Source organism: Podarcis vaucheri, assembly GCF_965113315.1.
Source record: "Podarcis vaucheri genome assembly, chromosome: 3".
NCBI classification, from domain to species: Eukaryota; Metazoa; Chordata; class Lepidosauria; order Squamata; family Lacertidae; genus Podarcis; species Podarcis vaucheri.
In genome coordinates, this window is record NC_138761.1 from 73,053,567 (window position 1) to 73,278,857 (window position 225,291).

Here is a 225,291-nt window from a genome sequence, read left to right on the forward strand (position 1 = left end):
AAATGCTTTGTCGATTTTTGTGTTCCTCTCTCACAATATGAAAACCCCAGTTTTCTTTCAAAATCAACATTGATTTTGTTTTTATTCTCACTTTTTAAAAACGCATTAGCCTCACTGACAAATGCAAACAATATTCCATGTTATTATAAGAGGACACACATTTGTTCTCTGTACACAAAAGTGATGGGAGTCCCTGGGAGCATTCTGCAAAGGGATAAGAGTGAGCACAGATGGCTGTAACACACTGCATGGTGTGGACATAGCGATACAATCTTACGCATGTTCATTTGGAAATAATCCCAGTTGTTTCCACTGAAGCATACTGTGCAGCAGCGTTCCCTAGCCTGGTGCCCTCCCAATGTTTTAGACTACAGTACTAGACTCATCACCCCCAGCCAGTACAGCCATACTGATGGGAGCTGTAACTGGAAACTTCTAGAAGGTAGCAAGTCAGGGAAGGCTGAGCTTTAAGACTGCAGCCTATGTCTCTTTCTGTGGTTGTGGGGTCAACTAACTGCTGTGTCATTGCAATGTTCCAAACCAGGATTTTTATGAATTACATGCAACATATTCTTGCCTCTGCAACCTCAAAACAAGCGTCTAGAAGTGACCCATAGTAAGTTCTGGATAATAACTCTGCCACAAGCACCAGGGTGTGTCCATGGAGCTAGAGCTCGATTTCTGTATAACCACGGACTCCCAGAGGAACTTTACTCTGCATCAGCTCTGAATCCATATGGAATGGCAAAGAACACTGGAAACACATATCCAGCGTGAGGAAGTGGCCATTAAAACAGGTGATGCAGTTCAATGTATTGGGGTAAAACTTCAATAAATCCTAAATCCACATTTACACTGATGGGCTCTGAGCTTGCAGTGACTGGGCAAGAAAGGGATCTTGGGGTGGTGATAGCTCAATGAAAATCCTGTGTGCGGCAGCTGCAACAGAAGTGAATGACACGTTAAGGATCATTAGAAAGGGATTGAAAATAAAACTACCAGTATTGTAAAACCTTTACACGGTACAACTGCACTTGGAACATTGCAAACAGTTCTGGTCACTGCATTTTTAAAAATGATCTAGATCTGGAAAAGGTTCAGAAAAAGGCATCTGACATTATCAGTGGGCTGGAGCAACTCTACTGCAAGTCATAATGTTTAGAACATTTCTGTTTAGCAAAAAAACATTAAGAAGAGGAAATGTGATAAAGGTTTTTTCAACTTAGGTGTGGGGTGGAGAAGGTAGGACCAAAGTTTTTTCCTCTGTCTCAAAAAACTATATTCGTTCGATAATGTTGAATAAATAGTGGGATATTCAGGAAAAACACAATGCCTACAACAGAATGTGAAGGTAGCCACTAGGTTAAAGCGAGCAATGGCTACTAGTCAATAGTATTCATTATTTATCATCACAATTATTATTATTCATTAGATTTGTGCACCTCCTACACCAAAGCCTCTAGGCAACTTACAATATACAAGTAAGTACTACAGTTTAAAATGCACATTTCCCGTGCACTATTATGCAAAGATCTTAAAACAAAAATAAAAGCTCCAATAAACCATAATAAAGCTGTCAACACGAGACAGGTTACCTCTAAACCTAAAAAAGAATGACCCTATTAAAACTAATAGAACTACAGGAAAATACTTTAAAAGCCTAGGGAAAAGAAAGGTATTTGCATGGTGCTGATAGGATTTCACAAAAGCCACTAGGGAGAGCATTCCATAAGTAGGGGGCCACCACTGAAAAGTCTCACCCCCATTTTGCTACTCTCCACTCTTTCCATGAATGGGGCACTCTGATGAGGACCTCCATAGATAAACTTAAGGACCAAATAATCACATACAGGAAAAGGTATTCCTTCAGGTACTGGGGTCCTAAGGCATAATGATGGTTATATGCTGTGTTTATCCATTGATTCATTTCTTTACGGCATTTATACCCCACTTTTCACAATATGTCTCAATGCAGCTTACACACAAAAAACAACCATGCAACATACAAAACTTAAGACATCAGAAAATAGAGCACTTGAACAACATGTACAGAATTATAGAATTGTAGAGTTGGAAGGCTGTGTTCATTTGTTGCCTTTTTTTAGTGAATACAAGTTCATGGGTGCAGCACTAAAACACCACACACACAAAAACCTTGATGCAATCATCTGTGTAGTCATCAAGCCTGCCTTAAAAACACACACACCCTTCTCAGCTGTTTAATCAAAATACACTGATAATTTAGAGAGGGGTAGACACTAATGAACTGAAAATAGGGAGCTGAAAACTGTGGCCAACATCACATAAGTAGTGTTTTGCATAAAATTCAGAAGAAGAAAGTAATAATGGATGCTTCCTAATGCAGTGTTTCCACTTTGAAAAGAAGCAGTGGAGGCTGGCCTGTTAAGGTGAATGGGGTGCTGCCCCACCCACCTCAATCTGCCCTCAGCCAGGCCCTACCTGCTTGCCTTCCTACTTACAACCGGTCAAAGGGGTAACGCTGCCAGTCAGTGAGGTAATTTCGAACTCCAAATTATGGGGATAAATTCAGGTGAGAGGGAATCTGGAAGTTTCCCTACCTTCTTTCTGAGGGTAGTGTGGACCGAGAAAGTTCCTTTCATTCTTGATGTGTGAACTGAAGCAGGCTGGTGGTTGTTTTGTATGGTAAGCTTAAAGGAAAACAGAACATGTAAATAGGACACTGGTATTTTTGTAAACTCACCTGGGTTTTGCTGCATCAGGTAATTTGGGTTGTGCAAGGATCATTTATTTTACAAGCCAGTGAGAGCAAAGTCATCAAATGGTCTTAACAAATGAGAGTTATCTTTTTAATTAAATCCAAATCATTCAGTCAATGGATTATCTTTGAATACGTGTTAGAATAATGCTCTTGATGGAAGTTTCATGTGCTCTCTGGGGAAATGTATACCCCAAACCTAAAGGGCTCTTTAAATTTACAGTAGCAATGAATCAACGTCACAGGTCAAAGTCAAGCAGAAGTTCAACTAATGCACAATACTTAAATAATTTGAGGGTTAATCCTTGGCCCCATTTTTTGTCTCTAGAACAATAGACCTTTCACAAACAAGACTCCAGTGACCTCCTTTGGGGTCACTGAAATGCGTAAGCCAACTGTTACAGTTAGACCCTCTTTCTAACAGCATTCCCATACGGATTTGTCAGAGACATTCAGTCTATAACAAATATAGTACAGAGAAACACAGACCTGGAACTGTCTTCTGTTTCATTATAAATATATCTGAATGGCTTGGACCTCTGACCCACTCCCTGAACCCTCCCACTCTCCTCTCCTTCTTCTTTTTTTTTACTCCTTTTGTTTGCTTTGCCTCCTCAGCATGCTTTTCTTTTATTTTTGTGGATATACAACCTCCACTTCCTCAGAATACATTCTTCTGTTAACAGTTCCCCTGCATTTCTTACCTTTATGGTGTTACCACCTCACACAACAAAATGCCCTGTGTTATGCTGCCCAGGAACACAAAGCCTTTCCCAAGCGTCAAGCCTACAGAGTCAACCCTACATTACTCTTGGAAGCACATTAAAATGCTCCAACTTCGACTGGCAGAATCCGAGACCAGGGAGAAGAGTCGGTGGAAGAAGACTGGAAAAAGTTTAAAGACTATTTACAGAAATACTGTAAAATTAATGAATGTTAGAAAAATGTTGGAATGAAGTTATATGGCTTTAGTAGAAATGTTATAAGGAACTAAGTATAAATAGATTAATAGAGTATTAAAGGAAAAAATAAGGTTAGAATGCGTCAAGATAATTATAGGATAGAAAACAGAGGAAGATGGAAAGGAATTGCTGAAACAATTAACAGAAGTGGAATACAAAAAGGGAGGTGTGAGGAGGTCGTTGAAATAAGTGAATGAAAGATAAGATATTGAAATTGTTTGATGTGTTTTAAACGGTTTTTGTTTTGTTTTGTTAGTTTAATGTGTTAGTGTTATGTAGTGTTTTTGTATTGTGTTGTTCTTTTTTGTAGTGTTTAAATTGTTGGAAAAGTAATAAATATTATTATTTTTTAAAAAAATGTTCCAACTTCAAGCAGGCCCAGTCTAAAACCCTGGAGAGCTGTTGCCAGTCAGTGTGAACAATACTGAGCTAGATGGACCAGTGGCCTGACTCGGTATAAAGAAGATTCCTAAATTCCTAAGGCATTTTCTGCAGAACATCACCTAGTCTACTAGGATGTATGCACTGTGGACAAATCAGTACATTGCAGACCCAACCAGTAATACTGTGTCCTAGAGCAGTACAGTGGTACCTCGGGTTAAGTACTTAATTCGTTCCGGAGGTCCGTTCTTAACCTGAAACTGTTCTTAACTTGAAGCGCCACTTTAGCTAATGGGGCCTCCTGCTGCCGCCGCGCCACCAGAGCATGATTTCTGTTCTTATCCTGAAGCAAAGTTCTTAACCTGAATCACTATTTCTGGGTTAGCGGAGTCTGTAACCTGAAGCATATGTAACCTGAAGCAAATGTAACCCGAAGTACCACTGTGCTAGAGTGTGAATAGCCAACAAACTCCAGATTCTGCAAAATCTCACCCATGACCTGCTAAATCCCTTGGCTCCTCAGGGTCTGCCTGATTCTATAAGGATCAATCCCTAGTCTTCCTTACTCTGGATCCACTACTGGGTCAGTATAGGGGGTAGGGATGGAAGGCTCTCTCCATTTTGGCTCATTCAGTTTCTCATTTCTCCAATATTCAATTCTCCACAATTCTGCAGCAATTTGAAGTTTTTAAAAAAAAAAAGCTCATGAAAATTCTTCAGCGTTTTAGTTCATTTTCTCCTAATGAACACATTTCTCTGTGCAGTTTCTTGCATTTGTATGTTATTTTCCCTCATGTACAAATTTTTGAAAACGTTTCATCAGAGAACTGCATACAGCATTCAGATAAGTGCAACGTCTGAAAGTTGGCTTTGGTTCTCATATAGTTTCAGGAAATGCATATCTGATCAATTTGCCTTTAAAAGTGAACTGAATCAAATTTCTCCCCCACCCCTAGAGGGAGAAGCCTTAACTAATAAACTGAAACTGACACGGGGACAAACGGAAGAAGATGCCTTCACCCCGGTATGGCTCCCCTTTATCACACACACAGCCCAACAGGACAATGACAATAATCCACCAACAGCATACAAATCAATATGGCTAACCTGATCCAAAACACCCACCCACCTCACTCACACACGAAAACAAAGATCACCACAGCCAATCACAAGCAAACAATCACACCCTAGGCCAATCCCAACCTCTCTCACCACCAAAGGAACACAAGTGAACAACAAAAGCACGCTGACACCAAACTCTACATACATTAAACATAATAGAAACACCGCCACCCAATCCCACCCTTATCCATCTTCCCTCTCTCCACCCCCCTTTCTTTTTTCTCTCCTTTTTTTATTTTTATTTTTATTTTCTTCTCCCCCTAATGCCTCAACAAATGAAACGGATTTGTAAAAATGTTACATGGGGAAAAAATATATATGAGGCACTACACTTCTGTAAAACAAGAAAATCCTTAATAAAATATTTAAAAAATCTGAAGTTGGTAGCCCTGGTGGATGGTCGTGTTTCATGTTTGAAGGTTAAATCAGATGGTCTCTCCCCTGGTATGTTCCAAATTTATGAATGTTTAATAATTTCATACCACAGTGGATCCAGGGCACTAATTTTCTAAACTGAAGAATTTGGCCTCATGAGAAACCCATTTGTCTATGTAATGGGCATCACTTAGTCAAATAGAAACAGAGAATGCTGCCTTATATCTCTTACATCATATATCCCTTTAGCTGAGTTTTGCCTACACCAGCTGGCAGTGGCGTTCCAGACTGGGGTCTTTGTGAGCCCTACCTGGAAATGCCAGGGATTGAACTTTGGCTGCGTACATTGAAAGCAAATGAGAATCCTGGGAACTGTAGTTTGTTAAGGTTAACTATAGTTCCCAGGATTCTTTTGTGGGGGGAATAATGTGCTTTAAATGTATGGTGTGTGCACAGTGCTGGTTTGGCAACCCTGCATGACTGTCACCTTTTCCATACTGGGGGATTCAGAAGTAACCCAAGTTTACAAGGGTGTTATGTTAATCCTTAAAAACCAGCGAGAAAAAGGTGGCAGGCAAGCAAACAAACATGACATGTGCATATTTTAAGGTGATACACAAACTATAAGCCAAATACTGAGTGAATTACATTGGGGGTAGAATCTACAGCTGACACCCTACATACTGGCAGTGCTGGTTGAGTTCTATAACATGGATCACGTAGGCTTCTATGGAGAAGATTATTTGCAGTACAGAATGAACTGGCAAAGCAACTGAATGGGGTTTTATGTATCTGGAAGTAACTAACCTATGGACTGAGCCCTGGCAACTATTCCACTGCTATCAATCTATCGAGCATTGTCAGGGGCAGAGATGCATTGCATGGTTTCTCTGCTGCCACTTAGTAGTCCCCTCCCCCCGCCTCACCGGATGCTTAGAATTCCATATATTTGGGGGGATAAAACTTTCAATAGTCCCATTGACATCAGAGTATGTCAATAATTCAGTGTATTAGTTGGATGCAAATACTGCACAATAAGATTTGGCGGGGGGTGGGGAGAGAACTGTAATTGGGAATGCCAGAGCAAATGGGGCTCTATCTTTTGACTGAGCCCATTGTTGAACTCCAGGCTGAACCTCCGACCTCTTACTTTGGAGGGACACAATAGGCTTTGATATGAGATGGTGGGAAACGGACTTAGAGGCTCATTTCACATTCAGCTGCAATTCATCAGCTTGGCTGGGACTTCTAGCAGCTTTAATGACCACTGCAATTGATGGTTAAATCAATTTGTGACGGTGACAGCATGGCTGGCCTCTAGACTGTAACAATCCGGGATTACAACTGGCAGAAAGGACCCTGTTATTCAGATGTGCGTGGTTTCTCCTCAGCTCTGAGTGGGAAGAACAGTGGGACAAAGTCTCTCACAAAATGAGGTCTGTGGAATGTACACATTCACTACAGTTGACTACACATTGCCACTGACTCTTTGTGAAATGATGGAGAGCAGGGTTGGGTATTTTTTAAGAGCATTGTTAAAAGTAAAAATATACAGTGTAGAACAAAAGGATCTGATATTTAGCCATATCCTTTGGGAGGTTGGCAAAGCAGAAGAAAAAAATTCTGGGCCGAGTGGGTGGTCCCTCTTTCCCCCTCCTCTTCAGCCCCCTCCTTCTCCCCCAATAAGTATGAGGATTATAATAAAATAGAGCAGGGGGCAAGGGGAATCAACAGAAAGCAAATGAAAAACAAATATTCTTCTTTCACAGAGCTGCCAGGGCAAGGAAGAATTGCTCCCTCTCCTGTTCCTAGAGAAAAGCACAATTTTTAAAGTCACATGCCAATTAATTGTCTGTTACATCATTATGATTATTAGTTTACAATAACAATGAAAGCAGTCACATTGTGTTACAAATAAATTGTGGCATTGTGCACACAGCAAGTCCAAGATGTGATGCTAATTAAAAATCAAATTATGTTCTGAAAATCTTTACTTTCTTTAGGCTGCAATCCTAGACATGCTTAAAAGGTAAAGGGACCCCTGACCGTTAGGTCCAGTCACGGATGATTCTGGGGTTGCAGCGCTCATCTCGCTCTGTAGGTCGAGGGAGCCGGCGTTTGTCTGCAGACAGATTCTGGGTCATGTGGCCAGCATGACTAAGCTGCTTCTGGCGAACCAGAGCAGTGCATGGCAACCCCATTTACCTTCCCGCCGGAGCGGTACCTATTTATCTACTTGCACTTGACGTGCTTTTGAACTTCTAGGTTGGCGGGAGCTGAGACCGAACAACGGGAGCTCACCGTGTCTCGGGGATTCGAACCGCCAACCTTCCGATCGGCAAGCCCTAGGTTCTGTGGTTTAGACCACAGCGCCACCTGCATCCTGGGAATAAATCACATTGGATTTATTTTTGTGGAAGACTGTGCTATTAACATATTCAAACCCATGGAGTACAAAGAGTACTAATGAATACAAAGTCATGTTATGATAAGGAGCAGAAAATTATCGTTAGTATTTTAAAGTTTATGGCAGAATAGTTGACAAGCCACTGTCCGTTTATGGACTATCTTCCTTAGGTGCTCTCTGTGGTCTGCATAGGGGAACTGCTAACTCATTGGGTTGGGTCCCAACTTATATCACAATCCTATGAATGTCTATCCAAAAGTAAGCCCCACAGAGTTCATTGATGCTTCCTTTGAAGAAAGTCCATGTATAATTGCAGCCACAGCCATGCATCAAGTAGATTAGGGATAGTTGAAAACATGCCTGCCAAATGTTACTAGACTACAGCTTCCATCACCATTGGCTGTGTTGGTTTGGAACTGTCAACATTTGAAGAGGTCCACATTAGAGTAGATCCACTGAAATGACTTTTAATGTATTTTAATGGGTATGTTCTAAGCATGGCTAAGGCTGGACTCAACTCATTATTTTGGAAATTGGAGCCAATTTGTATATTATATATTTTTCCAGGGAAATATTTCTGCCCCACATGAAGGGCTAAAGAGGAACCACATATTATCCCCCAGGGAGAAGGATTTGATCCAGGAGTCAACAGTTGTTGGTTCCTATTTTGAACGTTATAAGGTAGGGGGGAAGGTGAAGGACAACTGGACAGTTAAGTCCAAAGGTGACCTTTTAATATTCTGTAAACCGCTTTGAGATTTTTCTTAAAAATGTAAAGTGGTATAGAAATAATAATAATAATAATAATAATAATAATAATAATAATAATAATAATATCGGGTGCAGTGCTCATCTTACAAACGCCAAGAGAGTCGGCGTTTGTCCACAGACAGCTTTCCAGGTCATGTGGCCAGCATGACTAAACCGCTTCTGGTGCAACAGGACACCGTGACGAGTGCCAGAACGCATGGAAATGTCATTTACCTTCCCACCACAGTGGTACCTATTTATCTACTTGCACTGGTATGCTTTCAAACTGGTAGGTTGGCAGAAGCTGGTACAGAGCAATGGGAGCTCACCACGTTGAACAGATTTGAACCCCCAACCTTCCAATTGGAAAGTCAAGAGGCACAGTGGTTTAGAACACAGTGCCACCCGCTCCCACAAATTACCTTGAATGTTATATATGCCCAACACATGTGCTCTCATAACAACAAAGTAAGGTGCTTTCTGTAGTCTGCATAGGGGAACTGTAACATCTAAACCAGCTTAAATATATATATTTCCAGAAAGTTTATTACTAAGTAAATATATTTAGAACTAAATGGATCTGTCCATTTTATCTTTCTTGGTTTCTTGTTTTTCCGATTTTAAATTCAGTTCTCCACATTTCTGCAGCAAAATTCAATATTTTTTTAATCCTCATGAAAATTCTGCAACATTTTAGTGTGATTCCCCCCCCCCCCATAAACACATTTTCTGATACGGTTTTGATGAATGGACACATTTTTGCAAGCAATTTTCCCTACTATAATGCATTTTTGTAACCACCGTGTGATTGGAAAACTATATCACAAAATTTGGATAATTGTGAACTTTGAAGGATTGCTGTATTTTGCTTTGCATATTGTTTCATAAAGTGTGGATTAGACAGGATTGTTTTTAACTGTGAACTGAATAGAATCTTCCCCAAATCATTACAAACAACTCTAACCTTGTCGTATGTAAGTACCATTTAAATTATTGGGTTACTTAGAAATAAAGACTTCCCTTGGGATTATTGTATATCAGGAAAAACAACATAAGGGCCATGTAGTACAGGTATGTACAGTACTTGCATCATAGGAGCCTACACAACACAAAACACTGTTGCTGTATGCAGGTTTTATTTTATTTGTTTTTTATCTTATATTTTGGAAATGTAGATCCAGGGGTTTTTTGGGGGGGGGGTAAGAGAGTGGGGCCCTAAGCTATAGCTTGTTTAGTAAATCCGGCACTGCCTGCAGCATACATTTGTGCCACCACAATGAAAAACAGACAAGCCAACAAGAGGGAACGAAGAAGCTGTCAGGAAGGAAGCTGGGCAGAGACAACCCACTCTAGGCACCATGCTCTTTGGTTAGAACAACGCTTCATGCTTGCTCTTGTTTCTCGCTGCAGCTTTGGTGGTGGTAACAGACAGGGCTCAGAGGCACTGGAAGGGCTTCACAGAGACTAAGGGCAGCATGGCACCTCTGGATTGCCCAGGTGTGATTTAAAACATATATTGGCTAGTATTCCACAAGCAACTTTAGATGCATGCAGCATGCAACAGTTGGGCACGCTCAGTGAGTTTTTTGTTTGTTTGTTTGTTTGTTTGTTTGTTTGTTTGTTTGTTTTACTTTTATACTTTGAACGGCAGGCGCTGCCTGCTGTATCACAAGCTCCTTTTTTGAAACACCACTCAGTGTCAAATGGAGTTTGCCAAATGGCGTTGGGAAAAGGGGCCTATTTGAGAAATACAGGTTCAGTGTCTAGAATTAAGTCGGCCATCTTTTGATCCCAGCCAGAAGGTGGCTGCTAATCCCTAAATCAGTAATAAAAATAACCTGCACTTCCCTCTTTCACAAATAGTTCCTCAGCTTATAGATCCTCAGAGCTGTAAGTTCAGTACCGAGAAACCGTTGTGTGTTTAAATGATAAGCACTGGGGATTGTGAACTGGGGTGAAGTGGAAGAGAATGAATGTATGCATGCCACCAGTATTTTCTTGCTGCAAACATAAAGATATATAACTACTGCTATAGGGGTTGTACCCCTTCATGGATCACTGCCTTGCCGTGGCGAAGGGGCTTGATGAACTCAGAGAAGCTGTGAACTATGCCGAGCAGGGCACCCAAGATGAACAGGTCATAGTGGAGAGTTTTGACCAAACGTGATCCACCTGGAGTAGGAACCGGCAAGCCACTCCAGTATCCCTGCCAAGAAAACTCCATGGACAAAGACAACAGGCATATAAAAGTTATGACGCTGGAAGATGAGCCCCTCAGGTCGGAAGGCGGAGGACAAGTACAAGTAGATCCAGAGCTGATGAAGCGGCTGGGCCAAAGCCGAAAGGACGCTCAGTTGCGGATATGCCTGGAAGCGAAAGGAAAGTCCAATGCTGTAAAGAAAAATATTGCATAGGAACCTGGAATGTAAGAACAATGAACCTGGGTAAGTTGGATGTGGTCAAAAATGAGATGGCGAGAATAAATATTGACATCCTGGGCATCAGTGAGCTAAAATGGACGGGAATGGGCGATTTCAGTTCGGATGACTATCATATCTACTACTGTGGGCAAGAAACCCGTAAAAGAAATGGAGTGGCCCTCATAGTCAACAAAAGAGTGGCAAAAGCTGTACTGGGATGCAGTCTCAAAAATGATAGAATGATCTCGATACGAATCCAAGGCAGACCTTTTAACATCACAGTAATCCAAGTTTATGCACCAACTACTGGTGCTGAAGAAACTGAAATTGACCAATTCTATGAAGACTTACAAGACCTTATAGAAGTGACACCAAAGAAGGATGTTCTGCTCATTATAGGGGATTGGAATGCTAAAGTAGGGAGTCAAGAGATAAAAGGAACAACTGGCAAGTTTGGCCTTGGAGATCAAAACGAAGCAGGGCAAAGGCTAATAGAATTCTGCCAAGAGAACAAGCTGGTCATCACAAACACGCTTTTCCAACAACACAAGAGACGACTCTACACATGGACATCCCCAGATGGGCAACATCGAAATCAGATTGATTATATTCTCTGCAGCCAAAGATGGAGAAGCTCTATACAGTCTGCAAAAACAAGACCTGGAGCTGACTGTGGCTCAGATCATCAGCTTCTTATAGCAAAATTCAAGCTTAAACTGAAGAAAGTAGGAAAAACCACTGGGCCAGTAAGATACAATCTAAATCAAATCCCTTATGAATACACAGTGGGAGTGAGGAACAGGTTTAAGGATTTAGATTTGCTGGACAGAGTGCCTGAAGAACTATGGGTGGAGGCTCGCAACATTATACAGGAGGCAGCAACTAAAACCATCCCAATGAAAAAGAAATGCAAGAAAGCAAAGTGGCTGTCCAACGAGGCCTTACAAATAGCGGGGGAGAGAAGGCAAGCAAAATGCGAGGGAGATAATGAAAGATACAAGAAATTGAATGCAGATTTCCAAAGAATAGCAAGGAGAGACAAGAAGGCCTTCTTAAACGAGCAATGCAAAGAAATAGAGGAAAGCAACAGAATGGGAAGAACCAGAGATCTGTTCAAGAAAATCGGAAATATGAAAGGAACATTTCGCACAAAGATTACCATAATAAAGGACAAAAGTGGTAAAGACCTAACTGAAGCAGAAGACATCAAGAAGAGGTGGCAAGAATACACAGAGGAATTATACCAGAAAGATATGGATGTCTCGTACACCCCAGGTAGTGTGGTTGCTGACCTTGAGCCAGACATCCTGGAGAGTGAAGTCAAATGGGCCTTAGAAAGCACTGCAAATAACAAGGCCAGTGGAAGTGATGGTATTCCAGCTGAACTGTTTAACATTTTAAAAGATGATGCTGTTAAGGTGCTACACTCAATATGCCAGCAAGTTTGGAAAACTCAGCAGTGGCCAGAGGATTGGAGAAGATCAGTCTACATCCCAATCCCAAAGAAAGGCAGTGCCAAAGAATGCTCCAACTACCGCACAATTGCACTCATTTCACACGCTAGCAAGGTTATGCTTAAAATTCTACAAGGCAGGCTTAAGCAGTATGTCGACCAAGAACTCCCATAAGTGCAAGCTGGATTTAGAAGAGGCAGAGGAACCAGAGACCAAATTGCAAACATGCGCTGGATTATGGAGAAAGCTAGAGAGTTCCAGAAAGACATCTACTTCTGCTTCATTGACTATGCAAAAGCCTTTGACTGTGTTGACCACAGCAAACTATGGCAAGTCCTTAAAGAAATGGGAGTGCCTGATCACCTCATCTGTCTCCTGAGAAATCTCTTTGTGGGACAAGAAGCTACAGTTAGAACTGGATATGGAACAACTGATTGGTTCCAAATTGGGAAAGGAGTACGGCAAGGCTGTATATTGTCTCCCTGCTTATTTAACTTATATGCAGAATTCATCATGCGAAAGGCTGGGCTGGATGAATCCCAAGCCGGAATTAAGATTGCCGGAAGAAATATCAACAACCTCAGATATGCAGATGACACAACCTTGATGGCAGAAAGTGAAGAGGAATTAAAGAACCTTTTAATGAGGGTGAAAGAGGAGAGCGCAAAATATGGTCTGAAGCTCAACATCAAAAAAACGAAGATCATGGCCACTGGGCCCATCACCTCCTGGCAAATAGAAGGGGAAGAAATGGAGGCAGTGAGAGATTTTACTTTCTTGGGCTCCATGATCAGTGCAGATGGTGACAGCAGTCACGAAATTAAAAGACGCCTGCTCCTTGGGAGAAAGGCGATGGCAAACCTAGACAACATCTTAAAAAGCAGAGACATCACCTTGCCAACAAAGGTCCGTATAGTAAAAGCCATGGTTTTCCCAGTAGTGATGTATGGAAGTGAGAGCTGGACCATAAAGAAGGCTGATCGCCGAAGAATTGATGCTTTTGAATTATGGTGCTGGAGGAGACTCTTGAGAGTCCCATGGACTGCAAGAAGATCAAACCTCTCCATTCTGAAGGAAATCAGCCCTGAGCGCTCACTGGAAGGACAGATCGTGAAGCTGAGGCTCCAATACTTTGGCCACCTCATGAGAAGAGAAGACTCCCTGGAAAAGACCCTGATGTTGGGAAAGATGGAGGGCACAAGGAGAAGGGGACGACAGAGAATGAGATGGTTGGATGGTGTTCTTGAAGCTACCAGCATGAGTTTGATCAAACTGCGGGAGGCAGTGGAGGACAGAAGTGCCTGGCGTGCTCTGGTCCATGGGGTCACGAAGAGTCGGACACGACTAAACGACTAAACAACAACATAGGGGTTGTAAATGTGTAAATATTACAAGTAACTAACCGTACGGTTAGTTTTATATGGTACATTATTATGCTTTTATGTTTGCAGTTCTTTATTCACACATCTTTTTATAGCAGGCAAGAGAGAAAGAGGTCCCAAAGGAATGAAAATTAGAGGATTCAACTCATTGACCTATTAACACAAAAAACTTTATTCACATCATTAGGTGAAGCATGAGATTGGTAACAAATTCTGGCATACACCACAAACTAAATCTTGCAAACAATATACCATCTACTTCCTTGAAGGACACAAATCAGCCAACTGGTAGATGCACACACACACACATATTTTCCCCCTTCCAATAATATGTCTAGGTGCTGAAGAAATATCTTTACTGTTCTTGCAGGAAGAAAGATTTTAGCACCAGGTTCAAACCTTGCTGGCAGATGATGAAAAGAAGGAGGTATGGGGAGCTACTTTGTTCCTATAGCAACTTTGCTACGTAAGTGAGAGAGGGGGGGGAGAACCTGAAGGGCAAGGGAGGCAGCTTCTGCACTTTCTGCTGAATAAGCATTTCTGAATTTTTCAGTAGCATGGACAATATTTTCATGGTGAAGCCCTTCCAGAAACTTACGAAATGGGCCTTACCTGAATTAGCATGAAATACATCTGTTAACAGCAAAAAGGCATGTGTTTGTGTGCAATGTGAAAAACTCTTGCTACTGCCAATCCTAGAGAGATAGGAAAATTGATAGATGGATTTTAATAATAATAATAATAATAATAATAATAATAATAATAATAATAATAATAATAATAATAATATCTTTATTGTCATTGCCCCCTCTCGGGGACAACGAAAGGATTTGAGTACAAAGCCCTTTAAAAATATATCTTTACTTTTAAACATTTGGATGTTGAATTGTTTACACTCAAGATAAAAAAAGTCTACAATATATTTCAATGAATAGCTTGACAAGGAAAAATGCTGCAAGACTTTCATTACAGGTTATGTGTGTTTAACATAGTGGCAGGGGCACTCACGATCCCGATTCTGTTCAATACAGCATTTGAGCCAAGGCTGAGGATGCTTGAACTCTAGTCTGTTTCAGTAAGCCTGGTTCAGTTCTAGACTACTTGGAGGAATAACAAGTTAAAGAAATGCCATTGAACTGAAAGAGCAGAGGGCCTCACAGTCTTGAATAAGGAGGCAGGGATTTCTGCCTAGAAAATGTGGCTCCACCACCTCTTAAGGTAAAGGTAAAGGTACCCCTGCCCGTATGGGCCAGTCTTGACAGACTCTAGGGTTGTGCGCTCATCTCACTCTAGAGGTCGGGAGCCAGCGCTGTCCGCAGACACTTCCGGGTCACGTGGCCAGCGTGACGAAGCTGTTCTGGCGAACCGGCACCAGAGCAGCACACGGAACACCATTTACCTTCCCGCTATACAGCGATCCCTATTTATCTACTTGCACCCGAGGGTGCTTTCGAACTGCTAGGTTGGCAGGCGCTGGGACCGAGCGACGGGAGCGCACCCCGCTGCGGGGATTCGAACCGCCGACCATACGGTCGGCAAGTCCTAGGCACTGAGGCTTTAACCCACAGCGCCACCTGCGTCCCCCACCACCTCTTAGTAAGCATGAAATATTTACTAAACATATCTTTATGGGGAATAATTATTGTCTAAATGTATATGAAGGAATGGGTGTGGGAGCGAGAGTGTATATATTAGGGGGGAAAGTTATAAACCAAAATATCTCTTTCGCACTATTCTTCTGCTGTCCTTTTGCCCACTGAAATCTTGGGGGTGTAAAATAAATAAATATTTGAAGTGATTACCATTATCTAAACCAGATGTTCTGCTCTTTTAGGAGCTTATTGGGATAACATAAGATCCTGGCATTTAAATGCTGGCAACACTTTAGAAACTGTCACTTTCCAAGTGGTTTCACTGTTTTGATTTCTGTGGCCCAAATCTCGCATACAGTTACCTCACAACTGCCATGTGAATCAGCCTTCTGCTACTACTGCCCATGAAGAAATACCACATTCTAAGAAGTAGGACTCGGCAAAGTGGATGGCACAGTGAAGTCATTGCCCAGATGGATGTTCAGTTCAGCAAACAGTACACAATGATTTAGTCCCCTCATCTGTACAACCTTTTCATGCGATTGAATGTGAGGATTGTCTGCTCATAATTTTGACCAGAATGGCTCTAAAGCCATCAGTAAGGAAGCTGTGAAGAAAAGAATTGTTCCTTTGAAGCTGCTTTCTACCAGAAGACCACCAGAAGATAGAATCCTTTTTGGGCAATCTTTCTGATTCATCAGGATGATTAAACCTTTACATCAGTACTAGCCAACAGGATTAAGATACTTTTACACATACTAATAGCCCCAGACCAAGCTGATTTTGTTCCCTGTTGAAACATCACTTAACCAATCAGAAAACTTTAAAACATAATCAAAAATAGTAAATTGGCAGTCCTTGGCAGTCATGGCATTGGACATCCTCAAGGCCTTTGTCTGCCTGGAATGAGAGTACTTGCTGGCATTCCTATCTAAAATGCAATTTGGCCCCAAATTCATATAAATTTCAAATAAATCTACTCCAAAGTTTATGGAACAGTAAGAATAAACAGTATAGATTCATCCCTGGTTGCGATTTAGTGGAGGAAAAAGCAAGGCTATCTGCTCTCTCTATCAGTTATTTGACTTTTATAACAGAAATACACCAGTATCCGACCAAGAAATACGAACTAGGCTAGGAAACTTACAAATCCCTTCGCTGCTACTCCACCAAATCCACTTTTAATATCTACAAGCAGGACAAGGCCCAGGAATAACATCCACAATCTATAAAATTCTAGACAGTGCAACAGTTGATTCACTCGACCCTATTAAACATTAATGGGAATGTTATTTTGGCTCTGAATTTGACCGAGGTCAATGGAATAGACTTTGCACAAAAAGAGCCCCTTTAAGTCTTATTTTGGTGAGCAATCGAGAATAAACCCTAAAACGCATATGTAGGTGGTACCTAACCCCTAGCAAGCTGGTGATGATCCGTTGTGGTGCCTCACCACATTGCTGGAGGAGCTGCCCCACACCCAGTACATATATCTACATGTGGTGGAAATGTACAACAATCCAGCGTTCCTGGAATTTGATACTCCAAAAAAATAATAAAACAACAAAACAACAATTGGAAGTCATAACAGAATTAGCTTTGTTAAATATATTTAATACATTTAAAAACAATCTGGATTTACATAATAAATGATGAATAAGCCTTTTATTACAAGTGATGAGGTGCTTCATAACCAGACAATGGACAGACCTTTTTGGCACAACCATAGACAGTTTGGGGAAAAGACCTCCTTGAGAGATTACCAAATAAACTACAGTTAACTTGTGCTTAGATCAAGAAAGATGGCTTTACCCTGGTGTGGTTTAATTTCATAACATATGCCAGTATTCTATAAAATGAACAATCTCCTCCATCAGCATTTGTCTCAATCTGTTTCTCCATACATGTGAGTCAGGAGAGGCTGTGCATGATCAGGACCATAGCCTGGGTACAGTGGTGGGCTGGATGAGAGCCAATAAGCTTGAACCCTGGTAAAATGGAGTCACTGTGGTTGGTGGTGCACGTGCCTGGGAGATTAATGAGAGAGACTGACACACCTAGTTGATCTAGATCTAGTTGAGATTCCTGCATTGCAATAGGTTGCACCAGATGACTTGGGGTACCTTCCAAGTCTACAATTCTATGATCCAATACCTTGACAACCAGGGAACCACCACTGAAAAGGCCCTGTCATGGGTCACCACCAACCAGACATCCCCCAGTGGCAACACCAACGACAGGTCATCCCTTGCTGATTGTAGGGCCCAAGATTTAGAGACAATTAAAATGCATATTTATAAAAACAGGGGAGCATTTAAAGATGTGATTCTTCCCACCTGCAGTATGAAGTGGTACAGTCCATTTTATCATCTCAGGCTCTTTTCATTCTGCAGAATGTGTATACCAGATTTCATAGTGTGCCACATCTACAATCTTACATGTCAGTGATGCTTACTCTTGAGTAGATATTTCTAGGATTGCACTTGTAATAGACCCATTTCAAATATATTATCTTGTGACTTGAAATGTCCAGCTGGGGGAAGATTTAGGGGGAGAAATCTTCTTTGTATACAGCTTTAAAGGAAATCTGTTCATATATAAAGCTGCAGGCTATTCAGTGATTAGTCAGATTTGGGATCATATAGAATATATGGCATAAGGTCATAACCTAGGTAGGACCCTTTGTAATAAAAAGCAGTGATTACTTTTTAATATCTTCAAAGGATTCCATTTTTGCTGCTGCATGTGAGTACGTCTGCAAAAAAGGGGGAGAATGAAAAACATATATACTGTCTGGCACTGGTTGCCATGGCAGCCAGCTGAAGTACAAGGAGAAGTGGAGAATCTGACTTCTTTGGTAAAGTAATGAATTTAGCATCTACTGGGACAGAAATGGATTTTCTGTCACAGCCTGTAAATCACCGACAGGAAACTCACATACTGTAGATCTTTGGGAATGCTTTAAATCCGCTTCTGATGTAAGAAAAATGTATCAAAAATTATCTCCTGGGGTTGTGTCCTCTCATTCTCTCTCTCTCTCTCTCACCACATCAACAATCTTTCAAAATTTAATGAAGTGGGTATTTACTGCTGGATAAAGAAGAGAGAAGAGGTTTCAACATGTCTGTAGAATATGTGAAGATGAGATGCATTGCCCTAGCCTTGGAGAATAAGGAAAGGTAGCTCTGATGGATGAAGGAAAATATATGCGGTGGGGGGGGGGTGTCTCAGCCAGTCTGGGTCTCCTAACCATCAACAGAAGTTGATGCTCCATGGCTGTAAGATGAGAAAGCATAGAGGTAGGAGTTGAGAAATGAGACACAGAGTGACTTGTGGGGAAGTGATATGCATGCATGTGTCAATCAGCCTTAAGATTTGCTACATCAGCATATAGGACAAGTATGTGTAGAGCTTCACAAACAGGCCAGGAGACTTTTGCATCTACCTTTTCCACCATAAAAAGATGTTTTAGTAGTTTTCAAAGAGTCTTATTCCCATCAGTTCCCACCCAAGTTCTATCAGTTGTTGGGCGTATGAAGGGGTTGCCCCAACCATCACCACACCATGTGTGCTGGCCATGCCCCCTGGCCAATGTATGAGAAGGTTCAGTCTAAAGGGGCAGCTTTTATATGTGTAGGGCAGGGGTCAGCAAACGTTTTCAGGAGGGGGCCGGTCCACCGCCCCTCAAACCTTGTGGGGGGCCAGACTATATTTTGGAGGGGGGAAATGAACGAATTCCTATGCCCCACAAATAACCCAGAGATGCATTTTAAAGAAAAGCACACATTCTACTCATGTAAAAACACCAGGCAGGCCCCACAAATAACCCAGAGATGCATATTAAATAAAAGGACACATTCTACTCATGTAAAAACACGCTGATTCCCAGACCGTCCACAGGCCGGAATTAGGATCCAGCCCCCGGGCCTTAGTTTGCCTACCCATGGTGTAGGGTTTCCAGCATGGGGACGGGAACCCCAGACAATCAAATGTCCTATCCCATGAATGAAGCTACACCCATCAGACTGGCACTGGTCATACAATGGCTGGTGTGCATGACATGAAGGGTGCAGGGTTATCCCTGATTGTTCCTGCTGGTCCATTCACTTATTCAGTACCTACAAGTACCAAGCTCCTGAATAGGGCTCTGATAGGTAATAGATACGTTTCTGCGTAACTAAGAATTAAATAGAGGCTCAGTCCACAAAGGGACCACTTCTGCTTGGTTCAGTCCTGCACCAAGTAATCCAAGCTTGTGCATCTTTTCAGCATAGAGAAGGACCATAACTCAATGGCAAAGCATCTGCCTTGGATGGAGAAGATCCCAGGTTCAATTACCAGCGTCTCCAGGTAGGGATGGGAGAAATTCCTATCTAAAATCCTAGAGAGCCACAGTGGGTCAATGTAGATAATACGGAGCTCAGTGAATCAATCATTAGAATGCTTCCTATGTTCCTATGTTACCTAATTGGTTCCCTTCCACCTATATGACCACATTATTCACACGCACACCTCTCCCCTGTGTTGTAGAATTGTGCCGCATGGTAAAAGCAACCTCCCACATAGCTGGCTGCATGTGTGAAAGTGTCTTACTATCTTTGAAACAGAGGCAAGAATTGGCGTAGACAGCTGGGATCACTAACTTCAAAGTGTAGTTTAAGAAACCTGGATAGGAGACAGAAATATCAATTATTTCTGAAAACGAATCATACACTTGCAGAGGAGTTTCCAGGTAATTTTGCAATTCTGAGCTAAACTGCTTCAGTAAGGGTTTGAAGGGATTTTTTAAAGCCAGACTTCCTCAAAAAGGTCAGCCTCCAGTTTTCTTTATTGGCAAAAAAAACTTGATTCCAGGAATAATTCATTCTGCAAAAGCTAGCAAGAGCTTGGTATATTTTATGCCTCAGTGGAAAATATCTTGGTTTTGCCTGAAAATGATTTGATGATAGAATCAGCCTATTATTTCAAATATCACTCCTGCTGTGGAGATATAGGGCCTATCTGCAAAGCAAACAATGAATAACTTTGGTTTATATGACATTTTAAAATGATAAAGGGGGTAGAAATAAAGCTTTGTTCTCTCCTAGTACCAGGAAAAGCTGTATCGTAAACATACTCAGAATAAGAAAAGGCCATCACTAGTTTGCATCCTTCATATAACAGGCATTTAGCATAATTTGCATAAATTGTAATTGAGCATTACAGATAGGAAGTCATGCTTTTAGCAAAGCCACATACTGCTTATTTATCTGATGTGTCTTGTTTGGATGGAATGTTGTTTTAAAAGTATTGGATCCAACATACTGCAAAATCGATAAGTCCATTTATTCCAGCTCAGTCCTCCAGCCAATGGGAGTGGAGAGCAAAGAACAACTTGAATGATTAAACTCCAATATTCTAAATCCTCAGGCGATGCTTATGCCACAGTTAAATCTATTTAAATCTCCTTACTTGTTCCATATGCCTATGCCACAATAAATTTGTTGGAAATTGTTTGATTTTGACTTCTAGATTTTAAGCAGTTCAGTTATACTTTTGTTTTATGTCACTGTTTCAGGCTTTTCAAGCAGGTAAGCTTAAAAAAAAAACCTTTAAAAAATAAAAAGCAGCTTTTTCAAAAGCCCATGGAATACCTAAAAAGACTGAAGACTGAAGAGCCTTGTAAAGTACTGTGTTTTTGTGCTTAAACATGAATCCTAAATAGCTTTGAGACATATTTTTTGTGAAAACTAATGAATAAATCTAACTAATTAATTATAATACTAGTTACCTGTAAAATATTTACATTTATGGTCTGGATTATGTTTGTCCACCAACGTCTCCCAGACCCGGCCTATAGACTGTCCAACTCTGCCTATCCACTCATGCACAGGAATGTCTCTGTTTTTATCTATACACACGGGGACACCTTTCTGGTTAAAAGAGTTCAACCATATCTAACTGAATCAAAATAGTTCTATGTGGTATGCCTGACATATTGGAATGCACATTTTTGTAGCCAGCCGAGGCATAATTAGCAGCGCCACCCTATTCGTTTTTACTCAGAAGTAAATCCCACTTCATTCAGTGGAGCTTACTCTCAGCATTTCAGTTTAAATCAAATCAACGAACTGAGGTGTGCTGTGGTGTTCTCTGTCTCTTTCTCAGTACATTTCCGAGCGCAATTCAAAGTGTTGGTGCTGACCTTTAAAGCCCTAAATGGCCTCGGCCCAGTATACCTAAAGGAGCATCTCCACCCCCATCGTTCAGCCCGGACACTGAGGTCCAGCACCGAGGGCGTTCTGGCAGTTCCCTCACTGCAAGAAGTGAGGCTACAGGGAACCAGGCAGATGGCCTTCTCAGTAGTGGCACTCAGCCTGTGGAACGCCCTCCCATCAGATGTCAAGGAAATAAACAACTATCCAACTTTTAGAAGACATCTGAAGTTTTTAATGTTTGAAGTTTTACTTCACTTTGCTGTGGTCACTTCACAGTGCTGATGGAACAAGTCTGGCCTATAAGGTCCCACCTGTGACAGTCTTCATCAATATGCGAAAAGATAGAGCATAATATCGTAATAATACTTTCTTCATAAGATTGAGCAACTGAAATTAATTGAAAACTGTGTTATAAGTATTCACTTCCCTATTATACTAGTTGGTTTCTACTACTTCCAAGTAAGTCATCCCACCTACGTTTACAATTTAAAAGGTGACATTTATATTTGTGCTGCAAGCTGTACCTTTACTAGGTGTGTATTGATTTTGTTGCTGTTGCTTTGGCAACCTTCTTTACTATAAACTGCAACTATCCAAACATTATTTGCAACTGTAACTATCTTTAACTGTATTCAAGCTTTAAAGTGCATTTCATCTCAAACAGATCTTGACAAAATGATGGCTATTTCATTCCTATTCCAGTGATCAAAACAGAATAAATACCGTTGCTTGCACTTTGTCTCTCACTGTTATCTTTGGCTTATACTAAGACGAAAATCCAGTTCATTGTGAGATGGGAAAGAGGGGGAAGATGGGGGATGCTGGTAACAAAACCTAAAACTATGAGAAGTCTAAATTTTTAAATACTGCTTCTAACATTAAGAGGCAACAAAATCCCAAACAGCAAAATTCCCATTGCATTAGTACTGCCTGAAGGGTAACTGAGTTTTCTTGCCTTCCAGGCACGAATAATATACCAGACACCAAATCACAACGTGTTGTTTTCTTTTTCCTATTTCTGTCATAGGAAATAAAGAACTTCAGCATTTTCCCTGCACTAGAAGTCATATAAATAATTTCACAGATTTAGATTTGTATCTGCTACAAAGAAAAAAAAGTAAAACATCCTGCATATTTGCAAGCAAATAGTGCAAAAATGTAAATACATGCATCAGTTTTAAACTCTGCATTAAGCAGGGACTATATAGATCTTATATATATGAAAATGGGGAAAACTGTGGTCCCACACTCTACACAACGCCTTTCCTCAGCTTCAGAGATTATAAATGTTTATGTAATCATTGGGTGCTATTGTCATTCCCCCCCCCCCCCCGGTCTACCCTAAATTGATGTCTCCTACTATCTCTTAGTGAATCAGTACATGCATGTGCCCAGTCCAACAATGTTATCTCCACACTGGCTTCTAGCAATAGAAATGTTTGCACAGTTCTGTTTGCATGCCCAAGATCCAAACCAAAATGGGATCCATACATGAGAAACAGCTACCATGCACAGCTGGCCACCAGGAGTCAGATAAACTTCATTATTTCACATCCTATCAAGCAAATCCCACCTTAAGATTCTCTGGCTGCTAGACCAGAACTGGGCTACGCTCAGGATCTTATACTGGGCTTATGCCTCGGTATAAGATAGGGAATGTTTTCTTCTCTTTCTGCTATTTTATTTCAGTTAACCCATATTACTAAAACAACAAGAGAGAATATGGCACTTTTTTCATTTATAGATGCTTATTAACCTTTGTGTGAAATGATAGGCCCTCCTGATATACTTTTGACTTAGGTTTTGCATAATGAGATCAAAAGATTGCTTGCTCCTTTGGGACATTATGGCCCTCCAGTTATATTTTAATAGGCTTCCTTCCAGTGTCTGTAGCATGTCTCATGCCTATTTATAATAATCACTTTATAAGGGAGTTTATGAATGGAGATATTTTGATGTCAGTAAGTTATCCAGCCATGTTAGCAGGGGGTTTTGTGCAAAGGGACAAAATAAAGTAACTGACTTATAAAACCAGAATACATTTTTGCAAGTCTGATTGTTCCAAAGGAACAAAAGTGCTTAGTTTTTGAGCTAGTGGTACATAGATTGATATATTTCTAGTCCATGTCAGTTTAAATGTGTTCAAGCAAAACTCTATTCCATCCAGTTGCTGCAAGAACAACAAATGCATTTCAGTTGTAAGCCTTTTCCCGTAAAATAGCATGCACTTCTCCCCACTCCCCAAATGTGGCCAGTTCACATTTTTCTGTAGTTACCAAAGCTCAGGTCTTACCACAGAAAGTAAATCTGCACTACAAACCTATGGGTTTTGCAACTTTAACTGTTATGGTTTCCCTCAAAGAATCTTGGGACTCAGCTACATTCATAAATATAAATCACTTTATATGTGTTATAATACTGTGGCACCAGATAGCGCTGTGGAGTCCCGTTTTTTCGGCCAACGGGATTTCCCTGTAAGAAGTTTACAACGCGTTTAACTGAATTGCTTCTTTGATGTGTCTAGATCTAGCCTTGGTGTGGTTGTAAGAATTCTTTGTTAAGGATTCCCAAGACCCTCTTTACAGAAGTACGGCTCCAGGGGTTCCCTGAAAATCAGTAGTGCATATGGACTACAGGAGCTGAACATGCACATCTAACTTCAAAGCTGTCCTGCAGATGTGTCTAAAGGAGAAACAATGTGCACTGAATTATTTTCAACCATCTGCCTATTGGTCTCCCATGTTTCCTTCCTAGATCCTAGCGACTTATGGGTTCATTTTCCTCCTGTAGAACGCTTCGCACCCCATAGCTCCCTCAATAGTTCCTTGCTATACTCCATCTCATTCCCATACGGCTTTTCTTTGTCATAGATCCCTTTTCCAGAAGTGTTATGATTAGCAGCTAAAATTGTGGCAGTGTGATATGGGGGTGGGGGTGGGGGTGGCATTCACAGATAGACCTAAGGAATATTTCCGTTCCAGCAGATGTTTACAGTGGTACCTCGGGATGTGAACAGGATCCATTCCGGAGCCCCGTTCGCATCCCGAACGGAACGCAAGACGCGACAGCAACCCGAAAGCGCTCAACCTGATGCGTATTTATCTCGAGGTATGACTGTACTTTGAAATAAACACATTTGGATGAGAAATAATGGCATAATAGTTTCCTTTCCCAAATATCACCATGCAGCTATGCAAAGCTGAGGATCACTTAATAATCTCTTGCAGTGGATGACATAAGAGATAAAAGATATCTAGAAGGTGGAATTGTGGGCCTGTAGGGGATCCAGCAAAGCAAGGCCATGGGAAGCCATTCGTGGAGTAGTGAGCACAAGTTGGCGGCAAGAGCTTGGATCATTAGGATCTCTGATGAAGGTTTTGCTCAGGGATCTGTGTCTGTCCACAACATAAGATCCTCCTCGATCAGGTCAGTGGCCCATCTAGTGGCCGGCCTGATGCCTATGGGAAGCCAAAGAAAAGGACCTGTTCACAACTGTGGGTGGCACGGTGGTCTAAAGCACTGAGCTTCTTGGGCTTGCCAATTGGAAGGTTGGCGGTTCGAATTCCCATGACAGGGTGAGCCCCCATTGCTCTGTCCTAGCTCCTGCCAACCTAGCAGCTGAAAAGCAAGCCAGTGCAAGTAGATAAATAGGCACCGCTGCCATGGGAAGGTAAACAACATTTTCATGCGCTCTGGTTCCTTTCACGGCATTCTGTTGCACCAGAAGCGGTTTAGTCATGCTGACCACATGACCCGGAAAGCTGTCTGTGGACAAACGCCAGCTCCTTCAGCCTGAAAGCAAGATGAGCGCCGCAACCCCATAGTCGCCTTTGACTGGACTTAACTATCCAAGGGTCCTTTAGCTTTAGCTTACCTCCTTTGTGGTTCTCAACAACTGTTCTTAAAGGTCCCACATGTTCTTACTTTGGATTCTGGGTTGAGTCCCTCGAAGAGAACACAATGAAATGCCAGGAACTAGGTTTCATAGAGAGATATAGCAACACCTTAGCATGCTAGATCTCAGTGACAGTTCTTATCTCATAGAGAAAGGCATGTTTGTGTTAGACTCCTTGTCAGGAAACTGACATCGGAGCAGAGGGGAGAGGCGGGGCTTCCCGATTCTGCAGAAGAAGGAACGAGTAAGGGTAGAGAGAGAATGTCATCTGGGGAAGAATGTCCAGGTGACACCAGGAAGAAGGGAGAGGGAGAAAGCATCTCGGAGGAGAGGCTCCGAGACTCTGGTACTGAAGGCAGTGAAGAGAGTGGAGGGGCACCTCTGGGCACGCCCACTCTGCGCAGAAGGGTTACACGCAGAGAGGCGAGGCGAAGGTTGTCTGTCAAGGAGCTTTTATGCTGGAGGAAATTTAGGAGACACCCACTCACGGATTCGTCGAGCGACTGAGCAGCAGCAGCACCCAGGCTGCTCAGTCAGGGAAAGACACAACCAACCCCTAAGCAGTTTGGAACAGCTAGAGGTTTACACACAAGCAACCCCAATTCCCGTGACACTCCTAATGAGACTGGGCCTTTATTTTATACAAGTGGCTGAAATGCCATTGGGAATTTCAGCTGTGCTTGATATTCTTCGGCTGCTCAGCAATACATCAGTGGAAAGACCCAAACTTCAAATCTGTCTTGATCACATCTCTCCATGAATCTAAATCAAACAAATAAAAGATGAGAACGTTAAGAACATTTCCAGATGCCGGGAAATGTGTAAGCATGAATGTTTTATATATGCCTCAACAAAACCCAGGGAGTTTTTACATGGCAAGAGAGCAGGTTACTATGGACAGGATCACATAACAACTTTTCTGGTTTTTGTAGAGAAAAGGGACTATGAAGGGAGATTTTAGAGGCTTCCTCCATCCCACAGAGCTCATTAGATTTCCTTTTGCATTTCACACTTGCTGAATAACTGTCTCACTCTGGGCCTTGGGCAAAGCGGACAGGGATCTGAGAGTGCACAAATGTGGTGTGTATATATGTATATAAACATGCATTCATTGTGACAAAGAGAAAAAACTCATATCCTTCCACATTCGTGTGGATTTTTTTCCTAAAAAATGCAGTTATATTTCTTCCAATAAACAAATGTGAAATCAAAGAGGCTTGCCGAGAATGCTATAATTAGGTCTACTGCAAAATGACAGCCTGAGGGGATGCAGCAGTACATTACAGCCCACCGTTCTCAACCTCCCAAGCATTTTTCAATAATCAGCCACAGATATCGGGAAACATACAGAGAGCTATATTACAGAAAGTAAAATATATCTCCCTGCTCCATGGCAGCAAATGGAATTCTGAAGGTATATTTGTACAGTAGGGTTAAGACAGCTGATTTATTATTTTATTTTTTGTTGTTGTTGAAATCAACAGAAAGCTAAATGTTTCTCCTTTTCCCTGGATTTGTTTGTGGTTCAGCAAGCATTAGAAAATAGAAACCATGGCTACTTAAATTTCAACACGTTGCCAGTATACTTGAGGACCTCAGAAGCAACCTATCTAGATTAATAGCAGTTTCTCTGCTGGTTGGCAAAAAGAACGGAGAGATGCTGTTAATAACTTCAGGTTGTGCGTGTATGTGCCTTATGTACAGTTTGCACTTGAGAAGCAAAGGGGAGGAAATAGATGGCTGGGGAAAAAGAGAATTTGATGACATTGTTTCTTATTTGTTTTATGGCTTTTCTGGAAATGCTTCTGATCTTATGGTATGAATATAATTAAAATGCAAAGCCAAGCAAAGACTTAGTAAAGAGAAGCATATTTTACATCGTGGCACATTTAGCATTCTGCAGGCTCTCATGGCACCTCCCATACAGCCCCTTAGCCAGCAGATCTTCAGTATATAATTACACCCTTAATCTCAAGAAGAGCATACTATATCCATGGTGATGGGATATATTATGTCAAAGGTGCTTTCTGCATTTAGCTCCTGAACTGAAACAACACCTTTCTTAATACTGTATTTACTCATCTGTTAACAATCAGTTTTCTGGATTCAAATTAATGGTGTTTTCAGTGGCCCCAGCAGACTTCTTTTTCTAGCAAATTGGCAACATTCAACCTGACAGAAAAGCCTGCAGCACATCATCATGAGAAGAGATAGGCTTGGGTTGATTTTTGCCTAATAAAAACTGATGGGAGCATTCCACAGTGCAAAGCTTATAAGATTAAGGAGGGCAAAAGTCTCTTAGGCTCATGACCGCTGTCACAATCCAATAGTGTCACCCATTACAATCAAGCCCGTTGACTACCAGCATGAAGCCTATCACAGCATACGGAAAGTTATCTTGAGCTTCATTGTGCTATCCTGAACTTCACTAATTAGCTGTGCTCATTAAAGCAATCGATTTGAGGATATGTAATGGAAACACAAATCAAGAGCTTCAGATTTGACGAGCTGGGACTCGAACCCTTGAAGGTCTAACACCCCTAGTGGTGAGCTACAATGCAAGAATATAGAGGAGAAGGGAAGGGATCAGTGTGACTATATTACAGTCTACCTCAGAAAACATCGTAGTGAGATTCTCTTGATGAGTGACCATAATAAATGATTGATGGAGCCCTATCCATTAGCCAGAGTTGAAGCAGCTGCAGCGAGCTTGCTTCCTGCTTCTCTGCCAGCACTTGTCTCCAGTTGCAAGTTGCCCTCAGACTGGAGAACAGAAGGGAAGCGCTAGAGAAAAAAGGGCTGCTTGGTCGGCTGCAGAATTTCTATCCAAGCAAGCCCACCAGCAAAGGAAGATCAGTCTGGCTTTAACTAGATAGAAAGGCCTAGATATCTAAATGGATAAAAATGTAACAAAATATATTCTTTTCTTCTTTATAATTTTTATAGGCAATGCATTGGGGCAAGAGTTCATGTCTGGCTGAAGCGCTTCTTTAGAGCATACTTCCTTGCCCTTATAATTTGTCTAATCCAGCTATTTTTTAACAATTGTTGTTCGAAAACACAGTATGCAGCTTTGCATGCTGCACTGTGTTCAGCCACACACAAAAATGGTAAAACGCAAATGAAAAATGATAAGCAGGTGGTATCAGAGGTTAGAGGAGTCTAACTCCCTAGGTTAAAAGCACCCCCAACAATGGCAACCTTTCAGTACCAAAGGGTAAAAAAGTAAAAACAAAACTTTATAAGCCTACTTTTTAATTTCCTACACGTGGTGATAAAGGAGACCAATGGTTGTAACAGCCACCCTTAGAGAAATCCTCCTTGGGTGTGGAAGAGAATTTTAACGATTGGTCAAGTGCTGAAGTTCTTCCCTTTGGACAGGTAAAGGGGATGCAAGCTTACTAGCTCTCCTAGACTTCTCACCTGCACTGATACCACTGACAATAACATCCTTCTGGTTGGGATAGTAATGGGAGGCACCACACTCTGGGAGCTACAGTCCGACCTGGTAGGTCAGTTCCAGAAGGTGGTGCTGGGGTGGCTAATTATTTTGCCCCCTATGCTTAAATATGTGAAATGCTGCTGTTTTATTCTTCTGCTTTATGTGTTGTTTGTCTTATGTTTTACTTTCCATATAATTTCCCTTTAACATATGTGCACATGTGTCATTCATGTACCCAAAGTTTCTGGACCATGAGGGACAGAACCGAGAAGGAGTTTTAATATAAGAGCAAAAGTCTTCAGCAGCCAACATGGGCATGAATGGTGGACAGTGGTCCTCCATTTGCACTTCGAATCTCCCTTGCCTGTAATAAATTCCTGGATTGAGGCCGGTGGGTTTACAAAATTCACAAAAAGATTGTATTTAGCCTACCAAAAAAATCCCTAATTCATTAAAGCTGCACATGCACAAAATGTCTTGTTTTGGGATTTGAGCTACAACAGGAGTTTATAGAATGCTAGCAATAACTTGAGAGAGAATATTTCTGTTTGATACTTCTTAACGTCAGAGAAAACAGACACAGTGCCCATTTATCATACAGAGGTAGAACAAATGTATGATTGAAAGCAGAATAAGTTGCTATCATTTCTGAATGTGTTCCACATTTCTACACTCCAGTGGAGTGCATGTTTGACAATTTACATTTGCTATGCCAGAACTGGAATTTTTCAAGGTAAATTAGGAGCAAGACAGGGATTCATATTTCAGGCTCTGCCATGTGAAAGCAGAAAATAAGTGTCTCCTGGGTGCTGATCATTTCCACCACTGCTGTTTGCAGTTTTACTGCTTTTCCTATCCAGCTAAGAAAATATTTTGCTGTGAAACATTTAGCTGAGGAATGTGGGCGCTGACGAGGATCGGGGACATCCTCTGTTGTGGGCTTTGCTAAACGGACTAAAATAAAGCTTCCAACAGTTCAGGTGTCTTAGCAATAGCCAAAACAAACTGTTAACAAACACAAAGCATTGCGCAAAGTAGCTTTTTCAGTAGGTTGGCTATGATTGAATCACCACCTACAGTCACAATCCTTGGCTTGAACATGGCAACCAATAGCTGCTACAATTTTCTGACAACCAAAGGCTGGAAGGACGGCTCTGCTCTCTTGAACCTACTCAGGAGACCAACAGGGATGCTAGCTTTTGCCAGAGAGTGCCCTTCTTCTATTTCGCAACATACCCTAGAGGAATTGTGCTCACACAGCTGAGTGCTGATTACCTCATATCTCAGCCTCTTAGCAGGAGCTTCAGAAGATGTTGATGTGTTTGCTACATACAATCGGGGACATATTGTATAAGTGATATCATTAGTGGGTTACGTTGGTGCCAAATGCCAATGATTGTCCCAGTGATGGGTACATCAGCATTTCAAATGTCAAAGTCAAACAAACAGGAGAGTTGTCTGGGAGTCAGAAAGCTGGAAGTCAACTGAAAATTGGAACCAAGGAACCTGGCTTCATGTTCCTGATGAGCTAAGCATGCATTTTACAAATCATTAGCTCTTAGGAGAGAACTAAAAGATGATCTTTGGCAAAAGCAGGTTCCCCAACTAGTGTTGGTTAAGGTAATACAAACGCAGAATATTTCTGTAGGAAAATCAGTAAATGAAATGAAACATTGAAACTTGCCCCACCCATTGATTCCCCTGCGCAAACAATCCGTTAAGCTGCTCCCAGTCCTCCAGTCAGCTTTTTCTGTCTTAGAGGGTCTGGGAGAACAGCTTAAAAACCATGAATTGGGGGCAGTGCATTTGCATGGATACCAGTTGCCCCCTCTATGTTTATCCTCCACTGCCTGCTTTTTAGGAATGGGTGAATCTGTCAGGTTCAGTTCCTCATTTTTCCAATTTTAAATTCTGTTCTCCACATTTCAACATCAGCTTGATATTTCTTTTTCTTTTTTTAATTCCTCATAAGAAATCATCAGTGAATTTCTCCTGGAGTACAAGTTTGTATGCAATTTTGCCTAATATACACATTTCCAAAGCAAAGTTTAATGTGTTTAATTTATTTTCACTAATATTCATTTTAATGCACACTTTACTATAGTGTGTGTATTTTGGGGCACATTAATTGTTGGGCGAACTGCATTGTGGATTTCAAATGTGGGCTACATTTTGGTTTGGGTATTGTTTCAAAAGTGCAAGTTAGATCAGTTTGGCTTTAAATGTGAACAAAATCAAATTTATTCCTCATTCCCCACACTACCTTTAAGCTTATCCATAGCTTCTCCTTTGCAAAGTAGGATCAGGAAGACACAGGGTGAAAAGGAATTTGCTCCTTCCTTTCCTATTCTCCTTCAGCTGCTTTTCTTCTGCCCAGCTTCCACAATCCATGAGAATGGTGGAGAGGCTTTGAAGACTTACTGGGGGGGGGCTGCCTTTACCTAAGCCTTCCTTGCTTTCAACCTCCTCTTCCACACACTCCTTGAATTAAAAGTTCATTTTTCAGGAGGTTGGTTTTAGTTTTAGACACAAACCTAGTCTGATTTGGCCTAAAATGAAATAATGATTGTCAGGTCTTTACAAATGGTTTTAAAAACACGTGCATCCACACAAAGATTGGAGGAAATGAAAACAGCACCAATCTTTATTTTAAAAAAAAATCAGGAGATGATATTTCTGTTTATATTGGTGAAACTTGAGCTGGTTGGCCCTAAACATCTGAACTTTATTTAAGCTTTGTGATGGGGGGGCGCAATGCAGATGTGCATTCATTTAGCCAATATGGAGCAAGCAAAACACATGGTTAGAAATAGGTCACAAACTTGAAATGGAGCCTGAACTACATAATAATTCATTTTCACACTGCAGGCATTCTCGTTTGAAAGCTATGGGCCTTTTTTCTTTCTGTTTATTTGTTTAAGTCAATTTAATTCTGATGAAAGATGTTTGACTGACAGGTTCAGAAATTGAGAAGCTTGGATGGATGAATTCAGCATGGATAACAGTTGTGCCCGTTTACTCTCATTCACTGCGGCCCATGGGAGTAGCTCTTTATCCATTGTCTCTGTGGCCAGAGAGCTGGAGATTGTGGCAAAAGGGCTCACCTTAAAAATCCTGAATTTTACAGATTTCTTGTTGCACAACTCATCTAGTTTTTAGAGGAGAAAAACATCCCACAGTTTATGACAGAAAGCAATCTTTTTGTGAGGTTAAAAGAAACAAAGAATTCAAAGAAGAGGCAGAACCTCCAAATGGAACTGAATAATATTTCTTACCAAACAATAATATTCCTTTTAAAAACCAATAAAATGTCCAATATGTTTTAATTGATTACTATGGTTCACCTGTCAAGCAACATGTTGCCTTTGCAGGGGAACCTTACTGTTGTGTCCCAAAAGAACATTGGACATTTTATTGGTTTTATTAGGACTAGTATTATTTTACAATATTTTTTTATTATTTAAAAAATTGATACTGAATATCGATACCATTTATAAACTCCGTGTTGCCTAAATGAATGCAAACCTGCATTTTCCCCACCACAACACTTAAATAAAATTCAGGGACAGCCAGCTCAAGTTTCACCAAAATACGTAAAACTATCATCTCCTAACATTCAAAAATACTCTATGAATTAAAAGTGAAGATGATAGATACTTTCCCCTATCTGTTTTATAATACAAAAAAACCTTAATAAAAACTAATTAAAAAACTCATTCAAATAATAACAAAAGGCTGAGCCTCTACTTTTGCTTCCTTTGATTTTTTAAAATCCTGCCCCCTTTTTTTTTCTTTTGAGATACAAATATCAACATTTAGTTATTTGAAAGAAAAATGATGTCACCCAAAGCAGCAAGGAGTGCAGTTTTGCCTAGGAAGAAAGAAACTGCCATTGGTTTAGCAATCAGCTGCCTCCCATGAGGAAATTAGATAAGGAGGTCTCCCCTTCTCCCCTTGTAGAGAGATAGGTAAATCAGTTATTCCAAGACTGACATGTTCCACAGTCGAAGTTTCAGAGTAAAGGGCAGCCCATGCCCCAATTGCCCAGCCTGGCTGTGGTGGTGGGAGGGACTTTGGGGGAGCCTGGCACAGGATCAATATTATATGGTCACAGACCCTCAGGGTTTGGCTATTATGGGAAAGGGGGGGTAATCTAGTGGGTTACCTGTAAATAGGTTACTTGTTCATCTGCTGCATTATTGTTATTTTAACTGACATGTTAAAACTAACATGTTGGAAAAACTAGTTAACCTCTGTGGGGTTTTCTAAAATGTGGTCTCTTATTCCCAAAGAAGCTTCGTAAAGAGAGACACTGCTTATATTCTTTGTCAGCTGAAAAGCAGACTGGACTCCTCTTTCTAATAGAGAATATTGTTAAATCAATAGATTGTGGTTTTTCTAAATCTTCTGCCCTGGTTTTTATTATCCAGGCAAAACCTAGTTCAAATACATTTTTTCCCTTTGTTATAGGACTGAATTTATATTCCATTTTCTCGATTAAAGTTTAACAGTTTTCTCCCCCACTTCATTCTCCCTTAGGTTATTCAGCATTCTTGCCAACCGCACAACCTTGGCCAGAAGTTTGAATCATATGCTTGAGAGAATATATAGGAGAAAGATGCAGTAGGTTGGAAAGCCATTAGAATAAATGTAGAAACGTAGACATAGACCTCTGTCAGCTTAATGCTTCACTGTAAATCTCCAGATATCCATGCTTGGCTAGATAAAAAGGAAGGAATCAGTTTGCTGAGATCTCTGTACCACACTAGAACCGGGGGCATAAATGCTTCAGTTACCTGCACTGCTGTGTACAATGCAAGCAGACATCGGCATGTTTTTCAGTGATTACATCAGAAATTCCATTATGCAGATCCAGGGCCTTTATGTTCAAATGCCTGAATCTATGGAATTTTTTGGGCCAAAGTTCCAGCTGAAATGTGGAGAGGATGTGTCTGTGGTGCCTTTGGACTCTCCTGAGCAATAATAATAATAATAATAATAATAATAATAATAATAATAATAATAATAATAATACATCCCCACCACATCCAAGAGGCAAGCAACACCATGCAAATGTCACTTGGAATCCAGCAGGGGAAAATATCTCCACAGTATTCTAAGCCAATAATAATGCGAACATGACCATGGAAGCTGTGATTATCTGTGTTGCTCACAAGACTCTACACCAGTATTCTTCAACCTTTTCAAACCCAAGACTCTACTTTCCATCTCTACTTTCCTACCTTTGCACTGGTTTTGTCATGCCTGCCCTAAGTTCCCCTGGTGCAACGGCAGTGCTTTATGGCCCTGGACTGCCCGCACCAGTGTATGTTTGGGCTCCACTGACACACAAGGATTTTATGATCTTGTCCCCACCAAGCAGGCCTCAGTCAGGAATGGGGTTGCAACTGCCAGACTTGGAGGCTAAGTCTGTATCGCCTTTCTCTCTAAAAGTTAAATGAGAATTTAATGAGATCACAGCAGGGCATGCCAAAAGGGAACAGAATACAGATCTTTCCCACTGCATATCCATAATGTTATTTTGCTTTAGATATCTCCATTCCCTGCCGTTTGCCTCCATGTGATAAAACACAAAGCCACCTAGGGGTTCTGCATTTGTAACAGCCAAAGCCCTCTTTCAATAGAGAGTCCAACTGGCAAAATTAAGGCGCTTATTCGCATTTCTCTACAAAGCTTTTCATACCGCTGTTCTCTTCTCTCTTTTTTTCACTTCTCCCTGTTGCAATATCTGTAGGCTGAAATAATCAAATCTTTCTTGTTTTTTTCCAGTTTGTGAGCATAATGTAGTAGGTGAAATGAAGGCATTGCAACGAAAGGTCACAGTGTGCTTTCAGTGAAAATATCAAGAGAGCAGAAGAGAGGATCCACTGAGCTTTGCTCCTGAGAGGGAGCAGCTTACAGCCATGACAAGAAGAGCACAGGGTTAGAAGCCAGAAGTCAATCAAAGCAAAGCAATATTGCCAGGGCCAAGTATGTACATGTTCCATAATCAAGGTACACACCGAGGTCAGATCTTCAGTAAGTTATTTCCATGCTGCTAGTAGATCAAGGTAAAGCAAAATATCAGCGCAAGAGGTGAAATGTAGAACTGAGTGAAGCTACCAGCACTCGGGGGGAGTAGACTAGTCTAATTAAGATATAGGGTATGGATAGCAGTAATGTTATCATCATTCAGAGTAACAAAAACAAAACCAGAAAGGAAGACATTAGAAATTATAATGCACCAGAGAGCTGCAAATTGTTACAGATCTCTATTTATACAACAACATCGATGTACATGGTGCTTTACAGAATTTCTTGGTGGGGGGCGGGAGAAAGTACTCTGCCCCCAAGGAGCTTACAATCTATATTTTGATGTTGGGTGGGTGGCGAGGGCAGAGAAGGACAAAGAATAACAGATGGGATGATACTTAAGAAAGAAAGTGAGCAAGGAGGACAGATGTGAAACAATACAGAGACACCAACATTCTTCATTCCAGTTGATGACGAGGACAAAGGAGTTAATTATGCCAAAAGCTATGTGGAAATGTAGCCCCCAACCAAGGTGGCAAACAGAAAGTGATCCATCTTCTTGTTGAAATGCCCAAGGAATAAGGACAACACTCAAAACCCACATACCAGAATCAACAACTGGCAAATTACATGCATCACTTTAACATTGTCTGTCCTCTTTGCAATGGCATACCCATTGCCACACTCTTTTTTCCTTCTGCCAGTCCTCACTGCCATTGAACTTTGCTTCTGTCCCTCACCCCAGGCCACAATTGCTAGATCTGTCCTGCGTAAAGAGGGCTGCCACCACTTGCTGCCTTCTTTCTCTCCGTTTGCTGCTCCCAGTGTCCAGAATGAGGCTCCCAGGGGACAAGAGGATTTCTTCGTATTGTCTTAAAACTGCACAATAGCTCCAGATGCTTCTTTGCAACCAGAAAGTGAGCACTTCCTCCGGCATTTGATTTCCCATTAGATATGCTGCCGAACCAAGCCAAAATTTTCTCAGAAGACATTTGCGAAAAGGAAAGAAGCTGTGCTTTTGCAAGGGGTGCAAGCTGCTGCAGTATTTTCCTCCTTTGGGGAATTATGGTGAAATGGTCCCCCTAATTTCTCTTCCTGAAAATAAGGTGGAGAATTTTGAGAGGCCATTTGCACACAGCTCAGTTTGATTAACTTATAGCTGTTCCAAAGATTGTTCAAGACAGGGCAACCTAGTCACTTACATCGGGCCCAATTGAAAATCCACTGTGATATAATTCATGACTGTATGCCAAATAAAGCACACTATCTTGAAAATACGTCAGAATGAGAGGTGATGATACATGCTGAAGCTGAAATGGAACCTGGTGTGAAAAATGTAAGTTTCTCAGGATCTGAATATTTTGAGTCTGAAACATACATTTAAAAAAAAAAGTTTTAAATTGCATTGATATGTTTTAAGGAAATAATGTCAAGCCTCCGACCACCAAATTCAGCACTTTTGACACCTTTGTTATTATTATTTTTTAATAAAAATACAACAACCCCATATCAAAAACCAGTACCCGTGACTGAGAATTTTTAAACAAAAAATTCAAATTAGGAAAATATGAGTTAGAATCCCCAAATCCATTCCAGCTGTTTTCAGTACTGGTGGAGGGCAATTTTCTGAAAAGCTTTTAGGAGAGAGTGGTGAAATAATATCACGTTGGAGGGAAAACAAATGACCCAATTATCCAAAACAAGCCTTGAGGACACCATCTGGCTTTGCTTAGTGATACAATAGTGCATGGTCCTTATATAAATAGCAGCAAAGTGGCTTTATTTTACTAGATAACAGTGTGGCAATGTTAACCCACCCCCAACTCGTCCCTGGTGGGGTTATTTGATCACTGCTATCAAGAGGACCAGGTCATGTCCAACATTCTCGGTTGAGATCCATAGGGCATGTGTGGGGTTTTTACATAGTGAGAAGTCATCTATGCAGAAACAGGCCTTGTGACACCCAAGATCAGAGCTGCCTTGGATGTACTTCTTCAGCCCATTACTTTTTCTTTAGTATATATTTGAAGGGCCAATAGCGTGGAAACAGAGAACACGCCTTGGCATACAGAATGTCCCAGATTCAATCTATCTCCAATTAAAAAGAGAGAGCAGAATGGGAAAGGACCTCTGCCTGTGAAAATATATTAGTCACAAACTGGGCTAGATAAAATATTGGTTCTCCTTCAGTATACATTTGCAAGAATGTAAAATCTTCTCTGAAGGGACAAAATGTATACAACTCTACAGAAGCCATTACAAGTTGACAAAAGGCGTGTAGGGATCCACTCCATCTTCTCTTGCCTCCCGGCGAGCTTATTTATATCTGCTCATCTGTCATTTGTTGCTGCTTTCTTTTTCTCCAACCAAATACCGACGGACAGATTTGCATTGCTAAAAGCAAAGCAATGCCAATAGGTTTATCTCTCTGTTTTCCTCCATCCCTTGTACACCTTACTGGTGTCAGTATAAGGTTCCAGATTTTTTCCCAATGAATCCAGGGACACTTTTCAACTTCCTACTAAATCGATGGATTTTGTATGGGGACTGATTTGTAAATCTGGGGACTGTCCCTGGGAAACGGGGACGTCTGGTAACCTTATGTCAGTATCCCCTCCCCGAGGGTCAGGTCGCATACCTTCTTTGGGGAAACCCTGGTACAAAGGCTTCAATTGGTATTTGGCAGAATCCCCACTGGAGAAAATGGCTTGTGGTCTACAATCTCAAGTAAAAAGAGCATCATATTCAGAAGGTATCATATGCAGAACTGTGTTGACTCACACTTACACCAAATAATTTAGGATAGTTCCTTCCATCCATTAAAATTTTATGTTTGCTTGTTAAACTTTTCCTCTACCACCTCAAGACTATCTCTCTTCTTCCTGTGGACAACCTTAACATTTGATGAAAAGCTGCAAGAGAAGGCTGTATCAATAGGTTACTTTTGCTACCTGAGGGCCAGATTCCCACCTGGGCAACCTTCCAAGGGCCACCTGTCAGACTTCAAAGGCACATTCCAGTCAGGCAAAAACACTTGAAATGTGAAGCAAGGCCAGTGAGGAATGTGGCCTACAGAGATGGGGTTTGACGTGCAGGAGAGTTCTGAGGACCAAACAAAGAAAACTGGGTGGTCACGTTCAGCCCCCAGGCCCCAGGTTCCCCAGCCCTGCTATAGTATTTGAAACTAAATTCACAATTCCATAATTCCTTACAAGGCCACTTTTTTCTTGGAATCACATCACTGTCAGAACTCAAATGCCCAGATGAGGGGAAAGGAAGGGGCTATGAGAGGACGAGTAGGAATAGTCACTTTTGAAAAATATATTCTTTCTCCATACCTATCTGTTTCCTTGATTAACCTTGAGCTCTTCGGTGTACAGACCTAACCTATATGTATTTGACTTGCCAGAAGTCCTTTGTCCTCCATTCCCTCAGGCTCTGCAATTTCATGTGCTTCTTTCACCCGAAGGGGATTTGATTGCTGTAGCAGTGAACTCATCATTCTGAAGAAGAGGAATCCTTCAAGAATATGCCACTAAACACAACTCAAGAATACACCAGTGAAATAAGATTAATCAGGCATGATGCTCCAGCTACTGTATTCTCTTAAGCAAGCTTCTCAGTGCACAAAGATTTCCTGTGTAATCATCTGTTATCGGTTATAGACTCGTAAGATTATTTGGCCTTAGAGAAGTGGAACTAGGAAGGCTCTGTCTGCATTTAAATCAGACCTGCAGCATTTTATATGCATTTGGCACTTACAGTGGCATAAATGACAAGCATGCAAGATAGAAAAGCATCTGAGACTACGATAGCAGCTGCTGTCCAGTACCTCCGATGGCATTAAAATAAAATAGAATCATTACCATCTATGCCATTGGAGGAAGCAGTAGAAGGCAAGTGATCTAGCAGCACAGGACCTAGTGTCTCACATTCCAGGTACCTTTTGATATATTCCAAGTACAGGACACCATGATGGCAGACATTCTTGGCTAGGGATGGGGGAGGTATACGGGTGAGCTTTTAAAATTGGGTATATCTTTTAAATATGCCTTGACTTGTAATGCTGACTCAGGCCTTCAGCCAATAAACGTCTGGAGGAAATTCAAGCCTAATGATATATTACAGATTCACATGAAGTTACCTTTAAAATACCTTCTGTGTGTCAAGTCAAATCAGTTCTTCATTTAAACAAACCTGCAATTGCTTTCAAAATCACCAGCTGGAGAAAAAACTCAACCTGATGACTTAAGTAACAAGACAGCAATCAGAAGAGCCCAGCTAATTAAAAAGTGTGTGCCACAACAGCTCTGCAGCTATACTGGACGATGTCCACACCTACACAAACCAGGTATGGCTGTAGCTCTATATGCTTGGAGAGGGGGTATGTATGTAGTAATTCCTTGAAGGTTGGACCACTCTGATTAGCTATTAACAAGATGAGTTAGGATAACAGCACTTACCGTATATCCTGTATACTTGTGGCTCAAAGAGTGTAGGTTCTTTTGTAGCCAAAGCAGTACCTCCAGACACAAGACCCAAGGAATCCAAGATTTGAAGAAACACAAAAAATCGGGGGGGCGGAGAAACCATGAGGAGGAGGAACCCAAAACAATTTCATGGGGACTAACAATACAATCCTAACCATATCTACTCAGAAGTAATTCTTACTGAATTCAGTGGGGCTTCCTCCCTGGTAAGTGGGGTTATGGTTGGAGCCCAAGTATATATACCAATTTACATTTGGAGAAGGGGCAGGCAACCAGAGGAGATGGAATTGAGTGGTTTACCCTGGAAAAGGGCATGGCATGGTGAATACTGAGACGGAGTGCTTCACACAGAACCATTTTGTTGCAGTTCCCACATGCAGAGCTTCAGCGTGTTCAAAGTGCTTTGCATACATCTTTCTAATAATTGTCACAATTTAACCACATATTGCATATGCTAGACTGGGAATGAGAAGATAGTGGCTCACTCAAGGTCACCTAACAACTCACAATGTTAGCCACTGCAGTATACCATCTATTCAGCAGAGCACTGGCTGCAGTTATGACAAATTGATTTGAGGACTACAACTATACCCTGAGATCCATCAACATTTCTGTTGCATCAAAGTCCATCTGGACTCCAGAGGATACACATTATTTGAAGGCCATAGCTTTGCTTTGTGTGAAATGTGACCAGAATTAGAAGATCCCTGTGATTATTCTCAAAGGTGAGCAGTGACTGTTACTGCAACCCTAGTGAGCCACATCTCTTGACAGGGTTGCACAGAGATGCTGGAAGCCCATTTTTTTCTATGTGAGACTATTGGTTCTGTCATCTAATCTGACATGGTCTCCAATAGTGGTGAAGTATGGAATAAAAGGCAGAAAGAGGGAGGAGCCCAGTAAAGACAGCTAGGTATCAAAATCCTAGCCTAAACTACAGAAGTTTCAAAGGTATACAAGGAAATGTATACAAGTAGGTTGAACTATTGCATACCCTTTTGCTGTCAGAAGACTCTTTCCGTCTGGATGGTTGTTTTACTTTTAAAATGAAGAGTAGTCCTCTTCCCTCTCCTCTTTGCAATGCAACAGCGCAGTAGAAAGGCTGGGTTGCTTGCTATGTAAAGTATCTTTGTTCATAAAATCAGAGTAAGAGTGTTTCCAGAGGGAAGACCTTAACAATAATTACTATTACAAATTATTAATATGATTTTTTTTTAATGGACTGGATGAATCTTTTATGATCATGTCCCTTGGGTAAACACACGTTAGAAAAAGCAAATGTAAAATCCATCTTCTCTCAAGATTCAACCATGTGAGTTTAATTTTCTCCCTGACTTTTATGGTCAGACACCACACACATTCTACTGTAAGTAATACTCAAAAAGCTGGAGTGAAGTCAGTAACATAATCCTATTTATAAACCTGAAATTAAAATGGGAGGAAAAATCAAACAGTATGTATCTTACCAATAATGTAAGAATTTTATAAACTGAACTATACTCACTTTTTTGGTGGGGGGTGCTTTCTCAGTAGGAACAGTGAAATTGGTTTCTCATTCAGTTCACTATAACACAGTGACATTCAAACATTTTACACAGGGCTACACTAGACAACCACTCCTTAACAAAAGCAGTGATGGGGATGTCCAAAGTGCATCTGAACATCTGAGCCATAGTAGTGTGGGGTTAATTTTTTTCCCCCTTCCAACACAAGAGCTGCAGATCTGACCTCCAAGGAATGCATTAGCAGCTCTCCTTGGAGGTTAGATCTACTGCCTCCTCAGCAGAGGGCCCACCACCACCTCTACAGTGGCTTCTTCATAGTGATCAACTCCTGCTTGGAAACCTATGTCCCCACAGTGGTAGGATGTGTGGATCCAGAACTGGCTTCCACAGTCACTTACGGACACACCGTTAAGACCGTGTTTGTGGAAGACAATCTTACTCGGCTATGAGTGATCACCAAAATCAAATCACAGTGGGTGGATATGGGATTCCACTGGTCTTCTCCCACCAGTAGGGAGCAAATGGGAGGTCTTCTCCCTCTGAGGTCTTCTCCCTGAATGATTCAAAGCAGGCCCCTTGCCCCTCTGACAGCTTTTGAATCCCACTTCGGCTGTTGGATAAGGTTGATTTGATTCCCCTTGTTCCTGCTGCAGATCTTCACTCACTCTCTTGTTCCCGATATAGATCTGTATTCCCCCCCTTGTTCCTGGTGTCACCTTTCAGCCACTCCTTCTTCCCTGGTAGAGGGAGTGCAATTTTGTGGTTGGCCTCAGGTGCCAAAATGTCTTGCAAGCAACACACAACATTGGGAGAACACAAGAGCAATGAAGCTCCAGTTCCACAGCTACTGGATACAATCAAGTAAAATAAAGAGTACTACAGTGGTGCCCCGCAAGACGAATGCCTCGCAAGACGAATGCCTCGCAAGACGAAAAACTCGCTAGACGAAAGGGTTTTTCGGTTTTGCGTTGCTTCGCTAGACGAATTTCCCTATGGGCTTGCTTCACAAGACGAAAACGTCTTGCGCTTTTTTCTTAAAGCCGCTTGAAGAGGCGCAGTTGCGACGGACCGTGCTTCGCAAGACGAAAAACATCGCAAGACGAAAAGACTCGCGGAACGAATTATTTTCGTCTTGCAAGGCACCACTGTACTGTCATGTGTAGCTTGGTGGTCATCAACACATATTGTTCCCTATTCTTCATCATGCTCCATGAACCTCTGGAGTGTACTTTGTTAACAGTGCTCTCAGGTGCAACATGATATCCTGCTTTGGGATGAAGGAGCTCCAACCCACCTGCCCACCCATCTCTTGGTCAAAGTGGTCCTCTTATAAACTGGTCACTGGTCAGGCTTACATGTTTTCTGGTCTTCCTGGGTTCTCCTGATATACGAGACTGCAGAGGGAAATTTATCATTGTGATGGGAGGGAGGATGCAGATAAGAAGCTGCAGCAAAGAACTACAAAGCCACAACACAATGTACCGTATTTTTTGCTCTATAACACGCACCCGACCATAACAATCACGTAGTTTTTAGAGGAGGAAAATCCGTAGGCATGCCACCCGTAGGCATTTCCTCCATAACACGCACAGACATTTCCCCTTACTTTCTAGGAGGAAAAAAGTGAGTGTTATGGTGCAAAAAATACGGTAAGTAGCATCTCTGTCAATTCTGTTGCAGTCGGCCAAAGCAAGCTATATACTTTAACATGTTTATAAAAGGAGGAACTGGGCAAGTTTTGCCTTGGCAATTCAATGGCTTTGCTACACATTAAGTAAATTGTACTCTTTCCTCTGTCCGCAAGTTTCCAAGGCAATATAAGCAATCACTCTGTGGCTCTCAGATCCATGACCTCGAAAAGAGGAACAAGGCTTGTAAAAACCTTGCCCCACAAAGCATTGGGGACAGCCGTAAAAAGGGATAATAAATCAGTTTATAAGACCATAAAAGGTAAGTGGTTTTAAAATAAATCAAATAGAAATCTTGAACTGTTGCATTACATGTCAGCTTTGCCGGTGCAAACGTCCCTAAGGACACATTCCAGACCATGCCATGAAGAGAGCCTAATTCACAATGGAGTAATAGGCATTTTAAATTCCTTCACATCCCACCCACAATTCCCAATTCAATTAGTGTGCTAAGACCTATGAAGAGAAGGTGGGGGAAGAGAGCAGTAAGGATGCATTTATTTCCCAGAATGTGATTTTTTTTTTATTTTTTTTTTAGTGCGGCACCAATGATGTCCAGGAAAGGAACTTCATCACTCAGAATGCAGGCCAGCATCTTTATTACAGTGGTGCCCCGCAAGACAAATGCCTCGCAAGACGAAAAACTCGCTAGACGAAAGGGTTTTTCGGTTTTGCATTGCTTTGCTAGATGAATTTCCCTATGGGCTTGCTTCGCAAGATGAAAACGTCTTGCGCTTTTTTCTTAAAGCCACTTGAAGAGGCGCAGTTGCGGCGGACCGTGCTTCGCAAGATGAAAAACATCGCAAGATGAAAAGACTCATGGAACGAATTATTTTCGTCTTGCGAGGTACCACTGTACAAGTTATAGAACAAATGCAAATTAAGAGAGCAAACATAGTGTTAGTTCCTCTTTGGACTTCTAGCAAAACCCATTCGTGTCCTGAGATCCCATCAGAATGACAGAAGAGAAGATCAACAATGCAAGCTGTTATTTAGTTGACTGAAGTTTTTTAATGGATGCATAGATGCATATAATTTATAGACCACCATATAACACTTTGCCTGTTGTTTATACATTGTCTTGTGTTCCATAATGGGGGAAAGATGCGATATGAATGTGGTACAGTCATCCCTTGTTGTCTCCTATTTCTTCCTGTGTTCACTTTGTCTCACCACTATTAAATTTTTGATTGCGAGGTCTTTGGGGCAGAAACTTGCTTTTGCTTTGTAAAATACCATGTCCTTATTTTGTGCAAGAACAACAACAACAGCTGTCTTTTTAATTTTATGGATTCACATATTCCATTTGTCTTTAATAGCTTTGTTGCAGTGGTGGATTTAAGCCTTGGCACTACTTAGGAGTGCTTTGTAAAGTATCTTTTCCCCCCAGTGTCTGTTTCCTGTACAGCAGATCACACAACAGGAGGCAAGTTAAATAAAAGTCCTTGCTGAATTATAAGTTGTCCTGTGGAATCTAATTTCTTTCCATCACACCACCTGCAGCTGGAAGGGGTGCTGAGAATGCTTTCATGAGAACACTTCAATCCTTTCCCTACCATGTTACATTCAGATTCACAATCACCTTTATCTATATTATTATTCTCTTCTAAGTCCCAATTTAAATATATAATAAGAAGGTAAATATATAACTTGGAGGGGGGGAGGCATGCTGCATTTCTACCAGATTTTCTGGAACAAATCTGAATTCCCAGATGAGAACTTGGCAAAAGGAAATGGAGAGGACTTGAAGGGAATCTGTAAATGGAAGGTGCTGAAATGTGTACACTGGTCTCTCTCTCTTTCTTTGTGTCTGTGTATGTGCACACGCTTTTATAAAACCTGCCAAAATTCATGAAGTGCTCACTTATTGCAACTTTCCCAGGGTACTGAAATGGATGAGCTAATGCAGAATATCATTGCTGTATTTTTCCACTCAATGTAGATAACAGTGAATAGGAGAAAGAGATACTCACATTTTTAATGCAGTAGATAGATAAAAGTCATAAACATGAGTGCAGTGACCCAGTTCCTGTTGTCTGCAAGGAAGAGACAAGAGAACGGTTTGGTTCCACAAGAGACACTGCCTCGTGACTGAATGTGAGATATAGATAGATGGATAGATAGATAGATAGATGATAGATAGATAGATAGATAGATAGATAGATAGATAGATGATAGATAGATAGATGATAGATAGATAGATAGATAGATAGATAGATAGATAGATAGATATAGATAGATAGATAGATGATAGATAGATAGATAGATAGATAGATAGATAGATAGATAGATAGATAGATAGATAGATATAGACAGACGATAGATGATATAACATATAACAATCTGAAAGCACAAATAAGTCAAAAGTTGGCTTTTCCAGGCTTGTATCTTCTCCCACACAATTCCACAGGTTCTTATTTCCAGGAGATTCCAGTGTGTGGAAAGTTGATTGGGTGGCCCTGGTGTCATTCACAAAGCCGCCCCTCTGCCTCCTGGCAGAGCAGTATTTTGAGTTTTTCACACACAAAAAAACAAGGTCTTAAAAATGTATCAATTGATAAATATGCCACTTATCTTGGAAAAAGCCAAAATCCTACCCAAGGCACAAAAGTCAATGCTAGAATGTAAGGTAAGGTAAGGTAAGGTAAAGTAAGGTAAGGTAAGGTAAGGTAAAGGACCCCTGAACGTAAGTCCAGTCAAAGGTGATTATGGGGAGCGGTGCTCATCTCACTTTCAGGCCGAGAGAGCTGGTGTTTGTCCACAGACAGCTTTTCGGGTCATGTGGTCAGCATGATTAAACCGCTATTCGCACGTGGAGGACTGTGACGAGTGCCAGAGCGCATGGAAACACGGTTTACCTTCCCACCACAGCGATACCTGTTTATCTACTTGCACTGACATGCTTTCAAATTGCTAAGTTGGCAGGAGCTGGGACATAGCAATGGGAGCTCACCCTGTCATGGGGATTCGAACTGCCAACCTTCTGATTGGCAAGCCCAAGAGGCTCAATGGTTTAGACCACAGCACCACCCACATAAATGTAAACGGGTGTGTTTCTCAGTACAATAGCAAAGACAGAAAGAAATGCACTTGCTCCTGGAGGGAAATGTGTCTGCATTGATCACCCCTACACAATGTTCACCAGAAGTCGAACCCCAGTGGTGGCTAAGGTCCATGGGGACTCGTAGGGCAGAAGGCAGGAAGACAAACAGCAAATGGAACCAGAGACTGGATATAAGTAAGAAGGAAGGAAGGAAGGAAGGAAGGAAGGAAGGAAGGAAGGAAGGGGCTGAGGTGGAGCTCAGCCAGTAAAAAAAAAGGCAAATGGTTCAAACAAGTGAGTTTTAATTGGTTACTTGTACAAGTATCCTTGAGAGAAGCGCAGGCTTTGGAGTACTGCTTGGGGAATGTATCCCAGGGTCAACATGATTGCATAAACAGCTACAGGCATCCTGCAGACACCTTATTATGCTTTCGATATTGGGAGTTAATAATGGTTCAGGCCATAAATGGGTAGATAAATGGGTGGCTAAATATTTCATTAGCAAGGCCCGTTTCTTCGGCACTTTGGGAAGGAATAATCAAGGCACGTTTCTCAGCAACTACTGAAGACAGATTGCACCAGTATATTAATGGTTATGACAGTGTGGCTGATTGAACGTTTAATCATAGAAAATGAAAATGGATGAAGAAAAATGAGTCTCACAAAGTTCAAAGTCCTTTATGTCAAAAAGCCTCCATAAGGATTCAGGAAAATAAAAAAGAACAGAATGACAGCTCTTGTGGCACTGGACTGAAACTGCAGCTTGTTTCATACACACTGATGAAAGGGTACTTTTAATGCAAACCAATCAGTGTAAATTAATGAAGAAGGGCAACTGAATCTCACAAAACAGAGTGGCACAGAATGAGAGTCTTCTACATTCTCTAGGATGCAGCATTACATCAATGAGTCAATGCAATTGTCAGGAATAAACACCTACCGTAATTCCTGAACACTCAAGGTGGGCTTCTTCATTTAACTCAAGCTATTGTGGTCACAATGTCAGAGAAATAAGTGAGTTTGCTTCTCCCAGCATAGGAATCTCAGGCAAAACATCTTAGCTTGCTCAGGTATTTGCCTAAAAATTCAAAAAGCAACAGGATGATAAACTCTTTGACCCAACCACCCCAGGCATTTGTGCCATGGGGTGCTGGCAGGGCACTGTTTTGACTGAATGCTATGCAATAGATATATTAATCCACTTGGAGCAATTATAAGGGGTTATGTAGCAAAGTACTGTCAGTATGCTGATGACACAAATCTCTATTACTCTGTAAAATCTGAATCAGGAGTGACTGTGAAGGTTCTGTACCAGTGTCTGGGCACAGTAGTGGGCTGGATGGTGGCTAATAAATTGATATGATATATTACACAGGTAGAGGTTTCCAAGCCTGGATAGCTCAGATGCTTGATAATACTAAGGATGCAGGTTTGGTCCTTGTATGGGGCAGCTATATATTCCTGCATTGATGGGGATTGGAGTAATAATTATAATAATAATTTTATTATTTGTGCCCTGCCCATCTGCCTGGGTTACCTCAGCCACTCTGGGTGGCTTCCAACAGGTATAAAACATAATAAAACATCAAAATGATCCTTAGGGTCCTTTCCAACTCTGTAATTCTATGAGTCTATGTCCAGGACCAGGAGATACTTCAGTGAGGACAGGAAGGAAGAGATACCTGGTCTAGGTCTGCTCCTGGATCCTTCTTTACCCAGATGGCCACTGCAGCCAGAAGTGCATTCAACATATGAGGGGTAATCTACACCTCTCTTCCAACAGAAGCAGGTGATATACATATATATAGTATCATCGCAATGGCAACACATGAAGATACTTGGTTAACCAAATCTTTAGCAAATCCTAGGTCAAGTATACACACCTGTTTTGGGTTGTCGAGTTGTTTCCATTTACTTATCCTATCCTACCTTTAGAAATGTACAGGAAAGGGATAAATGAAGGTAACTGACAACATTTTCTGAAGATGTGTGAAATATGCCAAGATTGTTCAGAGTTCCAGGAAGAAACCATTATTGCTTGCCCCTATAAATATACTTCTCTAGAACGCCTCTCTAAAATGAAGGGTCAAAGCACTGAAATACTGGAGAAAGAGTAATGAAATACTGAAGGTATAAACCTGGGGGCATAAAAATATCCGCTTGGTATCATTGAAAGAACAAAGTTCATGTTTTATAAATGTGTCCATTAAGCCTAAATCCATGACACATTTTCAAACAATTTTGAACAACTTGAAAAACGGATGAAAATGGGGCAAATCTTTACCTATTTAAAACAAAAATCCATCTATCAAACAGCTGAAAAGGATTGATCTTGAAATGCCGGTCGCAATAATTCAAAACCTCATAGTGCATCTAAATAGAAAACCCCATTCCCTTCTGTTTAAAATCACCATTTCATTACGACAAAACTGGGGCAAATATTTGTAATAATTAAACTTTTAGCAATAATAGGGGACATAACAATCCTATTTTCTCATTTACAATGGGATGTGTAGAAAAACAGTACTAAATCATTCATAAAAGACAAACATTGATAAAGCCAGTGGCTATCTCACAGAATCCTGCAATGAAAAGTGAGAAAGTATAGCAATAAGAATGAAATTAATGCATTTAAATGGCAATGTAATTTATGAACAGCAGCCAAATTAGCTTTTTTGACATTTAATTTGTCTCACATTGAAAAATATTCCTTGAAGAATAAAGAGATAAATCACAATGTAAAATGCAGCTTGAGTAAACATGCCCTTCCTTACACACCTGCATTAGCTCTCCAGGGGATATAGGACAACTGGCACAGTGATGTCAAATCTATTTCTACCTAGTAAGAGTAAGACATTAAACAAATGTCTAAACATGACACTCCTGGCTCTCCATTTCCCTTCTCCTGTTTTTGTACATTTTGCTTCTTAGGTTTCTGCCACTGTCCCTGCTGCTCCTGAAGCCCCAACTAATGTGTGTGTTTAACTGTTAGTGTCCATACAGGGTTGTCCCAGCCGTAAGACAAGCTGAGATGACTGCCTCAGGCAGCAGGAATCACCGAGGCAGCAGATCCAGATGCCGATCTCTCCCCCCCACCACCACCACCACCTTGTTCCTGATGTAGATCTCGCCTCATCCCTTCTTCCTAAGCAGGGAGGGGGCACCATTTGGGTGTCTGCCTCAGGTGCCAAAATGCCTTGGGCTGCCCTTGTGTTCATACCACCCAAAGATCCTTTTTCCCCGAAGGAAGAATAGGCAAATTGTTTTATGCTCATTGTGTGCAGGGCCAGATTTAGGTTTAGCCCTAAGCTACTGAAAGTAATGGGGCCCTTTATATGTCCAGCTGCCTTTTGTCAACAACAAATTGTCACTGATTTTGTGTGTTGAATATATGCTATATGGTAATTTATGGGCCTAATAGGTAGCTAAAGCACATGCAGAATGTAGGCACCCTATATCTAGAAATGAGCAAACCAGTGATATTTTAGGGAGCAGGCTAGTAGGCAGGGCCCATTATTTACATCACAGGAGCCTACACAACACAAAACACTGTTGCTGTATGTAGGTTTTATTTTATTTTATTTTATTTATCTTGTAAATATTTTTAATAAATGCACATCCAGGTTTTTTTCCTTTAAATTTTTTGGGGCCCCAAGAGAGTGAGGCCCTAAGCTATAGCTTGTTTAGCTTATATGTAAATCCGGCACTGATTTTGTGGTATTTCTGCCATCTTGAAAAATGGCTTCAACTTGAGATGACTGTGCAGTTTGGGAATTTTCAGGAGTAAAACGATGGACAGGAGAAAATATACATACTCCGGCTACTTCTTCATTATTGTTGAATCGATGTGGAGCACATTTTGCAGCTCAGAGGCACCTGAGGGGCAAAGCAGCATTGTGGTACAGTGGTGCCTCGCAAGACGAAAAGAATCCGTTTCTTTTCGCCTTGCGAAGCAAGCCCATTGACGGATTAGCGGATTAGCGCTATTAGGAGCTTTTAGCGGCTAATCTGCTGATTGGATCAGCTGATAAGCGGCTTAGCAGCTTAGAAAAAAGGGGGGAGGGGAAAAAACCAGCAGGAACTCGCAAGACATTGTCATCTTGCGAAGCAAGCCCATAGGAAATTCGTTTTGCGAAGCACCTCCAAAACGGAAAACTCTTTCGTCTAGCGAGTTTTCCATCTTCCGAGGCATTCGTCTTGTGGGACACCACTGTATATGGTTCGCCATGGCCCAGCCCCCTATGTATCACAACTTCTATGTACCCTGATTCAAATATCTATATACATGCTATGTGTACATCCCTCTTTCACGAACAAGTTGCTGCTGTTATTGCAATAGAGCTGGTAGATTTGCAAACCACAAAGATTGCATGCATGTTATCTGTTTCCCTGTTGCAATAAATTGGGAAACCGCTACTGGGAGCTCCGTATGCAGATCAGCAATTCTGTGCACAGAACAGGTTGCTGAATCTGGGCAATTTTGTTTTACTTCTTTCAGAGAGTCACATTGGCCTCATTTTATGACATATTAGAAAAAACGGTATCACATTTCCCTTAATCTTTTCTTATTAAATATTCTGTAAGTAGCAGGGTCAACAGCAGTGCTTTTCATTCACTGTAGACTTTGCCCAACTGGCAGAGCTCAGGGCTGCATCCTTTGCCAAAGAAAAGAAATGATCCGTCCAAAAGCAAGCACTTTCAAGTCCCATTGAACCACACTTTACACTGTACGTGTTTTTGCTATATGAATGCCAGCTTGATTTTCAGGACTTCCCACAGCAAAGGTGTGGGTTGTGGTGGTGAGCAACACGTATGTCTATACACATCTTTAAACTCCTTCATACCCATCACTGGGATCCTTGATTGGGCCAGGGTGTATATGAGCATTTAAAAACATTCATGTATGACCTCCACATCTGACATGTTTGCTGCTGTACACACAGCAAACACTTTTGCCCATGTAAGCTGCTGCGCAGCCTGGTTTCACTAGAAGACTTAATTATTGAAAGCAGATACCGTTTTCAAAGCGTTCACATCTAACCACGTCACTAATCTGAAGAGGGGAAGCAACAACCCTAATTTTGCATTGTAACACTGTAGCTTAGGACCAAGGCATCATTCATTCTGTCTCCATGGTTTCAGGATTCCCCACCCCACCCCACCCTGAGATGCATCAAAGAAAAATGTTACTGGTACCACTTAATCAGGTAAGTAGCCCAGCCTCCCCTTTTGCTGTAATTGCTGACTTCTCATTTTGAGTTACTTATTATTTCCCACCCCATCTTAAATTGATTTTTTTATAAGCAGGAGCAAGACTAATGCTACTATAATAGTTCAGGTGCTAAGGCAAATGGCACAGGTTCATTATTTCCAGAATTGTAAGCACCTGAGTGCTCCCTGATACATTTATGAATGTGCATCTTTGAGTGACATGTTCTTATTAAATGTCAGTGTTTGGGAGCATTTTATCGCATTCTGCAAATGGTTACTTCAGTGAGAACTGGATTTGCTCAGATACTGCAGGCAGAAAATAGCTCTCTGCCATCATATATTCATGCTATTCATATTTTATTCATAAATTACCTGTAAGCATTTTTATTAAACACTGACTATAGCAGAAGCCTAAGTAAGCATTCATTCATTCATTCATTACAAAAGTATCTTAATTAGATAAATATAGACAATTTAGAGACATCTTCTCAATTAAAACTTCTTCCTTGTGCAAGGTGATAATGGGCACCACTAATCTCATCCTATGAGCTTCTACTTCCATAGGCACGTTCATATAAGAACAAGCAAGGAAGCCCCCAGAAAACTGTGTATATTTATACAGCCCCCCCAAAAAAAAAATCTATTACTTTAGTAGTATAGAAAATATAGACAATTTACAGACCTGGATTTTATAAATCACATCATACTTATTATTATTTGTTTGTTTACTTTTAGACATATATATAAATATAAACCTCTCCTTCATCCGAAACATAATTTCAGGATGGTAGACACAGACATTTAAAATCTTCAAAACAGTATTAAAACTTTATACAACATTACACAAAAATGGAGAGGAATAAAACCTCAACCAGCTGATCATGTAATAATTTTACATGTCTAAGAATTAAAAATAAATAAATTCAAGCTTGTGTCAGAAATAATACATTGACAGCACCAGGTGCTGCTCCTTGGAGAAGGCTTTCCAAAGTTGGTGTCAGGTGTGCGTGCAGGAGCCAGGCCCTGTGACCAGGACTGGGGCCTTCCTAGGTTTGTTCTGAAGAGGCAAGGCCGATTGGTAACTCACAGCACCTGGTGGCAAGAGCTGGGAAGGGATATAAGGACAGCATTTCCCTTCAGCTCTTTGCCACAGCAACACGTTCCCTGCCTTGCTGCGTTTGGTTCCTTGACTCCTTGCTTCTTGATCCTCAAACCCCTGCCTTTGTGATTCCTTGCTTCTTGATCCTCGGACCCTTGGCTTTGTGACTCCTTGCTTCCTGACCCTCAGACCCTTGGCTTCTTGACTCCCAATTCTCTGACCCTCGGACTCTTGGCTTCTTGACTCCCAGTTCTCTGACCCTAGGACTCTTGGCTTCCCGACTCCTGGCTTCTGGACTCCCATTCCTGTTCCCACCCCACCATCTTGCCCCTGTCCTGACGTCCCCTGCCGGGACTTCGATCACCCGTGAACTGCACCGTGACAGTTGGGGTCCAACTTCAGAGAAGGCCCTCTCTTTTGTACATACATCATACATTTCTCCTAATGATGGAAAGATTGAGATGGACCTTCTTTGACAACCTTAATGTAATGGACAGGTTGATGACAAGAGGAAACTGTCCTTTGGATATTTGGAGACCAAACTATTTAGGCCTTTAAAAGTAAGCACCAGCACCTTGAATTGGGCTCAGTAGAGAATGAGAAGCCAATGTGGTTCCTGTTCTGATGCGTCCGGGGAGACGGCGGCATTTGGCAGGCCCCCAGCTGGCTCCAGCCACCGGCCGGCAGCCGGGCAAACTCCGGTTCCTGGAACAGCACCAATCTGCAACTCGAGCCTCCAAAACGTTCAGAAGCTGAGCACGCTCTTATCAGCAGAGTGAATAAATCTTCAAAACGGAAGTGGTGGACAGAGACATGTGTAAGCATTATTTACAGGCGTTTATTCAGGATAGCTCAGGAACAAAGGAAAAACATGTCTGCTTCCTTTAGTGTCCAGCAAAACAGCAATATAGCAAAAGCAATATACAAACGGAAGTTCCCAGCAAGCCTATGCTGGAAGCAAACAGGCATGTGACACACAACAGTCATGCCTGTTCCTTTTAAGGTGGAACAGAACTATAATCCTAACAGTTCCTTCAGAACTGATGTAATTTGGGTTCCAAATTCTGAACTAGAAGTTGTCATTTTCAAAAGTCTTACAGGGGTAGCTTTGCTCCTGCAAAAGAAAGGTATCAGGAAACTGATCTAGATCTATTTCCACCAAATCTTTTTAAGGTCCATTGTTTGGGCCCCCCAAACAAATATAAAAAATAGATCAATTAGCAGCTGTGAATTCCCAAAATCTGGGATAAAAATGCACCTTTTGTAGAGTCATCTCTAGATGTGTGTATGCTATAAAATTGAAATCTTGCATAGCTGATATTTCTTGGCCCTGATTATGAAAGTGTTTTCTCCACTTACAGTTTATTGCTAAGAATCCCACAGTGTACTACTCACTCCTTAGAATTTTGATCAGCTAAAAATCCCTCCATATATATTCTACTGGTGTCCACTTAAGAATAAATGCATGCATTAAATATTGTGATGAGGACATTAACAAATCGCTCATGTGCTGCTTGAGAAAAGGTCTATTGAATATTTTGGGCGGGTAGTTCAGAGTCTTGAAATATACTAGTTTGACATGCCCTTTTTAATGTTTACCATTAGAATTAGAGTCAAAGGAAATAATTAGAAGAGTCGAGTCGGCGCCCAGGTCCCCGTCAGTATAGTCACCTTTATCGATGACATTTTACTTCACATACATTTCAGTGTACGCTGTACAGCCCTCTGTCTCTTATTAGTAGTCGAGTATTGTTGTGTTTCTTAATAGGCACGTGAATAACAGCAGCAGCATGCTCCTTGTCTGTTGTGAATGAGTGACACTGATTGTGAGAGAAGCGGTTATGTTTTGGGTGTTCCACAGATATGGCTGTGATTGCAGGGGGAAGAGGTTCAGATCGAGTCAACACTGGCACACCACAAAGCAAACTGGTCACTCTTAGGGTTATCCTAACTTGGATATTGACACTGAAGATCTAACACTTGGACTTAACTGGCCTTTTTTATAATGGCACCTTAGTTGTAGAACCTTCTTCCCCATAAAGGTCATTTGTATTTTTCGTCAGTTAAAAACATAGGCCAAGTTTTTGTTTTATTTTTAATTCTGCTGTGCTTTGGAAGGTGAAAGATGGATAAAGAGATTCTAGGGTCTTTCATTTTGTTTTTAAAATGTTGTATACATTTAAAAATGTTTTTTGCAGGTGTTAGTTTCTTTGGCGGTGTATATAATATGAGGCCCTTCTTTACTATACATACCTACTCCACAAGGGGTCTGGAGGGCAGCAACACGAGAACAAGCTTTTTCTGCAGTGGCTCCTCTCTTCTGGAATGTTCTCTCCAAGGAGACTCACCTGGTGTCTTCCTTACATGTCTTTAGACACCAGGCAAAAAATTCCTCTTAACCCAGGCCTTTGGCTAATTCAACAATCTATGGCCTTTTAAACTGGGAAGGGGGGGTACTGTTTTTGTTTGTTACTATGTTATATATTTTTGTGTTTTTATGGTATATTGTGAGCCTTGGATGAAGGGTGATATAGAAATTTAATAATAAGTATGATAACATAATCATGAGAAGAGAAGACTCCCTGGAAAAGACCCTGATGTTGGGAAAGATGGAGGGCACAAGGAGAAGGGGACGACAGAGGACGAGATGGTTGGACAGTGTTCTCAAAGCTACAAACATGAGTCTGACCAAACTGCAGGGAGGCAGTGGAAGACAGGAGTGCCTGGCGTGCTCTGGTCCATGGGGTCACGAAGAGTCGGACACGACTAAACGACTAAACAACAACAACAACATGATAACATATCATTAGAAAACAATAGTCCTATCTTTTCAATTGAAAATGTATATTGATTGCTTAAACAATAGCAACCCTCGTCTACAATCATGATCAACATATCCCCCTGTCACATTCCTTGGTCATGCAAATGTATCTCCCCATTGTTTCAAGGTGCTCAAGGAAGAAAATGTAATGCAACCACTTCTCTGGTGCCTCTGAATCTGTAGTAACCATGTGGAAGTTATACGTGACCTACACACACACACACACACACACACACACACACACCCTGTTGGATCTCACATCAGGAAAGTTGTTTCACAGCAGCATTAATCATATCTGCTCATTGTCTGCCTCAAGCAATTAATCCAGTCAAAACCATTTAGGAAAGTATTCTGTGTTATGATCTATAGAATCTGTTGTTAATTTTAGCGAGGCAAAATATAATACAAGATTTGGCATTGGAAAGACATGTTGAAGTGATGGGCTTATGAAGAAATGAGTGTTCATCTGCCAACACTCTTTTAACAATGGAATTTTATTAAACTACATGTTTCGCTGCAACATTATTTTTAAAAGTGTGTGCTTTTAACCAATTAAACTTGATGACCATATTGATTTTTATTTTTATTTTTGCAATGCCTACAAAAGAAACAGCATTCAAGCTATAGCAATGCAGAGAGGGCAAACTTGATTCTAAACAACTAAGTTCACCAGCCACAGCAGCAGCTTCCATCCTTAGTGCAGTGGTGTCCTTCAAATGGACCCTTTTATTTTCTTTCATACAAGTGAATGGTTGCCATTTACTACTCTAGGACACAGTAAATACTTTCTCTTGAGAATACTATAGCAGTGACACAAAGCATGTCCCCACCTTTTTATTAGTAGTATTAGTATTAGTATTATTACAATACATACAAAAGTAGTTTTTTTTAAAAAAAAAAGTGAAGAAAGAGAAAAGAGAAATAGAAATAATAAACAAAGGCTGCCCCCATCCTAGCACTTAATAGTCCAGCCCTCACTGACAAAGATCCTGTGGAGTACATGTTATTTCTACACAGAAACGCACTGTCCCCCTTGGAGACTTGTCCTAGTGGTGGACTTGGGGGTCTCAAATTTCAGCAGCAGCCTGAATAGTGGATTTGAGTAAAGCATTTCCGCCTGCCTCTGAAACTACAGGAGCAACTTATACTTAATTGTGTTCAGTTATTAAAATATATTCTGCATTCCTAGTAAACTGGGGGCAAGGGAGAAAAGAGTGGTGATAACAGTTTGGGGTTTAAAATATGATAAAGTGAACAGGGCAAAGGGCCTTTCTGTAACTCCACAGTGGGTGGCCTGGACAACAGAGTTTGCAAACCAGGCTAGCCACCCCTCTTTTCTGATTCAAGCACTAGACAAAACTGCCAAGAAAAAATGCAAATTTAGCTGCAAGGTTTGTTTTGTTCTTTAATGTTTTAGCAGTGTGTCCTTGGGGATCTATAAGAGCTTAAGCATCTGCCTGAAGATCATGGCCAGGATACTGACGAGGAAAGGGAAGATCATGTGACAATTACGCTCTCTACAGAGGTCTACAAGCACTGCTACAGCACTAGCTGAGAGAAGTGCTTTTAGACCTTGTTTCTCTTTGGTATTATGTAACTATTTGGTAAGCTTTCTTCACTATGTATTTTAAAAGTTAAATTGAAGACGCAACACTAAAGCTGTAATCCTATACCCAGAAACAGCTGGTGGATTGGGCCCTCTATTTTTGAAAATGTTGATATCTCCAGGGTACTTTTTGTTATGTGATTGGTGCCATGGACACTCTGGGTGGGTTGCATAGACCCCCTGGTGTCCCCAGATCACGAACTGGGAACCTTTGTCTTAAATAATTAAGACTGTAATGGCCACTTACCTGGGAGTAACCCCCACTGCATTCTGAGCAGACATGGATTGGGTTGCACTGCAAGAGTTCAATCCTATGCATGCCTACTCATATATAAATCTTACTGAGTTATTTTAGTCTTGCTTCTAGTTAATTGTATACAGTGGACACTCGGGTTGCGAACAGGATCTGTGCAGGAGGGACGTTCGCAACCCACAGCACTGCATTTGCACACGCATGGGTCGCAATTCTGTGATTCTGTGCTTTTGTGCATGCGCAAGCACCAAAACCCAGAAGTAAACCATTCCGGTACTTCTGGGTTCGGCGTGGTGCGAAACCCGAATACACACAACCTGAAGCGTCTGTAACCTGAGGTATGAATGTATAGCGTTGCAACTGAAATATTCCACATCGGAGAATCACCCATAAGGTTACTTATGAAAGAGACTCCTCTAACACTGTCTATTTTCCCTGCATCTGGGAAATAACATACAGCCCCAAATATGCACACTGGACTCTTCCACATCACTGACTTTTTCTGTTGCAAAGGGGGAATTCAAATATTCTGTGTGTCCTGTCCCCATCCCCGTCCCCCACCGCCCATGGCAAAAATGGAAATAAGTAGCCAACAGCATCCATTTTTTTCAAACTGTTTGTTCATAGGGACAAGGAAATGCACGTACTTTTTAATTGCTTCAAGTTAAACACATGTTTGTGGTTTTGTGGTTCCATTCAAATAAAAAATGGCTGATTACCATCATCACAAGTTCTCAAAAGTGTTAGAAGGCAAAAATGTGTTCTTGTTAAAGCACTGTAAAAAAAGAACTCAATATAAGCAACGTGCCATTTTTTCCCATGTAAAGAGAATGCTCTACTCACCCCAAGACATACCTCCTTATGAGTTGCATGTGTACAGATGCAAATTTCCAAGCATTCATGGCAATGTTACTTTTCCGTTTCCATTGTGTCAACTTTGGGCCATTCACCAAAGAGGACAGCTGCTCTTCCTCCCTGTGAAATGAGATTGTGCCTTGATATGTGCAGAAATGTGGTTTCCCACCTCACCCCTTTAGCCAGGTATGTAAATGTGCTTAACTTGGAAACTTGCAACATTTCTCTTGGAAGATCAACCCACAGGCTAATACAGGGATCACACATTTTCAAATTGAGGAAACACACTGCAACAGAGCAAATGCTGCAATGTATTCCATTGGCTACAATAGAATGCTTCATTCAAGCCTAATTTCAGTAGGGGAAAGGAGTGAAGGAGAGGACATCTGAGAAGGGCATCAGAGAAGGGACTCTGGCTTTTAGTTATTTGTATCCTAAGAGACTACTTGTTAAGGTAAACAGAATCCATCTCAAAGCACAGGAGCGGTTTTAACGTTGATGACCATGTCAACTATAGGTGCACTCATATTTTTGCTACATCTTTCAGCAACATCTAAAAACACATCTTTTTGCTAGTGATATCATCAATATGGTATTTCTGGGCCTCAAAATATAACTGTCAGGGCTTTATAATGCTCATCATTCGCCGCCTCCGTTGCATCTGCAGAAAACAGCAGCAGGAGACTTTTTCAGGTGGTTCGCAATCTATCGGAACCACCTGTACCACCGGGGCCTGGTAGGGACCCCAAGATCTCCTGCAATGCTTTTGCAAAGTTTTTTGCAGATAAAATCGCTCAGATTCAAAAGGAGGTAGACTCCACCGTGGGAGCAGGGCCAGGGCGGGAGAGTGCTAGAGTTCTGTCTGGTCCTGTTACATGGGATCAATTCCAATCTGTTACCTCCGAGGATGTGAACAGGCTGCTTGGACAAGTGAAACCGACCACCTGTCTCCTTGATCCTTGCCCATCCTGGCTGATAAAAGCGAGCCAGGAAGGGCTGGGCGATGGGCTCTGTGGGGTGGTGAATGCTTCCCTCTGTGAGGGAGCCTTCCCAGACCCGCTGAAAGAGGCGGTCATTAAACTGCTTCTTAAAAAAACATCTTTAGACCTGGCCAATTTGGCCAACTATCGCCCAGTCTCAAATCTGCCATTCTTGGGCAAGGTGATTGAGCGGGTGGTTGCTGAAAAACTCCAAGCACGCCTAGAGGAAACGGACCATTTGGATCCCTTCCAATCGGGATTCAGGCCTCACCATGGGACTGAAACTGCCTTGGTCGCGCTGGTTGATGATCTCCGGCGGGCTAGGGACAAAGGTGAGAGCTGTTTCCTAGTTCTGCTGGATCTCTCAGCGGCTTTTGACACCATCGACCATAACATCCTTCTGGACCGTCTAGAGGGGCTGGGAGCTGGGGGCACTGTTATACGGTGGTTCCACTCCTTCCTCCTGGGCCGTGTTCAGAAAGTGGTGGTGGGGGATGAGTGTTCAGACCCCTGGGCTCTCACTTGTGGGGTGCCTCAGGGTTCTGTCCTCTCCCCCATGCTTTTTAATATCTATATGAAACCACTGGGAGAGATCATCAGGGGGTTTGGACTGGGTGTTCATCAGTATGCAGATGACACCCAGCTCTACCTCTCCTTTAAATCAGAACCAGTGAAGGCAGTGAAGGTCCTGTGTGAGTGCCTGGAGGCAGTTGGAGGATGGATGGCGGCTCACCGATTGAGGTTGAATCCTGACAAGACAGAAGTACTGTTTTTGGGGGACAGGGAGCAGGTTGGTGTGGGGGATTCCCTGGTCTTGAATGGAGTAACTGTGCCCCTGAAGGACCAGGTGCGCAGCCTGGGAGTCATTTTGGCCTCACAGCTGTCCATGGAGGCGCAGGTTAACTCTGTGTCCAGGGCAGCTGTCTACCAGCTCCACCTGGTACGCAGGCTAAGACCCTACCTGCCCGCGAACTGTCTCACCAGAGTGGTGCATGCTCTAGTTATCTCACGCTTGGACTACTGCAACGCGCTCTACGTGGGGCTACCTTTGAAGGTGACCTGGAAACTGCAATTAATCCAGAATGTGGCAGCTAGACTGGTGACTGGGAGTGGCCGCCGGGACCACATAACACCGGTTCTGAGAGATCTGCATTGGCTCCCAGTACGTTTCCGAGCACGATTCAAAGTGTTGGTGCTGACCTTTAAAGCCCTAAACAGCCTCGGTCCTGTATACCTGAAGGAGCGTCTCCACCCCCATCGTTCAGCCCGGACACTGAGATCCAGCGCCGAGGGCCTTCTGGTGGTTCCCTCATTGCGAGAAGTGAAGCTACAGGGAACCAGACAGAGGGCCTTTTCGGTAGTGGTGCCCGCCCTGTGGAACGCCCTCCCATCAGATGTCAAAGAGATAAATAATTACCTGACATTCAGAAGACATCTTAAGGCAGCCCTCTTCAGGGAAGTTTTTAATATGTAATGCTATACTGTTTTTAACACTGATTGGGAGCCTCCCAGAGTGGCTGGGGAAACTCAGCCAGATGGGCGGGGTATAAATAATAAAGTAGTAGTAGTAGTAGTATGAACTGGCTTGGATTTCAATCTGGCTTGCAGAAGAATTCTCTTCTACCTAGCCAGCCCCTTCCAATCCATCTAGAGTTCCTTTCTGCCTCCTTTCCCCAGTAGCAGGGAAAGTGGTCCATTGGGAAGCCATAGCAAGTCTTTGCTCTGCTCCCCTGCAGTGTAGTGGTAAGTCACGGGAAGATCGACTTTATTGTGTACTATTTGAATTCTAATGGATTATTGAATATTGTTTTATTTTATATTGTTGTTGTTTAGTCGTTTAGTCGTGTCCAACTCTTCGTGACCCCATGGACCAGAGCACACCAGGCACTCCTGTCTTCCACTGCCTCCCGCAGTTTGGTCAAACTCATGCTGGTAGCTTCGAGAACACCGTCCAACCATCTGATCCTCTGTCGTCCCCTTCTCCTTGTGCCCTCCATCTTTCCCAACATCAGGGTCTTTTCCAGGGAGTCTTCTCTTCTCATGAGGTGGCCAAAGTATTGGAGCCTCAGCTTCACAATCTGTCCTTCCAGTGAGCACTCAGGGCTGATTTCCTTCAGAATGGATAGGTTTGATCTTTTTGCAGTCCATGGGATTCTTAAGAGTCTTCTCCAGCACCATAATTCAAAAGCATCAATTCTTTGGCGATCAGCCTTCTTTATGGTCCAGCTCTCACTTCCATATATCACTACTGGGAAAACCATAGCTTTAACTATACGGACCTTGGTCGGCAAGGTGATGTCTCTGCTTTTTAAGATGCTGTCTAGGTTTGTCATTGCTTTTCTCCCAAGAAGCAGGCGTCTTTTAATTTTGTGACTGCTGTCACCATCTGCAGTGATCATGGAGCCCAAGAAAGTAAAATATCTCACTGCCTCCATTTCTTCCCCTTCTGTTTGCCAGGAGGTGATGGGCCCAGTGGCCATGATCTTCGTTGTTTTGATATTGAGCTTCAGACCATATTTTGCGCTCTCCTCTTTCACCCTCATTAAAAAGTTCTTTAATTCCTCCTCACTTTCTGCCATTAAGGTTGTGTCATCTGCATATCTGAGGTTGTTGATATTTCTTCCGGCAATCTTAATTCCGGTTTGGGATTCATCTAGCCCAGCCTTTCGCATGATGAATTCTGCATATAAGTTAAATAAGCAGTGATACAATATACAGCCTTGTTGTACTCCTTTTCCAATTTTGAACCAATCAGTTGTTCCATAGCCAGTTCTAACTGTAGCTTCTTGTCCCACATAGAGATTTCTCAGGAGACAGATGAGGTGATCAGGTACTCCCATTTCTTTAAGAACTTGCCATAGTTTGCTGTGGTCAACACAGTCAAAGGCTTTTGCATAGTCAATGAAGCAGAAGTAGATGTCATTCTGGAACTCTCTAGCTTTCTCCATAATCCAGCACATGTTTGCAATTTGGTCTCTGGTTCCTCTGCCCCTTCGAAATCCATCTTGCACTTATGGGAGTTCTTGGTCGACATACTGCTTAAGCCTGCCTTGTAGAATTTTAAGCATAACCTTGCTAGCACATGAAATGAGTGCAATTGTGCGGTAGTTGGAGCATTCTTTGGCACTGCCCTTCTTTGGAATTGGGATGTAGACTGATCTTCTCCAATCCTCTGGCCACTGCTGAGTTTTCCAAATCTGCTGGCATATTGAGTGTAGCACCTTAACAGCATCATCTTTTAAAATTTTAAATAGTTCAGCTGGAATATCATCACTTCCACTGGCCTTGTTATTAGCAGTGCTTTCTAAGGCCCATTTGACTTCACTCTCCAGGATGTCTGGCTCAAGGTCAGCAACCACACTACCTGGGGTGTACGAGCCATCCATATATTTCTGGTATAATTCCTCTGTGTATACTTGCCACCTCTTCTTGATGTCTTCTGCTTCTGTTAGGTCCTTACCACATTTGTCCTTTATTATGGTAATAAGTTGCATATTTTAAACATGTTTTCATTATGACATTTTTGTATTGTTACAAGGTGTGCAATCTTTGTTGTTACTTCAGCTTGTGTATAGCAATACAGAAAGGCGGTATACAAATTAAAATGGAATGAAATGAAGTATGGATAAACAAGATCAGAATCAACTGTAAAAATCCATCAAAAAGGGAACAGCAGAAGACACCTATAAGGGCCATTAAGTTATCAGGAGGAAATTTTTCATTTATGAAAAGAATTGAAATTATACCAACACCGTACTTGAGCTGCAAAATGTGAGCAGGTGTTTGGGGATGGGTTGTTCACCTTCAGTCAGTTTCTCCTTCAGGCACTGACCAGTTAAATCTGCTTAGACCCTGGGACCTCAAACTATTTCAACATACTTCATGTACAGTCGTACCTTGGATCCCAAACACCTTGGTACTTGGACATTTTGGCTCCCAAAAGCTGGTTTACAAACACGCCGGTGTTCCGGTTTACAAATGTTCTTTGGATCCTGAATGTCCGATGGGGCTTCCACGGCTTCCAATCGGCCGCAGGAGCTTCCTGCAACCAATTGGAAGCCTCACTTTGGTTTCTGAAAGTTTTGGAAGTTGAATGGACTTCCAGAACAGATTCAGTTTGACTTCCAAGGTATGACTGTATATATGTTTCCTATTTTCTATTTCTTAGGAATGGTTGGGGACACGCTTCCCATAACTGTTTTAGCTGGTGATAGCTTGCCTTACTTTGTTTTTAAAGTAGCTGACCAAAGCAGTGTGTGTAGAGGGCAAAGATACTTTAAACTTTATTTTTGAGCATTCTGGCAGATGCTGAGCTTTGCCTCATAGGGGCTGGAGGAGAGAGCCGTTGTCTTTAAATGGGTTGTGTGGGGATGGGTGAACCACCACAACATGATTTTTAAGCTTAAAAAATCAAGAAGAAATCTCCCCACAGGCATCTTATTTAAAGGAAAGCAACTCCCCCCAACCCCATGCAACGGGGAGTAAGAGAAGGGTTCATCACAGCAGCAACTTGGGAGTCACTAAGTCATTTAACAAAAAATAAGGTTAAGAAAATGAAACACACACACACTTCAGCCTTCACCGCCCCCCTGGAATCTTCAGGGAAATTTTCTCCCCCTCCCTCCCAATCTTCGAGGCCATTTCTCTTCCAGCCCCCCCCCCCCATGTATGGCCAAAAAACAGATTGGCCAGATATATTGGCACAGCACTAGTTTTATGACATGAACCCCAGGCCACTAGAGATTAATCGAGATCAATAAGATGTTCTCGCATAGCCAAGCTGTAAGATAAGAAGAAGGCGGCAGCTGCAACTGTAAGTGTTAAAAGAAACATGGTTTATTACATTAAAATTCACAGCAAAAGAAAGAACCCGGTTATGTTTCATGGCATCCCCGGGACAGAGTCAATATCCTTGCCGAGCTGCTGAAACTCATTCAGTGAGGTCACCAAAAGGACAGCCTGTAACAGAAACGAGAAGAGAATAAATATGGCTTTTCTAGAAGTACTATTTTGCCAAGAGACGTACAGTAACTCACTAACTGGGGTTTTTTTCTTTCTTTCTTCCATCAGGGGAGGGGAACCACATCCTTCCCCCCCCCCCTTTGTTGAAGAGAGACAGATTTAAAAATGCTTTTGTGCTAAAGTCATTTTTGAAAAGCTGCTCTACAGCTGAGAAGCTGACCCTCAGGAACTGCCCTGATCCGTCGGCATAGTAACAAAGAGCATGAATTAACTGGCTTTCCATAGCTTCCAATCCAAGATCAGCACATCCCTCAAAACACACTGCTCATGCCTGATGGAGCTATTGAGAAAAATAATCACTGTTATTATGGAATGCCACTGGCTGGTTCGTACAAGAGGTTTATGCATGTTTGTGTAAAACACGCAGTCTTGTTTTCCCAAGGTAGAAACCATAGCCCTGTGACTTATTTTTCTGATCTTGTTTTCATGTCACCAAATTGACAGTGCCTTGGTTAACAGGGTGCCATTTTCCCTCTGTGTTTAGTATTCTGAGCATTGCATTGGGTAATTATGAATATAAATGGGAAGTAGGACTGTGAATGAGTAGGGGCATTTAAATTGTTGGCAAATTCTCTCCCTCCCCCCACCACCACCACTCCAGAGTTGACAAAGGGACACTATGTGCAGCATTGCTAAATGCAATGAAGTGATTTGTTGTTTTTAATTTGGTTCACACAAAAAAGAAGATAAGCAAGCAAATCACAGTCATGTCACAAAATAAGATGGGAGTTTTATCTGGTTAACTTTTAATTATATTTTATTTCCCTTCTTTTTCAGGGAATATCTAGCCTCACATCCTAATGATCTATCCACTAAGGCTGAAATCTGAAGGTTGCAACACATGAAATATGAACTGAATAATCTACATTCTGCCAGAGCTGAATTTGCAGTGGCATATCTGCTCCAGAGCTGAGGGGAGAGTGGAGAGAAACCAGGTAAAATCTGGCTTATCGCTTAAAGCAAAAAATAGATGATGATTATAATCCATAATATGGGATATACAACACCAAATGAAATAAATTTAACAGTTTGAATGTATTATTCTAAAAAAATACGTTTAGGATAAGGTTACTATGAGCTGTGAGTTTAGGGGCAGGATCTCTCCCAGCTAGTTCTTCCACTAAAGGAAATTCTCACAAAACCTTTAAAGGTAAAGGAAGTTAGGAATCTTATTTATAATATGAAGCTTAGGAAAGCCCCAGACAAGCTGGTTTTTCTATGTTATGATATGTTAGCCTCATATCATATCCACTGAGGCAAAAATCTGAAGCACTTACCTGGGAGAAGATCCCACTGAACTCAATGAACTAGTAAAAAATTGCAATATAGCCTGCAAAGGCACATTCGTGTTTGCCAGGAAAAAGTCTGAAAAACATGCAAAGAATGTAAGAAGTGCATGTTGGATCAGACCACTGTCCCATCTAGTCCAGCATCCTGTTCTCACGATAGCCAGCCAGATACTCTTGCTCAGGTCTTGCTTGATGGTTTCCCACAAGAGCACTGTCCCCTCCCATGGTTTCCAGCAAGTGCTATTCAAAAGCATCCCTGCCTCTGACCATGGAGGCAGCACACAACCATCATAGCCAGTAGCCATTGGCAGCCTTATCATCCATAAATTTGTCTAATCCTCTAAAGTTGGTGTCATCATTGCCTCCTGTGGAAGTGAGCACCATAGAAGAAGAAGAGTTTGGATTTGATATCCCGCTTTATCACTACGCAAAGGAGTCTCAAAGCGGCTAACATTCTCCTTTCCCTTCCTCCCCCACAACAGACACTCTGTGAGGTGAGTGGGGCTGAGAGACTTCAGAGAAGTCTGACTAGCCCAAGGTCACTCAGCAGCTGCATGTGGAGGAGCGGAGACACGAACCCGGTTCCCCAGATTACAAGTCTATCGCTCTTAACCATTACACTACACTGGCTCTCAATGCACTGTGCCAATAAATTCTTTCATTTATCTGTCCTGAATCTTCCAGCATTTGGCTTCCTTAGATGTCCACAAACTCTATTGTTATGAGAGAGGGAGAAAAACTTCTCTATCAGCTTTATCCATACCATGCATAAAAGCATACCCTTCTGTTGTGTCAACCCTGACTCACCTTTTCTCTAAACTAGAAAGTCCCAAATGCTGTAACCTCTGCTCAGAGGGGAACTGCTCCACCCCCATGATCCTTTTGGCTGCCATTTTCTGGACCATTTCCACCTCTACAAGAGCCTTTTTGAGCTGAGGCAACCAGAACAGTACACAGTATTCCAAATGCAGTCACAGCACAGATTTGTATATTGGGATATCTGAAATTTTATTTTCAATTCCTTTTCCATCGCTGGCATGAAATCTGCCTTTTTCACAATTAGGGCACGTAGAGCCAATATCTTCATGAGCTGTGAACCCAAGATCTCATTCCTTGTCAGTCACTGCCAGTTCGACCCCATGATCATATATGTGAAGTTAAGATTTATTTATTTATTGCTTCAACATGTGCACATTACACTTTTTTACTATTTTATAGCAAAATGGTATTTGGCATTTTACCGCCTGTTCACTCCTTTTGGAGCACTTCACAATACATTTTGGGTTTAACAGCCCTGTGCAATTTAGTATCATCAGCCAACTTGGCCACTTCATTACTGGCTCCTAACATTTATGAACAAGATAAAAACTCCCAATACATTACTGTGTTGTTGTTGTTGTTGTTGTTGTTTGTTGTTGTTTAAACTTCTTAGTTCCTTGTAACCTAAATGGTCTTCAAGCACTAGGCTAGTGTTGGCAGGAACAAGAATGGAGTGGATACTTGGGTATGAGACAGGAGAGAATATGTCTCCCTATGAATGTTCCAGGAACAATCCTTCATGCACCAACAGCAAATGAAGTCAGCGGCATGGAAAGGACACATATACTGTCTTCTGTGGAAGACTATATTTTCCTCCATGACCTGCTGCCCATGCACTGCTGCAAAATGGATTGCACTAAAAAAAATCAATTTATGTATTATGGGCTCTCTGAAGACCCAAACTATTCACAATGAAAAGGACTAATGGCAGACGGCTACAGGTGACTACTAGAGATGTACTATGTGGATCCAGAAATTACCGTATTTTTCTGTCTATAAGACGCCCTCATGTATAAGATGGCCCCTATTTGGGGGGTCTCTGATTTAAGAAAATGGGGGGGAGAGAGATCTATCAGTGTAGAAGATGCCCTCAAATTTTGGACATTATTTTTTGGGGGGAGGGAGCCTAGTTTTATACACTGAAAAATATGGTACTCCAAATGATGTGTTGAATTGAGCTTGCACCACTGAACTTTCTCTTCCCCCACTGATTAAAGTTTCCTCTTGCCCTTCATTTCTCCCTCCCACTGTGGCCTAAATGACACAACCCCTACTGTTCAGGGCTCCCTGGCCCTATCAAGAAGGTTTCCAGGGGGTACAAGGGCTGTAGGGAGAGATTGGTAAGTGAAAAATGCACTTTCAAGAGATTCGATACAATTTTGGTCAGTGTTGGGCTGGAATCCCTGTGTTTTTCATGGAAAAGCTGTGGATGGAATGTCATCCCAGCCAAGGCTCTCAAATCATGGAGTTTGCTTCCCAGACATCATGGCAGCCAGAGTCTTTTTGTCAGGAATACTCATCTTGGTCATTTGCTGTTTAAAATGTTGTTTACATATCACTGTCATGGATCATGTTGTGCATCTTTGGCCTATGAAATGGTAGCCATCTTTGTGCATCGTTAGCCTGTGAAATACTAGCTGTGTGAGAAGCATGTCAAATAATCTCTCTTGTACCAGCCTGGAAATATTAGCATCATCCTTCTAAGTTGCCTTCCCTTTTAAACTTCTACCAATCAAGTTTCCCAAACTTGGGTTTCCAGCTGTTTTTAGACTACAATTCCCATCATCCCTGACCACTGTTCCTTCTAGCTAGAGATGATGGGAATTGTAGTCCAACAACAGCTGGAGACCCTGGTGGGAGTCTGGGAAACCCTGGTGTAGTGTAATGAAAACTTGCACCTGCCATGAATTCACTAGGTGGCTTCAAGCAAGCCACTTCCTCTCAGCCACACACACACACCAACTGCTATCTAGAAGCAAAATATTTACACACTTTTAAGGACAAAGCCATACAGTGTGTTTAGTGACCTGAAGTCCATAACGTGTTCTGAATGCTTTAAATTCATCATTCACAATAATAATTATTATAAAATTACAGTGGTACCTCGGGTTACAAACACCTCGGGTTACAAACACTTCGGCGGATTACAGACTCCGCTAACCCGGAAGTAGAACCTCGGGTTAAGAACTTTACCTCAGGATGAGAACAGAAATTGCATGGCAGCAGCAGGAGGCCCATTAGCTAAAGTGGTACCTCAGATTAAGAACAGTTTCAGGTTAAGAACGGACCTCTGGAACAAATTAAGTTCGTAACCAGAGGTACCACTGTATAATTAATTCTCAGTAGTGGGCAAAAAGTAGAGCAGGGGAAATTTTATTTCTTTTCTTTTTAAAAAATAAAATAAAATCCCAGTTTTAAAAGCCCAGCAGCAGCCACTGCCAAAAGCATGCATCATAAAGTTCCACGTTAGTCATATTCTGAAACCAGAAAAATCAGAGACAATTCATTTTGCTGATTTGACATTCCTGTTCCCTAAATGCGACCTATATTTTAATTCACTTTGTTTCATGCAAGACTTCTCCTTAGCTGTTTCACTCAGGCAAGGGAAATGGTTAAGTGGACCTACTGATATCATCTTGCTGGTTTCCATCAGCAAGTTACCTTTAGGAATAAGATTGATAAACTAATTTATGTTATATACTGCCATCTGCTGTGTTTCCTGCCAAATTGCAGCCTGGAATTCAGGCCATAAGATGTCTGCAGTCCCGTATTTTAAATTTAATTGCAATACAATTACCAGCGAGGATTACTCTCATTCTGTTTGGCAAGGGGTTAACATCCTACTGGGAATAGGCCCGTGCAAATAGCCAAATAAAATGATGCAGATAAACACAATTAAATTTCGTTATTCCCACCCAATGACACTAAACAGGTCATCTGCATTTTTCTTATATGAACACAATCTTGTAAACAATGGGTTTATAGATGCAGTCATTTTAATCAGCATGGAAAAGACCTTGTAAAAGTAGTAGTGTGGTTTTTAAATCATCTCCCATAGCACAACGAAATAGGCCTTCTGAGACTATTCAAACCTTTGGGGAAATTCTATTACATCACACATTGTATCGTAAGATTTGTGGCACATTTTGTCCATAATTGGTCTGTTGCAACATCCATTTCCTGATATCTGGATAAAAGGACAATGACAGCATTCATCTCCCTTTAAAAATGGAAATCCATTTTGTTCTTTCTCACAGCACCTTTAAAAGACATGGGAGCATAACTTGGAGCCAAACGCATGGGAGGAAATATGTCTTGTAGAGCAGGCATATAAAAATTGCACCAAGCCAGCTATTACAGCTCGTCCAGTCTTGAATAAATGCTAGCCAGGTCTTGCTGCAGGGCCAGGCATGCAGAGAAAGCAAAAGACCTGGCAAACCTTTGGTGAACTGCTACATTATTATGCTGGTGCCTTTAGCTTAAACAGACATGCTCTAAAGCTACAGTTGGCATATTTCTATCTCTAAACAAAGATCTATGAAATTTGAGAGTTCAAAATTCATAGCTCTTTTAGAAAGACACTACCCCCACATTCCATTTGCTGATACTGGAGGGAACTCAAGGTAAGCGTGATCTCGAGGGCCAGCCCATCCATTAGCCACATCCATTAGCCACCTTTGCCTCAGGTGGCAACTTGGGAAGGGCAGTGGGTGTGTATGCCATTCCCTGGCCTGGCCAGCCATCTTTTAGCACTCTTGAAACAGCGCCAGCAAAGTGGTCAGTAGCACTCTTACAGTGCTCTCCAGTGGGGTCAGGTCACCCACACCTCCTTCTGAGGAAAGATTAGGGTTAAGAAGGGTTGGGGGAGAATTTCCATTTTGTTTGCATTTTAATGAGAAACTACCTAATTTGCACTTTTTGAACCAATACAGAATACCGAAATCAACATTCACACTTCTCTGAATTTTTCAGTGAGGTTCTCCAAACAATCAATACATACAAAAATGTGTCTGTTAGAAGAAAGTGTGCATAAATGGGCGTATATTGGTGAAAACAACATGCAAATGCATTATATTAGAGAAAATTGCTCGCAAAAAAAAGTTTGCATTAATTAAAACTGCAGACAAAAATGGGTTTCCCAAAAATTGCTGTGGAAATATGGAGAACAGAAATGGAAATGGAAAAAAATGAGAAAGCAACCAAAAATTACAGGCCCTGTATTGGTCAGAGGAGGACACTGTCAGATGGGGAGCCTTAGCACATCCCATGTTGCTGGTACTGGTGGCCAAGACAAGATTTGGAGAGACGAGGTCAGTACACTGGGGAAGGGTGGAATATGGAGCAGGAGTGACTCTGCCTCATCTTGCAGGACGTCTCATGCTGGCCCTGATGATTCCCCTCAGAAATAGTCTCTGCCAATAGAGGAAGTGCAAAACAGACAGGCATCAATAAAGCAAAAGCTGGTCTAAATTCACAATTAAATTTGGGTTAAACATTGTTATATGACAAGAAGGGTACCGTATTTTCCGACGTATAAGACGACTGGATGTATAAGACGACCCCCAACTTTTCAAGTTAAAATACAGAGTTTGGGATATACTCGTCATATAAGACTACCCCTCTTCCAACGCCTGCAGCCAGCTAGAGACTCTCTCACACACAAACAGCTTATTAAATATCTGTTGATGTTGCATAGGCACACCAACTCTAGGGGGCAGAGGTTTTTGAAGCCCCCTCAATCTAGGGGGCAACCCAGCGCCTCTGCTGGGCTATGTACATTTGTGAATCTTTGAATCGACTGAGTGACAGTCAGAATGAGAATTCTTTTCCGCCATATTTTCAGAATGAAGCTTTCACAATTCCCAGGGATTCTTCCCATAAAGAGCCAAAACCAATAAGGTTGGAGTTTTCCCCTCACAATTCTTTATGATGTTGAACCCTAATTACCCTTTTAAACTATCTGCATCGGTTCTCAAGGGAAATCAACCATTTGTGCATTTGTGATTAGCAGAGTTTGGGTGTAGGAAATGAAGGATTTACTAGTATCTGCAACAAACATTTCCGATTCTTTTCTATGCCTCAGTGTGGGAAACAAAAAGGGTTTTGTGCATGTGTGTGTACATGTGGGCGTGTGAATGAATTCTTCCAGCACCAGTTTACTGGCTCAAAGCCCAGAGCAGGGAAAACTTCCACATTTCCTTACATCACGTAGCTATTGCTATTGCCCATCCACAGCAAGCTTCCACTCTGCTCCTCCTCAGTGTGCAGTAGTGACCCATTTCTTTGCAGTCAGTGCACCTATGCCCAGCTCTCTGAGGAGATACTGTTTCAAGGGCTGGTTGGAAGAAAGGAAGCAGTCTTTGAGTATCAGGCTTGCTTGGAAAAAGGCCTGGTTCTCATTGCGGACTCTTTACTGATGGTTCCAGAATTTTTGCCACCACCCTTGAACAAGCAAGTACATGTCAGTTTTGAGCATCATAATTGCTTAGACAGCCAATAATGCTTTGCTTTTCCAAATTCTTTGGACGTTGAAGCTCACCCGTGGCAATTTAGGATGGGTTCAGAAGAAGATCAAAGAGATAACTTTCATTGTGCCTGCTGTACCAAAACCACAGAATCAAAACGATAGTCGGATGAGCATTTGGGACCTCCAGCATATTTGACAGCTCCAATCAAGGAGCATAACTCTTCAAATAAAAGAGGATTAGACAAATTCATGGAGAACAAGGCTCTCAGTGGCTACCAGCCATGATGAGTACACTATACCACCAGTTCCAGAGGAAGTGTGCATCAGAATGTCAGTTGCTGCGAATCACAAATGGAGACAGAATTGTGGCACTTAGGCAGGGTGGATGCCAGATTCCAAGTGGCTCTCAGCACAGTGCCAACCAGGGAAGGTTGTGTGTTCATCATCATGCAGGGGGGCAGCAAAGCCCCTTCTCTCCAGGCCACCATACACCAACAAGGACAGGGCACCTGCCTTGCTGACAACCATGCATGGGAAAGGCAATGCCACAAGTCCCAAACTACCACCCTCCCCACTAGGCCCCCAGAGCTGGGGAGGTGCTGCTGCTGCTTTGAATGGGAGCCAAGCTTGGTTCCCATCTGCGTTCCCATCACCAGACCAGCTATTATCCAAAATGCACTGCCCTGGTCTGTAGATTTATAAAATGGATAGACAGATAATCCCAGTAGGAACACAGGTCTATAAAATCTACAGATGGGTCTATATAGTTTGTAGATCTATAGAAGAAGTAGTAGTAGTAGAAGAAGAAGAAGAAGAGGAGGAGGAGGGGGGAGTTTGGATTTGATATCCCGCTTTATCACTACCCTAGGGAGTCTCAAAGCGGCTAACATTCTCCTTTCCCTTCCATCCCCCACAACAAACACTCTGTGAGGTGAGTGGGGCTGAGAGACTTCAAATAAGTGTGACTGGCCCAAGGTCACCCAGCAGCTGCATGTGGAGGAGCGGAGACGCGAACCCGGTTCCCCAGATTACGAGTCTACCGCTCTTAACCACTACACCACACTGGCTCTCCAGTAGGACGTGAGAAGAGCCCTACTGGATCAGACCAAAGAGCCATCTAGTCCAATATCCTTTCCTCACAGTGGCTTTCTTTCTGACATAAGAAAACAATATGTGTGTGCATGTGCTTGTGTATGTGTGTGCACACGAGCACATGTGTGTATTGGTAAGAATATGTTTATGAGCTCCATACCAGATGCAGCACAAAGATAATAAAATAGCAGCTATGAAAACCCCAACAGTGGCCTAATTTGTAGAATATTCTTAATGTGAACAAGTTAATAAAAACTCATTGTAAATCCTTCAACCATTACAACAATTACAAACCAGTGTTTCCTTGCGTCTTAGAAATGTGCTTAATGAATAAAAATGCAAGACTCATTAAGATTTCTTTTTATGAGATCACTGGCTTACATTATCATTAACAGCAGCTTCCTAGGTTTGGGGTCTCTTTTTTACAGATCTTTAATTAGGTACATTAGTATTTATTGCTGGCTTGGCTAATTGGCTGATGGGACACATGGGACCAGCTTACATTTTGACTGTGTGTACATGGGGTAGGAGAAGGCCGGGTTCAATACTGTTGTTCCTATTCTTCCAGGGGTTTCATTGCTGATTTCTGTTAGTTTGCAAAAGGTCTAGCACCTCAGTCTCTAGACAGACAGCAATGTCCTCTCTAACATAGTGATGCGATGACATCAGTGTACAGGCAGAAAAGAAACCCAGTGTTTTGCATTCTTGAAAGTGCAATAGTGAGAAAACAGGAGTGTGTCTTATTAACAAACCAGGGGTTGCCAGTGCCATGTCATCCACAGCCCTGACCAGCTGGGGCTGATGGGAATTGAAGTCCAACATCTGTAGGACACTGCATTGGTGACTGTTGTCATTATTATTATTATTATTATTATTATTATTATTATTATTATTATTATTCCCCCACTCATCTGGCTGGGTTTCCCTAGCCACTCTGGGTGGTAATAAACACTTAAAGAAGATGCCGCTGCTCAGCTCCAGGGTTTTTATGGTATGGCCATCTTCAGGGTCTATCTTATTCTCTATCTTATTCTCCATGCTTTTTGTAACCTTTACATTAAACTGCTGGGACAGAGGATTTGAAGTGAGGTGATGTCAGTATGCTGAAAACTTTGAGTTCTCTCTCTCATCAGATTCAGGTGATGCAGATGAAGGGCTAAACGGATACCTCAAATCAGAAACCGGCTGGATGAAGGCCAATCAATTGAACTCATTCCTGACAAGAAAGTGCTTTGGCTAGGTGATTTACCTGTTGATGTTCAGTGGTAAAGAGCTGCCAATCATCAGCTTGGCTGGTGTGCCCACTGCAGCTTCTCCAGACAGAAGCTGCTTCCACGCAAGACCTTGCAAGGGTGCTAAAACCCTCTTCCTGGGCCATGATCGTTATAAATTGGAGATGCCGAGATTTAACCTGGAATCTTTTGCATGCAAAGCATGTGCTCTACCAATGACTGTTAAGGTTGAAATCCTGTGCCTACTTCCTTAGAAGTAAGCCTCATTTAATTCAGTGAATCTGCAAAAATGTGCATAAGATCGTGGTGTTAGGTAATATGCTAATGTTTCAAGCAATATTGGGGAGGTTGTGAATTTAAGCTCCTACTGTATAAACATATAGACAAGGAGACAGATGTGCAGCAGTTCACAGGTCCTTGGAAAGGAGGGGAAAATGCAACCTTGAAGCAAGGATAAAGAGGGTGGGTATAAAGAGATGTCGAGGTTGAATTTCATTCTGTTTTGTCTCTCTTCCCCCAGTATCCTATTACTCATTCCTTCACTGAGACCAACAACAACCTTCAGCCTATCATTTTGAAATGCCTTTTCTTGTAGCTGAGGGGTTGCTGTGGGACTTTTATTAATGATGCAAGTTGTCTAAAAGTGCCTTTCCACAGCATATATCATTTGCTGTAGTCTCAAATGGCATATTCAAAGTGCACATCCCATTAAAGTATTGTGGGGGGGAAGTGCCATCAACATATTTCACAAACGATATATATGCAAGCAGAGCTGCCTGCGTTCTTTCCTGGGCCCTCACTTTACCTGAGAACCTTCTAAATTGGAAGATGCCAGGGATTTAATGTTCTTCACACAGAGCTTGCTGTGATACTACAGTTCTGTGCATGCTTACTTAGGAGTAACCCCTCTTTAACTCCGTGGAGCATACTTCTGAGGTAACATACAAATAATCGGTTTCTTTTTTAAAAAAATGGTCGCATTTTTCACAAATATTGCTGGATATTTGTATGCACTTACCACATTCTGCTTTTAAGTCATAGGATTCCTCCTACAATCAACCTCATGTCTAAGAACATAATGTTGGAATACATCTTCAGGCATTATTAAACTATAAGTACTGGCCTGTCTGTACCACTCCAGCCCCGTCAATCTTGCCATGCTAAGTGACAGAGTTTAAAGAGGGCTTATGGGCCTCCTCTGTGATTGACAAAATTAGAAAAGGACAATCTTCTCTCTAAAGGCCAAGTTATGCCCAAGTGTTTATAATGGTACAGGTATAAGCCAGTGAGGCTTCTGGCAAGCAGAAGTAGTAGACTGGAAAAGGCAGACAGGTATCATTTATCTAACCACAACAGATACTGAAAACCTCCAATGGCGTTTGACCAGAGAAATGCGCTACTATAAATGTGCTTGATTCTATATCAACAACAGTACTTGCGTGGGTGGTGCCTGGAGGTTGAAAATGCTAATATTATGTAGAAAACATTATGTAGAAAAAGCCGCATGTATGAAGCCTGGCATGGAGAAATATAGGACTTTACTTTTTTTCAGGGGTAGGTGAAGTTTTGTCTGCTTAATTCCTGCTTGCATGTTTTTTTTTAATAATAAAAAAAGCTGGTAGCTTCACAAAAGCATCTTTTTCACCTCAGCCTTGTGGGGCTGATGATGCAACAATTTTGCACTGAGAGGGCTGCTATACCAGCACTATGGGAAGTGTGCTTTTATCTGTCACACAGCCAGCATGTAAACATGTGATAGGCAAAGAATCTATTCATTTTCTTAAAGAAATAAAAATTAAAAAGACAAATGAAACGAACACTAGAGGGCCCCCCTTCTATTTGTGGGTAGTCCCTCAAGAGAACCCATTTTGGTTGGGTGAAATACTCTTTTAAAAGCCGTTGTGAATTTCAAAATGCTCTTGAATGGCAACAGCTGTGCATAAATCTGTTTATTTTGCATTGGTATAGTAACAGTCTATATAGTCAACATATTTATGCACAGACTCTTCATCTCAATAATGTACAACATACTAATAAAAATAGCTGGTGTCACATATGAACCTAAGGTCCAGTTTTGTGAGGTGAATGTGGCGGGTTCATTCTTTCTTAATGGCCCACCACCACCACCATTGACTAATAGAATTTGCTCAGTTGCTTCTGAGCTCTGTTGAAGGCAGGTATAAATCTGGAGAGAATATGGGAGAGCAGTAGATTCAAGAACAAAAGGAGGAAACTGCAAAGGCACAGAATGAATGGCTTCCTGGCCCAGCCCAATATGTCTTTTAAATCTATTGTCTGTTCTTCAGGGTTAACTGATTTAGCTCTTTCAGAACATGATCAAGACTGCAAATCTCATCATGTTTACTCTGAAGTAAGTCCTGCTGAATTCAAGAGGGATCACTTCTAGGGTTAGGATTGCAACCCAAACCACACTGTCTCAAGCATATTTTGAAAAAGCCAAATCACTTTGCCCAGAGGAAGAGAGTCAATAGACTTGAAATGCACTGGGCTGGTAAGCCAACCTCCAAGACATACCTACCTTTGAATTCTTCTAGATGTCAATTAGGTCAGGGCTCCTGCACCATTGTAAGCCATAACAGAAGCAAAGGCACTTCAGCAGCAGAATTTCATCCCTGCCTGACAAGCAGCCTCTGCCTAAATTTCCTTTTTCTCATCACGAATAAAGACCTAGAGCTTCAGCCTCCAGTGTACCTGGGTTACTCAGAGACAATCAGCAACAGCCACCTAAATTCAATGGCAGTTTCCTTATGTTCATCTAACAGCCCGCCCCACCCCACCCCACCCCCCAAAAACCCACCCTAGGAGCCTGCTAAGAGGGGGGGAAACCACCTGACTTCATTTCCGGTCCCTTCAGAAGCACATGAAAACACTTTTTGATTAAACTCCAACCAGTCAAGGATAATGGCATGGGTTATGATATCTTTTTGCACACAGGACAGGTGCAGTGATTAGACCTCCCTAGGGAAGAATGTGTGACTGCTGGTGGCAGCTGTGTTGAGTGCCATAAATCCCTTGAGGAGAAACAAGAAGTATGCACTCTGGGGAAGGGAGATAAGTGTAACCTTGATGTGAGGTCAGAAGAACAATTTATCTGATTCAAGCCAGTGTTGTTATGTTCTGTGCTAGGCTGGACCCATGCACACTTAATAGCCTGCATAGAAGCTTGAAGGCTGAATTACTTTTTTTTATTTTTTTGCCCCCACTACTGTTTCAGTATCATGAGAAAAGAACCTGCACCTGCAGGGATTCCTGTTTCGGAGGTCTTTGGGCTCTCATTCAATATCACCTCCATAGCATGATAGCCACTGTAGTATGGCTGCTTCCTGAACTGCTCAGGGAACATCACATAGGATGAACAGTCACTGCAGCTACTTCCATACTTGCATCTCTTCTCCCAGAAGACATCCAAAAATAAGCCAATGGCTTCTGCATGCTTAGGAGAATGTATTAGGTACACAGACATACATAGGTTTGCAATTATTTTAATGGCTTTTTACTTTTAATGCCTAAAAGGAGAGGTTAGGGACTCCAGAAATTCACTTGCTATTCTTTTCCCTGTTTGTTTTCTGGATGTATTCAAAGTCACTTTTCTGTCACTCACACTCTGAAGGGCAAGACCTGAAAGAAACATGGGAAGACAAAGAGACAATTTAGTTAGAGGGCTCATAAAGCTTACAATTCTAGATTAAGTTAGTCATTATCTTTCATTTTCACGATCACAAATTAGGAACCTAGCCAAAGATGATGTGAGGGATTATGACAGTGACATTTTAAGATGTCATTGGCAGGGGGTTGGACTCGATGGCCCTTGTGGTCTCTTCCAACTCTATGATTCTAAGAAATGACACAAAACCGTATTAGCTTTAGAATGAAGGCTATGATCCACAGTCTTTCACTGCTATTAAGTCTTTCGTGTTTTAGGTTGGAACAATGATCTTCTCCTTCTACAGCCTTCAGTGCTCTGAATTTTGCAGCTGTTGCTGCCACCCTGGTGCAGTTCAGACAACTCATGTGGCAGAAGAAAGTTGTAGACTGGCTCTTAACTTGAATTCAGTTATTCCAGGCAGGAGTTTATTGGAGAGTCAGTGCTGCTCATGCCCACTTTTTTTACAGCATCCACTAGATGTCATCAGCATCAATATCAGCATCTCGCCCCTCTTTTTTATCCTTTACATATGATCCAGATTTCTTCTAAACACAGAAAATCTAGTAGGTAAAAAATATATTGTCAAAGGGCCACAATCTTCTTTGACCTATCACCATGCCTCTACTTCCTTCTGCTCTTCACCTTAGCACAGCTAACCATTTTTCTATATGAGAGAAACTATTTCCACCAATTGCCACATGCCAAAGACACAGCCGGAATTTAAGCAACTGGGTTTGGAGAAATAGACACATCTAGAAGAACATCTCTGTCCATTGTTACATTTGTATATTACACATCCGTTCACTATACCAGTTGAATGAATAAGCACATTTCCCCCAGCAAACAAGTATTGCTATTTGATAGTGGTGTTACAGGGACATGTTGTACACTTGCTCTAGCGAAGTGATGTACCTGGAACATATACTATACCCCTGCCACAAAATACTGCAATATTTTGCATTTATCATGCAAAAAAGGACTGTCTGGAAAGGCCCCAAGAAAAAAAATTGTTATACCCTGGGGCTCCCATTCTCGTAAAAACGTACTTGTGTCATTGTCAAGCCATGGTCCAAGATGATGGAATCATACAGCCTTCCAGCACAGTCCACAATCTATAATCATGGGTGGGGGGTGGGATACCAGGTGTTCCTCTTGTTAGGCTTGGAAAGAAACAGCCTTACATTCATTTCACTCCCACAGTGGAAATAACCCTAGGCCCTCATCTTTCCCAAGAATCTGCTATTGTTATTAACCAAGCCTCAAACTATTTTGGGCCTTTGGGCTTTTTCTTTTTTTAACTCCTTCCTGTGGGTGAGAGAAATAAATAAAAGACTGGTGTTTTTAACAATACACACAGAAAAGCTGATGTATTTGAGGGATGCAATTCCTATGATTTTGCTTTGATGTTCAAAGTTAACTTTGGGCAATAGCCAGGTACAATAAATAAGCACTTCTTGTTGTTTTTTTATAAAAGTGGAACGAAACCCAGCAGAATCGCAAATTGTCAAAATGGCTAGAAGGAAGAATGTGGAGATGATCTTTAAACCATTTCAAATCAAAGAAATGATTTCATACTCATCATTTTTTATTCGGTAACCACATTGTAAAGAAAGTGCTTCCTGTACAATGCTTTTATATCCCTAAAATATCATACTAACAGTCTGAAGTAGTGGAGGGCATTCCATTCAATTTGCATTTTAATGCAAACCCAATTAGCACCTTGAGAAATAATAGGAGAGCTGAAATGGAGCTGTCCTTTGAAATTCACATTTGTCTGAATTTTGTGTTGCAATTCTCCAACCAAAACTTGCGTACAAAAATGCATATAGGAAAAAGTGTGCATAAAAGATAATACATTTGTTTAAAAGAGCATGCAGTAATTCAATACATTAGGAGAAATTGCATGCAAAAATGTGTCTATTAGGAGAAATGCACACTAAAATGCTAACAATATTTATGTAAAAATGTGGTGTACTCAGCTTATGATGCTGTTAAGAGAAAAGAGAAACTGAGATAAACCAAAATTGACAGAGCTGTTCATCCATATTCTATACTCGTATGCACAGCCGCTGGTGTTGGATGTTTCCAAAATTAAGTGGTACAAAGTTGTTTGGATGTGACGCAATTATATTTGCCTAGTATATGAAAGCCACTTGTGCTATAGCAGTGAGGCCTCAGCCTGCACCATAAAAAGCAAAGCACCAGCCAGAAGGGGGATGAACTAGAAATGGAATTTCTAAGATGACACACTGTGATAAGGTCAAAATTCACTGCAGAAAGAGGAGTCTACCTAAAGATACAAAGATAACTGATCATTCCATATATATAGCTGTAAAGTCCCCTATCATTCCCTCCTAAGAATTAAATATAGTTTATAAGGATGTTACAGTGAAATGTCAAAAATCTGGTGGATGTTGTCATGTGAATTCTGACAGTGATTCACAAACACATGCTTTCCCAGCTTAGTGTCCATCAGAAATTTTGAACTACAGCTCCCATCATGCCTAATTGTTGGCCATGTTGGCTTGGTCAGGTGGGCATTGGAGTCCAAAACATCTGGAGTGCATGAGAGGAAGAAAAGCTGCATAAGAGTCTATCTGAAGATCCAAGAAGTAAGCCAAGGTCAAGAGTATAAATATAATCCAGAGAGTGCCATTGTGTTCCTGTCCTGCTTGTAGATTTGTCGCTATGGGAACAGAATGTTGGTCTTTGGTTTGAGCCAGAAGAGCTCTTCTTATGTTCTTATAGATAGATAAAAGCTCTGCATGTCCTTTTCATCATCCCGTCAGACTAATAAAAAGATAGCCTTCCCTGTGTTCTAACTTAGATATTTTCTGCTCTGAACACAGATTACAGGCAAAGACAGCAGTATTTCCTTTCCATACAAAATCCATTAAATGAGCTATTCTTCTTGAGATATCTCGCTGGTAAGCAGCCAGCCAATATTTAATCATTTCACTCTTATACAGTTAAGAAAAAAGTCAAAACTTGAGGATGAATGCAATTGGCCCAAGTAGAAAAATTCTGAGGGCCTTATTTTGAAAAGAATCCAGGGGGTTCAAAATGTCTGCAATGGTTCTCATCCTTTGCTCTTCCTTTCCCTGTTTCATTGGGCAGGCAAGATTAATAATGAATATGAAAGCCATTTCCTGGTAGTTTCCATTGAGCCAGTTCTTCCTGTTGGCCAATGATTTGTTTTCCATGCCAAATAAAAAATAAAAAATCACATTAGAGCATCTATACAAAACTAATTTCATATGCTTTCCCTTTCCTTAAAAAATTAACAGCACTGACTTTCACACTAATACTGTGTTTAAGTAAATCCTTAAATTTCTATAGCAGTTCTCAGAAGGATGCTTTGATAGCAGCAGTATGTAGATAGCTACATGTGAATCTGCCATCACAGATCCAACACCAGAGGGAGAGCTTTCCCAACACCTCACCTTCTATCAAGCACATTATTTTTCAATAGTAGCAGGTCACACATTCTGTGGTGTGACTCCTGATGTCCTTCCTCTAATAAGATATTAAGTGATAACATGTGTGAATTAGGCATCGATCCATATCCACATCCAAAGAAACAGCCCTTTGGGCGCATCTGTGGCTGGTCAAAATGCACTTACAGACTGTCACTATTTTCAGATGGGATTTAATCACATACCAGCTAACTCAGGTTGCACAGTTTCAGTGGACTGCAAGCTCTTGCGAAACAAACCCCACTTCCTCAAAATAGTGGACTTTTTGTAACAAGGGAAGTGACAGGAAAATACAGTAGAAAATGTAGGATAATGCTTTGATGAAACATCATCTAACTTCAGTGCAAACAATTCAGGCTGAATGCACAATACACAGGACATCAGGAGGCACCCTTAGAATTGAAAGCCTTTTAATCCCTTTACAGTGGTACCTCAGGTTAAGAACTTAATTCATTCTAGAGGTCCGTTCTTAACCTGAAACTGTTCTTAATCTGAGGTTCCACTTTAGCTAATGGGGCCTCCCGCTGCCACCGCCACGCGATTTCTGTTCTCATCCTAAAGCAAAGTTCTTAACCAGAGGTACTATTTCTGGGTTAGCAGAGTCTGTAACCTGAAGCGTCTATAACCTGAAGCATCTGTAACCCAAGGTATCACTGTATTAGCCTTTTAATTATTTTATTCCTTAGAAAGATGTAGTCCCATTCCAATTATGGCCTCATGCTCATTTTGCAAAATTCCTGTTAACAAATTTTTGGCACCATTTTGAAATTCCACAGATCTATTGAAAGATTCCCAAACAGCACTAAAGGAAACCAGCATTGTATTAGGATATTTGGGATAGCCGCATCTGACTAATACACATACACATAAGACACATATAGGCATGTGACATATCTATGCTAATTTGGATTCTTCTCATTTTAACCTGTAGATAAATGCATATCCACTTGTTGCTTTCCATGGATGGTATCCAACTAAATACTACTCCAAGTGGATCCACTGAAATCAGTGGGCATGGCTAAGTTTGTTTACTTCAGAAGCTCAACTTGGAGTTTTGTGGGCTGGAACTGATGAGAGTTGTAGTCCAAAACATCTGGAGAGCACTAGGTTTGCGGAGGCTGGCCTAGGAACAGGAAGAAAAATGAAATGCCTGTTCATCCATGAAGCTCACTAAGTGATCATAGAATTGTACAGTAGAGCTGGAAGGGACCTTGAGGATCATCTAGTCCAACCCACTCAATGCAGGAACATGCAGCTGTCCCACAGAGGGATCGAACCTGCAACCTTGGCATTATCAGCTTATCTTTACATCTCAGCCTAAGCTACCTCACAAGGTTGTTTAGATGATAAAATGGGAGATGGGACGCATGTTTGCTGCCCTGTGCTACTTGGAAGAAGGGTAGGATAAGAGTCTAATAAATAAGCAGATAATCCAGATTGCCAAATTGTTGAGATGGACTCTGCATTTTCTGTACACAGTGAGCCTCAAAGCACCACTAAAACTGATGAAGAGCTTAAAGAACTGGCCCTCAAAACAAAGACATCATTCAGTACTATAAAAAGTGAGATCTTTGGCTAATGTTGTGACCTTGCAGCAACCTGCAAAGCCTTAAGGATCAATCCTATATCTACAGACACCCAGTGCAGTGGATAGTGCTTCCTGAAACAATCTGAGAAACCTCTAATGGACCTCAGGGCTCAAAAACTAACAAATTGCCTCTTACAGTTTCCTCATCCTTTTGTTATCAGTAAACATTATGAGCGAGTGCACATTGGCTGCTCCTGTGTGGTCTCTCCCCACTTCATCTCTGCAGCATGTTGCCACAGAACGCACTAGCCAGTCAGCTCATAATCAAGATAATGTCTGCACTTTCCAGAAGGAGCTTGAGAATTGCAGGAGGGAGTGGGAATGGCTTTTTCTTTCCCACTTTGTTTGGCCCAGAAGCCAAGATACACACAGCAACATCAGAATGGCTTTTATCGGCCTTGATTTATTGCAGCGTCTTTATCTCTTGTGTAATTCCTTATCTCGTTTTCTCTCTCTTTTTTAAAGATGGAAAGCTTTCATGCTGTACCTCTGAGTGTCAAAATGCTGGGAACAAACAGCAGGAGGAGGCCATCACTTTCACGCTCTGCTCATGACCTCACCAAATACATGTGACTGGTTGTTGTTGTTGAAACAGAAGACTAGACTGGATAGATGCATCTTGCTCTCAACCACCAAGGCAGTTCTTACGTTACTGTGCTTATTGCAAAGCGTCCAGATGCAGGCGTGAGAGTAGAGCATAAGCTCCTTCTTTTCCCTTCCTTTCCCCAACCCACAATTCCTATGAAACGTGCAACCCAAATGACCAAGATGATTGAGCAGCTCCTCTATGAGGAAAGGCTACGGCATTTGAGGCTTTTTAGTTAGAGAAAAGGCAAGGAAGAGGCAAGATGAAAGAAGTGCCTAAAATTATGCATGCCATGGAGAAAGTGGAGAGAGAATAGTTTTTCTCCCCCTCTCACAGGTGTGCCAACTCTAGGGGGCCACGGTGTATTTGGCCCCTCAATATTTGTCTCAAGGGGATCCGGCCACCTCAATGTTGAGGCAGCGCAGCACGCAGCCTAGCGGAAGGCTGCCCCAGCCTGCGCAGTGTCAGGAGACATGTGTTATATCATGTGACATGCCTTGATGTCATGTGACACTCAGCACACGCTGGGGCCCCTCAATTCCCTCAGTTTTGGGGGCAACTTGCTCTCTCATAACACTAGAACTCATGGGCAGCCAATGAACCTGAATTGACAACAGAAAGTACTTCACACAGCACATAGTTTAACTATGGAATCCACACCCACAAGAGGCAGTAATGGCCACCAACTTGGATACCTTTAAAATAATTAGACGGATTAATGAAGGCTATCGGTGGCTGGGAACCCTGATGGCTATGTTCTACTTCTGCTGTTGGAGGCAGAATGCTTCTCAATACTAGTTGCGTGAAACAGATGGTTCATGGCGGATCCATCCCAAGCCATTTTGGTGACTACGGTGAAAACAAATGATCACCACCTCACACACTGTTTATAATAAATAAATATCAGGCCATTTTGTGTTTTTTAATGGTGTCTAGATACTCTTCCTCATGGTCAAAGCAACCCTGGTTCAAGCCCATAACAACCCTCAGTGCTAATAGCAGCTTGTTTTGTAAGCTGGATGCCTTCCTTAACTACAGCTTCCAGACTATAGCAGTTTTTGTCTGCTGTGCTGTTGACCTTTTGCTGTAAGAGGAAGGGATGTCTTGTGTTGGCAGGCAGGCATGAATAATTTCTAACATTAGCTGACACGTTTTCTTGGATTCTCTCCTCCCCCAGAAATTAAAAATTGCAGAAACATCAACATCATCTCCTCTCATGTTCCTAACAGCTTAAACAAGTAAGAGAATAATAAAATGAATAGAGAAAATGAAAATAAGAGGTTTTTCAGCTTCAGTATTCATTATGCATTTTCCGTCCTACTTTCTGCTTAGATATCTTGGCTGGAAACCAAACTTTGAAACATTTCAATATCACATAGTAAAATTGTGTTTCAGGGTCTTCTCATTAGTGTGCGCTGCTTTGTTTTGCATGTATCATTTAGCAATGAGAAACATGCAAAACAATACTTTATAATGTGTTAAGAGTCAATGCTTAATGAGAAATCGGGGGGGGGATAAAGAATATGCATGCCCCTAAATTGCAGTTTTAGTATTGTCATCTCTTTGAGCTGTCTTCTAAGGCAGGGGTGAGGAACTCTCTGGCGCTCCAGATGTTGCTACACTACAACTCCTATAATCCCTGAACAGGGCTGGCCCAAGACGTTTTAGCACCTGAGGCAAGCCACAAAATGGCTGGGGAAGAAGGGCTGAGGGAAGATCTGCATGAGGAACAAGGAGGGGAATAGAGATCTAGATCAGATTCTATTACCTTTGTGGGTTCTGTCACCTGAGGCGGTCGCCTCACCTTGCTTCATGGGTGGGCTGATTCTGTCCCTGACCATTGGCCATCCTAGCTGTGGTTCAGTTGTAATTGCTGCTTCCATTTCTACTCCATGGCGGATATTATTGTTGGGGTTAAACAGGGTTTGGCAAAGGACCATGTCCATGGCTTTCACACATCATAATAGCTCTGTTTAGGTGTTCAACCTGAAAGTGTGAAGGTTTGCATGGACCAAGGACACACATCAGGATCACCTGCTCAATTATTTCTATATACTACACCTGTTCTACTTCTATATGCTATCTGGGACACGTGTCTGTGGGTGTGTGGGTGTGTATCTTGTATTTGTAACAGTAGGGTTTCCTACTTCATTCATGGTTTGTGTCATTCATTGTTTGCTTCATTCATTGTTTGCTCTCTGTCTAGAGCTTTTTACTTGTAAATTTTACTGAGATATATTTTTTCTTTAAAAGCATTTTTTAAAGAGGGTAGAATATTTCATTTGTCAAGTACATGCTAGACCTGGAGGAGAATCTGTGGGAAACCATGAAGGAACAGATCTTAAACTGTACACTGTTTGGTGCTAGCTTAATTTGTTGTTGTTGTTTAGTCGTTTAGTCGTGTCCGACTCTTTGTGACCCCATGGACCAGAGCGCGCCAGGCACTCCTGTCTTCCACTGCCTCCCGCAATTTGGTCAGACTCATGCTGGTAGCTTTGAGAACACTGTCCAACCATCTCGTCCTCTGTCGTCCCCTTCTCCTTGTGCCCTCCATCTTTCCCAACATCAGGTTCTTTTCCAGGGAGTCTTCTCTTCTCATGAGTATTGGAGCCTCAGCTTCACAATCTGTACTTCCAGTGAGCACTCAGGGCTGATTTCCTTCAGAATGGATAGGTTTGATCTTCTTGCAGTCCATGGGACTCTCAAGAGTCTCCTCCAGCACCATAATTCAAATAGCCTAATAGTATGTGAAGATAGGAGCTGCTTGTGTTGGAATACATGTCAACTAAATTAGAAATAACTTGTTTGTACATTCAGCTGTTCTATGCTGTTTTAGCATACAATAAATACAAACAACAGGAATTCACAATATTCTTTTTAAATCTTTTCCTCCTCATATCTTTGGCTAGGGAGAGACTCTTGGTAGCCCCTGTTTCTATCTCTACAACTGTTCAAGGCTGCATTTGGGGTGTGTAATCTTGAAGAAATAAGCTGCAGGAGTCCTGCACCTTCAACTGGATGGGATTCTGTGCTTGCTAATCTCCATACGCTGCCAGGCATGTCACTCATCTGCCTTGTTCTTGGGTGAAAAGTGACCCCCTGCCTTGGTGCAAGCAGTGTCTTCCTGCCAAGTCTTTGTGTTTCCTGAAATAATATATAGTGATGATACCAAAAAAAACCTTTAACAGAACCTCTCTTTAAAAAAATTCCCATAGCTAGGCCTATTTTCTAACCACCAGAGGATACAACACACTCACATATTTGACTTTCACTGCCTTTGAAGTTAACATTCCACTTTGGTGGGATAATATTGAAGTGTAGGTGGGTTGAAGCATGACCTAAGACGAAGATTCAGCTGAAAAAGGGTTTATTGGAGCATCAGGAACAAGAATGACAAACAGGAGCGCTTGGCCCAGTAGGCCTATATATCCTTTAAGCCGGCCCAGGCAAAACATACACACCACCTGTGATAGGTCAGCTTAATACTGCAGTTAGCGAATCACAATACTGTCTCAGCAGGGATTGGCTGCCTGCCAGCTACTAACAATGTCATTGGAGGGTTTTAGAACCCTCTCTGTCTTTTGTTATGCATCTGAAGCTCCTGAGCTCCAGGAGGTCTGAAGGCCTTGGCCTGTATTGCATGCATACAGCCTGGCTTTGGTCTAAAATGCCTGCATACATAACAAATATGTCCTACGCGCACACACACAGCTACTACTATAGAAGTATCCAGCAGCGCTTCCTCTCCTCTCTGGGGACCAGCAGAATAGGGATGCATTCTGATAGAAGCTTTAAAAGAGACTAATATGCAGCCTTCCCCAGCCTGGTGTGAAGCCATTCATACATTTGTATAACACATGAGAAGACAAGGATATTGCATGTACTACATATTTCAGTAGATCAGCATTGAAGTCAAGGATGGGGAACCTAAAGTCCTCCAAATTTTGTTGGACTCCTCCTAGCATCAGACCCAGTCTGCAGGGCAACAGGTTCCCCATCCCTAATTTAAATTCTGGGGTTGGCCTGTAATCCTACCCTTGTTCTACTCAGAAATAATTCAGTGGGCCATACTTCCAGGTGTACTGGATTGCAGCCTAAATTTCTTTCAGTGATCGTTATACGTAGAAAACCAAGGTCACAACACATGTTTAATGCTTTCATTTCATATGCTGACTGTGTTTTTCCCACCTCCTCCCACTTCAAGAGAATGGAGTTAATATTGATGGAGGGAAATGAGCTCATCTGGGTGGAGGGGAAAAGATACAACTGCATAATTTTACTGTACATATAATATACTGCATATGAAAAACAGCTGCTAAACATTTCAATAAACTCATAAAATGCAGTGTCCTGTTTGGGAACGGATGTATCGAATAGGGGATTAGGCATTTATATCCCTGAGTAAAACCAACAATAATCCAAACTTTTTCCCTAGCCATGTCAAACTTTCTGTCTGTCATTTGAAACTCTCTTTCCTGAAAGAGATTTTGTTTTTCAGTTTTGGTTTTTCATTTTGGGCAAAACTATTGCTGAGTTGACATTACAAATCACTCAGAGTTCTCCCTTGCAAAATTCTCTGAAGAAATGAATGTTAAAATTTCCCATGAGGTGATGGAAAATAGGGTTAGGGCCAAAATCTTGTTTCTTTCTAAATGCTCATAAAGAAATGTCGAAACAGAAGTCAGACAACATAAGCCCTTGGAAGAATAAGAACTCAACAATGATCTGAAGTAGACAATTTCACTGTACATGATGCACAATAGACTAGTTCATTAATTCAAATCCTCATGGGCCAATTTAACGTTAATATGACACGGGATTTTTATTTTCCCCCTGCAATGTAGTGTTGGCTGCTATGGTTACCAGAAACATAAAGCCACTGCAGCTGCCCTAAGCACTCAGATGTTTCTCAGTCTCTAAGGCTTCGAAAGAAAGAAAAATGTGAAGTCCACTGTGCCTATCCAGCCCAAGCATTCCATTTGCCCCTAACAAGCTCTGGAGCTGAGCAGGCTGCAGAGCAGAAGATTATCACAGCAGGACAGGATATAAATCCACCCCCAGCTAATTTTGTGCTTGTCAACTGAGTAAAAAAGGAATGTAGAAAATAAGAGCATGCGGAAAATATTTGGAGAATAATTCTTAATGATGAAGTGTGAAAAACTTCCTGGCAGCTAGAAGGCAATTTACTGGGCTAGTGGTGGCTACCAAGAAAAGGAGTTTTCACATTTCTTCTTCCTTAAAAAAAAATGGCTGATACTTATGTAGAAATAAAAGAATTTCTTTTCTCTTATTTTCAGTTATAACTTGGGGGCAAGTAAAGATCTGTTAGGTTTCTTAAGCCAATGTGCAAAGATCCACTAAACCAAGGCTGTCAAATAAAATCTTTTTCCCCCTCCCTATTGATCCTAGAATCAATGGGGTTGCTAATGCGTGCCTATGGTTTTATGAAGTGTTCCCAGGATACATGCAATAGAAACTTCCAGGCAGTGCTTGCCGTCATAGACTAAGAGGGCTGTTCAGTCACTCACTACTTTGCTATACTAGTATAAGAACATGACTACAGAAAGATGTGTGCTGGCTCACTTTACATTGAGGAGATTGACAGTATAGGCATGTTAACCAGTAGCAGTTCCAGTATATATTAACTAAAAGGGATTGCTGAAATTAATTGATTATAAATTGTGAATGATCAGAACAAATAATTCTGAAATTCCAATATGAAACCCATTTCCATGTCAGGGACAGCTCACTTGGTAAAGCATGTGAGTCTAAATCTCAGGGTCAAGAGTTTGACACTGAAGTCAGGATCCTCAGAAAAGCAAGTTTCTGGCCCATATTGGCTACCTAGAGTAGACTGAAAACAGGCCAGTTCAGCCATGCCTAAAGAAAACTCAAAAGCTAGAAATGAGCCAAGTACATGGAACATCAGTGCACTAATCTCTTACCCATGACTCACAGAAGCAACTTTATTTTCTGATGTAAGCAAGCGCGACACAAGTTTGTTATGTGCAAATGATCACATAATTCAGCTTTTCTTTGCACAGAATTTTGGTTAGTGGTGCTGATTTAATTTCTTTTTGGTGACAACACATATAGTTCATGATAATATGCCAGGACCGAAAGAGCAGAGAAAAGAAGCTACCAAGGTGCAGCATAATAACACCCAAAAACAGCAACCATGGAATAAATGTGTGTAGAGTCACCCGCATGGCAAAAAGAAAACATTCCCATGCTATAGGGAAAGGCAAAAATAAATCCAGGCTCACCAACCAGATGGGGAAAATTCCTTCCCAGCCTCAAAATGACTATCAGATAAGAAGTGTAGTAAAACTTTCCACAGTGCAAATATCTATATCCCTAGCGGCAGTCCCAGAGGGATTGTTCTTTTCTTCTAATTTCAAGCTGGGCTGGGTTGTGTTTACGCACTTCATTAGGCCACAAGATGTACTGCAAAGCAGGTTAGCAGCTGAATTGTGTAGCTGTTGTTGTCAGCATTTCCCACCAATGGAATGGGAGCCAGCTGCCCAGCCAGCTTGGCTGCTAACAGAAAAGCAAATCAGCCTCAACCTTCTGTCACATTTCGTTGCTCAGTTTTCTGTTGGAGTTTAGGGATTATGAGCACAATGTTCAAGAAACTGATTTAAAAAATAAATACATCCAGCACCTGCAAAATGCGATGCTTGAGCAATCACAGTTGCTGTCCCTTCTGCTGTTCTCCAGTGGCTTTACAGAATGAACAACCAGTGCAGCTGTTTGAAAGGTGCTTCTTGCAGGCCCACTCCCTGCAATTGTAAAATCCAGTGGATTTAAATATCTGCTAGAGCCTGGAAGATATTTGCATGACCCCCTCAACACACACATATTGGTTTTTGAGGGGTTTATCCCTCAGACATGCCTCCCCACCCTCATAAAACACTTGTTCTTTGGCTGTGAAAACAGCGCTGACCAGGACGTATGAACTCTCAGGCAAATATATCTATGCCTGATGCTGGGGCGCTTCCATTTTTATCAGTGGAGGTGATATGGAATGAACTGGAGGTTCCCATTCTGAAACACTGAGGATGCTGGGAATTCCACAGCCATGGAAAGACATGTCAAAGCCTTTTATGTGGGAGCTCAGTGGGAACCATGCCCAAAAAACACAGCGCTTCTTTGAATTTTGCATTGAAGTTCTCCAGCCAAGTAATGTGTGCAAAAATGCACCTACGGGGGCAGAAATATACATATATTTGTTCAAATTAGTGTTATTATTATTCATTTAATTTCTATTGCTGGCATCCATCTGTCTCGAGAAACAATGGAGTGCACCTCCAGGGATGAATTGAAACCACGATACCACTTTATATTTTTATGGGGCAATAATTTCAAAGTGTTCTACAACACACTGAAACATCAAATAAAGCAATACAGAAGAAAACATTAATGAAGAAATTCAATTGTATACCTTCAAAGCAGCATAATAAACAGGAAACTAAAATACTATCTTAAAGATTTCAAAATAAAACATTACAAGCAAGGTCAACAACAGAATGCTCATTTAACACAGCAAAGTTAACAAAATAAATAAATATCTTAAACATTCCAAAAGAAAATATTACTAAAGGAAGTCAGATATAAAATGCACATTTAAAACAGCATAATTAACAAGAGAATAAAATATTATGAACATAGAATATATCTGCTGCTGTTGCTGCCAATCCTGCCAACAGCGGCGTAGCGTGAGTTGTCAGCACCCGGGGCAACGCAAGTAATTTGCGCCCCCTAACCCGGGGCAAGGCAAGTAATTTGCGCCCCCCGCTGCCGCCCAAACGACGCCGCTTGCCCGGAGGAGGAGGGGGGCAGAGAGGCGAGGAAAATGCAACAGCCCAGCAGCTGCAGCAGCACCGGCGGAGGCGGGGCTGTGAGGAGGGGCTGCCTGGCACGTCCTCCGCGGCGAGCGCTGAGAGCCGCTGCCTGCCGGGCACCTTCAGCCCGGACGCGCGCACAGCTCGTCGGTTCCGCGAGACATGCGGCTCCGCTACAGCCTGCACCCGAGGCTCTTCGGCGACTCCGGAGGCAGCAAGCGCGCCCCCCCCCCAGATGTTGCGCCCGGTGCGGCCGGCACCCCTGGCACCCCCCACGCTACGCCACTGCCTGCCAATGGTGGACAGCGGCTGGGGAAGCTCAGGCTTGATGACTTAGGTCTGCCCGAAGACGTAGCCAAATAGTATGCAAATATGTATTATATTAGCAGAAACTGTGTATTATACCAGTGCTACTCAAAGTAGTGGTCCACAGGCCAGTACCAGTCAGTGAGCCATCAGCTACTGATTCCCAGGAACTCCACCAGAGTCACATAGGGTGGGATGCTTCAGGGACCAAATGCAGCCCCATTCCCTGGCACACTGGGAAGGGGGGCAGAACTGTCAGTCCACCACATCAGATAGCTTGAGAGGCACTGTATTTGACAAATTTCATATAAACATGCATTGATTTGGAGAAATTTGCTCTAAAATGCAGGTGAATTTGCATACAGTAAGAATTTTCATTTTAAAAAATCAAACCGATTGGGAAATGTGGACTAATGAGAAGACTGAAAAAAATGAGAAACCATGAGAAACTAAAATTGGCAGTTTCTCCCAGCTCTCAGGGCAGCAGGTCCAAATGCTCTTGTCTTGGGGTGTGGGCCTTTGGCAGTTGCTCAGCCATGAAGGCATGCGACATTTCAACGGGGAAATTATTTTAGCCTCAGCCTGGCACAGTTAGCTGCACATGAGGATTAGGAAATTATGAATGCACTGTCAGAGGAGGATGTGGTCGAATGATCTCAGAGAGAGTGAAGATATTTGCAATGGAACTATAGAGATGGAGAGCATAATTGTACAATGATTTTGTTCTATTTATGTCTCCCCAATTCCTCAAAGACAGTTTGCTGCATGGGGAGGGGGAACCACAGTGTATGTTCAAACATAAAATATGTGGCAGTATTTCTTTAACATTCACTTGACCTTCTAAACCCCTGTACGCCCTGTTCTATACAAGCATAAACATTTATACAGGGTGTATATAAAACCTCTGCCTGTATGAATCTTCTTGGGCTTAGGGAGAATAAAACTTGCAAATAGTTAAAGTGAACAAATTTTCTTTTGTTGGAACCAGTTGTGATAGAGCTCAAGAAGAACAAAACACAAAAATAATTTGTTTAAAACATAATGAAATATTCTATCCAAATCCAAGGAGAAAATTAGGCACTTCTTGCTTGCAAATTTTGTAGTCAGCTAGTCCAAAAATTTCTCTCACCCATCATTGTGTTGGGTGCTTCCAAGTTGCTTCTGGGTTTTGCCGTCACTTCATGCATGCGCAGAAGCGCTCTGCACACTTCGCACGTGCACAGAAGTGCTCTATTGTGCTGTGCACGTGCGCAGAAGCGGCAACTCTGGATACGGACTGTTCGGGGTAAGTACAGACCCTCCAGGACAAATTACGTTCATATCCAGAGGGTCCACTGTACTTCATGTGAGGGCAGGATAACTTGGGCCTTTAAATCTAGGGGGCCTCGCCAGCCTGCCTGCTCCCCAGTGCCGCAGTCTGCCCTCTCCCAAAATTGCAAACCCAAGACTTCATGCAAGGACAGGGCAACTCAGGCTCAGCAACTATGAGACTTGGGGCTAGCCAGTGGGGCCCAATTTGAAGCAGTGGGGCACAGCTTGATTTTTTTTCTTTTGTAGGGCCCCAGTTCACAGCCAAAGTCTGCAAAATCTCATAGATATAAATAAAATCCATCTAGATTGCCCTGGTGTGGGGGCCCCCTTAGGAGCAGCCCGCAGGGCCCAATGTGGCCCAGTTGTTCCAATTGCATTAAGGTCAGCCCTGATGAGTCTGTGCAGGGGTTGGACTGACAAGCCCTGCACCTTCTAGGTCCCTGGTGTCACTATTCAGGGTACAGACTCAAGGACTTGTAATGGAAATAGGGGGGGCACTTATTGGAAATCAGTTTTGTCACCTCCCCGCCAAACCCCGGGGACGATGAGCCCAGCCACCTTTTATTCACAGTCGCATAAGCACTACACTACAGCATGGCCATAAAGCTGTACGTTCAACCGCTGAAATACACATCCAATATGTAGCAATGGAGATTTATGTTACTGCTTTATGAATGAACACTGTGTTTTATTAATGTATTCTGTATTTTGTGAATTACCTAAGAGCTACCAATAGGGAGCTCTAGAATCTGACAGCTAACCAATTGGGTACTACCAAACAGCGACCCCTATTGCTGAAAGCAGGTAACCAGCAGAAAACGCTTCAGCTCAGCCTTTGTACTGTTTATTGAACACCACCTGCTGTGTTGCCTGCAGGGTGGCAACAGAAAGCAAACTAAAAATGCTTTTGCAGTTCATCAGAACTATCCAGCAATGTCAGGTTATAGGAAAACTGGTGCTATGAACAGTAACCCTAGTTGGTTAATTGATTTGGTAACTTCCATGCACATGACATGTGATGCTAATCATTTCCCCCAAGAGTTAAATGATAACTAATCAAAGGCAGCTACAGTTGCAAATGGCAACAAAATATCTGTAAAAGGAAGAGAAGCAGGTTTGCTCAAGTGTGTTGCAGGTAGAAATACTGTTTGTAATTAAGTGAGAGCAGTAGTTTACTTGCTCGAATTAATAAGAAACTATAACTATAACTATAATTTATATAACTATTATTATTATTATTATTATTATTATTATTATTATTATTATTAATTATTTCCCCAGCTACTCTGTTGCTTCCATTTTCCCCATGAGACATAACCATAGAGTTCTGCATCTTATAAATGATTTTCCACGCATCTTTCAGTTTTTGTAACACAACAGATGCACTACATCACTGTCCACACTTCCTTTTCCCTTACCGTTTCACGATCATAACTTTGAGAACTCTTGCCAATGTGCAGATGTGCCTCCCCCCCCCCCCCAGTAAAAAATAACTCATAGAGTTGGAAGGGAGCCCTGAGGATTATCTAGTTCAATCCCCTATGTAATGCAGGAATACGCAGCTGTCCCATATGGAGATCAAATCATCATCATCATCCTGGGGATGTTCATCAGACTCAAGATAAACAAAAACAAGCCATGTTTTCAGGGCATTGCAGGGAGAGAATGAGCCTTAGGGGTGAAAGAAAGAAAAAACCTAGCTTGGTATTCATAGCATAAACCAGACTGGCCAAATGTCAAAAGTTCACAGTGCAAAGGATTAGAGATGTCAAGGCGAAAACACTGTCATATGGGAAAGGGCAATCAAACAAAGCATCCAAAAGAAGATCAGAAAGAAAGAAAAAAAGTAGAACATGTGCTCATGTTTGTTTATTTGCTTGCTTCTTGAGAACTCCAAATATTGCAAGGGGGGGCAGTATTTATTTCATCCAGCTGGATCATTCTACGTCATTAATCCTAGCATCTCCCACAGCAGCCGGACCAAATGGTGAAAGTAATAACAATCTTGTATGAAAGAACAAGGATAGCAGAAGAAGGAAGTAAGAAGAGAAAATGTTATTTCCCAAGAGTGTTGGCCTAAGCTGTTGGACACATTCCACCCCTAGTTAACTCAAGGACATCCCAAGCGCTCCAAAAAGTTGCAGCGTATTCCAAGCCCCTGAGCAAGAATGCTCCTGTCTGGAAAATGGACCTTTGCAGTAATGTTTGGGCCTTTTTCTTTCCCACCTTCCTGAAACATTTCCCCATGGTGCTATATAGTGCTAAAGGGTCCAAGCATTACTTTGCTCTAGCTGTTATCTAGTTATTTGGTAGCCATTTCATGGACAATCTAAGCTATGAGGAAACATCAGACACTCTAATATAGTTCTACTACGTATATGGAAGATGCCAAACTGCATGTTACAGGAATCACACCCTAACAACAATAATTTCTTAGCCATAATATCTGGATAAGTCCTCCTGGTTCAGAAGCACTATATTTCTGAAAACCAGTTGCCTGGAATAAAGAGAGGGTGGCCATCACCTCTATGCCTGCTTGTGACCTTCCAGATGCATCTGGTGAGTACAAAAAAAAAGTTGGGCTAGATAAACTATGACGTATCCAGGAAACTGTTCGTAGTCTTGTCTTGTCTATCTGAAATGTATCCAAATTCAAATGCACTGGGGGCAGGGCATGTGGGGAACACCGCTGGAGTGATCCCCACCCACTGCAGCTAAGCGGGGGCTGCGCTGTGCTGCTTGCCTGGCCGCACAGTGGAGAACCCTACCAGCCAACGCTGCCCTGCTTTAAGGGGTACACTCATGGCACCCTGTGAGCCCAGTGCTGCTTTGAGATACTTGCAAAAGCGGTGAAGAGCTGGCAGGGCACATGCCTGTTGTGTCCTTCTCACTCAGAGGGCAGCTTCAGAAGGATGCAACAGCTCACGACACCCTGCCAACCTCGAGGACTGGCAGGGCATTGTGAGGAATGTGCCCCCCCAAAAAAAACTGGGACCAGGTTGAAGGCCCCCCAGCCCTGACCACAGTACACCTCCTGGAAGGGAAGTCCCATTGCCTGAGCCGACCACATTCCCAGTGTACATACCCCACTTTGCACTATGTTAGATTCCAATCAAAGTTTCAATTTCTATGTTTTTATCTTGGTTATAAGTGAGCTAGAAACTGCCCTGTATAAGGTAACTAACAATGGAATAAGAATTTAGGATGTGCCACTTTTAAGCTGCCCTGAGTTCCTTTTGGATGTAGGAGGAAGGTGGGAGTAAAAAATACAATAAATTAAATAAACAGTAGCCACTGAATTTGCTAGGGCCTGATTTGACATACAATACAACTAGTAGATAAGTCCAAGGTAATAACTGGCAAAGTTCTTTGCTTCGGAAGCTAAGAAGAGCTTGAACAGAGAACAGCATCATACACAAACTCGCCATTCTCTGTGTGACTTGACTCTGCAGTCTCCTTTTCCTCACAATGCTTCCCAGAGGTATTAATTACTGTTACTGTGGATCATGTGAACTGGAAACCGACAAAAATCATCCACCCAACCAATCTGGCAATAGAAGTCTGAAAAATGCCTGATTGTTGCTTCGCTGCCAGTTCTCAGCAACCTCTTTCCTAGCACTCAGAAACAGCCCTTGTCTTGTCGAACTTCCTCTCTGTTCCTCATATAGGGCCAGCCTACTGATAGACATCTTACAGGGAACATTTTTATTATTGTGTCCCCTTTCGTTCTTCTCACTTTGTAACATGACCTTCCATGTTTTAAGATCTTATAAGGCTACAAATATATAGTTGGCCAGGCAAGGAACTATCAAATGCAATCTTTGCTCCACTTTCCCTAAGTTTTTTTCTTGTTCCAATATTTTTCTAAGCACTTTTCTTTTTCTAAAGATAGTGCTCTAATAGCTTTTATGTTTTGCCCTCTTGAAATAGATCTTGCTTCTTAAAAGCAGTATTAAATTAAGCTCTTAGTGTGCATGTGCTTGATGGCTGCAATAGAGACTTGCCTTTCAACCCTTCCTATCTTTTTCCCCAGACACATGCTGTGATCAAGGAAACCAAGAAGAAAATGGGTATCTCATGCCACAGTTTGCAGGATCCACATGTAGAATGGCTCTGCAAATGGCTGGCAAACTGAAAGAGAATTCAAGGAGCAGCGTATGGCCAGTTTCTTACTTCTTCTTCTTCTTCTATTATTATTATTATTATTATTATTATTATTATTATTATTATTATTATTGCTGCATTTATATCCAACCTTACCTCCAAGAGCTCAAGATGGCATACATGGTTCTCCCGCTTTCCCTTTCATCCACACAACACCCCTGTGAGGTATGTTAGGCTGAGAGACAGTGAGTGGCCCAAGGTCAACCCACAAGATTTGACTCCTGGTGTCCCAGGTCCTGGAAGGGAAGAAGAGATGGGATGAAATTGTGAGAGAGGTTTGGAGGAGACATGGAGAATGGAAAAGGGCATATGTGATATGCCCTGTCCTGCCTAGATATGCTAAGGCTTGAACCTGGGACCTTCTGCATGCAAATCAGGTGTTCTATCACTGGCTACACAAGTGCAACCAAACAAGGCTATAAGACCGTCCCGAATAGGCGGTTCCCAGGGAAGGTGCTCTCCGTTTCCACACAAGGCAAGAAGGGCTTCAGAATGTGTCACAAAACACAAGGGAGCTTATAATAGCTTTCAAAACATCAAAAGACATACCAACAATATGAAGACAACAATGTGTATGCATTGATTGAAAAATGAGTCTGTAGAAGGCAGTGAATGTACTTTATGGCATGTGTCGAGAACATGTTGCAGAAGGCACTCGCAATAAAACACCAATCTGGAGGGAAACACACACACACACACACACACACACTTCATGTCCAAGACATTCTACAGCCTGAAGCAGAGCTCATTGCCTTTCACATTCCACCTGTGGAAGCTAACTGGACTAGTGATTGAAATTTTGTTCAGCTATGGCAAAGAGGTAACGTATTATACTCAAGGGCAGCAGGTTAGTGTAAGGGGCACAGGGCAGGCTATGTGGTAGTCACAGCTCTAACCTCCAACTTGCTCACCAACAACCAGCATCCGCCGCCTGAGACAAGTACATCATTCTGAGGTAGAGTGGGCCAGGCCAGGACATTTTGCCTCCTGTGCCATGGGTGCAGTGCACCCTCTACACCACACGGGGCACCACCCGTGTTGATGGTGGAGTGCACCCAAAGCAGCAAAGGCAGTGGCAGGGGCAGAGCAGCACACCTGCTCAGATATGCCACCTGAGGTGACCACCTCACCTCGCATCATGGGTGGCAGGTGGCCCTGAACTCATCCAAACCAGTTTCTTTTGAAACTGGATATCCACACAAACATTCAGAAACTGAAAATCAGAATGAAAACTCTCTTCCTTCTAATTCAGATCACAGTCCAGACTGTGTTAAGAGTGGCCACCTGACTAGTGTTTTGCCAGCCTGCCAGTTTTTCCATTGTCTGGGGTAGTTCTCAGCACAGGGTGGTGAAATGGCCAGAAAACCTGGTCAGTGTAAGCATTTCCCTTTCCCTTTCCCTCTTTGCCTTACAGATTAGTGGTGTGACAGCAGCGGAGAAAAAGACCACCCAGAGTCCAGGCATTCCCTCTCCCTTTTCAAGGAAATATGAAGCTGCCTTATACGGCGTCAGGCCATTGGTCTATCTAGCTCACTATTGTCAGCACTGGCTGATAGCAGCTCTTCAAGGTTTCAGGTAGCCCTTCCTGGAGATCCTTACAACCCCCTCCAACCAGCCTTCGGCCTTGGAAGGGTTAGAATTGCTCTATAAACCAACATTTAAAAAATTCAAAGCATTAATGTCAAAATTCAAGGTAGCAGCTAACCATGTGTTTATTTTATTTTTGTTGAAATTAAATATTAAGTTTTTAAAGAGCATGTAAAGCAGTAGTGTCATGAACTGGCAGGACAAGGAAGAAGAGGATTCCAGCAAGGGGTGTAGCTGGGACTGGGACACACTGGGGGTGGGGAAGGAGAGGTTGGTGGCGGGGGGGGGGTGGAAGATGATGAGGGGATTAATGCACAGGACCCAGAGCAGCAGGACCCATCACCAGAGCCAGATGAGCCCCTTTCCCCATGAACACAGTGGGCTCTGGGGCATAGGGAGCAGTGAGAGGGGTGCTCTAGGAGGCTGAGGCAGGCAAGGGCCCAGAGTCCAAACCCTAGCTGGGAGTAGCTTGTGATTCCTCTGCTGGAGGAGGCTTGGAACATGTGAGAGTCACATGACTCATCAAGCGCAGGTGCTGCAATCAGCATGCAGAGTATAAAAAGGTGGCGCTGTGGGTTAAACCACAGAGCCTAGGACTTGCCAGTCAGAAGGTCGGCGGTTTGAATCCCCGCGACGGGGTGAGCTCCTGTTGCTTGGTCCCTGCTCCTGCCAACCTAGCAGTTCGAAAGCACGTCAAAGTGCAAGTAGATAAATAGGTAGCGTGCCAGCGGGAAAGTAAACAGCGTTTCCGTGCGCTGCTCTGGTTCGCCAGAAGCGGCTTAGTCATGCTGGCCACATGACCCGGAAGCTCCTTCGGCCAATAAAACGAGATGAGCGCCGCAACCCCAGAGTCAGCCACGACTGGACCCAATGGTCTGGGGTCCCTTTACCTTTACTTTAGAGCTAAGGAGCTGTGTCTGCTCAGCTGCTCATGTTGATGGACCTCAGCTTGGATGCTCCAGGGTCTGTGTGGGACTGTGCTTCAGTTTGGACATGTGGATTAACCCCAGACTGGGGACTTGACATATTGACTTGCCGCCAGGTAGGCCAGGAGTTCAGGACAAGTAGCCAGGTAAGACAACAATGTACTAGCCAAGTTAAAAGGTGGATTAAATCATTTTCACCTGGAGATGGCATTTCACAACTGGCATAGAGAAGTTCCAATCCACATTCCCCGTTTGCCTAGTCTCAGTAGATGTGGGTAAAGGACCTTGGGCAGTTTCCTATGGCAGTAGGTGATTCTTGAGTTACCCTTATTCCAAGCTGTTTTCTAGGTCAACATCAGCACTTGTCACTGAACCTGGAAACAGGGCGCCACTTAACCTGTTACAGAACTGACAAGACATATAGCTACTGCATTTTGAATCGCCTGAAATTTCTGATAAATTTTCAAGGGCAGCCCCATGTGTAGCACACTGCAGTAGTCAAGCATGGCTGTTACTTGAGGCATGGGTGACAATGGTCACTTACAGGGTTGTTGGAAGGATGTCTGGGCAAAATCCTATCTCTCCCCGAAACATCTTTGCATGATAGCATTACACCTATAGGCAGTATCTTTACAGTGCTGCTTGGTCAGAGAGTGGGAGAGGACGAAAGAGGACACCTGATCTACAGCACTAAACTGATTAGGGGAGGGGAGAAAGGCTTTGGGGAGAATCAGAAGGGAGAAAAAGATCCAGGTAGGAACTGGAATGCTTAAAGGAAAAGGTGACAACCCTGCTTAAGAGCCTTGGAAACATTAGTCCACATGCTGATGTCAAGAGACTTTACAGGGTCCATTCCAACCAGTATAGTTGGCAGGCGTCTATACACTAAGAGCCTTGTTTCAGAGACCTCACAAAGCATCTCTTGAAGAGGAAAACAAGTTGGTCTTTGTAAATAAAAGTTCATGCATTTGCGTAATGAAGTCTCTTTCCAAAACAGTGCTGAATGATACTCTTTTTCTTTTTCTTTTTGCGAGCAGACATGATGATGAGGAGTGGGGCTGAGGAGAATTAGGACGGCTAATTAACTGTGTTCAGCTGCACATTTCCCCGCAAAGTATGGTCTTGCGATTCTCATGAACCTAATCCTTTGGTCAAAAGAAAAGGCGCTTCAACTCCTCCCAACATTTAGAATGCCTAGAATCTCTTCTGCCTGTTGAGACTGCAAACATATTTTTTAATTCACGTTTTCTGTGACTGAAAGTGCTTTAAAACATTAAGAGAGACCATCTGAATCGGGAAACTTCTTATTAATTAAATCCTGGTTGTGGAGCTTGGCAGTAGGAAGAGAGGAAGCAGTCTGACTGGGGGGGGGGTGTGTGTGGCAAAGTTTGAGTGGGTGGCGAGGAAGGTGGAAAAGGAGTGATGATAATAACAACTTGAAGGAAGCCAGAGCTTTGAATGCAGCCTCAGTCTGTATCCTGACAGAGTGAAGATAAGGTGGCAGCACAGCTCATGGTGCTTTCCTGGAATACAATCCGCATTTTGACACTCTCTGTTTAAGCACTGCCCATCTGTATGTTATTCAGCCGGAGCCTCTAGGGAGACAGAGGAGCTACAGGCACGGAAAGGCAGCGAGCGAAAGCAAAGGCACTCCTTTTAATAAGGATCTGCTGAAGAGCTGACTTAGAAGTGCCACCTCTGGAAGCTGGAAGTTAAAACAACTGAGGCGCCACTAAACCAAAGGGGGTGCGATTAAAGCAGGAGCAGAAATCAGTGCTGGATGTGAGGGGAGGAGATGGCTTTGATCTTGGCCTGGCCCCTGGTTTCTCCTCTCTTCTTCTGCCTGGGATATCTCTCCCTCAGCTCTGCCTCAACGGAGGGCAACATTTTTCATGCTGACATTGAAGGCAGCTCAGCGGTCGGCAGCCAAGAAGACACCCTTATCAGAGGGCAGCAACAATCTGTATCTTTTCGAAGTTGGCCGCATTTTGCTGAGGTAGAGTAACTCTTCTGTCTGTTGACCTTTCTCCTTCTTTGTACTGTTTCCAGCACTCCCCCTCCCCTAACCCCTTTGTGTTTTTATAGTGTCTCCATTTGGCTCAAGCGAATGTAATCCACTGGGTGTTTTGAAGTGGGAGTGTGGAGTTATCAGGATTTTAAGGCATTTCAAGGGAAACTCTAAAATATGCCCTCCCCCCCCCCGTCCAAAATGTACATGTCACGCTGCCTTCTTTGAATAGGCTGTTGTATTATAAAGTCATGTTCAGCTGCTTGGATTTCATGCAAGAGCAGTAGAACGAGTCTGTCCCCCCAAAGCAGTTTCAGGTGGATAGATTTATCAGTGCATATTTTAAAAACCTGCTACTTTTTTTGAGATTTTTAATGCCTTTGGGTATCCAGAAAGGAGGAGCTTTTATGGGAGTGGGCAGCATGTAACAGGAGGGGAGCACTCTCAAACACAGTGTGTACAAAGTCTGGGGTGTATTTCAGTGCTTTTGACTGTGCTGATGGGCATGTGTCAATCCCATTCATTTCAGTGTGAAATCATTGATCTATGTCTGTCCAGGCCCATCTATCCTGAAAGTCCCTCTCATGTCCAATCTTGTAGTGTAGGAAAGGTGTGTGTTTTTCTGGATTCTCAGCTCACTTCTCTTCAAATCAGTACTGCTTAAGAAGTCTCTGCATGATAGGAAGCTGGTTGCCAACCTATCAGAAATGCTGTGGCAGTGGATTTTATTGTTTTGCCAGGGGTTGGGCTAAATAACCTTTTGAACCCCTTTCAATTCTATGTTTATGTGATCACCACATCCGGCGATCTCTTGGGGACATAGGAGCTCTGGTTATGCACACTTTTACTTCTACGAGTAAAAGTGTACACTGTATATGCACAAAGTGATACATGTTCACTGTTGCATGTACTCGGTGTGAATTAGGAGCCCTGAATGTATGGGAGTCCTGTACACACAGACCAATATTTGTATTGGTGTCTATGATTTTAAATAAACATGTGACTTGTAGGAGCATCCCCATGAGATGAAAGCCTAATGAGGGAAATGGCCACAAATCCTGTTGGTTTCAGCGGGATGTGTATGCCTCTATTAGGGTGCCATACAGGATCCTATAGTTCCTGAAAGAAATCTATATGAAAAAGTAAAGGTAAAGGTAAAGGTACCCCTGCCCGAACGGGCCAGTCTTGACAGACTCTGGGGTTTGTGCGCCCATCTCACATCTATTGGCCGAGGGCCAGCGCTGTCCGAAGACACTTCCGGGTCACGTGGCCAGCGTGACAACGCTGCTCTGGCGAGCCAGAGCCGCACACGGAACGCCGTTTACCTTCCCGCTGGTAAGCGGTACCTATTTATCTACTTGCACCCGGGGGTGCTTTCGAACTGCTAGATGGGCAGGCGCTGGGACCGAGCAGCGGGAGCGCACCCCGCCGATATGAAAAAGTATGTGCAGCTAAAACTGTTTGTTGACTTGTAAGTAGCCACCACAGAATTCCATGGGGTTTCCTTCTAAGTTAGCAATGGAAAACAAGCAGCTGAGGAAACACCTGCAGAAATGAAATGAAAAGAGAAGCTTAAAACGCTTTTGACTTTGCCAGAAAGAATGGCAATACTTTAGTGATATTTAAAAACAAAAAATAGAAAATGTTGAAGGTGCTCTTACTCTCATGTTTGTGTACACACATACACACTTAAAGGATTATCTAATGTGTCCATGTGGACCTTCCAGCGCATCAATGTGGTTAGAGAAGTGCTGTGCATGGGCACCAGGAAGACATATTAGGCTGGCAAACATGGGAAACAGGGCCTTGTCAGTGATGGCACTTACAGAACTCCCTCAGGAAATGGGATCAGCTCTGTCCCCATTGTCATTTGTGTTACTTTGTCAGATTGCTTTTAATTGGCAGTGCAGATTAGGTTGCTATTTGTTTCTTAGTAGCCCTATCTTTAACCTTTGTGCAGGAATGGAATGGAATGGAATTGTTATGATTGCTATGATTTTACTGTTTTTTATTTGTTTTAATAGTGTATATGTTTTAAACTAGTTTTTATCAAGTTTTTGTATGGGAAAGTATGTATTATACAAGGTAGATAGCAAATCCATGCACCAACACAACAGATATTGTTGGCATAATGGGTTCCCACCCGCCCCCAGGCATCCCTCACAATATATATATATATATACTCTGGAGGGTATAGGGACCTTCCTGAGCAGAACTTTGGTAGAGGTGTGCAGTGGTGGAGAGAGGGACAAGAGGTCTAGTCAGCTGCTGTTGGAAGCCACCTATATCAGCTCCCCAAAAGGGTGCTATCTCGATTCTTTTGGACTCCAACTCCCATCAGCACCCGATCGGCATGGTCAATGGTCAAGGGTGATGGCAGGTATAGCCCATCTAGAAACACCATATAATGCCCTATATAATAAATGCATCATTTGTTTTCTTGAAATCTTAGATAGTTGGGACTCATTAGTTTGGTAGCAGCTGAACAGAACTATGTTGAAAAAACAAGAATTACAAACAAGAGAGCAGCATCACATGAGGTTATGGAATGGGAGTAAGTACCTCCTGTGGAGGTGACTCAATGTAGCAGGCAAATTAAGCCACATAAGGTCATGGGAAAGGAAGGAGTGTGTATCTTGGCGCCAGATCTTGAAAATGAGCAGAGATTAACACAGCAATGTGAATATCACAGTAATGACATGTTCCAGTTACTAGCACTACTACACATAACACTACTGATAAATGAATAGCAGTCTTGGTTGAAGCTCAACATTTTTGGTATTTAATTCATATACAGCATTTTTTGCCTTCCCTCCAAGGAGCTTCAGCATGCATGGTTCTTCTGAGGTAGATTAGGCTGTGAGATGGTGACTCGGCCAAGGCAGTGGCGTAGCGTGGGGGGGTGCAGGGGGGGCCGGCCGCACCGGGCGCAACATCTGGGGGTTAGGGTTAGAGGGCGCAAATCCATGGGTTAGGGGGCGCAAATTACTTGCCTTGCCCCGGGTGCTGACAACTCACGGTACGCCACTGGGCCAAGGTCACCCAATGAGCATCATGCCTGAGTGGGAATTTGAACCTGGCTCTTGCTGCTCCTAATCCAGCACTCTGACCACTATGCCACACTGGCACGTATAGCTGAATCAAGATTCAACTAAGGGTGAATTTATTAAAAACAAAACTGTCATTCTATTATTCCATCAGGATTTCCTTCCAGTGTGTTCTGATATGTTGATCTCAATAAATATGCCTGTCAATCAAAATCACTCAAAGCTTACCATTTTGGGGTGCGTGGTAAGATATGGTTAACTAGAAAGTAGCCCTGTTCAGGTGCTGGTGTTCTCTCAGAGTCCCAGCTCATGGCAACAGCCTGTGTGCAGGCTTCTCTCTCTTCAGACCTTCTGCCAGTACTTGGACAAGCTCAGGTAGGGGCCAGCATAGGGGGCAGTGCCAAGGGCAAAGTTAGCACCCATGACACTGCTATGGCTCTCCATGCAGTTTGAATCATGTGGGCACTGACTTCAGGATCAGGCTAGAGTTGATAAGGCTAGCCTTAGTCATTTGTAACTTGGAGTAAGGAGTTAGGGATGTAAGGAGAGAGCGATTTCCATCCCACCTTGTGTTTGTTGCAATCAGCACTGTTTCTTTTCCTCTGCAGTTTGGCTTCCACTAAAACATATGTAATTCATCTCACGGGCCGCTATAGCAAAAACTAGTATAATTAATTATGTAAGTAATTTAAGTGCATTTCAAAGGAAGGACAACATTTTTTAAAAAAACTCCAAAAATGATGTACAGTGGTACCTCGGGTTACAGACGCTTCAGGTTACAGACTCCGCTAACCCAGAAATAGTACCTCGGGTTCAGAACTTTGCTTCAGGATGAGAACAGAAATCGCGTGGCAGCAGCGGGAGGCCCCATTAGCTAAAGTGGTACCTCAGGTTAAGAATAGTTTCAGGTTAAGAACGGACCTCCAGAACGAATTAAGTTCTTAACGCGAGGTGCCACTGTAATTATTTACATAATGTTAGTGTACTAAAAAACCGAAACCTGCTCATATTCACTCTTATGATCTCTGTTCCTGACCAGACAAGCATGCAAACTGTGACAATTTCTGTTCACATTTCAGTTTCTGATGGAATTGTCTGAGATTCCTTAGGAGCAAGCATGAATACAGTCCATAATGTGGTGGGGAAATTGCCTGTTCAGAAGCTTGTTGAAATTAATAGTTAAGAAATAGGATCACCACCTGCTGCTTGGTGAATAAAGTATTTGATTTAAGATCAAAATGTACTTTGTAACCTGGGTGGGACATAAATGCTAGCTTGGAGCAGAGAGTGGCCACAACCCAACCAAAATTCAAGGGGGGGGGACTAAACATGTGCTTTAACCTTTCCCATAATCAGTGGATTAAGGAAGGAGTGGAAAGAGCATGAGATCACCCATCTCAGCCCACACAAAACAAATGATAGCTGAGTGCAATCTGGGATTTCTAGCTCCACATTTTATACAGTATTGGGCTAGGTTTTACAAAACACATTTATTTTTTCCTTTAAGGGACATGGTTAGAACCATGCAGACACATCTTCTGTACATACTTTAACTAGATTGAAATTTACAGTGAGGAAACAGAGTAATTTTTCCAGTGCAGCTTAGGAAAGATCTCCTCATGCTGACCAGTTGTGTACCACATGTAGGTGGCCCCATGGAATGTAGGCAAACTGCTACCAAGCAGCAGACAAGATACCTGCTAGTCATTATAGCTCAGTGGCAATTAACCATGTAGTAGGAAGGACCAATCTGAGTAGTGCAGCTATTGTCCCACCTCATGCATTGCACCATCTTGAATAGAGCACTGCATGCTTTTGCAGCTTTGGATGGGTCACAAATTGTCTGGTGAGGCCTGTTATTGGCTGAATTCCTGAACAATGAAAGAGAGGGGACTTCCCCACCCCTGTTAAATGACTGATCCTTCTGAGAGATAGACCACAGAAAACCTCCCTTCCTTTGTATCAAGAGTTGCCATGACATCAATTGATAGATTGGGGATCTCTGTTCATATGGTGAGACACCAAGCCATTGCAACATCTATCTAGGCCATGGGCAGCCTTTGCTCATCCAGCCAACAACTGGACTCCTATGGACAGTATGAGGACTTCCTGGTCACAGCTGAGCTTTCCTGGGCAACACAGATTTACTGAGCTTTGGTGTGTTATTGTATCCTATGACTGTTATCTAGTCATAACTTCTGGCTTGCTTCTTGCTCCTGCTCTGGACTCTTCCTGATGGATGCTTCCTGTGTTGGCAGCATCTCTGCAGGGTTTCAGACATGACATCCCCAACCCTACCTGAGATGCTGGAGATTGAACCCTGGACCTTTTGCATGCAAATAAGATGTTCTACCACTGAGCTATGGACTTTTTGTCCATATTTGTCAGGCATGATGCCTTGAGGAAGCATCCATGCAAGTTTCATGAAACATTCAGGAGAAATACCCAAATTACCATACTAGAATAGAAGAGGTAAAAAATGAGTGTAAATAAAATAAAAGTAGAACAAAACAAAGGCATCTAAACTGAAAGAAGTGCAGCTTTAAAAACAAAACTATTTTTCCTTTGCACATCCCTGCACAAAAATGACTAGCTGTACTCAGCCAAGCCATTCAGGCTCAGGATTGCCCTGTATATGAAAGTATATGAAACAAGTCATTTTATGAGCTTCATTTTTATATATATATTTTTCACTCAGAAATCCTTCTTGATTTATTTCTTAGTCCAAATATTGACTTGGGTTGGCCTCTCTCTCCTAAACAGACATAGTCTGTTAGTCATGCTCAGCAGTGCCAGTTTTTATAAAGGGTGGTTTCATGAGAACCACATAAGCAATTCATAGAATGTTCCGAGGTGGACTACAGTTTCTGAAAAACCACTAGGAAAATATGGCACTATATAGGGAAGAAAAGCATATTGAATACATACATAGGCAATTATGGCATGTCAGATGAATGCCACACAGAAATTTTCCTACAAATGATTTGGTCATAGACTGTCCATGCTGAAAACATATTTCATTTGAAATATCTAGTGTGGAATTCTAAACAAAATATACACCTTTATTAGCTAGAAAGGGTTGTTCTTTGATTCTGGTGAAAATATAATATGAGCCTGTTTGAGACAAGAAAAGCTGCAGAGAAGAGAAAGATTAAGGAGAACAACCATTAACGTACATCTGTTTCTCTTTTCCCAGTGTGATAGTTATTAGTTAAAGGTAAATAATGGGGGGAAATGCAAGAGAGGCAGAGAGTGGTGGATGAGGCCTTCAAGGACATTTAAGCTGTGTCCCACGCCCACAAAGATAGCTCCCCAGCTGTCTGGGAGCATGAAGGTCTCAGGAAAAGAGTGTCGCCTTGAGGAAGAATGAAGCATTCCCTTAGAAGGGCCCATTCCTTGAGGGACTCCTCTTGTGCTGAGGAAACTTCTCTGGAGGCTTGGAGATTGGGTGATTCAACCATTAGGAACATAAATAGCTGGGTGTGCGGTGGGCATGCGGATGGCAGGGTGAATTGCCTGACTGGTGCAAAGGTTGTGGGTGTTGCCCTTTGCTTATATAACACATGCCCACTTGAACCAGGATGGAACCAGACTGTTGGCACGTAAAATCATAAAGGTGTCAGAGCATATTTTAAACCGTTTGAAGGGGAAAGGGAGCTGACAAGAGCTGAGAAGGCTCCAGTTCAGAATGAATCTCCCCACCTGGGATGAAGATGTTAAAGTAGATGAAAATTTAAATGGAGGTGGCAGGCGACTAGGTGTTGTGAGTGTAGGGGCACAGGACAGCAATTCAGAGGCGCCAAAGCACTTCAGAACAAAATGCAAGTACCAAAGACACTTGAAGAAAGAGACTACATGCAAGCATTTATATTCTAATGCTAGAAGCTTCTGAGCCCAGGTGGGTGAACTGGAACGGAAGCTTGGTCTTGGAGGATGGCATTGATATTTTGGGTATAACAGTAACCTGGTGGAATGGAGAGAACCAGTAGGACATGGTTGTCTCTGGAAATAAGCTCTATAGGAAGGTCAGAGAAGGACATCACAAAGATGGTGTTGCTCTGTCTGTCACAGAGAGCATTAAGTAGTAAACAGCTCGATAAACATGTCAACCCAGTGAAAAGTATTTTAGGGATAGTTAGAAAATGAATTGAAGATACAACGGCCAACATCAAAATACAACTCAGTGGTGCTGAGCTAGATGGGTCATTGGCCTGATCCAATAGGCTCTTATGTTCTTAGCTGGCTCAGATTCAGCTAACCCGGTGCACTAGAAGAAGCCAGTGCAAGGGCTTCTACCTGCCCAATGGGGTTTTCCCCGGCCTCCCCCCCCCCCAAGAATGCCAAGAACAGTGCTCGGGGGAAGAGAGAGGAGGTTGTTCCATGTAGCAAGCAGGGATGCTTGCGCCGATCAGAAGAGCCCAGCGCTGAATTCCTCCACCTGAGACCAAAGTAGTCAGGGATTGAGAGCAAGGTGGGAGGCAGGTAGCTTAAAAGTCCACAGATTGTTACAGGTCTTTAATTATATTAAATATGTCATTTATTGAAGGTGCCTACCTGCCTTTTTACATTTCCTTCTTTTATTTCACATCAAAGCTGCTCAAAATCTAATAAACTTGCATGTTTAATTAAATGCAAACCACCCAACTGTCATTTTCTATCTAGTGTGCCCTGTGAACTGATATGAGGAAAAATAATCTGTAGTGCACAACATCTGAAGCCATGAGATAAAACGACATATATTTACACTTTATATTAATTTTTTTAGCAAGGAAAAGCCCCACCCCAATGCATATAAATAACAACAGAATGACAGATTATCAACAGTGTCAAACCTTGTAGGGCACATTGCTATGGATGGCATTTTTTATGATAGCAAGCTTTGAAATTAAACAAATTATGAGGCTAGAAATAATTTATACCCTAGAAATCTTGCAAACAGCAAGCATGTTTTCCCCCCCCTTTGTAGGAAAGAATCCCTTTTAAGTTAAGGCTTTGTCTATCTCACTGTATATGGAAAATATGAGTGTGCACTTTTATAGAGAATGCCTAACTGTGAAGTGTTTATACTGGAATCAACCCCATCTCTAAATCACTCTATGTTGCTGAATGGTATTTTGTTTTGCATTTGAACTAGGAGAGGAGCAGCCATGTGGAAGCTTCGGCAACAGAAGAAAACTAGATTTTACCACAGCAATAGATGATCTGATTTAAAAGCTACCCCCACCTTATATACACACAGAGAGACTTGTGCTTTTTCCTCAACTGCTGTTCAGCTGCATTCAAGTGCTGTGACACACTTTATGATCAGGAAACAGACTTTGCTCGTAGTACAAATGATAAGCTCATGCTTAATTGATTTGAACAAAGGCAACTTTTTGCCCATTCCCAAGCAGGAAAATTTCCACTGCAGCTTTTATAGAAACCTTGTTGTCATGACCAGGCCTGGCACCCATAGTCAGCCAAGCTGGGCATAGGTTGAAGGCCCCAGGGGATCAGAAGGGCTCCTCACCAACCTGACCAAGGAATGTTGACTCTCACCATCCTTCTCACTGAGCCACAGCATGGGTCTTTTGACGTTGGTAGTGCTGCTTTTGAATGGGAGCAAAATTTTATTTTCCTCTGTGGTTGCTTAATATAACTAAAATGTTTGACACTGCATTTTGGATAAATTAAGATGGTGGGTAGCCACCACAGATGGGAACCAACTTTGGCTCACATTCAAAAGCTTTACTGCCCACCTACCCACTGTGCTGAAATGCCATCTGGGGTGGGACAGCAGGGAGGGCAGTTTGAGTGGTGGTGTTGTTACTGCTTTGGCAGCAACAAAGAAAGTATTATGGCTACATGCATACCCTTCAACATTTCTCCGATGAAAATAGGGACGTCCCATTCCATAATGATAATTTTAGTATTTACACCCCACACATCTTACTGGGTTGCACCAGCCACTCTGGGCAGCATAAAAACATAATAAAACATTAAACATTTTTTTTAAAAAAACAACCATTCCCTATGAAGGATTGCCTTCAGACAGCTCGGGGGTCAGATAACTCCATACCCTCCAACATTTCTTCAATAAAAATAGGTAAAGGTAAAGGTACCTCTGCCCGTACAGGCCAGTAGTGTCTGACTCTAGGGTTGTGCACCCATCTCACTTAAGAGACCGGGAGCCAGCGCTGTCCGGAGACACTTCCGAGTCACGTGGCCAGCGTGACGAAGCTGCTCTGGCGAGCCGGCACCAGCGCAGCACACGGAAACGCTGTTTACCTTCCCACTATAAAGCGGTACCTATTTATCTACTTGCACTTAGGGGTGCTTTCGAACTGCTAGGTGGGCAGGAGCTGGGACCAAAAGATGGGAGCTCACCCCGCCGTGGGGATTTGAACCGCCGACCATGCGATCAGCAAGCCCTAGGCACTGAGGTTTTACCCACAGCGCCATCCAATAGAATGGATGTCCAATAGGGACATCCAATAGAAAAGTGGGACATTCTGGTATCAAATTAGAATAACCGCTCCCCGCTTAAAACAGGGGGTGACCTTTGCGTGGACGCACGCAGCCCTGGATCTGGAGCGGCCCCATCAGCATAGGCTTGGCTTTGCCTTCCCTCAGGTGGGATACCTGGAGGTCTCCGCCTACCTCAGTCAGTTGTCCAATCCCACCTGGGGGAAGCGTTGCCAAGGAGACCAGGCCAGGTAGGGGAGGAATTACCTGCCCACACAATAGAGGGAGGATCTTACCTGGGAATCCTCACTTGGCTCCAGAGCTTCTCCCACCCTACCCACCCTCAGTTAATGTCTTCTTTGCAGGTTAACTTTTCTTCTTAGGTTTTACAGGTAACTTTTCTTCACAGGTATGCGGGCGCTGCTACGTTAAGGTCGCTGTTAAAGGGCCGGAAAGGAATTTCCCTGCATTGGCAGGTTTCGCCTTTCCCGTAGTAAAACGTCACAACTTCGGCGGTATCAGGCCTTGGGCGGAATCCTTTAGTCCATCTTCCTCTTTGCGGCGGCGATACCAGGGTTCCCCGTTAAAGGGGTTTCTGAAGGGAGGCTTTGACCGTACGCCGAAAGGTCGTCATTGCTCTCCCCTGCGGCGGCGGCGTAACGGGGGCGGCTATCTCTGCTTGAACATATGTTCTCCAGAGCCGGCCCATCCCCCACACAAACACTGGATAACCCTGATGCTCCCTAGGTCCCCGGCTGGGGACTGGGGAGGGAGAACGCCCAATGCCTGAGCCAAGGTCTACCCACATTTGAAATTTAATAAAGTTGTGGCCAATTTATTCCATTGTCTTGAGTCGTTATTCCACATGACGGGGGGACCGCTCGGGATCTGGGGACTCTGCCTGTCCACGCAAACCAGGATGGCTTCTCTAAATCAGAGACATACCTGGAAAATAGGGACACTTGGAGGGTCTGTACATGTGTGGATGTTGGAGTGCGGTGGGCCCATTGGCAGCATTGTGCCTAAAGTTGGGCATCAGCTCTACTCATGTGAATAGACTGAACATGTCAGGGAAGGAGCACGGTTGTGGTGACATACCTTGCTCCTGTCCTTAACATGTTCACCAGTTCTTTTCAACAGAGCCTATGAACATAAAAGCTCTGTGCACCATTGAGAATCCAGGTTTTTCTGTATGTATAGAAAACCCAAAGAGCTACCTGTTTAGGTATTAGATGATTCATTATTAATTTTAATAATGGAGATTTGTTTGACTTATGTGTTTGGTTATTTCCCTTCTTCATTGTAATTGTAATGAAGTTCATATAGATAATCGGGGCAGCATTCTCCCAACCCCAAGGGCTACCAGTTGCACAATGGGGCTTCCCTCCTCTCTTCTTCCTGAGCGCCTTCACACCCCTTGGGGGATTGTGAGTACCCCCAGAACAGCACATAGGGTGAGGGTTTTGTTCAGTCTCACAAGCTGATAAGCATGCACAGGTGGAATGTTCAGTATAGTGTGGTGTTGATTTCCACCCTATGATTATTTGGAATGTCCTGAAGTTGTAAGATATGCCTTTTATATTCCAGTAAAATAGGTCTGATAAAGTAGATTAATGAATGCCATTTCACTGGACTGGCTAAGAGTTTGCCTATCCAGTGATTCAGTATTCATAGTTACTAATGAATATAATAATTAATTATGTTCTATACTAAACTATATGATACTATATGGTGTGTTTTATTTATTGTTTTCGACTACTGTGGTTATATTTGTAACTATGTAATTTGTTTCATGCTGTAAGCCACCTTGAGCATGGTTTTAGCTATGGAAAGGTGACATGCAAATAAAATTATGTATGTATGTATGTTTATTGTATCAGTATTCCATAGCACATATTTAAATTAAATTATGTGCATTATCATCTAACAAGTTCACTCCTCTTAGACCATTAATCCAGATTCTAAAATTACTTGCTTGAACCACTGGGTATGTTTAATCATTCCACATAGCACATTGCACACTGTAGCTGTGAAACAGTAGTAATTTTCATCACCATCAATATACATATTATGGGACTGTGTTTATTCAGAAAGTAGTGACTTATTTACATTTGACTTTTCAGAACTGAATCCAATGCAGTAAACTGGTTAGTGAGGAAAAGGGGAAGGGTCTCTAGACAAAAGATATTAGGCACCGGCTGTTCATAATAATAATAAAACACTTTCCAAAGGAAAACTTAGGGCCTCTCTGATGATGAGCCAAGTACAAACAATGTCATTGCGTCAGAAGCAATGAGGTTAGAAATTTGAAATGACATCCAAGCTCTTTTCATCAACAAGGAAAACATTCAATTTAGACAGGGCTGAAAGGTAACCTATAAATAACAAATGTGAATTGCCTGAAATAGAATGGTGAGAAAGTGAAGACTGGAGTTTAATGCTTCACCACCCTGAGCTATGGGGCCTTCCTCTACCTAACAGACCATAACAACAAACAAGCCTCATCACTGCCATGGATGGTTGGGTTACAAGACGTTGCTTTATGGGTCAGTTTGGGGGGCCTGTTCCTCTGCAGTAATTTCCCCATAACCACCTTTCTTTTGCAGTCTTTAAAGTCAATGCGAACATGATTCCTCAGAGCAGAACTTATTCATTTACTTCAGTGGTTGTGTAAAGTATCTCGGGAGAAATACCATTTAACAAACTTCCATAACCACAGCAGAAGTGAACTGGTTATTATTTAAAAGGCATGAGTGTCTTGTTCACATACCAAGAAAATTATGCTAGAAGAATACCATATAAGCAGGAATAATAATCAGTTCTCCTTCTTCCTTGTATGGACTTGTGTATGACTAAAGTAGGCATGGCTTGAGAATATTTTTATTCCACAACTTTCAGTATTATATATGACTTTTGTTCTTGATTATCTTTTCTTATTTTCTTTGGTTAACTGGGCTATGGCAGTGAGATAATGTAGCTTGTCTTGTAGTGCCCAAGGCAGACTACACAGGAACTGTTCAGGGAGCACCAAATAAGGCAAACCCCCATTCATAAGGGCATTGGGGCCCTGGTGGATCAGGCCAATGGCCCATCTAGTCCTGTATCCTGGTCTCCCAGTGGCCAACCGGATGCTTATGGGAAGCCCAGAGGCAGAACCTGAGCAAAATAGCACTCTCCTCACCTGTGACTGGTAAAACATAGCTGTCATGAACGTGTCCTGTCCACCATTGAGCAACAAATATATCAAGACAATGTTAGAGTTAGATCAGGAATGTGAAACCAGCATATAATGGGTATACAGAATGAATTATAGTTGTACATAAAAGGAAAAACTTGATAGAATCATCATTATGAAATGTAAAGTGTAATGGTTGGAGATGCTATTGTGAAAAAAATGAAGGAATGCTTTGAAGATTGACGAACAGAATATAGAAGTGCTGGCAGATGTTCATCCAGATGTTTTGAGGAGGAGGAGAGCTATGTGTCCTAGGGAAGGATGTATTTGATACAGATGGATCATCCCCCTTAGGTTCCATGTATTTATGATAAAGAATGGGTTGCTGTACATAATATCAATGAGGAACGACCACTTTCAAAAACAAATAAGCAACAGCATGCAGAAAATAAGTAGTTAAAAGAAGTTAAGATCAGGCTAAGACTGTGCCTTCAGTTTGGCAGTCCCTGCCCTGTAGAACTCCCTGCCAGTTAGGGCTTGGCAGAAATCATTCCTCCCTTCTTTTCAACATCTCCTAAAAACTGTGTTACTCAGATGGGCCTTTGCAATGTGAATACCAACCAGTACAAATTGTTTACTAATCTTTTTGCTAATATTTTTATTTTTCTTCTTGTTGTAATTTTTTAAGCTGTATACTGCCTGACTATATTGTTTTGAAAGTGCACTCTATAAGTATTTTTATAAATTAATATGTGTAGAACGTATGGTTAAAAAGAAAGAATGAATAGAGGAGCAACAGAGGTCTTGAAATTTAAGCCACAAGATGAAGAAATATCAGAACAGTTGGGAGTAGTTATTATAGCTTTTGTTGTTTTGCAAACTGTTTCCCATCAATCTCCTGAAGAACTGAGTCTTTGTGTTTGTGTTTGCAAAACTTCACTTCTGGACTCAGTGTACTGGTTGGAATTTGAGACAGCTGCTACTTTGGTCAAGATGTGATGGTATTTTGAAATGGTGCAGCATCCATGAGAATAACAAGAAAGGCACACAACACAAACAATTCATATCCTATAAGAGATGCTAAGAAGTCTCAATTTTTTCTTTTGTACAAATGGCGCTTGATGCTGTCCAGAGCATGAACTTTGTGGTTGTTAGTCCTTTCTAACCAATAGTTTGGGGTCAATGCCACACCAAGATAACTCTGGAACTTTCATTTAATTTGGCACATTGAGGATTATATGATGACCTCACAACCACCATCTTCCCAGCGGTGAGAGAAACCCCAAAATGAAATGAACAGGAATGATGGTATGGTGGGGTGGGGGTATGAAGCCACCCTCCCAACAGTGGCATCTGTATTGCTTACTGAGACATTGCAGCAACGCTGAGGCTCAGTGGGCACACTGATAGATGCTCCAATCTGGTTCTCCCACCAGTGGGCACCCACATAGGCCTGTCCTCCCCCTGCTCTCCTCCCCCCACACACATACTGTGCCAGTTGTTCCTCATAATAAGGACAAGTTCCAGTCCATTGACTTAAATCTGGCCATGTGATTAAACCTTCAGAGCATCCTCCATGATGTGGAAGATCTAGAGACCAGTAGAAAAAAAGATTCATTGTCTATGTGGACAATCAAGTTCAGGTCACTGAGATGTCAAAAAAACTTCAGTACAGCAAATGTGTCAATGGTTATATGAAAAATCTGACTGAAGTCATCATGGGTAGTACTAAGACTGATATATTACTGCATGTCCCTGGTGGTAAAGTAATGCAACCAGTTCCTTCCAGATCCCTAATACTTCAGTTGCCTCATAAGTATGCTCTACTAAGTATTGTAGTTAGTGAGCTTCTTTATTACTGTAGTGACCTTCTTGTGCTGTTACATGCATTTCTTTTCTTGCATGTATTTTTAACTTTCAAAATGAAATTTCATGGTGAAAATTGGTGGTTACCAAAGTTTGGTGTGGCAAAACTGCCCAAATCATGTATGCTGTAGTTTAAGAACTGATATGTGTCAGAAAGAAAGAAAGAAAGAAAGAAAGAAAGAAAGAAAGAAAGAAAGAAAGAAAGAAAGAAAGAAAAGGTTATCTGTATTTCCTCAGGGGAAGGTGCCAAAGCCTCAAATGTGGTATTTCTGGAATATTGTAGCAATGAAGAACCTCAAGAAGAAACTCCATAAAAGCAAGGCATCATAAGGCTGCTAACATGTTACACTGAACACAGGTGCAAGTGTCTCCACAGATGTACATTTAAAGAGTGTACAGCTCTTCACTCCCTGATTGTGAAGAACTGTACAAGTGTACAAGTAAACTATCTATGTACACAAATTGTGCACTCATTGAATGTGATGTGTGTATATATCTATATCTCTATATATCGCTTTAGTCATCTCGCAGTGATGTGCCAGTAACCTGTTTGATATACAGTGGTACCTTGGGTTACATGCGCTTCAGGTTATATACGCTTCAGGTTACATACTCCGCTAACCCAGAAATATTACCTCGGGTTAAGAACTTTGCTTCAGGATGAGAACAGAAATCGTGCAGCGGTGGCGCAGTGACAGCAGGAGGCCCCATTAGCTAAAGTGGTGCTTCAGGTTAAGAACAGTTTCAGGTTAAGAACAGACCTCCAGAACGAATTAAGTTCTTAACCCAAGATACCACTGTACTTTGTTAAGCACTGCTAATGTTGCAGTTTAAAGATGAGACATGTTCTTTGTGGCTGCAAATCTCATTTCCGGGCATGGAAGTTCAAGCAGAATGAATGAATGAATGAATTTCACAAAAGTTATTCCACAATTAAAGTCAAACAGTCCCATAAGCCTTATGTTGATGGGATTAGTTGTCTAGTTTAGACCAGGTGTTGTGGTTTGGAATGAAGAACAGAAAATAATGTTTAAGAAGTGAAGCCCCTTTGTATATCATGGCAAAAGCAGAAATCGAGAAACAGAACACCAGAAGCATCTTGAGGCAGCGGCGTAGCGTGAGTTGTCAGCACCCGGGGCAACGCAAGTAATTTGCGCCCCCTAACCCGGGGCAAGGCACGTAATTTGCGCCCCCCCTGCCCCCTAACCTGCGAGTTGCCGCTGGCGCTGCTGCCCAAACGACGCCGCTTGCCCGGAGGAGGAGGGGGGCAGAGAGGCGAGGAAAATGCAACATGGCCCAGCAGCTGCAGCAGCACCGGCGGAGGCGGGGCTGTGAGGAGGGGCTGCCTGGCGCGTCCTCCGCGGCGAGCGCTGAGAGCCGCTGCCTGCCGGGCGCCTTCAGCCCGGACGCGCGCACAGCTCGTCGGTTCCGCGAGACATGCGGCTCCGCTACATCCTGCGCCCGAGGCTCTTCAGCGACTCCGGAGGCAGCGAGCGCGCCCCCCTCCAGATGTTGCGCCCGGTGCGGCCGGCACCCCTGGCACCCCCCACGCTACGCCACTGTCTTGAGGAAAAAGGTAGACAATGTGTCAGGAAATGTTTTGCTCCCCACATTTTAGAACCCTGATTTTCCATGGATACAAACAGTTCCCTGCTTCCACATGTTGAAAGGTAACACAAATTGAGCAGAGGGTATACAGAGCTAGCATGCTCATCCCCACTGACTACTAACAGCAACAACTGAAGAGGCTTTAAATTGTTACCGTTATCTGGTTACCATTTAATTGCTGCTGGAACTGGGCTAGGGTGTGGGTGTAATTTGTTAATTCCAGCATTGTTCACAGAATGGGCTTTATTCCAGCCTCCAAATCTGGATATAACTAGTACATCCCTTGTACTGCACACTCCACTGTCTCTCAAGACAGATGGATGCCAACAAAAATGTACTGTGAAGGCACAACCTTCTTACATGTGCTGCTGTATTATTATCATTTTAAATATGATGTATCAATACGGTAAATTGTTGCTGGCACGGGGAGCCGCACAAGGATGCTCCTCTGCTGCTTTAACATGAGGTGGACATAATGGGTGGGGACAGCCTGAGCTGAGAATTGAATTTAGAACTGCTTGCACTGACCTTACCATAAAGTGAGCATTTTATCACTTATTATACAATGCAATGTAAGAGAGCCAATGTTCAAAATCTTTTTCACAGAACAAAAGGGGATGGGATGAATTTTTTTTCCCCTTGCCTTTGGGAAGGAAATGTGCTTGGCTTATGATTTGTTTGAAAGAACCAAAAGAAAAAGTATCTTAATAAGCTAGTCATGTTACCATAAAAGTAGATATGCAGAGGAAAAGGCTTTTCTTTCCATTACACAGAGTCTTCCTTTTCCAACAAAATAGAAAGCAGCTGCTATGTCTTATTCCTTTGAATCCATTTAGTCATTTAGAGTTCTGAGCTTTAATTGACTCAAAATGGAGAGAATTTCTTCTGGGGCGGAATTAGAATATAGAAACTTTGTGGTGCATTCATATGGGGTTTTCCAATGATAGCAAAGTTTCCCTCTGTGAAGTGCTTGATCTCGCCCCACCAACTGCAAGACGTTTGTGTGCATGTGGATAAGGATTACGTGCCATTGGCTCTATGGTGGTCATGTTCATTCTTCACCAATGTGGTGCTGTCCAGGTGCTGTTAAACTACGACTCCTGTCATCCCTGGCTGTTGGTCATGCTGGCTGGGCCTGGTGGGATTTGGATTTGAACAAGATCTGGACATTGTCTACCCCTGCACTAATGATTTATCTGAAAATGATATTTTGTTCCGTTCCATCATTGTACCAACAAGTAACTGAAGCAAATACCCTGAGCCTGTTTTTCATTTTACTAACCTATTTATTACATGGGTTAAATGCTTACAAAGAGCTCAGAGTAGCTTTCATAAGGTCCTCAGGCAGCTTTCCAAGCTAGATTTCATTAGTTTCAACAGTAGAACTGGATGAGATGCATTCCAATTTTTAAAAGCAATTTCTAACAGCAATTTAATAGCATAAGAACATAAGGAAAGCCCTGTTGGATCAGGCAAAAGTCCCATCTAGTCTAGTATCCTGTTCTCACAGTGGCCAACCAGATGTTCCTAGGAAGCAGGAGCTGTTGTACAGTAGTGCTGTCTCTACTTACAGTTCCCAGAAGCTGGTATTCAGTGGAAATTAAATTACTAGAATTAAAGAAGGTTCTATAACCACAGTCAGCCACCAGCATGCATCTCTATAATATAACATGATGTACCATTTCAAGAACCCTGGCTCAGATGTATTCATCCCAGAGGAAAAAATACTACCAAACTATGTGCTCATGGTGGTGATTTGCTTACCCTTTGTTCAGTGATAAAACAGAAGGACCAAGGAATCTGTTCTTTAAACTTTCTACTGTGTGATCTCTCCTGAAGAGGAGGAGCATGCTGGCAGAATTTATAGGAAGGAGATGCAATTGGTTTCATATATTTCATATATGTTCCATACATTATTTCATATATTTTGCTAGAGACTGTATTCCAAACAGAAAATATAGTTTGTATAAAGTTAATGCAAAGCCGCGCCTTGCATAACAGAAGTCCCACGGATGCTGCTCTTCCAGGGTTCCACTCAGTGTGGCCCTAGTAGGATTAGACTAGAGGCAAACATGTTAGAGCAAGTGATGGCAAGGCTACGTATGTCCCATGCCAGCCCGTCCCACAGCTTTCTGCTATAGCTTCCATGGCCAACGACAAATTTTACAGCTTGAGCAATACTGCTTTTAAGCAGCGTCTTTCACGACTCTTCACTTTAGATCAAGAGGCTGAGACAGGAATTCAGATCTGACAACAGGTTTGTTTGACTTGAAGCGACACATATAATGTTTGCAGACATACTGTATATAAGGGCTCAGTATCTCACCATTGAACAAAATATGCTTTTTATTGTCAGTTTGAGAATATCATCTATTTTAATGGCTAGTTCTGAGCACTATGTGATTTCTATTGTGCATATCAGCTCAGAAGTAATCCCACTGAACTGAATGGAGCCATTCAAGCCCAGGATAAAACACAGTACTGCCAGAGCGCTTAGCCCTTCCTCTGGATGTGTGCTGGAACTTCTGTAAGTTAGACCCACCTTTCATTTTGAGTGCAACAAGCGAAGAGTAAACAAAAACAGCACTACTGCAATCAGTTGGTGTTTTCAGATAGTATGGTTGGGAGTAGAAGTTCAATTCACTTCACATTTAAAGGCAAACTTACCTTTCTGGTAGTATATATAATTTGCATCTCTAGTAATTCTTTGGGACTTTTCTCACGATGCTTAAGTAGATCTGAACTGAAGTTTCTCAGACTACATTCTCCTGAGAAAATGTTTGAAATTTTTCTCTTTTTTCTACTCCCCCCTCCCAAAAAAGGTTGCTTTGCATTCACACACACCCCCAAGTATTTTCCACCATTTTTAAAAAATTGTGATGGCTGCCATTTTCTTCCCACAGTGCCCCAGAATGAGGCCAAATCACTTGCTGCTGCAGCAGCAGCAAAAAAATAAAAAATAAATAAAGGCAAAAGACATAGGAAAGAAAGGAAGAAGCTATGCTACTGCCACTTGTAATGGGGAATCAGATAGGGCAGGGATAGTCAGTGTGGTGATGTCTAGATGCTGTTGAACTTCAACTCCCATCAGCCCCAGCCCTTGTAGCCAATAATCAGGGATGATGGGCATCACATTGGCTACCCCTTTGTTAGGCCATAAGGCACTGTTAATCCTTTGTCACACTTTGCTTTTCTTAAAAAAAAGAAGAACTTTCCAGTTCACACACATCCTGTTTTAGACTGGTTTGCTTTGTTTCTGCTTTGACCATGACACTTCCTTTCCTTTCCTTTTCATATCATGTTTTGTTATCTCTGCGCTGACAGCTTTACGCTATGCCATTAATACTGGCTAATGCAGGATAAAGAAGCTAAAAGGGAAGAGGAAGTAATATCACTTATTGTCTGATTTAGGCATAGCAAAATGCCCAAAGGAAGACAACAATCATTTCTTTGGCATTATGGGACTGCAGATGTATTCTGTCTTCAAAAAAATAATATGCAGGTGTCAAAACAACTTAAAATATGTTTCTGGGATTAGTAAAACAACTGTTGAATAAACATGCTTTCTCATTTGTAGACTGGAAAAAGAATCCCAACCCCCCAGGCTTGAACCGACCTCCAGAGCCAATAAGTGTTTTAATCCTAAAGAAACAATTGAAATACAGGCTTGATATTTCAGCCCACCAACTGTTTGCAAAGTTCAGATACAGGCCAGGGAATGGAGAGGTGGGTTAATTGTTGTCCATGCAATGAAGAAAGCCAAGGGCAGTTTGCCAGATTGATTCCTTTCCAGACCTGCATACACACACCAATCAGTTATTTTATGCACCAAGGAACATTAAGTAACGCAAATCATTCGGCCAGCCAGATGCTCTGATGATGAGCTTTTTTAGTACTAGAGGCGTAATGGAACATCACTGGTTTGTCTCAAGAAATAAAGACAAAGATAATGACGATAGCAGCCTTAGAGAAAAATAGCATTCTGGACCTGATATTCAGAACTCAATATGCTTCAACAGAACTCTTCTGCTTTCATCCGTTGCAAGGAAAGAGCCATGCTCTTTGTGGTCAGTAGTCAACGCAACAACATCAAGAACAGGTCTGGGGAATCTGTGGCCCTCCATATATTGTTGGACTACTGCTCCCATCATCCATTGCCATCACGCATCCTGACTGGGACTAATGGGAATTAGACTGTGTACACATTACCAACTTAAATGACAACAGGGTGGCTCTTTTTCTCAATTTCAATTAAAGCTTGTTTGGAGTGGGGGTGATGATCAAAGTACAGTATTTCATAAGAAATGGCAGGATAGATATGGATTGTGGTGCACGTTGTATGTATACTGCTTCCCAAACCAGCAATCAGAGCATACTAGATGCAGAGTAAACAGGAGTGTGTACACAGCCTAAAACTACAATAACATCTGGAAGACCACATGCTCCCCATTCCTGATATACAAAGAGAGAGAAAGAGAGCTGATAATTTGTATGTATTATCCTAAACTGCTCTATGCCTGTATTCATGGGTTTTATTGGTTATCACATAATGTCACCGCCCAACCCCTGAAGTCAGTTCTTCCCCTGATATTTTCCTTCACAACCTTCTAAACTATAAACGTCATCTGAAAGCTATTATTAATGGATACAAATAGCCTACAGTCAGATTAGCTCTGCACCCCTGGCTTGTCACTTTCCATATCTTCTCCATTGTATCCTTATTTACATGATACTGAATCTGAAAGCCTGTTAATCTTCTCACTAAGTGGTCACGGAAGTACAAAAATGTCTATTATCTGAAGCTCTGTTATCTGAAATGACCCGTAATAAAGGTCTACTAGAGGCCTGGCTGGTAAAATCCAGGGCACACCCTACCTCATTTCTTTCACTTGTAAACCTCCTCACAAGTCTCCTCTTCTCTGCCCTCCCCGCAGCACCAGCTCAACCATCTGTTCCTCCATCACCCATCTCTGCAGCTTAGTGATAAGAGCATCTGCTTTGTGTGTAGAAGGTCCCAAGTTCAATCCAGAGCATCTCCAAGTAGGCTGGGGAGTATCTGCTCCCTGAAACCTTGGAGTGCCACTGTCAGCCAGTGTAGACAATAATAAGCTAGATGGACCAATGCTCTCACTCAATATAAAGCTGCTTCCTATGTGTTTATGTTGTTGGCCTGCCTTGTAGTTCCTATAGCCAAAGGGTTACAAAAATCAAGGTTGTTTTAGCAACAAAAGCAACACACACACACACACACACACACACACACACTCCAAAACCCTTAATAACCTGTGTAAAACCTCAATCATGTATGCGTACTGAATGTTTTTCTTGTATTTGTGTTGCAGAGATGTCAGGAAGGGTTTTTCCGAACTTACTCAGGAGACTGCAGCCCATGTGAGTGCAACAACAATGCATACAAGTGCCTTGATGGATCTGGTGTTTGTCTGGTAAGTAGCCTTTTCTGGTTACTTGTAGCACAATCCTAGCCATGTCTACTTAGAATTAAGACCTACTGAATGCAGTGAGGCTTAGTCCCAGGTAAGTGGATGCATATTTCGTCAAAAGTAATAATGAATGGTATCTGGACTGAAAAGGCAGATCATTAACAGGCCTTCCTCAGTTCTTGATAAAACCTTGTTCTTGCTCTCTGCCTGAGGCTGAACAAATAGAGCTGGTGAAGTGACACAGGTGGGACTCTAGCCCCGTCCCTCCCCCCCTCTCCAATGCAGCAACCCACTGTGTTGGAATGCCAAGAGAGCAATAGAAGCTACCTCAGTGGCTGCTACTGATTGCACCTGAAGAAAGCAGGCTAGCTTAGGGAATGGCAGGCAGGCATTCTCCAATACATTGTCACTTCTTCACACTCTCCGGTTTCTGGTGCCTGAGGCAGTTGCTTTGCTCTACTTAATGTTGGGTTGACCCTGATTCACACAGATAATTGAGCTTTGTCACAGGAGTTTTGTCACTGTACTGCCTTTAGCAGCAATAGGTACAGGTGTCACACAGCTATTAGTTGGAAGGCTTGAACATGACACTCAGGGAACATTTGTGGCATGGATATGTATTACAGTAGCAAACACATAAAATTCTGCCCTGCGCTTTCAAATGACTAAAATGCAAAGTAATGTATAAAGTCTCTACAAACTGCAAATAAGTTCTTTAAAAAAAATACTAAAAGCTTTCACTAAAGGTAAAGGATCCCTGGATGGTTACGGTAAGTTCAGTCAAAGGTGACTATGAGGTGTGGCACTCGTCTTGCTTTTCAGGCCAAGGGAGCCAGCATTTGTCCACAGACAGCTTTCTGGGTCATGTGGCCAGCATGACTAAACCACTACTGGTGCACAGAGGATCGTGAGAAGTGCCAGAGCTCATGGAAACGCCATTTACCTTCCCACTGCAGCAGTACCTAATTATCTACTTGCACTGGGATGCTTTCAAACTGCTAGGTTGGCAGAAGCTGGGTCAGAGCAACGGGAGCTCACCCCGTGGCACAGATTCGAACTGCAAACCTTCCAATCGGCAAGCCCAAGAGGCTCAGTTGTTTAGACCACAGCACTACCCGCATTCCCTTATCACTAAACCATGTTGCTTTGTTGAAATTAGAGTGTTTTAAAAAGATCATTTTCTTCTCTTTCATTTTCTGAAGGCTGCAACAATGTTATGCACCACTCTGTTAAGAATAATGAATATGCAAATCCTTAATAAAGTGAATAACACCAACCTTTCAATCACTGCTAACCTGCAGTTTTCACTGAGACTCCCTTTCAATCATTATTTTACAAAGAAGGACCAGACTTCTCATACCAGTATGCATCCTCTTTGAAATGTAATAATAATTGTAGGTTCACCGGAATACACATCAGTGACCAGTCTTGAATGAGGAGGTATCAATAAAAGGGATTGTTTATTTTGAGTATATCCAGCCATGGACAATTCTGAATGCTAACAACTTCATTTACTGTAGGAGATACAAAAGTTGTACAGAGTGAGTCAGAACTGCCTCCAGATATATGCCTCCAGAGATAGCCTTGCTCTTGTAGGCTGTTTTGTCGAAAAATTATCTGGCAGTCTAGCATTACTGTTCAAAAGATCTCCATTGGCACTGCACTGCCAATTCCAAGCCCTTTCAGTTTACTCAGTCGATTCCTGGAAGGTTTTGGTAAAGGGCAGAAAGTCTTCTCATTCTGCTTGCCAAGGACGTTTGTTTTAATGCTTTCTGCTAGGCATGAATTCAAAGTTCCTTCCTTTGCTGTTCACAAGTGTCCTCCTCCTTCTTTCTATTTAATTGCAGGATTGTCAAAGAAACACAACTGGAGACCACTGTGAACAATGTCCAGATGGCTACCTGGGAGATGTCGCCAGAGGAGCACCCAGCTTCTGCCAACCTTGCCCTTGTCCCTTGCCACTGGTTGCCAAGTATGCTCAATTGATTTATGTTATTGGTTCCAGCAGCTGTTCTCCCTGCTGCTAAGTCATCTTATGGCCAGATTTCATGAGACTTTCTAAGGGAAGGGAGAAATGACAAAAGAACAAGTAATTTTGACCTATTTGCTTTTACTGTCAGCTTGGGAAAATGCAATAGCTTTTCCTTTTTTTATTATTATTACTTCCCCAGTCACGCCGGCAATTCCAGCAAGCACACAAAGAAGTACAATGCATTTTATTATCTCTGAATCCCCTTTTCTTTTTAAACTTTGAACTATGTGATGGCTTGTAAATTGGCATTGCTGATAGGCAGGGGATCAGATGCACAGCTTTGACATGTCTAATCCCTCCAGTTTGGACTCCTGTCCAAACACAACTGGTGGGCGCCATTTTGAGCCCTGTTGAGATATGACATCGGCTGGTTCCCCATTTACCTCTTTAGTAGAATTTAGTAGATTCAGCCCTCACCCTCTCCAGTGAAAGAGCATGTGGAGAAGGGATAAGAAAGATCCCTGCATAAGTCATTGGATTGCTGCTACCTATCAGAGTAGACAATTCTGTAACAGATGGACCAATGTTCTAGTGACCTAAAATAAAGCACCCCTGCTTCTCATAGGTATATGTTACTTACAGCAAATCTCCGTAATTAGAGCATGGGCATAGCATGATGCATGCATTCACCAAAAGCAGTGGAAGATACATAAAGCTGTATGTATGAATGACAGAATCTATGTAGTCTCTGAACGGTTAATATGCACATTTGCTGGTAATTCTGGGCAATTCTATTGCTTTAATATATTCATATCCACTTATCACTGTTTCATATTATTGTGCAGTATGGCTGGTTATGCAGATACTCTATAAAATTAGCCTTGCTATGCAATGGTAAGGCCTGTCCCTGACCTTCACACATTCACTACATTGTGTGTACCACCCATTGGGAGCCTTGCAAAATACAAGGTTCCACAAACAGCAACAACATTTATTACAGTGGTGAAGCTGCTTTTCAGCAATATATCAAGTCTAGCACATCAGAAGCCCTTGGTCTTTATGTGGCATGCCAATGCACATAAGGCTACCTACAGCAAGCTCTTGATAAATCCTTGTTCCTGCCTCCTGCCTGGAGCTGAAAAAACAGAGGATTTGTCAGCTCGGCAGAGACAGATGTGGAATTGCATGCAAATGGATGCTGCACACACAATTCCTTTCCGCAGTGTAGCTGTTGGGGCTACACGCTTGTACATCAGCTGACTGTGGCAGAGACTTAGATACAGTCCTTCATGGAGGTTAAGTCTATCAGTGGATATGGATCGTGGTGGCTATCTTCCACCTTCACCTAGGAAACTGGGGCAATTGGCAGGCCCCCAGCTGGCCCCAGCCCACCGGCCAGTGTGCCGGGCGATCTCCAATCCTTGGTACAGCATCAGCGACCCGAGTTTCAGAAGCTAGGTCACGCTACTCAGCAGAGTAAACGCTACACAACAGAAGTGGCAGGAGAAGTTGTGTGAGCATATTTACAAGCAGTTTATTCAGCATACAGCAGGACAAAAGGAAAACACGTCCAATCTCCTTCGTGTCCAAGCAAGACGGTATAAGCAAAAGCTATATACAAATAGAAGTTCCCAGCAATCTGTGCTGGAGTGTAAACAGGCATGTGACATGCAACAATTCCACACGTCTGTTCTTAAGGTGGAACGGAATATCTCAACAGGAGGCAGCTGCTGGGAGTGCTTAGAGTGTTGTTGTGCTCAGGTCTTTTTCAGGCTTCCCAGTAAAAACAGGATGCTAAACAAGATGGACCACTGGCCTGATCCTGTAGGCTTGTTTTATGTCCCCCTGTAATCCCTTCCCAGAAAATGGTGGGTTTTCCGTTTTTTAGAAGGGGCCTATATGCTGAGCTACAACTACACATGTTCTGTTTCATCACAGCTTAATGGCTTCTCTTCAAAACAAGACTTTCTCTGATAGTAAGAAGTTAAACAAAACACCCAATTTCTGTCTGCCATTACAAGGGATAGGATTTTAGACTTATTAACTTGTAATTAAAAAAGAGTATTTAAAAAAGAGAGAGCCTAGTTCTCTGGTCAGTTACCTGGGTTTGTAAAGGGTTAAATGATTATAATGATTTATTTCCCTTTCTTCATCCCTTTGTTTTATATGGCGAGGGAAATGGAAGCAGAATCAGATTTCATACCTTGAAAGTGTGAGAGGAGATAGGGCTTGCTCTTCTGCTTGCAACAAAGGAACGAGCCCCATGAATAACATGTCAATGGGTTTACAAAGTCTGACAAATACTGTATCAAAAGCTCTAAGATGGCAGATTCATTATATACACAGTTGTTCTTGGGATTCATCTCTGTGGATTTTATTTCAATATTTTTGTCTGGCCAAACAATTTCCATCCATATCTGATATCCTGGGAACTTGTGGAAGAGTTCTCATTAAAAAGAGCTATCATTTGTTTGGAACAACTGGATACCAGCTGCTCCAAACCCTTGCAAATGTGCTTAGGTTTTTTATTCACTTGGAATTGTAAGACCACTTTATTATTATTGTTGTTGTTGCTTTTTTGTAATGAAACCTCCTTTTAAAGGCTCAGGAATACTTTTGGCCTGTTACTGTGTCCCAAATAGCGGTTTCTTAAGAAATTAACCCATTCATGGGGAAAATATCTAAAGCTCTGTTGGGATGGTGTCATTGAAATGTTACAGAAGGAAGTGTATGAGTATTGTTTTTCACAAAAATTGCAAACTGAAAACCTCAAATCTCACTGATGCTATAAATGTCTCCAAACAAGGCAAATAAATGCACTCATTTTAACTCTGGAGAATAATTTCGTAGAAAAGCAGATGAAAAAACTGAATGTAAGCCAGAATCCTTGATACTTTTTTTCATTCGTAAGGGAAACAATACACAGACCACATTCTTTCCTTACCTTCTGATGATTGACTGATCACAACAGTTCTTTTAAAAAAACACACACAAAACCCACTCCAAAATATTTTAGTGGATGGTGGCATAACCCATAATCTCTGATTTTTTTTTTTTTATGTATGCTTAGCTTTGCAGTTTCCTGTTACAGAAAAAATGGAGTGGTACGCTGTATGTGCAAAGAAAATTATGCAGGGTCAAACTGTGAAAGGTAAGTACGTTTTCAGGTGCAAATGTTAAGGAATCTTTGTGCCATTTATCTTGACAATATATGTTTGGTTTTACAGATACAGATTTTATATTCCCTCCCAGCTTTAAATGGGCAAAGAAAGTCTTTTAAAAAAAAATATTAATAATTTCAAAATTACAGAAAAGAAAGAAAAAAAATTAAAAACAACACTACAATACATAGAAAAAAGACATAAAAACCAATGCAACAATACAGCAAAAAGATAAAAAAGAAGGAAAAAAAGACACAAATCCCATATTACATATCTTTAACTTCCATTTGCTTGTTTCATTGACCTCCTCACACCTCCCTTTTTGTATTCTAGTTTGATTGATTATTTCAGCAAATTCTTTCCATCTTTCTCAATTTTTACTAAATAATTTATCTTGACAATTTAACCTATTAATTAACTCAACAAATCCTTTCCATCCTTTCCTCATATTCTGTTATTCAAATTACCTTAAGTTATTTAACCTTATCTTACCAAAAAATACTTTAGAGCTTAACTCTTAATACTCGATTATACATAACTCCTGGTATCTTTTCTACTAGAGTCATATAGTTTCATTCCAACATTTTCCCTAATGTTCATTAATTTTAGGCTAATTCTCTAGAGAGAAAAAAATTCTTTATAAATTTTCTTCCAATCTTCATCCAACGTCTCTTCTTCCTGGTCTCGGCTTGTGTCAGTCCTTACTGTCCATTCCATCTAGTCCATCAACCTGGTAATCTAATGTCCGAGGCCCTTAAGTCTCTTCCATGTCCCTTCTGCAGATCTTCTTCTTGTTGTTTATACTTGCACTTTTCCTTGTCTTTTGTTGGTCTCTTTCTTAGTTTCTTTCCTTTCTCGTTGGGGAGTAGGTCTCTGGGGGATTCCAACCCAAAATTATCTTCGTCTCCCTTCATCCAACCAGCCCATTCCCCAGAATCCCACTCCCCACAATCATCAATGTAGTCTAAAAAATATTTTAAAACATATTTCGAGGTCTCTCCAAAGTTAAGAACCTCCTCAGCTCCAGACTCCCCCTGGCCGACTCCAACTTCAATCTTCAAAGACAGCGGCTTATACTCCTGTAGGGCCTCGGGTCTCTCCATTTGTATTATTTGAGGTGCAACCACAACCTCCTCCATTATCTTCTACACTTGCCCAATCAGTACAGGTTCCTGAGTTGGTCGCTGAATAGTTTCTGTATCAATATTCCCTGTTTGTCCACAGTTATTAACCACAACAGTCATCAAATCCATCTTCTCATGCATCTGTTCCAGCAAGGCACTTGTCTTGCATAAAGCAAGCACCAAAGCTTCCTCCCAGCTCATATTTAGTCAAGGTCAAAAAGGACTGGTCCCACAATCTTAATCTGACAGCTGTAGAGTCCTCAAGTAGACGCAGCAACAATTTAGCAAGCTCCCTCTAGAGGAGACAATTTCTATTTGTATCCATTTTTTTAAGGCAAGTCCAACAAAAGAAAATTACTTTCATTTTTCAGATATTTTGTTTCTTTAGAATGCAGAAGGCAACATTGGAATCATTTTATTTCTCTTCTTTAGCTATCTGTCAAAGTATTCCATTCACAGTCAATGAACCTCTCCATGAATTTCTGTCTCTGACACCCTGTTGCCAGGTTAGAGACGGTGGAAACTTATCTTTCTTCACTCCCTCTCCTGCAGGCATTAAACAAAGTCCCCCCCCCTTTTCTCCTGCTTCCAAGGGGGTTTCAGTAATTATAAATGAAGGAAATTTAAACTTTTTTAACGACTTTCCAGACTTTAGCTTACAAGGGTTTTGCTTCAGTCTATGTACAAAAAAACAGAAGGCGGACTTCCTGTTTTGAACCTTCCCACTTCAGTGCCAAATTAAGATATTTCTTGATCCAATTTTCTGTTTCTACGCACAGGTACTTGTTTTAAATCCAATTGTCCACAGGAAAAAGTTAGCGCTCTCCGGCAATGGCTGTGCAGCTTCACTCCGTGAAAGTAGCAATCAGTTCGCAGCACCGCGCCGCTCACCCCACTTCACTCCGGAGCCCCAAAATGGGGTTTCCGGTGCGTAGGGGGGGCACTCCTGGTGCCCTGCCAAACCCCACATTCCCAGGCTTCCTCCGCCTGGGATTTCTAGCGGGTCCCCACCTTCGCCGCGGCGGGAAGACCCAGTTTCCACGGAGCCAGTTCCTCCAGTCGGAGGAACTCCGCCATTCGCCGATGGCGCTAACCCGGATGTCCTGGGGCAAAAAAAGTCTTTCTGCTGTCAGTGACAGTGACAGACCTGCTTGGATTGAGAATGATAAAAGCTAGCTGTCATCTGAAGGTTATTCTGAGAACTTGTCAGATCTGGAAAAACAGTGCTTCGTTTAGCAAGAAATTCCCCACAACTCATGGAGCTACCCAAATTATCCAGAAATATGAATGAATATGGGAGTACAAAATGGAAACTTAGGAATTATCTTTCATCCAGGGCTTAAAATTCTTCTTTGGTTTGAATTTTGAAGAACACATCAAAATATCTTGATCCAGCATTGGGTGATGCAGAATTCCTGTTGTGGAAGGGCCCAGTACCTGAAGGCGTACATACCCTCTCTGGAGGTCCCAGTTTGTAGTCCTTTGGCTCAAGGGTCCCCATGTTGACAGGTTCAAGACACACCAGCTCAGGGCAAGGCATTATATTGGGTCAGTATCTATCCCCCCTTCACTGCCTGTACATCCACGTGGTAGGCACAATCACGTGCACTAACCAGTGTCTGTTCAACTTCAGAGTGAGATTTGTGCCACTTGCACTCTAATCTTTGTTAATCCAGCTTGCTTCATAGCCCATAGGCCCCCAGAAAACCAACGAGCCCATTGGGCTCAACAGTGGCAAAGAGGACACACGAGGCAGTTGTGTCTACTGCCCATCTCATTTGCCATTCCACAGTAAGATGCGAGCTTCAAGAGGATCGTCTGCTTTTTCCACTGGAAAAAAACCTGAACATTCAGGAACCTATCAGGTTCCATCAGTCTCCAAGGGTGGACCATCTGGACAGGTCCAGAATCCCTGCAGGGGAGAATGGCCACCAATCCAAAATTTACCAGATCATGATCAGACCTTGACAATTGGGTGCACAGCACTTCCCTGTCTTCAGACCGCCCCTCACCTTACATTGATTTTGTTGACTTGACCACAGAGAATGCCCCCAAGCAAATGAGTTAACAAGACATTGCCATTAATCATTGCTGAATTTGTGTTTCCTTCCAGGTGTGCTCCAGGATACTATGGAAATCCCTTGGTGATTGGCAGTTCCTGTAAAAAATGTGACTGCAGTGGCAATTCCGATCCTAACCTGATCTTTGAGGATTGTGATGAAGTGACAGGCCAGTGTCGCAACTGCATGCGCAACACTACAGGGTTCAACTGTGAACTATGTGCTCCTGGTTATTATGGGGATGCCAGAAATGCTAAAATATGCACAGGTATTTGCTATGTTCATATTAAGCCCATTCATTGGTTTGGGGCCAGAGATCTTTCTATTATTGCCAGTCTGCTTTTTGCGGGTTTATAGAAAGGAAGTTGGCTAATGCTGCTGTGACTGAATGGAAAAATATTCTCCTCAATCTCTTGGCAGCTTTCAGTACTATAAGCTATGGTATCCTTCCAGAATGGCTGTCTGAGGTTCTGTTAACAGGGGTTTCCTCAGACTGAATGGATGGAGTGCAACCTATTCTGGATGGATTTGCGCCATGTCACACCCTGAAGAAGCAGGTGCAGAGCTGGCGAGTGCTTCTGGATCCCTTACTGTCCTTGGAGGTGCCTCTGTGTTGCAGAGTGCCTTCTGTCACTTGTGGATGGTAGCCGAGCCATGACTCTTATCTGGGTGTGGATAGCCTTGCTGCAGTTACACATTGGTAACTTATAGGTTAGATTACTGCAATGCAGTATATGTGGAGCTGCCTCTGCAGATGGCTCGGAAATTGCAGCTAGTGCAGAACTCAGGAGTCCAGTTGCTGACTAGGCCCAAGCCAGAAAGAACATGGATTCTGGCTTAACTGCATTGGCTACCAGTTGATTTATATGCCCTATAAAGCCTTGTATTGTTTTTGACCCCAACACTTTCCCCCATATGAACCTACTTGGACATCAGAGGGTCTGCAGAGGGTGATAATGCATGAGTGACCCCAAGCAGTGGCTGCCCATTGCCTGGGAATGCTCTCCCCAAGGAGGCTTGCCTGGCTCCAACATTGGTTTAATTTTAGGCCTGTTCTTAGTGTTCACCTTTTAGCTGGATGGGAAAGGATATTGTTATTGATTCTTGGTCCATGTACATTTTAGTATGGTTTTATTGCTTTTGTCCATTTTATTGTATATTTATCTTATATGTCACTTTGAGAATTTTTTAATGGATATATTTAATTAATACTACTGCTGTTATTACAGTCATACCTTGGAAGTTGAATGGAATCCATTCCGGAAGTCCGTTCAACTTCCAAAACGTTTGGAAATCAAAGTGTGGCTTCTGATTGGCTGCAGGAAGCCCTGGACATTCGGCTTCCAAAAAGAATTCGAAAACCAGAACTTCAGGGTTTCGATCATTCGGGAGCCGAAACATATGAGTACCAAGGCGTTCGACAACCAATGTACAACTGTACAATGTACAATGTACAATGTACAATGATGTCATTATTTATGCATTTTTAAGATCCAAGCAAAACCTGCCTATGGGTAAACATGGGGCAAGCTAGATTGGAGTAGCCCTCCCAACCCCACAAGCCCACAAGCTGTTTCTAGGTTGTTGGTTTTTGTTTTGTTTTTTAAAAGCACTTACTAGGTCTAATGGGTGACATGGGTGGTGCTGTGGTCTAAACCACTGAGCCTCTTGGGCTTGCCAATCAGAAGGTCAGCAGTTCGAATCCCCGCAACAGGGTGAGTTCCCCTTGCTTGGTCCCAGCTCCTGCCAACCTAGCAGTTCGAAAGCACTCCAAAAAGTGCAAGGTACCGCTCCGGTGGAAAGGTAAACAGTGTTGCCGTGCACTGCTCTGGTTACAGTGTTCCGTTGCGCCAGAAGCGGCTTAGTCATGCTGGCCACATGACCCGGAAAAACTGTCTGTGGGCAAACACCGGCTCCCTTGGCCTATAGAAAAAGATGAGCGTGCAACCCCAGAGTCGTCTGAGACTAGACTTTGCTGTCAGGTGTCCTTTACCTTTAGGTCTAATGACTTACAAGGTCTAATGACACATCTAGGCTGGCCCTAATAATGCCTTTGGAAAACTTAAAAGAATGGCACAGAGGAAAAATCTACCCATGTTATTTACTCCCACATCTAATACTTAGAGACCTGTAGCCTTGGATGTTTCATTTTGATGTTGTAGCTAATAACCAGTGAAATACACCAATCACTGCTTTGGAGCTACTTTCAGGTAGAGGCTTCTTTTCTCTTTTTGCCACATTAGCTGCCCCACTTTTTGTGTCATTGCAAGTAAGGCAGACTAATATGCTCACATTGCTAACCATAAAAGGCTTCTGTCTGCTTTTCAGTGTTTCATTAGCCATGCAATGTATACATTACATGTCTTTAAAACAAACTACCCCTGGGAACAAAGCTAATTTTAGAAGCCATAATAAGATGAAATGGCCAGAAGGTTTTAACGTACTCTGAAAATGCAAACTTTAGAAGAGCACAGAATTTCTAAGTGGTAGGTGATGTACTGTGGTTCTTAATCTCTGCAGTAATAAATAACAATTCAAGCAGTGAGAGATTTAAAGAACCGTTATTTTACTTCAGTCATGTATAGCAGTAATATGTGCAATTATAACAGAAAACATACAGAGACATTCCATTTAAGATCTGCCTCCACCTTCTCTGTTGTAGGTCATTAAGACTGTGCTTTATCATTTTATCACTCAAATGTGGTAAAGAAATGCTAAATGGCATTGTTATTACGCGGCAAAACACCTTTGGAATTCTGGTTTTAAATTTATTCCTCATAAGTAATGTATTTAATGTTACTTAGCTACTTTGAATAGAAATTATTCAGCTGCTGCGTATAGCAGTTTGAATTTTTTAACAGTTCGGTTTTTTATGAGCAAACGAAAGCACGTCAGTTTGGCAGAGATCAAAATATCACATGGGGGCAGTAGCTATGCATGAGAGGCTGAGAACCGGAAAGAGCTCCCAGGAAAGGAGACCGTGTAGAGCTATGAAAATACTGAAAAAGGGGACTCCATGTGAATGGTAGATAAAGACAATGTAAATTCAAGAAAAGGATCAGAAGGGGTGGGGAACCAAGAAGGGGCTAAGAAGAGAAGTTAAGCATTTGGTTGTAGGTTTCCAGTTTTAAACAATTACTATAAAATTCTCTCTCTCTCTCCTTTCCTAGCATGCAATTGCAGAGGAGGACCTTGTGACCGTCGAACAGGGCAATGCCTAGCAGAACCTCCAATGTCTCCTCCAGTCACAGATTGCCCAATAATCAGTAAGAATAGCAATTATATGAAACATTGGCTGCACTGTCAACGTTCTCCAGCTTCCCCCTTTCCAGAGCATCTGTATCTTGAAGACATACATTGAGAGTTATGGTCTGATTATGTGATTATGCTTATTTCCCTCTGTCCTTGTCCTCCACCCTAAAGAAAAAGATTATGCTAGTGATGCTAGTGACCAGTACTGAGGCAGCCATGAAATCATATCTGAAATAATGTTCAGTAGTGGTGTGGGAGAAAGAGCCAGGACAGCAAATTAGTACTTGGGCCTGTGGTAGATGAATTTAATACTTATCCCAGCCCATTATTTACCATGTGGCACACATTAGTCCTACCCTCCAATCATGTGGCTACTTATTTTGGGGCTGGTCATTCTGAAAAAGGCAGGAAGCTTCTCTGTCCAGTAAAAGTCCTGACAGGCCAAATACAGCCTCTTGTATCAAGGATATCAGGAAAGGAGTCAAGAATCAAGCAGGCCTTCTAAACACAATGATTTTTATTTTTATTTTGCTACATATGCTTCATATGAAGCTATTCATAATTTTAATAATAATAATAATAGCAGCAGCAGCAGCATATCTGCAATAACCTTCACTTGTTAGCCACTGCACTGACTTTGAACCTCAGTGCCCCCCAGCATACAAAACACAGTCCATTGTGGTTATACTGTCTGCCCTTAACTCCAAAAACAAAGACTTGATTCAGTGATACGATGACACAGTTGCTTCTAATGGCAGTGCTGTTTAGAACGAAACATGTAATAATTGGTGGGGTGAGGGATTCCAGAGTAATTTGTAATTTGGAAACCCAGTTCATACATTATCTGGAGCCTTTGCACAGAAGGTCCCACATGTCCTGTTGGACAGGGGATACCAAGCTCCTGGAGGGAGGCACAGATTTGGATGCAGCAGGCCCTGCACTGAATTCCATGGATCAGAGGCAGCTGCTGCTGCTGCCACAACCCCACTGTACCCCTTTGCCATGTTTGGTATCTTCTGTTTGGTCATATCCACAAGGCTATACCTTAATATCTATGAGGTCAGTGATGTCAGAGCAAAATACTATTGCTTAGGCTACAGCAGGGAATAGACTGTCTAAGCATCACTGAGGCCAAATAAAAAAATAGGCACAGGGTTTAATTTGAGCTCTAACCCAGAACCTTTCTTTTTTTCAGTGCCAGGGTTCAGCCTTGGAACACATGTGTGCAGTTATGAAGCAGAGTTTGCATTTGTGTGTGTGCAGTTCCCTTTTTAATAATGCCCACCCCTAATGTATTTTGGAGTAAAGAACAGTAATTCAGGCAGAGCAATCCTATTTCCGTCAGAATGCCAACATCAGTGAAACAAAGACTGCTGAAGTTTCAGTCTGCACTTAGGAGGCTCCTAAGGTTGAACCCCTCAGAGAAGGAAACCCAAAACATCTTTTGTCTGCAAGGAAGCCCATACAGGGGACATAGTATTGTGCCCTTCATCAGAGTCTGTATGGCTTCTGAGCAACTCTAAACCTGGCACTTCTTTTAGAAATTAAGTCCTGAATATGTCTTTAGCTAGGGGGCGCAGGGGATGCAGCTTTTTCTACATATTTTTATGGCAATTTGGGGGGGGGGCAAATACATTTTTCACAAAATTACATACAGACATATTCTGCATAACATGACATAATATAAAAAGTGTGTCTATGAAATCACTCTTTAATAGCTAAAATTGTTTCTTTTGTAGAAAACCTGCTTAGGGGTTAAGCCATTTTCCTCTTCTTGCCTGGTATAGTGGACAGTTTCTATATTATGCTAAATCTTGATATTTATTTGGATAGAGTTGTGAGAACGTGGCAGATTACAATGGGTACTGCCTTTCAAAATGCAAAACAATATTGCTATATGGGATTACAAGTGAGGAGATCTTGACAACATAATGAATTGGTTATCCTTATTTGTAGCTTTTCTCTCATCCTCTTGGAACTGTCTTTTCTAATTTCAATTTTATCTTCACAACTGGAAAAGCTAATAGAAACTTCCTTTTTCCAAGAGAAATCAGTGGATTTCAAGATTCCAGCAGGAATGTATTCCCCATTCAACTGCCCATATCTCATTTCATTTCATTGCCAGGTTGTGACAAATGCATTTGGGATTTGACTGATGATATTGGCTTGGCAGTTCGGTCCATTGACGAAAGCAAAGCTACCCTGCAGAGCATCTCCACTGGGGTTGCTGTTCACAGACACTTGAATGACCTCAACTCCACTACTTATGTGCTGAAGGTACCAGTTATACCTTATTTGGTTGTGTCTCTGCTTTGCCTTCAGCATTAATATACTGCAGAAAGGTCAGAGTCAAAGTAGATGTGGTGCAATTAAAAACAGCCATAGAGGGACGCCTCAAATCAAGACTGAGGAAGGAAGTTAATCCTTCCACTTGCTGGCATGTTCCTATTTTAAATTGACATTCCCTGAAGCTATGGCTGCCCTGTCTAGGGACAGGGGTGCAGGGACAGACCCTCCAAGTGTCCCTATTTTCCAGGGACAGTCTGGTTTTACAGGTGTCCCAGTTTCTGATTTGATCCCAAAATGTCCTGCTTTTCCTTAGGATGTTCCTATTTCCATCAGAAAAATGTTGGAGGGTATGGAGTTGTGCCACCCCTGAGCCATCTGAAGGCAGCCCTGTATAGGGAAGTTTTTTAATGTTTTATTATGTTTATATATATGTTGGAAGCTGCTCAGAGTGTCTGGGGAAACCCAGTCAGATGGACAGGATATCAGTAGTAAAATTATTATTATGGAATAGGATGTCCCTATTTTCACCAGAGAAATCTTGGAGGGTATGCAGGGATACAGATATAAATATGGGTAAGGGCTGTGCAGCCTGATTGAAATGCATCTAAGGTCTAAGTATTGTTCTCAGATGCATGTTCATCACTCTGTGCCTCAGGCCGAGCCCACCCATGAGGCAGGGGAAACCATGGGTGGCAGAAGCTCCTGAGGCAGCAGTGCCATGTCCTGCAACCTCTGCCAGTGGCAGAGAAGTGGCACTGGAAATCAGTGCTGATGCCAGTGCCGCTTGTCCACTGCCGGCAGAGGTAGTGGGGAGCGCTTCCCATTCACCACAGGCAGCAAAATGAGACGTTCTGGCCCTGCCATGCCTGCAACATGATACTTTACACATGTGAACAGGCCATCCAAAACCTATCACCACTGTTTTCCATGCAGTCAGTTCTCACATTCTGCTTTCAGTCTTTGAATAATTAAGTGTTATAAACTCAGACGGTAGTCATGTGCATGAGTGAATTGTGTAGTGAGGTGTAGTCTGTGAGGTGTAGTGGTTGGAGTGCCATCTTGGGGGAAATGTGGGATAAAATGTTACTATAGAGCAGCATGTTGTTGTTGTTTAGTCGTGTCTGACTCTTCATGACCCCCTGGACCAGAGCATGCCAGGCACTCCTGTCTTCCACTGCCTCCTGCAGTTTGGTCAGACTCATGCTTGTAGCTTCGAGAACACTGTCCAACCATCTCGTCCTCTGTCGTCCCCTTCTCCTTGTGCCCTCCATCTTTCCCAACATCAGGGTCTTTTCCAGGGAGTCTTCTCTTCTCATGAGGTGGCCAAAGTATTGGAGCCTCAGCTTCAGCATCTGTCCTTCCAGTGAGCATAGAGCAGCATCGGCTGCTGTAGTACTATGCGCAAAGAGAAAGAAGATAAGAAGTTAATGAATTGGAACTAAGAACATAGGAGCCGACAGGCTCAGGCCAACAGCCCATCTCGTCCAGCTTGCTTTTGCCGCAGTGGCCAAATAGTTGTCTGTGGGAAACATGCAAGCAGCACATGAACACAACAGCACTTTCCCCACCTGTGTTTTCCAGCAACTGGTATTTTGAAGCATTACCTGCTGCAGTACCAATAAGGAAAAAAGTAGAACAAGTTGGGGGGGGACTGTAAATGAGAGAGGGGAATTACCTCCATTAGATATATAAAAGAGGTTCATAAGCAAGATGGTAGGTGTGTGTGGAGGTTGGCTCTTGCCACATCCTTCTCACTCTAGCACTCAAGTGTTCCCTTGATTGACAGCCAGACCATGCATATCTGTGGGCCTTGACCAAGGCTGAAAGGTGTTCTTATTATCTCCTGAATGCCCTATTCCTTTTGGTACTTCCCAGAGCCATTTTCCATCACAGCAGGAAGACAGTTGTTTTCCCTCACATCTAAGAACAGAAAAAGGGGCATTGGACCTAAAGTATAAGAAGCTATACAGTTTAGTGATCAATTTTTTAAAAATCCTGTAACCCAATGGTAAGAATAGCAAGTTCAAATTCCTGCTTAAATTTGGGGGTTATGTTCTGTTTGTGTGCTGCTCCCCGCAGCAGACAAGAGCAGTGCACACGCAAAAGGTAGCAACGCATTGAACTTTAGTAACACTATACTCATGCTCCCATACCCCATAACAACAAAAAGTGTCAGCCCCCCTGGCCACTTTGCACTGGGATGGTATGCAGAGTGGCATGTACGGTATGGAAAGAACAAACAAGTCCAGACCAGGAATGTGAATCCTCCCTCAGACAATAGGACAAATTGCCTGGGAATCTATGCAATTGTCCTCAATAGACATTTTTAATAAAGCACTAAACAAACATCTGTCAGTGACGATTTAGAGCTAGTAACTCCAGCCTCACTGCAGTAGGTCAGCCTAGCTGCCCCATGAGGTCCTTCGAGCACTGTGATTCTATGACATTCACTAAATACTTCATCAGTGTGCTATTTTGATGATGTTCATTAAAAAAAATTGAGGGAATTGGCTTTCACCTGTACTGAATGAAGAGGCTTCGTTAAAAACAACTCAGCCAACCCTTGTGTTTTGTTTTGCTTTATTAGGAAGAATTGTCAGAAAAGGATAACCATTCTCTGCTGAGGAAGAGCCAGATTGATAATGCTACGATTGAAATGACAGAGCTGCTGAAGGAAATCAACGCACTTGATGAAAAGGTTTGCTTGCCATTTTGTGGTTTCATTTCCTTTGATGAAAAGGCCTGTTATAAAGCTTGTTAATTCTATGGAAGTTATTGTGAACTTCATTGGGTAGCAAGGTGGATTAATGCTACATCTTTGGATAGACCTGAGGGACAAGGGTTAACAAATTCCACAGGGGCACCCATATTCATCTCTTACAGCAAAAAAGGCAGAATCCTGTGGCATCTTAAGGTCTCACAAATTTTATTATGGCATAAGCTTTCATGGAACCCATTTACATCAGATGTATTAAGTGTGATCCTCAGTAATCAGGTATTTTAAACATTATTTTTTTTTAGTTTCAGACACAAAAAAATCTACAATATAAAACCTCACTGTAGTCAGAACTCAAAAACATGAGTCCCTGCCCCAGCATCCAATGACCCTCCCTCAGCCCATCCCCAGAGAGCTTCATGTCATCAGCACATCAAAAGCATATTCCTAGTACTTGGTTAACAGCAGGAACAGACAAGTAATCAGGTATTTACACGTGAATGTAAATGGGAAAACTGTTCAGGTTGTGGTTATGTGTCAACTGGATGCAGAAAATGCAGTCTGTGACAATTGTGTTTTTTCACATTTATGATCAAATAGGTTGCATCAGATGCAGATACAGAGTTAGTTATTTCCACTGGAGGTCTCTTTTTCTTGTGTAAATGGGGATGAAGCATTTCTGATTATAAACTGGAACATTTTGGGAATGGGTAGGAAATTTCCTATTGCCTTGCTGCCGGGCCATCAAAAAGTATTTGATGATTTCCACACTGGTGAAATCTACCCTTATGAGTCCTAGGAGCTCAATGAATTACTAAAGAATTATTTAATTTTGCATAACACAAAACACATTTATTATTATTATTTTTAAAATGTGTGTGCATGGGGAGGCGATGAGGGAGGGGAGAAATGTTCACATGAAGAAAAAAGTTTGGCATAATAGTATGGGTTTGTCCCCAAAACATACATAAAATATATCTTAATGTGGGGCTCCATTTATGAGGGGCCCATGCTTCAGTTGCAGAACATATACTTTACATCAGATGTGGTGAACTGGTGGCTCTCCAGAAGTTGTTGAACTCCAAGTCCCATCAGCCCCAACCAGCATAGCCAATGATCACCTGAAGGGCCACAGCTTTTCTTCTCCAGCATTAAATGCATAAGGTCCCAGTTTCAACCCCTGACATGATCAGTTAAAAAGTTTTGATGGACTCCTGTTTGAACCCTGGAAATTTGCTGCCCCTCAGGCTAGGACAGAACTAGGTGAACAAGTAGCATGAGGCAAGTAGCATAAGGTGAACCTGACATAAGGCAGCTTCCTATACATCCTGCTTGTCTGTTATTCACTTGGTGCTCCTTTTTTTTTCCCCTAATGGAAATATGGCATGCCTACTTCAAATTCTAATTTAAACTGATTACAGTAATAAAGATAAATGACATTCCATTGCTTTTCTTTCTCTTTTGGATATTTCAAGCTATGGGTGCTGTGCATGGAAGTTTTCGCAGCATTTCCATTAGCACAAAAATATACTTCAAAGTCTTCCCCGAGCTTGTCAATTATCAGCGTTAATTGTTTACACAGTAAGTAAAGGTAAAGGTACCCCTGCCCGTACGGGCCAGTCTTGACAGACTCTAGGGTTGTGCGCTCATCTCACTCTAGAGGCCGTGAGCCAGCAATGTCCGCAGACACGTGGCCAGCGTGACAAAGCTGCATCTGGCGAGCCAGCGCAGCACACGGAACGCCGTTTACCTTCCCGCTAGTAAGCGGTCCCTATTTATCTACTTGCACCCGAGGGTGCTTTCGAACTGCTAGGTTGGCAGGCGCTGGGACCGAGCGATGGGAGCGCACCCCGCCGCGGGGATTCGAACCGCCGACCTTTCCATCGGCAAGTCCTAGGCGCTGAGGCTTTTACCCACAGCGCCACTCGCGCAAGTAGCAGGCGCTTAAATAAGGATCATAATTTTCTAGTAGGGATGAGCTGATCAGGCATCTTTTGTGGATCACGAAGGGTCAGTATGAGTGGAATTATATTTGTGGTGCAAAAGGCACAGCAGTACAGCTCCTACCTGGAGAACCTGCTGCCCTCCAGATAGTCTTGGACTCCCATTAGCCAGCATCAGGAATGTTTTGATTTGTAGTCTAGCAACATATGAAGGGTCACAAGTTCCCCAGTCCTGTTGTTATATCACATCAGACGTTCTCAATCATATAATCTCTGTGTTGGAGCTGAAGAACCAACCCACTCAAGGTCTGCATACTGTTGGTCAAAGGCTGTACACACACAGTTCACACACACACACCACTAAGCCCCTTCACTCACATCACATTCTCACATACACACCACATATGCCACAAATTCAGTTATAAATGCATGCAGCACAGTTAGAAAGAGACACCTTAGTGGGTTACTTTTGGCCTATAGTCTGGAAGCTCCCCATCCCTAGACTATGGGGTAGCTGTTGAAATAAAAACAATACATGTTACATGTGATCACACACACACATACCTTTATTATTATTTTGCTGTACTGGATGTGCCTAACACACTGGAAAAGAAGCTTTTCTTTCCTGTATTCTGTATTTCTCATTATAGCAAATACGTTAGTGTATAGTGCTGTTGTTTGGTGTAATATAGATTTATTTATTTCCCCAGCTATACTGTTCCTGTAAATTTCTTTTTTGGAACAGGTCCAGAAACATGATACCCATTTTGATAATTCTATCAAAAGAATGGATTTTTTAAATTTAAAAAAAGCTCTTCTAAGTAGAGTATGGCTGGAAATTCCAAGGTCTAAAATAAGCCTGGGCAATCTGTGGCCCCTTACATGAAGCAAATAGTCTGATTTCATCAGAGTGGCAAGGAGGGAAAAAGCAAAGGGAAATGGGATTGCAGAGAGAGAGAGAGAAGGGAATTGCAGAAAGAGCAAGAAAGGGGGGCTGCCCCACTCCCTCTGACTCTGAACATGTCGACTGCCAGTATACGGCCTCTGACAGACCACTTATGAGGGAATGCAGCCCTGAACATAAAAACCCTCTAAAAGCAGGTTCCCATAAGCACAGCATTAACAGGAAGAAATTCAGGTCTTCAATCCTACACCAACAAATGTGTTTTAACTGTACATTTCAGTATCAGGAGAGGACACAAGGGAGAAGATTTGTTCACATGATTTGAGGAAGTGGCTATGTGATCTTAGACTCATTTTTTCCCAACTGGTTGAAAGCGCCACCTGGTGCTTCAGCAAGCAAAGCACTGATTTGCAAAAGAAGGTGAAGAAGAGAAGAGAAGAGTTTGGATTTGATATCCTGCCTTTCACTCCCTTTAAGGAGTCTCAAAGCGGCTAACAATCTCCTTTCCCTTCCTCCCCCACAACAAACACTCTGTGAGGTGAGTGAGGCTGAGAGACTTCACAGAAGTGTGACTGGCCCAAGGTCACCCAGCAGCTGCAGGTGGAGGAGCGGAGACACGAACCCGGTTCTCCAGATTACGAGACTACCGCTCTTAACCACTACACCACACTGGCTCTGAGTCATGTTATATGGCAAAACTAGACACTACATGCCATGCGGACATGTGTATGTTTTTTTAAAAAGCCTAATGACTTAAAAGAAAATCAAAATTAACATGAGAAGGGGAATGGGGAACAATTTTTCCTGTTCACCATTTTTCTAATCTACTTTTCCACACACACATACATCTCCTCCTTTTCCAAATTGCCTCCTTCAGAAGCTGCTTTTTAAAAAAATCATCAAGATAATGTTGCATATGTAGTTGCCAAATATTTTGTGCAGAAAATTTGCTCAGATATAAATCCCACTATCTTCAATGAAACTTCTTTCCTAGGGAAGTTTGCATAAGGATCAGCTTCGGCTTCAGAGTTGGATCAGATAAGTGACGGTTTGAGTGCAGCAAATGACACTGAAATGTGGAGCAGGTTTCCAAAGCCTGCATTGTAAATACCAACCACCTAATGAGATGCAGCTCTTTTCTTCCAACATTGCCAAATATCATTTATATGCTCAATAGACCTTCCTGTACTCATCAGACAGATTTTGCTTACACTGGTCAGACCTGCACATGCCTGGAGATTGAAAAGAAAATCTAATATTGCAATTGCATGGTTTATTCCTAGGGAAATCAAGAATCCAGCAAAGGCCAATTGATACAGAAGGAAACCATGAAGAGCATTGACCGTGCTGCTGTTCTTGTGGAGGCACTTGGAAATATGATAGATAATATCCAAGGTAAATCTGTGTTTTGTCTTGGTTCATCTAATTGGCGAGAACAAAATGGCGAGACTGCCAATGGACAACAGTCATCACAGGAGCAATACAAGTGTGGGAGAAGTAATCAGGCTTTCTTGTACCTCCCCAATACATTTTTGTGCTGAGAGAAGGAAAATAGCTGTGCAAGCTACACATTGGTCTCACAGTTGCTCCTACCAGCTATGCGGATGAGTGTCGAGTGAAGTTTCCTGTGTGTATTGAAACAATACATTCAATTTCCTGTGTAAGAGCAATGATAATGTGGCTACAGTGAGGGTGTAGCAGGAAGTGAAAAAGGCTCCCTATTCTGATGCCAATCAGCAGTCCACCAGAATGTTGTGGTTTGTTACTTTCAAACATGGGGGGAAATGCCCAAATCCTGTCTAGACAACTCTTAGCAAACTTAAGTATTTTGACTGAGATCTTTGAGATCATTATGTCTACCTAGCCATCAAAATACCAGTTGTTGGTCGTCGTCCCCCCCCCCCCAACATTTATTATTACTTTATCAGAATACAAACAGGAGAACTAGCTCTGAGTTTCTGAAAGAATAGCACAGTCATTTGGCCTGAAAAAGAAACGACCTGCAAAAAAGAATTTAGAGCTGTTTTCCATTTGTAACCAAATACAATAGATGTTGAATTATTAAATCTTCCTGCTGCCCTGGGACTTACAAAACTGCTATTTATTCATATTAGCTTATTGATCAAGAGAGATAGCATAAATGTAGCCCCCTGAAATCATTGCAACTTTGTACAAAATAGGCACAGGTTTCATGCCACTGGTGTATCGTTAGATGTTTGCTACTAACTACAAATTCTGCATAATCCAGTGTTCTTATAAATGCAGGTTTGCAATTCTAGAAAACAAGTTGTTACCAACAAATGATTTTTGCAACTGTCCACAAGGCTGTTTCTACAATGCAGAGAAAGAGAACCACATGGGCACAAGAGTTGGGTACCCTGAAGGACCTCAGGGAGAAGGGACTATAAACATATCAATAAAGATATGAAACATTCAGGGTCTTGTCAGAAACCCATGATTCAAGGGGGCTTGTGTAGTTAGTTGTTCAATCACAATTCATTATTGCTATATCTGCCTGGGGTTTGTTCACAGAAGTCAGTAGCAAGGTGGAATACTATGGCATTGAACATGACCTGAGGCCTGAGGATATCATTCAGAAGCTCAAGGCAGCAGAAGAGATGGTGAAGGACATCAAACATCGCAAGCCATTCACTATTCAGATACCACTTGCATATGAAGAATCTGATGCAGCACAAGAGTGTGAGTTTTCCTTCTGTCAAGATAGTGTAATGTGGCATTGGAAAAGTGCAGTTGCATACTGAAATACATACTCACAGATCTTTATGAGTGTCAGGCATGATGGCACCAATTAATTCAAAATCATGTGCAATTCATATAAAAGAGTACAGCCGTACCTTGGATCCCAAACGCCCTGGAACTCGGACGTTTTGGCTCCCAAACGCCACAAACCTGGAAGTGATTGTTCCGGTTTGCAAACATTCTTTTGGAACCTGAATGTCTGACGGGGCTTCCGCGGCTTCTGATTGGTTACAGGAGCTTCAAAAGTCACACTTTTCTGAATTTTGCAATGCAATTCTCCAGCCATATAATGTGTACAATAATGTAAAGTCCATATAAAAGCATATAGTCATCAAAATAATATTTAAAAATGCATTCTATGGGGGGTTCTGCAAAAATGTGTACATTAGGCAAAATTGCATTCAGAATATATAGAAAAAGAAATACTTTATTGTCACTGTACCATTTTACAGTGAGATAAAACGAGCCCGCCTCCCCCCCCCCACAATCTCTCAATCCTTGTTACACTCTGTGTGCTATCGTACGACCACCAACCCCGAACATAGTTTATTAGGATAAATTTGCCCTGGAATGCTAACGAATTTTTACAGTTAAAAAAATAGTAATTACAAACAGCTATGGAAATGTGAAGAACTGAACTGAAATGAGAAAATGAAAGAAATTGGCAACAGTTCACCCCTAACCATGTGTGGCTAAACTTGCTGCAGAAACCAAGAGTAGGGCCATTCACAATGGTTAACCAGCTTTATCTTCTCTTAGTGCTAAAAGAAGTAGAAAAGTGGAGACAGACATACAATGAAACCAGATCTCTGATTCCTGTTGTTTTGGACCAGCTTGGGGACTACAACACCAAGCTTGCAGATTTGCAGAAGGCCCTGAACCAGGCTGTTGATGACATTAAGAAAGCAGAAGCTAGAAATAAAGAAAGCACCGCCACGTTCCGAAGGCAGGAGGTACCATGCAGTATATTGCGCTGTGAATCTGTGAAGAACATTCCCCTCCTGCTGCCCTGATTAGGACAGTGGAAAGAGAGGATGGTGATTTCAGGAACTGCTTCCTTTCCCAGCATGATTCCAAAATCTGCTCCAGAGGTTGGAGTAAACCACAGAGCAGATTTAAGGGTCACGCAGGGGGCATGTGGACAGAGGGGAGGGAGGGGAAGTACAGCTAGAGGTCCTTGCACTGGTGGAACTGTTTAGCTGGATGCTGCCCTATGCGTTTTGTTGCTGCCATGTTTGGCTGCAGAAAAGATCATATACAAAATGGGTTTCTCTTGATATGAAATTTACAAAGCCCTGGCTATAAATGTGCATTCTTTGCCCTGGTCTTTGAAAATTGAAGAACAGATTTTGGTGTCCTTCCTGTAAGGTGTTGTAAGGTATCATTTTTTTATTGTGTTTATTGTGTTTTCACATGATGTAACCTGCCCTGGGACTTTCTGGTTAAGGGCGGGTAAGTAAAACTGCTATTGCTACTACTGTACTACAATGAGGCCAGTAACAACTCAGGAAAATACACCATCTACCTTTCTTTCCAATCCACTGCTTTTTCAATCTGCTTTTTTTATATTTCAAGTCTTTTCTCAGAAATTGCCTAAGACATATTAACTGTTTCAAGTCTTGTTTCAGAAAGTCGTGTGTGTCGCTCTTGGCAGCGTTACTGAATGACTAAAAACAGACTGTGCAAAAGTGACCTGCCACAATAGGGGTCAATTAAACTAGCTATTATCTGCTCTCTTTTAAAATTCCATTTTTCTTAATTCAGAACCTCCTAATAACCTCAGCTTCCAAATTTTAATTGGATGACAGAAGTTCAGCAGTGCATTTTTAGGATAGATCAAAGCAACTAACCCAAAAAAATATAATAAATGTATCCAACATTTCTTGGAGCTTATTCATTCATTCATTCATTCATCTATTTTCTCACAGAAGCAACAAGAAGTAGTGGAGGCACAGATTAACAGTGTCAACAGTACCCTGCTGCAGGCAAGAGATATTTTAGATGTACCTCAGCAACTCAACTTGGAACTGAGCGAGGCAATCCAGGTAACTTCCTTGTGAATGACACATTCCTCACTGACCTTAATCAGAGTTAAGGTGTTGCATCAGCATCAGCATTTCCCATGGTCAACACCAGTGCTTTTTTCTAAAAAAATGTTTAGGGGTACTCTCATTTTCCTACTCATATTGAAATACTGCCCCTCAGGGGTATGCGTACCCCTGCATCCCCCCCAGAAAAAACGCACTGGTTAACACTACCCAATTTTTCTTTTCCAGTGTTTGCTAACCAGCTTCAAATATTGACTAAGAGTAACTTCCCCAATAGCATTAATCATGGTGAACAGCAATGCCCAGAAGCAGCTCACCAGGTGGAGAAGAGTCCCTGCACTACCTTCCTAGTTAGTGGGATGCTGTTGTTTAAAGGGTGGGAGAGGAGGGGCAATGGGGATGTTGGTGCTGTGCAAATGTACTGGCAAAGCCCATCCAATGTACATTCTAGTACATTTGTACCATGCCAACCTCCCTACCACCATACCTCTTTCCCTCCTGGTAAGTATTAACAACACACCTGCTGGGGAAATAGTATCAATTTGTAGAAATATTAACCTTGAATTACTTTTCCCCACTCTGTACTCTCATTTGAACAGAATGCATCAGGGTTCTATGCAGAAATAGATGGAGCTAAAATACAGCTACAGGACAAACTGGCCAATCTCTCAAGGTTCGATGGTGATTTGGTGCAAAGGGCCATGGAATATGCACAAGAGCTTGGTGTTCTTGCAGATCAGCTAGACAGGTAAACTGCCATCAGTTAATATATATTAATATATCATATTAACTGTGCTCTATAAATCAAACAGATGAGCACAATTCAGCCAGTAGCCTAGTTTGCACATCACATTAAGCCAAACCATGGCTTCATATGACTCCACAAGTATGTAGGCTCCCAGAGAGGAGTTTGCTGCCATTTTGGTTATTTTGCTCCTGGTGTGCTGTCTCCAGGACTTGTCCTGGGTTTTACAGCTTGTGGTTTGTCCATGAGTCCAGGTTCTAACAACATACTAAGCCAAATCATTGGCTTAGCTCAGTGTGGTGCAGCAGCAAAATGACTGGGGAGAAGCAGCTGTTGTCTCTTCTCCCAAACCTTGTGTGTTCACGCTAAGCCATGATTTGCCTGACTGTGATGTGTGAACCAGGACAATGTGAAGTGCATTTCAGCCTTATGGAACAGAATTAAATGTGTGGTTTACTCTCCCACTGAACACAATGGAACTTAAAAGTGCTTTGCTTTGGCTGGATTGTGTCCAATGTTCATAAAAGGATTGGCTGGTTGGGAGGAAAGTAGAATATAGCAATACAGTAATTGTACTTTGCATTATAGTCTTTTCACCACTGTGCTATGTATACCAGCTCTCAACATAGGGTCCAACTAGATGATCAAATCCACCATTGTATTTTTCTTTCCTTCAAAGCAGCTGTTTAGAAATAGTCATCACACAGTTTTCAGTGAATATCCATTTCACTTTCCAAACCATAAAAAGTCCAATTCTTTTCTAAAGTGAGTTCACTGCGCTATAACAAGAGTCCTTTAATCCACCTTAACTGTGCAGACGTAAAGTTCCAGTGTGCAGATGAATCCCTTCTGCAAAAGCATGACAGTCTGGAGGCAGGTTTAGTATTTTTATTGCAAATAATGGGTTTCAAAAAGTTAGGCATATCTCCAATCCCTGTTCATGGACAGATTCAGCAGCAGCTCTGCAACTGATACTGCAGCTGACTTGTGCAATGGTGACAGCTGAGCTGCTAGTGAGATCTGTACTCACCTTTTAGCACGTACATGTGCCATTACTGAGCACTAAATAAGTGCACAAAATCACTGTCTCTCAATTACCTGATTCAGCTCTGGCAAATACTCACCTGTTTTCACCTGTCAGTAATTCAGATTATTATTGTTATTGTTATTATTGTTTTCTCCTTTGCTGTAGGACCTTGCATGGTGTTGATACAAACGGCTTAGTCCAAAAAGCATTAAATGCTTCCAATGTTCATGAAAATATCATTAATTACATTCACGAAGCCGAACAAATCTCTACCTTGGCATTAAACACCACAGAGCGGGTCAGTGATGTAAGTAGCAGTGTTATAAACCCTGATCTATGCTCCATGACCCTTGTATCATTGGGATGAAGCAAAATTTCCAGCGCCTGCTGAAAACTCTTTTATAGAATTTTTAACATGTAATGTCTAATTATTAGGCTGCATACAAAACACACCAGAAATCATGTGAATGTTATTTTCCATAACTATTGCCCAGTTCACCAAATGAGAAGAAATACATTTCAGTCTCAGTCTCTGGTAAAATTCATTTTGGAGCCATTTCCTAATTTTTACTGCAACAATTCCATAATTTCTGTATACTTGCAAAAGTTACAACAGGCTAGATTCAGAGCACCCATGAATGGAACCTGGGTTGCAGGATGGCTTTGCTGGGCAAAGTGGAGTTAGAGACTTTTTGCCAATTTCCCATCCAGCCCCTTTAAAAGTAAAGGGCCAAACCAAATGTCACATTCAAACACCCAATGTAAATTTTCTTTAGTAAAATCAGCTGTATGAGCCACCTGATTTGGGTAAGGCTGTGTCAAAGGGGAAGGGGCAGCATGAGTCTTACCCACCTCCTCCGAATTCAGATCACTTACCATAAACTGCTATTAGGCATGGGACTCAGCTATACAACCACAAATAAAAAAAATTAATGTGTCGTAAAGTGCAATATACAAAAGTGACACTAGATGGCCACAGTGAGCTATGCTAAATTCAATGTGTTTTTCAAAACTTTTTAAAGGCATTTTCATAACGTTTTTTATATTTGTGTAGATTCCACCATGGTTATGGGCTTAATAGCAATTTGTGCTTCATAACCTTCCACTATCTGTTGCAGAAATTACGAGAGAGAGAGAGAGAGAAAATGAGGGGAGGAGGCTTTTTGGTTATGGCTCTATGCCTATGGAATTCTCTCCCTAGGGAGATACACGTAATATCTCTCTACTGAAATGAAACCCCTTTTTATTTCAAATTATTTTTATTTTAACTGCTCCTTTTTTAGTGTCATATTTAAATGTTTGGGTTGAGTCATAGTTTTGACATAAGCTGCCTTTGGGGGAAGGGTTGCTCTGAAAAGGTGGCATAGAAATCCTGAGCATGAAAAGAAATAAATGAGGTTTTATTCTGACTCTCTTTCTAAAATGAATTTGTAGGCTGTTGTTGGAATTGGCACCCAGATCACTTACCATAAAGAAGAAAGCAAAAAAGTTCTCAATCAAGCCAGTGATCAGGAACAGACGGCACATACTAGTAAATATAATCCTGTCTCTTGATTTGGACATTTCTCTGGAACTATAATAGCTCTGCATATGGAAAGGGAGCATCATGAAGAATGAAAAATGTTGACAGGAGAGAATTAATCATTATATCCCACTGAGAATTCTGTAATTCAAAAGCTTGTCTATTTTCAGTAGAACAGAAGCTGGTCTAATAAACACTCATTGCTTTATCCATTTTGTATCTCTTGTTCTCTGGGACCTGCACTTCAACAAATGTCTGTACAATTACCAGGCCATATAGAAGATTTACAGGATGCTAGTACTTCTTTTTCTGAAACTTAAAACTATGGAAATTACTGCTTTTAATCTGTCAGAAGCAAATGCTTTTCACATTTGTAGTGCATTATTTTTCTAATGTAAATGTACTGTCACCTAGCTCAAGAGAATACCATCTGCCAAATTCTTTTTAAGAGGTCCCTGAAGACAATTCAGTATTCCATCAGGAATTGTTGCTGGGCATTGACAAGGAGACTATTGAGAAAGCGAGACTACCTAAATGTGTGTCATTAAATATTTCCTAATTAAATATTGTAGTGATTAGCGCCAGTTATACTTACGGTGGAGTGCCTTTTTGATAAAATTAATACTAAGACTAGATGTAGACTGTTTACAATGATAAGCCACAGTGAGCATTCAGCTTGTATGCTTCCACATCCTATTCTGGAATTGCCACAAAAAAGAGTTTAGAAACTTTGCTGCCTTTTAAGACTAACCACAGCTTGTGGTGACATCCAAATTTAGGCAAACTGTGGTTAGTTATGAACTGTGGTTAATTGGAAAAGCTGACTTCAAACCATGGGTTATGAACCTCACTTGTTTTCACTAACCATAGTTAAAATTACCACAGGGATTGGATATAGCACTAAAACTGTGGTTAATCTAAAATGAAAGCAGAAGTGTTTGATCTCATTGTCAAAGCTGCACTGGAAGAGGGGAGGAAGGAAACCACATGAGGCTTATTGCGGTTTATCCTGATAACATGATTTAGCACATGTGTGAACTGGGTCTTGAGTCCTCCATAGTGGTAAAACTGTTCCTTACATTTTATTTCTCCTTTACAGATTATTTAGCTGTTGCTGACGCAGGTCGCCGTGTTAATGGAACTGTTGCCAGAAAGAATAATTGGAAAAGCTATTTGCTGAAAGTCATTTCAAAAATACAGATGTCAGAACAAGGTCAGGAGATAAATACTGAAAAATTTAATCTTGTGAAACTGATTGAAGAAGAAATTTATACTAGAAATCCCCTTAGCGATTATGTCAGGAAGGATTCAAATCAAATCCTACTTTTGCTGATTCTTTTTAATAGTTGAATCACAAAATTTCCTTCAGATTTGTTGTGTTTGTTGGATCTCCTCCATAAAGGTAATTGTTAATTCTATTTACAATTAGTTTTGGCAATCTCTGCAATGTTAAAAGGGTTAAGCATGGTGCAAGGCTGCCAAGTTACTTAGATACTAAAATACATTTTGGTGCCCATGCAGAAATACCTCTGAATGCCTACATAGCAAATAGTTGGCATAAGTTATTTAGAACAAACTGAAAATCACATATAATGTAGCAAAACATCTCTGTCCATCCTGACTCACACCTCTGTCTTCAGTGTGTGTGAGGGTCTGCAAGGGGAAACAGAGCTGTATCCTATGGTAGCTTTGCCATAATAGAAAGTATAGAAAAATAGGATGTTGCCTTGAACTGAACTTGAACGTTGTCAGTATTGGCTGACAGCAGCTTTGTAGGATTTCAGGCAGGGGGTCACTCCCAGCCCTTCCTGGAGTAGCACAGGGGACCTCTTGCATGCAAATCAGGACATCAAACACCACTAAAATATTTTCCCTTGGGTGAATTGAGGCAGCCATTTTTTGCCATTTCTCTCCTCGCTACTGCATCCCTCTCTCAGCCTCACTCACCTCACAGAGTGTTTGTTGTGGGGGAGGAAGGGAAAGGAGAATGTTAGCCGCTTTGAGACTCCTTAAAGGGAGTGAAAGGCGGGGTATCAAATCCAAACTCTTCTTCTTCTTCTTCTCTACCATATCTTGTTCTGTTCTTGGTTTCTCCACCCCAGTCCTCAGGTTCACATTTTTAGTGATTTCTTACTACAGAGAATCATTTCCCCCGCCCCCCATCATTACAGTGTATCTATCCTATCTACTGGCTATTAAGAGTCATTTTTTTGCTTTTGGTCTTTTAACAGATAATGCAAGACAACGTCTGAACCAGTTGAAAGTCATTACAGATCAAGCTCTAGATACTGCTGCAGCAGTAACGCAGACTACTAATCCAATGGCTGAGAATGTGAGCAAATGGTCCCAAGACCTGAAGAACTTTAAGCCTGAAAGAGCAGCCTATGAACGTGCCACAGTCACAACAAGGGATACAGGTACTGTGATGGGAAACACTAGGATGCAAAATGGGTACCAAAATTGGTGGGATGTCGGGGGAATGTACCCTCCCAACCCCACCAGGTGTTTTTTTTTGGGGGGGTGGCGAAGAGAAAAGAGAAGAGAAGTCCAGAGGTTGGCAACATGAGAACAGGCCTTCTCTACAGTGATTCCCCATCTGTGGAATGCTCTCCCCACAGAAGTTCGCCTGGCACCTTCATTATACACCTTTAGGCACCAGGCAAAAATGTTCCTTTTTAACCAGGTCTTTGGTTGATCTTATTGACATCCAACACCCTTTTAGAATGTGGCGAGGGGCGGGGAATATTGGGTTACTGCTTTTGGTTTGATTTTATATGTTGTGGTCTTGTTGTGAACCGCCCTGAGACCTCTGGCTTGAAGGCTCAGCCAAGGGTGAATGTTGACTCAGATCAAGAAAATTTAGCATAGATTATCCAGATCAGCATCTTCAGTGCATGTGTGAAAGGAGATTGGAAGTGGCTCCATTTCCACCAACTTTTCTGAGCCACACTATGTGTCAAAACATGGGCAGTTTATTATAGCACTAGCAGAAGAAGCACTACAGCAAAAATGTCCTTTAGAAAACATGTTTAGTTCTTTTCTTACATTTATATCTCACTTTGCCCCTTCATGCATTTCTCACAGAAATACAAGTACATCATTTTTATCTAGTCATTTCTATGGTACTGTGGCATATTTTCATTTTGGATCCAAATTGCTGTAGTTTTATTGGATTTTAGAATTACTTTAAATATTGTTACAGTCTGACAGCATGAACCATTTTCATGCTCCTTAGGGATAAAATGGCAGCTACAAAAATAATGTATAAATTGTTATAGTGGTCAAATCTTGCTTGTAACAGAGTATAGAGCCACTGCTATATAATATTATTCATAGACAATAGAAGATGATAGATAGATAGATGATAGATAGATAGATAGATAGATAGATAGATAGATAGATAGATGATAGATACCTCAGGTTACAAACACCTCAGGTTACAAACACTTCGGGTTACAGACTCCACTAACCCAGAAGTAGTACCTCGGATTAAGAACTTTACCTCAGGATGAGAACAGAAATTGCGTGGCGGTGGCAGCAGGAGGCCCCATTAGCTAAAGTGGTACCTCAGGTTAAGAATGGTTTCAGGTTAAGAATGGACCTCCGGAACAAATTAAGTTTGTAACCAGAGGTACCACTGTATAGATATAGCAGTGCTTCTTCTTCACTCCTTGCTACAAGTAAGATTTTCTTGTGTTTATGAGTTGAAGCTTAGAAAAATGTACACAGAATTTTTCACAGAATGGAATTATTACTTTCTCCCCCACCCTCTTCTTTCCTTTTCCATGACAGTGAAGAGTCTCACAGAAGTTGTCCCCCAGCTGCTAGATAAGCTGCGGACAGTGGAACAGAAGTGGCCCGCAAACAATGTCTCTGCCAGCATTCAAAGGGTCAGGGAGCTCATTGCACAGACAAGGAGTGTAGCCAACAAGGTAAAGAGGCTGCTGGAAACTTTACTTGTTCAAATAATATATTAAGCTATTTATTACAAACATCTCCTAAATTTAAACTTGGTGTTCAGTTATATCATCTGAACTGGATGACCCTTGGCAATATATCAACTGTTAAGAGTTGGAATGGTAGGTAAAAGGTAAAGGTAAAAGACCCCTGGACGGTTAAGTCCAATCAAAGGCGATTATGGGGTGTGGCGCTCATCTCGCTTTCAGGCCAAGGGAGCCAGCATTTGTCCACAGACAGCTTTCTGGGTCATGTGGCCAGCATGACTAAACCACTTCTGGTGCAACAGAACACCGTGGGGGAAGCCAGAGTGCACAGAAATGCTGTTTACTTTCCCGCCACATTGGTACCTATTTATCTACTTGCACTGGCATGCTTTCAAACTGCTATGTTGGAAGGAGCTGGGACAGAGCAATGGGAGCTCACCCATCACAGGAATTCAAACCCCCAACCTTCTGATCAGCAAGCCCAAGAGACTCAGTGGTTTAGACCACAGCGGCACCCGCATCCCTCCTGAATGGTAGAATAGTGTTGGTACTATGCTAATGTTTACTGCCACAGAATTCCTGAACTCTAGGAAACCTCCAGGATGCCCAGAGGTGGAGGGCAGCAGCAGGAGACTATTGCCCTCATGTGATTCTTATTGGTTTCCCAAGGCATTTGGCTGACCACTTTGGTAAACCAGGATGCTGAACCACATAGACCTTTGATCTGGTTTAGTGGGGCCTTTCTTGTGTTCCAGCTTCATGACAAATTATTTTGTTTGTGTGTGTAGGTGTAGGGTCATATTTGACTCAAAGTTGTAGGGTCATATTTGACACACTAGAATTAATGAACATGGCTAACTATTAATTTCAATGGGTGTACTTTGAGTATGAGTTTGCCGAATGGATCTAAAGCTCTTCTGTTACACCTTTATCAGAGTGGCAATGTTAGAAAAAAATGTTTTCAAAAAGACATTTAAATCTGCAGATTGAAACCCATCACAGTGTTTTCCATCCACTTTTATTTGTTTAAGGATTTATTTCCCACATATAAATTAAGGCTTTATATGTGCAGCTAACAAGACACAAAAAAATGCTGCATGGTAAACATTAAAATGAATACTGATGAATAAATGACTACTTTGGGGTGGGTGTCCTCACATTCATTACAGTCTTACACTAATGCAGCTCCACTGCATATATTTTACACCTGAAGTACATGAGTGTGAAACCGAAATGCAGCCCTCTTATATTCAAAGCAAAATACTACTGTAATTGCTTTTAATGATATAAATGGCATTGGCTATATATTTTTTCATTTTAGAAAATTTCACAGGGCTGGATATCCAGACTTCTCATGAACAAAGTTTTGCTAACAAATACCCTCACTGGAGGAAGGAGAGAGTTTCCCTTGATTTCTCTTTCTTCCTTCTGCACCCCCCAGGAAAGCTAATCCAGAGGGTTGAGGGACCCTCCAGAACAAATGGGAGGTGGTGCTGGGGGCTACAGGAAGAACAGGGGATCAGTGAAAATTGCTTTCTCTCCCCCACCCCCTTCCATATGCAGGCGGTCTACTGGATTGCAGTCCTATCTACAAACAGAAGACCTTTCATTCATGGAAAACCATGTCTGGATCCATCCCATAGTTTATTAATCTTCTCAAATACTTTTTTACACCTCTGACTGTGGAATAGTGGAGTAAAATGAATTAATGACTGACTTACATTTTCTAGTTTATTTTAGTTATTAATCTCTCCCCACACCCTCAAAACACGTGAGCCACCAAACCAGATGCAGTTCATTAACTATGTATCATGCTGTTATAAGGTGTAACTGTTGCCTGTGATTTTTGCAAACTGTCCATAATCGATGTCTCTAAACTAAGCATAAAATCTGACACATTTTATCTTCTAGGTTCAAGTCTCAATGTCATTTGACGGTCAATCTGCTGTTGAAGTCAATCCCCAAACAAACATGGAAGACTTAAAGGCTTTCACATCTTTGAGTTTATACATGATGCTTCATAAGGACAATGCAGAGCGGACAACAACTCAGGATCAGTTTATTCTGTATCTAGGAAATAAAAATGTAAGCATCATTTAATTGTTCTCATAGAAAATGCACTGTTTTATGAATGGTGTGATTTAGGATTTTTCATAAGTATGGTTCTATTTTTTAATGAGATTTTCATAGCAGCATGAACAAAATTAGTGATTTTTCAAACATCCTGTGAACAGATTCTCTTTCCATATTCTTCATTGTGCTCTTCAGTCTCTTCAAATAGCAAATTACATCATCTACTATGGTGTGATACTGAGCTTCCACATTTCCAATCAACTCTCCACAGACATTGAATATATTGAGGAAATGACTCCGCTTTAGCTTTTAAGGTTCACATTCAATGAGCAGTAGATTGCTTGCAGTATATACATCAAGTGCTCCAGTTCAAAGATAAAGAGTGCTTATTTGCCTATTGACTGTAAGAGTTTGTGGTTTTGCTAGCAAACAATAATGGCCTCCCTTGTGCCCCCAGAAATCTTGTAGTCACATTCAGTAGCAAAAGATGTCCTAAAGGCTGCATTACAAATTCATAATAGACAGCTCTGAATACTATGCTGAACCAAATGTGTTGTCTGTAGCATATCTTGAAACCATTGTGACTGTCTATTTTTCATTCCTTCTCTAGACAAAAAATTACCTGGGTCTTGCAATTAAGAATGACAACTTAGTATACATTTATAATTTGGGTAGCGGTGATGTGGAGATACCGCTAGACTCCAAGCCAGTCAGCTCCTGGCCTGCCTACTTCAGCCTTGTTAAAATAGAGAGGTAATATGATCTTGATCTGCTACATGTTTAATGTGGTTGGATGGGTTGAATAGAATGGAGATGAAATGGGAAACATTGTTTTAAAAAAACTTACATTGTGGAGTAATGCTTAAAGGTGTTAATTGTACCTTTTGAACAAACTGATAAGATGGCAATCGCCCCTTAATTATCATCAGCACTTACTGCTTCAGTACAACAGTCCCCAGCAGTGGCGTAGCGTGGGTTGTCAGCACCCGGGGCAAGGCAAGTAATTTGTGCCCCCTAACCCGTGGATTTGCACCCCCTAACCCCCAGATGTTGCGCCCGGTGCGGCCGGGCCCCCCCCTGCACCCCCCACGCTACGCCACTGGTCCCCAGGGGAGGAGAAAGAATGTAAGTTTGTAAATGTTTCCATTCCTTTTTCTGATCACCACATATGCTAAAAAGTGGGGGGGGGGACATTCATCCTGATTTGCTTGTGGCTTGTATAAGCACCTTCCCTTTAATTCATTCATTCATCCAATACTTTTCAATGCATCACCATTACCAGTCCTAGCCTAGCCTGATCTTAATATCTGTTCCAAAGAGATGGAAGTCTTGTTTGCATAAACCAGATTCAGACTTTAACTCACTTTTGTTAACATAGTTTGCTACATCCACAACCCACTGTCCCAAGATTACACCCCTTGACTATATGTACATCAAAGGTGAGGGTGCTAACCACCTTGCGTCACTGAGAGATTGCTTGTGTTCCTCTGTGTCCCGCGGCAACCCAGAAGTACCAAAATGGGTTACTTCCGGGTTTCGCCGCATGCGCAGAAGCGCCAAATCACACCACGCAGATGCAGTGCTTTAAGTTGCAGGCTTTTCACTTTACAGACGGGCCTCTGGAACGAATCCTCTCCACTGTAGTTAAAACAACTAATCTCGCTGCAGATTGCTTCTTTCTTTCTTTTTCTCATAAGCAGCTTGGAGGTTGAATTGGGTTTTCAGGTGTTAGGCTTACTCATAATATCTGAGAGGAAGACCACTTCTGAATATTCTTAAATGATTTTTCTACCTATAAAACTACAGCTCTTCATTTCCAAAGAACAAGAACATGAACAAGAACATGAATATTTCCAATTGAACAAGAACATGATCTAGAATCTGTAGTTTAGCTCTTCCTTTCGAAGTCTAGAATTTCAGGCAACTGTTGCTTTTGCTGCTGATTTCAAAATTACCAACATAAACTTTACTTTTTGTTTTTTATTGTTTAACAAGTCTTTTGTAATTCAGCTAGCTAATATGACCTTGGGTCCAATTTCTCACCCTACTGTTCTTCAATAGGATTGGGAAGCATGGCAAAGTGTTTCTAACTGTACCAAGTCTTAGCAGCACAGCTGAGGAAAAGTTTATCAAAAAAGGAGAAGTCCCTGGTGATGATGCGCTGTTGAATCTGGAACCTAAAAATACAGTTTTCTATGTTGGTGGAGTGCCTCCAGATTTTAAGGTAAGCAAAACAGGATGGGATAATTATTAAGTTGGCACCTTTATCTTGGAAATAACTTTGTAGACAGCTGGTTTATAATGTATTAAACAAATAAGATTTTTATGTTGTCACCTAAGTCTGCCCTACAAAAAGCCTTTTTACAGATGCAGATTGGCTCACTATCTCATTTGGCATTGACTTGAACATAATCTGTTTTGCTTCCTTCTCTCCACAGCTCCCTGCAACCTTGGCTCTGCCTGGATTCACGGGCTGTTTGGAGCTTGCAACTCTGAATGATGATGTCATCAGTTTGTACAATTTCAAAAATATCTATAAGGTCACTAAATCAGTACCCTGTGCCAGGTAGGGTGCACTGTATTCACTGTACTTCTCATGATGGAATGGATTTAGCTATATTGCATTTAGCCTAATGGCCTGGTCACACGTGTATCTACTTGGCTTGATTACGCATTGCAAGTTAGCAGGCATTAATGTATACCTCTCATCAGCCATTAGTTCAGTCGACATCACTTCCTGTCCAGCACTTCTGAGACCCCGGTCTATATAAATAGAAATATGGGCACCCACCTTATACTGAGTCAAACCATTGGTCCATCTTGCTCAATAACAGACTAGCAGAGGATCTCCAGGGTTCAGGCAGGGAACATTCCCACCCCTACCTGGAGGTGCTAGGATAGAACTTGGGACCGTCTGCATGCAAACCGGATGCTCTACCACTGAGCTATAGCCTTTCCTTAGATGATACCTGTACTACATTAGCCTTAGTTTACAAAAATAAAAAATAAAAATAAAAATCATATACAGCCCCCTCAGTTGATCATACTGATTTCTTAACTCCCTTGCCCACTTCACACGTTTGCAGATTAGTACAACAAAACGTGCAAGCAAAAATAATGCAAACACTCCCAGTAAATTTTACATAAGGTAGCACTTTAAGTAAACAATTTTACTGAATAATAATACCTTGGCATTGACTATATTTTGTTCAGGCCTCATTTCCGGAGTTCCCCTTTCAATATTACTTCCATAATGATCTTTCTGGAGAATGTAGGCCTTCAGGCTTCTGATTTTTCTTTGCCTCTTTTCCTGTCCATCCTAGGAATAAGCTGGCCTTTACACAGAGCCGGGCGGTAAACTATTTCTTTGATGGCTCTGGCTATGCTTTGGTGAGGAATATTGAGAGAAGAGGGAGGTTTGGCTTGGTGACGCGCTTTGATGTGGAAGTTCGGACACCAACAGATAATGGACTTCTCCTCCTGATGGTTAATGGAGTAAGTGAAATGAAAAGAAAAGAAAAATCCCTAAAAGTCTTATTTTTAATTTTACTGATGCCTAAGAATTCCTAGTTTCCAATAAAAGTCATAGTAAGGTCATCCTGGGACGCGGGTGGCGCTGTGGGTTAAACCACTGAGCCTAGGACTTGCTGATCAGAAGCTTGGCAGTTCGAATCCCCGCGACGGGGTGAGCTCCTGTTGCTCGGTCCCTGCTCCTGCCAACCTAGCAGTTCGAAAGCACGTCAAAGTGCAAGTAGATTAATAGGTACCGCTCCAGCGGGAAGGTAAACGGCATTTCCGTGCACTGCTCTGGTTCGCCAGAAGCGTCTTAGTCATGCTGGCCACAAGACCCGGAATCTGTACGCCGGCTCCCTCAGCCAATAAAGCGAGATGAGCGCCGCAACCCCAGAGTCGGTCACGACTGGACCTAATGGTCAGGGGTCCCTTTACCTTTACTAAGGTCATCCTTGGTCTTGGCATTTGTCTGGTAGACTCATAGAAAAACTAAAGGTTGAAGATATTAACATGCCTACAACCATTAGTTCCTCTGGCTGAGATGTCATCTAAGCAAAGAGAAACTTGTTTAAGAACATAAATAGATGGTTGTTGTGAGTATAAAAGCACATCCACTTGTGCAAAATTGTCTCCTTCTATTGCAGTACCTACACCCAACATTATGCTGTTCCAAAAGGTGGGTGAAGTGGACAGGAGAGGTTATTGCATTAAGGGAACTACACTCGTGCCTCACTTACAGCTATAAATTTAAAGTAATAGGCAGTTGTGCCATATACTGACAAACAATTTGTGAAACCTTATCAATACCTGAAATACAAATCCTCTCAGATAAATCTTACTGGTTTTGTGTGTCTGTTGTGCAGAGTATGTTCTTCAGCCTAGAGATGCAGAATGGGTACCTGTATCTACAGTATGACTTTGGCTTCCCCAGTGGCCCTATGATTCTCGACGATCATTTGAAGAAAGCTCTGATTAATGATGCAAAATTCCACGAGGTATATTGTTGCTGACTTTCTGACATTTGCTTTTATTGATTTTTTTTATAGTTAATGTATCGTCTCGGTATTATTATCACTATAGTTATCTGCCTTAGGTGCTTTACACGGAAAGACAAGGTGTAATAATAAGAAATAAGTAAATAACTATAGATTATTGAGCAAAATAATGCAACATATTATATTAAGTACCAAAAACCTTTATTGAGTGGGAAATAACACAGTTTCCAAGAACAGGTTGAGTGAAGTGGCAACAAACTCTCTGAAAGAGATAGTGACAATGAAACTGCTAACTGAGTATGTCTTCTTAACTACAGTTGCCAGGTAAGAACTGAGTAAGAACTCTGAGCCTTGTTTCTTTAGAAATAGGATCTTCTGAACACAAAACATATGCTTTAACCACTGCCCCAATGGGCCCTCTCCAGTCCACCAAAGTTACTAAGTATATTTGCAAAACAATTACAAATGAACAGTAAACAGACAATAAAGTGTCTTTCTCTCTTTTAAAAGCCCTCTTATTTTACAAACTTTTAATGAATCTTATTACATATAGTTATGTACTATATTTACTGTGGTTTTTAACACCCTTTTTTCGCATTTCAGATATCTGTTATATACCACAATTCCAAGAAAATGATCTTGTTGGTGGATAGGAGACATATCAGAAGTGTGGAAAACGAGAAGCAAAGCATGCCCTTTACTGATATCTATATAGGAGGGGCTCCTCCTGAGATTTTAAAATCTAGGTTGGTTTATAATCCACATTCAATCACCATTAATGTTTCAGTAATTTCTCATTTTATATGTTGCAATGAATTTACTGCACCCACATTGCTAAATTAAAACATGTAACCCTGTGGGAAAAAGTTTTTATCCAATAGGACAAATTATATATGTAGGCATATTGTTTTGCAAACATTGTATATTTCATTATTTATTTAAAATATTTATATCCTGCCTTTTGGAGCAAGCCCTCACAAAGTGGTTTACAATTTGGAGAAAAGCAAGAAAGAATAAACGTAAGATTAAAAGCAGTGTTGTGCTATTTTTCTAGAAAAAGAGGTGCCAGAACTCACCTTATTCTCTTAGAAGGGCAATGGTACCCACCTGAAAGGTGCCAGAACCCACCTGAGAGATGTTGTAACTGAGTTCCAGTGAGTTCCAGCTGAAAAGCCCTTATTAAAAGCCACTGCTTGCTTGCATCTCAGACAGAACCTAGTAGAATGGACATTCATCACACAATATTTCTGTACCTATGACTGTGCATGCTGTGGCTCTGTGTAAGTGGTTAACTGGCTCCCTCTGAACAAACATTGTGTCTTCACAGTAGTATGAGATCACACCTAGCCACCACCACAGGCTTTAGAGGCTGCATGAAAGGCTTCCAGTTCCAAAAGAAGGACTTCAACTTGTTAGAGGAACCAGGAACTCTGGGAATTGGCTATGGATGCCCAGAAGAATCACTTGTAAGTATGGTACATAGATCTTCTGTTTGTGTTTTTCAACATTTATATATTCTGATATTTTCCCCTATCTCTACTGAGTTTTTCCTCAGTTTTTCAAGTGCAAAGCATTATTATTTTTCTCCCCATCTGCTTATGATACTTAGGGGGTAGGAACAGATGATGTTCTCAAAACAATACATACACACACAATAAATTACATTCATTTAGCGTATAGAAATGTAGTGCTCCTTATGTTATGGATTGGGGAAAGTAAATTTGAATTTTAAAAAAAAACCCAGTGTGATAGGCCTCCAACACTATGCACCCACTAAGAAATCTGAAAGCTTAATAAATCTTTCTAGGCTTACTTCAGAAGACATATTTTAAACTAACTTTTAATCTTCAGATTCACATACTTGGCATAAACAAGTAAAGTACAAAAATGTATGATGCCAAACAGCAGAATTTCAGCTGCAGAAACCATAAAGCAAAATACAAAACTGAACAAAAATATGAGGGCAATTTCGTAAAAGTTCAGTCCCAAACAACTGATTTGTAGAATTATGAGTTGTATCTAATATGAGTCCCACACAGTGTAGACCCACTGAAATGAATGGACATGACTAACTAAGGTTCATTAATTTCAATAGCTCTAAGGCTAAGAAGTAAACCCTACACAAATCTAGAGTGGAGTCCCTAAGGTGATTGGATGGCACCTAGTATGCCTCCTTCCAGCAACTCCTGCAGCCAAGCTGGTGCCTAATATATTCTGCTTTCATTTGGACCACAACAGCAAGGCTGGGGGGGGGGGTCTGGGCATCCCAGGACCTCCCTACTCACAGCTCAGGAAGGTCATTCTGGTGCTGCTAACACAGCAGTTTGACTTCATCCCCAGAGGCACGCTCCATTGTCGAGATGGGTGGATACCAGCAACAACCCTATGAGCAGGATTCAACTAATGACTCCCAACAGCAGGTGCCCTGTGCAAGAACTAACACAATAGCTCTTAAAGGTGCCAACCTTCTCCAGCAGTCTCCTGGAGCCTAGGACATTTTGCAATCAGAAAACAGCAGTGCCACATCCTGGGGGTGGGGGTGTCCTGCACTGGCAGGTTTATCTGAGAGTGCTTGTTGCGCTGGCACTGTGAGGCCTTCCAGTTCTGCTTCAGAGCCCTTGCTTTCATCCCTGACAATGGGGGATCTATTTCCAGGCCATAACACAGAGGTTCCAAGAGGGGGAGAGTATCATCCAGACAGCCCCTTTCTTCCACTTGAGACACAATTCATGAAGTACTGTTCAACAGCATTTAAAAGTGAGCTGTTCCCATGTAATAAGAGTTTGCAATATCCTGTAGCAATGACATGTGAAGCACAGGGGTTGCTGGACTTTTATGAACATGAAAACTTGCCCACCTGTGGCCTGCATATTCTGTTTCTTCTATTGTTATTTTTTTAAAAAAAAAAATCTACAACTACCTCTGTTCTGTTTGTTTGGTGAGCAGATGTCCCGCAAAGCATATTTCAATGGAGAAAGCTACATTGCATCCAGCCAGAAAATCTCCCCCTTTAACGGATTTGAAGGTGGATTTAATTTCCGAACTTTACAGCCTAATGGACTGCTCTTCTATTGCAGTGAAGGAGTAAGTAGAGTTTCCCCATTAAATATAATAAAAACCTGTGTTGTTTTTAAATAAAATGTTATTTCTAAATAGCTTTGTCAGTAGATATATTTCAGGGCAGCCTATGGGCTGAATGGCAGTGGCAATGACCCAGAGAAACTTGGTCAAAATAAAGTCCCATTGAGATTAGTGGAACATTATTCTTATTTCAGTGGACCTCAGTGCAACCAGCTTTTGCTAAATTGGGGCCAAAGTATTAAATTCTCCCTGAGACCTGACAGTAAGTGCAAATGTGAATGTACATTCACATTTGCACTTACTCCTGTACATACAACCGTAGTTTAACTTTGGATGGCATTTATTTGTGGTCAGTAAATATCACCACTTTCAGACTTTTAAATGGTGGTGTTAAAAAATAATAATCAAAGTGTGCATAGGTCTGGGCAACTAATGCTAAAAAATCAGCTGAACATCCAGAAGCCCAGTTCTATGTGTGAATTTCTTCACAACTTCCTGGAAACTACCTTGCACATTCAGATTCAGTTAGAAGATTTGGCATAATAGTTGTTCAAAGGGGAAATGGCACCAGTCCAGATGAATTTGTTTATTTTAAACATTTACATCGAGCTGCCTTTCCAAGGCAACTTACATAAAACGCAATGAGCAGGTTAAACAAGACATATCAAGCCATAATAAAAAAATATGCATCAACGAATTTACAGCAGTGGGTGACAAATCAGCTGCAAAAGGCACTCTGGAATAAATAGGTATTGCATCATTTATGAAGAAGCAGAGTAGAAAGTGCAATTTCAAACCCCCTCTGAAATGTCAATCCAGAGCCGTGGGACAATTGCATTAAAGGAGCCACTCCTTGTTGCAGAGGTGGCCCTTCTCCTACCAAAGGACCCTTTCTCTTCTGCCTAATTCTCATCATGGTACATCTGAACAGCAGTTGTGAAAATCTGAAAGACTGTTAGGGTGGGAGGAGTGTGAGCACATATGCAGAACTTTTAGGTCCTTTTGGATCCCAGCCAAGAAAATGACCTCATTTCTTTCTCCACCCCACCCTCGCCATCTTTTTTAAAAATGCTATGATAGGGAAAATGCTTAAGCACTTAGAAACAAAACAGGTGTGTTTACAACATGAGGTTTTTTAACCCCACAATGCATTCACACACATCACATCCCGTCCGTTTTGGTTCTATCTCAGTACACTTACTTTGCTCAACTACATTACAAGAATTATTACTAACCGTTCCTTGACTTGTGGGTCTAATGTTTTTCTCTGTGTTTCAGTCAGATGTATTCTCTATTTCCTTGGAGAAGGGAGCTGTTGTTTTAAATGCTAAAGGAGTCAAAGTTCAGGCAGGAGAAAGATCTTATAATGATGGCAAAGCCCATTTTGTCATTACATCCGCCTCACCAGAAAGGTAAAACTATTAAAAAAAACTATTTTTGTTTCGATGCACATCTTATTACACTCACAGTTCATTACTCCACTTGGATATATTTATTATAATACAAAATGCACACTAATACATTCCACACTAATATCTTCTTTAAGAAGGTCAGCATGGAATAGATGTATCCCAAAACTACTAGGAACACCCCAGCTCAGCAGAAGAGTATTGCAATATTTTTATTTAACACAATTAATAAAAAGCTCAGGTCCAGGGTACCGTTGGCCCTCCAGATGTTGCTGAACTATAACTCCCATGATCCCTGGACATATGCCCGTGTTTGCCGAGCTGATAGGACTTGTAGTTCAGCAATATGTGGAGGCCCATAGGCACCTGAAATAGGTCAATATTCTGAATATGCAGCATAGGTTTTAAATGCCTGGTATATCTTTGCGACATTGAAACTAGCAAGATGCTGTTTGGCAGTCCTGCCATGTTAGATCTGTTTCCACAACAGCAGCCCAGTGGTCACACACACTGAAATATCAGTACGAAAGTAATGAGTGGGGGCATGGCGTCTGCATGCTTTTTATTCAGCCATATCAAAACAATGTCACTCACATCCCTGCCACATGAAATATTATAAAAACTCAATGGCTTTTCAATTTCTGCATTTCCTTTGTCTGTGATGCTGCTGTAAGCATAGTGTTATAGGTAGGATTGCACTGTGACAATGATTTATAGTGCAATCCCACCTATCTCTACTCAGAAGTAAGGCCAACTAAATTCAGCGAGGCTTGCTCCCAGGTATTGCAGTTAAGATGTGTGTGACTTCAGTATTTCCAGGGGTTTTACGGAGCTGCCTCTCATTTCTGAGCACACTCGTGGTTTGATGGTGCCACCTAGTGACTCGTTCATCAAGTTCAACATTACCGAAATGGCTATGTTGCTTGGGTAATATATATTATCACATGCTGAATTTAAAAGACTCCGTGTAAGATGCATTATTTTGTTCTGCAGACTTGAGCTTTTGGTAGATGAAGAAAAGAAAAGTGTAGATAATTCAGCATATGAAAGTGAGGAAAAGCCAGTGAGCACCAAGAAATTCTACTTTGGTGGATCTCCCATCACTACTGAGTTTGCCAACTTCACCGGGTGTATAAGCAACGCTTATTTCACAAGGCAAGTGCATTTCAACTTGTATATTTAGCTACTTGATGCATTTCTATACCACCGTTAATCCATCCTGGGGCAGTTTAAAACAAAAATAAAAGCAATTATAGCACAATAATAACAAATTAAAACACCATACCATGAACCACCAGTATTTCTCCAGCATTTGAGTATGTCAATTACAGCTGGTCTCACCTCATAGCCTAGTATATTCTAATGGCCTGGGTGATTCTATCAGGCCTATGATGACACTGAAACCCCATTACAGTGGTACCTCAAGTTAAGTACTTAATTCGTTCCGGAGGTCCATACTTAACCTGAAATTGTTCTTAACCTGAAGCACCACTTTAGCTAATGGGGCCTCCTGCTGCTGCCACACCGCCAGAGCACGATTTCTATTCTCAACCTGAAGCAAAGTACTTAACCTGAGGTAATATTTCTGGGTTAGCAGAGTCTGTAACCTGAAGCGTATGTAACCTGAGATACCACTGTAATTAATACTCTATGTACCTCCAGGGCTAGAGAGTTGCATAAAAGAGAGCACCACTACAAAAAACCTCCATGTCTTGCATCACAGTGAGCCAAGCTCATTGGTGGGATGATGAAAAGGGGCACCCCTACAGATAGCAGCCCGGGCAAGCTGGTATAGAGATGTTCCTTCAACTATTTGGGTTCCAAACTCCTCCTGATGGGTATATGGTTATTCTTCATGTTATCAATTTTTTATGTGTCATGAAAAACATATTTTCTGCTTCAAGTCTTTGGGAGACCTAATGGGCTGTATTTTCCCGGGACTGCATTGGTTTTGTTTGTTTTGATACGCGCTGACTCCATGGTCGTGTGATATGTTGATATGTAGTATTTCCATGTAAGGGTATGTACTGCTCTGATAACCATTGAGTACAACCCCGGGGCATCATAGCTACAGAGGTGCAAAGAGCAGTTTCTGCCACAGAAGCTAAAGTAATGTCATCTGCTAAGAAACAAGATAAGAGAGCAACAGTTACCCACTTGTTGTCAAACCTGCTTCAGATTCAATTACTGCCTTAAGGCAAAGGAGCAAGGATCTAGGACCGCCCTGTATACCCCATGCAAGGAGCCAGGAGCTGTGCTGCACGGAAGAGAGAAAAATCAGATTCACCTGTGTCAATGGCAGCTTCTGCTGCATAGGCTTTCTGAGGATGTGATCATGTCTTTTGGTAATAGAATTTGGATCTTGATACATCTTTTGAGTAATAGGATAACTAAATCAGAATAAATGAACCTGTTTATCCTGGCAATGTTTTCAGTGTTAATGTCATTGCTGAAACCAGGCTCAAAGGATTGAGCAGTTGTCAGCGCTGCCTCAGGTCCTAGCTCACAGAGGACCAACGCCAGTTGCTCTTTATAAACAAAAGTCTTTATTGTGGTTCATGGTTGGTTTGACATCCGTGGCGCGCAGCGCTACATCTGAGTCCTTAGACCGGCGAAGCTCCGTCTGACTCCTCCCCTCCCCTACACCAGTTCAAGACCCGAGCTTTGCTCCACCTTTTCCTCTCCTCCTTCTGCTCCTTTCTCCTCCAGGTCCTCCTGCCCTCTGGGGTTACCTCCTTCCTACTTTCTTCGGAGGCGGATTCTTCTGACTCCTCCCCACCCTTCCGGCGGGCTTTAGGACCTGGCTCCCAATCCGGGTTTTCTGCTGGCCCGCGCGCCTCCACATTTGAACTTGGCGCGCGCGCCCAGCCGCCTCCTTTCCTCCTAACGGCTACACTGCTCCCCTCACTGCTTTCTCCTTCAGGGAGGCTGGCCGGACCTGCTCTTCCCTCCGCCTCTCCACTCTCTGACGGAGGCGTGGTCAGTCCAGCCTCACTCTCTCCTTCTGCAGGAGGCTCTTGTTTTAACCCTTGGGATTCTTCCCCCCCTCTACGCTCTGGTGGGGAAGCTACCCCTGATTTCCAGCTGCCGCTTGGAGACTCCCCACTGGCCCCCCTTGCCCTGCCTCTGGGGGCCCCCTTCTGGGAATCCTCTGATTCGCTGGAGAGACTCATGGAATCTCTCTGATCACTGGCATACCCTCCTGAACTCCCCTCAGATTGTTCCCCTTCGCTCTCCATCTCCTCCTTCCCCTGTGGCTCAGCCCCTGAGCCCATGACAGCAGTTATCCTCTTAATATTGGCCATTTTACCTAATGCTGTGTTTAAATTGTTTGGTACCCACCAAGAGCCTTCTAGGATGGGACAGGATTTTAAAATGTAATGAGTGCATTAAAAAATATGCTACTGAGATAAGCTGCTGGAATACTTCAATAAAGTCAATTGTTGATTGCCTGCAGTTTTAAAAGGTTAGCAAAGTCTCCGATCTACAACCATACACTCTTCTGTTTCTGCTTTTCCCTTGAGGATGAAAGGCGATCTAGATCGTATATCCCATTTATATTTCCATTTGCAGTCATTTACACACTAACTAACAGACATACAGCCACTCAGTTTGAAATATAATACAAAAATTATATGAATGATGCAGCAAAGCTTGGCTGTAAGTGCAGCAAAAAAAAGTGGCAAAGGGCTGAGTTTCCATGAATCTATTCCATGAGCAGGTAGTTCTTACTGACATGGATTTTTTAAAAAAATTGTTTTAATTTGTTGTTTGTTTTAGAGGGAAGGAAGAAAATCCCTACATGCACAATCATAGTGGATTGTTAGGAATAACAACTTTATCTTTTTCAAAAACCACACAGATTGGATCAAGACGTTGAGGTGGAAGACTTCCAGCGATATCCTGAGAAAATCCAAGCATCCTTATATGGATGTCCTGTTGAATCTCCTCCTGCTGCCCTTTTCCATAAGAAAAGAAAAAATTCCTCCAAACCCAAAGGAAGCCAAAAGAAAAGGGTGAGCTGCTCCAGACTTACAACTGCTCATGGTGCTTTCAGACCAGGGATGGAGTGGGTGGGACCCAAGTTCCCTTCAACACTGGCTCTCAATGATGTCTTGGAAGGAACAAAGACTTTGAACACCATTGAATCTTGGACTTGCAAAATACTAGTTCATTTAGGGGGAAGTATTGGTGTCCCCAAACTGTGGCCTGCGGACCACCAGAAGTCTGCATGTTTCATTCAGCTGGTCCACAGCATGTCTGTGAAGAAAGGCAAGCACAGCAGCTGTAGAACCTGGCAGTCTGGTCTATCCTGAAGGTGACCAGGACAAAGCAGAAGTGAGAAGGGAAAGAGGCACTTGAAAGGGGTGGAGAGGATTAGCCGCACAAAAGACAGAGCAGCAAGAAGAAAAAGGCAGCAACTTGAAAGGAGTGGAAAGGGTTCTATGGAATTCAAATTGTTATACAATTTGTAAGAAATAAAAGAAGCATTAAAATGCAATTAAAAATAATATAGCATCTAGCACCACACATTACAATTGCTACAACAGGCAGAAAAATCATCAGCAATTTTCCAATGGCCCAAAGAGAAAAAAGTTTGGTGTAGTTATACTTATCAACTGGTGTAGTTGATAAGTATAAAGGTTGCTCGGTTTTCTGGGGATGAGCCTGTGTATTCCTGTTCTCAGTGCCAAATCTGGAGTGGGGTATGTGACCTTGACTCTTTCCCTTTAAGGAAAAGAAATCGAGGAACCCATCAAATGTGATGGACTGCAGATCTGTTTTGTCTGCTGCAATATACAAAGAAGGGCTGGGATATAATTTTAATAGGGAAAACATGGGTGAGGGCAGCTGGAGTCTTTCCACATCCTGTAGCCTCTCTCTCCAAGGGCTTTAAATAAATAGGTAGCTGTTTTTACCATGGGCCTGTGCAATCTTGATTAGAGCTGATTTATATTAGCACTACAGTGAAGATTAGATCTGACCATCTGAAGTAACATCTACAAGTAGACAGAAGAATTGCCAATTCTGTAGCAACTATTTTTATTATTTATTTATTTATTTGTTTGTTTGTTTGTTTGTTTGTTTGTCTGAAGGTTGGAAAAGACAACATAGCAGCCTCACAATTTTCAGCAAACATTAAAAGAAAAGGTCAAGAAGAGATTTCTCAAGGGGACCCACATTGTACCTTCCTCAGCAGCCCCAAAGCAACTGAGCATACATATCTGTTTGGAGGAACAGCAAATAGCCGGCAAGAATTTGATTACTTACCAAAGGATTTCAATGAAAGGTACAGTCAGCTAAGCATACACTTGTAATATTACAAATCAATGCCGATAAGCATTTTTACAAAACTGAAGGAATAAAAACTAAGCTAACTAAAGTAATTTTTGACATTTCACAACTATTTTTCCCTGTACGCATATTCCCATCAAGTTGTGCAAGGCAGGTTGTTCACCAATTTCTGTTCACATATTAAAGTGCCGTTTTTGTTTGACAGATCTCAGTTTTCCATTAGCCTGAAGACTCACTCATCCCATGGAATGATCTTCTATGTCTCTGATCAAGAGGAGGAAAATTTCATGGCCCTTTTTATTGCCCACGGCCGTCTGGTTTTTATGTTCAACAGTGGCTACCGGAAATTAAGAATTAGAAGCCAGGAGAAGTACAATGATGACCAATGGCACAATGTAAGCGGGAAGAGAAAAGATCATGATGTGCTTTAAAAAACTGCTATTCCAAAAAAGCATAACATCTGTCTGTCAAAACATTTGGGATTTATTGCAATAAAAATACCAGGCTCCCACTTGTGAAGTGGATGAAGAGTTTCTAGAGTAGTGGAATAAATCAAACAGTCTCCTCTGAAATACATATGATGCTATACAATTCTATATTGTATACTAGTCTCTGTATGCTAATGTTGACTTCACCTCTGCCTTTTTTTAGGTAATGTTTGTTCGGGAGAAAAATATTGGCCGCTTGACAATTGATGGTCTCCGGGTGCTTGAAGACAGTCTTCCTTCTTTTGATAAAGCATGGCAAGTTGCTAGACCCTTTTACGTAGGGGGTGTGGCACCAGGAAAAGCTGCCAAAAATATCCAGGTAAATGTATTTTTCTACAACAAAGCCGGCATATATTAAGATCCAAACCAACATGGGAACTAACTGGACAGAAATGCTTTAAAGCTCTGCATCTATTGGAGATGATTTGCAATGAATCAGAATATATCCTGCATTTGAATCTGTTAACACTAATATATTCTGGATCCATTGGCAATGATCTCATTCCAAATTTCCTACATCAAATGAGATTAGACTAGAACCTCCAGTTATATGATTAGAAAATAACTCATGCTGCTTTGACACTAACAAAAAGAACCAAGCAGACTGTGAGAATCATAGGCTATTTCATTATTACTCCCACTATTCTTTTTGGCCTTAAATTGCTTTTTTGAAAAAGTATCCATAAACAGTTGTACACCTAAGCAAATGGAAAAGCCAAAGGCTTTCTCTTTTACTTATTTTACTATTTTGCTTAATCTGTTTTGTTTTATCAGATCAACTCCGTCTACAGTTTTAGTGGTTGTCTCGGCAGTTTACAGCTCAATGGAAGACCAGTCACTTCTCCTTCACAAACTTTTAGCGTAACTCCTTGTTTTGAAGGCCTGTCAGAAGAAGGAACATATTTTTCATCAGAAGGAGGATACATTATACTTGGTAATGTATCACTAACCATTGACTCATCCATCAGACTGATGCCTGAATTGATACCTAGTTGCCTAGTGAAGGGGCGGGAGGGGGAGACATAATTAAATTGAAATGAAACCGTTATTTGAAAATTATACTGGGTGCCATGTAGTCTTATTAGCATACAGTAGAATCCTTTGCTCCACACACTCCCCGCCTTGCTCCAGATAACCTGCCTCACTGGAGGAAGAGATTCCAGTCATTTCAGTGGCAGCACTAGTGGGCACTAATCAAGTCCAGCCATTAGTCTTTGGTTTTACTGTAGCATAGGAACTGCAGGCTATAAATTATAAATAGTGATTATAAATTCATAAATAGTGCCTAGTGGTTGCTCACCTAAAAATGGATAAGCATGGAGCCATGCCCTCTCACAAAACCAGCACATTGCTCAAGTGGCAATGGACTGAAATTCTGCTAATATACATAATATACAGTATACCCATTGATACCCACTGAAATAAATGGTCATAACTTTAGCCATGATACTGGCTTAAGTTAACTGGATACCACCAAATACAAATTCAGGCAAAATATTTAAAGCAAGAATTGAAGAGTTGAAGAGCTCTTAATCATCATTCCTTGATGCTATCAAGGGAGGGGGGCTCATATTCCCAAGATGAAAAATATTTAAGAAATATACACAATTGGAAGCCATAGTTAATCTTTATGTCCTGAAGCAGGTGACTATTTTTTTCCAGTTAACTCTGGTGCAAAAAAACAAACCAACACAAAATCATTCTGTGATTTGTCATGGTTTTCTCCTACAGATGAATCCTTCAGTTTGGGGCTGAAATTTGAAGTTATTTTTGAAATCCGTCCTCGAAGCAGTTCAGGAATCCTGATGCATGCACACAGTATAAATGGAGAATTCCTGAATGTACACATGAAACAAGGGCAGGTATGAAGGAGGACTAATATTTCCCTTTACATTCTTATATGCAGGCCTTTCCGAATGCTCGCTGTGTACAAACCAAAATACGCTCTTAACAGCAACAGGTTCTAATTTCTCAAAAAGGGGATCCCATTTACCCGTAAAAGACACAATATACACTAGTTGTAATTCTTCTGTTTCAGATGCATTAAGAGTCCGCGCAATTAAAAAAAAAAACTTCAGTTGTAACATCAGTTTTTAAAAACACTGTGAAGATGAAGGGGGGAAATATTTGACATTTTGTGTTGCTGCCTTAAAAATTCAAAATTTACAGCTGCTACCTAAGAGCTCTGCTGGATCAGACCAATGACCTATCTAGTCCAGCATCCTGTTTTCATGGTGGCCAAGCAAATCCCTGTGGGAAACCCTCGAGCAAGATCCAAGCACACACACTCCCCTTCTGTGGTCTCCAGTAACTGCTAAGAGATTGCAGGTTAGGAGCTGCGCAGTTAAACTGCAATCCTAACCCCCCTTATCTGGGTGTAAGCCCCACTGAATTCAGTGAGACTCACTTCTGAGTAGATGTGGTTGGGAGTGCAGCCCTAGTTGATTTTAGACCCTGAGCTCAATGGTCTTATGAAAAGTTTGGTACACCAGCCCGGCTGTGTTGTCTGCTGAATGGCCCTGGCAGCACCACTAGGCTAGCTAGGTAATTTTTCTTTAGTTTTGGATCAAGTGATAATTTCTTTATAGCATGCATCACAAATACCATTTCCTGTGAATGTGTTTGGGTGTCCTTGAATAATAAAGGGGGGAGTGACAAAAAAGCCAAAGACCTCAAGAATTAGATAGCTATGAAAGCATTATACGGTCCTTGAGACAAGTTTATTCTGGATAGCAAAGCCTCAGCCTAGAGGACAGTACCAGCATCGCTTAGCTTCAGCGAATGAAGTCCTTCTGAGCAGTCCATCCTCAAAGCTCTGTAACTGCCACCATAGAAATGGAATCGTTTTTATCACAGCAACTGATACTGGTAGAAGCTAAGAGGTTTTGCTACAATTTAAAATTTATGTTTTGTTAGTCACTATATTTTATGTTGGGCACAAGCTTAGGAAAGACCACATTTTTTCCAATGAATTATACAGTGTAATGTAGCAGTGCTAAGTGGTTCTGAGAACCAATTACTTTATGTTATTTATTTAACAAACTGTAGCCTCCTTTTGTGTTTTAAATGCTGGAAATATTTCATCTGAAGGCTATGGTAGTGCTGGTATGGTGTAAATCCTGAAAGTGATGTCCTGGTTCAAATTATGCCATGGTAAAAAAAAGCTCACTAGGTCCCCATTGGCAAGCCACTATTTCTCAGGCTCACCTCGTGTAGACTTTGGAGGTGGTAATCAACCATCCAGGATTTTTGCAAGCAATCCTATAGACATACCTGAAATAAGCCCTGTGAAACTCAAATTTACAGCTGAGCATACATGTATGGGATTTCACTTTGTGAAGAAATGTAGACCTTATGCCTGTGGTATAAATTCATGCTGACTCATTTGGAAAACAGTATGTTAAAAAGCCTTTACACCGCTTTATGCATTTTAATTAAATATTTCCAGTCAAAACTAAGGTTTTAAATGTGAACCAAATGGTTCTCCCAGGTCATTGTGAAGCTGAACAATGGCATCAAAGACTTCTCAACCTCAGTTACACCAAAACAGAATCTCTGTGATGGCCGATGGCACAGAATTGCAGGTGAGTGAACATCTAAAGTCCTGTTCAGTGTTGATTTCTGATCTTCCCTCTCATCAGTACTCTAAATCAGGGATGGTTGATGGGGTGCTCCCTTCAGATGTTGTTGGGGCACAACTCCCAGCATCCCTGAACATTATCAATACTGGCTAGGGCTGTGAATCATGTCATGTATGTAAATGACTTAGAATTATAAGGCGATGCATGTGTGGAAATCAGGTAGTGCTTGGTCTGAAAAAGGGTGACAATGTATCCAAAATTCTGTGGTTAAGAGTTTGGCTGCTACTGAAAATGGAAAACATCCAATTAATCTCCTATCATCTTTTGCAATATCTGTCACATTATCTATTTCCCTGCTTCTAGGCTACTTGCATAACAGGGTGTGGGGAAGAATGCCATGTTATATTAGGATGTATGTAATTTGTCCTAAGCATGGGAGGGAGGTTAAATGTCATTTCCATTTTCAGCATTTCAGCTTGTGCTGTTCTTGAGGTTCTCACAAGTCCCCTCCCAGCTAATTTCAGAGGCAGAAGGGGGAAAGCCCCATGGTGCAATTTGAAGCCCTTGCACAGCGTCCACTTACGGGATTTGTTAGGTAAATCCTGCCCATGGCTTTGGAGCATAGCTGTCAACCTTCCCTTTTTTTGTGGGAAATTCCCTTATCTCAGCGCCGTTTCCCCATTGCTATCCCGGATTTTTAGATATCCCATAGACTGTCCCCGGGACAGGTGAGGCTGCTGATCCCTTATTTTCAAATCTGAAAGTTGACAAGCTATGCTTTGGAGTTATAAGATCCATGTTGGGACCTACTGAGCTATTCAGATATGAGAGCATATCCAGGCCATGGGAAAATAGTCTAGTTCTTTGGGATTTTCATATATTTATGAGTACTGTATGCTTACATGCTTGCATGCAAGAAAAATCAGAAAGAAGAGTGGTTGACAATATAACAGAATATTATTCTTTTTTGCTTCATATGACAGTTATTAGAGATGCTAATGTGGTACAGTTGGATGTAGATTCAGAAGTGAATCATGTAGTAGGACCATTAAATCCAAGAGCAACTGACCACAGGGAGCCTGTGTTTGTTGGAGGAATGCCAGGTACGATTATTCTCATTTTAATATTATTTTCAAAGATTAACTGTGTGTGTGTGTGTGTTAAAAAAAGTATTCTTTAAAGTAATGGTCACATACCTTGTGCTGTTCATTAGATTAGCAAAGACCTATAATTTGGGGGAGGGGGTTTTAGATTTTAAATTATTGTACCCCTCCCTCCTTATGCTGGTCTACGACTGTAATAAATATTTGTTGTTGGGGGTGGGATGAAGTAGCTCTCTATACATCTTTGTGCTATATTTTAGAAGGAATAATTTCAATACAAGTGATTGACAATATAACAGAATACAAATATAAGACTAAAATAATTTAGTTTATTGAAAAGCTTTACTTGACAACTATTTCTAAACTATACACACACACATATATATATAAATATACACACAAATACAAACATATATATATATATATATATATATATATATATATGCAGGTTTTGGTGTCTTCGGGTGTCTTCCCGTGTAAGAGTCGGGGTGTCTGTGTGACGTTTCGACGAGGTCTCACTCGTCATCTTCAGGCTGGTGCTTTCGGCTTCTTGTTACTGGAACTGTTCCAGTAACAAGAAGCCGAAAGCACCAGCCTGAAGATGACGAGTGAGACCTCGTCGAAACGTCACACAGACACCCCGACTCTTACACGGGAAGACACCCGAAGACACCAAAACCTGCATTCCTGTACCCGTGAAAATCTACGAAAGCATATATATATATATATATATATATATATATACACACACACACACACACATACATATATACCGTACATATCAAAGTAAATAGCAGTAACAAGGGCAATACTATTCAAACAAACCACATTCCAAGTTTTACACAGCTGTCTCTTTTAGTTAAACCAGTCCTAGCATGATCTTATATTGATACTGGAGTTCTTGAATGACTTATGTATATATATTTTTACCTCTCTACAGAGTCTCTCCTGACATTCAGGCTTACCACCCACAGTTCCTTTACTGGATGCATCCGTAACTTTATGATTGATGAAAGACCAGTAAGTTTCAGTAAGGCAGCTTTGGTCAGTGGTGCTGTGAGCATCAACCTATGTCCTGCCACTTGATGAACTGCTAACTGCAGGGGCCTGTACAGCCCCAAAGGAGAAAAACAACTGTGCTACCTTCAATTTTTAGTACCAAGGAAATGAAAATATATCACTCACTATATGTACACGATAAAGCATTATTATTTTTTTCATTGGGAATTTGCTTCCAAAAAAATTATAAGTATGTTGCAATGTGTCAAATTACTGAGGGACATAAGGGCAGCTGGGGAATGAGTATTATGAGTCTAATTCTAAGCAGATACAGTGGTACCTCGGGTTAAGTACTTAATTCGTTCTGGAGATCCGTACTTAACCTGAAACTGTTCTTAACCTGAAGCACCACTTTAGCTAACGGGGCCTCCTGCTGCTGCCGCGCCATCGGAGCACGATTTCTGTTCTCATCCTGAAGCAAAGTTCTTAACCCGAGGTAATATTTTTGGGTTAGCGGAATCTGTAACCTGAAGTGTATGTAACCCGAGGTACTACTGTATAGGTTCACCAAGCCCACTGAAATAAGAGATTTAGGCATGCCCAATTCTGCACAAAATTATAGCTGTTGTGTGAATCAGCAAGGAGCCCAAGCAGAAACCCACCCATCTCTATCAAGAGGCTCCAGACAGAGAACTTCATTTCTTCTATTGTGACACTGCAAATGCCTTGCTCATCATTGCCCAGAAACTGCACTTCAAATATGGATTTCTGCTTCCCCCACACTTAAAATCATTTTGTCAATTCTGCCCCAACTGAGTCTGGGTAGCAAGCCTTTCTAGGTGTATTAAGAGCACTGAAATGTTCATTGGCTATGAACAAGTAAATTAAAATCTTTTAAAAGGTTTAACAGAACCAAAGGTTTTATTTCAGTTCATATGCTGCAGATTTGCTAAAACAACCTTTGGTCACTAGTCAAATCGCAATTTATGCACATTAACCTGTGTGAATTCAGCTTTATGTGCTTGGCCAGGAATTTTTTTTTAAGAGTGCAAGCTCCCAGCAGAAAAAACAAAGGCAATCCCACCTGCCATTGCACTTGCCTTGGGAGAGTTTGGAGATGTAAGGCACGTGAATTTTGACTATACAAGATTTTGGCTTTATACACTATCCCTGGAACATAACTCCTGAGTCAACTGTATTCACTATGGATCTACAACAAATGCATGGAGAATCCTCATCCCGTCCTATCTCTCTGCCCAGTGCAGTACTCATGAAGCCACAATAACTACAAGAGGAGTGTTGCCACATGTGCATGTAATTAGATGCACCCATTGGTGGGAAAGGGGGGAAACAGATCTCTTCTGAACTGTATTGGGATCCCTCATGCACAGGTGCTCTGCCTGTGCTGTGGGTGGATCTGTGCTTGTATTTTGTACTGAATAAATCTGCCACATGTACATTACAAAATAAACTATGTCATGGACATGCTTCACAAGCAATTGTCTTTTGAATCGTTTTGTTTGGTCTCTTTATTCTTCATTCAATTAGACTGGGGAAAACAATGATCACAGGAAAACTGATATTTTATTCAATTTTCATTTGAATGCATTGAACTTACTATAATTCATTTCCATAACTGACAAATGTAATTAATTCCTTAATTTTTTTGCTCATATTAGTTTTATAGATAAATTTCAGTTACATGATTTTACTCTTAGCACTCTTATTAGGAAATCGGATTTTCAGTTAAGGACAAAATGACCTACTAAGTTGGAGGCAGAGTTATGCATTTATCCCTGAAACTAGAAAAAACACCTGAACAATCATTTTCCACTTGAAAAATTCTAATTTTCCAGCCTAGTCTACCTTAAAACAAGCTGTACTCAGCACACTGAATGAGTGTTCATTTTAAAACTATTTCAAATGTTTTAAATTCCAAATGTAATTCTTGTCTCAAATAAAAGAACTACATGCCTCAAATGATTGTGCCTTTATTTCTCTATAATGAAAGCCAAAACAATGGCAGTTGATTGACCTTAGCAGAATAATCTCTATGGAAATGTAAACAGGAGGAAAATGAGAAAGAATAAAGAAATAAAGCTTCAAATTATATATCTGCTATATACACATTATTTCCGTATAAAGCATTAGCAGCAATACATTTTGCATCAAATATGGAGATTTTTCTTAAGATATTAAATCTCTAGAAACTAGTACCTTATAAAGATGACTGGTACCTTAGGACAGTGCAACCATTTGCCCTACTTTATTCATTTACCAACCATCTTCCCTAGTACAACATATTATTTATCCTGTTTGGTCCACCAGCAGGTAATCTGAACTAAGAATGAGCTTCCCAAGGGTTAGGTAGGAGTACACCTAATGGAATCTTCTCCAAAACAATCTCTAGTCTGAACTGATGGACAGGTCATGCAGAGCAAAGAAGCTTCACCCTTTTATTTGAAATTTAGAGACACCTGACTGTTATGGGGGAAAACACAACAACATCCATTCTCGTGCTTCTGTACAAGATACAGAGCCTGTATACAGGTAGAACAGAGTTAATGCATTTCTTCGGGGGGATTATTTAGGGGAATACGATGAAAGGTCAAGGCTGTCTCTTCCAATCAACTTGTGTATGCAATCAAGCTTTGCTTCTGCTTCATTTCACCCTCTGCACTGGGGTAAGGGTGAAGGTCAGCAATATACTTCCTATCCGCACGTCTGAAAACAAGTACAAAGAAAGAATGGAACAGGTGATTGTCTGTTCTAGTACTTGAAGGTAATATACCTACAAAATCATGAAGCATAATCTTTTGTAAACTTCATATTCTATTTTGAATTAAAAGACTAGCTTTTATTATTTTCACAGGCATTATGAAATTGTATTGATACTTTTTGCTAAAGTATTTAGAAATTTTAGATACTTTTTGCTAAAATGTTTCTTGATTAGAGCACTCTAGGTTCTTGTGACTGTATTATTACAGCTCACTTCCCAGTGCAAAACTGTGATCTTTATAGAACAATGCACTCCTAACACAGGAGTTTGATAACCTACCAGACCCTTGTGACTAAGAATTTGTGTGCCTTTGCACGACTGGGTCAAACAATGAAGCAATTTGCTGCAGTTCCGTATTTAGTCCCCAAGCTTGTCTCTTTTAAAACATAGCAACGAGGAGCCCAATGTCTGCCTTTTCAGCGTTTAGTAATTTGGTTTCAATATTATGAAATGGAAGGGATGCGTTGTTCAAAGAGAACCGTGCATTTTAAGCAGATTATTTTGCAATGCATACACAGGATCAAAAAATGCGTTTTGATTCCAACTTTTTTTAAAAAATAAAATGTTACTCTTGTATTCATACGCGACGTACTTAACGGCAAGATCCTTTCCCTTCGCGTTTTCTACTCTCTTCCAGACGGTCATTTCCAGATGGTGGCCACATAAGGAGAGCGATGGGACTCCCGGACCTTTTAGCAGCCGCATGGAAATAAGTTGTCCTGCAGGGGGCGATAGAGGCTAGCGGGACCGACGCGCCGAAATCCCCGCTCTGACATAAGCCTCGCCCTCCTTTGCATCAAGTACGACCGTGAGGTCGGAACAAAGCGAGCCAAGGTGGGCGTGGCCCGAGGTCTACAAACGGATAACTGTTATTAGCGAGGGGACCGTATGGCAGGAAAGCACCGTTTGCGGCGCGGCGCATGCGCGCAAAGCAAGAACGAAACGCTCCACGAGCGTTCGCGGCGCGTCTCGACAGCGGAACGTGCGGCCAGAACTCCTCTCTGCGACACAACGCGGGGAACTTTCCTCACACTCACGTCCGTAGTGGGCGGGGCTACACTTCTCGCCGGCCTTAGAAACCAGATCCGCGCCAACGGAAGACATGACGCAGTCCGTGGTGGTTCAGGGTGAGCGCGCGCTCTCTCCCGCCCCCTGCTCCCTGCTCCCTCCCTGGCCCCTTTTCACACCACTCTGCTCTGTTCGGCAGCTTGACCTCTGCTTGTTTTTTCACCTCACAGTGGGTCAGTGTGGCAACCAGATAGGATGCCGCTTCTGGGATCTGGCACTGCGGGAACACGCCGCCGTCAACAAGGTAACAAGCCCCGCCTGACGACTGGGAGGAGAAATAAAACGCCCGTCAGCTCGCGCATGCTCAGTAAAATGCAAACGGTTCGGAACGTTTTACGCGCATGCCTGCTTGACTGCTCCCTCTGAGGGAGCCGCTGAAAGGGGTGTCCGTTAAACCGCCGCGCTTTGGAATTTGTGGGCGTGGTCTTAGCGCGTGCGCTGGCGCGATTTTTAACGCACTCAGCTAATACTTGTCCCTGAGCTCCGCAGTGGACGAGTTAAAATGGCTGCTTGTTTAAAAGAGCAAATCCTATTCTTAACTCAAGTCATTTTTAGAAATAGCTGCCGTTTCCTTTGTTCTGGCATTCCCGTGTCTTCCTTCGCCTGCTTTAGGCGAGGGACTAAATATAGCCGGTGGCCAGGGAATGCTGTTGGGGAAAACGTGGGAAGATTAATGGGCATTGGAAAGACGAAGGGAATGGCTGGAATGTGGAGCACAGGATCTCCACACAGGAGCACCATTCTTTTAATGCTTGTGTGGCCAGAGTGGCACCATTAATATAGAACAGGGATATGCACAAGAGAACCTTAAGGTTTGCAGAAGGACAGAGATCACTTTATTAAAAAGCTGAAGGGAACAACAACAAAAGGCCCAGTGAGGACTGAGCATGCTTAGTGGAGTGTAGTATCCTAGAAGAAGAGATGGCTAACTAGTTGGAACATTAAACAGGAGCCATCAATAGGTCCAGAAAATCAATAGGGACATGTTCTCTCTCTCTCTCCAAGAACTGATCATCCATCAGGATGACCAAGGCAATTTTCCATTATGAAACTGGGCCTGAAACCCGATTGAAATGGGTGTTTAAGATCAGTTTCATCCAAAAGACTAGAGATGCATAGCCACCATTTCAAGGCCACTGTAACAAGGAGACATCAGCCATTTCCTGCACCCCACTAGCCAACTCTTTGTTAATGGCTAAGAAGGGCAAGCGTGATCATTCAAATGGGCCACCAGACTACTGATGAAAAAGCTGTCATTTTCTTGCAGAGGAGAAGAGTCTAGGATGAGTTGATCCCAGCCACTTGCTCTGCTTGCAGAATATAAGAGCTTACTGGATCAGACCAGTGGCCCACCTTATCCAGAGTCCTGTTTTCACAGGGGCCAACCAGATGCCTGAGGGGTTGCCAGGGCAGGCTGGACAACCTCACTCCAAATTTTACTAATAAATATTGAGAGCCAGATGTGCATTAAAGCATTAATTCATCCTGAAGAAAATCCAAAATTATTGCTTTACTGTGATGCAACTTTCCTTTTCATTAGGATGCTCTCTCTATATAGAGTCATACTCTTCCACTATAGATATGAAATAATTTGTGGATTCCATGTTTTTGAGCACTACTTGCACTTGAGTGGCATACATGAGGCTTTATATTAGGAGCATGTATAATCTCAGAAGAGTTAAATAGTTTTAAGAATGCATACTTTAAGTTTTAGCACAAGTGTCACACTTTAAGATTTGCTTACTGAATGATTCTTTTTTAGAAAGGAATTTACGATGAAGCATTAAGCAGTTTCTTTAGAAATGTGAATACCAGGTAAGTTTTCTTTTTATGAACAATCTTAAATTATTAAAGATGCCCTTAAAATAAATAACAACACAATATTTGGATCCATAGAGAAATGTTGCTTCATCATACCTTGCACTACTGCCGGCAAGTTAGTTAGCATCTTGTGCTGCGTCACAAAAATAAAATTGCAGTGATCCAGCATTTACTTTGTGGATTTCTTGTTCAGTTTATGCCCCACTTACTATTTTTATTTCTCTCCTTCCATTGGGTTTTGTAGATACCGTGGGTATCAGTGGGTAGGATCTTGTGTCCAGTCATGTCAGCATACATTACAATCAGTTACTTGTGTCTGACCTGTACTGAATGGGCTTTGGTGCTTGGTGTTCATTGTTTTGGAGTAATTCACATTTTGCAGTATCAACTTGCCTCAATAAGATTGTGGTCAGTGTTGTCCTCGCATCCTGAGCCCTTCAGTCTCCAGTTTGAGTTACTAATGTGCCCTTTAATACCTTTGCTTGTCATGTTTCACTATAGGAAAAGTGCTTTATACGTAACCTGAATCTGCTTTTTGCCTTCATGAAAATGTTAACCCCTTGTTTTTTGCAGTTTGCTCTAACAAAGATATAAAATATATAACTGCTTACAATTGGGAAGCATGCCAGGTTTTTTTTAATAGTTCTCCTTTGTCTACACAACTGCAGAAATTAAGCAGATGATGTTTTTTCCATCCCTAGGCTAGGAAAAGCCTAATTGACTTCTGCATGGCAGGCTTCTATAAAATGAGCAAGAGCAATGAAATTCATAAAGTGTACAGTCTTTATATTAGTTCTTGTTATTCTGCTTTTCAGTTTAATTTAATTTCAGTGAAAGGGGAAAATTGTAATACTCTGATAGCTTAGGTGTAGTCCTCTTTCATGATTTTTATTAATTTTGCTTCTGTTTTTTTCTAGGACAGATGATGATAGTGCTGGCTGCAGAGGAAAAATCTATTCCTTAAAAGCACGCGTAAGGGGGAAACATCTTTGATTCTGTCAATTCTTATACTTTGTATGCCTCTGAAATATCTGAAATTTTAGGTTTTATTATATCTATATGTATGTGCACTTGGGTATATGTTTTGCTATTTGTTTGAAAACAAATCCTATAGTTCAATTGTAAATGGTAAACTAAAGATAATGGCTTCCAGAAACATATATTTTAACAAACGAGAAACCAAGTAAAAGAAACAAATTGCAATATAGGAATGTTGCAGGTTCCTTAGAGACTGACACCAATCCAGCTATAAGACACACAAACCTTCTGAACTGCGCATGCACAGTTTCCCCCCTTCAATCCAACTGTCATTTCCACACTTAAAGAGTCCGGTTAGAAAAATAAGTAAAAGCTCATCAGAAGATGAGCAAGTTTGTAAGCTAGATTTAATAATTTTCTCTTTATCAGATAGCTAATGGCACAATTGCTGCTTCTCCAAACACGGTAAACATCAAAGTACCGTTAGCAGTGCTGTTTTATTTTATGTACATTTAGCTAGTGATAAAGTACTGTTGGCTTCAATGTGTTTAAATTGAAAATACCGGTGGTGACCATTTTGCACATGTCCAATTGACACATGTTATTTTGAAAAGGGCAGGGCAGGCTTACGTGCTCTGTGGATGCACACAGGAGTCAGGAACGGAACCCCAATAATACAATAGTGTATCAGTTTCCGCTGTAGTGCGCTCAGGTTACAGAATGTCATCCCCTTGCCGCTTAGCATCAAGTTAAAAACATGGGTATTTAAGTTGCCATTTTGGTTGTGCTAATTATAGTAGGGTCTATCTAGTAGTTAAGTTTATTGTTAGTTGTGATTTTAAGATTTTTTATTCTGCTACCTGTTTTGTGGAATATGCCCGAAGAGCATTTGATACAGGGGAGAAAAGATTGAAATAAAAAATAAGAAAAGATTAGGTGGCGCTGTGGGTAAAAGCCTCAGCGCCTAGGGCTTGCTGATCGAAAGGTCGGCGGTTCGAATCCCCGCGGCGGGGTGCGCTCCCGCTGCTCAGTCCCAGCGCCTGCCAACCTAGCAGTTCGAAAGCACCCCCGGGTGCAAGTAGATAAATAGGTACCGCTTACCAGCGGGAAGGTAAACGGCGTTCCGTGTGCTGCGCTGGCTCGCCAGATGCAGCTTTGTCACGCTGGCCACGTGACCCGGAAGTGTCTCCGGACAGCGCTGGCCCCCGGCCTCTTGAGTGAGATGGGCGCACAAACCCCAGAGTCTGTCAAGACTGGCCCGTTCGGGCAGGGGTACCTTTACCTTTACCATTCTGAAAAGGAAATTAGCTGAGACATAATAGAAGTCATTCTAATTTGTTAATTTTTTTAGCAAGAGCATGTTTCCTTATGTGTTGCATATGTGCATTTTAATTCTTGAGTTGCCCTAAATCAGGGTTGCCAAAATGATCCTTTATTAAATTTCATCCTGAGGCAAATAAATTAGAGATATTCTTCTGAAGTCTGCTTTCTTATTCCAAGGGTGTGCTGAAATTAAAGTAAAGAAAGCATTTTTTATCTTTATCTTTTTCATTTATTTTGCGTAATGTTTTTAAAGACAGACGTTCTCAGTCCAAATTCTTTTTGTTCTGTTCCCTAAGGCTCTCCTGATTGACATGGAAGAGGGTGTAGTGAATGAAATTCTGCAGGGGCCATTGAGAGATGTCTTTGATAGCAAGCAGCTGATAACAGATGTTTCTGGCTCAGGGAACAACTGGTGAGGATAGATTTTTCCCCCCTCAAATCTTCATACAAAAATTTCTTACACAGATTAGATGGAAATTGAAAGCAGAACTCCTACATTTCTGTCTTTTTACTTCCTGCAGTCTCTTGAATAAATGGCCATGTTAATATTTTATTTTATTGTTACCTTTAGGAAAACTTGAAAACACAACTAACAGCTATTCTACCAGTGTGTCATATCTACATAGCTACTCTTTTTAAAAAACCAATTTTGTAAATTTCCATGAACAGATGTATCATATTACAGTGTTGGTATTCTTCTACTCCTAGTGTTGTTCATTCAGGTCAAATGGTAATCTAATTACAGATATGAACAGCTGACTAAAGAGAAGAAGGGAAACAGATGTAAATTTAAGTCAAAGAAATCTAAACTTTATAAAAATGCTTTTGAATGATTATATAATGAAAGGGGAGATTCTGAACAGAAGATCAAACTTGATGATCACAAAGAAGTACTAAAAACTTCTAATAAGTACTTCAGTCATTAGGGGGGAAAGTGTGAACAGATAAATTAATTCTATAATAATGCATCTAATAGTAAAAATACTACAAAAGATATACATCAGATTAAAAACAAGTTAAGGCAAAGGATCAGTCCACTAAACCTCAGCTTGACAGGTCAAATTCCACTTAGAATAAAAATGTCTTAACCAGGCGGCAGAAGGCCAAGAGAAAAAGGACAAGGCAGTTCTTTAGAATTCTATCCTGGTCACACTGAACACTGTATGGTTTGGTTATACCTTTATTTTCTTGATCTTTGTTTTTGGTAAAAAGCTTTTGGTAATATATTATTTTGTTTCATGATGTTTCACTGATCTCCCCCTGTCCCGTCCTGTCCCCCGGCTCTTTTAACATGAATCCATTATCTTTTTGTTTAGGGAGGCTAAGAGTGTCCATGGACACACAGCTGCTGAAACAGCCCTGTGCATGCCAGAAGGCCTTTCCCCTGGTTGCCTTTAATGGGGCTCAGCCTGCTATTTCCAGCGTAATTAAAGCTGCCTTCAAATTCTCCTAAGTTTCATTTCATTTAATTTTTAAGTTGTAAACCTTTCTACATTGTCGCTCTGTTAAGTCTAAAAAACTCAGTGGGGAGAACTCTGTATAGGCATAAAAATACTTGAAGAATTTAAAACATTTTAAATAAACTAGAATTGTCAGAGTTGAACTAGAAGGGTAGCATATTAAATGTTTCCTATTTACAGGGCTGTGGGTCACAAAGTGTATGGGTGTCAATACCGAGAAGATATTGTTGAAAAGCTAAGAAAGACTGCAGAGCATTGTGACTGTCTGCAGTGCTTTTTTGTCATTCATTCCATGGGAGGGGGTAAGTATGATAAAAGGTGAAACAAAAGCTTAAGAGTTCATGACCTTAAGGACTGCCTCTAGTGCTCCAAATCCAGCACATGATCAAAGATGGGACCCTCGCCTCTCCCCTATCCTCTGGGCATACTAGAGTACTTGGAGGAGAATTTGTCTGTCTCCAACCCAGCACAAACAAGAATTCCCTTTGACCTCTTGTGTTTGCTGTGTTGTGCAATGAGCTTGGGGCAGGCAAGTAGACCTTTCCTGAATCAAAGCTATAACCAATAGAAATCTGGTGATTGAATTGTGGGCCTCCTTATCAGAAAATATTTATATAATGCATCTTAAAAGCTCTGCTGCATATTGACGTGTTATGCACCAAAACACTTTTGTCAGCATCTTTGTAATTTACATGAGAAGAGCATGGTTCTTGTGTAGCCAGACTCCCAGTTGCAAATCTTACTTGGGTCATAAACTCGTTAGGTGACCTTAGGCAAGTGATCATCATTGAAATCTATGATCTGTGAATAATAGTACCCTAGGCTAGAAGATTCTTTTGAGGACAACATTGTAATGTACAGAATACATTGGCAGTTTCTAAATGAGCAATATAATGATGTTTTCATTGTAATCTGACAAAAAAAAAATGTATTTCTGTAATATTTCTATCACAAGCACAGAACACAACATAAATGTATTTGCTCTGTAAAATACTGTAAATTGGATAGTTCTCATGATGTTGAATGTTTTTGCTTAAAATAATCAGCTAGTCGTGATTAGAAAGTCCATACTGCAATCTCATTATCAAAAGAAATGATATTGGTGAATTGCTACCTTAAGCGCTCATAATTTTTCCAGTAGAAGACAATCTTTGCATTTCCAAATCTGAACTTTCAATTGGTGAACTTTAAAATAAAAATAAAAACCTTTCTCACTTGTAAGAAAATCCAAAGGAAGTTGAATACCACACAAGACTTTTTCATGTACTCGTTGTCATTCTAACTATTTGAATTCTTGCTTCTAGGGACAGGATCTGGTCTTGGTACATTTGTACTAAAGCTTCTTGAGGATGAATTTCCAGAAGTATATAGATTTGTTACTTCTGTTTATCCTTCCCGGGAGGATGATGTCATTACTTCTCCTTATAACAGTGTATTGGCTATGAAAGAACTCAGTGACCATGCAGACTGTGTATTGCCAATTGAAAATGAAGTAAGAATTTATAATACCGTATTAATGTATTTAAACCTTTCTAGATTACAGTTTTAAGTGCAATGTAGTTATTCTTTGTTTATTCTTCATTTTAAAATTTACCTGAAACAACTGAGTAAAATATTAAAGCTTTCCCTTACCTTGAAGTAAGCTCTGTTGAATCCAGCAGACTTTCTGAGTAGTCATACCTAGGAGTCTGCTGTAAGTTGGATAGCTTTGCGTTCAAAAAAATTTACCAGCTTTTTCACCTGTGCTTTTTCCAGTCTTTATTTGACATTGTTAGCAAAATTAATCAGATGACCAACTGTGGAAAGTTAGGATCAACCATAAAACCAGCCAGCTTAGTAACTTCAAGCGCAGGTGGAATAAAGTGTTCTCGGGAGAAACCATTTGATGCTATGAACAATATTGTGGCCAACTTACTGTTGAACTTGACAAGGTAAGCTTCTGAAAATTTTAATTAGATAAGAAGTGGTTGCTAAAACTGAAATCAATGGATGTCACCATTAGCTTGTGTAGTAAAATGTCTATGTTCCCCTTTCATTTTTTCTGTTTGGCAGACCCAGCTTCTCTCACGTCTAATCTACCTGCATCCATTATTGTAGCATACTAAGAGATGTTCCTTTTCCATTCCCATAATTGAATAGAAGCTTGTAGTGCAACTGTTACGGTATGATGTGGGAGGGAAGCACAGCAGAGATGAATAGCCCTGCTTCACAAGTACAAAGAATAAAAGCGCTTGTAGCAGCAGCTGAACACAGCAAGCAATACTCTTGTAGCCCCTAGGGTGTTGTTTCTTTCTATATTGCTAAGGGACTTTCCCCTACTTGAGGCTGGAAAATTAGTGAAAATTTTACAATGAAATGATTGCAACACATTTCACAGTGTAAGCTTACAAATATTCAAAAGCGTGATTTTGTATGCTGCAATATATGTGTCCAAACTTTTTTTCTATAACTCTTGCATTATCTGTATACAGCTCTGCTAGGTTTGAAGGATCTCTTAATATGGATCTTAATGAAATCAGCATGAATTTGGTTCCCTTTCCTCGACTTCATTATCTTGTTTCCAGCTTGACACCTCTGTATACGTTGGCTGATGTTAATGTGCCCTCTCGAAGGTGGGTAACCTTGTTTGACATGTGAATGATAGTTGCTCACTACATGAAGATAAAATGGGATGTGTTTAGTAACACATGATAAAGTAATGGGAATCTTGTACTCTTGTTATTTTTAAATCTTCAACATACTTTTCAATTGAAATAGTGTTCTATTTTTATTTGATACATATTTAGAATTACTCTGCTGACAAATTATGATTGTGTTAACATTTGCTAAGTTTTCTCAGCTACATATTCTCAGATACTCTTTTTTCTCTTAGGTTGGACCAAATGTTTTCAGATGCTTTTAGCAAAGATCACCAACTGTTACGAGCTGACCCAAAGCACAGTTTGTACCTTGCCTGTGCCCTGTTAGTCAGAGGAAATGTGCAGATTTCAGACCTTCGTAGAAACATTGAAAGGTTTGCACACGTCATACATTAGAAGAGAAACTGCTAACTGCTCATACAGCAAATCTTCCCAGTTGGTGTTCGTTTGTAGGATCAAATTCCAGTAAGCTTATTAAGGTTATGTTGATCCACTCCTGCAGGCACAGCTGCATCCAGAGGGAGAGGGGAAAGACCATATTCTCAATAACCTACAGAGACTGAAAAATTAGTCACATATATTTATGTACATATGTATATAATTTTTCAAATATATGCTTTTAAATGCTAAGGTAGCATATTTGCCTGAAAATAGGTATTAACACTATCACATACTATTTAACTGAACATTTAATTAACTTGGGGCTGGATATGGTAATCCAACTTGCCCTGATCTGGCAGAAATCTGTCTGAAGTCTGACCCATTTTGACTGGATCTGGAAATTCAAATATTTGGCACTCCTATTCATGTGTATTTGGAAAACCAAACAACCACAGCATTTTGTTTTTTGTCACATAGTTGCATGAAATTTGGAGGCATAGCAGCCCCTCCTTGCTACACATTGGACAGATAGATGAGGGATTTTGTGCTAGCAACCTTTTAAAATTTGCTTTTTCTAAACACACACATAGAGAGATGTTCATGTTTGTGTATGGAAGACTGTACAGTCAGTTGAGTGCTCAGTCCTGCCAATTCTCATGCTCTTTGGCCTGTTCAGCTGCATTTCAGTATAGCAATTCAGCTCACTGTTGGTCTGGCACTGGTTTCTGTGAAGTAGCAGGGCAGGGTGACTGCTCAAAGCTTTTGCTATGATACATTTGTCTCACAAGACCAACTGACACAAACCCACGACGGCCTGTTTGTAAAGACAGACAACAAAATACATTGGATGAGATTCTAATCCTGGATTGGAAGCTGGAGGTCTTAATGAGCAAAGTCTAGCTCCCTCACACCCAGCATTCTTCTGTACAGGCGCACACACCCCATTTATGCACTTTCAATATGTGTGCAACTGCACATTACATTGTGATCCAAAAACATCACAAAAAGGGGCAGGGCATGGGCAGAACAGGTTGTTTGCAGGCTTTTTCAGTGGTTTCAAATACAGGCTAATTCAATGATGCACGCGGTGCCTCGGAACGTAGCCCCCGCGTAAATGGGAGGTTACCTGTATTTAATTGCAAAACTGGCTCTTAGAAGCTGTTTTTAGTTGAAATTGATTCAGATCAACCCAACCCACTCTGTAGTGGTTTGTAGCTGCCTTTAGCCAATCTGGATTTGGTAGAAATTGGTCCAATTGTGTTTAGGATTCAGCCAGATCGGTTGCACAGCTGTAGCTGAAAGCACATGAAAGTGCCACGGGGGGGGGGTAGAGTCGAATGTGCATTTAGGGTTCATGTTTTGTGTAGTTTATTTTACTGCTTGCCTCCATGTCAGTCTCATAATTTCATATTGCAGGTTGAAAAGTTCACTTCAGTTTGTCTCCTGGAATCAAGAAGGATGGAAAACTGGCCTCTGTTCAGTACCACCTGTGGGTCATTCACACTCATTGTTGGCACTAGCAAATAACACTTGTGTGAAATCTACTTTTGTAGAGCTCAAGGAGAGATTTACAAGGTTGTACAAGAAAAAGGTATGTCACATAATGAGACGTAATATTGTCATTGTAAGTAGTTCAATTGTACTTATATTACAAGTGGTATGTGGAAATATGCTGCACTAATGGTAGCCTCCCCACATGCTTCACTTGGACTTAGAAGGGGTTATAATACAGTTTGGAGTTAAAGAAATGGTTGGGTGACTGTGGTGCAAATGCACATGGACATGAACTGGAGGAAAAGAGCGAAAGTAGGAAGTCTCTGTTCTGCCCTGTACCAAATCCCTCACATACCCAACTACAGTACACACATGGTGGATAGATTGTGCGTGATATTCTTGTTGTTATTGTTGTTGTTAACCCTTAATCCAAAAATTATCACAACAGATCCTTACATTAAAGTTATAACCAGTTTTGCACGTGGAATTGGAAGAAGACTTGAATTCATTTGTTCAATGTTCCTGTAAACCATGTGACTAATGTAACATCTACTCTTGCAGGCTCACCTTCACCATTACCTACATATTGATGGGATGGAGCAGTCCTGTTTCCCTGAAGCACTTTCATCTTTGTCTGATTTAATAGAAGATTATAATCAGCTAGATGCTGCTAACTGTGGGCCTGCTATAGATCCACCAAGACTGAAGATAGCAATGTAGCACTTGTTACGGGGGTGTTAAAGTTTAGATCAGCAAATTATGCTCATGCAATCCAGTTAAAAATAACCTGGGATGAACTTACTTTGGCTGGGGTTAGTAAATTTCATTGTCAAAAGGTAGTGGAAGTGTTCAGTTTAAGTGACAGTTTCACATATTTCTCATATTGCACAGATGCTGGATTACATATCAAAAAAGTAGAAGGAATTATAATACCTTCTTGCGGTCTACCTCTCTTGATGTAATTTTAACTTAAGCGCTATTTTGAAGATACTTTTATATGTAGATTATGAAAACAAACACTTTTGATATAATTTGACCATATCGGATTTTGTCATAAATGAATTTTATTTACAAGATATTTACATAATAAAATGTATAATTTCATAAAATTTGGCCTCGTCCTTGTGAATCCTTGTCTACTACATGCCCCAAACTGTTATACATCTGGTTATCAACTAGTCTAGAGCACCAACTGCAGTTTAACAACATAACATTACTAGCTCTAAACAGCAATACAAGACCTGATATATCTACTACTGTAAACTCAGTACATACTTCTGAGCCTTATGTTGTAGAGAAAATTATGTTATAGCGATTTTCCATGAAAGCACGGTAACTTTAAATAACACAGTTATCCATGAAATGGCATACAAGAAGGTTCTATCCTCCAGTTCACAAGTTGAGCATTTACATTCTTACTGATTTGCAGGCTCTGATACAATATTTTTAAGAGGCATACAGAAATGCTGCTAAATTGCTTGGCTGCTTTGTTTTGTTTTTGTTGAAGAGAAAAGGAAAATACTAACCTGGGAGATCAATATCAAAGACTGTTCCATATAAAATTGCCTGTCTAGAAAACTACAATTTGGTTCCAGTAAATATAAAGGTGTTTCACTACGCTATCGATCATCAAGAAATATGCAATTTGATACATACAATCATGCTTTGTAGATCTCATAAATAATCATAAATAAATGCCCAAATCCTTGTTTTGTGTTGACTCCCTCAGTCACCCTGATCTATCTGAGGAGATGCATGTGTTGAAGTTTATGTACCCATTACTTGCTGATTTGGATGACAAATTGCACACCACCACATTTTCACACAGGTGCAGTACAATCCTATACGTTTCTATTCAAATGTAAACTCCATTGAGTTCTTCTTAATCACAAGTTAAAACTATGCACATGCATGCAAACTATTTGGATAAATGATTTTATGGGTTTTGAATTCTTACTTTTGCAAGCCGTCTGATACTGTTCACTTTACAGCTTTGAAATATTGCTTATGCGCAAATTTAGAGAAAAGTAAAGGGGTGTGCACACAATGTCCATGCATTGCACACTGATTCAATCCCTAATCATACCTGCATTGAACAGGGAAGATCTTCAGGGAGCTTTCACTCATGTTCAGCTGAACATCTCATGCAGGCTCTATGAGGTCCCTTGCAGACCTGTTCACTGTGGAGATGATCAGGGATTGAGCACTTGGATGTTGGGGTGGGGCTTGTGTACATGCATCTTTGGGCAAACATCCATATGAATCAGTTGTGTATAGGTAACTAATTTGATTGTATTTTTATGCATGAAAACCTGCCATTTTTCTGTGGGATTGGTATACCCCTTCCACATAAACTAAGTCTTGCATTTTAAAATATTTAAGAAAATGCTTTATTGCTACAGTATTTAACTGGATTTAAATAGCCACACATTCTGCTTTTCCAAATAAAACACATTAGAGGCAAGCTGAAATGAAATGAAATGAAAGCTTGGATGAAAGGATTGCTGTGTGGATTCATTTAAAACCTAAAATTTCAAACACAGCTACCTGTCAGTGGTGTTGCATGAGCAACTTTTCATGGGAACATTTGACCATTTTCTTTCCTGTGTTGCCACTTACAAGAGTTTGAGTTCAGAAAATATGTTTCCTGGATCATTGCATATCTTCTGACAAACACAAGATGTAATCCACATCAACTTCCACTTAAAGGAGCCTTCCTTTGGACAGTCAAACTGCACTGTAATCATTACAGATTTGTTGGGTATGCAACATCTCTTGTCCAGGCAGATTCCACAAAAGGTTGGTCTATATCTTTGTGTACTTGTGCATCCAGAAAATACTAGTTTCTCTGCCTTGGCAAGCTGGAATGTAGGTCGGCATGTTTTTCCTTTAGGTATCTTGAAATATAAATAAAAGTAAAATCTTGCTATTATGTTCAAAGTGAAGTTTATTACATGCATATTGAAGCAGCAGTGTTGAGGCCATGTTTTTAGCCACAGTGCATGCAAATTTAAAATATAAGTTTAGCATTGCTTGATTTTTGTGCAGTGCTGATAACTTAGTTCTACACAGTTAACTCCTGCAGGTTCACTATCCTGCCACCTTCAAGACCACTGTGACACTATATGAGTGGGAAATTTAATCAGTGACCTGTGAGATTCATCCCAGCACTTTACCACCTGACTTTCTGGACACCTGATTTGGGCTAATATAAACATGTGACAACTGGGGGATGCAGTCAGCAAGCACCAGTGCTAGTAGACATGGATTGTACACTGCACTACAGTATATATTTAAATCAGCAAGATTCCACTTTAAATAGCCATTGCTTTCCCCCAAAGAAAACCTGGGTTCTGTAGTTTGTTCAGGGTTCTAAGAGTTCCTAGGGACCTCTAGTCTCCCTCAAGTAGCTGAAATTCGCAGTGTTTGCTGGGAAGAGATTGACTGTTAAATCACTCTTGGAATTGTAGCACTATGGGGAATAGGGAGTCTGTTAACCACTCCCAGTACTCTGAATATACTATAGTTCCCAGGATTCATTGGAGGAAAGCAATTAATATTTTAAGTGGTTGTCAGAGCTGCCCAAGGTCCCAGCTCACCAAGGACCAACGCCAGTTCGTTGTTATATACAAAAGTCTTTATTGAAGTTCAGTTTGTCTTTCACATCAGCAGCGTGCAGCTCTACGTCTGAAGCTCTAGACCGCCGAAGCTCCGTCTGAGTCTCCTCCCCCCAGACACCAGTTTAAGACCCTAGCCTTGCTCCACCTCTTCCTCTGCTCTTTCCTCCTCTGGGTCCGCCTGTCAGCTGGGGTCTCGCCCTTCCTAGACTCTTCTGACGCTGATTCCCCTGAGTCTTCCCCTTGCTTCCGGCGGGCTTTAGGACCTGGTTCCCGATCCGGGCATTCTGCTGTCCCGCGCGCCTGTACATTTGAACTTGGCGCGCGCGCCCAGCCGGTAACCTTCCTCCTGACCGTTACACTGCTCCTGTCACTGCTTCCCCCTTCGGGGAGGCTAGCTGGACTTGACCTCCCCTCTGTTCCCCCACTCTCCGATAGAGGCGTGGTCAGCCCTGACTCATCTTCTCTCCCTGCTGGAGGAGACGCTGGCTCTGACACATGGGACTCTTCCCCCCCACTACGCTCTGGTGGGGAAGCTGGTCCTGATCTCCAGCTGTTGCTTTGGGAGTCCCCGCTGGCCCCTTGTTTCTGGTGTGTCCCCCCTGGGACCCCCCTTGCCCTGACCATCGGCGCCTCCTTCTGGGAATCTTCTGATTCGCTGGAGAAGCTCATGGAATCTCTCAGGTCACTGTCATACTCCCCTATGCTGCCCTCAGATCCTTCCCCTTCGCTCTCCATCTCCTCTCTCCCCTGTGCCTCTGTCCCCGAGCCCCTGACAGTGGTATAATTCTGCTTTAAATGAATAGAGTAGATGGGACCTGAAAGAATCTCCTTTGAACACCAGTAGTGCAAAGAAGGGCCCAATAATTCTCTATTGGTAGTTATGTGCCATATGAGCAATGTAGAAAACATTCCATAAGTTTCCATGAGATGATCTGTTATTCCTGTCTCCCTAATTTTCAAATCCACAACTGAACAGACTAGAACTTCTCTCTCCACCAGCCCAATGGTTATTTAAAAAATCATACATCTAGCAGTTAATACTTTCAGCCTAATGAGGAAATTGTGTTCTGAAATGTGGTTTACCTTTATGCTCTTTGGAAATTTTGCTTGGCATGGTTGAATGTAGCACAGTCTCTTTTCCTTCCTTATTTCACATTTACTGTTTTCATTGGTCACTCTGTCAGATATTCCCATGCCACAGGTTCGGGAACAAGGCGTCCAAGGAGTTGCTTGAACCAGGCACTTCTTCTTTAAAACAAGCGGCACACTTCTGAAAGCTAGAAGACAGCATTATATTACATCTTGAGCCAAATATTTTAAAGCCATTTAATTCAGATCAGTTCTACTAAGGCAACCCAAAAATAGTATGAAACATGAGAATTAAGCATGCCAGGTTACCAGGATCACCTTTTGGATTTTACTTGCTTAAATTACGGAAATTGGGTTTAGATTTTAAGAAATAGCTGCCACAAGTTCAATTAACTTTTAGAGGAATTTAGCACCTCAGTCTCCAAAGATTTGATTTTATATCTTGGTAATGCTGCTTGTTTGTTTCTTAATGCTATGACTCTCAAGTCTGCCCTAGAAAGCAAGACATTTTCCTGAAAGAGTTCCTACAAAATAGACTGGCTATGTGAAATACCTGTGTTAAAGTGGATATGGGGCGCCTAGGCCAGGCTTTATCAACATACATATGCTGAAAGTTCTGTATCAAATTAGTTTTCTTTAAGAGGATCAGGGTTGAGGGCTTTTATCCCCACATTCCAAAGAGTTGGAGCAGTAATAGCTATAGATCTTAAACCTGCTTTTTACAATCTCCACATAGCAAATCCTGATGATGGGAGTTCTACAGGATGACTGACCAGATTTGAAATGTGCACAGTTTAAGAGGACAGAGCAGATATATGAGGGTACCTGGGAAGTAAGCAGCAGCAGCTTAAAAATCACAGCGCAGGAAGCAAATTTAAAAGCCTGGCACAGATCTGAAATAAATAAAGCAAGGTTACAAAGCTGTGGGTTTATATATGTGTGTGTGTGTTGTACATAAAATAATTTCATTGCTTTTACAACAGGGATTTGTTAACTAGGGCAGTGCATGCAGAAAGAAGGAAAGATAGTAAAATATTAAAATTAAGCTTGTTCGGCAAGATACGGAAGGAAAAAACCCTTAGTTTTCAAAATTAATTGTGAGAGCATGCAAACCATGCATTAATAGTGTATAAATCATAAGCTGCTTGGAATGGTTTGGAGGTTCTCAGCATTTTCACAGAAGTAAGATTGCAACTGTTTGTTTTGTCTAATCTGCCTTTTTCAACTTTTCTCTTGTTGCTGCCTAGTCTTGCCCTAATATCTTGCAAGCAACATTACAGGGCATGTTCTACGTCCAATGAGTGTTGCTATCTTCTGAAAAGCTTTTCTATGTTACACAAGTCATTTTGTTTCAGACCCCTAGGTTGGCTGGTGTACTTCTGACTATATTGATAATGTAGCTGAAAAATCTGGAAGGCCTATAAGCATTTAAAACAAAGGGAGAAATCCCATCCTTATCGCAGGAGTGGGGAACTTGCATTCTGGGTCCTGCATGTGGCCCTCAGTGTAACTTCATGTGGTTGGGGTGATAAGAGGGAAGAATGGAGTCAAACAAATGGAGTCATGGACGGAGGTGGGGGGGCAGTCCTCCCAAAGCAAGCTGTTCCCGTTCTTTCTGGCAGCTTGTGGGGTGGAGAGGGGAGAGAGAGAAAGGGGAATAAAGAGAGAAAAAGGAGTGGCAGAGCTAAAGTTGTGGCTCTGGCACAGAGCCCCCAAAAGATTACCTCTGAGGTTCTTGACACAAAGAAAGTTTCCCAATCCTGTCCCGGAACCTAACAGTGACCTACAAGAAGAGACAAGCACCTACTCTACCCCAATCTAACAATTATAAATTCAATTATAAAGCTGCCCTACAAGTACCAGAAGTTTCTGTTACCTATTTAAAAAAGAGAAGTGCAAATAACTTTATCTGCCTCAAATAATAAGGAAACACCTCTTTAAAAAAATTAATGCCTACCTGACATTAATCTGTAACTGGTTGACTGCTGCTCCTGCTGTCCTGAAACACATTTGGATTGTCCAGATTTCTTTCTGCTCTTCGGTGCTGCACATTCACTAGGTGCTGGCTTTGAGATGAAGACAGGTGTACATCCAATTGCACCGTTCACACATAGACATTTGTAAAGAGGAGTAGGCTGGAAGTCGTGGCCATTGACATAGTGCACCCCATTGAGCTCACAACCTACTGCTATCATATCTGGGAATAGTGAAGAAAAACCCAAGTAAACCTGTATGGATCCCTGCAAGAGGTCTGTTCTAGACAAATGGAACGTAAGACTTCCTAGGCGACATTTGTTAATAACAGTAGAGTTTAGCTTTTATGGGTCCTTTGGAGTATTCAAATAACTACATATACTTATTTTGCATATATAAATTGACTGACTATTGTATTAAAAATCCACAGTTCAGACTGCTTAAGATTTTGCACCTGCTGTAGTATAACCATTGACTATGACAGCAGGATATAAAATATCACAGTTGCTACAACCATTATTTTATTTGCTGTTTCCCAAAAATCTTCTATAAAATCTTCTATAAAAGGGCAACGCCACAAGATTCCTTTCCAAAGCTCTCTGTGGGTGCCTGAGTTCCTAACGGTTATCAGAGTCCAATTTAGAGATATAATTTCCAAATTGTTAAACGCCAGCAATAATAGATTTCTTAAAAATTTAAGGCCCATTGACATCAAGAAAATACATTTTTTAATTATCGTTTAGGGTTGCATCTCCTTTGAAAGAAAATGGGTGTGAAACTGAAGAAAGCAACGGAAGTCATGGTGTTACATTTTATTCCCTATTCCCATAGAAAATAGAAAAAACGAGGGACTTACATGCACACACTCCATTTTCATACCTAGGCTTATCTGCAGAGTAGTCGCAGTATAGCCCCTTGTGGGGGTCACAGACCTCAGCTTCATTACACGTTTCCCCTGACTGCTTGGCACACACCTTGCAGCATCCGCAGCCATCCTTCACCAGGCTCACCCCGGGGCTGCAGGTTGGTACCATGGGGCATCTGCAGGGCCAGTGGCATAGCTCTCTGCGTTGATGGACCTCTGCAGATTTTTCTCCAGCCTTTCCTTGCTTCTGCCTGTTGGTTTTCACCCTGCAAGAAAGCTTTCATATAGGTGGACTTACCTGAGAGCTGGAAAACGTCCAACAAAAATGGCAAATGTGTGTATACACACAAACACACTGCTGTTATTCATATTTATTTCCCCTTTGCGCAAGAGATCGTGGCAAGCTACAATTATGTACAATACAACAACAAAATATTTTCCCTTGTAAAGAAAATCTTGTTTAACTCTGTCCTAATTGGTACTGTATAATGCAGTGCTTTTTTCTGGGGGGATTCAGGGGACGCATACCCTTAAACATTTTGTGAATCTTTGTCTTTTGGGCCATTTACTGTATTTATTTTTCCCAATTTGAAGTATAAAATGGTGATTTTCTTGAGTCAAAATGAGAGTACCCCTAAACATTTTTAAAGAAAATTCTATAATGCATTTGTCGAGCATGTATTCAGTCTGGTCAGGTATGACTGCCTCCCTTTGTACAGCAGTCTACATTCTTGCTAGGCAAAAGTCAGAGGTATCTACACACAAACCATGTACACATGCACACGCACACACACATCTCCATCGAGTCAAGTAAATGGCACTGTACCCAGATGGTACAGTAACACAGAAACGATGCAACTATAACTATCCTCAGGGCTATGGTGCAATCTTAGTATCCTTACAACAACAGCTTTCGATGTGGGGCTTGGCTAACAGTGTTTAGCCAGCTTCCTGCTTCAATTGCCGGGTGTAGTTTAGGACCAACTAAACCTGAAACTCTTCACACAGCTAGCAAATGTAGATCACATCTTAAAAGTGAACAACAAGCATTGGAAGGCCCTGATTTGGATCAGGGCATGGGGTAGAGGGCTTTCACCCTTTCTTTGTGTGTCCCCACTGTGGTCCTAATCTAAGGTTACCAGATGTCTGTTTCCCAGGGACAGTTCCTGGATTTACAAATCAGTTCCCTGACAAAATCCATCTATTTAGTAGGAAGTTGAAAAGTATCCCCAGATTCATTGAAAAAAATCTGGTAACCTTATCCTAATCCAGCCCAGGGGCCCTGAGCTTGCTATTAGCATTGGGGAGAGGAGGCTGGAAATGGTGTTCAGAACCTTTCTTTCCTTTGCAAACGTTCACAGGTGCAGCACCATCCTACTAACCGATGGCATTATTTGTGTACTTTACGTTACTCAGGAGGTTGAGCTATTCTGGAGGCGCAAGGGAGCATCTGTAAATTCTTGCGTCCAATGGGAGTACATGCAGCACACAAGTCAAATATTTGAGAACTGGGCAGTGGGCACATAGCTGGAAGAGCCTCAGTAATATCCAGTGAGAGGAAAGAAAATGAAGGCCTGCCAGCAAAGGATTTCTTTTAAAAACAGCACATGCGTACATGCATATTCAGCAGATTGGCACTCCTACAAAACAAGCTGCAGGAATCTTTCGGGGTAACACGCTCCATACACAGAAATATTAGTTTTCCCCACTCTACTCCCCAAAGTGCAAACTTCTGTAATCTTTAGAAAAACTAGTTCTGCTCTACTCTAAAATTATCTGTTAACCATCCTGGAAAAAGTGTACAGCTAATATTGAACAGTTCTGCTATCCTCATTTCACTGATTATTTATAACCTGCCTTTCCCTCCCAAGAGAATCCCAAAGCAGCTCCCAACATAAAGCAATTAATGCAAAATATCAGAATGATAATCAACATTATAAAACAAAGTATATCAAAATACAAGGCAAGTTTTTTAAAAATCAACCTTTTCCAGATTAAGTTGATTTCCACAGTTTTATCTTTCTTTCTATCCATAAAGCCTTTTAGGACCGATTAACCATTTCCCACCAAGTAAAAACAGTGGAGTGCGGAACTGAAAATTGTGTAGCAATTTCTTGCAGCAAAGGAACTATTGAACAAAATACTTGTGATAGGAATCAATAGTGACCTTGCAATGTTATTTTTTTAACTAGGTGGAAAGGAGATAATCAGTCCTAAAAGACTTTATGGCTAGGAAGAAAGATAAAACTATGGAAAATAACTAGATACAAAAATGGGGATGGGGAAGAAACTGCTTGTGTACTCTACAAATCCCATTTCCATGTAATTTGGGTCATTTGTATTGGTCGATGAAAAACGACTAGATTTAGTTAATAAAATTAAAGCAGTTTTCTAAAAGCAATTTATTTGTAACTCAAGCAGACTGTACCATGAAAGACAACAGGGACCTAAACAGGGGGAATATGCTTGCTTTAAACATAGTAGCAGAAAATAATTTATAAAAATTTCTAGAGACTCCCCCAAAAAACGCTCTAAAAATTTTATAAAAGCATAATGCCATAATAATCTAATCAAGTGCCTTGTGTTAGAATTGCAAATTATGTAAAAGGAAAAAAGAATCACACACAAGTAGGAACAACTCAATATTATGCACACACACTTTATTCCCTTAAGTTAATTTCACTTGCTTAAGTTTCAGCCTTTGTTCTGGCGAGGATTTTTTTCTAGAAAACTTACCTGTTGAGCATAAGTGATTATAAGGATTATAAGGATGGTGGGGATGAGGAGCCACTGCATGTTCCTGTGAAGGCAGAAATGAAAAACAGAGAGAGTGAACAGGCTGAGCTGTGTCAGAGCCAACACCAATGCACAAAGTCTCCTCTGTCTCTCCTCTGCAAACCTTCTCTCCTCAGCACACTCACAAAGACACACATATTCAGGTTTGGAATCCCTCACAAAAAACTAGCTTCATCCTGAATCTTTCAAATAACTCTTTTTCCTGAGGCTTATTCTCCAAGTTAGGCTAGTTGTGCCTGCTCATTACTTTTAGGAATATATTTTTAAATATTTTCCCTTGTTTCAGAGCATTATTTTTTAATGCAAAGCAGGAGATTGTTCCCTTGCTTCTTGTTTTTTTTTTTTCAAATTTCAATCTAGCAAATCGTGAGGCACTGCTCAGGGGTAGGTTGTGTCTGTCTGAAGATGTAAGAGATGTGGGGGTGTCCATACTGGGTATGGCAGCTTTGAGATCAGGATTAAAGCTAAGGAACAAGTAGACTGGTAGGATGAGAATTGTCTACAAACCATAGAATCGTAGAATTGTAGAGCTGGAAGGGACCCCATGGATTGTAGTCTAGTCCAACTCCCTGCAATACAGGAGTCTCAACTAGATCATACATGGCAGATGGCCATTCAACCTTTGCTTAAAAATCTCCAAGGAAAGAGAATCCACTACTGTTGTGGGAGTCTGCTGAACAGCTCTTACTGTCTGAAATATACTCGGAGTCGAGAGTGGATTTCATGCTCTTTATTCAGCTCATAGCGGTGAGGAGGAATGAAAGTCCCCCCAAAGTATCTGCTTTGTATACATTATTTACACAATGGGCTGCACGTGATTGGCTAATTCCAGATTTTTCCTGTAGGCCAATCAGGTTGTGGATTCACTTCCATCTGGAACTGGATTGGGTGGCTCCTGCAGACTAATCATACTGCTGCATTCTGAATCCTATTGTTCTAGGACCAATCAGACTGCTGCATTTTGGATCCTATTCAACTCAGTACATAAGACTGTCTGACTATTCTTCCTGAAGGTTAGCTGGAATCTCATTTCTTGTAACTTGAAGCCACTGGAGGAGAAAACAAGATGGAATTGGAACATTTGGTTGAAATGGCTGCCACTGATATGAAAATACCAAAGAAGAACTTTTGGGAGGCGTGGAGATGTATGGGAAGTTATTAATTTAGAGGGCAGGGCGATAAAGGTTGGAAGGAGAGTGAAGAGGAGCCCAAACCATAAACAGTTATTTGCACTGATAAGTTGTGGAATATTTATGATCAAGAACCCCTAATAGCACACCCTGTGACTGGACTGAACGAGGCCTAAAACAGCTCCCTTTACTAATTTTAGCTCTGTTACAGACTTCAGGAAAGCAGCTGCTTAAGGAAGGCTTGTGAAAGATGATTCAGACACCCATATTTAAAGGTGTCAGTGCAGCAAAATGTTTGTCAACAAATGTCAGAAAAAACAAAGCACTTTCATAGATTCCTCCCTCCTCTCTCCTTCCAGTGTACCCCCCAGAGAGTCATTTCTGCTCTTCAAAACATAGCTGAGAGTTTCCTCAGGCTAATCTCTTTCCCAAGAGCTTAAAGCTGAACTGAACCATAAAGTGCCCTGCAGGCTTCTGCTTCCAGTGTTCTCTGCAGCAGCTACATTGGCTCATTGCTCTCTAGCTGAAGCAAGCTGCTGATTGCTACATTTAAGATGCCCTAAATTAGCTGGAGCTGGCTGCTTCAAGATGGAGGAGTTCCAGTTGACAACAGAGTGGTAGCTGACTGTTTAGGGGCACAAAATTCTCATCACTGCCATATTATTAAGTGCTCATCGACAAGGGAGTTTAATGTGGATTTAAAGCTGCTTATGCCTTTCTTTGTGTCACCCACATAGTATCATCCTCACCTACCTGGCAGCCTGCACTTTCCCTCCATTAAATTTGGATTTTCCTGATCCAGGGATAATCCAGCAAGGAAGTATATCCAATGTTAAAATTACATTAGCCACGTGTGGATGTTCTTAAATATATTGTGTGGGTGTGTTGACTTTTGGGGTGCTGTCTATCACCACACACTGTACTCCAATTTTATTCCATCGGTCCAACGGAAACAATGCTGCGAAAAAATATAAAGATTTATTTATTTTTTGCAGAATTGTTCTAGCACAAAACAGCTGCATTAAGAGCCACACAGGCATAGAGTATGCATGAATGGGAGGGAGGGAGACATCTTCCTGGCAATGATTATTTAGCTTAAAGAGATGTGACCAATTTTCAGTTACTCAGATCTGCAAATTGCCAAAACAAAGCAGGGCCACAAACAATTTAAAAATTAAAGGTGTGTGCACAGATAGATAAACAGGCCTCATGTGAACTCAGAGAAGTACTGAGCAGCAAGGAAAACACACAGCGCAAGAAGCACCCACTAATGTGAACAGGAAGCAATGAGATAGACTTCAGAGGCATAAAACTGAAAGTGCTCATGTATAGATGGTGCAGCATAAATGTACATGTGTACACAGTGCATGGATACAAGGTAGGAGATCTGAGATAGGTCTAATTTGTTCAAGAGCATTACTGCAACCAACCTACCTCCAAACAAAGCTGTCCCTTCTTGATGACATCATCTGAAGCCATTGAAGTTTAACTCTTTCTACTATAACAGCCACAACAAAAAGATATCAAAACCATATAACTATTTTCTTTAGAAGGTGACAAGAGGTTTGTCTTTGCTCCTGTGAGAAAGCAATGAAAATACAAAACCTTAACAGGAGAATAGTTACAGGAGAAACTCAGTCAGATGGGTGGGATATAATTATAATTATTATTATTATTATTATTATTATTTGTCGAGAATCCAGCTCGACATCAGTAAGAAAATCAGTAAGAAATCAGTCTCACACCAAGATGACTTGAAGAAAAAGCTTTGGCTTCAGCCGTGCCATGTTTATTGTGTGCAGTAAGAAATAGATCATCCTCCCTCCTCCAGCACTGCGCTTGTTCTCCTGGTACTCAAAAGTAACAATCAAAGGAATGCAACCTTGCCCTTGCCCACACAGACAAAGAGAGTGTTATGCTACGTGAGCCAATCATTAGTCTAGCATGAGGTGTTCACATGCTCATCATGCTCTTAACAATATCTCGTGCTGTAAAATCACTCTGCAATAATAAGAACTCTGCTCATGCTCTTATGTACAAGCAATCATTTTCCCACATGCCCTCTTTTCTTGTTATATTATAAGAGGGACCCTTAATCAAAATCGCATTCCCATTACCTAAGCGTTTATATTTTGCAACATAAATTCCCCTTGTAATCTGTGTGGTGGGCCGTGGTCGATACCACCATGCAGTACATTGGGAAATAAAAAAAAAAGCAAGCATTGAATACAATCAGCACATCATAATAAAACCAACAATACATGCAATTACAATCAATAATAAATTTCTTAACCATAATCCATTAAGTAACCAAGAAAATAACCAGTCCCATGGATCAAAACCTTCAGGTGGATTCAAAGGATTATGGGTTATCATTTGTTCCATATAATCAATAGTAGCGGAGATATTGGTTGATTGATCAGTTATATACATGCAACAATGAAAATGAATTAAGGCACAAATTCCACCTTTAGAGGCAAAGATTACATTTAAAGCATAAAAAATTTATAAAGCAACTTCTCTTATTTCTGACTTTTTTGTGTTAATCATTTTTAAAACCAAGATAGTAGAATTAAACAAGGCTTCAATCCAGTTTGCCAGTTTATGCAAATCACGGTAATTCATTCCCTACACCTAAAGAGGGAAAAAGGGATCTAGAGATGACTGTTCCTGTATAATGAGAAATAGGTGATTATAGGTTATTTCTTTGTAGGCTTTTGTGCCACAGAGTAAAACCATAAATCAGATTGAAGCAAACATGTAGATTTACTGCTCTTTCTCATCCAGTTGAACCAAACATAAAAATCTTTACACGCAGCTTGTTGTTCATAAGTCATGTAGGTTGTGACATTATTAACTGAGACTTTTGGCCTATCACTCATAGTGGTAACATTAAGAAAACAAGAAGATCCATTAACATACTCATAGGTCCAATTACAATATGGATAATGACCTAAAAATTTATTGCTATTATGATTAAAACAAAAACAATAAGACACTATTTCTGCAAGCAACAAAACACAGGTGATAAACTTATACGATTGTCCTTCATATTATTGCTAATCTTAAATGAAGCATTTACTGGAATGCTAGAATATCGCCACCAAAAAAAAAAAGCTCAAAGCTTTTTAAAGCTTTTCAAAATCATTTTTCTCAGCAGCTAAAAGGCAATAGCCAAGCATATTCCGCTTGCTGTAACTAAAAAGATTGCAACAAGGTTGAGAACAGGGCCCATTGTCTTCGTAGGCCTTGCTAAAGAACCATATTGCAACTTTCTTTCTGTCCAGGAACCATGCCAAAGCACAAAAATGAAACAACTGAAACACACTAAAGTCCTCTCACCCCCTCCCTTGCCAAGAGTCCACAATAGTTCCAAGACAGCCCTCTGTACATGCTCAGGGGAACACATCATAGGGCAGGACTCCTGAGGGAGGAGGAAAAAAAATCTGGGGGGTAAAATCCAAGCGATGCCAGTCCAGCAAGGACATCTTTCAAAGCCAGGCTCACTTCCCAAACAAGAGGCAGCAAAACTGTAATGATGTTTGGTGGTTGAAGTGGCTTCCCAGGGAAAAGGGGGCCAATGCAGTAGTGATGAAGATGGCCTTTCAGCGTGCCAGGAAACACTGGAACAGCTGTGGAAGAGCCTCTTCCATTGCAGAGGTGATTGTGATCTTGTCTGCTGGATCCTTATGTCCTTTAAGGGCAGAAAATAGTGGAGACAAAGTGGAGGTGGGCAGGTCCAAATAACTCTTTATCCAATTCAGCTGTCCAAGAATTTGTTGTAAATCCACCAATCTAAGATAACCAGGAAACTGTAGTTGAGGCGTAACTGGAATGGGTGCAGATGCTGTCAGCTTGTGTCCCAGGTACGTAATGGGTAAAGTCCGCTGGATTTTTTCCTTAGCCACTGTCAAGCCAACAGGTTTTATCCTTTGCAGGAATTTGGGACACGGAGGAGGACCAGGCCGTGGCTAGCAGGCCGTGGCTAGCAGTGCCCACTGACTGGCAGGCTTTAAGCATATCAGCAATGGCTATATTTGATGTTGCCATTAGAAGGCGCAGCGCTTGCTTATGGTCCTCATTTGAATTATCAAACACAAGCTGGCGTACAATCAGTTCTTGTGCTGCCAGGTCCTGAACTTGCCGCTTGAAGGTATTGTACAAGCGATCAACAAATTGTCCATAGGGCTTTGCAGGGCCCTGTCTGACGCTCCCCCACCGGCCATTGCGCTCAGTCTTGTCATCAGGGACAGAGGCCAAAGTCTCTTGGGCTGAGGCTGTGGTGGCTGCCCAATACATAGGATCAAGGGCCAACTGTTGGGCAATAGGAAGAAAATTTCCTCCTCCCGTCAGCCCATCAAGAACATTAGTTTGGGTCAGCATGACGGGGGCTGGGGGTGCAGGAGCAATCACAGGAAAGAGATTTGGAGTATCAGCATCAAAAGGCAGCAACGGAGCTGCAGTACAAAGAATCTCTTCTTGGAGAGGAGTGTAAATGGGGGGTGTGGAATGCGAAGAATGCAGAGGAGGGACGACAGGAGCCGAAGGAGGAAAAATGTCTGCCTGTCTAGGAGGCTGATAAGACGGTGCTTCTGAAGGCAGCATGAGGACTGGGAGGGGGGGCAAAGGAGCTGAAGCAGCGGCCAGGAGGAGATTTGTAGGAGTTAGGCTTGAGATAGCCTTATAAACCTTACAGCAGGCATGCAAAACTTTGACATCAATCTGAGGATGGTTTTGGAAAAATTGTCCTATTTTTTCCCAGTCTTTTAAATGCCAATTCCCCTCCTGAGGAAAAAAACAGGGGCAGTGAGTATCCAATGCTTCTATAAGTGACTGAAGGTCAGCATCTGAGACAATGAAGCTGTTGCTGGCCAAAAGAAATTTAAGGTCTTCAAAAAACTTTTTCTGTGGTGGAGAGAGAGACTGCCCCATAATGGCAAAAGAAAGGGGGGGGGTCGGGAGCACTCACCAGGGATCCACTAGGTGGATGAACGACGCGTCTGCAGCCCTTGCCGGGCGAGATAAGTGCTGATAAGTCCTTAACGTAGTCCAGAATCACATACACGGGGTACCAAGGGAGCACTCACCGGGATCCATAGCGGATGAAAGACGTGTGGTGAGCGCTGAAGGATGAGAAACAACGTGGAGTCCGAAGGTAGTCACACGGGGTACCAATTGTCGAGAATCCAGCTCGACATCAGTAAGAAAATCAGTAAGAAATCAGTCTCACACCAAGATGACTTGAAGAAAAAGCTTTGGCTTCAGCCGTGCCATGTTTATTGTGTGCAGTAAGAAATAGATCATCCTCCCTCCTCCAGCACTGCGCTTGTTCTCCTGGTACTCAAAAGTAACAATCAAAGGAATGCAACCTTGCCCTTGCCCACACAGACAAAGAGAGTGTTATGCTACGTGAGCCAATCATTAGTCTAGCATGAGGTGTTCACATGCTCATCATGCTCTTAACAATATCTCGTGCTGTAAAATCACTCTGCAATAATAAGAACTCTGCTCATGCTCTTATGTACAAGCAATCATTTTCCCACAATTATTATTATTATTATTATTATTATTATTATTATTATTATTATTATTATTGGAATACTATTTAGTAGTACACAACCTGTGCCCATCACACTTATACATCAGACAACTTGTAATTATCAAAGACACTCTTTGCTGTCCCTGGTTACAAACTCTACCTGCTGATGGCATAAGGCAGTGGAGAGTCTAGCTCCCAGAGCTTTAGCACCTCATCAATTGCTACATTGTGATGTGCACACAAAGACACTTAATATCTTTAATAAAAATACATTTTAAAAATATAAAAAATAACCACATCCTTCGTTTTTAACCAAACTGGTGTCAAGGACTTGAATACAGCTCTTATATGAGGTGTGTGCTCTGTGAAAGTCTACAAAAAAAAGAAAGAAATAGAAATAGGCTTGAATCTCTTTTTGCTTCAGTTTTTCAAAGATGTACATCCGTTTACTACTATGATAGGAATGCTATTCATTTTTTAACTCATCTGAGTGAATGGATAATCAAGTTCTCTGTTTCCATGGAAATGCCAGCTGGAAGCTGAGCATAAAAGCATTCCCTTAGTTTCATCTGTTGAAATGGGAGGGGGCTGGGGGGTAGGCTTAACCATTCATATTGGACATAGGGTTACTGCCTGTGGGTTATCCTTTGAAAAATTCCCTGGATGTAGAAAGCTGTTGAAGTTATGAGACAAAATCCCAAATCTGCCGCAACTGTTGCCCAAGCCGAATTGGCTAATGAGATTATGGAGGCATTTGGGGATGTAAGGGGTATTTTTGCCTGGCCTTTAGATTTTAAAAGTCCTCAAGACAGCTTACAAAACCAACGTCACATAAAAATTTGATCTGTGCTTTCTCCTTCTACTACCAACGGAAAGGAGGATGCAAATGGCAGTTGGCCCCAGGAAGGTCAGTGGAGTGAGGGTCTTGTTTAGGGTTACCAGATGTTCCCGGGGACAGTCCCCGGATTCACCATTCTGTCCCACAGACAAAATCTGTCCCCGGAATGTCACCGGATTTTAATGTCCCCAGATTCATGCCTGGGGACTTCCGGGGAGGCAACATGGTGGACACCATGGCAGCAAGCAGCACCAGAGGGCCCAGCCATGTCAAAGTTCCAGCCAGCCAGTCCGCCACTGGGGCGCGGGGGGTGGGGTTTGAAACATTCTCGGGAGACGGAGCCTCCCTCCCTTCCTCCGCGCCTCCTCCAGCACCAGCAGCCTCTCTTGTGAGGAGGGCTGTGTGCAAGTCTGCTGTTTGTCCACCTCTGGTAACGAGACACCACCATGCCAGTTAAATCTCCATAAAGACTGCACTCACCCTCCAGCAGTCTCCTGGTTATGGGAAGCTGGTGCTTTGTGTGTGTGTTTTAATGCGTGTTTTCCCAAGACCAGTGAGCGCCTTTACTCGATCTCCCCCCCCCCAACCTCTTTGTTTGGTGTTTGTGTGTTGTAGATGGGCTTCTCTGCCTGCCTTGTGTCAAGGTGCGTGACTGACAACTTTGGGGTCCCCCCCTAAAAAAAGGTCAAGAACTCTGAACAACCCTTTCCTAAAATAAAGCATGAAATCCCTCACCCTCAAAAAAGTGTCCCCGGATTCCTTGAAAAAAAATCTGGTAACCACAGTCTTGCTGCCTTGCGTCTTCCTCTGATGGCGGTGTTGGAGGCCTTCCTACTGATTCTCTCTGTGATCCATGGAAGGGAGGAGCCAAAGAGCAATTGACCCCTCCCAACCATGCCAATGAAGGCAGTCCTGCCGCTGCCTTTCGTCTCCCTCCAGTCATTCCCTCTGGGATTTCAACAAGGTTCCATCGTGCATCTTCTTGCATGTTTCAATAGCCAAAAGCCTCCGCTTTGGTTTTCTGGCATCCATCTTCCTTGTGGGAAGATGTTCCATCAAGAGAAGGTCAGTATAGCACTTACCTGTGCATAACCTGACAACAATTGCATGGAATATCATATGACTTACTAGTTATAAAAATGGGGCCACTTTTCATCTGCTTCACAAGAGAGGGAATGGGTTGAGCACCACTCATCCAAGTAAATGAATCACCTACCAACAGTACAGCTGTCTTGTCTGGATTGAATCTCTATTAACCTAATCCAGTCCATTTTGTCTTACCTTTTGTCTCTCTGCATCAATTTTTGAACTGTAAACAATGCTCTCAGTTGCAGGGTTTCTAAAATTTCAATATTGTTGCTCTTTTGTATATTAAAGAAAACAAAAGAGAAAATGCTTAATAAAAGAATCATTAAAAAAAAAGAATTTTAAGGTTTTGCAGTGTTGTGGCTTTTCTTAAATGAAGCCATACAACACTTTTGCTTCTGTGGGCACAACATTTTGTTTGAAGACTGGGAAAGGTTATGGACCACCGGTATGAAATTTACGGCATGTAGTGCCTTAAAAGAAAATATTATGAAAATGATGTACAGGTGGTACATGACCCCAGTCAAACTTGCAAAGATATACCATTTGTCTGATAACAAATGTTGGAAATGTAAGGAGGCTGAAGGAACATTCTTTCACCTCTGGTGGACATGCCCGAGGGTGAAGGCTTTCTGGGAAATGATTTATAACGAGTTGAAAAAGGTATTTAAGTATGCCTCTCATAAGAAACCAGAGGCCTTCCTCCTGGGCATTGTGGGCCAGAGAGTGTTAAAGAAAGATAGAACTTTCTTTTTATATGCAACTACAGCAGCAAGAATCCTTATAGCCAAATATTGGAAGGCACAGGAGCTACCCACGCTGGAAGAGTGGCACACGCAACTGATGGACTACATGGAACTAGCGGAAATGACTGGCAGAATCCGGGATCTGGGAGAAGAGGCAGTGGAAGAGGATTGGAAAAAATTTAAGGACTATCTACAAAAACATTATAAGTTATTTGAATGTTGAGAATTTGCTAAGTTTTTTGGGAAAAACATGCTTCAGTATTGAAATATGAGAACGATGGAAATCAAGTTATGATTGTGAAATGTTTAAATTCTAGAGTATATAATTAGAGGAAAGTACAAAAACACATGAAACAAGGTATCAATTTGCTGTTTAGATTTATTGTAAAGAAAACAGGGGATGGAAGATGTGGGGAAGTCCAGTTGATTATGAAAAAAGTTTCTGGAAAGTGAATTTTCTTTTATTTAATCTTTCTTTCTCTTTCTGTAAAACCGCTTTTGTTGTGTTATTGAAGATGTATTCTGACCTTGGAAAAAAGCAATAAAAAATATTATTAAAAAAAATAATACAACACTTTTGCTTCTGAAAGACATCTTGGGGTAAATTGGCTGAATAGCAGGTTCAAAGCTTTTCTGGCTACAACTAAACTGCTGTTTTGGGGCTGGGATAAAATTTGCATCATAATGTCAGAGCGAAATTATGCAAAAAGATGGCTGTGTGACTGCCAAAACCATAATAATATGTTATTAAGTGGGTTGGGGAATCTATAAAAGAGAGTTTCAAGTGAAAGATAGCTGACATGCAAAATTACATTCAGGGTAATTTAAAAGGCATCATGGTTGGTCTTGGAGTTCATATCAGAGATCTGTTATTAATTGAGAACCAAAAAGGCTAACAGCAAAATGTTTCAATAGACATTTCTGGTTCAAAAAGGCCTCATTCCTAGCATATCTATTCCCATGAGTTTTGCAGCAAGGGAGGCCATATCCTGTGAATAAATGCATGACATCATGATGTCTCCATGGTGACAAATCATTGGCATAAACATGAAGTTTTATGATTTCACAGTTGGATTAAAGGAGAAAAAAAGAAAATTAGTGTAGAGCACAAGGAAGGCTTTTACTTCAACACCACTTAAGGGAATACAGAACACAGCAAAGAGAGAAAATTGCTTTCCATTTAAATGTTCTTTTCTAGTTTGCCCTACAGTGAAAGACCCTTTTTAAGACATATAATTTGAGTAATGATGCCTATCCATTTTGAATATGCAGAATAATAATGATGAAGCTAATCTAGTGTTGGAGGAAAAATTACAGCACTAATACTAGATGCTTTCTAGCAAGACGTTGTTGGCATTTGTAAATACATTAACATTTCTGGTGTTCTAAATGTGTAAAATCCAGATTTTTGGGGGGTGGGATGGATATTTGCTAGGTGTTCTTTGTTCTGGGTTTTGTTTGGGGTTTAATTTGTTTTCTTCATCCCTGTAAAAACTAAGAATGCACAGTTAAGCTGCACTCAGGACCTTCAGCTTTTGCATGAAACAAAATTCTCCATCATTTTAGAATGCCATAGCATACACGCTGCAAACTATACACTAGAGGTCACTATTATGACAACATAAAAATCTAGATGTTAAAATAAGCTAGAAGCCATTCATCATCTCAAAACGGTAATAGAAAATGAAACACCTGAACAAAAGTTAATTACAAATAAAATTATTTTGATTCATCCACTCAATAAAATATAGCAGTGGCATATTGGGCTATTGCATCTATAATTTTAAATGCTTCTTTTTACTGTACAGAAAAAACACAGTCCAAGAAAATAGCCTTTCTTCTCTAGCATTTTCAAAAGGTTCTCTGGTTTAGCATGGATTAAGCCAACTTGGATTGCATTCTGGTATGCTAAACACTAGGGAACTGTTCAACAGTGGCCTACAGAAAATTGATTTAGTCATAGAAGTGCCAAGTGGCACAGAATTATTTGTGTATCAGCTGTATCATCTTATATGTGGCTTAACTGCATGTGTATAAAAGCACCTTGATAAACATGGAGAAGGACCTTAGCTCAGTGGCAGAACAAATGCTTTTCATGAAGAAGGTCCCACTTTTATCCCCTGGTATCTGAAGGTGGATGGGCTGGGAAAGCCTTCTGCAATCCTGGAGAGCCACTGCCTGTCAGTGTAGATTGCATTGAGCTAGCTAGACCAAAGATCTTATTTGGTACAAGGCAGCTTCCTATAATAATAATAATAATAATAATAATAATAATAATAATAATAATAATAATAATAATAATATAGTAATAATAAATTATTATTTATACCGCACTCATCTGGCTGGGTTTCCCCAGCCACTCGGGGCAGCTCCCAACAGAATATCAAAAATCCAATAAAACATCAAACATTGAAAACTTCCCTAAACAGAGCTGCTTTCAGATGTCTTCTAAAAGTCAGGTAGCTGTTTATTTCCTTGACATCTGATGGGAGGGTGTTCCACAGGGTGGGCGCCACTACTGAGAAGGCCCTCTGCCTGGTTCCCTGTAACCTCACTTCTCGCAGTGAGGGAACCACCAGAAGGCGCTCGGAGCTGGACCTCAGTGTCCGGGCTGAACAATGGGGGTGGAGACGCTCCTTCAGGTATACTGGGCCGAGGCTGTTTAGGGCTTTAAAGGTCAGCACCAACACTTTGAATTGTGCTCAGAAATGTACTGGGAGCCAGTGTAGGTCTTTCAGGACCGGTGTTATATGGTCTTGATGGCCACTCCCAGTCACCAGTCTAGCTGCCGCATTCTGGATTATTGTAGTTTCTGGGTCACCTTCAAAGGTAGCCCTATGTAGAGTGCATTGCAGTAGTACAAGCTGAAATTGTTTCCTTTAAATATATGCTTCCATAACTCACAAAACGGAATTCCTTAACAAGAACTCCTCTGACAATTTTTTGAGGTTGTCTATGTAGGAGAACATAAGGAACTGGTGGCTTGCCCATTTTTAATTTATGTTAGTTCTAGCGGGGGAGTGCCTCACACTGCCCAGGTATTTTTAAAAACCAAAAGACATTGTGATTTTTAAATGGATAGTACAATTTGTGAATTTGAACCTGTCACGCCAAAAATCAAGTGAAGTCAATCCAAAGTGACCTTTTGGCCCACCATCTTGATTCAAAATTGTGCCTGGCATCCAAACATCAAGGAAGACTTTTGCTGCCACCTCGGGAACCCCTGTACCAAGTTTAGCAACAATATATTGAGAGACAGCTAAATCTATGCAAATAAATAAATAAATATTGGCAACATCATGCCAAGGTCATATTCTGGTCTGCCATCTTGATTCAAAATGGCTCCCGATATCCAAATGGTGATGAAGTCCACCACTCACCTCTCAGGAACTTTCATGCCAAGTTTGGTGACAATATACTGTATCAAGACACAACTGAACCTATGCAAAAAACCAGGTGAAGCCATGACAAAGTCATGTTTTGGTTTGCTAACTGGATTCAAAGTGGCAGTTGGCATCCTAACGGTGACAAAGTCTGCCACCTACACCTCAGAAACCCTCTTTTCATGTTTGGTGAAAATATATTGGGAAGCAGCTGAAACTATGCAAAAAGAACCCCAGTGCAATCATTCCAAAGTCACATTTCAGTCGGCCATTTTGATTAAAAATGTCAGCTGGCATCCAAAACAAAGAGCACCGCCCAACCTCAGAAACCCTTGTGCCAAGTTTGGTGACAATATCTTGAGAGGGGGCACATACCACTGGTAGGCAGAGCGACAAATAGAGCTCTAACCTGTGTATGGCAAGCTAGTTCCTGCACACGCTCCTCTCCCACTTCCACCCAAACAATAGGCATTATCTAATTTCTAGCCAAGCAAAACCACTCAGGGAGGGTAGGAAGTAGGGCTGCTGAGGGGTGTGGCCTAAGGAGAGGGCTATGATTCAGAAGGATGTGTGACCTTGAGCCAGATAGTCCCAAGGGCCAGATAGAGTCCTAGAGCGCTGCATTTGGCCACTGGGCCTGAGGTTCCCCAGCCCTGCTGGATATGAGTCTTGAAAGGCAAGTGATTTCAAAGCTCTGAGGCTGTGCATAGAAGGCTTTGATGTTCTTTGAGCCAAAGGCTCCCAGGCCCAGATTATTCCTCTTTGCAACAGAAAGAGCCATGGTATATTCACAGAGCGCATGAAAAGCCCTGTCTATGTCAGTTACACTCTGCTCCCACAGCCTTCCCTTCTCTCACTTATTTGGTGATGAAGCGTGGAAAGGCAAGAGTGTCAGCATGAATTTCCCATGGTCCATCTTTGGCAGGATTTTGTCACAATGATAATGTTCACATTTAACGTTCCACCCTGAACAGATCGCTCCTTTCTTTCCTGACTCAGCAGGGTAACCTGTCTAGGGCCTGCTCTCTGATTATTCGGGACATGCTTCCTGTTTTGTTTCCTCTAAAGCTCTGTGGTTCCTGATGTTTTTGCACATCTTCATGTGGCACATCCTGCTCAGGGATTTCTTATCAGCGGTGTTGACAATGTGTTTTGTCAGCTGCGCCTCCTTGCTCTATCTCCAGCTAAAGAGAACGGCTTCTTTGCATTATTGTTATGTGGCATCACTTGATTCTGCTCTGTGAAATAGACTTTGTCATTCAATTTGGTCTTCTGCCATGTTAAGTGACAGAGTGAAACTGCAGGTGGAAAGTGTGCTTCCCAACACAGCTAACACGGGGGTGGAGCTATCTCAGCTACAAGATGGCCACATGATTCCTCTGCTCTGCATTCCTCCAGACTGAAAATATTTCATAGAACAATCACAGCTCTCTTACATTACCTTTCATGCTAAAGCTCACAGGGGATGTTACCTGACATCTTAAGAAACAAGGAAGGCCTTTTTACCAAATACTTTAAGCCTTTAGACACGGCCAGCCTAAGCCTTGCAAAATGACCCAACATCAGCAAAATGGTGCCCAGATTGCAGAAGATAGCTAACACAAGACAGTGGTGTAGCGTGGGTTGTCAGCACCCGGGGCAAGGCAAGTAATTTGCGCCCCCTCTGCCCTAGGGGCAGAGAGGTTCGAGTGCGAGCGTGCCCCCCCAGATGTTGCGCCCGGTGCGGCCGGCCCCCCCTGCACCCTCCACGCTACGCCACTGACACAAGAGCATACATATTAGAAAGCTAGGTTGCTTTCTCAAGTGAACAAGTGTACACAATGATCATTCTCCCAAAGATCACTTACTCTATTGATCCTTCTGAGCACCCTAACAGCTAGGCCATAAATTAAACCGGGGGGTAGCTAATATGGTGTCCGTCAGAGGTTTTGGACAACCACTCCCATAATTCCTGGCTCTTGTCCATGTTGGCTGGGTCTGGTGGGAGTTGCAGTCCAAAGCATCAGGGGAGCATCATGTTGGCTACATTGCACTCACCAGGCCTTTGTCGAGCATGACTCAAGTGTTCGGTCTTCATGACATAACATCTAACATAGGGGTAGGAAACCTGCAGGCCTCCAGATGTGCTTGGGCTACAGTTCCCATCATCCCTGACTGTTGGCCATGATGGAAGTTGGAATCCAGTAAGGCCCTGCCTTCCTAATCTAAGAGAACTAACCACAGAATGCCCCTCTCCCACTGTAGCAAATGGCATGGAGCCAGACTGGGGGAACTCCCAACATGACGAGTGCTCCAGGGTGATATGGCAGGGAAAAAAGGATTCAGAATGAGAGATAACTAAATGTTATATATAGCTATATTCTTAATTGCCTGCATTAGCTTGGAAAGTTACGTAGAAAAGTTTTCAGAAGACATTTAAAGACTAAAAAAGAAATTTAAATGAGTGTTTCTTTCAGTCTTTAAAAATTGCATATTATAGCTTAGGGTTGCAGAAGCTTCGCTTTTTATTTTAAATCGGTTGTGACATATTGAATATTTAAAATGGAAAACATGAAAAACAGATTTTAATTTTTTTTTAATGACTAGCCACGGTGCAGAACAAATACACTGTTACTGCAGTTCCTGATGAACGCTGACAATAGCCTTGGGAGCCAGCAAGCTGCCCTATAATAGGCTACATTTTTTACATTGTTTACATTGTTTAAAAGCTGAAGCACAAAAGGAGAATCAATATGAGATGAATGCAAGTTCCTTCACCCACACGGCTAATTGAAATACAGTTTTATAAGAAATTATGAATACAGGACATTATAGTGTATTGTGGTAAAAAATAAAAATACTGTCTTCACACAGTCTTAAATATGCATGCAGATGAAATATTTCCATAATTCTGTTATATATAGTGATGCAGCTTAGTATTTTTAGCCACTAGGGCTTAAATCTTGTGTAAAGGCTGCTTTACACTCCGATTAATTTCATCCTAACTGGGCAAGATTGCTGCTTTATTTCTTATTGCCAGAAGTTAAGGATTACCCTATGTCTGACATTGCCTAGAATCAGTCATGACTAATGTAGGTCTTTCTAAACATTATTTAATAAACATTCCAACTTATTTTGTGGAATTTATTCATGCCATTTGGCAGTCCTTTTCATGGCAATACTAATGCATACCCTTCAAAATTAAAATAGGGATATTTCTATATATTTGCAACCTCTTTGGCCTTACCTCAAAGAACAAGGTGTTTTTGCAGGGCTACAGAAATATTTAAAAATAAGATGTGCACACCATGCCAAAGCAGGTAAAAGTTCCATCTAATCCATTATACTATTTCTAAGCACTTAGGCAGATGCTTCCAGAAAGTTTACTAGCAGGGCATGGGAGCAATCATCCCCTCATTTAGTTTACCCCTCAGCAATTGGTATTCAGAGGTGCAGTGCTTCTGAACATGAATATACCTCATAGCCAATTACAGTGGTACCTCGCAAGACGAATGCCTCGCAAGACGAAAAACGCGCAAGACGAAAGAGTTTTCTGTTTTTTGAGTCGTTCCGCAAGACGAATTTCCCTATGGGCTTGCTTCGCAAGACGGAACTTCTTGCGAGTTCTTGCGAGTTTGTTTCCTTTTTCTTAAAGCCGCTAAGCCGTTAATAGCTGCTAAGCCGCTAATAGCCGCTAAGCCGCTAATAGCCGTGCTTCGCAAGACGAAAAAACCGCAAGACTCCCGGACGGATTAATTTCGTCTTGCTAGGCACCACTGTAGATTCATAGAACAGCAGAGTTGGAAGGGACCCTGAGGAATCCTGCCCACAACTGTCCCTGGGTGGGCTCAAAACAACAACTTTATGGTTAACAGCCATACATACACACTGACCTATTGCACCACTGGGGGACAATGACTTCTGATAGTGTGTGAAGCCATTGTTGACAGGACTGCAGCAGGCGAGAAACAGGCTGAAATTCATGCTCTTCTTCACATGCCATGAAAATTAAAGAGAGAGAGAGAGAAACAGTAAGTAACTTGGGCCTGGGTAATTGTTCAACACCTTCTGCAGTGAAGGAGGTAGAATTCTAGGCATAGAATTCTGTTAGCTTGTTTGTCATTTCAGTCCGTGATTCATGGGAACCATTTCTCTTCTTTGTCCTGTAACACAGGGGTGGGGAATCTTTCTCAGTCTGAGAGCAACAGCCACATTCCCTTGTGGGCAACCTTTTGAGGATCACATGCCACTAGTGGGTGGAGCAAGAGTGAAATATTTTCAGTAATAGGCTCATCAGATTATTATTTTCTTGCTTGCCTTATTGCCAGCTTACTTTTGCTCCTTGCCTCCTCATAATTTGAACAAGACCAACACTTTCTAAAGGAAGTCCTCTTGCTCATTATGACTTCCTTGCCTCTCTTCATTAATCATGTAGGCATCCTCTTAAACTAGTTTGTGATTCTCTCTGAGCTTATAGTATCATGGTTTTAAATAATTCCCAAGCGCTGGTTTGATTTTCCTAATTCTTCTGGTTTCAATTTCCCAGCATTTTTTCAAAGAAATTTAATCTTCTTTAAAACATAACCACTTTTGTCAGGATGCTGTCAGCGGCTCCCAGCTGGTTGCCCAGGAAAGTGTAAAGACAAGGAAAAGTTTATTATAATCCTTTTTTATTTCAAACTTTACTGAGAGAGGGTATAAAGAGAGCCTCTTGGATAATGGCATTGTCCCGAGTGAATCTCCACCCCCCCATCTCTCCCACTTCCTCATTTGTCATCATCATCACCTCCTCTACGGGTGCTGCTAACTGCCCTCTGTCTTCAAACTCTTTACTCTCCTACTTTTAAGACTTACCAGGTTCTAAGAGATGGTGGGTCTGGAATGCTTTCTAATGGCAACGTGTCAGACAGCTGCTGCTCCAGCTCTGCCTGCTTCTCCTCTCCCATGATTTCCCAACTTTCCTGCTCATCTGCCTCTGAGCTGTGACCTCCCGCACACCACTGTTGTAAATCTATACTGTCTTCCTCTTCCTCCTCCCTGGAAGGATCAGGATGGGGAGGTGGTCTCCACCATTCTTCCTCCTCTGCCTAGTGCCTAACATCTTTAGACTTTCAGGGCAATCTAAAAAATATGTCAGATTTGATGACACTGTGATGCGATCTAACAACACATTCCCAAGTGGTTCAACGACACATACCTCATTCTAGATTCTGAGTCCCAGATCATGGGATACTTTCATTTGATTTGAATATCTAATGAGGATCTGTGGTCTTCTAGATGTACATGGATTCCAAAATCCATCAGTCCCAGCCAGTCTTGTCCAATAGTCAGGGATGATCAGAGTTGGAGTGCAACCATTCCAACTGAAGGACCACAGGTTCCCCATCCCTTATCTAAGTCCTGGTTATGTGGCAGCTGCACAGCTCTAATCATTCTGTTGCATCAAGCCATCCAAATTCTGAAGGCATCTACTGCCACCTGTGAATATGTACGGCCTTTCTTCTGGAATTAGGCTTAAAGCATGTGAGAACTGCTGAGACGCAAATTCACAAAGACACCACCCTTCCTAAGCAACATCTGTCTTCTCCAAGTAGGTCAGTGTGACAGGTTGTTGCATAAATATATATTGCAGACATGTGATGCTGAATAGGGTATTGGAAGTGCAAGTGCAGAAGGTTGCAAGTCCCACTCTGCCTCCTCAGCTGTCAAGTTCACCTCTTCCATATTCTTCTGATTCCCTCAAACATTGGGCTACACAATTTAGAAAATCCGACTTAAGCAAATAAAACCAAACAGATTTTTATTCATGAAATAAAGGCAAAGGAAAATATTATGTTTTTCTTATCAAACCTGTTTTCTAAGATCATAGCCACTTAATTCATTTTTGTATTTGTTTATAGATAGATACAGAATAGGATGAAAGCCAATTTAACCACATCTTTAAGTTTTAATTTTTTAAATGTAAGTTTCTGGAAGCTTGTGTTTCTCATCATCCAGATCAACTGTAAGGTATAGAAAGAGGGTCCCCGCAACTAGTTATGAGGAATAATGTTCCGATAATGTAAACACTGTCATTGACCAATCATGTATTAATTTGTGGTTAGAATGAGGAAACTTGTTATTTCTCCTTTTTATAATCACATCTTCCTAAAAATCCTGTTGAAAACATTATTTATAAAACATCCTCATATTATATATTAAAAACATCCTCATATATGCAGCTATATTTTAAAGAGGGATTTTGTGTTAACTGAGAACACATTGCAAAGCAATTAGCAAATTACAAATGCTTTTGAGTGCAAACACCCAGCTGGTTTTAAAATGTACCTGGATAGCATTTAAATTTTCATTGTTTTGCAGATTTTCAGTATAGAATCTATCTTGGGCTAGCTCTAGATATGTAATTGATGTATTATTATACCACTTTTCCTCCCAAGAGGCAATACACAATGCAACAAAAATATGATCATATATACTGTGCACTATTGTTTCTAGAATTAGCAGAACAAGAATTCTTGCTTTTGCCTGCAGTGCTGTTATAGTTTAGTATATTAAACAATGCCTCCTATCACATAGACCAATACTGCAGAGAAAATCTTGGATACAGTGGTATCTCGGGTTAAGTACTTAATTCGTTCCGGAGGTACGTTCTTAACCTGAAATGGTTCTTAACCTGAAGCAGCACTTTAGCTAATGGAGCCTCCTGCTGCCGCTGCACCGCCGGAACCCAATTTCTGTTCTTATCCTGAACCAAAGTTCTTAACCTGAAGCACTATTTCTGGGTTAGCGGAGTCTGTAACCTGAAGTGTATGTAACCTGAAGCGTATGTAACCCGAGGTACCACTGTACATTAATTAGTTAAGTTTATTAAATTTATATATTGCATCATACACTCAAAGGGAGTCCTGAAGCAGTTTACAAAACAATAAAACTATCATATACAATACAGTATAAAGTTAATTAAAACAGCACATATGTAAAAATACTAAGTGTTCAAAGAAATCATCCTACAACATAAATTATCCACCCACATCCAACAGACCAAAACACCAAACAAAACCCCAACCATTAGCGTTGTCCAAATGCCTAGGAGAATAAAAAGATTTCCACTGAGCACCGAGAAGACAAAGTCAACGTCAGGCAAACATCCTTGCAAAGTGGATTCCTGAATAGGTTGCTGCCACAGAGAAAGCCAGTTCTCTCATTGTCACTCTCCACACATCTCTCAGAGGGGGCAGAAAGAAAATAGTCTTGAGAGATCGACTTCAGGGTCCAGGAAGGTTCGTATGGGGAAAGGCAGTCCTGGATGGAGGTCCTGAGCCATGTAAGGTTTTATAGCTCAAAACAACACTTTGAACTTGGCTCAGTAACAAATTAGCAGCCCATGTAGGTGTACCAGAAATGGACTTACATCTTCGGCAGTTTTTACAATGTAGTATGAGAAAAAAAGAGCCAGTCACTTGAAGTAAAATATTTGTATTTTAGTATATAGGTGGACCAGAAGTGGACTTACAGCCTCAGCATACTACAATACATACTACAATGTAGTATGAGAAAAAAGAGCCAGTCACTCACTGAAAGTCACATATTTTAGCGTGTATTAAGCTGAGCTGCAAACTGTTTGCTCTGTCTCTGCTATGGAAAGTTATATTTGCTATTTTTTATTGCCTTTTGCTGCTTTAATTATTGTATTTTAAAATACTGTATTATGTTTGCTTTTGTTTTGTGAGCCGCCTAGAGAGTTTCATTGATGGGTGGCAATATAAGTTGAACAAACAAATAAAACAGTAAAATATGTATGTTGGCGCTTTAATTTTACCTGCAGCTTTCATGCACCTGTCATCCTTGGTCAAATTATTTTCCACATCATGATAGCATCCCATCAGGGCAGAGCATATCTAAAGGAGAAGCAACAGAATGCTGCTTTTCACATTGCAAGTTTTGTTCAAGGGAGAAGGACTGCAAAACATTTCCATTGCCAAAAAACGAAAAACAAAACACCACACAAAAAACACATCACTTAAATGTGGGAAGGATATACAGTGGTACCTCGGGTTACATACACTTCAGGTTACAGACTCTGCTAACCCAGAAATAATACCTCGGGTTAAGAACTTTGCTTCAGGATGAGAACAGAAACAGCAGCAGCAGGAGGCCCCATTAGCTAAAGTGGTGCTTCAGGTTAAGAACAGACCTCCGGAACGAATTAAGTACTTAACCCGAGGTACCACTGTATATTTTTTTACCTTAGAATCCTGGTGAGTTCCCCAGCATACTTGTTCCTGACTTAAAACTGGAGATGGGTTTTCCATTATGTTTCCATGTTATGTTTTCCATTGAGGATATAGTTCTACAATCACTGTGAGATGCATCATGGATGGCACTGGTTCAAACCAATGTTTACCAGCCTAGAGGGATCGTGATGGGGAGTTACCAGACTTTCCTCCTTGGTCACCCACAGTTTCATGCTCCTGTCTTAACTGGGTACATTATAAAGTTGTTTTGCTTGCTCTTCTTCCCCACCCACTCATCTCCTTTGCTCCACAAGCTTTCCCTCTCTAAAGTCCTGCCAAAAGTGAGGCGGAGCAGCTTGAGGGGAATCTGACCTTTTAATATGACAGGCTTTAGCAAGGATTTGTTTTATGTAATCTGATGTGGCACTTCACTTGTAAAAATTATCATAGTAATCATTTGGGTTTTTATTTTCACAGACAATAGAAGATTGGACAGCAAAGCTTAGAGGTTGTACTAGATTTGCATAGTTGGCTCTGAATTTTTATCTCCTTTCAAAATATTTATAATATTTTCAAAGTGAAGGCAGACCTATGAAACCTAATCAAATACATGTTTATTCAGAAGGAAGCCCTGCTGAGTTCACTGAGATTTTAGCTTCCCACAATCTTAAGTCCCGTACTTCACATTTTTACATCAATTTACTCTCTCTCTCTCTCTCTCTCTCTCTCTATATGTGTGTGTGTGTGTGTGTGTGTGTGTGTGTATTCATATATTCATGAAAAAGTCATTAGCCTTTTGGCATGAATTTCCCCTAATTTTGGTATCAAGGCTAGAGCCGTGTAGGTGCAACAACATGGCCAATCCATCGCTCCCGTTGGTGCAGTTGCTTAGCCACAACCTCACCATCACTCTGCCCCACCCAGGTAAGCAGAAACAATGGAAGTAGCACCACTCTCAGGAGGACAGGGGCATGACACTCCCTCATTGCACCAGCCACTCCTGGAGGTATCGCCAGGCTGGGGGAAATCCTGAGGTTTCCAGAAGTACATTTCTTTTAAAAGGAATAATCCCTGAGGTGGGTGGAATTCCAAATAGCACAATGAGAACTGATCGTGCTTAATGAGTGTAGAATTTGGAGTGCGTGTTAGCAGTGGGAGGTATTGGGCATGGGGAAATAGAGGAAGGCATGGCTGGCTGGAAAGGTGAACAAAAGCACATTACAGTGCAACATTTTGCTACAGATCGCATTTGTGAAACCCTGTTTGTTCTCTCCATCTCAATACCTGCTGTCTTCAGGTTGCTCTTATGAAAGTCAAAGGATCTTTGATACGTGGTTCTGAAGGCTCACAGAAACTGTCAAAATACCACATTTGGAATGATGTGTGATCAAAGGGTAAAGATACGTTGCTCAGAAGTTAGAAGGAGCTAGGAATGTGCAAAAAACCTTGGATGTTTTAATTAATTCTGAGATAAAAGGAAAACAGCTATATGAAATTAACAGCCCAGTCATATCCTATGCACAGAAACCTACTTGGGCTGGAGTAAGTCCCACTGACTTCTGTGTAGATTACTTCTGAGTAAGGATTTATTCAGTTGCACTGCGCTGGCGGCTCACATCATTTAAAAAGGAAAACATTGATAGAGAAGGGAATTATTGAAATGTTTCTACACTTAGGCTGCTTCTAGATGGGAAGTGGTATCCTATCATTGTTCTTCTGTTGTAAGCTACAAGGAGGATGACAATAGACTTTTTCTTTGTGTGTATCTTGCTATTTCTCTCATCAGTACTTCGATAACTTGTTTCAGCATTTTATTGATTTGTATTATCATTTTATAGTAAAAATTGACTTCTTATTGGTATTATTATTTATTTTTACATTTATGCCTCGCCTCACCTTTTGCTCAAGGAGTTAGTTAAGTCCATTGGTTAAGGCTAACCAATTTGTAGGGTTCAATACATGCTTACCACTAGGTCAGCAAGTAAACCCCATGGAATTCAGTGGGGCTTACTTCTGAGTGAATGTAGGCAGAGTGTATGTACAGTTACTGTGGCATAAACCCACTTCTGACCATAGAATATTATGTCACAATAAACATGTTTGTTGGTTGTTGCAGTTAGTTGACTGTTGCAGGTAGTGTATCCTTAATGAGCAATAGCACAGTCCCTGAAATGCTGAAATATATTATGGAGGAGCACATGCCTATACATGCCCTCTCAAAATTAAGTCTCATTGAGTTAAACAGGTAAGTGTATAAGATTGCAGATCTACCTCTGACCGCAATGCAGTGTCGGGCATAGAATTTAAGAGGCACATAATTTTCTGCACATGTTGAAACAATGAAGGGGTGAGGGAATTAGGTGTTAATCTAATCTGATAGTCTTTAAGGTTCCACAAGTGACTTTTATTCTACACATAGAAATGAGACTATGTTTCTAATTGCATGAGAAGAGGTAAAATTTAATTTGGTGGTTTACTTTTGATATGTTTGTTTTCTGTTTACCTCCAATGTATAGATATCTCACTGCAATCCTACAAACACATCTACTAAGAAGCGAGCCCTAATGAGTTCAATGGGATAATTGTGTATAGGATAGCAGATTACATTACCTTTAAATTATACTTTGAAGACAAGTGCAAATGCCTTGCTGTCACTGCTTTGGGGACCACTGTGTGGGACCAAAAAGCAGCCTAGATATGCTATTCTACATAATCATACTAAAAAAAACTCTAAAAAGATGGAGTGTGTCTGTGTATTCCACCTAACACACACACTCATGGACTGCAGTCAGATTGGGAAGCGATTTATTTTTTTCTTTGTCATATGAATGAAGACCAACAAAGTCATGTTATCTGAACCCACCCACATATTATTGCCAAACATTTGGCAGGCTGAACTGAGGATTTCATAATTCTGTGGGCATTACAAAGTGCAACACTTCAGTGAATTCTGTTTTACTGAAGAATAGGAAACAGATGTTTTATGGTGGAAAGCAGACCTTCCATTCAAGAGGTGAGGTGCTAAACGCCAGTGTTCCTCCCTCCCTAATCGGTGGGAAGGTCAAGGAAACTTTGGCATGGTCAAGCTCCCTTTTGGAGTCAAGAGCACCGGAGATCTACAGTGTAAATCTATGCAGTCATTCAGTGGCTGAAAAGGAACCAACAGGGGTGTAGCACAGGCAGCGCTAGATTTTGGTGGCCCCAAATGGAAACTTTGAGCCTCTTTCTAGCATTTGGCCCAGCCCAAACTTAAGTACCAAACCTGCCCACTAGGTCAGTAGAAAACACCTACATTTCTATGGCTTGACTTTGAAAAGCATCAAGTCATTCTGATCAAACTAGCAACACCAGATCCCTATTCACGTTTCCTTGGATTGATTCATACAGGGATGCTGGCGCG

At 41.6% G+C, this 225,291-nt stretch overlaps 3 protein-coding genes and 1 long non-coding RNA gene across 10 annotated transcripts; 2 read left to right on the forward strand and 2 right to left on the reverse strand.

Moving 5' to 3' along the window:
- Nucleotides 1-4,449: 4,449 nt before the first annotated feature.
- On the reverse strand, nt 4,450-180,812 carry LOC309529089. The gene is made up of 3 exons (XR_014218067.1): nt 180,680-180,812; nt 177,197-179,393; nt 4,450-4,494 (listed from the first exon to the last, which is right to left on the reverse strand). It is a non-coding gene; the product is annotated as an uncharacterized lncRNA (long non-coding RNA).
- On the forward strand, nt 100,350-178,168 carry LAMA4 (laminin subunit alpha 4). The gene is made up of 38 exons (XM_082216770.1): nt 100,350-101,072; nt 122,567-122,668; nt 124,513-124,637; nt 127,708-127,788; nt 131,036-131,250; nt 134,153-134,248; nt 136,360-136,511; nt 139,111-139,221; nt 143,370-143,481; nt 144,619-144,786; nt 145,606-145,799; nt 146,775-146,891; nt 147,494-147,642; nt 148,832-148,973; nt 150,101-150,197; nt 151,288-151,401; nt 152,420-152,605; nt 153,981-154,120; nt 156,044-156,217; nt 156,816-156,958; nt 158,267-158,429; nt 158,644-158,771; nt 159,529-159,700; nt 160,582-160,713; nt 161,317-161,459; nt 162,041-162,179; nt 163,660-163,797; nt 165,073-165,206; nt 166,197-166,358; nt 169,066-169,219; nt 170,300-170,493; nt 170,704-170,893; nt 171,150-171,305; nt 171,761-171,920; nt 172,718-172,848; nt 174,477-174,570; nt 175,551-175,670; nt 176,611-178,168. The coding sequence occupies exons 1-38, from the start codon at nt 100,872-100,874 to the stop codon at nt 176,754-176,756; spliced, it is 5,475 nt and encodes a 1,824-aa protein (XP_082072896.1). The 5' UTR covers nt 100,350-100,871; the 3' UTR covers nt 176,757-178,168.
- On the forward strand, nt 179,870-191,409 carry TUBE1 (tubulin epsilon 1). 6 transcript variants are annotated; one of them, XM_082216806.1, is made up of 12 exons: nt 179,870-180,575; nt 180,687-180,760; nt 182,279-182,331; nt 183,255-183,309; nt 184,935-185,050; nt 186,279-186,400; nt 187,403-187,590; nt 187,854-188,029; nt 188,570-188,710; nt 188,971-189,111; nt 190,535-190,709; nt 191,174-191,409. In XM_082216806.1, the coding sequence occupies exons 1-12, from the start codon at nt 180,551-180,553 to the stop codon at nt 191,330-191,332; spliced, it is 1,425 nt and encodes a 474-aa protein (XP_082072932.1). In that variant the 5' UTR covers nt 179,870-180,550; the 3' UTR covers nt 191,333-191,409. The 6 variants fall into 6 exon arrangements, with proteins under 6 accessions (XP_082072932.1, XP_082072937.1, XP_082072935.1 ...); XM_082216811.1 differs by lacking the exons at nt 179,870-180,575; nt 180,687-180,760 and adding an exon at nt 180,798-180,901 and having other exon boundaries at nt 182,283-182,331; nt 183,260-183,309; XM_082216809.1 differs by lacking the exons at nt 179,870-180,575; nt 180,687-180,760 and adding an exon at nt 180,799-180,901 and having other exon boundaries at nt 182,283-182,331.
- A 711-nt stretch (nt 191,410-192,120) lies between these two features.
- CCN6 (cellular communication network factor 6) lies at nt 192,121-201,935 on the reverse strand. 2 transcript variants are annotated; one of them, XM_082216833.1, is made up of 6 exons: nt 201,614-201,935; nt 200,897-200,960; nt 198,152-198,437; nt 197,279-197,518; nt 195,316-195,509; nt 192,121-193,509 (listed from the first exon to the last, which is right to left on the reverse strand). In XM_082216833.1, the coding sequence occupies exons 1-6, from the start codon at nt 201,679-201,681 to the stop codon at nt 193,228-193,230; spliced, it is 1,134 nt and encodes a 377-aa protein (XP_082072959.1). In that variant the 5' UTR covers nt 201,682-201,935; the 3' UTR covers nt 192,121-193,227. The 2 variants fall into 2 exon arrangements, with proteins under 2 accessions (XP_082072959.1, XP_082072958.1); XM_082216832.1 differs by lacking the exon at nt 192,121-193,509 and adding an exon at nt 196,147-196,214 and having other exon boundaries at nt 195,338-195,509.
- Between the last annotated feature and the right edge of the window lie 23,356 nt (nt 201,936-225,291).

What these genes read in the sequence shown, in the direction of transcription:
- TUBE1 (XM_082216806.1), top strand. Translation starts at nt 180,551, where the DNA reads ATGACGCAGTCCGTGGTGGTTCAGG. An exon ending in GCAGTCCGTGGTGGTTCAGG is followed by an intron (nt 180,576 to 180,686) that starts GTGAGCGCGCGC and finishes TTCACCTCACAG; the next exon opens with TGGGTCAGTGTGGCAACCAG. An exon ending in GTTAATGTGCCCTCTCGAAG is followed by an intron (nt 188,711 to 188,970) that starts GTGGGTAACCTT and finishes TTTTTCTCTTAG; the next exon opens with GTTGGACCAAATGTTTTCAG.
- LAMA4 (XM_082216770.1), top strand. Translation starts at nt 100,872, where the DNA reads ATGGCTTTGATCTTGGCCTGGCCCCTGGTTTCTCCTCTCTTCTTCTGC. An exon ending in GAGTGCCTCCAGATTTTAAG is followed by an intron (nt 158,430 to 158,643) that starts GTAAGCAAAACA and finishes TTCTCTCCACAG; the next exon opens with CTCCCTGCAACCTTGGCTCT. An exon ending in ATGATGACCAATGGCACAAT is followed by an intron (nt 170,894 to 171,149) that starts GTAAGCGGGAAG and finishes GCCTTTTTTTAG; the next exon opens with GTAATGTTTGTTCGGGAGAA.
- CCN6 (XM_082216833.1), bottom strand. Translation starts at nt 201,681, where the DNA reads ATGAAATCCACTCTCGACTCCGAGTATATTTCAGACAGTAAGAGCTGT. An exon ending in TGAAAATGGAGTGTGTGCAT is followed by an intron (nt 197,519 to 198,151) that starts GTAAGTCCCTCG and finishes CACTATTCCCAG; the next exon opens with ATATGATAGCAGTAGGTTGT. An exon ending in CAGTTACAGATTAATGTCAG is followed by an intron (nt 195,510 to 197,278) that starts GTAGGCATTAAT and finishes GCTGTCTTCTAG; the next exon opens with CTTTCAGAAGTGTGCCGCTT.